The sequence below is a fragment of the Tachypleus tridentatus genome, chromosome 11 (assembly GCF_004210375.1).
Source record: "Tachypleus tridentatus isolate NWPU-2018 chromosome 11, ASM421037v1, whole genome shotgun sequence".
Taxonomy (NCBI): Eukaryota; Metazoa; Arthropoda; class Merostomata; order Xiphosura; family Limulidae; genus Tachypleus; species Tachypleus tridentatus.
Window position 1 is genome coordinate 65,422,440 of NC_134835.1, and position 288,358 is coordinate 65,710,797.

General features: G+C 33.4%; 2 protein-coding genes across 2 annotated transcripts; both read right to left on the minus strand.

Moving 5' to 3' along the window:
- Window positions 1–26,269: 26,269 nt before the first annotated feature.
- On the minus strand, window positions 26,270–163,938 carry LOC143232339 (nephrin-like). Its single transcript, XM_076467644.1, has 8 exons — window positions 163,838–163,938; window positions 61,790–61,995; window positions 57,577–57,712; window positions 48,954–49,087; window positions 38,663–38,873; window positions 31,025–31,170; window positions 29,348–29,576; window positions 26,270–27,332 (listed from the first exon to the last, which is right to left on the minus strand). Exons 1-8 carry the CDS (start codon window positions 163,872–163,874, stop codon window positions 27,262–27,264), a joined length of 1,170 nt encoding a protein of 389 aa, XP_076323759.1. The 5' UTR covers window positions 163,875–163,938; the 3' UTR covers window positions 26,270–27,261.
- A 111,829-nt stretch (window positions 163,939–275,767) lies between these two features.
- Window positions 275,768–283,215, minus strand: LOC143232340 (uncharacterized). Its single transcript, XM_076467645.1, has 3 exons — window positions 283,033–283,215; window positions 278,266–278,428; window positions 275,768–277,672 (listed from the first exon to the last, which is right to left on the minus strand). The coding sequence occupies exon 3, from the start codon at window positions 277,316–277,318 to the stop codon at window positions 275,936–275,938; it is 1,383 nt and encodes a 460-aa protein (XP_076323760.1). The 5' UTR covers window positions 277,319–277,672; window positions 278,266–278,428; window positions 283,033–283,215; the 3' UTR covers window positions 275,768–275,935.
- Window positions 283,216–288,358: the final 5,143 nt, after the last annotated feature.

The following is a 288,358-nucleotide window of genomic DNA, read 5'->3' on the forward strand; positions in this document are numbered from 1 at the left end:
CATTTTTGTGACGAACTTCGACCACCTAGGTTTATTGTGAGACACGCATTTATATATTAAAAATAAAATAAAAAAACGAGTTACACAAGTAGTCGCTAAAGAAAAAATTAAGCACTAAAAACATGATATACAAGAATTGCATATAAAGCTAAGTTTTGCGACAAAATATTTGTTTGTTTTTTATAATTTCGCGCAAAGCTACTCGAGGGCTATCTGCGCAAGCCGTCCCTAGTTTAGTAGTGTAAGACTACAGGAAAGGCAGCTAGTCAACACCACCAACCGTCAACTCTTGGGCTATTCTTTTACCAACGAATTGCGGGATTGACCGTAACATTATAACGCCCCCACGGCTGGGAGGGCAAGCATGTTTGGCGCGACCGGGATTCAAACCTTCGACCCTCGGATTACGAGTCGAACGCCTTAACCTAATGGCCATGCCGGGCTATGTGCCCAAAAGAACATCCATGAAACACTGAGTGAGAGAATTATACTTAAAATGTTTTCTCGAGATGATATTTTTAAACAAGCAACATTATAAACGAATATACATTGAAATAACCCTCTCAGTACCTGGTTTTAATATTCCCAGTTTAAATTTTCATGTAATTTCATCTTTTAAATGAATTGGAATGAAATGCTTCCGACAACGACAACAACAAAAGAAAGACAAGTTGACATGGCGCATGCGTACTAATTTACAGTGATTTATTGCACTTATATGAAAAAGCAAAAGAAAATCATGTGATACCTGTTTCGCTTCAGTCGGTTAAGTGGTTTAGGATAAACTTGAAGTTTCCTTTTGGTTTTTACAGGAGTAATTCTAGTAGTTCTAAGAGAAAAAAAAAACTTGTTTTTATTGTCAAGAATAGATCGAAATTTCTGTTGTGATTTAAACAGTATTTTATTTGGGCAAGATAAAGAAAAAAGGAAAAGAAAAACACGACAACATTGTTTTTCTAGATAAGTACTTCTTACCTTTCTTTCTTTGTAAGAACAAAATTTTCAATTCGAGAAAAAAAGTAGTGAACTCCAAGATATTTTTTTGAAAGGAAAAACTCAAAATCCGGATGGTATTGTTTGTTTGACGTTGAACACCACGAAGCTACACAGGGGCCAATCTTTGCTCTGTCCACCACATGCATCGAAACCCGCTTGTAAGTTCGCAGACAATCAGCTGTGCCATGAGGGGAGAGGGAATTGTGAAGACACAGCAGGCAGAATATTTGACATTTTCTACTTGAATGAATTGTGGATGGAAATATTAATAACGTCAAACCTGACATTTACTGAGAACATTTACTCCAGTTCTGAGAAAATTGTTGGTACTGCTGCATGAAACTAGTTTTTATGTATCTATGTAAGTTATACTCTTTCTTCAGCTTCGTGCTGACTAACTGCCTTCCCTCTAAACTATCTATAAGTTAGCGTAAAAATCCCTCGAGTAGCTTTGCGCAAAATTCAACAAACAAACAAATTTTCTAATGGTACTTTCAATGGTTAAACTGTTTATCTAAATAAAATATAATTATTTTATTATTTTTTTACTATAATTTTGTAACATTACGTTAGTATATTGATAGTTTTGTAACGTTAGGTTAGTATATCGATAATTTTCTAACGTTACGTTAATATATTAATAGTTTTGCAATGTTAGGTTAGTATATTGATAATTTTGTAATGTTACGTTAGTATGTTGATAATTTTGTAATATTACGTTAGTATGTTGATCATTTTGTAATGCTACGTTAGTATCTTGATAATTTTGTAACGTTAGGTTAGTATATTGATAATTTTGTAACGTTAGGTTAATATATTGATAGTTTTGTAACGTTAGGTTAATATATTGATAGTTTTGTAACGTTAGGTTAATATATTGATAATTTTGTAACGTTACGTTAGTATATTGATAATTTTGTAACGTTAGGTTAATATATTGATAATTTTGTAACGTTAGGTTAGTATATTGATTTAAGAGTAACCTAAATCTTTTCAGCTAACCGAATCTCTGTTCTTGGTGTTGCTTGTGCACGAAAATATACCTACTGGAAAGAAAACAAACACGTATAATAAAAAAACTGCAATTTTATAAGGGCAAGAAGAGATCGATATATACCTAACGTAGCTAACTATAATAATATACATTGCTTTAGCATCACAAAATATTGAAACAAGAAAGTTAAAACTACAAGAACTGAGTTGATTATACTGTGGTTCTGACGAACATAATTACGATTATCTGTCAAAGTAGAAATAAAATTTAAAACAACTGAATCAACTCATTTTCTGCAGTTTTTAGTTTCTTGTTTCAGTACATTAAAACTTTCTATATTACAAGAGCTAGCTAGGTTATGTATACATCGTTTCATACTTGTTTCTATATTACTAGAGCTAGCTAGGTTATCTATATATCGTTTCAAACTTGTCTATATAAAATTAAAACATTTTCATTATACTTGCCAAGTTATACCTAATACAACTATCATAGTGGTAATCACACGACAGCTTTTCCTAAGCCTCACCCCTTCAGTGTCATAGCGGTATGTCTGCGGACTCACACTGCTAGAAATTTGGTTTTGATACCCGTTATGGGCAGAGCACAGATAGTTCATTGTGTAGCTTTGTGCTTAATTCCAACCAAATAACACGTAACACAGGAACCTAATCTCACATTAATGACAGCTTGTGTGACGTATTATTTCGCTTAGTTTAGCTTCCAGTTATAAATAACACAAGCAGATTTAAGAAATGCATATACTAACCAATTCACTAAACTAATTTTCATCTATAGATTTTTTACAATACTAAGACATAACCAACTAGTATGAACATATGTCTTAACTCGTATGAATAAACCTCCAAAATAAAGCTATCTTTACAAAAATTATGGTTTATGTCCAATAGCGTCACCACAATGGAAACAGATTTTGTTCAAATATTCTTCCAGAACATTTCATAGGATACTACATAAAACATCCAAATTATTCAACTTAGTCAACAGATATGATAAAGTGATATAACTTGATACACGGTGATTTATTCATTTCCACAGAGGTAACCATGAGAATAGATCTTTAGTTTTTAACACACCAGAATTCTTTCGCCTAGAATTCATTAATTACAATAGAATGCAGAAGCACCATTTAAAACCTCGTGACCATTGCAAATTTTTTTCATTGAAATATGAATATTTGTCATTTCTTTTAAGTAGTGAACAAATAGTCTCTTAGTAGCTTAAACATTGAAGGATAACAGTACTAAGATTGGTTGGGATCAACTGAGGTGAACTACTAGGGAAGTAGTATCTGTGGTGTCGCTTTGTTTACTGGAAGATTTCGAGTCTTGTGAGACTTCCAGGGTTGTGTTAGTCACCTCATCCTTACTGTAAAACTGGTAATATGATTAACTAGCTAACTAACCGATTACGATTTTATTAAATAAGGTGATGCTAATCTAACGAAATGTTGCTCGAAATAATCTCCGTTATAGTTGTAATTAGTTGAATGGGATTACTCGTTGATTACATCTGATAATGTTCGAACTAAATGAGCTTGACAGTTAACTGTACACATTACAAAGAATGGATTGTATGTGGGTTTAAATTCAGGATAAACTGTAAATTACGGTTTAAATATATGGTGTTTTTGACCACCTTTGTATACATGCAGAGAACATATAAATCCTCCTTCAGAATAGTTTGAGCTAGTTATGCGTGTATAACTTGAACTGAGAAGTAAGGAAGGAAGCAAAAGACGGTTTTTTTAGGATTTAGAAGAGCACAGACCTTACAGTAATTCAGAATTACTAAAAACCATATATCAAAGAAGCTATTGAGAGTCGAGCCTAGTAAATCTACTTTTGTAACTGAATCTGTTTGAAGGATATAAAAGCAGGAAGATAGAGGATATTGTGACACATACGATTTCGATTTTTCAATTGCACTGAGAAATGGAATGTTTAGATTGTTTAAAACAAACCCAACCTCCATGATATCTAAAATACACCGTCCCATTGATTTACAATAAGTTCAAATTAAGATAAATCTCTTATTGTTAAAAAGCGAACAATGAACCTTTCATGTTGACAATGAGAAGTAAAGTAAGTAGCCGTTTCTTTCCACTACTTTAAGAATTTTCAAAATTAACCTTCCAGTTAAGATTATTGTTCAACACATAGTAAGGAGTCGTGTGTTTCTAGTACATTAGAACGTGTTTGTGGGTTATAAAAGTAACCTTCCAAGTCAGATTATTATCCAATTTAAAGTAAAGAATCTTTTGTTTATAATAGGTTAAGATGAGATTGTTGGTTATAAAATTAACCTTTTAGGACACATTGGTATTTAATTTAAAGTAAAGAATCTTTTGTTTCCAATATGTTAAGATGTGTTTGTTGGTTATAAAATTAACCTTTTAGGACACATTGGTATTCAATTTAAAGTAAAGAATCTTTTGTTTTAAATAGGTTAAAATTTGTTTATTTGTTACAAAATTAAATTTCCAAGCCAGATTAATATTCAATGCAAGGTAATGTTTTTTTTTTCAAGTATTTTAAGATGTTTTTGTTAGTTACAAAAATCTAACTTTTTTCCAAGATTCTCCAACTAATGAATAGATTAAAAGTACTTTACAAATGGCAGTAATAGTGGGATTGTTAAGTTATAGTTAATTTGGCTCGTAATGTGTTAAGTATATTTTATTGAAGTTAAAAATATATATTTTGTCTGGAAAGCGAATTCCAAAAGGAAATTAACACTTCGTAACATAGAAATGACTACTGACGTTACTAGCTTATGAAAGTTATGTGCTCTAGTTTATAGTAACTTGTTTCCGACTGATCTATGCTAAGCGATACCACTAAGGTTTGTCATCCAGTCTTCCAATACAGTTTTGTACTGCCTGAATTATTGATCGATGTGACCCCAGCTGTCACGTCCTGCCTGCTACAAGGCCTTTTGCGAATAAATAGGGTTGTATTGTAAATATCTATTAGTCCCAGCTGAGCTTCGAAAAGCAGCACCTGATTTTGGAAACGTAGAATCAGCCAATATACTCTAGTGCTTTCTCTGTTTGTGATCAACTGCTGTGGGATCTTGTACAAATGGATCAGTAAACAGTGTACATTCAATACTTCATACAGCAATTGATGAGGTGGAGTAGCTCTAAAGAATTAGAAACTAAATTGAAGAGAGATTTAAGCTGCGAATCTACTTACTGGAAATGTGCTTTAGCTATATATAATGTTTCAGAACTTTCTTTCAAAGCTTCACAAAGGGCTATCTGACCTCTCTAATTTTGAACTGATAGACTAGAAGAAAGACAGCTAGCTAATCAATAACAGCCGACTCCAAATTAATCACTATCTAGTGTAGCACGTGCCATTTGGCGTGTAAAGGTCAGAATAATTTCAACAATATTTTGTTGAATTTTATTCTCAGTAACTAACGAAGTTAAAACTGGAACATTCAAGACATTGTAGCTTAGTTAGTTAACACAGAGAACTTGTTTCATTCCTGCTTAATTTGAATTTTCAATTATTCAGTTATTTTTTTTAAATAGGAACAGATTAAGAGTTATAAAGACTGATTAGTATAATTTAAAAAGTTTTAACAAATTTACTTCTTCACCTTATGGCATTAGAGGATAAATTTTTCAGCCATATGAAGTTAAAATATATTTGATTGTATACGACATAATTACTGAAGTTTATGCCAAGAAGTTAAAATAAAGCAATGGGTTGTAAATAATAATAACAGTCAAAAGGTATGAAAGGCATCTATTAGTTTTTCAAGGTATATTTTCACAAAATGATGTCAAGGAGAAACGTTGAAGAACAGTCTACAAAATTCAAAAAAATCTCCAGCCCAAAATTAAAAAAAATATCGTAATACCTCGTGAATAACCTAACCTTAAAGCATTTCACCTTATTGTTTGTTTGGAATTAAGCTTAAAACTACAAAACAGGTTATCTGTGCTCTCCCCACCAGGAGGATAGAAACCCAGTTTGTAGCTGGGTGGGTTCTCAGACATATTGTTGTACCACTGGGGCATGTTTCACCTAATAGAATATTTAAACACTAAAGAGATCACATTTACGTACAATGTCTATCTAACGACCTATATTGAATACAAATATTGAGTTATGAACTCTTCACTATTCCTTCCTCTTACTGATCAATCACTGGTTCATTTTGCGTTAAGAGTCAATAGGTATTTTCTTGTAATCGTAAAGGAATTATTTTGCCTGTAGCGAGGAGAAGTCTTTGAAGTGATATGAAACATTCAAGCGAAATAAGCTATAACATGTAGTTGTGAAAACTTTATTAATTCACTAGTTTTGGTACTTGCTAAGAATAAAGATAGTGAGTTTATCTTGGCTTTTCTCATCGATATGATATGAGGATTTTTAGGAAATAACACCCAAGTTGAAAAGTGACGTGGAAATTAACCTGTTTCACACAAAGAGATAGATTTCTAACACTGATTATATATTTATAAAATGTTATCACGCGTCAGATAAAAAGAATGTTCAGCTTACGTGGTTAAAAAAACCTTACATATGTTGAAAATAGATATTTCGTTTTAGTATAGTAAGGATAATTAACGAAAATGTAAATTATGTTGTTAGTTATTAAGAACGCGATCACACTCTTTTTAACTCGCTGTTCATTTGGTTATGTTAATACACCATGGTAACACAATTCATTTAGATATAAGTTGCCTCATTACTATATGAGAGGGAGATCACGCTTTACAGTATGCTCATCACCCATGGTTACACAATTAATTTAGATATAATTTGTCTTGTTGGTATTTGGAAGGGAGATTACGCTTTACAGTATGCTCATCACCCATGGTTACACAATTAATTTAGATATACAATACATGGCCAAAAGTATGTGGACACCCATTCTAATTAGTGTATTCGTCTATTTTAGCCACACCCATTGGTAACAGGTGCATAAAGTTAAGCATACAGCCATGCAATCTCCATAGACTAACATTAGCAGTATAATGGATCGAACTGAAGAGCTCAGTGGCTTTTAACGTGGCACTCTCAAAGGATACCACCTTTCCAACACGTCAGTTCGTAAAATTTCTGCCCTGCTAGAGCTGCCCCGGTCAACTGTAAGTGCTATTATTGTAAAGTGGAAACGTCTAGGAGCAACAACAGCTCAGCCACGAAGCGGTAGGCCACACAAGCTCACAGAACGGGACTGCCGAGTGCTGAAGCGGGTATAAATCGTCTGCCCACAGTTCTAAACTGCCTCTGGAAGAAATGTCAGCATGAGAACTCTTCTTCAGGAGCTTCATGAAATGGGTTTCCATGGCCGAGCTGCCGCACACAAGCCTAAGATCACCATGCGCAATGCCAAGCGTCGGCTGGAGTGGCGTAAAGCACACCTTCATTGGACTCTGGAGCAGTGAAAACGCGTCAATATCTGACAGTCTGATGGACAAATCTGAGTTTGGCGGATTCCAAAAGAACGCTACTTGCCTGAATGTATAGTGCCAACTGTAAAGTTTTATGGAAGAGAAATAATAGTGTGGGGCTGTTTTTCATGGCATGGGCTAGACTCTTTAGTTCTAGTGAAGGAAAATCTTAATGCTACAGCATAGAATAACATTCTAGAGAATCGTGTGCTTCCAACTTCGTGGCAACAGTTTGGGAAAGGCCCTTTTTTGTTTCAGCGTAACAATGCCCCGTGCATAAAGCGAGTTCCATAAAGAAGTGGTTTGCCGAGGTTGGTGTGGAAGAACTTGACTGGCCTGCACAGAGCCCTGACCTCAACCCCATGGAACATCTTTGGGATGAATTGGAACGCCGACTGCGAGCCAGGCTTTCTCGCGTGAAATCAGTGCCTGATCTCACTACTAAAGCTCTTATGGCTAAATAGGAACAACTCCCCGCAGCCATGCTCCAAAATCTAGTGAAAAGCTTTCCAAGAAGAGTGGAGGTTGTTATAGCAACAAGGGGCCCAACTTCATATTAATGCCCATGGTTTTGGAATGAGATGTTCGACAAGCACATATGGGTGTAGTATATGTCATCTTATTAGTACTTGGAGGGAGATCACGCTTTTCAGTATGTTTATCACCCATGGTAATACATTTCATTAATAAATAAGTTATGTTAGCATTTGGGAAGGCGATAACGCTTGTTAGTGTACTTATCAATGAATGTGTTAATACCCATGCCAGCTGTTCTAAGATACATTTTTATTTCAAGTGAGTTTCTCGTCATCATGAAGGACTGTCTTCTTTGTTATTAAAACTAACAACTATATGCTCTCACACGATCGCCTTATGTCTAGTACAACCATCGTCCATAAAAATATTTTAATCATTATCACCGTAACCCATGACCAGCACTTACATAACTCTTCCGTCCACTTACAGAATTTACGAATTTAATAAACAGTGGTAAAGTCAACAATTTAATAAACAGTGGTAAAGTCAACAATTTAATAAACAGTGGTAAAGTGAAAAATTTAATAAACAGTGGTAAAGTCAACAATTTAATAAACAGTGGTAAAGTGAAAAATTTAATAAACAGTGGTAAAGTGAATAATTTAATAAACAGTGGTAAAGTGAATAATTTAATAAACAGTGGTAAAGTCAACAATTTAATAAACAGTGGTAAAGTCAACAATTTAATAAACAGTGGTAAAGTGAAAAATTTAATAAACAGTGGTAAAGTGAATAATTTAATAAACAGTGGTAAAGTCAACAATTTAATAAACAGTGGTAAAGTGAAAAATTTAATAAACAGTGGTAAAGTGAATAATAAACAGTTAATAAACAGTGGTAAAGTGAAAAATTTAATAAACAGTGGTAAAGTGAATAATTTAATAAACAGTGGTAAAGTCAACAATTTAATAAACAGTGGTAAAGTCAACAATTTAATAAACAGTGGTAAAGTCAACAATTTAATAAACAGTGGTAAAGTGAACAATTTAATAAACAGTGGTAAAGTGAACAATTTAATAAACAGTGGTAAAGTGAAAAATTTAATAAACAGTGGTAAAGTGAAAAATTTAATAAATAGTGGTAAAGTGAACAATTTAATAAACAATGGTAAAGTGAAAAATTTAATAAACAGTGGTAAAGTGAAAAATTTAATAAACAGTGGTAAAGTGAAAAATTTAATAAACAGTGGTAAAGTGAAAAATTTAATAAACAGTGGTAAAGTGAAAAATTTAATAAACAATGGTAAAGTGAACAATTTAATAAACAGTGGTAAAGTGAACAATTTAATAAACAGTGGTAAAGTGAAAAATTTAATAAACAGTGGTAAAGTGAAAAATTTAATAAATAGTGGTAAAGTGAACAATTTAATAAACAATGGTAAAGTGAAAAATTTAATAAACAGTGGTAAAGTGAAAAATTTAATAAACAGTGGTAAAGTGAACAATTTAATAAACAGTGGTAAAGTGAACAATTTAATAAACAGTGGTAAAGTGAAAAATTTAATAAATAGTGGTAAAGTGAAAAATTTAATAAACAGTGGTAAAGTGAAAAATTTAATAAACAGTGGTAAAGTGAAAAATTTAATAAACAATGGTAAAGTTAATGCTTCGGGGTGTCTGTAATTCCTGGAAATTTAACTAAGTAGGATCTAGAGTTACAGGGAGGACGTTAGGTGTCTGTAACACCTATAGGTTTAATTAAGTAGAAAGCGTTACATGTAGCGCTGCTGGATGTTTTTAGTTTTTCTCAACCAGAAAATCTTTCACGTTTATAGAAAAGGACTATAGGGGAACATAGGATGAAAACGATTGTAGAACAGTAAAAGATTGTTGTTCCTTAACGTTATAATCAATTGTAACGTATTATATAGATATTTGAAAAGAATGGTTTACAGGAAGATGCAATGAGAAAAAAAACAGTCAAACTAAACCCGTGAAATATCAGTTCTTAGCTTATCTCATTAGAATTAATGTTCTTGTGACAAATATCATTCTCATTATGACGTTGTATTGGTAATTTTTGATGTTGTAGCAATTCGATGATGTAATCATTTTTTTATAATTCTTGATGACGTCACTAAATTATCGTATTAAATGACCAATTAAGAAAGGAGATTATGATTTTTCACGTATCTTAATTATTGCCAATATATATATATATTATTACAGTTGGTTGATTTCCCTCATAGCAAAGCCGCATAGAGCTATCTGCTGAGTCCACCGAGGGGAATCGAACCCCATATAGCATTGTATATGCGTAAACTTACCGTTTTACTAGCAGGGGAATACTATTACATCCTCTATTTACTAATGTAATATCTGCTGGTAATGTTTTATACTATATTGTTTAACTGTGAAGTATATACTAGTAGTAATACTAATTGAAAAAGTAGAATATACTTAAATATTCTAATATTTTTAAATGAATAAATGTCACCAAATTTAATAAATTTTTGTCTCAGAAGAAGGATTTAATGAGTTCATCATTGAGGAACCATTTTGTGTTTAATTTAACGATATTAGAAACCAGCGTTATAGAAGAAGAAGAAATTGCTGAAAGGTAAATAACACTTCCAACCTACCGGACATGTTAACAAATTTATCACTTCGAAAACAGTGACGTGGAAGTAAGTACAAATAGTGCTTGTCAAATAAACCGGAAGTCAACCTACGTGTTTTGACAACGAGTCAGTTGCTGAAAACATATTTTCTACATAATTAAAAGGATTTAAAACAACTGATTTCACTGCACGAAAGTTGGTGTGTCGTATTTAATATCATGAAGATTATATCTTGCATCATGCGGTCGCTGATTTCTCTCGTCATTGTTTGTGAATATATTTACACCCAAACAGTTGTCGCACGTTTCTGTGTATTATTTCCTACAGTGGTTAACCTTCCACTTTTCTTCTTGTTCTCTCGCACTCGTGTCTTCTCTGTTGATGTTTCCTTATTCGACTTTATTCATTAACCAAAATATATTACTTCACTTATCGTTCTGCGTGTGTGACAAGGTTTTTAATTCCTAGAGGCATAAATGTGAAACCGGTAAATGTTAGACAGATATTACTTACTTACCGGCCCCACAAAGGTTCAGCAGTATGTCTGTGGACTTACAAGGATAAAAACCGGGTTTCGATACCCGTGGTGGGCAGAGCACAGATAGCCCATTGTGTAGCTTTGTGCTTAATTCAAAACAACAACAACAACTTACTTACCTAGTCATAACCTTAACCGACTTTACCCACCACCCGGTGGCTCAGGGGTAAATCTGAGAGCTTTCCACGCTAAAAATCTTATTTCGATACCCGCGATGGGCAACACACAGACATCCCATTCTATTGCTCTGTGTTTAACAAGAAAGCAAGCAGTACTTTTACTTTCACTGTTTAAAGCTGCAATATAAATACTGGCTATTGAATATTTTCACGCATTAGGTTTCATAAGCTCGAGAATGTACAGGTTTCAGATGGAATCAGAATTATTGAACTTTGAAGTTAATATATCATTGGTGAAGTTAGTGAAATACGACAACAGTGTGAAAGATTGTAAGAAAACAAAGTGCTAAAATCTATATAAACAATACACTGATCAATATAATTGATTTTGTTGGCCTTAATGATTTGGTTTGGATTACTTTGAATTTCGCGCAAAGCTACGAGAGATCTATCTGTGATAGCCGTCCCTAATTTAACAGTATAAGACTAGAGAGTAGGCGTATAGTCATTACCACCCTCCGCCAACTCTTTGGATACTCTTTTACCAATGAATAGTGGGATTGACCGTAACTTTATAACGCCCTCACGGCTAAAAGGGCGACCATGTTTGGTGTGACGGGGCTTCAAACCTGCGACCCTCGGATTACGAGAGAATTGCCTTAACCATCTTGCCATGCCAGACCTGGCCTTAATGAAGTTTCATTGGTTGAAACTGATATTAAATTTTCTTTTAAAAATTTTGTAAGAAAGAACACGACTGTCTAAAATTATGATGACACTTTTGAGATAATTATCCAATAATTCACTTTCTCGCAGGTTTCATTTTCCTGATTAACGATTTGAGTTTAAAAAAAACAACATCGATATCTAACAAAACCACCTCTTACACGATCAAAATTAATTACTATTCATAAAGCATTCCCAGCAATGACTCAGTGGTAATCTCGAGGGTTTAACGTTAAATGTTGGAATTCGATCCCTCCGATGGGAAGAGCGGAAATAGCTCGTTGTGTAGTTTTGCGTTTAAATAAATAAAACACCTAAAAGCTCGTTTTAAGTATTTAATATGTACAACAGCCACTTGTTTCTTTCCTTTGTCAACTGTTTACTTCTTGTCTCATGTTAGCCTCAGCTAAATAACTCTAAAAAATAACCAATCATGTTCTATTTAACATTAAACACTGTACGTTTAATATTCGTTAATTTATGTCACAGGAAGTAACGTTATACATACATTTTAGGGTTAAAAATTATATGATTATTCATTTCATTTCCCCTCAGTGACATATCGGTGTGTCTACGGACTCACACCGCTAAAACCGGGTTTCGATACCCGTGGTGGGCAGAGCCCACTTAACCCTTTGAGTAGCTTCGTGTTTAATTACAAAAATAAAATCTCCATATGCTTTAATTATCGTGTTATATAATCACATGATTATATTTAGAGTAAAATATGAACTTCAAATGAAAAGTAATTTCCATGACAGTTAAAATATTTTCCAATAATTTTGAACATAAAGATATCGTGGTATCGGATTTAGAAAAAACAACAACACACAATTAATTTCCCCAAAACTGTTCGAAAGAGAAAAACAAATAAAGCGGTGATAGAAAGAAAAACGAGGGACTATTATGTAGTAAAACTGGTGAATAATGACTCTTAAAAGTTTGGTTAGAATGACCCCTGGTGAAGAAGTAAAATAAAAGTACACAATGAAACCCAGAACTCTAAAGAAACAGACGTTTTTGATGTGATAGGGGTTAAAGAATCGCCAGCTAAGACTGTAAAAGAATTGAAAGTAGAATTAGAAACGATTGGTGTGGAACTAGGAAAAAATCAGTATAAACGAATAGATAGAGCGATATTCCCGCACTTGAGGTCTTCGTTTTGGACGGATGGCCCAAAATGTGAATAAAAGCTGAAATAATAATAAAAAAGGGCAAAAGATATAGCTGAAACTGTTCTTAAGAAAAATCAGGCTTCAGTCGTAAAATTTGAAACAGGCAATCAGGGTGGTATAAGAAACGAGAAAATTTTCAGCACATTTTGTATAAGTTTTATTTTGGAAAAGATAAAAAAAAAAGGTTTTGTGACGAAGACGAAACTGAACAAAAGAAAAAAAAGGATTTAAGATAGTAGTGTGTGTGTGTGTTTTTCTTGTAGCAAAGCCACATCGAACTATCTGCTGTGTCTGTCGAATGGAATCGAAATCCTGATTTTAGCGTTGTATATTCAAAAACTTACCGCTGTCTCAGCGAGGAACTGAAATTGTTTGTTTTTGAATTTTGAGCAAAGCTACACGAAGGCAATCAGCGCTAGCCGTCCCTAATTTATCAGTATAAGACTAAAGGTAAGGCAGCTAGTCATCACCACCCACCGCCAATTCTTGGGCAACTCTTTCACCAAGGAATAGTGGGATTAACCGTAACATTATAACGTCCCCACGGCTGAAAGGGCGAGCATGTTTCATGTTTGGTGCGACGGCGATTCGAACCCGCGAATATAAGTTGAAAAATAATCATATCTTGTTTGAATATACTGTTGGTATTAATAAATTGATATATTAAAAAAACGAGTATTCGTTTTATCTTTCATTTGTTCATTGCTTATGTAAGGCCGAGGCTGTTCTTTCAGTGAGGTTAGACGTGTGTCTTTGTTTTGAAATGTATTTAATATTTTGATTTTCATTATAATTTTTCATTTTCGAGTTGTGATTTGTTTGGTTTAGTTAGTATTAATTAAATAAAAACTAGTTTTAATGTACAATAAACAATTTATATTACTGTCTATATAAAAAAGAAATCAGTATACGAGACTAATACAACTAAACATTTGTAACATAATTGTTTGTTCCACAAAGTTACACAATGGGCTATTTGTGCTCTACTCAATAAGGGGGTCGAAACCCGGTTGCTGGGGTGAAACATAAGTGTTATTAAAAGTACTAACACACATATAGTACATGAAATGCGTTGGATTAACTTACAGACAGAAGGCAGTTATTTTAATAGTTTGTTTGTTTGAAGGTGAGCACAATAGGCTATTTGTTCTCTGCCCACCACGAGTGTCGACACTCAGTTTCTAGCCATTAGTTGTGCCATTAGTCAGCATATTTTAATGGAAGAACAGTAAGAGACAATGTTAAATAGCGTTCATTAGGAGCTGGTTCGGTTGTAAATATTTGTTGGTTATAGTTATGTCTAATTCCTCATTTTTATTGTAAGTCTTTAAGACTTTTCCCGTGTTACATTTACATATGGTCAAAATTAAGAAAATGTTGCACAGAGAGATTAGGGATAGATTAGAATATAAAATATCATAACTAGGAAAAGGGTTTAACTTAATCCGTAATATTAAACTTTGTAGAGAGAGACGATAATTTCCTAGTGGAAAGGATTTATTCTTTGGTATTATGAAAGAAAAGCTAATTTGATGGCTATAACGTAGAGAGTAATCCGAATCTGAAACGTAACCTTATGATATGATTTCTGATATGTTAGCAGATCTTGTGGTACGACAGTTAATAATAACGTTATTTTTTTCTCAGTGTTGAAAGGAATCTTTGTGTTCTCCACGTTGTTAACGTAAAAACAAAAGGTAAAGAATAAATAACCACTGAAAGTTTTGGTAAAATATAAATGTAAACGAGTAATCAGTTCAAAACTATTAGATAGAAAATATTTATTAAAATGACTGCAGGATAAAAAGGTTTAATCATTAGGTGTTAGGTTCGAAACAGGTGGAACATTGGAGCCATAGGGGCTAACATTTGTGTGTGATAAAAATAATAAACATCACTCTAAACTGCAGAGGTTTGTTTTAACATCTCTTTTATTAGGCCTATACAATGTGTTTTTGCTTTACCAGTTACTTAGCGTTTGACACATAACACTATATTTTTAGTTTTCGATATAAAATAGCATTTTAGATGGAAATTTCAAGCTATCACCACGCCTTTTATTTAATAGATGCTTCATGGACGTTTAGTTTTTTTACCACTGACCTTTAAACAACAAGAATAACTCTAGAAGTATTAAGAAGACTCGTAATATTTATACATTATTTTTGGAATGACTCAGACGACTGTTATAGAAAGTTTACGATACTTATTATTGTATTATACGTATTAATAACAGTGTTTGTTGATTGACTATACTGTTGAAATTTAAATATCTTACTTATTTTTTATTTAAAGGTACAAACATTACACTCAGTAAAAGAAAAACTGTGCAAAATGAAAAGAACACGTAATGAAGTGTTGTCAGTGAAAGTTAACCTTCGAAAGGCTGCTATATTAAAAGTGAGACAGCGGGATATCTCTGGACTTAAAACACTGAAATCAAGGGTTCGATATCCCTCGGTGGACACAACAGATAGCTCAATATAGCTTTTCTATAAAATAAATAAACACCATAAAATAAAACTCATTCAAGAACGTTTGGACAGCGTAGATTATCTTTTACTTTTTAGAGTAAGTTTTTCTACTGTTTATCTTACCAATTTCACTATAAATTTTATTGACTGAAAGGTTTACAATACGTTACATGGTTATCTGATCTCAGTTTTCACGGACCTATCGACAATCAAAACTAATTAATACCTTATCATCATTCTAAAAAATATGAAACGAAACCTTGGTAATAAATCTATATTGCACGTAAAGAGCTCATTTTATCTTCTACATGCGCTATATTATCTCATTAGTTACCCGTGAGCATCATGTACCTGTATGAACGATAATTAATCGTGTTGTTGCTTCTTATCGCTTGCTTTTGTTTCTTGTTTCTGCAAAGAAATGTTTTCAGAGCTAAAAGTACATGATAGCTATTGTCAGATGATGATGTCCATTCAGTACTAGAAACTCCAGACGACTGCTGGTTCGATGTATTTAATAAGAATGCTATAGCTCCTATTTTATAGTAGTAGCTAATGGCTGACGCTCAAATTAAATACATCCATCACAAATATGACATAGAATTGTATTTCAAGTTCGAATCTTATAAAAAAAATGTACTTCAGGAAGAAAGATATGAAAGTAACCTATATTGCTCAACGTTCAATTTAATTTTAGTTTAAAAAATCGGTAATAGCTTTGGGACTGTACGGCATAGTTTTCGTGATATTTCATCAAAGTATATAAAACTCAACAAAGATATAACATAAAATCCGATATGATTACACCAAACTAACGTCAAAAACAATGTGGCCAGAGTTCCAAATAATTATACTTACTATCGATATGAGTTGCTGTTTGAGTTGAAAAAAACCCAGCTTAAAGATAACTCACATGGCAAGCTGACATACAGATTAAAGTTTTCCAAAAGGTTTTTGTGAGTTAATATCATCAGTAAAAGTATGAATTTCTCATAAAGCTAACGAGGGTGTGACAGGGATTCTAATCCACGGCCCTCGGATTACGAGTGGAGTGCCTTAACCACCTGGTCTTGTCGGGCCTTACATAAGATTAACCACCTTGCCATGCCGGGGCCAACTTTCCTGTAACTATGTTTATTGTTTAAATGAGTTACTAAGTACGAAGAATAGACCAACGTTCCGATTAATCTATAATTAATATTCTTTATGTAAAACAGTAAAAGTCAAATTTCAAAAACTATGTTTAGTGTATAATGTGTGTTAAATAATATAAGAGATGAAAAATAAACGTTTATAGTGACTCTGATTATTTGATAATGTAAGAGACTAGAAAATACAGAATATGTAACAATCTCGAATAATTTTGTTTATTGTATAACATCACCGATTATGAATTGATTTATTCATTATCTAGAATTAAGCACAAAATCACACGATAGGCAATCTGTGCTCTGCCCATTATGGGTGTCAAATCCCGGTTTATAGCAGTGTGAGTCTGCATATATGCTTTGGGGTCATAATTATAACAGCGACAGTTAAACCTCATTATTCGATTACAATAGAACACAAAATGGTGGCGTTGACTGTTTTTCTAAGTCTATCACTTCCCAGTTAGGAACGGTTAAAGAAAACAATTCTGACTGAACAGCAAAGTTACAACTAACTGTGCTTTGTACTTAAAATATTTCTATGAGAACTAAAAACGGACTTTCTCTGGTAACTATGCTTGCTATTGAAGATAAGTTACTAAGTAAGCCGGAACCTTTTGAGGTAATTATGCTTGTTATTTAAGATTATTTTCTAAGTAAGCCGGTACCTTTTGAGGTAATTATGCTTGCTATTTAAGAATGACGATAAAGGTTAAAGTTTCATTTAGATAGGCTTGCTACTTAACACGAGCGACTTAACGAACATAGAAGCTTCAAACTTTAGAACAATTAAGTTTAATGTTTAAGATTAATCCTTATAAAAAATCAAATGATGGGTAATATGGTTACGATTTGAAATGTTTTACTATTTCAGACAAAAACGTCCAGAATTTCAACAATTTATGCGTTGTTAATTAAAACGGGTGTCTATCTGAATGAAAAACAGCAATTTAGGCAAACATGCCGACTAACTCTGTTTGACAGTTAAGATGAATTATTATTTTTAGCATAAAATACCGGCTGTAAGGTTAAAATGTTTCTCGTGATTTACTTAACAAGCACCTCCATTATTCACACTAACTTCTATAGCCAATCCAAGGAACCCCTACTCAAACACAAAGTCTATTTGAACACCTGTACGTGGTATCTGAACAATGTGCCACGTTTGATTTTGCGAGATATCAATACTTTGTTTTCAAAAAATGTTGTCCCCTGAATCTCGAGAGAGGCCTGTAACACAAAATCCTGAACGACTATTTCTACAATTCATCCTCTCAAGTTGTCTTTAATGTATATTTTAGCCTTCACTCTTGGTAGAAGGACTGTGCTATCTAGATAAGGATATTTCACAAATCACCGTAAGTCTACCTGCAAAATTTAATTATGATTTATTAAGTGAAGGAAGAGAGAGAAAGAAGTACTTACATCAATCACAAATAAAAAATTAACCGACTAATTAACACAGATAATTTATTATACCGATATAATCAGGAGCAATTGAGATCAAAAGAGAAACTCTCATTTAAGTTCTTATGGTGAGGTTGTGGCAATAGAATGTCAATCATTGTCATGGCTAGAGACATATATGATAAACTTATTCTAATTATTAATTAATAACTTTTATCATCCTTATATCTAGACAGTAATTATAAACTAGTTTTTCATGCGCTTCGGTTGCTAATTCACCGTTTTTTTTAAATAATATTTTAAAGCTAGTAACAGATTAGCAGCCGAAACGTAAGAGGAAACTATATAATAATTGATATCGAATTAGAAGAAAAACGTATCAACTAATCTCTAGAATTGGGTGATTGTTGAGTTTCCTAGTAATCTCAATAATATTTGAAGATATTAATATTATTAATATTTTAAGTTAATGTTTTAAACGAACTAATATATATTAGATAGACGCCTGTCTCTCACGCCCTGTGTTTCCTAAATGACTGATTGTAGAAAAAAATTATATATCAAAATGCGTATTTCCATGAATACATTACAGAAAAAATTCCATTATTTGTAATTCCTTTAAGCACAAAGATATAAAATAGGTTAATTTTATTCCACTAACCACGAGTATCGAACCCGGTTTCTAGCGTTGTAAGTTCACAGATATACTGCTGTGCCACTGATGGGCTTGTAGTTATAAAAATTTCATACCATTATTAACATCGATCAGCCAGTCTTGGTGTATGCTGAACGGTCAATTTGAAAACAACAACAAGACTGTTTAAAAAAAAAAAAAGAGTTCTTTTTGTCACCGATTTCCACGAAATGAACGGAACTTACTCTGTCGAGTGATTTAAAGAAATATTTCGAAGAAAGAAGTATGAACGGAAAAACGCATGAAAGAAAAGCATGTTTGAGATATTATTTGTTTTTGTTAAGATTATATATGTGTTCTATGTCAGTATTATATATGTGTATGATTGTTTTATGCCATGTCGAGTAAATTTACTTGAATATCTCCACTTTGATGCTTCGTATAGAAATGAGAACTGTTAAAAAGCGCTCACTTCGGTAGCAGTCTTTTCTTGCACTCATTAAGATAACAATGAACAGTGGCACCTAACGGAAAATCTCACGCCAACTTAGCGAAGATAGATGCATCCAGTTAATCGAAATCCAAACTTTTTTGCCATGAATGCATTGAAGTTAGTATTCTTTGATTAAAAACAAACTCAATGCATTTTTTTATTGAATTAACACATGGGGTGACACAAAAGGCCCATTAAACAATCATATGACACATACGCTCTGATCAAAGGGATTGGGTTGACTGCACATTTTATATTTATTTATCAGTATTTGTTTGGAATATTACTGTCGAACTGTTTGAATAATCTACAAACTTAAAATATGTAGAATAAAACTAAAATAACAAAAATCAAGATATTATGTAAATTAAATAGTTTAGTCTATATAGTTAAAGAAAGTAACATTAAAGAAATAACATTATATATGACTTACTAACAAAACACATAAAAACTAACTACTTCCTTACTTCAAGCACTGTCTCTTGAAAAGCCACGTGAGACGTAAAAAGAAATACTAATATTTATAACTAACTATGGCCACTGTTTTCGAAAAGTTATAATGTGAAACGAAAATGGAATTAGTATTGGAAACTAATATTGACTATTTAGGATGAGTTGTTAAGGGAACTGGATAAGATCATAAGTTTAACTGACTAAAATAATCAAATAAGATTAAAAACAAACAATTTTCATGCATAATATTAGTTACTATTTAATTGAAAAAACGTCAAAATGATCGTAATATTTTTCAGAGCTATTAATCCAGTACGTATCTTATTGGACAACAGAAAAGTCTGACTTTTGATCAGTGACGGAATGTGAACGTGGATGTCCATGGTTCATGTTTAAAAACAGAAAAAACTGCGCTCCGCGGTTTCCTGCTGAAATACGTCATAAGACTTTATTAGAGTAGCTCGAAAGTTGGTAATGGGTGTTATTTATCAGGTGTTATCCCTCTAATTTACGAGTTCAAAATTAGGATGGCTAACATCCTTTCGTAAATTTGTACGGATATGAAAAACGAATTGTCTTTAACTTGTGTCTAACATTAAAAATTATTTTTGATTTTTAAACCAAAAACGTGCAAAGGAATTCTGATTTAATGATTTAAAAAGTAATATTTGAAAAAAAGACATAAAATTTGTAAAGTAGTTTGGTGAGGTCAAATATTAGATGAACCAGTCTTGACACTTTAAAATAGCTATTTTGTGATCTAGGCCCGCCATGGCCAAGTGTGTTAAGGCGATCGACTCGTAATCCGAGACTCGCGGGTTTGATTGCCTGTCACACCAAACATGCTCGCCCTTTCAGCCGTACAGAAGTTATGATGTGATGGTCAATCCCACTATGCGTTGGTAAAAGAGTAGCCCAAGAGTTGGCGACTAGTGGTGATGACTAGCTTCCTTCCATCTAATTTTACACTGGTAAATTAGGGACGATTAGCGCAGATATCTCTCGTGTAGCTTTGCGAGAAATTCAAACCAAAATATGTGATCTCAGAAACAACAACTTAAGTTTCAATTAACTATACTCAAAATGTAAAGTCTCCTGCTGGTACAGCGTTAAAGCTACGGATTTACAACGCAAAAATCAGAGGTTCGATTCCCATCGGTAAACTCAGCAGATAGTCAAGTGTGGCTCTGCTATGAGAAAAACACACAAAATGTAAAACAATGAGCATTAAGAAACTGAAACACATAAATGTTTGAACTAACTATGCTCACAATGTTGTGATTAATTATGGTTACAGTTTAAAGAAGGTATACTGAGAACCAAAAAAAGGTGAATGTTTGGACTTATTATAGGTTCCAAAAAGGAGGCCGCAGGCAAATTCAAAATACCTTTAAGCTACTCAGTTAAATAAGTTTATATGTGTGTCTGGGTGTATGTGTTTGTGAGACATACGCAGGTGGGATGCGGTTTGTTCTGGAGGATTTTGTGAACTCATGAGTTAGATGAAGATGATTAATATATCGATTAATTATGTTTACTATTAAAGACGAGTTACTAGATTAACTCAAAAACGTTTTAGCCACGTATAATTAATTATTTAAGACTTATTAACATCAAAATCAAGAAAGGTCAGAGTTTCTAACTCGCTATGATAAATTATTTAAAATGAATTAAAACATTTCTAGCGAAGTGAAAATTCTGATGAGTTATTCAGGCGTAATGCAGGTCGAGACGTTATTTATATAACCAGTTGCTTGAACACCAAATATGCTTTACTATAAGTGACTGAAAGTAAGCCGGCGCCACTGAATTTTTGTAACGTGCGACTACATATCTTTACAATGATTGACTGAGGATAAGAAAGACTCTCAGCACAGCCTTCCCATCCCTTCCAGAAGGACTCTCAGCACAGCCTTCCCAATCCCTACCAGAAGAACTCTCAGCACAGCCTTCCCAATCCCTACCAGAAGGACTCTCAGCACAGCCTTCCCAATCCCTACCAGAAGAACTCTCAGCACAGCCTTCCCAATCCCTACCAGAAGAACTCTCAGCACAGCCTTCCCAATCCCTACCAGAAGGACTCTCAGCACAGCCTTCCCAATCCCTACCAGAAGAACTCTCAGCACAGCCTTCCCAATCCCTACCAGAAGAACTCTCAGCACAGCCTTCCCAATCCCTACCAGAAGGACTCTCAGCACAGCCTTCCCAATCCCTACCAGAAGAACTCTCAGCACAGCCTTCCCAATCCCTACCAGAAGAACTCTCAGCACAGCCTTCCCAATCCCTACCAGAAGAACTCTCAGCACAGCCTTTCCAATCCCTACCAGAAGGACTCTTAGCACAGCCTTCCCAATCCCTACAAGGAGTATTTAAATGTTTTAAGTGATTTAAACCCAGATGCTGAACGCAACATCTATATTAGATTGCAGTTGTTGTAAGCTAGATTGAGACCGTTTTGCAATCTTGGGGGCCGTTTTACCCAACCATAGACGTAAACCTGTCCAAATAACAAGAAGTGCATTTTTTTTTCAGTATATAAAGAAACAAACTGTCTAATATTTGTTTCAAATAGAAATGACATTTATAATAAACATTTTTAAACCTTTTTCCCATCTTGAATACATTAAACGTAATTTGTGAAAACTACATTCATAGTTAATGTGACTATTTTACAACACCTTCCCTGTAATATCACAATCTGTGACTTTAATAGTTTTCTTTTCGTACAGTTTTTATTTATAAATTAAGACAATGAGAAGCTTTTTCATTTAATAATTTAAAGAAGCTACTACTGACAATCATACATGTGCATTAAGTTTCGTAATGTTTTAAAAAAGCACAACGCACTTCATGTATCTAAATTAATTGAATGGTTGTTTTGATAATATTTAAAACATTTTTGGAATATTAAACCTTTACAATAATGATGCTACGAAGGCACTCTTTGCAGTATTAGCATTTCTTCAAAGCATGTTTTGAATGCATCGCTTAACATACAATAAGTCACAAAATGCTTTTAAAAATAGACCCACATTTATAACTTAACTCTTTAAATATAGTAACAACAACATTTTTTTTTTGTACATTGTAATACTTTTCAATCTGGACAAGGAGTTTTACTTCCTTTTCAGAAAACGGATGTTTACACCACTTAATAAAAGAAAAAAAAGAAGTCATCCAAATATGTTAATACGTAAGAGTTTTATAAGATGTAAAAGCACATTTTCTGAAAGAGTTTTAACATACATGGGAAACATATCATTTATAAAGAAAGTCAACATTTAAGAAGAAATAGTTTTAATAACTTAGAAATATTTAGGCGTAGGTATGAACAAATCAATTTGGAAAATATATTGTACTTTTATGTTTCGTGTATGTGTTACTGTAATAGTTAGTCTTTCTTCTGATTCACTGAAACAAATTTCGTCGTACATTTTTATCAACTAGAGCTTTGTTCTATTTTAATATATTTGTGACTTTTTCATAATATTACTTGTGCATAAATAGAATGTTAAAAAGTATTTCTTTATCACTTGTAATTTAGTAAGTTGTGATGGCGACCTTTGGAAGACACGTGGAAATAAAGTACTCGTTTCAAACTTCTTTATTGTGTTATACATTCATTGTAAAAACACAGGTAAGGAATGGAACATTCTTGGGTTTCAAGATAGAAATATATTAACATGCTAATTAAATATTACTTATGATTTTGCGTGTTCCTGAGTAACCTAAGTTCATACAGGTTTTTGATCAAAAAGAATGTTGGGATTACTCAAAGAAAGACAAGGAATATATGCCAAGTGTGTCTAAAACTGCCTTAAACAAATCCTTAATTGTACAATATACCTAATTATGAGTCATACTCGACGTATGTTTCGTGCGTTAATTTGTAAGGGGTCGGCAAATATTAAGGTAGTTTAAAATATCCGTACTTCACTCCATTAGTAATTTTCTTGCAGTGCAATCTGATAATAAAGGTAACGAAAAATCAACATTATAGTGTGATTAGTTGAGATACATAACATAAACCAATATGTATTAACTATTGGTTTATAAATTGAACAAAAAACATAAAAAATATCAGTGTGGTGACCTTTGAAAATTTCACCAACTAAAGTAATCGATAACTCATTCAAAGTAAACGAAAACTGTAGCCGCTGAAAAGAGTGTTTTAATACACAACGTATTAGGGTCGACATTGGATTTTCTTCTTTTAGTCTTACAATAAAAGTTTACACCAAATCTGTTACGTAAGAGATGAACAAAAGTATAGCTTCTATCATGACTGAAGTCGTTTGCAGTTCATTAAGCTTCCTGTCTTACGCATACTAGTTACGTTCGTCATCCTGATTACACTGGCTAATATTACTTTCTCTACTCTGGATACACCAACTGGATACACTCTAGCCTTAGTACACTAGATAATGTTATGACATATATCCTGATTACATTAGCTAAGATCAAGTTCTCTATCTAATAACATTAGTATCTTCCCTTAATGGTGACGTCATGTAGCTAAATTATTTAGGAGAAGGCCACCCAATCAGACAACAAAGTTAATAATAATGATCATACAAAAAAATAATTAGAGGGGCGACTTTTACTTTTTTTTTTATCAAATTTCCGCTGTTACTTTAATTAGTTTCCAATACACACAAATATTGAAAACATTTCAGATCAAATGTTTATGCATGTATTTGGGAGTTTTAAATACTATATGGAAAGCATTAGTTTAATTATATCAAACTTTCGAACCTGAATGCACTAGTTTTATCCTACATTAGTATCTTCCAATCTAAATGCACTAGTTTTATCTCACATTAAATCTTCCAACTTAACTGCATTAGTTTTAATTATATTAAAACTTCCAAAACATACCTGCACTAGTTTTACCCTAGATTAAATTTTGCAACCTCTAGTTTGAACTCACTTTAAACCTTCCGTACTAGTTGCTACAGTTTTATCTTATCTTATAAACTTACAACCAGCATACACTAATTTTGCCATAGATTAAACTTTCCAACGTAAGTGCACCAATTTATACTTATAAATAAATTTCTATTATTCCTCTGACTCTCACTATTATAGTTCAAATTAGATATTCGCTCAGTCTCAGGGGCCCGGCATGGCCAAGCGTGTTAAGGCGTTCGACTCGTAATCCGAGGGTCGCACCAAACATGCTCCCAACCGTGGGGGTGTTATAATGTTACGGTCAGTCCCACCATTCGTTAGTAAAAGAGTTGCCTAAGAGTTGGCGGTGGGTGGTGATAACTAGCTGCCTTCCCTCTAGTCTTACACTGCTAAATTAGAGACGGCTAGCGCAGATAGCCCTCGAGTAGCTTTGCGCGAAATTAAAAAACAAACAAACAACTCCGTCTCAGTTAACTTAAATTAACACTTCTATTTGACTACAACAACTTGCATTACTTTTCCACACAACATTACATTACACCTAATCTTACCACAATGACTTTAAGAAAGCTTGCAATCGTGATTACACTGTCTTACTTTTTTACATTGACTAAAGTTAAAGCTTCTTACTCTTACTACGCTGGCTCACATTGAGGCTTCCCGATCATACTTGTTGGTAACATTTCTTTTATGGTGATTTTAGTAAGCTGTCTCAAATCTTGTGATGCCACATAAAACTGAGCTTATAATCCTTAATACGCTCATTATTAAGCTTTCAACGCCGACAACATTCGCTTTCGGCATTCTGAGTTCTAACTTGATTACACGACATTACTAAGCCTTGTGGCTGCTACCAAGTATTCAAACTTTGCTGAGCTAAATTAAGCCTTTTAATAAACACTTTTAACGTATGGTTATGTAACACCAGTTTAGAAATTTGTTATATATAAACTCTGTACAGAAGATTTGTGGTTATACAACTGTAATAAAGCAACCCGGCATTCAATGCATTTTAATAAGATTGTGTAAACGGTTTTTTTTACTGTTTTTCGAAATGAAAAGAATTATCAAAGGAAAAACAATAAATTTCAGTTTTACAACGTTATATAATGTTACATAATTTGTAGAGAAAATATCTTTTAGGTTCAATATCGTAATTACTTCCCGTACCACTACTCGTTCGTATCACTTACTTTCAATTATTTTCGCAATTAACAGTAATGGATTTTACGAAGAACTTGTTAATGACTTAGAAATAAAACTAATCGTAGGATTTATACATCAAATTAGCTTCATTAAATGTACTTATTTTCGCTTTTATTTGCGATCATATAACAACCATGTTTTTTGTTTTGTTTGTAAACTATAAAACTGCTTCAATAATTTGCATTAATTCTGCCCGTTTGATTGCCATCTTTGCATGTGAATATAAGAGTTCGAAATGTTATTTAACACTATTAATATTATCACAGAGAGGAACAGAAACAAGGAAGTCAAAGGTCATGTTAAAAGTGAAGAATTGGAAAGGTATGACAAAATACAGAGAGCTAAAGTTCTGTGACAAGTTTCGGCTAATGTACGTGTTCATTGAAACTTTATGTTCCTTTACCACGACAGGAGTAATTTGAATCTCTAAATGTTTTATAAATGCAATTTTCGGCGATTCTGTGAAATGAAAAATTGATTTTATTGTCTTCAACAGCAATTGATCGCAGATTAGTTCCATGACATCCTTCTACATGTATATTTAACTACATATGTAAAACAACAGAAGATACGACAGACCATTTTAGAACCTTTATTAAAGGTTATGTTCCTACGAGAAGGTAACTTAATTGAGAGTTATTGTAGTCTTTACTAAGGTCTACTTGGTTCAAAAGAACATTAGTTGGATTCTCAGGTCTCCTTGCTTCTGTCTCAAGGATCATTGTAATCAAGGGACATTATTAACAGTTCGCTAAAGAGATTACCCATACTGGTTAGGCCAGGCAGCACGACTGATTTGGATGATCGTGGATTCCAACATTGCCTCGTAGCCTTAGAACGACACCGCGTAAAGAAGCGGTAAAGTTCTGTTACTTTCAGACGTTTCTTCTTCCATTTTACTATAGATGGACGACATCACTTATCACAATCTGGAATACTTTAGACTTTCTGACACACATTATTCTGTTCTATGATACTCAATGAAACGTTATTTTAAATTCAAAAATCTGAAATGTTTCGGAGTAGAAGATTGTTGTGGAAGTAAATAAACTGACTAGATAGAAATGTAACGGCACGAAAAAACTTCTCATTCTTTCTAGTCGCCCTCAAATTCCAGAAAGCAACGTGGAAATTAGAACGTTAAATAGTTCCTTGGCTGATTAATTATCGTAAAATTTATCGAATAATATGGAGAATTTACAAAGCCGCCAGATCCATCGCGTCTACTACAATGCGTTGTAAATACTACGACGTCAAATATATAATATGCATGCTACACCTAGCCAAAGTTATTTCTATTTTTAACGCTTTATCGACTCAACACAGGCATATGTGTCCCCGATAACAAAAGTCGTTCTCTAGAAGCTTTCCTTGGATATGGTTCGGAAGGCAATTCTTCAAGCTGGGCACTGTGGTCGAGTATGTTGACTTCTCGGCGCACAAACACTTCATATTAAACAAAAAACATTAAAATCAGCAGGTACATCGCTATCCACGGAGTAACGTTGGAGCATCTACTCGAATCTAGAATGTCAATAATAATATATTTAGTTAGCTGTTGCTACACGAGAATAAATTATTCCATTAATTTTCTTTAATAATCTATGAATTACAAAAGTTGCTGATATACCCAGTGAGTTATGTTTTGAACAATTTTGCTATCTGAAGACTTTGAGCAAGTTAAAAAACTGACAAATACGTACATCGTAAGAGAATCTGTGATAAAATATTACATAATTATGGGCAATAATATCTTAGATATTTAATGTGTTTCATTTCAGAACTGGCTTTTATTGAAAGCCGATAGCCCTCCTATAAACTATTAGTAGTAATTAGGAAAATAATAATAATAAATCTAACTGTTTTAGACCATCTTAAAACATACTTAAACGTGCAGCACGTCGGCCAGAGTACCAGACACAAATTTTTAAAACAAGGATTGTTATTGTAGTTAAACAGAAGCATTAACAATTTGAAAAACGTATTATACTACATTAATTAACGACATCTGACATGTTCAATACCGACGAGATTTAACCCACAATACCAGGGATGATCAAACGGGCTGAAACGCGACAGACTTAGTAGTAATCAAGGCGCTACGTGTTCCATCAATGGAACGAACCAGAATAAGTAACCGTATTGTAATTATTATTAATTCTATTTGAGTTATCAACCATCATGTAAATGGATCAGTGATTTCACCGAAAATGGTAATTACACCAAACCACGAAACTGCTTTAACTTGGTCAGATTTCACACCATTTTATGCAGTTCTTTAGTGTACAGTAACTCAACGATATTTGTAGCAATTCGCCTCAAACCGTTGTGGAAATGCACGTTTCATTCATCTTCAATTCCCAGCTGAGCGTGGTTCGAAACTTGCTTGTTATTTGTTTATTAACTTACTTCAACGTACACGTATCTTTCTACTAACAGCCTATCAAGCGTTTACAATTTGTTTTTCAGTTTAGACCTGAAAACATAACTTCTTAATCATTACAAGCACGGGCTCTTCGTATCCTTAATTATCCTTATGTAGTTCTTGTTAGGAAGTTATAATTCGGTCACTGGTGTTGTTTACCTACTTAGAGAAGTATAGGACGATTGGAACCGGTTAGCACAGGTGCTCTTTTGTAATAAATGCGTTTAATAAATTGAAATTCCTGATAAACAGAACTTATTTTTGTTTTGAATTTCACACAAAGCTACACGAGAGCTGTCTGCGCTAGCCGTCTTTAACTTAGCAGTAAGACTACAGAGAAGGCAGGTAGTCATCACCACTCATCGTCAGCTCTTGGGCTCCTCTTTTACCAACAAATAATGGGGTTGGCCGTCACTTTATAACGTTCCCGACGGCTGAAAGCAGCAGTAATTACCTAACAGTTATAATCAGGTGTACAAATTAGGCTTGCGTTAAAACTAAAACGAAAGATAATCGGTCCGCATGGTTATATCTAAGATAGATAACTGACAGTCATCTTGTATATAAATCACAAGCTTAAAGTAATTGATAAGTAACCATGCCATTAGTATATTTGGGTGTATAAGCCTGGAATGGACACCCATTATTTGATGATTTTTTAATCTGTATAATTTTGTCTAAACATCTACGTAAAAGCGTTGCTAAGCACTTAAAAGATTCGGGGCTTGGACCGTAAGCGAGAGAATCTTCGTCGTTTCAGTACAATATCAATCATAGTTTCCTGTTCTGATTTTTGAAAACACCAACTGGGGATCCGGGGCGCGAGCACCGTGTGCAAACGCTTTGCGACTCCTCTAAATTTATGTACAGAAATTTGCACAACAAACGATTCATCGTTCATCTGAAATACAATCATTCTGAACCTAGGATAACTTAAACTGAAGTGACAAGCTCCTAGTTTACTGTTGATAGTTTTTTTAGAACCTCGAGAAGTATCGTATTTAAATTATTGTTGAAATCAATTCGGTTATTTTGTTTGTAATGTAATTTAGTGAATAGAATAACAAGTTAAATTTTGAGTATTGGAATCTTATATATATTCATCTAGTCTTACCTTCGCTCCCTACAGACACCTGCAAACTAGGGCTATGTTGGAATCCTCCAATAACGATCTCTGTTAGCCTTTCTCCAATTACCTTGGAAACGGTTGCTGAACACGAGAGCCTCAGTCCTTCTGAGTGGAAATGTGTCTGACGGATCTGGAACCTTAGTCCGGCTGTCGACTGAATATCACCGTTGGAGTTTTGAACAGGGAGGTAGTGAACTACGTTAACAGGGTCTGCCTTTAAAAGGAAAACGTAACACAGGTTTAACAGAACGTGTTGGATAACTGTAAGATATGATAAGTAGCTGTCAGATATTATACAAAGTAGGTGTCTGATATTGATGCTACGTAGTTATACTGAGTATATGGTAAATTGTAAGTGTAAGGTGAATATGTCTTTTACTTGCGGATACTAAAGTCATTTATGGTCAAACTCTTGAACGTGTGACTAAAAAAGTTGATATTGACACAGATTCAACTTTGAATTTTGGTGAGCAGTAGAGAAGAGAAGTCCGACATTTGAAATGTGTACACAGCAATATTTGAGCATCCTATAATAATTCAGGTTGTATCTCTCTATGTATGTATGCGCGTCTAGCTATTTTCTCCTGGGTGCTGGAGCTGGCAGGAGCAAACTCGAGGCACACATTCTTAAGAAAGACCATTCATCATGAGGTTATACAAATCAACAGTTGATGCCAATACATTATCCACATAGCAGAAGCAAACTTGACAAACATAGGCATATCTATCCGATAGATAACACTTAAGAAAACGTTCAAAAAGTACAATAGAAGCAGACTGTCTCGACTTAGATATTGATGTTATTAATTAAACAGTTTCTTGAAGGTTTATAATAAATCAGGAGATATTAGTTTTACAGTTATAATTATCTCGCTTCCAGTCACAAATAATCCAAAGAAAAGTATGTTATAATATTTACCTATCACAACTCATTGTTAAAATTTCTATTAATTTGGAAGTGAAAAATTACACACTGTATTTTTTTAAATTTTCTTGAAAATACAATTTTTGTTAAAATTAATAAATATAACATTGACACTTTCACTATTTTATATATAATGTTCAATATAATTGTTATGAAAATTAAATTTGTAAATTAATATAATAACCACTGATTGCACACAATGTTCTTGTTTAACCATTTCACCTTTTACTGTTTTACTCATTTCTAACTACGTTATGCTGAGTCAGTTGTTTCTCTTGGGGTGGTCATTTTTTAAGTTTAAATCACGTACTTAACACAGTCACTACATAAATCACGTACTTAGCATAGTCAGTACATAAATCACGTACTTAACGTAGTCAGTATAGAGTATAAATAACTTTTTTCATCGCAGACGTATAGACTCCAAAAGGAGCCTAAATACTTAAACTTTAACACATATTCTCAAAGTTAGAACGATTCAATCGTTTACTAGCGCGTGGTCGTTGGTTCTGAATAGATCAATTAATTAATACATTCGTTACACAATATAAGTAACTTCCACTGTAACATCAAGTTTAAATTAATTATAACGAACAATACCAAATTTACTTTGATGCAAGTTTTAACACTTCCACGTGTCCTCTTACATAAGTGATACTAAATGTTTCTTTTGATGTACTTTATATTTTTGTTTTTGTAAAAACGAAAACAAAAAACCAAAACAAAAAACACGTTACCTTGACTCCATTAATATACCAAGCCAGTCTCTGAGGTTTCTTTAGGGGAACAGACGTACAGTTTAGTTCCAGTATGTCTCCAACTCCGTACCTTTTGTTTTCGCCGGATATTTTCGGTCCTCTGGTATGAACTAGCACATCTGGAGCTGCATGTCAAACAGGATAAATGTGACTTCAACTTACAAAACAACAATACAAAACACTCAACGATTATATTTGAGAAGCGATTATTAAGTCAACTAGACATTATTAGAAACAATTAATGAAACGTAATCGGATTTACTCACACATAAGCTCACGTGAAGTTCGACTCGTTACATGTTTAAACAATGAATAACTTTGAAATTCGGAATACCTCAAGATCCTTGGGGAAAAAACAACAACATGAAACTCTAATATTCTGTCAATTGATATTTTTTGACATTGTTTGGTACTTTGTCAGTTCAACATCATTAAAATATCAACCTGTACACAGTCCAAAGAGCTACGGGTTTGTACCTTCACGAATATTGTTGCAAGTGTTTCAAATATCAAAATTATTAAAATACAACGTAATTTGCATGCTTTCCGTTTTTATTTTTTTTATTTTTTCGAATAGAGAGTCACATGTTAGACACATATGTGACTCAATTTAACGTGTCCACAATGACAGGTCTGTATATAACACGAGAGTTTCTTTGTTTTGCTCTATTATCCTTCATCAACTGACGTATTTTTGAAAACTTTATTAAACATTAAAAAAATAACTTGACAAAATAACGTAGTTTTAGGGTACAGAATGGTACGTTGATACTTAATATGAAAATAATTTGGTACAAAATGTAATTAAATACATAATACTCTAAGAATATTGTGGAAAGTGATTAATAAATAGTACTATTTAACTGAGAGTAAGTCTCATTTAATCGATATGAAACTTTTGTTAATTTTGTTTTTGCAGGAAAAACTGTTACGATTGGGATAATTTGTTCATTTACAGTATGGGCTCTCTGACCTGTGCCCACAAAGTGATGATTTTTTAAATTTTGTTTTAGCACAGTGTTGCACTACGGAATATTCGTGGTATGTCTACCACGTGATGTCACTTATGAAGTTACAATTTTGACAGCTATTGAAGCAAATTATAACATGTCCACAGTTTAATTGAACAAAATAATGGTATCCTTTTTCTTTCATGTTTCAATAATGACCTACCTATCGCATAACAAACGTAATTATCTATAATACTCAGCCGTTAATATAAAAGTTAAGATAAAATTTCAGCGAGGTACTGACATTTTCGTGCCATGAAAATATTGGACGTAAACATGTTGCTTTTAGAACAATCGTTGTTGTCGATTAAAGAGTTTCTAAATGATTCCTTCAGATACTGATTTATTATTTGTATGGAGTAACCAACAGTCACGGAAAAATATCGTTATTAACGTTGGACGATGACGAATATCGTTTTAAAACTCAGAATTACAGCTCGCGTCGTAGTTATTATTTCAAGCAAATACACGGAGCCTGCACGACAAGCTTATTAATATACAATACCGATTTTTACAAGTTTTGATAGACATATGGTGTTCTGGCCTGTGTTAACATGCTTTGCCAAAAGAATAGAGTTTGTGTTAGGACTAACACGCTAGTTTGATGGACGTTACTTGTACGAAATATTTAGACAGACGTATATTATTCTGAGCAATGTTAACAAGATCCACTAAATAATTAGAGTTAATATTACTAGTAAGCTGGTGTAAACACAGTTTGAGAGAGGTAACTTGTATATGTTTCACAATACAGAAACCAATATAAATTCAAATATTAATGAAATACAGCATTTGAATTACTTCGTTTTACCAAATATCACTGTCTTTAACTCGATATTAACTGTTTTTGAATGAAACATAGAACATTTAAATCCTAAAAAATAACTTAATTCATTTGAGAGGAATATTTTTAGGTCAAAGGAATAGATCGCATATACACTGGACAAAAAGAAATTTGCTACTAGAGAAAACTCAAGTTATTCGAGGTAATTTGATGATGCTGATTTTAAGAACTGTTCTCAGAATTTTTTATCAATTCTAGATTTTGAGTTATTGTAATATATAAATATCTTATCAGCACTATGTGAAATATCATGCAATCAACTCAGATTTATGCTAAGATATTAAGTTCACTTAGACAGTTTAATGGGTAAAAGGCATATATTTTTAATAGTTTCAAACGCTTACTGTTTTGTAATAGTGAAAATTCATGATATATTGTTCATAAATACTATTTGTTCTCAATATAATTGTAGCGAAATGCTCCACTTTTGCTTTATTACCACGTTCACCTGCTTTTTACGGAAGTCGCGAAACCCTCATGTGCTCAGTTTGCTACAAGATTCGAGAAATTCCTCGACTGAGCATAAAAGCTAGATGCCTTTCGCTCACTCAGTTGATCACTTCGTCTCTCTCTCAGTGCACAGTCAAAACAAAACCCGGCCTTTTTTCTTGCATCATACCCGCAATATAATCAAGTTTTGCGAAATTTTATTTTTTAAAATCTTTTAAACTCTAGTTATGTAAACATACCTTAGTTTCATATTTTTAGAAAATCATTTGAAATACCAATTGCCTCCAAGTCAAGTAATGTCTGAAAGTGAAAAAAATCACCCAAACAGTTTCTGCTGCATTTTTGAAGAATGTATTACAGTTTCACAAAGTAAAACATCATAGATAAGGTAAGGATAGATTACTACCAGTGTTTTGGGGGTAAGATTGGTGAAGAAGAGAATCATTGGGCTCTATATGTGTGTTGAACAGTTTGCAAATCTTGCTTGATATAGTGGCAGAATAAAAAAAAAGTATAATATTTATAATAATAAGTATAATATTTGTAGTCCACTTGATATGGCGTGAACCGAAAAGTCATCTGACTTTTTTTTTGCACGACTAATGTTTGTGGATATTGAAATAAAACTAAACTGTACATTAAATATCCAGATTTTTCATATGTAGTTAAGCCAGTAACCTCATGGGGATGATCTTTAGTGCTACATCCATCAGCAAACTGAGAATCAGAAGAGTTATCCTCTAAAGAAGACAACGAATCATCATCTTCATCTAGTAATTCTATCCCTATAGAACTTCATTATAAACTGTTTCATCTGATTACACATCTAAATGACCTCATTCATGACTTGTTTCTATCAAAACAACAAAGGGAATTTCTTGGTTATTGTTTACAGCAATGGAATTTATTGACTCTAGAAACAATACTTGTAATTTACTAAAGTCACCAATGAAGTCTTGGTTCTCACTACAACATAAAGTATACGTTGTGTTTCTGTATAGATGTCGATACAGTAATGGAAAAATTAGGTACTGAACATCATTTTCTTTTATTAACTTATCTAAAGTTAGTGTAAAACTGTACTTATACATAATAGGAACGTAAGCCATTGATTCTAGTTGTTCGTGCTGTGAACATGAAAGAAATGCATCAAAGCACGTAGATTATGCATTATTAAATGCAATTTTTAATGAATAAATAAAGTTATTAAAGAAAAAAATGTTTTCACGATATATATGAATATTTTTCATATATCTATCGCAACTCGAAAACTAGAATCATCCAGTAATTTTGAATGTTAATTTTTAAAATCATCATCGTTAGATTAGATAGAAACAGTCGCATTTTGTTCTAGTAGTAGTGAATTTTTTGTTGCCCAGCGTAATTGGTTGAATATACAATATTATTGTATTATTATTAAAAGCAGGAACTGTGTATGATCTCAGACACTTTCTGGAGGAAAATATTTATGTAGTATTAAAGTTTGATTATAAAAAAAGTAAAACATTAAACATTGTGTTCTCTAATGTCACTATCCTTCGTAACAACGTTTAGGTGTTTTCAGATTACAACATTAAGTTATTTTCTATTGCCTAGTACTAGCACTTAAAACAGCTCTTGGTTGGTGAATTCCAATATGGAACAAAATATATCCTGGAGTGGATTGTGGTATGTCAAAGATAGATCTCAAATATTAGTGCCATGTAAAAGTTTGTCAATGAGACTGAGTGTGACAAGAACCTGTGTTTTCGGTTTCTAATCTGTAACTCTAGTACCTGTCCCGTCATTTTTCATGGGGTGTACGCTATTACAATAAATATCAAACAATGAGCAGAATTTGAGCAGGTCTTTAAATCAAGCCTAAGCGTAAAAATTAATAAACGTTACACAAAACTAGTTTGAAAGATTCTAAATTACACTCTTCCATTTTAATATTATATTACGTAATTAACATTTAGACAAAAACATATTTTTAATAGGTAAATTAAATATAAATACGACTGATGTAATATCATATCTAAACTTCCATATTACATTTCTCTAAAGAAAATATAAAAATTAACGTATGTATAATTTTAGCCCACTTGTATAGATATAATCACTTAAAAAAACTGCTTAGGTGAGTATCAAAAATTACTATGACATTTTCTGTATTAATTAAGACATAAGATTTATTTTTGGCGTGAAATAATGGTCTTAGAAAGAAACGAGAACTGTTTCGAGACGTTGCTTAAACAAAACTGAAAATATTAAATGTATCTCAATAATAGCGGGGCCCGGCATGGCCAGGTGCGTTAAGGCGGTCGACTCGTAATCTGAGGGTCGCGGTTTCGAATCCCGGTTGCACCAAACAAGCTCGCCCTTTCAGCCATGGGGGCGTTATAATGTACGGTCAATCCCACTATTCGTTGGTAAAAGAGTAGCCCAAGAGTTGGTGGTGGGTGGTGATGACTAACTGCCTTCCTCTAGTCTTAAATTGCTAAATTAGGGACGGCTAGCGCAGATAGCCCTCGAGTAGCTTTGTGAGAAATTCAAAAAAATCAATAATTGCGCTCCAAAATATGTTACCGAAAAAACAGAACGAAAAACAAAAATCGAGAATCCATGAAATTTGTATACGCGATCATAGTACAATCTCAAAAGGTTTTAACATATATAAATCCACATGTTTACTCATGAAATACGTGAGTTTAAGCAATGTTTCTGAGCTTATGGATTAAAATATATCTATATTATCACGTCAGCAAAGAAGTTGGCAATTCCACAGTGTGGAACGTTGTATATGCGTATGAAAATTTAAATGTGTTTCCATGTAATATCAGTATCACAAAATACTGAATAAAGTAGAAGAAAAGTGATGTCCTTTTATAAGCACGAGTAAATAAAATATCGTAAAAAATAAAGTTACAGAAGTGAGAAACTACTAGCTGTTTTCAAAGGAATATCTAATTCTGTTGAGGTTGTTTGAGTAGTTGTTTTATAAAGGTTGAATCAGCGTAGTGCGTTTTCCTTACAACAAAGCCACATCGGGCTGTCTGCTGAGCTCACCGAGGAGAACCGAACCCACTGCTTTTAGCGTTGTAAAAATCGTAGACTTACCTCTGTGCTGGCGAGGGGTGATTGAATCAGTATTAGAATAAATGTAAAAAACTGACAGTACTGATAATACTAAACAACACGAACTCTTTGTGTCTCGAACTGTTTTTTTTTTTCTGTTTAGAAGATTAGCGTTAAAATACTTTATTTGTCAAGTACTCACAAAGACACTGTGCGATTGCTCTTTGATTTGTGCTGTATAAATGCATGGTGAAATTTTATTTTTCGTGCTATATATGTCTAACATTGAAATATATTTTTAAGTTTCATTTAAAATTCATATTAGTGTACTTTTGGTCAAATCAACACTGTTAGACACAGTTAATATACTGATGCAATACCTATAGTTCATATGTTCCCAATGGTATATATACTTTATGTACTAACAATCAAAGCATATAGAACGAGACATTTGTAACTTAAAAGTATCATTTGCTACAACTCTCCATTTACATCCCTGTACAGTTTTCTTTTTACTCTGTTCTTCTGGTTTAATTAGTAAAAATGATTTCTTCTTTAAAATATCGTTTCAAGAAGCTTTCAAACATTCTGATATGCAAAAACGGCTCGTTTGGGTTGAGAAAATATTTTACATAGAAGAGCGAACAACGTTTCGACCTTGTTCGGTCATCGTCAGGTTCACCGTTTTTGCATATAAATTTCTCAACAAGTGGGTTTCTCGACATCACTTTCAAACATTCGTTTTCGTAATACAAAATTACAACTTAATACTTAATTTTGGATTGATTTCAAACATACGTACAAATTTAATCAAATTACAGATTGGTTTTATGTCAAATAACATGGCAACAGAGACAACACCTTGAAGTCACAAATAGTTACATAAGGAGACCATTTGAGAGAACTGATATATTTCAAGGTTTGCCAACAGATGACGCTGTAATATATATATATAACAGAATGCGTCGGTTCAGTTTGTTTTATTAATACATTTTTTTTTATACGGCTGTTATTTATTCCTTCATGTAAAACAAAGCTGAGCATGCGTGATATTATCACGAACGCAAGTTTTCTGAAAATCGAATGTTATCTCAGCTTTCATGAAAAATTTAAAACAAACAATGTCATGACATAAAAATTTGGTTGTTTTATCTAGATCGATGAAACTCTCTTTCAAAAGCGAGTTTGTAAATGACAAACAAAGCAAGTACATTGTCTTCTAGGTATGGATTAAAATTAATAATTATTTTTATTGTTTACTGTAGATGCCGATAGAATTTATTAATGGCAGTAGGTTAGACAAATACCACCTTTTGTAAAACTATTCAAACAATTTCTAATAATTTTCTTTCTTTGTTTTTTTCACAATAAAACCAACATTCGTCTTGTTCTTTCTATTTATTTGAAACATTTGAACTTACACATTAAATATTTTAACGTTTAAATCAAACAAATACGTTTTCATTCATTTAAAAATCAACTTTTTAAACGGATAATTGCAATCTGATGTGGTTAGTACTATTTAACAAGGCTTCGGAAAAATGGTCAATGCATTATTTTGTTTAATGGCCGTAAGATTGGCTAGCCTTATTGGTGTGTGTGTTTCTTTAGAGCAAAACCACATTGGGCTATCTGCTGAGTCCACCACGGGGAACCGAACCTTTGATTTTAGCGTTGTAAATCCGTAGACTTTTCCGTAGATAATTTCTTTGGTTAGCCTGAGATAGATGCTGTGATTGAATTGTATGATCTTGAAAATCACCCCATACAGGCTATATTAAAATCATATTTATTGTTATGATAAAAACATTACTGAAAATGTCATAAAAGATGATATCGTATGATAAAAATGATTATTTTCTTCACGCGTCTATAATTTTGCATAATCAAAGCTTGTAGATAAAATCCCAGTAAATACAATTCCGATATGGTAGTTGCATTCACCATTTCCCCTGTTAAATTATCAACAGTTTTTGTTATATTAATATCATTGTAGTAATCACCATATAACCTGCACAATGTCCAAAATACCAACAATACCTTAATATTTACCATTACGGTATATACTGCAACATTGTTAATTACATCACCTTCACAGTATTCATACCACAAACAGCAATTTAATATTCACCATATATTGCTTCAAACACATCCTAGTAGCTATAATAAGCCACATAATAGAACATTACCATACCGTGCATGGCTTAAGTTATGTGAAACATTTTCTAAGGATAAAAATAACAATATTAAGCTTACAACGAAGTGTTTCTGCTTCTACATTTTCTCCGATGACGATTTCTTCACTGAATGTCGAGTAATTCTGAGTGACCATCGCTTTACACCCTAAGGTCATCATATCGTATTGAAAGTGACCATAGTTTACAATAAAGGTTAAGCCAAGTGCTGTACTTCCTAAACCATCAACGGTGTATTCTTCAGGATAATGTGTAACATGGATGCTGTTGGCCTAGGAATGGATACAATAATTAGGGTTACAAAACAAGATTACTTTTAATTTGTTTACAGATACTGTGGAGTAAGTTTTCATAATTATAATGAGTTAAAATTCTCAAGTAGTTCATATCAATTAGATATTTAAGAATTTAACGTTGTTTGTAGGACTTAAAGGATAGCCACCGACCAATAACAACCAGAAACAGAAAACTGCAGATTTTGAAAATATTTCTGATGTTAGGAGCGTAGTGTAAATGTAAAAAAAATTCAACGTATATGTGTTTGTTTGTGTGTGTGTGTATGTATAATATGAAATGAAGTTTCAAACATTTGATTTTTCAATAATTTTAACATTAATTTTATAAAGGTGGAGTTCGTAAAAGGAAGAAGTTTTAAACTCTGGTCTTCTTTTTAATTAATTATTAAACAGTAGTAGGGCTGTTAAAATTAAAATAACAATACTGTAATCCTCGTCCCGTGAATCATGGGACGTGTTCTGTATTCAGTAGATAAAGCACTACTGTGTGGGTGGGTGAGTGGACAAAGGGTATATTCTTCCTAGCAAAAAAACACCAAGTTGAAACATTGAGATGTGAAATTATTGGAGAATAGTATAGAATGTAGTTTTAATAGGGGTGCAAATAACATAATAAAATATAAATAATAAAAGGCTAAGAAAACAAGGAGACCATAGGAACCATAATTCGCGAATTCCAGACCTGGAATTTAATTGGACATTACTACCTTGGTTATTAGAAACTGTCATAATAATAAGAGTCATTGAACTTTACTCTGATATTGACCTGCATCTTAAGTATCTGAACATTTAATATTAATGCTAGTGTTGAATATCTGACAAATGTCAGTGCTCTATATATGACATTCAAAACAGTACACAAGATATTAGAAGACCGAATAATGCAGATTACAAGTCACTGGGCATATATTCCTGTGCACGCGCACCCAGGTCGTTTGTGGAAGACTATATTCTAAATTATTGATAAGTCTTCAGTCTGTGTGATCAAAATTAAGTTTTTTTTTAGGTTTAATGACACTGATCCTCACAGCTGTGTGTTCATGTATTAGGACTACTTATTAGTAGTTTGCTCCAAGTTCGATTCAGATCCTATAAAAGTACGATGTGTATTGATTTTGAACCAGTAATTGACGAGGTAAATTGAATATAAAATATTTTATGGTTACACACTGTGTTGTGTATCAGAAACTAAGTGTAACTCCGTCAGTCTATCTATCTTTGCATGGTAAACGTATCGTATTCTTTAATTTTGCTTTAAGACAGCAATAATAAAAGATCCAGGCTTCTTTCTTTAGATCCAATTACAGATTTCACGAACCATCGTTCAAATTTTCTAAAATTGATAAAACTTTCATGATATAGGGAAGGTTTCATTTTGTAAAACTCAAAAGGAGCTTCTACTTACGTGAGGATTATATGTGCTTGAAGATTTATTTCTTGTCTATAAATTGTTTTGGAACATAATTTTACTTTGAATAACTCACAGGTTCAAGTTTGTTGTTGATTTCTTCTAAGTCTTCTCTTTGAAGATGTGTAGGTGTATTATTCAATGACTGTTATCGTTCGCTCATCGCCCAGTTCATTACGTGTTTCGTTATTTACAGCGATACTCGTACGTAAACCCGTACATGTTACAAATATACAAGTTATTGCAGCAAAATCATGGATATCAGCAATCAAATTTCGAAAGAATAAAAACAAACAGTTTATCGTATAACTTGATAAAGAAAAAGATACGTTGAGATAAATCTCAGATGGGGATATATCGAATTTGCATCCTTGCTACATTTTGAATTTCATATTCATGTACGAAACTCAATAAAAGATTCATGACGATTGTGGCTGTTGAAAAGTTTTTGATATTATGCTAATAAAGGAACAATTGTAAGTATATTGTTCAATGTGCAGAATACGAAAGAGGTATACGCTAAAGTACGGAACGTACGGAAAACACTTTTCATCACTTCCAAACTTCTCAAAGGTGAGTGTAATCGTCTTTAGAAGGATTTAAAACTCATTAATAACAAAGTCTATTAAAATATAATTAATTTTAAAACAACAGACACACGCTAAATAATATTTATTGAGATTGAAGGTGAAACACAAGTTTTGATTTCATTAATATAACACTTAAATAAAAACAAAATCTTCAAATTTACAATTTAGTTCATGCATAATGAAATAATATTAGAATTAATATGCAAGAAGATTTGACATAATTTGTTTACGTTAAACAAGTTTCTACATAGAATTTTTCAAATTATTTCCACCTTTTAAAATTTCAGAACGTAACCATGAGTAACGGCAGACTGAAAATTAAGACCTTTCAAACAGTCATTCTGTAAACAAAACAGTCCTCCAATATTGCCCGGTGCCATTCAAATATTCTTGTTCGTTTCGCATAAAACTACATAAGGGCGTCCGTAGTTTTTAACTTCTTGATTAAACGGAAGGCAGGCACTTCACAGGACCCATTGCCCAATCTCGAGCTACTATAATTTGCTAGTGACATTTGACTGCCACTCTTCTTACACACCCACGGTTCCAAAGTGCGGAGCATGATTATCTTTTTTTTTTTTCGGCAACAGGAGGCGAACTATTAACCCTAATATCTAGCACGCCCTGACCAGTTTATGTTTCTAAAGCCGTGAATGTGCATATATATACATTTATGTCATGATTAAGCACAGTCAATTTGTGCCATGTAAATTAATGTTTGAACTGTGTTAGTGATGTGCGGAAAAATATCTGCTGTAAAAATTGTTGAATTATTTACAATGCTTTACGAGCCACTCTCTGGACATGATTTAGGAGGGCTCAGGCTGGGTATACAAATGATATTTTTACTGAAACTAAGCTTCTCAATATGTCAAACTAAGTACAATAACATGTTACACAAACATTTGTGCAGTTTGAACTAGTAAAATGACATGTTACGCAAACTTTCATGCAGTTTGAACTAAGTTCAGTGATATATTACACAAACTTTCGTACAGCTTGGAGTTTCGGAAAGGATGGATTTTTTTCATGTTTGCATTCTGTTTTTTCTGTCGAATCACTACGAATGAATACACAGAAAATGTTTAATGTTTTTTTGCTATTAAAATGCAGTGGAAGTATTTGTTAAAAATAATTCATTCTATCATAACATATATATTACCTAAGGGAACGAAATGTGCGGTTGTTTAAAAGTTAACCACGTTAAATAAGAAAATAATATTCTAAAAGTATTTATCCTTAAAAACTGTTAAGAAAGTTTCGAAGATGTTTTTTGGCATGATTAATATATCGTAATAAATATTATTTTTTTATGTTGTCATTTCTAGCAGTTAATTTACATGCGTATATTTCTGTACGTAAAGATGATTTGCTAAAGGTGTCCCCGTTTGATAACCAGACGATCTCCAGATATTCAGATTTCTTAAGATAAAATCAAAATACTCCACATTCATAGCTTCGAGACTTGATGAGATAACTAACTAATGCTTGTTTATTGTAAAGTAAATGGGCTATTTGTGTAGTGCTCACTACATAATTTATCTAAAACTTCCTATAATAATCTGTTAGTAATATCAATTCCTCTTAATACAGACTAAAACTTTCTGTATTACTTTATACTGCTATTGAATACGATGTTTAATTTTATGTTGATATTTAGCAACGTGCATAGTTTTTATTTATACTTAATGTTGCTCATAGTTTTATGATAAATTTAAGAACCCGGCATGGCCACGTGATTAGGGCGCTCGAATCGTAGCATGAGGATCACGGGCTCGAATCTCTGTCACACCAAACATGCTCGACTTTTCATCTTAGGGGGCATTATAATGTATCGATCAATTTTACTATTCGATGGTAAAATAGTGGCCTAAAAGTTGGCAGCGGATGATGACGGCTACCTGCCTTCCCTTTTGTCTTACACTGCTAAATTAGGAATGACTAGTATAAATAGCTCTCGTGTAGCTTTGCGCGAATTTCAAAACAAAGAAACAAGCAATTTAACATTACATTTTCAAACTAATCTAATACACACCCTCAGTTTGTTGTCAACTTTATTAAATATATCGTATTATTATTTTAGCTCATGTATAGATATTTATCATTATTACATTTTATTTATAGTGTTAAGTTATCATGAACCACGATAATGGTTCGTAGCAGGGCTCGCTCGTTCAGAAATTTCTCAAAACTTCTAATGGAAAATACGGGTTACGGGTTTTAAGAATACCATCTTAAAAACAGACTTGTTCTTAAAACAACACTCGAGACCTTTTATCTCAATGGCTAAGGTTGCTAAATATTGACAAAAAGTTAATTTTCCGATTGTTATACAAAATTTAAAATGTATCCATTTGTTTTTCATGTTATTATTATTGAATATTTTATTAAAACCTAGGCAAATTTACTAAAACTTTCTGCAAAGATCATAGGACTATTTGTATGTTGGTTCTTGAAAGATAAGGAGAGATTTTATTAGTTTTTTTATTGTTATTTATCAAGTTTATTTTCGAAGCCATTCAAACGCCAAAGTTCATAGCAAAATCAGCTAAATACACTGCGCCAAAATCTTTGTACAACCACTAAACAGACTTTTCTGAAGGTTGTAAGGCTATTTTAATGTTGATTTTTGAAAGTGAAGATTTCCATTCTCTAACATTTTCTAAGTTCTTCTTTACTAACAGCATAAACTCTTCAAAGCGACAGAAGCCTCACAGAAATGTAAAAACGATTTAAGCACCTTTATACTAATCTAAAATGCTTCATTTTATTAGAGTAAAAAGCGTGTGTATTTATAACAGCGTCTCCAGTTTTGTTGTTATTGATTATAATTTTACCAGCCGCTACAGAAAGAAACTGCTATGAACATTTTAGTGAAATCTGGACAATAGTGCCGAATGCACTATTGAGTATGTCATAATGGTTCATCATTTCTCCAGTTAGCTGTTGTACTTTGTCTCCATATGATTTTCTGCTACTATTTTAGAATTCCCTTACAGTAGATAATTATCATAGTAGATTTATCCACTATTATCAATTTATTCTACTGAATTTGGTTCTTAGCTAAAATCGTATTTTAGTATTATTGTATTACTATCATTGTTCATATTTTTGTTTCACAAGCCTACAGCATAATCTACTGGGCATTTTGTACCAAAACTTAGGTATATTATACAAAACGCGACGAATATCCATGACCTATTTAAAAATTGACTATTTTATATTGAATGTTGATTTACATGGCCATAAATACATAACATACACAATGTTGTTGTTAGTGGCTTCCTTTGTACTCGACGCATGTTAAACGCGTTTTTACACGAAACGTCAAGCGCACAAAACCACCTGACTCTGGAAATAATGGTTGGGTGGAAAAGCTAATGTAGCAGTAAACTGTTGAAAGACATGTAACTTACAACTGAATGCGTATGCAAGTATGTAGCTGAACACTTATTCTCTTTAAACTGACTTAAAAAACTTAAGAAATAAGATAATCAAAAATCGTTAATCTAAAAAAAGAGAATAAGGACTGTTAAAAAAGTGCAGAAACAAGTGTTATCAAAATGTTCTCAAGTCTATAACTTGGTATTCTGGAAAAAATAAGTAAACTAGGCTGGAAATCGTGTCTACATTATGTTTTCAAGCTACAAATTTGCTATCTTTATTCAACTACAACTGATAAATACTGAGTCAAAATAGAAGTTGTTAGCTCGAGAAAGTAATGTAGAAAGTATTTTCAGCTTAGTTGTAGACTTGAAAATATAATCTTTACATTTTAGTTCAGTTGTATTTATACTTTTATATGATCTGTATTCCAATGTTTTAAGTTAACAATGTTTAATTATCATATTAAATATCAGCTGAATTTGCCTTCATTATTAATTTTTACATTGTTATCAAACGTCAAGCAGTTTTTCATGGTTTGTCCACTTCATCTATAATCTTACATTGTTATTAAACCGTGTAAGCAGCATGAATATAATTTTAATTTCACGTTAGTCCTCATTGCTATTTACGTTTAATTTATTTTAAAGAAATTCTGTCTCCAACTGATTCAGCTCTTGCCTGCAACTAAAATATTATTTCTAACAACTACTGGATCAGGAAGATCTTCAAACTGAATAATAATAATAATTATAATAGTAATAATTACTCATTCCTCACCCACCTAATAAAACGAATATTTCTTTCACATAGCCAGAGTTAATATTTCTAAAGTATGAAATTATTCATTAATGTTTTGTTTGCAGTTAAACGCAAAGCTACGTAATGGGCTATTTGTACCTTGTCCACCACTAGTAATAAAACCCCGTTTCTAGCAGTGCAAGTCTGCACACATACAGCTTTATCACTGGTGGGCCGTAAATATTTTACCAAGACGTACATAGAAACATGTTACAGGGATTACATGAAGAACATTTTTAGCACCACAGAACAATCTAACAGTAACTTAGCAAAGTATGTTTCCAATAAAAACATAATGCAATAGCTTATTCTAGATCTGTGGAGAATTAATGTCTTGTGTTAATATTATTTCATTTGTTTTTTTTATTTATTTGAAACCATAAACAAAGTCTCAACTGATGCTGAAAGTTGGATAAATGCCAAAATAACACACACACACACACACAAAATCTCACAGATTATCCGAATAGAAAAAAAAATGTATTGTTTAGCCTTATGACCACGTGACTTGATTCTCTCTTACTATTTCGTACAGCCTTGTTTTACTGCCAGGCGCTTATAATATTACACTTTACACAAGTCAGAAAAACAAACAAACGAGAAGATGAACGTGCTGACCTGTGTTGTTAAATTAATGCAACATTTGACCCTTTACGCTGCCTATTGTAAAACAGCGTGCAAATCTACTAATGTAATCAAAATAATGTTTTCCTAAAACAACAACAAATACTTTAGATTTGACGTGGCTTATGTAGTATTCTGATTTATGACTATTAGTGACTACAGTTTCTTCCATGCTATAATACAATAACAAATCTGACTTGGCAAATTTAATGTCCAGATTTATGATAAACATTGATAAAAATTTGTTCAATACTTTAATGCTCTGTCAGATTTGACTTGACATATTCTGTATTCAGATTTAAAATTAACAATGTCCATGAAATGTCGTTTGGAATGATACACAAAATATTTGACGTTTCGATCTCATACAAAAATAAAATTCTTTAACTGTTTGAAGGTTACGTGGTATTATAATACAGAGAACTGTTTTAGAAAAAAACAAACTTTTTTTACAGTAACATAATATGCTAACGCATGTTTACCAATAACAAACTGATGAACTGACTGAAACATGAGTACTGGTGTAAAGTATGATGTTTATTTCCACGGATTTGTATTCTTTATTATACGTATAAGTTACGTCTTCTCCCTCGTTCAAGAAAAATGAATAATTTCCATTCCTGTAAATAACTTAAATTAGCGTAAAATAGCTGCGTTCCGCTGCCAGTTTCAAAGACTTCCTCATGGTTCACAGAAGTTCCAACGTACCGACAAAGCTCTCCCGTTATCTTGTATAAGGAACACAGGGAAATGTACGTACACTCGCAAAGAAACGCCGTTTGCTCGCCTATCTTTATACCTGACTACGTGTGCTACATTTAGTTTACACAGTTTCAAATATAGCGTTCACAGGATCCCTAGGGAGGCGAGTAAGACAAAGTTTGATCCTAGGTTAGGGTTAAGTGACCCTAAAAACCATTTGCCACGTTTTAGATACTCCTAGACCTCGGTAAGGAGGCTATGCCACATAGATGAGAACACCATCAGGCAATCTTGATTATGCCTACCAAGTTTGCCTCTGGTTGGTTCAAATCTAACAAACGGACAAATTCACAACGTGAGTTAATATGTGATAATCATTCGGTATATAGTAGCTATAGAAGGACAGTACAACAAACTTAGCAATGAAGTAGCTATAGATGGACAGTACAACAAACATAACACTGAAGTAGCTATAGAAGGACAGTACAACAAACATAACACTGAAATAGCTATAGAAGGACAGAACAAATAAAATAACTAGTATTACATAAAGACAATACTATAAGTATGATAAATAACGTAACCAGTAGCTACAGGACAATACAACAAATGTATCATGTTCTATAGAGAAAATCAAACCCTGGATATTAGAATTGTAAGTCCGCAAATTTACACCTGCATTATCGGTGGACTAAACTGAAATAATAACGTGGAATAGTACGTGAGAAGAACATTGTTACACGTACATACCGCAGAAAAAGAAACTTCACACACACTGTTGTATATGGTTAATGAATAATAAGTGAGAACATTGTTAAAAATACAAAGCAGTAGAAGAAGAAACTTCACACACACTGTTGTATATGGTAAATGAATAATAAGTGAGAACATTGTTAAAAATACAAAGCAGTAGAAGAAGAAACTTCGCAAACACTGTTGTATATGGTAAATGAATAATAAGTGAGAACATTGTTAAAAAATACAAGTAAACATTGTTACACAGTAGAAGAAGAAACTTCGCAAACACTGTTGTATATGGTAAATGAATAATAAGTGAGAACATTGTTAAAAATACAAAGCAGTAGAAGAAGAAACTTCGCAAACACTGTTGTATATGATAAATAAATAATAAGTGAGTAGAACATTGTTATACACACATACCGATAGAAGAAGCTTCACACAGCGTTGCTTAGGGTAAATAGAATAATAAGTGAGCAGAACATTGTTACACGTACATACCAGCAGAAGAAGAAACTTCACACACACTGTTGTATATGGTAAATGAACAATAAGTGAATAGAACATTGTTAACATAGTACCGCAAAAGAAGAAACTTCACACAACGTTGCTTACGGTATATAGAATAATAATAAGTAAGTAGAACATTGTTACACATTCATACTGCAGAAGAAGAAACTTCACACACACTGTTGTATATGGTAAATGAACAATAAGTGAATAGAACATTGTTAACATAGTACCGCAAAAGAAGAAACTTCACACAACGTTGCTTATGGTATATAGAATAATAATAAGTGAGTAGAACATTGTTACACATACATACTGCAGAAGAAGAAACTTCACACACACTGTTGTATATGGTAAATAAATAATAAGTGAGTAGAACATTGTTATACACACATACCGATAGAAAAAGCTTCACACAGCGTTGCTTATGGTAAAGAGAGTAATAAGTGAGTAGAACATTGTTACACATACATACTGCAGAAGAAGAAACTTTACACACACTGTTGTATATGGTAAATGAGTAATAAATGAGTAGAACATTGTTGCAAATACAAAGCGGTAGAAGAAGAAACTTCACACACACTGTTGTATATGGTAAGTGAGTAGAACATTGTTACACATACATACCGGTATAAAAGGAAGATTCATACACTGTTGCTCATAGTAACAGGATAATAGGTGAGCAGAACATTGTTACATGTTCTACCGCTAGAAGAACAAGTTCAAATTCTGTTACCTTTGTAAACTGTGTGGGAGGCAGTAGAAAATCAGAGCAGAACATTGCTATACGTGTTTTAATGTTTTATATTGTACTATGTACAAGTAGGACAACTTTTCTTTAGGTTTAGGCCACATCTGCCTTTTGAGGTCCCTCACTGTAATAAAAATTTAAAATGATGATACATGAAAATAAAATACGACAATTATTAGCTCAAAAGAAATGTGAAGCATGATTCGAATACATGACTTGTATACATAACTCACAGCTCTAAGCTGAAAGTATGTGTCACATTTTGGTCTAATTGAGCTTGAATCCAGTTGATCCTCCTGCTTTTTCCCCTTTACTTAGAACATATAACAAATATTCCAGTGTTATAGCTAAATGAACTTCATCCATATCTAAGTAATGACCTAAATAAACCATAAGTTTGTTTTTGTTAATTCAATATTAGTTCTAAGTAATGTACACACTTATAATATACTAAACTATATTTCAAAATCATTTTCGGAACAATATAAATTTTTTTAATAAATTGTTCAATAGAGTGTTAAAATGTTAATGAGAAATGGAATACATACTGTTTTTCCATTGATAATCCATTGTAGACTTGCAATAGGCTTGGAGGACCATGAAAAACAAGTGATGTTCACTTCATCACCAATCTGATAAGCTTGTTTAGCTCCCTCAATTATTGGATTTTCTTCTGGTATGTCTAATTATAAAAATAAATTACTTAATAAGTTTGTGTGTTTTTTTTTGTTTTCTAACTAACAAATATCCATAACCAAACTGCATCAGCTATCTCTTGCTTATATAAATATTATAATAAAAAGGATTAGATAAAAATAAGAGTTTTCAGAGATTAGAGAGACACGTGATGACAGTATTAATGCTGCAAGAATATAACTCTGCTGCAAACGTAACAAAAACAAAACAATATCGTGATATCTTATCATGCACATCTTTTTTCGGATTAGGATTTTACGATTCAAAAATACACCACTGAAGCTGTGAGTATTTACGATAGAGAAATGTTAATGGATAAACTAATTGTAAATATTGACAAAATATGAGAGAAAAGACTCTGATAAACTTATTCACTATTAACAACGTATGAATTTAAAATATAACTAGCTTTGAGATTATTTTTAGTCATATAAGGAAACAATCTCAATATCCTGACTATTCGAAATAACAAATAAGAACGTAACAGGCAGTTATCTAAGCAAGATGTTTACGTAAATGTCTGTGCGTCGTGGTGTGTATCTCTTGAGCGGTTAAGCGTAGAAAAAAAAATCTGTATTAAGATACTTGTTTCTCAGACTACGTTACAATAAAATTGTTCTTTTTTTTGCAAATTTTAAAATTTCGTATCATTATCAACATTGATTCTTCAGTCTTCTTATTATTACATGGTCATTTGGAGAAAAAAAACTCTGATTAAAAATATATATATTTTTGGGAAGAAATTTTAAGAAAAAACGGGACATTTCCTGTTGACAAACTGACAGTAATATTTCGAAGATTGGAGAAGCATTAAAAATCCATAAAGAGAAGCAAATGTTTGATTTTATATATATTTTTTGTTTTTCAGTTTTTATTCATGTTTATTATTTTGCCATTTCGAAACTATATACATGCGTGATTTTATTGTACGATGCTAAATAAATTAGTTTAAATTCAATTGCATATTTCCATTTTGACACTTCTTAAAGTAATGACAACTGTCAGAAAGCACTCATTTCGATGGGAGTCTTTTCTTACACTCAGGAAGATGACAAGGAATGGTGATATCTAGCGAAAAAAAAAGGGTTCTACTTAGCAAACCTAAACGCTCTATTGTGCTATTACAGGGGAACTGTTGGAATGGACATATATTAGTGTTTAACAAGTATCAGTGAAATGGTTTGATGATTGCAATTATCTAAAACCAAGTATAACGACATTTTTACAATGCCTCGGTGTTCACACGCTTTCAACAAAATTTGAAATACAAATCCACTTTATTAGAAATACCACCTCTCGCTTTGTACACATACAGTTCCCTCATGATCCAATATTTAATAAATGAGTTTGGGGCACTATTTCAATCCATTTTCAGCTTTGAGGTCATATAAATTAATACACAAGAAAGAAGATACAATATATATGTTCTTGTTGTTTTAAACTGAATTATTGTGACTCGCCCATTGGCCTTGCTTTGTAAAATGGAACTAAAGAAGCTCGCTAAATCAGTATAACGTTCGTAAACTGTAGCGTGTAAAATATAGATTAGTTAGGAAAACCTTGGAGCAGTTCATTAGATGTTAAATATTTTAGTTTAATGAAATAAAACGCTCTCTACGTCGTGAACAAGAAAGAAATTTCCCCTTGTGAACTTTCGGTGGCTTAACGCCAGTCTGAAGACAGTATGTTGAAGGTTTACGTCAAACCAAACTAAACAAAAAACAAAACTGTTTCTATCCTTGATATTTATCATTATTTTCGAAATTGGCTGTTATGAGACGAAGATTGAACAACGGCCCACTCACTGTTGCATTTAGGGATTCATTATTATACAGAGGTGGAACAATCTTATTTATTTGTACACACTTAATGGAATATTAATGGTTTTACGAAACACGTTCTCTGACCAAATAGATGCTGCCCCTGTAACAAGTAATAGCTGCTACATGGAATTACTTTCGAGTTTACATTGCGAAGAATACTATTTAGTAGCCACCAACCAGCAACAGTTCCTCAACATGTTATTAACTAATACAGAAATGTATTAATTATACCAATTTTAATGTATACAAAAGTAAAGAATTAAAACGATTCTGTTTTTAAAATATCCTTTAATGTACGCCTTTTTTTTTTTTTTTTGAAACCGGATGTAACATGTCTATTCGTTGAGAACTTCTAGGAAGTCGGGTAGTTCAATGCTATTTGCTTTTAAGTTTGTTTAGTGCGCATGACGACTTGAATAAGATTGATTAAAAAAACCACTTAACTTGACGGATGCTTACTTTTTTCATGTATGTTGGAGTATAAGATCAGAATCATGAGCATTCCTGTTTAATATTTATCTTAAACAGAGTGAAAACGTTTGACAAACAAACACTTTTAGTAACTTTGTGTCTCATAAATAAAGAGAAGAAAAGATGATTACTAAAAACGTAGACACACATCGTCATTTTATCAATATCTTATGGTCTAAATTAACCAGGCTTTCATTTTCGTACAAGAATTACCCTTATAAATACCTGATAACCAAATATCAAAACATCTGTTGAAGCTACACGAGATCTGAGTGTGCTACATATTCCTAATTTTGAAGTGATGGATTGGAGGAATTGCAAATAATCAACATCAACTTTTGGACTGTTATTTTCAAACGAATAATTAGATTGACCGTCACGTTATGACGTAATCAGTGGGTCATGAGTCGAGCGCCCTAACCACCAAGCCATGTCAGGCCCTAATCTCGACGTACCTAAAGTAGTATTTAAATGTAAAGTGAATATTTCTATCAAACACCTACGGCTAATAATACAACATTCTTATTGATTATATTAATTAATGATTAGTGGTAAAAGTGAGTCTTAAGTCAACTAAATTAGTAAATTAATATGTAATAAACAGTTAAATACAAATAATAACAAAGTCACTAATGTAATACTTCAGATACAATCGCTGTTAATCATAAGCATGAAGGTCAGTCATACAATACTCTAATGTATGATTAGTGGTTTAGGTTCCAGAATAAACACTTTAGGAAACTATCATCAGCTAAATAAAATAATTAATACTTTGATGTTTCTTTGACCGCTAGGAGGCATAAGAGTCAGTAAATTATTATTTTAGTGATACAATTATAAAGCCTGAAGCTTATAAAATCTTAAAAACTTTCATCAAAGAAATTGAACGATGTGTTATTTTCACTAACTATTATACTCATGTATTTGAAGTTAAATATGTTAGTACAGTTTAATTTACATCTAGATGAAGCAGCCACTTGTGCACATAAACAAATACGCTAATGTATGACTGCAGTTGTATTTGTATAATCCAGATATTTGTGCAGGCATACGATATTTCTTAACTTATTTTTATCTGATATTTATGTTTGATTATACTGAACTAATAATTAAACAACTTTCTTTAAATAACTTACGCGAACGATGGACAACTAAATGGTTAATCTCTACACAATATTAGAATAATAAAAAACTAAATTAACTACTTCAGTTAAGATACAAATGTGTACTGTTTCAAGTCTCACAGAGAGATATTTATTTCAACTTTTATTTTGGAAGGTGGTGGTAGAATTAGTTAGTTTATGAATTAGCAAACTTTGTGTGATCGAATTTCATTACTAAAAATCTTTCAGACTCTGAGAGAAAATATTTTCTGTTTATAATAGTATATATAAGTATAAAAAGTTTTCAACGACCAATTCTACTTGGTTTTGTGTTTTGCACTTAATGTTAAAAATAAGTTAGAGGCTACACGAGGTACTTAAAATAGTAAAAAAGTAAATTATTTTGATTATTTTCTTCTATGATGTCTCAGTAGTAAGTATGCGTGAGAGTTGAAAAAGCCGGAAATAAAGGTTAGATCATCACTGTGAGCAGTTTGTAGATAGCCCATTTTGTAGCTTTATATTTAACAACAAATCATATGAATCTGCAAGTGCATGCTCGAAAATCTATTACTTTTTTAGGTATTTCTGATTTTAGGGAACAATAACTACAGGTGGGATAATTCGCAAAACAGGAGGCTTGACAGAATTTGAATGACGGACTTCAGTCTGATGAAGCGACCTACTGGAAAAATTACAGACTATAAAATCTTACTTAAATCTAAGAGAAATACGTGAGTAACGCGTGAATGGAAACTTAGATATGACTGCTTTAACAGTTCGAACTCAGAAAGACGACGAGAAAGTAATACATAATTTGATGATTTCTAAAGTCTTCATTCTCTAAGTCGATTACTTGTGTTATTTGTTGATTATGTGTTTCCACCTTCGGACTAGCACAACTTTTACAAACTCTATAAGCGGGAATGCCTCTAGTAGCTGGCCAATCAAAAGCTAGCAAATGAAGTTTGTGAAAGGTCATTTTTTAGACGAGGCTGGCACTATGTTCACCAAAGCCAAACAAACAGGCCAATCAGGAAAGAAGGGGCATATTAGAGAAGCAGTAACAATAAAGACAAAACAATAAACTCCAGACTTACGATGGCTGGTGGCTGAGGTACACTGAGAACCGCGAGATCAAACTGAGGCAACAAACGTGTCTGCTCTCTCAGCCACATAAAATTTATAAAGTGATGGTCAATCCCATTATTCATTGGTAGAAAAAAATACCAAGAGTTGGCGGCTGGTACTGACGGTCGGTTGCCATCCTTATGGTCAGAAGCTCTAACTTCATGGCAGATTGTCTCGGTAGTTTTGTCGTAAGAAAAACAAACCATCCAGATTACGTTCGCAAAAGATCAAAAATGGGATTGCCAGTTTAAACCAGAACCATAGTTGAAATAATATTTACAAATAGACGCAATTGTAATCTAAAGTTAAAAAAGTATATTTTTATGTGTCTATTATACCACAATTTAGCTGGTAAGACGCTGAACATTTTCTAACCAGGGAACACGTGAAAAACAACAACAAAATATTCGAAAGAGTTTAAGTTATTTTGTAGAAACGAATCTGGTCCTTCACAGATCCAAACTGTTTTTTTTTTTTATTTATATATTTTATAATGTAACTGGTTATATTAATACACGAACACATAACAGTCAAGTCTGAACATTACATCATCCCATGTTTTTAAATTATAAAATATTTTTGCGCGGTAATTCACGAACAAAATTGTAATGCTATAAGTGGTGAATACACGCTCTGGTTCCTTGGCCTGTGCATGTTTATTGTTATTTCAATTACCATGTATATGATCACTCAAAGCGCTACTTTCTGAGTGTCAACTATAATAGACTAATGATTTGCTGATGACGAAAATAATGACAACAAACTTTCACGCTTTCAGCATTAAAACCATTATCAGTTACCATTTTGTTTCTGAAGACAAGAGTGTATTGATATAGTGCTGTTATCGTGGGCTCTGAAATACGAAAGAACACAGAGTAATACACGATACATTCAGAGCAATACTATTATTTCTTATTATTCAGAATAAGTGTTTTCAAAATGAACTTAGGGCGATTTCAATGTTTTTATAATATAACGTAAGGCCTGTTTTTATAGTAAGTAGGTTTAATACCAAAGTCTATACATGTAGAATAAGCACTAAAGTAGTAAAGTTATTCTGGTTCAAGCGCAATATCACTCCCTCTTAACGAATAATTCTGGTTCTAAAGCACCAGAATAAGTAAAAATATTCTTCTTTTTTCAAGTACAGTGTTAGTTCTCTTATATGAACACTCATGGTTCAAAAGCACTAGAGTAGTTAAAACTATTCTGATTATATCACTAATATTTAAAGGATACTGATTATATCACTAATATTTAAAGGATACTCTCGGTTATAAAAGCACTAGAGTAGTTAAAACTATTCTGATTATATCACAAACATTTAACGGATATTCCCGGTTATAAAAGCACTAGAGTAGTTAAAACTATTCTGATTATATCACTAACATTTAACGGATATTCCCGGTTATAAAAGCACTAGAGTAGTTAAAACTATTCTGATTATATCACTGATATTTAAAGGATACTCCCGGTTATAAAATCACTAGAGTAGTTAAAACTATTCTGATTATATCACTAACATTTAACGGATATTCCCGGTTATAAAAGCACTAGAGTAGTTAAAACTATTCTGATTATATCACTAATATTTAAAGGATACTCCCGGTTATAAAAGCACTAGAGTAGTTAAAACTATTCTGATTATATCACTAACATTTAACGGATATTCCCGGTTATAAAAGCACTAGAGTAGTTAAAACTATTCTGATTATATCACTAATATTTAAAGGATACTCCCGGTTATAAAAGCATTAGAGTAGTTAAAACTATTCTGATTATATCACTAACATTTAACGGATATTCCCGGTTATAAAAGCACTAGATTAGTTAAAACTATTCTGATTATATCACTAATATTTAAAGGATACTCCCGGTTATAAAAGCACTAGAGTAGTTAGAACTATTCTGATTATATCACTAACATTTAACGGATACTCCCGGTTATAAAAGCACTATTCTGATTCAAATGTAGTATTACTCATACTTTACGAATATTCCTGTTTAGAAAACATTGTTGTAAATAAAACTAGTCGTTTCTCAGCTCTGTTTTATTTTACGTTAATTACATAGTTGGACAATGGGCTGTTTGTGGTTTCCACAACACGAGTATCGAAACCCACTTTTCAACCTCACAAGCCTCTAACTTACGGCGAAGCTTCTAGGGGTTCTTCTTTTCTTAAGCGTAGTATCACTGATACCCTGTAACTAATTCTGGTTCGAAAAACAGTAGCACTCACGCTGTAAAGGTATTCGTGATTTTAAAACACTGTAGTAACACTTATCTCTAATCTGAGCGCAAAAATACTCTTACTCTAGAGGTGTTCTAGTCTCTAGAAAGGTAAAGACTGTCTGACTCTAATGGCAGTGATGAATCTGTTTTTATAAATATATATATATATTAAATAATTTAGGTGAACAGCAATGTTTTTAATAAAATACAAAATTGAACCTTTTTTTCATATTCATCTGCAGTGCTTCATAAACCTACTGATGTTGTTCATTTTCAACACAGATAAAACAATGATATGGGCTAGAAGTACATAGACAGAACTTAAACGTGTGAATTGTAGATACGTAAATGGAATGGTAACTGAGAGAAGTACTTTCTTGGAGTATGGCCATCAGTTTACACAGTAAAGTTATCCTTAATCAAAAGTATAACGCTTTTCGTAGAGAGAATGATATAATTATTTTGCTAATGGTTTTGTCTGGAGTGAAAAAATTCACAAACTATTGGTCTGAAAGAAAAATGAGTGATGTTAATTGTGTGTTTGTGTTTTCACTGCAAGAACCATCCAAAGGAAAATATTTTACTAACAGACGTCGATACCGAATTAAGTAGGATTTCACAGTTACGGTAGGTAAAAATTTAAAGACAGTGGAATATGCAGATATGGATGAAAGAAGTAAGTTACACACATGTAATGTGACCTGATGATTATGGCGCAATATGAGAAATGTGGTTTCGAATCCTCGTCTCACCAAACATGTTCACCCTTTCAGCCTTGAGGGCGTTATAAAGTGACGTTCAATCTCACTATTCATTGATAAAAGAGTAGCCCAAGAGTTGGCGGTGGGTGGTAATGACTAGCTGCCTTATCTCTGATCGTACACTGCTAAATTAGTAACGGCTAGTGCAGATAGCCCTAGTGAAGTTTTTCAGAAAATTCAAAAATAAACCACGCATGCGTGTAACAGCGAACGTATTATGAGCTAGATTTATATATCTTTGTCTTTCCTTTGTGAATAAAGCTATTCTCACGCTTCATCTGAGGATCGACCTCCAGTTGGACGAAAAACTACTGCTAGGTTCGAACCAAAGATCTCGTGTGTACCAGGCGAGTGTTCTACAAACTGAGGCAGTGTCAATCCTCCATCCGTCGGTAGTAAGACACCTTTTTCAACAAGTCAAACTGCCGCGTGTCCATTTAGTAAACCTCACCAACCCACAAATAAAAGAGTCACGAAAGAAACCTCCTTGTGTTATCACAAATAGAGCAAACATACTAATATCCTTTCACGAGGAGCTCTCAAGTATTTCCAATATTTAAACGTACTGTAATGGATGCGTGATAAACATTTAGATTAGCAATTAGCTTTTCAGCTTTTAATTTAATAGTACGTACTGATGAGCTATGGTTATGTATTAATTTCTGTCATCTCTGTTCATCTGTTCGGGAGAGTTAGGACTAGAAAAGGGATAATAGTACTTTTTTTTTTTTCATTTGACTTGTTAGTAATATTGCTATTCAATTTGAACCAGCAGTAAAATGCCACTAGACTACATAGTTCTGATTGTAGTTGCAACCTACCATTCAAAGAATTCTTTAAACAAAATATTACAACTTCGGGTCTAGTTTTTCCAGTAAATATATGATTATATGTAACATATTGTACAATAGTAACAATACAATAAAATATGTAACTATTAGTTTTCAGCTCACCATAAATCTTTAATACCTTCTCAGCCTTCACTGTGTGGTAAGATGGCGCTTCGGTAGAGACTTCGCAGCCATAGGAGCCCTCACTTTGAAGTTCAGTCTTTTGCAAATACACGTGAGTTTTGTTTGATTTCTGGAGCTGAAAGGAAAACTAAATTTGTGACGTGGAATTTCATTTGTTGCGTACACCTCTTCCTTCCTCAGTATTTAATAGCAGAAAACTTTTCATTAAAGTGTTCTACACGTGCTAATTACACGTTCTTTGTCGGAATCTGACAAACAGGGTGACTGTTTCATGCACCTGAATTCTTCTATTAAAAATGGTATCTTGTACTCGACGAACTCTTAAAACGAAATTGTCAAAAATCATCAGGCAATAAACGAATTTCTTTTCCAGTTATTAAGGAAACATTTTACAGTTTATGGTGGAATACGTTAATTTAAAGACACGATTTCAATAAATGTGAATACTGCCCTCTAGACCCAGTGCATCAAACTAATTAATTTTCTTTACATATATGTCTTTGGCATAAAGTTATAGATAACAGCTCATTACTCAATAATACGATTCAAATAACATAGCTGATGCCCAAATAGCAAATAAACTGTTACTGAGAGGTAAAAAAGCAAAACGTTTCGAAAACTTAAATTTCGTGACTGCATACTTTCGAAATATTAAAACTAGCGAAACTCTTTCAACTATGGTCTCCAGATGTCACTTCATCTCTCTGCATCTCGTGGGTTTTTTCAATCAAGTCCTCTAGAATCAAGATTGGACTCTCCCGTGCGTGTAGGGCTACTTATCATTAATATTTCTGTTTCTTTGTGTAATCTTCAGAAATGATACTCAGAAATTGCTTTGTAGCCTTAACAGTTTGCGTAGTATCCCACAAGTTTATTGAAATATTTAAGACATTATTACGGTAAGAGAGAAAAAGACTATGATTTCGGTACCTGGTATTATCTATCCTAATGGACAGGAACGGATAAAAGAATGACATAATGTTCTTACTTCATAAAAGACCCTAGTAATATATCATGCTCAGTTAGCACTCCCTTTACCCAAGGTACTCACGATGTTTACATAAATGTCACGTACTGACGTTGTCGTCTCAAACATCAAATATATTTACTCTGCACATAAAAGTTAAATGCATTGGCACAATTTTGACTTTTCTCTTTCTTTTTGTTTTATATTTCGTTGAAAAACTGTACTCTATTCCTTTTTTATACCCTCATTAAGACAGGTCCACTTTCTGCCATATTATATTCTTTTCTTACGTTGTTCTTATAACAAGTATACCTGCTGACGTACTATATTCTACTTTTGTCTTCCTGTTGTAATAAATCCATTTTTCGCCGTATAATTTTCTTTATGTACTTACTGCAAAAAAGTCCACTTTCTGACATCATATATTTGTTATGTCCCTGTTGTAACAAATATGTTTTCTGTCGTTTTTCATTTTTACTTTTGTACTTCAGACAAATTCACATCGTGTCTTATTTTCTTCTCTTACTTTATACAAAACCATGTTTTCCTAGGTGTTTTATTATTTTTATCTCTGTACGTTGTAGGTGACCATTTTTTGACACGTTATGCTTTTTACAAGACCATTTTATGTTTACTAGTATGTATCCTTTCACATTCTGTCTTGTATTATATATCCCTAAATTAAGGAAAAACATCTAGTTTCAGTCGCGAGTTCAAATCTCCGTTGCACCAGACATACTCGCCATCTCAGCCGTGGGGGCGTTATAATGTGACGGTCAATCGTCCACTAGTCGTTGGTAAAATAGTAGCCCAAGAGTCGGCGGTGGGTGGTGATGACTAGCTGCCTTCCCTCTAGTCTTACATTGCTAAATTAAGGATGGCTGGCGCAGATAGCCCTCGTGTAGCTTTGAGCGAAATTCAAAAACAAACAAACACCTATTTTCACATTTCATGATCTTATACCGCTGTGATAAATAAGACCGTTTTGTATCGTATTACCTTCTTTCAAAGTAACTTCTTTGATTTGGAACAGTTTATTGCACGTTCTTTTATTTCTGAGCCGAGCGTGGCTCAATGGTTTGGGTGCCTGTCTGTTGATCTGGTATTGCTTTCGTATTTTATTAGAGTGCCAATGAAATCGTACTATTCGGTCGATGAAACTGCAAAAGAATATGTGATAGGTGGTATTCATAATATACTCTTTTACTAGTCTGTCATTTCAAAATTATGGACGACTGGCGTAGATAACCCTCGATTATCTTTGCGATAAATTCAAGAAAACCAACTGTGACATCTTTCACTTCTTCGGCTTATAAAACTTGGGTTGTTGTCTATCGTCTCAGCTTAATACAAGATCCCTGTATGTCGTTTCATTATAATTTGTAGGCCTTATATTTACATAAAAATACTTTGCGAAGCACGTTGTTACCTCTGTTAATACACGTTATTTTATATCAAAACATTGCATCAAACTTTCTTTTTAACAACCCTGAATAGTGCAAATATTGCTTTTGGTAGTATATATTTTTCAAGTATTGACTTTTAATAAATCTGTTTTTGTCATACTCTATAAATTGGAATCTAATCCCTTCCTTCCTACACTTTGGATTATACACTTATCTCTTTTTTCGATACGCCTTTATAAAGTACGACCTTGTGTTGTATTATGTATTATTCCTCCTAGATATAACAATCTTTTACTTATACTTCCCATTTCAAGTTTTACCATCGTATTCTTGTTTTATATATTCCTAGTAAGTTCTTGCTCAAGTATTTTTAAGTAATAATTTTTTTACCCCACATACACATTTCTTATCTCACTCACTTGTTTCATAAGTTCGTACTTTCGATAATTTTGTACACTTTATACTGTAATCAGTTATTTCACAAGCCCCGCTGACAGCCGATTTTTACGATTTTTATCGTAATCAGTTCTTCTCTGGACTTCTGGTTTCAACTGTTGTATACATTTTGTATCGCATATTTCGTAGGGCCTGTTTTCAGCCATTTCATAACCTTTATGTCATAATAAGTTGTTTCATGTTAACAACCGTTTTATATTATTTTAATCGTCTGGTACTTAATTCTTTCATAAACCCTACATACAGTAGATATATACACTTTACATCGTAAGGAGTTCTTTTGAATTAGATAATTATAATTAGATATATATACTTTATATCGTAAAGAGTTCTTTTGTTGGTCGCTGCTTTCGGCTAATCTACACTCTTGTATCGTATTATTCATTCGTTTTATATAATTTTTATCGTAATTACTTCTATTGTAATTCCTTGTTATAATAAGTAATCAATGTTTTATCACATTTCCAAGAATCACATCTGTTGGATTTTTACTTCACAAACGTTTTCTCAGTACGAACTTTTTCTCGGTCACTACAAGTTAATACGAACGTTTTCCATTCATGTTGTTTTAACTTATATTGTAGATCTGGATACAATAAACCAATATTTTAATAATCATCAAGAATTAACTTAAACAATGTTGCTTCATCTCCAATATTTTCTGTGCGAGACGTAATAGTTAACTTGCTTCTACTGTGAACTTGAGGATTCATGGTTGGCAGTTAGCTGCCGGCAAAACGACTGTTTCTTTGTACCGAATTATGAAACAAACAAATACACACATATTCTCTGTACAATCTACCTTTTATAGAGTTATTTTACCAGTTTCGTAAATAGTGCATTCCTAGTCACGAACATTGGTAACGTCAACATACTGAGTAGCTTTGATATTTAAGTTATGTTTAATCCCTCAAGCTTAGAATCGATCTAACGAGTGCGTTGTCTGCTTATTATGAACGAAACATTTGCTTGAACTAATCAATGTACAAGATGTTTTTTCTCATTTTTTTGTCTAACCTGATTAATGAAAAATGAGGAATATATCCAGGAAAAAATGTATTAAACGATTTTAATACTTCTTACAGAAACTATTACATTTTTATTACAAATTGTACGTGTATTTTATAGGTCGACACAAAAGGTAATTTTACATATATGGTTCTGTGAACTATAAAATCACACTTTTACAATGTTGGTTGATATAAAATCAGTTTTACTTACATTGATGTGTAATTACATAATGCCACATTTCTATGCTGTATGTAGATCGGTACAGAAAATCGGTTTTACTTACATTGATGTGTGATCACAGAATACCACGGTTCTATGCTGTAGATCGGTACAGAAAATCGGTTTTACTTACATTGATATGTACTCCCAGAAGATCGTACTTCTGTCCAGGCGGTTTGTCGCTTGGTAAAAACCTATAAAATTCCACATTATTCTTGTACCACTTCACGGAGTACAGCTCATCTCCTTCCAAGTTATATCCACAATACATCCACACGGGGGCGCCACGGGCGACTCCTTCAGGAACATTTAACTCAATGAGCTTGAGACTGTGTGAACCTGAATGTGAAAGAAGTTTCATGTTATTGAATACTTAAGATCTTATTCAACGTTATTATTCAATCTTCTTCACGAAACGTTCAGTTCAGGGTTATGTTTCATGATTAAATGTCTTCATAAATGCATAATCGAAGATAGAATATCAGCAGTGAAGCACACAAAGACTCCAGGTTTTAATTAATCTATAACTCAGCTGTATTTTGTCTTTCAGGTCTTTGAAACATAATTAATCTATTGTAAAAGCATACAGTATGTTCACACATTGGTTGTCTAAGCATGGCAAACTTTCTTTTTTTTCTGTTTTATTCAAGATGTTGGCTCCTATTATCAGTAACAAAACCATAATCAATATTTTCATGATTATAATTTAAAATATTTTCAGCGCGGAATTATAGAACGTGATAAGAATATAGTCGATACGATTTTAAACAGAAGTTCCGATAGGCTTGAAGTTCATAGTCGATTAAATGGGGCAGACTTCGATGTTCAGAACCTCAGCTAGACCAAACAATAGTCCATTCTTACTTTAAAAGTGCAAGCGTCTCATTATAATTTTATAAAATGTAGTTCACTCATCTCATCATTCATGTCACTTTAGACACGTCAATTGGAATCAGTTAGCTAATTTTGATTAATTAGGAAAAGAAGGTGTTAAGTATAACGATTAACAATCTGATATATTTAGAGATGTGTTTATGCTTGAAATATAAGTTAATGTTCAAGTATGCAATAACATTTGTTAAACTTTGGATATCAATATGAGTACATTGTGTTTTACATGGGTACAGTGGAATCCAGGGTCTTATAATAAGCGACTCAGAAATATGGTTTACTTATACATTATATACATACTACTAAAAGCAACAAAATAGGCATACATAACTCATGTTGGCCATAGACATCTGTTTAATATCTGGTTATATTATAGGAGTGTTAACTGTTTAGTTAATCAGAGAGAATTGTGTACACCTATTTGTTACCTTGTTTGTGTAAGAGGTGTTAACTGTTATAGGTAATCGAAGAGTATGGTTATAATCATAAAGAGATAATAAGATTAAATTTAAAGTATATCTCAAACTTTCATTACTTGGTTCCCACAAAAGTTTGTATGTTAAAAGTATATACTAATAAAGTTGAGATAGTTTTTTTTTTAATGAGATTGAAAATATTTGTATTTTTCTTCTGTCAGAAAAATCAAAAGTGTATGTTTAGAAACATTCTAAGACAGTGTTTCACACTTCCTTATTTCTCCTATCTTATTATAACACAAAGTTTGCCCTCCCAGTGGCTCAGCGGTGTGTCTGCGGACTTACAACGCTAAAAACCAGGTTTCGATACCCGTGGTGGGCAGCGCACAGATAGCCCATTGTGTAGTTTTGTGATTAATTCAAAACAATAACAACAAAACAAAGTTTAAGATAAATGTATGGAATGTGTGAAAATACCGAAATTAATTATTTTTTATTCACTAGATTTGACCTAGAAGAAAGGCTTCTAAACTGTGAGCTGTAAGGAGTCAGGAATACTTGCGTAATTTTAAAACAGACAACGCTTTTGATTGCCAAAATATTTTCAATACTACTTTCTAACGCATGCCTGATTTATCAACACAAACAACTATGCAATAACATAGAACAGTGGTGCCGTGTAGCAATATTTGTTTTTGTTTGAAAATTGTCACAGTGTCATGAAGTGTTTTTCGTTTGAGGGAGTCGCAGAGCTATAAAGTTTTATTTTTGTTTGAGAGGATTCCAGTGTTATGTAGTGCTTTTTGTTTGAAGGGATAATATAACCATCATATTAGAGAACCACTGGTCTATAATAAACATTTTTATGTCTGAACATTTGACTAAGTAAGTTAGTTATAATCTTTAAAAACAAAATGACTTTACCTACAGATACACAATGGAGTCTCACTTGTTCACTATCCTGTACCGAACTGTAACAAACCTTTAGATACACATAAGATAGCCCTGATCGTCTTCTATGAACCATTCACTTACGTGCCTTCACAGAATGTTATAAACGGCAAATAAAGAGTTTCCTCAGGTTTCAACTCAAAAGCTTTAATAAACAACGAAACAACACAGAGTAAATCGAGATTATTAAATCAGCGTAATATATCAGTTTAAGAATAAACTTACAAGACGTACTAGAATCTCGAGATATTACATTTTAATAGAGTATAGGACAACACTATACTAAACACAAAAAATTAGGACGAACAAATATTGGCTATTTTCACTGGTTAATAATTGATACTGTTCCATTATTCCATTGTTTTATTGCATCTTTAGACATTTAAAATAACGTCATGATGTAAACAACAAAACAAAGGGTAGAAATAAGCACACTGCCGACACATCCTAGTTACAAGGAAACTATGAATTATAGCCTAGCAGAGAGTTTTCCAAAAACAAAACAAAAAACACGACATTGTAAAGGCAGGTGATTCTTCTTGGATAAGAAATGTAATTTGTCGGCGTGTAAGAATATTGGCTATGGTTCGATAAATAGAGTAGTGAAGAAGAAGTAAGTTATTATAGAATTTGTCGTTATTCATTTATCTTTGTAATTCAGAGAAATATGGTGGATTTCTTTCATGTCGTTTTTTCGTTTTTCTTTAGACGGTACTATGCTATCGTATGACACTATGAAATAGAACTCACTAAAGTGACATTGATACTACAAATTGACAGCTAAATAGGTATGGAAACTGACCACATGATACTGTTGTGTTCGGTTGTGGCTCATTTGTCGCGGAGTTTGGTTTTCGTCTGTTTCACAGTGTGGGTAAAGGTTGGCGAAAGCGAACCGGTATCGGACAGTGAGTGTGTAGCGAATTATTGTGTTGTTGCTTTTGAAGAGTCTGTGTCCGTCAACATTTAGGCAAATGATATATTTGTTAGTCGAAGGGAATACAATAAAGCAAACCCTACCACAGGAATATATATCATTACATAACATCCATCAAATTTTATATCATTATAAGACTGTTCCAGCAGCTTTCAAAAACTTATATATCATTTAATGTAGCTTGTATATCATTCTATTACCTCTAGCATATTGTATATTATTACACTTCTCCAATAGTCTGCACATAATTACGTTACGCTCAACAGTGTGTATATAATTACAATACTTCTAGTACCTAGTGTATCATTAGACCACCCCAGTAGTCTGTATATAATTACGTCACACTCAACAGTTTGTATATATTTACAATACTTCTAGTACCTAGTGTATCATTACACCACCCCAGTTGTCTGTAGATACTTACGTCACACTCAACAGTTTGTATATATTTACGATACCTCTAGTACCTAGTGTATCATTACATCACCCAAGTAGTCTGTAGATACTTACGTCACACTCAACAGTTTGTATATATTTACGTTACCTCTAGTACCTAGTGTACCATTACATCACCCAAGTAGTCTGTAGATAATTATGTCACACTTAACAGTTTGTATATAATTACGATACTTCTAGTACCTAGTGTATCATTACACCACCCCAGTTGTCTGTAGATACTTACGTCACACTCAACAGTTTTTATATAATTACGTTGCCTATAATACCTAGTCTGCCATTACACCACCCCAGTAGTTTGTATGCTATTACTATAGATAATTTCCTGTCGCTGCTATATCATTACATTACCCCATCAGTTGATATATCATTAAATTACCTTCAGCAACTAGCATATTATTACATCACTCCAACCAAACGGTACATCATTATATCGCCCCTAGCAGATAGTATATCTTTACAATCCCCCAACAGCTGGTACATTATTCCATCCTTTCAACAGATAGTACATCATTACGTCCCCCTCAGCACGTGATATTCCATTACATCATCTCCAGGGGCTGTTATGCTATTATATTACTCCCAACAGAAGGTATATAATTGCTTCATCCTTGTTCCCCGCTAGTACAGCGGTAAATCTGCGGATTTACAACGCTAAAATCAGGAGTTCGATTCCTCTTGGTGAACTCAGCAGATAGCCCGATGTGGCTTTGCTTTCAGAAAACAAATCCTTAGTAGTTGGTATATCATTACATAACCTCTAGCAGCTTGTGCCTTTCAATCATCATTGGATCATCGTATTTCTTTCTACATCTAAGACAGCTTTATTCATATTAGTTGCTTGTTGCCATAATACGGCTGTTGCAAATTGAATATACATTGCGTGGTATGGTAAATGATGGTCCAACCCAAACGAGTTTTGAAAAACAATTGTAAGTTGAGAAAGTCTGGTGCCTTTTGAACTTTACAAGAACTTTCGATTGTTTTTATTGTCGTTTGGTCACCAGCAGATGAAGAATACAGTTTCTTATCTAGCGACAGACGGTTATGCTTTCGATGGTTATTGTTGATTTACGCTGTTGAATAGCCAGTCAAATATATCATTGATGATAAGTATACTGTTACTGAAATAAAAAGGTTACTGAAAGGTCAATATTTTTTTCAGAGTTAAGGAGTTAAGGTTCTAATACGTTCACTTCTATAAATCAGATTATCTCAATAATAGAATATTTTACTTCGCCTGGAAAACAGCATTTAAAGATATATATTCAAAGAAAATTAATAACATTCCTTTTGTGTTGTTTAAATAGCTGTTACAGCAATCTGGGTTTGTTTCTTCAAAATGTGTCGCTGTGTTAACATAATAAAACTTTACTTGTCAAAAAGAGTGTCGATACAGGATATGACGCTTGTCTCCTTTGATATCGATTGTATCATTGGTGCATAGGATATAAATATAGCTTTTCACACATAACACTAGAAACAAGTCCGTTAAAAAAAATTTTATTTGCCATCGTTTTAGTAACAAAGATATCAAATATATGCATTAAGTGTGTTAAAGTTTGATGTAATGAAAAGTCAAACGAAATGTTTCAGTGTTCGAAAATAACGTATTTAATAATTAAGGAAAGAACATTTATTAATATTTAAAACATTTTTATCCAAAGCATCAACGCAAGGATGTTCTTGTTTATTATGAAAATCGGTTTAATACCTTTATATGGTTGGACTTAGTGTTACCTGTTGGTTTTTTTGTTGTGTTGTTTTTTACTAATGTGTTAAAATCAGGAACTCGATCCTGTTCACTGAGATGTTTTGTTTTGACAGAAGAAAAGGTTTCCTTAAGATAATCCGAGGTTAATGAACATATAAACAGTTAACCGTAACAAATATAAAATCAAATATAAGTGGCAATTAGGTCTGAATACGTGAAGGACAGGAATCAGTGATATCAGCTTATTTATTATCCGATTACTATTAAAATATTATCCACTGATATGAATTTAGTTGGAATGTCACTGTTTACTTTTAAAGCACCAATCTATTACACCAGTAACTTTTCGCAATCTTCACACAGTTATTGCTTCAACAATTAAATAGATTTACCCAATTATTTTATATTTATTTTATAAACATACACCATTATATAAATCATTCTATCAATGACAAAATATACCATAGTGATCTTTCAAAGTGCCTAAGACAGTTATGGCACTTAGTCATTGATTCGCACGTGCTTCTCGACAGCTTAAATTTGCTTTTATCTTGAAGCTTTCTTCTTGTTCAATCTATTTTTAAGAAAAAAAAACAGATTAATAGGCTTAATGTAGTCTTTGTTTTGTACCAAGTTTGATCGAATTCTGGGAACACCACAACTTATTAGAAAATCAAAGCAAACACTAACTTGAAGATGAGACAAAACCTTTTCGAGAAAATGTGTCGTACTCAGATGTTTATACTTCATAACAATATACGGATCCATTTTTTTTGCACTAACCCAAAAATAAGTTTATCTTTTCTCACTTGTCATATCACATCATCACGTATGACAAGCCCACTTCATGACATTGTCAGTTACATGTATATATTTGGGTAGTAGCATTGTTTTATTGAACTATGTATACATACTTACTAAATATACGTGTTTTTATTTAATTTTAATCAACTAGATGATACATTTGTAATATCTGTAAATTAATATTTACTAATCTCTAGTTCCGTTAACAAAAATAACGAATGTTAAGTTGACAAAGGTCACGATCAAACATTTCGTAAATTACCGTCTACAACATCTCAACATCAACGGCGCTTTCATGAGAAGTATGACCGAAGAAACTGGAGTCACAACGATCTTTTTCGACTACATCCATGTCAAGCTCTCCAATGCAATTATCTGCTGGACTTTTATGGTATATTTAGTCTGTTTAATATCCGAAATTCACGTAGAGTGGAGTAACATTTCCTAACTACAAGGGAAATTGCTTTGTTAGACAAGAGTGAGTAATTACGGAAATCAAGTTGAGCACTTGTGACTATGGAATAAGTAGTTCAACAGTTTAGGAGGTGAAACATTGTTCCTTTAAAGTGTAAATAATTTAAAGTACCTGCCATGTCATTATTATTGTTTGTTATCATCACATTGCTTTGAAAATTATAAAATAATCGATACCCGAAGCAACAAGTGTTAATTATACGTTTAGGTGACCTTCTAACTATGGGGCAGTTTCATACACCCCTTTATGTAACTTTTGTAAATTACATTTTAAACAAATAAAACTGTTTTCATATTCGTTATTTCTAGAAGGATCGACGTCCTTAATGTGAGTAGTTGACCGACACCAAAATTAATATATTTTGATTTACAGTTAATCACTCGTGTCGTTCTCGTCTTTCAATGTTGACTGCTACTAATAGCTAAATGGTAGCCGAAGTAACTTGTTTGTTTGTTTTTTGGAATTTCGCACAAAGCTACTCGAGGGCTATCTGTGCTAGCCGTCCCTAATTTAGCAGTGTAAGACTAGAGGGAAGGCAGCTAGTCATTACCACCCACCGCAAACTCTTGGGCTACTCTTTTACCAACGAATAGTGGGAGTGACTGTCACATTATAACGCCCCCACGGCTGGGAGGGCGAGTATGTTTGGCGCGACGGGGATGCGAACCCGCGACCCTCAGCTTACGAGTCGCACGCCTTAACGCGCTTGGCCATGCCAGGCCTAGCTGAAGTAACAAGCAATTTTTGGTTCAACATTTGAAACTTACATTAATGATTTAATTAATTTCTGAAACTAATTGTGACTAGACTGATTAGAGTATTTAATAACTGCTAATTTACAAAATAAAAAGTGTTATTCTAGGTGTACCAAAACCACTATTTTAATTTCTCAGATTAGATATTACTACCAATAGTAAATGTACTTTAGGTTAGGTATTACTACCCATATTAGATGTACTTCAGACTAGGCATTACTACAATACTAAATATACTTTAGATTAAATATTACTACCATATTAAATACACTTCTATCAATTCAATTAAACTTTCAAATAAACTTATCATGTACATTTCAAGTTTTGTATATGTGTATTCTTAAATGTTACGATATTTTATACTTATATTTTAAATCTAATTTTATAGTTTATTGCATTTTTAAATATATTTAATGTATGAATCTTTAAATAAATCATCGTATTAAATATATTTATTTGTATAGACAGGATCTGATATTTTAATTTTTACATATAGTTCCTCTATTTGGTACAAGTTTTACAAAAATTCCCCTTAAGTTTCCCTAAAAGAACCTACCTTATACACCAAATCGATTCTATTGAACCTATTGAAATTCTGGAATTATTTTCTCTGTATCTATCTTTTAACATTCAATCTGACATATGTAAATCACTGATAGCTATTTATTATTATGTTGTTAAATGAAATTCTTGAAACTTTTGTATCAATATAATAGATTGAGCTGCGAATCACAATAACCACAATATCTATACACATATATAATTGTGACTTTTTTTGATAAATCTAATAAACGATTATTGTAATCAGAGCTGTAGCTTATTCAAGAAAATTCTTAACGCACACCATTTACCTACTAATTTATAAAGTCTGCGGTATAGATGGAAAGGTTAAGTTGTTTTTTTCTTAGACTTTTCTCTGTAAAAATTGGTCATATAATTGATTTATTTTGCTATAATTTTTTAACTACTTGTTGTATTTCTTCCACCACCATGCATTGTTTAAACACCCAATATACTCACATTCTACAAATAATTTTTCTCGTTTCAAGTTTTTGCTCACGTAAACAAGTGGTCCTCGGTTGTGCCCTATATTTTCCATGTCAACAGAAAATATGTTTTTTTCAATATCATTGTTTTAGGTATTTTATTCACTTGCTAATATTGGGGAAGAAAGATAGTTTCAAAACTTACAAAGTTGTTTCTTATAAAATCGTAAAAAGTTAACACACTTCTCAAAATTCTGCACCAAACGTGTCTACATTCCCAAACTAACCACACAATATCGTTTAGCTCTACTATGTCACACGTAAACCATAATTAACACTAGCGTCATAACAGGATAAGTGACAAAGTTACATGAAATATTTTTATTAGGAATTCCATCTTATTCTGCAATACTTACTTCCAGGTCGTCGATTTCGTTGAATTGTTCTCAAGCCTGTGTATTTTGTACATCTCTCTTACTAGATGCAAATATTTCTCTAGCCGTTATTACCTCTTGGAAACGGTTAAAACTGTAATGATAAGTAATCGCCACAAGGTTTCATCACGAAGTACAAAGCAATCCTAAGAAAACCAAAAGATCAATTCTCTGATATTTCACAAATTTACTTTTATTTGTTTCAAGTACAGATAAAGCTGACGCTTCAGTATTACTTTGAAATCTCATCAATGCCATTTTTGGAACAAAATAATCCTAAAACTGAGGCTTAAAGACAAAATTTTAGCTCTAGCAGCTGGAATTCAAAACTTGTTTTGATGTGATAAAATCTCCAAATGGTAGTTATTTTGTTTTTATTAGAACACCGGTTAGATCAACGTTTTTTCTTTTTGAGAGTGTAACGTAATTTTGTAATGTGACGTTTCGAATTCATTCAACAGACACACTACATTCCAGTGTAGCATAATTTACAACTGTTCGTGCTATGGAAATAACAGCTTATAGAAATCCAGTTGGAAACGTATTCAGGCTTCAAAATAGATTAATTAGGGAATGACTTCGATAACAGTTCTTTTTTTTTTTTTTTTTCTAGTGCCCTTATTAGCTCAGCGGTAAATCTGTAAGCTTATAACGCTAAAGTTGGGGTGTGATACCCGTGGTGGGTACGTTACAGATAGGCTATTGTAATTCAGCATTTAACAACAAGATAAAAATAAAATCAATATAAAATTTATAAGCCCCTAGTGGCACAGCGGTATGTCTACGGACTATAAACGCGGTTTCGATACCCGTGGTAGGTAGAGTACACTTAGCCCAATGTGAAGTTTTGTGCTCAACTACAAACAATCAAACTTTTTATCGCCCATTGTGTAATTTTGTGTTTAACTACAAACAATCAAACTTTTTATCGCCCATTATGTAGTTTTGTTTCACTACAAACAATCAAACGTTTTATCGTAGGGACTATTACCAAAAATCTAGCCAAAACAGGCCGTGTTTAGCAATTTATTCAAACGTTTCCATGTAATGTTATATTATTCAGTTGCAAATGTTATCTGATTTATCTCCCGGCCTGACAACTCCGTTGCAAACTAATCTGACTAGTGATTGATCGTTTTATAATAAAGCCGTTACAATTTATACTTTCCACGGACAGATTTGACTTGTTTTTCTGTTTTCTTTTACAACCATAATTGTTAGAAAAATAGAAGTGCAGCAAAATGTGTTCAAATCCGAGTAAATTTGTTTTATCATTTTCTTTATATAGATCTCAAATGTGTCAAGAAACCTTGCACACATGGTGTACATAAGAAAAGATGTAAAAATGTGTTAAATAAGCGCTTTTTATTTGTTATTCGCTTTAAGTTTTGAGAATTTTTTCTTTTTAAATTTTCGAATCTTTCAGAAAAACCTATGACTAATATAAGTGTTACTTTCTGTGAAGCTGTATTTGTTGTTCGTGTCAATTGTTGTGAAAATTGTGTTTACTCTTTGGGTTATTTTTTGTGAAGCTGTATTTATTTGTATTGTCACTTTATACAAAGTTTGTATTCACTTTTTATTGTTACAATATGTAAAACTTGTGTTTTTGTTTTCGTTACTTCATGTAAAGCTCACGTTTGTTGCTATTGCTACTTGTTGTGAAGCTTGTGTGTTGTTATTGCTACTTGATGTAAAGCTTCTGTTTGTTGCTATTGCTACTTGATGTGAAACTTATGTGTTGTTATTGCTACTTGATGTAAAGCTTCTGTTTGTTGCTATTGCTACTTGATGTGATGCTGTTGTTTCCTGTTATCGCTAGTTGATATAAAGATTGTGTTTGTTGTTATCGCTTCTTGATGTGGAAATTGTATTTATTTATATTGTTATTTTATGCGAAGTTTGTGTTTAGTTTTTTGCTACATAAAGCTTGCTAGTCATGAATCTTGGCATATTGTTAAACCCTACTCAAGTGGTTTTATTCAAAGGACAACATTTGCAATTTCATAAGGCCACTCATACATGTCACTGTTTTCATTTCTCAGAGCGTTTATCCTTGATGTCAATTTGTTGTTGTGCCAAAGATTATATTTCAGGAACAAGTTTTAAGTTTAGCAACACACGATATTGAGGCGGTTTGGTTTTAGGCTACGACTTGTGCTTCTGTGTTTGTGAATCATGCATATAACACTTACATATGTGTTGTGACTTTAAAGTCCTGCATTTTAATTACAGTTTCCTTTTTCTCTCTGTACACTTACTTATACGTACACATATCTACGGTATATGAGGAATTGTGGGTAAGTTAAATATGTCCCAACGAATAAATGTCGAATTTCACACAATTATTCTCACAAAACATTTATTTATTCTACTTTTAATTTGTTTGTCGCGAAGCACAAACCTACAAAATAAAATATCTGTACTCTGCACACGTCAGTTATTGATTTTTTTTCGTTACAAACTCACTGACTTACCATTGAGCTACCGAGCACTTTCCTCCGGGTGAGTAGTGTGTAACTATATGTACAACCAGATACACACACAGTTTCCATACTTTGGTCGGTGTGAAGCAGAAAGAAGTAAAAGCCACTTTGTATCTTTGATAGCTGCTTTAGTTACAAGGTAAGTTTACATAATAAATATTGCTTTTTGATAGCTGCTTTAGTTACAAGGTAAGTTTACATAATAAATATTGCTTTTTGATAGCTGCTTTAGTTACAAGGTAAATTTACATAATAAATATTGCTTTTTGATAGCTGCTTTAGTTACAAGGTAACTTTACATAATAAATATTGCTTTTTCTAACTTTCAGGAAAGTTGCTTATACAATTTAAAGTTCAGAATCAGTAAATATAAAGAAACAATTCTTTAAAACTTCTTTGTATTGAACGGTTATGAACGATTGAAGTTTTAATGAATTGTTTACTTATATTTACTGATTCTGAACTTTAAAGTGTATTTTCTTGTAACCCCTCTTTCTCTTCCGGCTTTATACAAAACCAGGTGTGATTTTTATAACACCTGTTCGTTCAGACTCAGTAAGTACGTGGAAGTGAATAGTATTCTTCACATTGAGTATTAGTAAGTATAAGGAAGTTATTTCCCAATTCATCTTTACATTGCAAATTGGTAAGTATAAGGAAATGATTGCCCTATACACCTTTACATTGAAGATTAATAAACATGAGGAAGTGATTGCCCGATACATTTTTATATTGAAGATTGGTAAGTATAAGGAAGTGATTGCCCTATATATCTTTACATTAAAGATTTTATATGCATGAGGAAGCGATTGCTCTATATACTTTTACATTGAGTATTAGTAAGTATAAGGAAGTGATTGTCCTATACACCTGTTCGCTCAAGTTTAGAAAGTTCAAGGAAACGATTAACCTACAAACTTGTCCATTCAAGTTTAGTATATGTAGTGAAGTTATTCTCCTGTACAGGAGCCCCTGTCCACTTAAGCTTAGTAAAGTAGAAGACAGCGAATATTTTATAAATTTGTGAATTTCCATTTGCCATCCATGACAAGAATGTGGTATTTCGTCTCCGTCATTGTTGAGTAGGCGAAAGGAAATTATTATTCAATATATCGTATATCTGTCCGTCAAGGCTTAGCAGTTACAATAAAGTGGTCACCCACTTGACCTTTCAAGCTGAGCACGAATAAGGAAAGGAGTGACATTTTAAATATACAAAGCAAATGAAAATATTAATAATTTATACTTTGTAATAATAGTTAAATACTGTGTGAAATTTCACTTTTTTACCCATATTGTACACATTTATCATTCTCTTCACACATCTCTATATATAATTAGAGTGAAACATGAGAGGAAATGTATCTGTTCCTCACAAGACTAGTGTACTAATTAAAGTGTTTTATTAAATTTATTACATGGTTCCCATTTTTATATACTCGAGACCAAGGCATTTAGTGTAATTATTATCCACGCTAAATTTATTCAGGACGATATAACAGCATGTAAAGCACATTTTAATGAAAAGCAGGTCATTCATTAGCAGTGATTTTTACGAGAACAAAACGCCCTTTTTGGCGATCGACAACCAACCAGCTGAACGGCAAGATTAACTGGTTCGCGCGTGTGTGTCACGAGGAGCCCTCAAAACGTGCTCTAGTTTTAACGCTATCAAGTTGGAATTTTCATACACTTTAGTATGACACTGATGATTGTTCTTGGACAAAGAAAACAAAAAACAACCACTATCACTAGAAGTGGTAACATTGTGATTTAAAACATTATCGTGTTAACAGCACTAAATCTAGAACTTTAGCTAATTGTTCATTTAACAAATTACACTACCAAAAATATTCATGTGCAATATGCATCACCAATATGCACTAGAAATGACGGTATTAATATTTTAAAATATTATTTATAATTCTTTTAATATATCTTCTGGGAGACATGGTAGACTCTAGTGTTAAAAATTTTAAATCGATTAATACAGGCCCGACATGGACAGGTGGTTAAGGCATTCGACTCGTAATCTGAGAGTCGCGGGTTCGAATCCTCTTCACACCAAACATACACGCGCTTTCAGCAGTGGGGGCGTCATAATGTTACGGTCAATCCAACTTTTCAATGGTAAAAGAGTAGCCCTAGAGTTGGCGGTGGGTGATGATGACTAGCTGCCTTCCCTCTAGCCTTGCACTGCTAAATTAGGGACCACTAGCGCAGATAGCCCTCGAGTAGCTTTGCGCGAAATTCAAAACAAACCAAACCGATTAATATAAATAAAATGTTTATAAACATTATAAACTGCATTAACGTGACTTTTTAATTTTAAATTAAATCTCAGAGTCCTGTACTCTTAATGAGATTTTTACCTCGTGCATAACTATCGTGCGGGAAGATTGAAGGCTTACAACGCTGATAATAATTGGGGCTCGATAACAGCAATAATATGTTCTTAAGTGCTTTTCTACCACAGTGTCAAATACTAAATATACGATTTTAAATACATGCGGGTGTGCGAAACAAACATAACGCTAATTTTAATCGTTTAACAGTTGAAATATTGCACCAGAACTGGTGATAAGGATACTTGGTTTACGGGATCGAAACCAGTTTCCAAGTATGAGCAACCTTTCAGCTGTGGGAACGTATACTGTTAAAGTCAATCCCGCTATTCGTTGATAAAAAATAGCCCAAGATTTTGCGATAGTCTATAACTTCACAATTAGAGATTGCTATCCAGGTGGACCTGGTGTTGTTTTCCTCAAAAATTAAACAAAATTGCTACACTCTCGTGAGGTTGAATATTTAATCGTAGAAATTGCGCGAAAGTTCAAACAAATTTAATTATGAAAGAAAATGTCAAGCGAGAGTGAAACCATTCATAGAGCACGAGTCCATCTAAACTGCAAATGTTTATTTTCTGATTGTGTTATAATCTTATCTCATACTGTATGAAACAGCAAATAATGAGAGGCGTTTCTCTACAGGTAAGTCACACGAGCGTTCCACATATTACTAGGTACAACGTAAACACAATTCAAGTTGGGAAAATGTACACCGTTGAACTACCAAAACTGTGATTCTATTTTTAAAAATTCGCTGATATCATTTTAAATTACTTCCGAGGTTGATCAGCGGTAAGCCTACGGACATGAAACGCTGAAATTAGGGGGTCTCAGTTGTGGACAGATTGCAAATAGCTCATTGTAGAGCTTTTCAACAAGATACTAACGATATTTTACACTTTAAACTTTGGGGTTACACTTTCTGTTTGATTGTTTGTCTAGAGTGTTACGAAGTTATACCACGTTACAACAACAGAAGTACCATAAGTCCTATCAACTAAAACTATTTTGTAAGCTATTCTTCTGTGCTAATATAAAACACAGTGATTATAAAGTTATTGCTGGTTATTGTGTTATTATAGCATACTAATTATGTAACGTGATTTTTTTGCCAACTTAGGCATTATTTTCCGTTAGACTCAATGTTTTGTAAACGACTGATCAAATAGCCATTCAACTAAAAACTTTATATGTTATATAACTCAGCCAACCTATACAGTTTTGATATTAAATAAAATATGTCTTCAGCAGTTAAATATTACAACCGAAGTTAACTAAAGTGCTTTGAAACACAATTCTTATTGGAATCCCATAATGGATTTATAAAGAGTGAACGTCATTATAAAAGCTGTTATGGTCTTATTCTGAGATCAATTATCTATTTGACCTTTCAGCAATATTTATTTTTTCAACAACACTTTATTCATTCAAAACTAACTTAAACAAGCTACTTTAGCTACAAAGGGAAATTATGTATCGCCAGCAGTTAGATTTTATACCGACACCAGAGGTCACTAGAGGTAATAAAAGCACAATCAAAGCAGAATAAGAAAATACATTTGAATATGAATGAGTTGAGATATTACAGAGGTAATAAAGACTTGAAATATAGATTATCATCGATATAAAACATATATGGAAGTTACACTAGAAGGGCAAAAAACAATAACAGTATTAAAGACTAGCCGCTTTATCCGGTGTTGCCCGGGTTTTCGCAAACGTACAAACAAAAACATGAGATTTTCCCATTCCGTATTTCGATGGGTAAAAAATATTTTGAGAATTTATGAGAAACAAGCCAACCTTAGATTTTTAATTTGAAAATAAACTACAAACCTGTTTTGAATCGGAGCTTCGTTATGAACGATGTTTTTCCTGGCAAAGATAAATAGGCCCTCACGGAGAATATTTAGATTATCTTATATACATATCAGTAACCGTTATGGCGAACAGAATAGGCTTAGCTCTATTACTCCTATTTCCATCATTCTTTCTCAAATATTAAAATTTAATACTTAAATATGTATGTAATATTATTTTAAATTTGCTTTCATGTAAATTTAAGAAATTTTCATGAATGTGATATTGTATTCATATTGTGATGTAGATGTACGACATATACCACAAACAAAATGCAATATTGTACTTTATAATGTATTAAATGAAAGAAAAGCTATCGAATCACCGATAGAAAGAGTAGAATAAAATACATTCGCTAATTTGACTTTAATGTGAGTCTTACTTTTTCACGTAGTCTATTTTATGGTGAACAGCATTTTTTATTTTATAGACTAGCCTGCTGTTTGCTTTTTACACACGATATTTTAATTCTGCATACATTTATTTAGTAGATGTATAGTTGATGATATATAACTAAATAGGTCTATAATCGTATATTCTAGATTAAATGTTAACAGAGACTCACCAAAAAATATCAGGTGAGCGTCAAATTTATTCATGTAGTGTATATATTAACGATAAAATCACGAATTCGACTAGCAGACGATAAATGTGTGTATCAAGAAAAGTTGTCGTTTTGCACACTTTCATCTGATTGACCTGCGCGGCGAATGTGACGGAGAAACAAGGAAGCAAGCAAGAAAAGTTGTCGTTTTGCACACTTTCATCTGATTGACCTGCGCGGCGAATGTGACGGAGAAACAAGGAAGCAAGCAAGCAAACAAACAGAGAGCTTTGAGTTTTATATACAGACGTCATATAATTGTATTTATTCATTATAACAGTTATTTTAGTTTTAATATCTCAAGTGACAAGAGTGTAAGAATAGCATCTCCTTATCTCTGATGATATATTAATACAAGTATTCAGACAACGCGGCGTTGCACTTAAAGTAAAAAGAAAAACTAGACTACAAACTGCATTTATGCATATATACTCTTCAAAAAAAGAAACGCAAAAGGCAAAATTTGAGACATATTGTTAACAAGTTTATTCCGGGTAGTTCTGTATGACATGTGTGAAACTTTGCACATTCACTGCTGAACATTCAAAGTCTGCAAAGGCGAAGTCCACGCTCACTAGTTGAAGTTTAACGTCAATAACGAGTATGCCCCCCCGTGAGCATCAATAACTGTTTGGCATCTCCTGCCCATGGAAGCGATGAGATGACGAATCACATCCTGTGGAATGGCTGTCCACTCAGCCTGCAAAGCTGCTGCAAGCTAAGGTAGAGTCTGCGGTTGAGGTTGTCGCAGACGTCGGTCCAACTCGTCCCAAAGATGTTCGATGGGGTTTAAATCTAGTGATCTTGAGGGCCAGGGAAGAACGTTGATGTTGTGGTGTCTCAAGAAGACAGTGGTGAATCGGGCTGTGTGAGGACGGGCGTTGTCATGTTGAAAAACGTCATCGACGTTCATCAAGATGGATTGCACATGGGGCCTAAGAATCTCGTCGACGGTTGCGTACGGTCTGATCGGAAATCCTACGCAGCTCTGGTATGGTTGAGGCAGTAGACGTCGCAGTGGTGGTCCTATCCCGAAGGTGACGAAACCGAATGTAGCGATCTTGTGCGGGCGTGGTCACACGAGGTCTGCCAGATCGTAGACGGTCACAAGTTGATCCATGTTGTTGGTGACGATTCCATAGCCTTGTGATGGTGCTTAGGTGAACATTCACAGCTCTGGCAACATCTGATCGAGATTCGCCTGCTTTTAAGCGACAAATGGCGTTGTTGCGTTGTGCTTCAGTCAGTCTTGGCGTAACTATATTGCGTGTCGGTGGCTTAACACTGAGCTATGGAAACCGAGAACCCGTCACTGTTATAGGGATTTTGCACATGTTACACTTGCAGAACATGCAGATCTCTCAAAAAATGTATTGGACACGCATGCGTTTTGGCGAAAAATCCGATGTTTTCCTCCGTTTTCAAAGTGCACAACTTTTATTGTCATTTTGGTCTGACAATCAGTGCCTTAACACGTATAAAATCACATACTCTTAGCTTGTAACGTTATTACATATATTTCTCTTTAAAATAAAAAAAATATCCCTTTTGCGTTTCTTTTTTTGAAGAGTATATATCCATATAAACAGTTTGTCTATTTATATATATCATATTATTGGAAGTACTGGTACAGTATTTTCTGAGGGGAAGGATGTCACTATTCGCCATTAGGGCTTCGTTTTAATACAGAAAAGGGTATAAGTCCCATTTTCAGCAATACCTGTGTTTATCCTTGATGTTAATTAAAGCTTTGACTTTAGTATGAATACATACTACTAAATGTACAGGTATATCAAGTAGAATTGGCTGCCACTGTTACAAAGCAATAAAAATAACTTCGTTCTGAGCAAGCATCAGAACAATATTATTCTTTCTACCCATCTTATTCTTGTGGTTAAAACGATAACGCAAGAAAGTACTCCACAGGTTCCTGTCAAGCTCAGATTCGTCTATTCAGACAACGGGAAGAGAGGTCATCATTTTGCACAGTGGTTCTTTCATTGTTCTTCTCCTCAGTTTCGATGCTCACGACATATTGCAGTCTGTCTCTAAAATACAGGATAGCCAATGGTCTTTCATTTCTTCAACACACAATACTCATTGGACTTGATTTTATAGAAATGCTTAAATTCTGGAACACTCATAACATCAGTTCTACATCTAACTACTATTCCTCGTTGAGTAATTTGTAAGTTGTTTTTCACGTGATATTTTCGTTATAAACTGGTTGGTTGTAGCATCGGTAAACCTTCATAAACTCTATGCAATCTATTGATGACAAATGTATTACTAATAAGGAACGTGTTAGTCCAATACTATTGGTTATATAATGTAATATCCACCTGGTGGTGATGACCCCTCAACTACAGAATGCCTAACATCCTCTACTCTAAGCTACTTGTAACGAAAAATGAAAGGACTAACTTTGATAGTAAAATTTTAAACGACTTTCAAATACCAATGGACCCTAAACGCTATTCTACACATAATCATTACGTGTGGTATTTAAATATGGTAACGTTTTGTGCAGACATATTATACATATACATACGAGAAGATTGTGAACGATTTTAGGGTTTGTTTGTTTTTGAATTTCGCACAAAGCTACTCCAGGGCTATCTGCGCTAGCCGTTCCTAATTTAGCAGTGTAAGACTAGAGGGAAGGCAGCTAGTCATCATCACCCACCGCTAACTCTTGGGCTACTCTTTTACCAACGAATAGTGGGATTGACCGTCATTTATAACGCCCCCACGGCTGAAAGGAGGAGCATGTTTGGTGCGACCGGGATTCGAACCTGCGACCCTCAGATTACGAGTCGAACGCTTTAACCCACCTGATCATGCCGGACCTGGATTTTAGGGTAAGAAAAGGATGAAATGGAGATATGTGTAAGGTTTAAAACTTTCTCACAATTTTGTGCGGATATTCAGCAACTAAGCTTAAGCTATGTTTATATAAAAGATTAGACGTAAAAGTTCATAGTGAAAATGTATAAGCAAATTGTTTTCATAATTACAATGATGGGTCAGACATTAAATATTTTGAATTGTGTTGATTGCTTAACATACAATTGTACAATGGGCTAAATGCTCTTTCCTTCGCAGGAATCGAACCCCTAAGTTAAGTTTGTAAGTTCGTAAACGTACTTCTGATATGTCGGAGAACAACATGAAAGATAAAGGTTTGCTGTAAAAGTTTTACAATATTTTATCGAGCCATTGATTTCCTAATAGTCCTAGTCTTACCTGTAATATTGTTAAAACTGTTTTGTACTTCAACTGTGTTTTGATTTAAGAACCATTTATCGTCATTGGTGTGTATCAACTCTAGAAATTAAGAGATATTACTGCAACTCTCTCTCCATGGAAGGGTATAGAAGAATTATATCAGAGCTGTCAGTGGATTTATCGTGCACAGCGGTTTGCAGTCTTAGTAACAAACAGATCCGTGTCAAGAAATGAAAGTTTTTCTTTGATGTGTTCAGGAAAATCTTAAGTGCTTCATGAAAGCTCGATACGTAGGTGGCAAAAACATTAAATTTTGCTTTAGCGCAGGCCATTGTGCTAAACACACATAAACCGATAAACCGAAACTGTACGATAGGAAACAGACTTCCATGTTATGTTGTTCAATAAGATCCACAAATTGCTAGCGAGAGAAGTTTTTATTTTTTGGCTCAAGTGGTTTGTATAGTTTGTTTGTAAATATTTCCTCTGGAGTCTGTGATGAAACTAAAGATTTCACTATCAAAATATTACGTTTTCATTTCTAACGAAAACAAAAACAACACTTGTGGAAATTTCAATATTGTGTTTTACCCCAATTTAATGATAATGTTAACATCTGAAGATCTTATGCGAATTTAAAAGTAAATAGGTCCTTTGAAGAAAGTATCACAGAGCATGTGATGTGGATAAAACGAGCCGGTGTTTAAAAGAGTTCCTGAGCATATGGTAGCATTTGGAATGGCAATAAACACTTTTATGTTGTAAACAACAACGTTTAATAATAGTAAAGGAACGAAACATGGAAGGAAAAGTCTCTAAATGGAATGTCATCAACCTCGTTACGATCAGTGATTTGACGTGGACTTTCTAATCACACTGAGAATCATCATAACGTGATATTCACGTGTGACTTGATACAGTCCAATTTTAGTCCTTTGTTTTCTGTCAAAGATCCCAGGACAAATGTATGATGTTTTGACCATCAACTTACAATAAGTATTCTGTTATAAAGTTTTGACTATAAACCTACTGTAAGTATTCTGTTATTGCAGTGTTGTTTTTCATATCTGCATTAATTTATATCTCTTTCATAATATCGATGACCGACTTGTATCGTCTTTTCGATACTCTAACGTCTTCTAAAGTTTTAGTTTGCAATTTTTTTACAAATACGAGTGGTTTAGACGTGATCTTTTCTTTTTTAACGGTGTTGTACTTCTCTTGAAAGAGCACATTTCAACTGTTTATACCTTTGAAACAGTTTTATTTAATCACTCATCCTACTAAAACATAGTAAATTAGTTTAAGCTTATTCTGTGTTTGTCCACAAGGTGCAATATGTTCTTGAACCATTGATAGAAATGTACATACGATAACATTTCACGTGTATCAATATACAAGTCTAATAACAAAATACATTTGTAGAACAATATATACTCAAAAAATATATGAAAGTTTTATTAAAATGCTAAGATGTATCAGCAGATATCCGTGAAGACGCAGCTCAGTATACAAGTAAATTACACACATCCTACTAAATACGCTTATTGTTTTGAAATATCTGTCTAGGGCCAGAGATGAAAAAAGACTGAACTGCCTCAACTAAGTTAATGCCTTTCATTAATCTAGTTTTAGATTTGGTTAAATGTGCTTCATTGTCTCTTCCCCCCCATCAGTTAAAAAAACTAGAGCTGGACTTGAACTTTACATTATCTAACCCTCTTTGATACTCTAAAACATGACATTACTCTATAGAAATTATCATTCTCCGAGCATGAGAGAAAAATGCGGTTACATCAACTTAAGAAAGGTTTGTTCTCGAAGACGTAAAGAGAAGTAAATATGTGTAACTATGTATTTGAAGATGGTCGATTTTTGCAAGATGCTGTATTATAAAGACGAGGGGTAACTACAATCACAATTGCTAATTTCTAGCCATTGAGAAACGTTGTCTCTTTGGGAATCAGTGCCCTATGCTAGAGAAACGTTGTTTCTTTGAGAATTAGTGCCCTTCAAGAAACAGATCTATAAAAGTACATCAGCCCAAATTGCTTTATGACAATCAGTGATTGCATCAATCTTTGTATTCAGTAACAACAGTGATATTTAACATTAGAGCAGAAAGGACTATCAGGATGTAATAGGATCGCTTACTGTAGAAATAAAACAAGTAGTTATTAGTGGCCACAGGCACACTGAAGGCGACAGATGCATTGAGGAGAGTAATTTATGGGCGTTAATATAGAGTTGGTGACAATACAAGCATAAAGTGGCAAACAATTTCCATCCCATTTAATGTAGCCCAGCGGCATAAATTGAGTAAGAGTAATTACTAGCAAATTATAAGATGTGGTGTAATTCTGTTGAGAATCGTTCTTTTCATTACGTTTTTTACCGGCCTTTCCGTCTTGGTGTGAAATTTTCTTTGTATTATAACATATTTAATGAAGACGCCATGTTGAACATATCAAGCCCAGGAGAACAAATAACAATTTAAACAGCAATTACAATTAGAACTATATTATGAACGGGTGCTTTGTGCAGGCTCCTCGTAATTTGTCTATCCAATGCTTAGAATTTTATTGTTTACATCTTACCAATTTGGGCAACAGGTTCCTAAACTATCAATACAAATACATTTTTCATGTGTTTTTGTTACTCAAAAATCACCATGGGTTTGGAACTTTCAATCATAAAGTATAAACTACATAGAGCATATACAAATATAACCTTCACTTGATCAAAAAACAATATATATCATTATTATTATGTGCCTAAAAAAAGATTAAATCTTCTTGACGTTTTTCTTAAATATTTTGTTTTGAACCATCAACAAAACGTAGGCGAGTGGATATTATAGAACAAACCAAAGAAAAAAACACAGGTGGGAAGTATAAGTAAGTTTAAAAAAGGCGTAAAAAATAAAGACTTCAGTCAATTCAGTAAATAGTGTGTGGAAATATATAAAGTAAGATTTGGAGTAAGAAGGTAACAATATAAACAATGATTTTAGTTAAGACGCGAAATTTGTGTTTATAGAAAGACGACAATAGTACAGAGTGTGTTTATTGTAAGACAGTAGAAATATACACAGTAACTTTGTTGTTTATAGTAACATAATAAAAGTGTAGATACTTTTGTTTTAAAAGATGGAAAAAGTATAAACAAGTATGGTTTTATGTTTATATAAAGATGAGAGAGATGTGGACAGTAATGTGTTAGAGAAAGATTATGGAGATTTAGGCAGTGACTTCGTCTTTACAAAAAGATGAAGAGATTAGACAATAATGACAAAAGATATGTAAATGGAACCTTTATGTTTAAAAAAGATAATAGAAAATTAAGCAATAACTTTGTGCATTTACAGAAACATTATGCAGAAACAGTACTTATGTAAGGCAATTTTTCTATCAAACAATTAATAGAAACATCAACCGATTTCAGTTTTACGTAAAAAAATAAAATGGTCAATTGCTGAGTATATAAGAAAATGGTAAACATTTTCACGTTATTTTGTTTAAAAAAGATAAATGCCGTGTAGAAAGAAAACGTATATCTAGAAAGAGATAGATATTCAAAATATTGGTCTTTTGGAAAGATAATAAAAGTTATCACGCCATTTTGTGTTTTCTTACAGAAATAAAGCAGGAATATAGACACTATTTCTGTGTGTTTATGATAGGTGAAAGAGGTGTTGAGAGCATCGTAACCACTAAGTATAGAAAGTAACTAAGGATCTATAAGGAAATAGTAACAGAAGAAATGGCTACTTTCTATTTATAAAAAAACTGGCTAAGTATAAACGTTAACTGTGTATTTATAAAAAGATAGTAACAGTTAAGATACCCACTTTGTAAGTATATAGAAAAATAGCTAAAGTATAGACAGTAACTGTAAATATACATTAAGTTACTAACAGTAAAGACATCTACTTTCACTTTATAGAGAAAAAATAATTAAACATTAAAACATAAAGAGTAACCTTGTATTTATGTGTGTGTGTGTGTTTTCTTATAGTAAATCTACATCGGGTTATCTGCTGAGCTTGCCAAGGGGAATCGAACGTCTGATTTTAGCGTCGTATATGCGTATAATTACCGAGGTACCAGCGGGGTACACCTTGTTTCTATAGGAAGATAGAAATAGTAAAGATGATCCCATTCCATTCACAAAGAAACAGCTAGAGTATAAACAGCAACTACATAACTATAGCAAGATTCAGATAGTACAGAGAATGAGTAACTTTGTGTTTATACAAAACATAGATAGTATACTTATATTTACAGGAAGATAGAGTAAAGACAGTAGTTTTGTATCTATAGAAATAGATTATAAAACATAACAGAAACCTTGTATTTATAGAAAGATATAAAAAAGTATAAATATTAACTATGTAATTATATCAAGGTGGTAACAAATATACTGTTGTTGTGAACATGCTTTGTATCTACATCAAGAAAAATCTCTACATAGGTCCACCTTTTCTTTCTTTGATTAACTTGTGTTCAAGGTTACTGGTGAGGAGTGGAATATTTCGAAACTATTATAACCCAATAACACATGTTAATCAAAGTGTAGACTGAATTAGACCTTTTTGAATTTAGATTTCAAAATTAAATAACTTCAACATAATATAATATTTTGGAATAACATGAGACCTATTGGTTCATCTCGGCTCTTCCATCTTCTAAACTAAGTTAACATAATTAAGAAAATAAATAAAGAATCTAAAAGCCAGCCCTTATAATTTATATCCTGATCAATCTTTTTTTCCTAAATTCACTAATATTTACTGCCTTCACAACATCTGATGGCAAACCATTCCAAAGTTCAATCATCCTCTTAGAAAAAAATAAAACTGTCTTAGCTGAAGATGACTTCTACCCAACCATAATTTATATGTGTCCCCCAGTTCTACTTTGTTTACTATTAAATATGAAAAAACGATTGTCCATCTACACTATCAGTTCTCTTTACAATCTTAACCATCTCAATAAGATCCACCCTAACTCTTTTTTTAATTTCTAAAAGAAAAAATCTTTAAGATTTCAACCTCTCATCGTATATCAACTCACCGATCCCAGAAACCATTATAGTAACCCGTCTCTAAACAATTTCTAACAATTTAATGTCTTTCCTAAGGTAAGTAGCCCGAGACTGAACAAAATATTCCAAATGTGGCCTAACCAGGAATCTGTACAATGAAATTATAACCTGTTTATACTTATATTCAGTATTTCTGTAGATGCAACCAAAAATCATACTTTCCCTACCAGAAGCAACAGCACATTGCTTGGACAACTGATCAACTATTACATCAAGATTCCTTCTTACCACTGTTAAGGTTATTCACATCCAAATTATAATTATAATTCAAAATATGATAATCCAAGTGTAAAAGTTTGCATTTATCATAATTAAAACCCATCTGCCATTTATTTACCCAACTCACTAAATGATCTAAATCCTTTGTAAATCAGCAGCATCCTCTTCACAGCCAACAACACCCAAGGCCTTAATACCTTCTGCAACTATAAGTAATTTATTCACTGTTCCATTCACCTATGTCATTGATATAAATAAAAAAGAAAAACAAAGGTCCTGAGACTGAGCCCTGAGGTACTCCCTCTTGTGACATTAATCCAGTTGAACTGAACTCCATTTTTAATATCAGCATCGCTGTATGTTTATCAAAATGCAAGAAAAGCTAAAACTCTAACTTTATAAGTTTATTTCAGGAAAACTGAATGATCACTCATATATAAAGCAGTCTTTCGTAAGCTGTAATTCCTGAAAATGTTATAATGAGGATATTTTCAACTAACACACCACGTTATACGCAAACATAAGCAGAAATTAAATACTTAATTACACTCTATAACATATTATAGTGGAAACAACACGTTATGTGATTAATATCTACGTGAATATAATTAAGAGAATTTTGAATTTAAAAAGAATAATTTTTCCGTAAATTTTATAAATTTGGGCAATTTACTTTAATTGAACTTCGTGTGGAACATAAATGTTTCCACGTGTTAATTTCACTCAGAACAGGCTACTGAGAGTTCCATGATGTAAACATTCTTTAGTTTTCAAGTGTATGTATTTAATGGTTATATGTTTGTAAATTAAAATTTCTGAACTGAATAGCACTGGTGTTATATATATAATATAGTAGGGTCGCAATCTTCACAAGCAACGCGAGTGTCGTCCAGGCGTGCATTAACTACCACATTTTTCATCCTTAATCTGTGTTCATAAAAAAGTATTTAACAATACGGATCTTCTCGGAAACTGTAGAGGGCGTTATAAAAATAAAAACAACAGCAGCAAACAAGAAACTGACACAGCTGATGGATATCGAGTTTCCCTCGTTGTACCAAAGTAATTTATTTTGATAATAACCTAGACCTTGCTCACTACGTTACAGTTGTCGCTTATTTGCTGTTTATATATATAAATTTACAATTGTTGATATAATTTAGGTAAAGCTTTAGCTTTTTAAAAATCCCTAACATGAAAGTCAAAAGGTAAGTTTTAAAATTTTTAACTTCCTTTCTAAAGATTTTTAAAATGTTTATAAACATCACATAGAAACTTTTGAATAGTTTTAGTTTATCATTTTCTTCGTATATTTAAGCCTAATCCTTTAGAACAACAGAATTAGAGCATACTTTTTATCGTTTCTCATATCACTACTGAGAGATTCTAAACAACAAAGTCAGAGAATATTTTTATTGTTACCGACGGTACTGGATACTAAAAATAACAACATAAAAGAATGTTTTTGTTGTTTCCCAAGCCACTACGAGGCAGTGAAGAAAAAAGGTTAGAGTATTCTGTTGTTCTCCACATCATTATGATGTAATGGAAACAATAAAGTCAGAGAACATTTTTCACTGTTTCCCATATCTTTATGATGTAGTAAAAATAATAAAACCAGATAATATGTTCCTTGTTTTCCACGTCGTTACATGACAGTGAACAAAACAAAATCAGAGAATATTTTTATTGTTTCTCATATCATTACGTGTTACTCAATACAAAAAGGTCAAAACCTATTTTTTGTTCATTTTCACGTCGTTACGTAGTAGTGAAGACAAGAAAAGGATTCTTATTGTTTCAAGATAGATTGTTACATAAAACTGCAAACATTCAAAGACCAAACATTTAAATAGTTATTTAGAATAACTGGATAACACAAAACAAGTAAAACATGTTTTTCTCTGAACATTATGTAAGTAGCAGCCATCTAGTTCCTAAGTTCTTTACTTCAATAATAATATTATTATTTATATCAAATGACAACACTATTTATGTAGTTCAATGTCAAGAAATCCAAACTATCTGTGAGTTAAAATTCAATACAGACGTTATTTAAGCCAACTGTACAATGTAACCAGCAGAAATAGTCCAAAAATGAAATTTCTTCATTATTGTGACATTCTTTACGAATGTGGCTATTTGCGTATAATGGATACACTTAGGACTAGTTCAGATGTATTTTAAAGCAGAAGATACAAAGATACAGGGTGAAGTGAATAAAACATTTTATTTTTTTCAAGATTCAACACGTATGGATGTTTGTGGGATGATCATGCCTTACGTTTTATATGTAGTAAATTCAGTTAATTTAGAATAATTAAAGTGTCATACTTAGTTTGTTTTCTGAATTTCGCGCAAAGCTATCTGCGCTAGCCTTCCCTAATTTAGTAGTGTAAGACTAGAGGGAAGGTAGCTAGTCATCACCACCCACCGTCACTCTTAAGCTACTCTTATAGCAACGAATAGTGGGATTGACCGTAACGTTATAACGCTCCCACAGCTAAAAGGGCAAGCATGTTTAGTGCGAGGGGGATTCGAACCCGCGACCCTCAGATTACGAGTCGCACGCCTTAACCCACCTGGCCATGCCGGGCCGTCAGACTTAGTAAACAGGAGGATTCAACTAGAAAACCTTGGCGTAATAATTGTAGAATGAAGTTATTTTGATAAGGTAATTAAAAAAGTAATCAAAATATACGTTATGGGAATGACGTGGAAAAATATATTCGTTTAAATGACATCATTTCCCTGAACAAAAGAACGAGGACTAATAGTCTCGTTTAGCACACCGAATAACGTATGTGTATAATGACTTCTGTAACTTACATTCCAGGCAGTGGACAAACATAATATATGAAGTAATTTACAAATAAATAGCAATTTGTTCCACATGATATAAAAATAACAGCAAATATGAGAAAAACACCGTTGAACCTAATGGTAAGAAGTATACTACTGGCAAAAAACATTATACTCGCTATATCTTTATAACTAATAAATGTATTTGTAGAAACTGCTTTATATTAGCCTTCCAAATATATTTTTTCAATCCAAATGAACAACTTGCTTTGTTAGACAAAGTCTTACTGTGGTCACAGATCGCTGTTTAGACGGTTTTGTTTCACTTTGTTTTCAGTATAAGATTTTATTAGCCCAAGCAGAACCTTTCCTGTTCTAATTAGATTTTGTCCTAAATTGAAGTAGCGGTAAGTTAACGGTAAGCTCTAACATCTGGGGTTTGATTTTCCATGATGTAGAAAGCTCAGGTAGACTGTTCTACAAACAAACTCACAAATGTGAATGCATATGTGTATCAATTGGTTGGGGTCTTTATATCCAAGACCCCAACCCATTGATATACATCCCCAGCAACCAATTAGTAACTCTTATAGAATTCACTACCACCAAAACCAACTCTATGTTCAATAACCAAAACTACCTACAAATAAATGGCCTAAGTATGGGGAATCCCGTGTCACCAGTTCTAGCCAACATTTTTTATGACACAGATTGAATCACAAGCGATCAGTTCAGCCTTACACCCACCACTATAGTGGTACAGGTGTGTTGATGATACAATTATTGGATTCATCACAGATTGAATCACAAGCGATCAGTTCAGCCTTACATCCACCACTATAGTGGTACAGGTGTATTGATCACCATTATACTGGTACAGGTATGTTATTATTGGATTCACATCTACAGAAAACACACTTAGATTTTCAATCACGTTTACTCGATACACCCCAACATTATGTTCATCTGTGAACAGGAATACACTAAACAAATAGCATTTCTTAACCTCAAAATCACTAGAACTGATACACAATTCAAAACAGAAATCCACAGAAAAATCACCTATACTGGATTATACATTCCTTGGGACTCAGCACATGAAACAAAACAAAAACTCAACATATCAAGATATCAACTAAATAAACACAGCCACAAAGCTATGCTCACCCGATGCAATTAACAACGAAATCAACAAAATGAAACAACATTTCATCAACATCAACAAATTTCCTCAAAAAAAAAAAAAAATGGAAAAATTATACGCACACACCTAGACCAACAACAAACAAACAACAATAAATCCCAAGATACAACAAATTACAAAACCTTATACTGCTGCATACCATATGTTCTCGACATCAGCGAAAAAAATAACCAACACTTGGAAAGAACTTATAACAAAACACAACATTCCAGTAAACACCAAATTTATTCAAAAACCAGGTACAAAACTAAAGTTTTGTATGCTGACAAACACAACACCAACATAATTTATAAAATACAATGCAACAACTGCCACGACTTCTATATTGGAGAAACAAGCAGAAATATGGAAACTAGATTCAAAGAACAAAAAAAAAACATATTCACATGTTTTTTAACACTAAAAGCCAAATAAACACAACATAACCATAGAAAACATCCAGATATTAAGTAGGGAAACAAATATAAACAAACGCAAAATCAAAGAAGCCTTACTTATACAATAACTGAAACCAAAATTAAACCAGTATAAAGGAACACCTTTATACCAATACTAATTAATAACCTAACATCCTGCTGCAACGTCCTCTACAATCCCGTACCCGTTTATACTCTTGTCCCTAAGACTGTGTCCATAAACGGTCACATTCAAACACTCTCTCTTTCTTAGCCTGAAGATGACCTAGGAACATGTTCTCTCCTAATGAGTAAAAGTGTTAATACCCAGCAGATCTGAGATACAGTGTTAATATCCATATCAGCTGTTCTAAAATATAGTGTTAATACCCATATCAGCTGTTCTGAAATATAGTGTTACTACCCATACCAGCAGTTCTGATATACAAACTCACAAAAAACTATTTAAATTTAACTGTTGCCTTTGTTTAGAGATAGTAAATAATTATGAACAGACAACCATAACGTATGGGATTTTGTGACTTGTGGTTACGTGTGACTGTATCAGTTATGTTCAGTTGGTATTTACTTTTAGGAAATCTCAAGCTTCGTCAACGTGAACTAAAGTGCATTCGGAATTTAGGGAATCTTTTATTTTGAACGATACGAAAGTAAAAAGGCTAAAGAATTTAAAACTTCTATCTAAGCTTCTCGCAGTTGCTTTAGGATATTCTATCCATAATGAAAACACAAGAAAACGATGACCTTTAACCCGAATTTCTTTAAAAGGTGAAACTTTCTTCTATAAGGGCAAACTTATAGAAACCCTGAAAAACAAAAGTCCACCATTCGGAAAGACTTGGGATCTATGATATTGCATTTTTGTGTTAAATTGATTTGTTGAACTTACGCGTTTATCTATTATCATGAATATCTATCTTTCCATAATGAAGGTTTGAACTTTTAACGTAACATTGTATCACACGTCATTTATCTTTATAAAATTCAACTACGACATCAGAGTTTTTACTGGCTCCTTTATTTAGTCTTAGTGTTGCTCTTTTTTGCTAGAAGAAATAATTATTTGTTGTTATTTTGACGATGTTAATTGTGTGTGTGTGTTTTCTTATACCAAAGCCACATGAGGCTATTTGCTGATTCAACCGAGGGGAATTGAACCGCTGACTTTAGCGTTGTAAATCCGTAGACTTACCGCTGTACTAGCAGGGGGGGGGGGTTAATTGTATTAATTTTACATTTTTTTTCCAATGTTTACCAAACTAATCATACACTTTGATAAACGTTTACTTAGTTAGTTAGTACCATTAGAATCCATCAAGGAACATAGGGCCACAATCGCTTGCAGACTCTTCAACAGGTATTTAAGTGAGTAGGTTGTTAGCCCACTGCACCGAGCCGTCCCTAATTTAGTAGTGTAAGACTAGAGGGAAGGCAGCTAGTCATCATCACCCACCGCCAACTCTTGGGCCACTCTTTTACCAACGAATAGTGGGATTGACCGTCACATATAACGCCCCCACGGCTGGGAGGGCGATCATGTTTGGCGCGACGCGGGCGCGAACGCGCGACCCTCGGATTATGAGTCGCGCGCCTTACGCGCTTGGCCATGCCAGGCCCAAACGTTTACTTGGAGATGAGTAATGACATCCTAAATGGTAAAATTATACCACAAATATGTATTAGAAAATAGTATAGTAAATTCTCGCACCTTGCGATAAACCATGAAACTCACATGTTTTTCTCTTTTAGTTTAGTTCTGGGTTCTGGAGCACTTCCACTTAAACGTTTTGTTATAGATCTTAAAGCACCACTCAGGTTAGAGATGAAAGAAAGAAATAAAACTGTGATTGGTCGGTCGCTGCTGGAGCCCACAAGTCGCATGTTTTGACGGAGTGTTAGAATAAAACTGTCGTGAAGCTATTTTCTTTGGCAATCTGGAGAAGGTATTGACATTTAGGTAAACAGTGTTAAAACAGCCCTTCCGTTCGGTTTGATGACGAGTGGGTGTCAGCAAAGAAGTTGAAAATAGTTGCGGAGTGTGGGTGGATTTTTCTCGATTGTTTGGTATATCTTGTTTTCTTGTTTGTTGAACGAGATAAGGAAAACAAGCAATTGTTTTTTTTATCTCCTTAAATAACATTTAACTTTAGCGCTTTCAGCAAGTAGATTTGTCTTCATTAACGGCTTAAGTTAGTAGAGTATAAAGTGTGGAATATAAGTTGGAAACACAATAAGTAACTTTGGTTTGATTTGTTTTGAATCTCGCACAAAGCTACACGAGGCTATCTGCACTAGCCGTCTCTAATTTAACAGTGTAAGACTAGGGAGAAGGTAAATAGTCATCATTACCCACCGCCAACTCTTGGGCAACTAACGAATAGTGGGATTGACCGTCACATTCTCATTCGGTATTTCAGACTTTTGCACCATGTTTACAAAACTAAGAATTTTTATAAAGCATTGCAGGATAATTTGACCTAATACTTCTGTGTTTTTGTCTTTTTATTAGTGCATTATGTTGCAAATGCAATTAAATTTCTGTATTTTTTCTTAAAAGAATGTAGTACAAATCTAATTTACGTTTTGTGTTATTATAAACTTGAGGTTGTTTAAATACAGTTCGTATATGATTTTTTCTCTTTTCTTGTTTTGTTCCAGTGAAAATAAGAAAGTAATTCTAGCGACATGAACTAAAACATACCCCAATTTCTATTTATTTGCAACATAGTAGTCAAACAATTCAGGTTCAATGTTCTTTCGATACAGCAAACATCGATAGCCAGCTTTTTTATCGTTTTGTTTTAGGGACACAACTAGTTTACTTCAATTTATTTTCTATGATGTTTATTCACAGAGAATACTACAAAATAATTCAGCCTTTCTATACTACTTTTCTTGAAGTTTTATGAATATAAATAAGTTTATAGGTTTTTGTACTCCAGAGATATTACACACGTGGATCAGCTTATAGATTTTTATATTCCAGGGATACTACACACATGAATCAGCTTATAGGTTTTTATACTCCAGGGATACTACACACATGGAGCAGCTTATAGGTTTTTTATATTCCAGGGATACAACACACATGGAACAGCTTATAGGTTTTTATACTCCAGGGATACTACACACATAGATAAGCCTATAGGTTTTTATACTCCAGGGATATTACACACATTGATCATCTTATGGGGTTTTATACTCTAGGGGTATTACACACATGGATCAGCTTATAGGTTTTTACACTCCAGGGATATGACACACATTGATCATCTTATGGGGTTTTATACTCTAGGGGTATTACACACATGGATCAGCTTATAGGTTTTTATACTCCAGGGATACTACATACATGAATCAGCTAAAAGGTGTTTATATATACTCCAGGGATATTACAATCAGAGATATTTGTATATATTTCTATCCTCTAAGAATATTACAAACATGGGTCAGTTTAGCGGTTTTCATACTCCACGAACATTACGATTATAAATCAGTTTTTAGATTTTTATACTCCAGGGATATTATAATTACTTTTTGTCAAATACTCATGGTATAGTTGTGGTAATCGGATCTCAAGCGTTCTCATGGTTAATAGTCCATGCAATTGTCTAAGTCTAATAACTAAATAATAGCTAATAGTTAGATTTAAATGGTCTACAGGCTACTATAGCTCGTCACAATGTTAAAGACATAGTTTTATATCTATTTGTTTATGTTTCAGGGATATTAAAATTTCTACATCTTTTTGTCCTAAAATATAGTTCCTATGTCTTTATGGTTTAGAATATTACAAATATTGATCAGTTCATAGGGCTTTATGTTCCAAGAATATAAAAAAAATTAGATGAATATAGATGTAAATATAACAAAGTTTAATTTATACACCTGTATGTTCTGAGATATCAAAACATAGTTCAGTTTACAGGTCTTTATATTATGAAAATATTACAAACATTTTTAATTTCTATGTTTTTACGTTTATAGAATATTATAAACAAATTCAATTCTATGTGTTTTTTGTTACGAGAATATTAAAATAATATTTCACTTCATAGGTGTTTACGTTCCGGAATATTAGATAGTTCACTTTATGTGAATATATATATATATATTTGTTCGTCGAATATTACAAATATGACTCATTGTTTATGTTTCAATGTTCTTTCATCTTTTAGTTTTTTATATTCAGGTGATATTACATACAAAGGATAGTGTATGATTCATTATGTTTATAGCTATGTTTTGAGTATATCCCATTGTTTAATTTTTATTTATGGTCAGGTAAATTACAAATATGTTTCTACGTTCATGGGATATTATTATCACAGATCAGTTCTATTTAAAGATTATAAATTTACTTTAATTTATCTGCAAGGGTCGTACGCTAGACGGATTATACACGTATATTTCTAAGTTTGTTAGTTTATAGTTTCCAAAACTATTACAAACGTAGTTCAGTTTCTATGTCTTTGTGTTCCGAGAGTATTATAATATCAGTTTAATCTGTTGAGGATATTGTACTAAAATGATTTCGTATATGTAAACCAACAAATCATGTGACACCATAGCCGAAATAAAGTTGCAGTGGAACAGAATGTACGAGTAATAAATTTTAATATTATTTGTATTTTCGTAAGTGAAGGGCATGCTACATCCGTTTCCAATGAAAACAGCCGTACACCCAGTTCATTAAGAAGTGCTTAGATCGGGAATTAATAATTTTCCAGAAGAGATATACTCTGCACTTGAAAACACTGAAAAACAAACAAAATATGGATCAATTTAGGGAACAAGGGCCATATAGTAAGAGCCCTACAAAAATGTTTCATTCCAGTCAGGGTAAGCAAAATACAGCGTTTATATGTGTAAAAACGGCTCGTTTGGGTTGAGAAAATTTTTTACGTAAAGGAGTGAACAACGTTTCGACCTTCTTCGGTCATCGTCAGGTTCACAAAGAAAGAGAGAGGTAACTGACCGGAAGCTGACCACATGTTTGAAAGGGGTTGTGTAACTGAGTGTCGGAGTGTAGAGGGCGGGCTTAGATGTTTGAATATATAATTTTATATAATTTATTTTATTATTATTATTTGTTATATTATTTCTAATATAGATATAAAGGTGTTCCTTTGTATTGGTTTATTTTGGGTTTAAGTTGTTGTATAAGTAAGGCTTCTTTAATTTTGCGTTTGTTTATGTTTGTTTCTTTATTTAGTATTTGAGTGTTTTCTATGGTTATGTTGTGTTTATTTGATTTGCAGTGTTCGAAAACGTGTGAAGGTGACTGTTTATGTTCTTTAATTCTGGTTTCCATTTTTCTACTTGTTTCTCCAATATAGAAGTCGTGGCAGTTATCACATTGTATTTTATAAATAATGTTGGTGTGATGTTTGTCAGTGTAGTTTTCACATAGTATAGACCTCAGTTTTGTGCCTGGTTTTTGAATAAATTTGGTATTAACTGAAATGTCATATTTTGTTACTAGTTTTTGCCAAATGTTGGTTATTTTTCTACTGATGTCGGGAATATATGGTATGCAGCAGTATATGGTTTCGAGATTTTTTAATTCGTGAGATATATTTACTTTTGTTGGTCGATTTTGCTTTATGTCATGGTGTGTACGTATAATGTTTTATACGGTTTGTGGAGGAAACTTATTAATGTTGATGAAGTATTGTTTTATTTTGTCTAATTCGTCGTTAATTTTATTTGGTGAGCATAGTTTTATGGCTGTGTTTATTTGGTTTCTTAGTATGTTGAGTTTTTGTTTTGTTTCATGTGCTGAGTCCCAAGGAATGTATAGTCCAGTATGAGTGATTTTTCGGTGGATTTCTGTTTTAAATTGTGTATCGGTTCTTGTAATTTTGAGATTAAGAAATGATATTTGATTGCTTTCTTCATGTTCACATGTGAAGTTAATATTGGGATGTATAGAGTTAATGTGATTGAAATATTAAGTATGTGTTCTGTAGATTTGAATCCCGCAACCGTGTCATCTACATATCTGTACCAGTATAGTGGTGGATGTAATGCTGTGTTAGTTGCTTGTGTTTCAACTTGTGTCATAAATGTATTGGCTAGAACTGGTGATACTGGATTGCTCATGCTTAGGCCATTTGTTTTTATATAGTTGTAGTTGTTGAACATGAAGTTTGTCTTCATCGTGGTGAATTCTATGAGGGTTGCTAAGTGGTTGCTGGGAATGTCTATTGATGGGTTAGGGTCTCGGATATAGAGTGCTAAGGCTATCTTGCAGGCTTCAGTGGGTGGGACTTCTCTAAAGAGGGATATAACATCGAAACTGGCCATTAAGGCTTTATGATTAAGTTGATTAAGGTTAGACTTGGAATTAAAAGAGTCTTTGGTGAATGAGCTGGCTGATGTTACATGTTTGGAGAATGCCCATGCTATGTATTTACAAAGATTGTAATTGAACGATTCATATGTGGACATTATTGGTCGTAATGGACAATCTGGTTTATGAGGTTTGGGGATGCCGTATATTTGTGGTGTGCGTTAGTCGGTTTTACGTAGGTAGGAATAAAGTGTGTGTGAAATTGTGTTGGCTTTTTCATTTTTAGTAGTATTTTGTTTAGTTGCGTTTCGTGTGTCTTTGTTAGATTTGTGTGTATTGGTTTAAATTTGTTAGTGTCTGATAGGATGTTCTTCATTTTTTGGATGTATTCATTCGTATTCATTATGACTATAGCGTTTCCTTTATCTGCTTTTAGAATTTTAATGTTTTTGTCTTGTTTTAGGTTTTTAATAGAATTAATGTCTATTTTTGTGAGATTATTTTTTAACTTTCTGTTTTGTGAAATTATGTTATGGTTTTGTGAGAAAATTCTTTGAAAAAATCGTTTAAGATGTTGTTTTTAGGTGTTTCTGGAAAATATAAATTTTTAATTTTACCTGGGAAGATTGGTTGTTGGATGTCAGTAAAATTGTCTAAGTTGTCTTCTTTCTATTGGTTGTTTTCGGTTGTTTTCTTGTTTTTGTTTTCTGTGGAAAGTATCACAAGTCTCCTGGCTAGATCTTCTAAACATGTTTTTATTTCCAAGGTTGGAATGTACCTAGATGCTATTGCGAAGTTGAATCCTTTGTTAAGTAGATGTATCTCGTCTGTGTTTAATTGTCGGTCGGAATCCGCTATAAGAATCCACAATAAGAATCCACTAACACAAAAATACGTGGAGAAAGCTGTTAACATGTCCCATACAACAATACACAGTATAATAAGAAGGACATCCGTCTGGAAACAGGACTAAACGGGTATGGGTTCCCAAAAGTAAGACTTTAATTTATATCTCCCTTTCAACCATCACTTATCTCAAGTAGCTGCAGAATGAAAAGACTATTCATACTGTTTCATAATGAGATATACCAATTAAGTCGCCGGAAGCAGTGTTTATGGATTTTTTTTTGTGCGATCGGAGTACATAATATTTTAAAAGAACAATGAAAAAGCATAGGCCTTGTACACTAAATGGATTGTGGAAAATAATCAGAGAGTAGAGACGTGCTTTGACCATGACAGTGTTTTGCAATAGAAAATACTGCAAAGCCAATGTCAAGATGCATGATCGTCAGATAGAGTACGATGGGAAATGATGACATGGACTGTAACGATGTGGTGATACTCATACTCCAAAATGGTCTTAATATAACGTGTTTAGCCTCTGTAATTTAATGAATGAGTCTTGATGCTTTTGAGATAGGTTAGTGTCTATGTCATTTTGTTTAGATTTCTTCTGAATGAACATTGGTTTGGTTTCTATGCTGTTTGAGTTCCTAGAATACTACAAAATAATTAAGTTTTTGTGCAAGGGTTAATAACATAGCTCAGTCCATATATATTTTTCCTCCCAGAGTTCTACAAACGCGATTTAATTCTAAAATTTTATGTCCACGAAGATGTTTGCAAACGCTCTTCACGCAGTTGTCATATTTGTTTGTTCTTGAAGTTATATAACATATGTGTTTGAAATGTTCATACGACACCCAGGGCAATAAAATGGGTTTTCAAATAATATGAGTTGTAATTATATCATGAATTCATAAGTAGATTTGCAGAGCCTGAATAAAAGCTACAACAAATTCGGATTGCTTATCCCGTTAAACATGCTTTCATTATTGTTAATACCAGTTCAGCTGATGATGGATGCAACCAGCAGCAGAGATATCTGTATCTGGCTTGGAGAAACTTTTAGTTCGAAAAGATAAAATAAAATTTTCAACAAGGAGCAGTTTCAGATGGGCATTCATCGTATTAAGCTTATATGTTTCATATATTAGCCCAAAGCTACAGAAGGCTATCTGTGTAGAAAGATTAATTCAGACAAGTGATCAACAATATTATAATATCCTAATCACTAATTCATACAGTTGGTTTAAGTTCGCTTCTGGGATATGATTAATATACATAAAATACATATTTAATGAAGTAATTCTGCAACACTGGCTATTTATTCATTTATTCAGTAGTTGTACAATTTTTCTTAATTAGGCTAATAATATCAAAATATTTAAATCTTCAGTCTTTCACGTCATTCTACGAGTATATTCGGTTGACTGATGTTTTTAGATGTATTGGAAATTCGCTAAATTACATGATAAATATTATTATCGTTTTAAGCATCATATTCTAGCGAAGAAATGAAGTTTGGTTTTGGTTTGGTTTCTTGAATTTCGCGCAAAGCTACACGAGGGCTATCTATACTAGCCGTCCCTAATTTAACAGTGTAAGGCTAGAGGGAAAGCAGCTAGTCATCACCACTCACCGCCAATTCTTGAGCTACTCTTTTACCAACGAATAATGGGATTGACCATCACATTTTAACGCCCCCAAAGCTGAAAGAGCGAGCATGGTTTGTGCAACGGAAATTCGAACCCGCGACCCTCAGATTACGAGTCGAACGCTTTAATCCACCTGGCCATGCCGGGCCAACTCGTGAAGAAATGAAACCAATAGTCCTCTTAATAGTTATCCAAACCGCTCTAGACTTTAGATGTTTGCTATAATTCTTTTAGTTTGTTTATTAATTAATTAATAATTTACGAAGCTTCGTTATGTAAGCCTTTTATTTAAATTTTTCTATTACTATGTTACTAATTCCATACGTTTAAAGATAGAAATATTTCAAATTCGTATATACATATATATATATAGGCTTTCATTCGGAAACCAAAGCATTAAAAAAAGCGATACGTATATTTTACCCATAGAATTAAAATAGTTAACGTTACTTTTGATATTCAAACACAAAACCCTCCAGCCAAGCAATCCTTTTCTTTATATTCAAGCCTACAGAGGAATCCCATATTTGTTTATTATATTATGTGAGCTTTGTTGGTGACGCAATATATACTGTTAGATTCGGATTAGGCATATCACTGGTGTGTGTCATAAATAGTAAAAAGATAACTAATACAGTACACATTCACGGAATTTTGTTACAAAAGAAATATACTGTTGTCCTAACAACGTCAAAACTGTTTGCCTTCAACACTGATTAGGTGATGTTCTATCCTGGATCATACAAAGTTAACCAGATCAGAGGAAGCAAATCTCATTGGTTTTTAAGGCTTTTTCTAATGATCGTGCGACATTGAACTAAGAATAGTTGTTTGTATTTGGCGACTTAAGTTCAAATGCATAATATTGTTTTCTTCTCAAAAAATGTTGTTTTTCATCAAATTCAAAATGAGCTTCTAAGCCAATGATCTACTTTGTTAGCAGTGTATTTATGTGTTTTTTCCAAGATTGAAAATAGTGAATTGAAAATTACATTTGAAGTTTTATATAATTCTATATCCTATAATTCGATTACCTGAAGTGGTAAGTAATAAGATTTTTTACAGCTATACAGATCAACCTCTGTTTCACTACCTGTTATTCTAAAGCAGACAAATTGTAAATGATGAGGCATTTTTATTCTTCTTAGCTCAATGGTAAGATAGAAGGCTTATAACGCTAAAATTTGAAATTCTATTCCTATGGTGTACGTAATGCAGATAACTCATTACTCGGCTCTGTGTTAAAAATGAAACAAAATGTTGATTTAATTTTATGATAGTGTATAATAAACAAAGCTTTCGATTGTATAATGGCCTGGCATAGCCAAGCGCGTAAGGCGTGCGACTCGTAATCCGAGGGTCGCGGGTTCGTGCCCGCGTCGCGCCAAACATGATCGCCCTCCCAGCCGTGGGGGCGTTATAATGTAACGGTCAATCCCACTATTCGTTGGTACAAAAGTAGCCTAAGAGTTGGCGGTGGGTGGTGATGACAAGCTGCCTTCCCTCTAGTATTACATTACTAAATTAGGGACGGCTCGGTGCAGTGGGCTAACAACCCACTTAAATACTTGTTGAAGAATCCGCAAGCGATTGCAGCCCTATGTTCCTCTATGGAATCTATGGTGATAACTAACTTCCATTGTATAACGGTTAGTATTTTTATAATGATATGCAATAAACAAAGCCTTACATTATATAACGGTAAGTATTTTTATAATGGTGTACAATAAACAAATTCTTCCATTGTATAACGGTATGTATTTTTACTTCCGTCACCTAAGGTGGCGTTTAAGTTTTCACCACTGGGTGTGTGTTTGTCGGCAAAACTTCTTAAAAACGGCTGAATAGATTTAAATAAAAGTTCGTACACAGTTGAACTACGACCCAACTTAAACATGAATAGTTTTTGAATGGTCATGGTCACAATAAGTTTTTGTAAACCAAAACAATTTCTCTCTGTTACAATGGGGACCAATTTTTTACAATATTTTTGGTCTGTTTTGTCGTCTTGCCAAAAATTATTCGTATCCTTTGATAACAACGGACTCAAGCGTGCAGAGGAATGCGCTTCAGCGAGTGCTCCTTTGGTAAATATCTGTGTTCCTGTTTGATTGCAGTTTCATGTCGATCGTCTCCAGTCTGATGACCGTTATTATATTTAGAGCTGCCTGATATCGCAAGTTCTATCGTTAAGAAACGTCTACGAAGGATAGCGTGGTCAATCATATCCCACAATTTTTCAAGAACATTCTATTATAAATTAATTTCGGCTTCCAGGCCACGTTTAAGAAGACCAAAGGTATGAAAGCCTTTTGAAGTTCCATCGCGAGAATTGACAGGTGTATGAAGATTGTAGTGATTATAGTTTTGTCAGAGCCTCTAGTGGCACAGCTGTAAGACCGCAGTGTTTTGATGCTAGAAACCGGGTTTCGACGCTTTGTGCTTATTTACAAATAAAACAATTTTCTTCAGTTATCTTTCTCAAAAAAATAGCCATCGATTTCGAGGTGTAGGCAAAAGTTTATGAAATTTTGACATTCAAGCCTTCACCAGATTAATATGTTGTTTACTGATAAATTTAAACAAGTTTAATTATTGTTATTTTGGAGTAAGGTGGTATAATCTTCATGAAAATAAAGTTCGTTGTACTTGATTTTCGCGCAAAGCTACACGAGGGCTATCTACACTAGCTGTCCCTAATTTAGCTGTGTAAGACTAGAGGGAAGACATCTAGTCATCACCACCCGCCGCCAACTCTTTTACCAACGAATAGTGGGATTGACCGTGACATATAATGTCCCCACGACTGAAACGGCGAGCATCTTTGGTGAAAGGAGGATTCTAACCTGCACCTCTCAGATTGCGACTCAAGCATCCTAACCAGTTGGCCATGTCGAATTAGAAAATAAAGAATGGGGGCTGAGGGTAGCCTAGTATTTAGTGGATCAAAACCTGAAGGCTAGGGATGGCCTAGTATGAAAGCACTAGGTTTGAGATTAACTGCATTTTCTATGTGTGATCGTATGTGGTAACACAATTGTAAAGTTACTTTTGTTCCACCTTTTATATACAAACAAATTTAAAAACAGCTGTTTGTATGAGAAAATAAATACTTTTCTTCATTTTGTTTATAAAAGTTTGTGTACAATTTTTTAAATGAGTGACATAGTTATTTCCCATATAACATTAGTTACTGTAGGAGTAGCGATATAACACAACGTTAAGGAGATATAGTCGTCTTTTCGTATCCAAAAGACAGGATTTAGCCAACAATCAGTTTCAAATCCAGTTGTCTTAGTATAGTTCTCTTTCAGCATATTTCCGTTTCTCTGAAATTTCTCATTGCATCAAACGTATTTTATTTTCATTTGTGTTTCTGTTTTTAAATGAACTTCTGTTTATAAGGGTTTCTTTTAACCTGTGTACTTCAATGTTCCACTGTTAACACCAGTGAACAATATATATATATAATTTCATATACTACCAACTGTGTGTTTTCCTATAGCAAAGCCACATCGAGCTATCTGCTGAGTTCACCAAGAGGAACCGAACCTTTGATTTTAGCGTTGTAAGTCCATAGACTTGCCGCTGTACCAGCGGGGGACTTACTACCAATTGTAGTTCTCTGTAGCTTCAGAAGTAATTTGCCTTAATGTAATTTTAATTCGCTTTTAACGTCAATGATGAACTGAAATGTTTGAAAAGTAGGAGATAAAATGTATAACTTCAAGTATAGATGGACACACGTCTTAATAACTAACATTTATAATGTTCGTAAGACACTGTTTAGTACAGTAACAAGCACAACACTACACATAAGAAATATTAATATTTAACATTAAGCAGACATAGAAATCCATATAAAATATTCTATATTTTCTAAAATTCTCTAACACAATTTAACTCATAATAAGATGAGAGATTAAATCATTATTATAACCAAGAGATGAAGTGACATAGTTGCTATAATAAAAAGACGTGTTTCTAGTAGAAAGCTTCAAAGTGTTTGCTCTTGTAATCATTTGTATACCTTATCACTAGACACACAGATAAATATTGTTATTTAACGACAAAATATTTAAGTTTATATTTACCAACACTTTGCTGACAAAAAAGATTTGGTTAAGAGAACTTCTGTTTATGAATTATGTTGCTTATGTATGTTTTCAAGTTTTATACTTTTTGCCTTTAAACAAAATACTGCATTGAAAATGATTTATTATTTTTATTGTACTCTATTTTAGTGTACAAACTAAAATGCATCATATGATATGAGTGGTAATTACTGTAGTTATTCTTTTGTTGCTCATATAATTATAATATAGCAACCAGTATACTTGTACTTTTCTTTTACACAATAGTCAAACATGGTGACCAATGTACTTGTACGTTCCTTTATACACAACAGTCAAACCTGGTGACCAATGGACTTACTTGTACGTTCCTTTATACACAACGGTCAAACATAGAGACCAATGTACTTGTACGTTCATTTATAAACGAGATTCCAATATTATGGCGACTAGTGTATTTTTAATTCTTTTATACACAATATTCCAATATTATGGCGACTAGTGTATTTATAATTCCTTTATACACAACATTCCAATATTATGGCGACTTGTGTATTTATAATTCCTTTATACACATGATTCCAATACTAAAGCGGCCAGTGAACTTTTACTTTATTTACACAGAAGATTCCAACGTAAAAGTGAATACGGTACCTTTACTTCCTTTGTACACTAAATTCCAATATAGTGACCAGTGTACTCATAATTTCGATATACACAAGATTCCAACATAGTGATCAGTGCACTTACACTTTCCCTTTACACATGATTTTCACATAGTAGTTAGTGTACTCCGTTAGATCTTAACACAAGAGTCGAAAATAGAGGCCCTTACATCTGTTATAGATATAATTCCCAACTGAGGGAGAAACACAACCTACTAGTGGTTTAATGACACGTAGCTCCACCTTGGTTGATATAAGTGTTTCAATCCTTTGTAGTAAGTAGTAGAGCATCTGCGACTTACTGAAAGGTAAGTTGAGGAATTAGGTTCCACTCGTCGAAGACATATCTCCACACACACAGTACAAAGTTTCGTTCTCTCACAATGATCTTCTAAACATGATTAATATTCCCTGATGAGATCCTCAAGATAATCGGCATCCTGTAAAAAGCGTTGGTACAATTCTTCTTCCAAAGCCAGTTTGGGTAACTTTAGCATCTATCAATCGGTGTACTTTAATCTCTATTATTTGAAACTCACTTAACTCACGCTTGTTTTTCTTATTACTTGAAAACGATGTAATTAGAGCTTACAAATGTTTAAATAGTGTTGTTCACCTTCCAGAGAGATCATTGGAATGACAAACGGTTCAGTGACTGGAGGATCTAATTTATTTAACATCTGGGGAATATTAAACATATCTCTAAGCACGTATTTTTATTTTTCGTGTAATCTCGGTTCTTGCATATGATAACTCATACTTATGGCAAATTCTGCATTCATATATCCCTTGTCACACAATTCTATATAAAAGTAATGCATTACATATCCCTTACACACACTATTCTCAATACAGTTGCCAATGTGTTCATATTCCCCTTCCATCATGATTTTAAATATAGTAATTACTAAAGTCGTACGCCTCTAACACACTCGTTTGTTAATAAAGTAACATACATCCTTTACACAAGCGATTTTCAGTAATGTATCTAATCAAACATCCCTCATACACATGATTATTAACACAGTAACAAGTTAGCCGTACATCCCACACGACTATCAATACAGTAAACAGCCGTAGATTAATTATTTGCACACACGATTATTAATACAGCAATTAGTGGGCCATGCTAATGCAGTACCTTTTCCTTAACATTCGTGGTCGTAACTTCTAACAAACGACATGAAAACTTGAATAAGGCCTGAGATTTAGATATTCGATTGGATTGCAAGAATATTCAGATTCACAGCAATGGTTTTGTTAAAAATATCTGTTACGTGTTAAAACTATTACATTTCAGTACTAACATATCCTGTTTTAGTACTCTTTAACTGCCGTTTTATCTCTTTGGAGCTGACTGTCCTGTGGGCCTCTTTGTCATGACGTAATAGTTCCAGAAGGAGGATAATTTTCCGGTGACGATTTTACAGAAAATTTACTTTCCAACTACTCAGAAAAACTTCACAAGTTTGGTGCTAATTTCAACCATTTTATGACATTATATAAGGCTCTTTTCCCAGTTGCTCAACAATAAATTTAAAGACTTATAACCCTAAAAATCGGATTTCAATACGTGTGTTTGACACAGCACACCAAACTGATTGTGCAGTTTTATGAACAATAACATAAGAAACATTAAAAATCATGTGCTTACCTCCAGTCAGAATTTGTTATAAAATACTATTTGAAGAAGTAACTCTTAAAATTAGTTCCTTTTCTCAGTTTATTAACAAATATTTGTTCAACAAAGCCACATTCATTATCTTAACCCATGGTCGGGAAACTGGCCGATTCGGTAAAACGTCATTATATTCTTTGCCCTCTGTAGTTAAATTTTAAGTCGTTATGCAGTAAAAATATAGCCTATTATTTATGAAAAACATATGTTACAAACATAAGAAAGAGTGGTTGAAAAAATTTCTAATGAGTAATTTCGACCTTTACGTAACAGTGAATGTGGACACTTACGGTTTCTGTTTTGTTTTAGTTATGTTACAAAGCTGTTCATGTTACCTTACGTTTTTTGAATCATGATAGGAAGTCAATGATCCACTATTCTTCCACGGCTATACAATTAGCCACATAGAAGTTAAACGTAACATACACAATAAACATATGCAGAAGCTTATTATGCAAGAGAGCATTATTCAACAAGAACCAACCGCGACGTCACGGAGTTAAGCATGCTAATTAATCTCACGAAATAGTGGAATAAATCAAAAAACTTTATTTCAGGTACAGCTCCGGTACGATTAGCAGCAATTAATTTGAAATAAACTCAGTTCTCTTGTTCTGATTTATGATAGCATTTAGAGATTTAGTGTTGACTTCATTGGATGTTGTACAAGTATGTAGGTACCACGTAACATTTTATACATAACATGATATTCAACTAAGATTGAAAATAACAAAAAAGCAACAAACGCATACATCTGAAACAAATTAATGAAAAAACGTTCCATCAAATAGACTTCAAGATCAAGTTTCTCAACTTTTATCATGCGAGCTGAAGAAAAAACAAATCATGTTATGTTTCTTTCTTTATCCTTTTTGCAAATAGTGCGAGCTATGCATGATAAAGATATATATTTAAGTTTATTTCTCTTATCGGCTTTCACCAAATATTACGGGCTATTGAAACTCTGTGAAGTCAAACACTTCTATCTTGCTGAGAAGAATGTGAATACACTATTGTTGGAAGATAAAGAGAAAGATACTAGAAGAAAGAACCAAAATTACAATTTAGAGATCCAGATTAGGTACCATTGACACTTCAGAAGTCACTTTCAATGATTACCATGTGGCTAGTGTTAAAGAAACTTACAAAAAAAAGAGTCCATATTCCCTCTAAGTTGATAAGAGAACCATATTCAAAGAATTGTCATAAATGTGTGATCAAAAGTAACCTAACTCTTTGGACCAAAACTACAAAGTAATGAAGCTAATTTTACTATACAAATAATCCCAGAGTTGGCTGGTTTAATGACCGTACTTTTTTGATGTGATAACTAGGAACTGTCCGATGGTACACAAGAATTATTTTGTTTTAGAATTTTTGCCCGAAAATGGAAAAAAAAATCCTTTGAGATAGGGTACATCTCCACTTTTTAAATAGATTTTTGGCTTTGAATTTCAAGAGAGAAGTACTTAATCACTTAAATGAGTCAATTATACCATCCACTAAGCAGAATATGCGATTAGCATCTAATGAGGTGATTAAGGATTTAATAACAAAAAAGCAAATGGGAAACATTACATAACAGTTTTCTTTATACAGTTTGTGCTTCTTTAACTGGTACCCTTAGCTTGTTTGATATAACAAACTCACAAGAAGTTCGTGGTGGTAAAACTTAATAGATACTTAGCTGATAATGTTTCTATTCATATACAAATATGTGTATGATGTGATCACGTTATTTGATAGGCACTTTTGTGTTATTTTGATATCAGTAGATGGATATGTATGTGTCATATTCATATCAGTAGATACAAGCATGCGCACTGCACTTGGGTCAGCAGACATCACAGGACCGTTTCATCTAATTCTAGTATTTAAATATCGATAGATAAACCTATTTCAGATATTTTTGCACTGTACTTTTGGGCTGTTTAAGGAGTATAGTACACATGATTACTAAACTTTAGTGATGTTTTATCAGTACTGTGTACATGTGTATCTCCTAAACTTCTGTCATTCTCTCACTCCTTTAATAAATACGGTTTCTTGTCACTCCCCCTCCTTTTTAAATGGGTGAAGAAGTAAGTTAAGTGATATAATACAAGGATACGCATTAAAATGTTGTATGTGCTATAGTAATTACTTAATATTTTCACTAATAAGAAATACATTAAATCACTGAATTTTGTATTATTGTACTCTACCTTAATTGCTCGTTTCCCACTTTGAGATATTATTAGCGCCACCTGATGAGCAACCCTGAACTTTGGGAAATTATGGAACTATGGTTCTACTAAACGTTAGTGTTGGTTATTATAGATGATGCAATTTCACTATAATACATTACTATTAAGTGTTTACATAATCTTATTTTAGGAACAGTAGTTAACGTCATGTAACTAAGAAGTAATTCAATGAACTTTAACGCCTATCATACCATTTCTTTGTGGGTCTGAGGATGATACTGATGTTCAATATTAACTGTCTTTATAAGATGAAATAAATTTAAATGTAAATATGGACCGCAATCCATATTTTGCATCCGAATTGCCCTTGACTTTAGTTTTGATAAAATTGCTGAAAGACGACCACTACTAAACGCTCGAGGAAGACTTTAATATTGCGTCGTCTGGCTTTAGGTGAATACCTCTCATTGGAAAAGCTATTAGTTTATCCCCGCTAGAACGGAAAATCCGCAAATATTTTCGTCTGAACGATGTCTTTATAACCCAATATGGCCAGGACAGAAACCCCTAATTTAGAACCCCGGGCCAGATGGAGATACACCAGCAACTGAATTGCATGTAACACTTATAATGTCCCTGTAGTTAAACGTGCAAAGAGTGTTCAGTGGCATGTCATTACTAGAGCTTCAGACTTTCAGACCAGCAGCACGACAATCGTTTCACATAATAATTTATTCATTCTTTTAATAACTGAAAAACAAAAGTGCAAAGAAATAATGCTCTGATAAAAATATGCGGGGTATTTTTGATTCATCTTGTTTGTCTTGACGAATCTACTTACTGAAATAAAACAGATATTTCCAGGTTTGAAGTATGGATGACAGAGGTGGAAACGTGTGTACTTTCCAGTGTAAATATTATTAATTGTATTTTGTTCTATTTAAACAGTGGTACTTGAAGCTCAATATTTCTATAGTAACTTATTCGTTGGGAACATTTTCATAGATAAATATTACTTTCATTAATTGAGGAAGCTTGCTTATTCTTCAAAAAGTGTAATCAAACTTATAATGATTTATATATTTCTAGGAAGTATGTTTACTTTCTAATGACTTAATTCTTGGAAAATTCTCTTTGGAAAAGGAATACATCGATGTGAGCCATTTCACAACACTCTAAATATCTAGTTTATATGAAAGAGATATTTCAATTAGTATATATACACAAGGAACTGGAGGTTATGGCACTTGACTCGCAATCCGAAGATTACGAATTCTAATCTTATCACCGTATATATTCGCCTTTTCAGCCGTAGGAGCATTATAATGTGAAGGCAAATCCTACTTTTCGTCGATAAAAGAGTAGTACAGAGCTAGCTGGCGATGTTGGTGACCAGCTGCCTTCTTTCTAGTCGTCTCCTGCTGGGACAGCGGTAAGTCTATGGATTTACAGCGCTAAAATCAGGGATTCGATTCCCCTCGGTGAATACAGCAGATAGCCCGATGTGGTTTTGCTATAAAAAATAACAACAAACAATTGTTTCTAGTCTATCACTTCAAAATTAGGGATGGTTAGTGCAGATAGCCTTTAAGTAGCTTTCAGAAAATTCATTCGTAAAAACCGCAAAATGCTCAATTGAAATTTTTTATGTATTTTTCCAAGAACCTAATGAGTCTCCATACCATTTTTGGTGAAGATCCATCCATACCCTGCAATGTATTTACATGGACATACAACAGACAGTACTGTTATATTTGTATAGATGGTGCCAGTGCATTAGATCTGCGTGTGATGTATTCATGACGTCATGCTTGTGTTGTGTGTGTTTTTCTTATAGCAAAGCCACATCGGGCTATTTGTCGAGTCCACAGAGGGGAATCGAACTCCCGATTCGTCATGCTTGTACCCTGAGAATGGAGAAAAATAAAAGTTCTCCATGACAGGAAACGGAAAAATCGTGACTCCTACTGCAAATCTACATGTACACAGGATAAAAATTTCGCGAAGATGGGATTGCACATTGTGCAATAAAAAAGTTTTTCAAGTATCATTCAAGCAAGAGTTCCATTATAGTATGGCGTGTGACCCTTAATCTCTGAAGGATAGAAACGACGACCTATTACTCTAATGATGTAGGTTATAATTATAGATTTTAGTAATGAGATATCAATATTAATCTAGTACTCGAATCTCAGTCAAACGAAACATATTAATATACCCTTGCTATTGGTGGGTACGTCATTATGTTAATCCAATCTCAGTACTAATATCGAGAAGAAATATAAATTCTAATAATTGGTGTTCTCGGGTGATGCTAAGATGATTAGTCCCGGTATGGACAAGCTAGTTTGGGGACTGCTCACGCAGATAGCTCTCGTGTAGCTTTGCGCGAAATTCAAAACAAACAAACTAAGAAGATTAGTATTAGTTCGCTCCTTTATATTAGTATTATTTTATATTAGTATTAGTTCGCTACTTTATATTAGTATTATTTTATATTAGTATTAGTTCGCTACATTATATTAATATTAGTATTTCTTTATATTAGTATTAGTTCGTTACTTTATATTAGTATTAGTTCGCTACTTTATATTATTATTAGTATTACTTTATATTAGTATTAGTTCGCTACTTTATAATAGTATTAGTATTACTTTGCATTAGTATTAGTATTATTTTATATTAATATTGGTATTACTTTATATTAGTATTATTTTATATTAGTATTAGTATTATTTTATATTAGTATTGGTATTACTTTATATTAGTATTAGTATTACTTTATATTAGTATTATTTTATATTAGTATTAGTAATACTTTATATTAGGATTAGTATTGGGCCCGCCATGGCCAAGCGTGTTAAGGCGTGCGATTCGTAATCTGAGGGTCGCGGTTCGCATCCGCGTCGCGCCAAACATGCTCGCCCTCCCAGCCGTGGGGGCGTTATAATGTTACGGTCAATCCCACTATTCTTTGGTAAAAGAGTAGCCCAAGAGTTGGCGGTGGGTGGTGATGACTACCTGCCTTCCCTCTTGTCTTACACTGCAAAATTAGGGACGGCCAGCACAGATAGACCTCGAGTAGCTTTGTGCGAAATTCCAAAACAAACAAAACAAAGTATTAGTATTACTTTATAGTAGTATTAATATTACTTTATATTAGTTTAGTTCGGTACTTTATATGCAGAAGAAATGTTTGACAGATCCCGAATGTTTGAAGCTAACATAGAGTTAGCAAGGAAACATATTAGACAATAAAAATCTTTCTTCTTTTTATGCAGCATTTTAAGATTTAGTGCATATGAAGATTGGCACTAGTTATACACTCTAATAATGATACAGCCTATCTATCATTTAGAATAGCTACACTAATATTTAACTTTAGATTAAGTTTTGGTAGAACTACTTGTGTTATTAAGGAACAGAAAAACATCAGTTAATTAGTAGCACATTGGTATATTTGTAAGGCTTCCATCTTATCTTATATGTACCTCTATATAATAAAAGTCAACTTCTAATTAATACAACGTCAAATATTGTTAAAAATCTGAAGTTGCAAACTTATTAAAACTGGTTAAAGCAGGAAAATTTGAGTTCAATCATAACTTACATTCACAAAACTTCATAATTCTTCTAATGTGTGTTAAAAAAGCTTTAATGTTTTATGGAAGAGCATGGTTAATTTGCCCCTTAAAAACGCACTATACATAGGCAACAAATGATAAACGGAATAGGTAATAAGAGTTAAGTTTGTTTGGAATTTCGCGCAAAGCTACACGAGGGCTATCTGTACCAACCGTCCCTAATTCAGCAGTGTAAGACTAGAGGGAAGGCAGTCATCAACATCCACTGTCAACTCGTAGACTACTCTTTTACCAACGCATAGTGGGATTAACCATCACATCATAACTTCTCCACAGCTGAAAGGGCGATCATGTTTGGTGTGAAGAAGATTCAAACTCGCAACCCTCGAATTACGAGTCGAGTGCCTTAACCACCTGGCCATGCCGGGGGTAAAAGTTATGTTATCGTCGGTACTTCAAAATTTTTATGCCAAACCACAATCGTACATGCATATTTATTATGTTTTTTTTTTCATTTAACTCTTTGAAGTTTCAAATATTTTTTCTTGAATTAACACCAGTTGCTGGTTATTAAATGTTTCTTTGTTGTTTTTTTTACTTAAACGATATAAAGATTAATAGGTATTTGTTATCAAGTATTTAATATAATAAAATATACAGATCATATAAAGAATCGAACTTTTGTAAGTTATCACCTCACAATTACAATATAATTAATTAATTGTAATAGTGGGTTTTGTATGTTGCTTCTTTGCCAGGAAAAACTCACAAATAATTTATTTTTTTAGACAAATAATGAAAATAACAATCATAGTTTCAATTTACTTCTTCATTTAATTCAAATACAATTTTTTTTCTAATTTAATGTATTTGTCCAATTATTGCTATGAAAAGGGAAGGAAATGGGTTCCCACATGTAAGGATAATTTGTATTCCATCACATACTCTGCTAAATGAGATTAAATCTGTCAAGGAGCATGTGAATAAATTATCTACTTACAACACTAATTAAGTGCATATTCACTGTTCAAAAGTACACTTGAGAAAAAATAATCTGTGTTAGGTGAATATATGTAGTAGGTGAAACACTATACTGTAAACATTTAGAATAAATGTACATATCTACAGTATCAAACAAAACATACGAAATAAACCAGAACAGCATCTCTATATCTACCACGCAATAAATACGGAAAACAATATTAATTTCAATACACCGTAAAATTCGACCTATGTGTACAAAACTTCTTCCATCACTTTCAACATCTTTCAATCTCTAATAGTTTTATTCATGCAAAATTCTTCAGTACATTATAAAGGGATTTCAACACTAGAACGACATTACGTGTGATACAAGCAGCGATTCAGATTCGTGATTTTACGAGAGTTGTTTCTTTTCAAGACCAGATAATTCAGTTCCGAAAGCAAGCTGTGAGCACAGTTCAATCACTTTATATTTACATATTTAAAAGGTTGAAGGTGACATTTCCAGAAAGAACTCGTAAAAAACACTTATGTAATCAATATCCCAATCACACCGTAAATATTTACAGCATTCCAATACAGAAAATCTGCCAAACTACAAGGGTAATAGAGATGCATCCTTACTCTCAATAAGTAAACGCTAAAAGTAAGAACGTATAGTGTAAAAATCGACTGACATCATCAATAACAAATCAGGAGATGAAAAGAAATCAGTAGACAGAAATTAGAACCAGTCCACCAGTTCTTGCAAATATTGTTTAAGGTGAAACAGTCTTGACGTCACTATTAACAAGTGTCGTCAACCGTCATACGAAAAAAGGAAAGTCTTCAGGTTTCAATAATCACTATGGAAAAAACATATACCGTGAAGAGGCGTTAACAACCATCATGGAAAAACATATACCGTGAAGAGGCGTTAACAATCATCATGGAAAAATTCAAACCGTTTACAGACTTTAAAAATATCTTTGTAAAATAACAACTTGTTAAAAGAAGGAACACTTAACACATTTAACAGTCACTTTGATAAAGAAACAGATTGCCAAACGATTTTAAAAATCACTATAGAAGCGAAATATACCTTTAAAAGACTTTAACAATCATTTTAAAATAATAACTTGTTAGAAAGCACTTTGATATTAAAAGCACCTTTAAAGAAGAGACGTCTAACAAATATTAACAATCGACATTGAAATCAGAGTCTAAGTCGGCAACAAATGTTTTAATAATTATTTTGGAAAAAAAAGTCAGTATAGATTAAACACCACTACTGTAAACACAGAGCGTCAACAAACTATATTAATCACTATGGAGCGAACAGACATTAACACCGACCTTTGAAGGAGAAACAATCAACAAACTTTTAACAATGAAATAACAACAACAAAAGAAGGTCAAGAGACTTTATCACTGTCTACAAAACAGACTGTCAACAGTCTTTAATAATTATAGTAAAAACAAGAATGCTCAACGTATATTAAAAGCCAAAGCTAAACAATAACTGTTATTTAGACAAAATTGTCAGACATTAACAAAATTCGTAATTCGCAGAAAGTAGGAAGAGAGAACAGTGAAAAACTATTAACGACCTCTGTTTCTAAGCCATGGGATCAGAACTCACCATGGAAAATCTACAACTTATGAGAAAAAAAATATCAAACAGCTGACGTCGGTGAAAATAAATCGTTAAAAAGAAAACCCAATCGCATTGTTGTTACCAAGTAGACACGGGTCAATAAAAAGTCAAATGTTACAAACGACGGCGGCTCTTACTAACAATCAACTTTTCCCGAAATCCTCTCTTCAGTTATATATTGTTATCAAATAATAAATTTAACCCTAATAGGATTAATGTATCGCAGTACCTAGGTCACGTTTACCTGTATCCTAGCAGTCAAAGTTTTGTCATGCTATTTTTGTCTGTTCTGAGTAGATAATGTTGTTTTCTTCTGTTATTTATCTCTATGTGCATCCTTATGTTATTTATCTCTATGTGCACCCTCATATATGTTATTTATCTCTATGCGCACCCTTAAGAGTTCCGCAACTTTATTTCTGTCTTTGTTTTGAATTTCACACAAAGCTACACGAGGGCTATCTGTGCTAACCGTCCCAAATTTAGCAGTGTAAGACAAGAGGGAAGACAGCTAGTCATCACCCACTGCCAAATCTTGGGCTACTCTTTTACCAACGAATAGTGGGATTGACCGTACATTATAACGCCCCCACGTCTGATAGGACGAGCATGTTTGGTGCGTCGGGGATTCGAACCCACGACCCTCGGATTACGAGTCGAACGCCTTAACCCACCTGGCTATACCGTACTCAATTTCTCTTATTAGAAGAAGCTTTACTTGTGTTATAATAAATTATTTTGTGGAAGAAAATAAATAACAGGCGGTACCATTCGTTAAGTAATACCGAAAAGAAAATGAAACGGATAAAACCACGCAAATAAAGACAAGTGAGAAAAAGTGTGAACTTACTTTTAAAATTATCGATTTGATTTTCTAGACTAGAAGAGATAAGTTTACCTGTGACAGTACAAGATGTAGTTGAATATTTGACATTTTCTAGATACCTTACAGGTAGACAGATATTCTTACCTGATAACTCTGGCGTTTCAAAAAATTTATGCCCTACTTACCAACCGGTGCTGTTTCAGTGTAATATTGCTCATTTAAATGTATTTTTACTTGAAGTCATTATCGTTAGAGATATCGTTGTCGCTGTGTTTCTTTTGACTATTTTTTCATACTTTATTTAACTATGATCATCAGGTGTTTGTATGTTTTCCTTCCTTACAACGGTAAGTTTATCAAATTGCTTTGATTTATTTTTATTTTTATATACTAATATTTATGATGATATAAACTGATTTACACCAGTATAATCAGTTGGCATAGATATTTGGATTTTACAAAAATCATCCAAGACAAGCAGATGGTGCTTTGTTAGATTCGTTCTCTTTCCTTTAGATGTTAAAATTAATTAATTAAGATATTCGACGTAAAAAATGTTAAACAGTTTTAGTTATGTGAAAATATATATACCAATAAAAATGTTTTGATAAAGCTATAATTACAAACAAGTAAAACCACATATCACTTGAATGAAAAATGATTTATCTAAAAATATTGCATCTTTGTTTGTAGTTAAACACAAAGCTAAATGATTGGCTATTTGCGCTCTGCCCACCACAGGCACCGAAACCCGGTTTCTAGCGTTATAAATCCATAGACATGCCGCTGTGCCTCTATAGGGCGCTATATAGAGAGAATAGTTAAAACAAATATTTTAAAAATGGGCCATTAAACCTAAAAGGTTTGTTTTGTTTTTGAAATTCGCGCAAAGATACACGAGGGCTATCTGCGCTAGCCGTCTCTAATTTAGCAATGTAAGACTAGAGAGAAGGAAGCTAGTTATCACCACCACCACTCTTAGGCTACTCTTTTACCAACAAATAGTGGGATTGACCGTTACATTATAACGCCCTCATGGCTGAAAAGGCGAGCATGTTTGGTGTGACGGGGATTCGACCCCGCGACCCTCAGATGACGAGTCGAACGCCTAACCTACCTGGCCATGCAGGGCCAAACCTAGAAGGATAAGTTTTTACTGGAAAACTGAATTTCACCTTTTCCCTACTCATCTAGAAAACAAACCTATAAACGCCCTCTGTGAACTTCCCGTAACTATAACTGTTAATATTAATTTAAAACTACATCCGTAAAAATTGGGAAACGGACAAAATGTTGTTAGCTTAGTAGCCTGTATGAGATTCGCACCATCCGCTCGCATTACATACAAGCATCGAACCATCAGCAGTGATTTTGGTATTCAGTTCTTCCTTAATAGGATAAAATATTGTAGAAATAATATAATTTGACGGCATTTATTGTATATCCTGTTTCTTATGAATCGTATCATTAATTTTTTATTTATTTTTCATGATTTTTGTGGAAGCAGTATTTGAAGACTTTATATGAATCTAAGAATCGCGATCTTACAAATATTCTGAAACCTTGCTTGGTTTACACAGAAATATATTGTAATTATACAGTTTGTTTGATACGTGTAAAAACACTAAAACAGCTTTCGCGTGAATGTTTTAATAGAAATTAAACATTGGGCTTATCAACAGCTGTTTCTAGATCCGTGTTAATTAATAATTCGAATGATATCACATAACATAAACGTACGAACACGTATATGCACAAATGTAATTAACTTCAAACTGTTTTGCAGCTCTGCTGTCTATATTACAAACACTGATAAAAAATTATAAAACAATGTAATAACGTTTTTGTGTGTGCTACAAGACGTAAACTGAACAGTTTTTACGACGTGATAGTGCAATACATGTCACATGGACATCTTCCACTTCCAGGGTTAAAAGTGCAAACTCGTTAGATCTTTTCTCACAGCGTGAGTAAATACCGTCTGAGCCCTTAAGCAGCGAACAGGCGATGACAATAAAGGACCTGTTATTTTCTAAGTTTGCTAAATAAATTCCCTGCAGAACAATATTTCATAAAGTTAACGACCTATCGAGCGTGGATAATATATGTGCTAACATCAGACGTTAGAAACGAAGCGACGAAGACGAGATTCTTCAGAACGGATATTTCTTGTCCGGTCACTAAGTCTGTTTAGTCCAAAGTGATGTATGTATTTTTTTTCAAGTAATAAGACGACGGTTTTGTTTGCACATTTGACCCAGCGTTTGCTCTTTCATGATAAGGTCTAGAGCTCTTCATCCAAGTGTGCTCCTTCACCAGGTGTAAAGTGGCTAGTATCGATTTCATCTTCACTAAGTCAACATGCACATACATGGCGGGGTCTCTCTTTCCATGTAATTTCCTCCCGCAGTCTAAACATCCATGTCAAACCTGTCCTCATATAGATAACATATTGAATATATTGAACTAGCTCTAAGTAAATGTACTAGCTCTACATTTTTCTTTTTGTCGTAAACGAGTTAATTTATTTCACCACCGCACAATTTTTATACCGAACAAAAATAAAAAATAAAATTATAGTTAAATAAGCAATGCTTTTAATTTATAAAAAAAACAGCAATAAAACTTATGGATGAATTAAGTCATTATTCAACAACATAGGTAAACAATGTAAGCCATAAGTTTAATGTTAACTGTTAAAGTACTTTAGTTATTCATCAACGCACGTGCCGACATAAAGAAACTAAACAAAATTAAATAAGAGAATTAGAGTTTGTTATTACAAAGTTCGTAAGTTATAATAAACATATGTCAACAAGTATGTCATCAGGTATTCGTTTCCAATGTCAAATAAAACTAGTTAAGAAGTTGTAAAGCTATTAAAACAAGTCGGTCATGAGATATGTTTGTTTTCCAAATCATCAATGATAATTCCCTTGAATAAAACTATTAAATAAATACACGTATCTACAGTATGTGATTTTGTACAAAATAGCTGTTTACTTCTTATATATATATATATATAAATCAATTTAGGTTTTAAGAATTTTAAAATTCATTTTAAACATATTCAAAGCTAGGGTACAAAACCAAAGGCTATACGAACTTCTGGTTGTAAATCACAGGTGATGGCTTTACATGTAAAAGTGTGTAAACCAGGTCTAACGATTACATTTATTCAAGACTGGATAGTTCAACTTACGGTTAGGCATAGCTAAGGTTGTGAACTAACAATTTTCACATATAAAGATGTAAGTCATAGTTATTGGTTGAATGTAATTAAGGTTGTAGACCATAGCTAGTGGTTACAACGAATTCAGTGTGGTGTTCTTGGTCTAATTATTACCTATATATTAAATCAAAATTATGAGATTTGGTTTATTCATTTAGTCAATCAAAGTATTCCATTATTGTTTAATCTTTTTAATCATATTTACCGGATACTCACAGTTACGCATAACAAAGAGAGATAAATTTGACCATATTCAAAATCACCATATTGATTTGATTTGACATCTTTGCAGGCTTGCAGTTAATACTAAAATATTCAGTGCTGCTAAGCGAAGCTTTTTTCTTTTAAATTCGCGCAAAGCTACTCAAAGGCTATCTGCGCTAGCCGTCCCTAATTTTGCAGTGTAAGACTAGCGGGAAGACAGCTAGTCATCACCACCCACCGCCAACTCTTGGGCTACTCTTTTACCAACGAATAGTTGGATTGACCGTCACATTATAACGCCCCCACGGCTGAAAGAGCGAACATGTTTGTTGCGACGCCAAGCAAAGCTAGAGAAGTTAGTGTGTTGGAGACTGTTAGCTTACCATTACGTAAGATTATGTGAGGTATGTAGGTGACTGATCAGTCAAGCTTTCTTCTTAATAGTGTTGTAAATTATTCTCCGTTAGGCAGGTACATTTATATTATTTGGTAAAAATAATTCGAAGCTCAGCCCACGCAACAATAACAAATTATCACATTTCTTCAATAAACAATTGTTACAGCAAAGTTCACTTGTAGACCCAATTTTAAGTAGTTAACTTTTGCAAATAAACTTCGAAACGACAGCCCTACGTTCACTTCTAAAAGTACGTGTAGATTTCCATGCTGATCTTCAAGTAATAACTCCCATTTCTAACACTGAAAACATAACTGAACTGACTCAGTCAATCAATGATTACTCATATTTATACCCCACTCATATTTCTACATAGTTATCAATTCATTGTGAACACTTTATGTAGTGCTTCATCATTGTTCCTCTCGAACAGCAGCTTCCTCTAGAAAATATTAAATTTATAAAATTTATGAAAAATATAGCATAAAAATACATAAGGTTATGTTCAATTTGAAGATTAAAATTCTATGATAAATTAAAAAGGTCTGAAATTTGTTTCGTACGGAAAGAAAAAATGAAATATATGGACAGTGTAAGTGAAAAAATATCAAATTAACTAGATCAATAATCTGAGAATTTAGGAAAAAACGTCGCAGAGTTTCTTTGCTCTTACTAATGCAGGTGTTACTGTAGGAGAGTGTGGAACTGTTCGTTTCCGTCATTCTATGAATAAGCAAGGTTTGTCGGACATCTTTGAACATCATGTTTGTTACATGTGTTTACTTATACAAACCGTACATAATGAAAACGGTGCCATAACTTTCAAAAACGGCCCGCAGTAGACAGAAATTTAAACTTTCTTTCAAATACGACGCATGCGCAAATATCACTTTACATTTAATCAGCATATACATTCTTTAATAAAATATTCTTTACTGTCTAATATTCTCAGATCAATATATTTTTATTTGTTTTATTATAAATTGTTGACAACTTTTGTATTTGAACTGGAATCAGATTTTCCCAATACGAACATTTATTTTCTCTCAATTCCTACTAATATTTAGTTTTTATATGTGTTGTAAATATTTAGTTAGGTAAATTTACATTACCTTAGGCTCGTAGACCATACTTTAATTCATTTAACAACGAATTCTATAAAAGAACATAAAGCTCGTGGATAGGAAGAAAAAAAGGCTTTATTTACAGGTATCAATCGTTTGGAATGTATTTATTTCAAATATTAAAACTCACAAACGAACAACACTTTACAACGTACAATTAAAATATTTATATAAATCGAACAACGGTTGAAAAGTTACTCCACGTGTTTCAACGTCATTTTACATCACCTTCAGGAGTGTGAAAAACAGTTATTGTGAGCCATTTAAGTACCAAAGCGAATCTCAAGTATTCATATACTTCACAGTAAAGGTTTTTCATACTCCCAAACTCCCCATCAATTGCACAACAGTATTTCTGCGGAATTACAACGCTAGAAATCGGGTTTCGATATCCATGGTGAGCCCACCACAGATAGCTCATTCTGCAGTTTTGTACTTAACTACAAACTACTACTGAAGATGACGCGAAACGACGTTGATACTTGTGGAGTGACTAAAACAGCCGTTGATCAGTTTAAGTAAAGATTTTAATTCTTTATTATGAAATGTTGTTCGTTTGTGGATTTTGATATTTTAAATATGTACACAAGTTCCTTGAATTATGATATTTTAATATTAGATTTATTCCATCAACAATAAAAAGTCCAGAAACATGGTGTACGGAAAGAATTTAATAAATATCGTACAAAATTAAAGCAATAAGACATACAATTAAGTTTACAAAATAACACATATTCGTGCATAATTCATCAAATAAGTGAAGACCTCGATCCAAACATTTCGTTTTATTATGGAAAGGTACAAATCAGAAGCTATTTTTCTAAAATACAGATTAGAAATACATATAGTAACTCAACAGATTTTTGTACGTTCAAACCTGTTGTTTTTCATTATTAGGATACTTGTTTGATAAAAAAAAAAAACATCTGAAGATCTAGCTGTAACGATGCTAAAGTTGACAAAGGATAAGACATCACTTTTGTGACCGATCGACGAGTACAAGAGTGTAACTAGGTCAGGACGATTTCCACTGGTCATCTCTGAAAAAAATGTGATGATTTTTGAACCCACATATGTTCACCCAGATATAATTATTTCACTTCAGTTGACACTTTAGAGAAAATAAAATAAATCTTTACGTCGTATATCTCACAACGGCTGATATGGGTATTAACAATTTTATTCATAAGAAGAGAACAATGTTTCGACCTTCCTAGGTCATCTTTACTTCTTTGTATCTTGATTACTGACTAGCATTGCATTTCTGTTTTCATGTTAATTTTTCTCTTTATTTATTTATTTATTTTTGTATCAATAACTTATTGACTTATGCCTTTTTTGTGACTTCCCTTCTGAAAGTGTACACACGTAAAATGGCGATTTTCTTTTAAGGATATGTTATAGGAAAATCATCGTTACCATTATAAGCAGAGTCCTGCGAGAAAAAAAGAAGCATTTAAATCCTCAAATGTTGGTCAGTACATTTAAAGTAATTTATTAATTATAATTTACATACACAAGCTCCTGCCACTTCCACCCCACATTCTTTCTTACAGTGTACGTTTTATACGCTCGTGAAAATGGCGAAAATTATGAAGGACCCGTTAATAATATTCCCTGGTGGCTTAGATAGAAGGCTTATAACACAAAACCTCGGGGCTCTATGCGCAATCCCTGGCATGGGCAGGTGGTTAGGGCATCCAAATTGCAATTTGAGGGTCAAAGATTCGAATCCCCGTTCCACCAAACATGCTCTCTCTTTCAGCCGAGAAGATGCCATTTTGCTATGATCAATCCCACTATTGATTGGTAAAAGAGTAGCCCAAGAATTTGTAGTGAGTGGTGATGCCTAATCGCCTTCGCCCTAATCCTTCACTGTTAAAATAGGAACTGTTAGCGCAGATAGTCCTCTTGTAGCTTGGGCCCGGCATGGCCAAGTGTGTTAAGGCGTTCGACTCGTAATCCAAGGGTCCCGGATTCGAATCCCGGTCGCACCAAACATGCTCGCCCTTTCAGCCGTGGGGGGCGTTATAATGTTACGGTCAATCCCACTATTCGTTGGTAAAAGAGTAGCCCAAGAGTTGGCGGTGGGGGTGATGACTAGCTGCCTTCCCTCTAGTCTTACACTGCTAAATTAGGGACGGCTAGCGCAGATAGCCCTCGAGTAGCTTTGTGCGAAATTCAAAACAAACCAAACATTATAGGCAATGGGTATAATGCAGATAGCGTGTTGCTTAGCCTTGCGTTTAAAAACTAAAATAAACCCCTTGATCATAAAATTACAGTTACATCGTTTACTTTTATTTATTTATAAGTTTCATGTTGACACGTGATTATTGATATTCTCTTTGTTTAAAATATTATTTTGATTTGACCTTTTTTGTTAAGCTCAAAGCTATAAAATAGTCTATCTATATTCTGTTCACTGCATGTATCAAATTCCACCTTTTAACGTTATAAGCCACTTAGATGTTTTTGATTTGGTATTATCATTTTCACACGACTTGTTTTCATCCTTCGCTGATGATGGAATAAGCCAATATACTGTGAAAAGTATGAAACCTATAAATAAGATATATTTCATCCTAACCAAAGTATATTTCTATAGCTACCGTTTTAAGTGTTTTGAATTAATTCGTGATGTGACCTTCTTTTGTAAGGTTACTTGAAACAAAAAAATTTAGACATACCAAACTTTCCACGATATAAAAATATTAAAAAATTGTTAAATCATATTACCAAACCTATACTATCTAAGGTATATTCTAATACAATATGTTGTTCGCCATTTAAAACCAAAGAATGTATATGGTTACATATTGTCCTTAACCATATAGTACCCCAAAGGCATTTAGATATACCATAGTATTCTAAATGATATGCCATATATCTGATCATTCAGTGCAAAAAATCTATAGGTAAACCTATTTGTGAAGTGTTAAATAACAAAGCAATTGAAAGCATAATATTTTTAGCGTTAAATGTATGGATAAAAAATTAACTGTATGTAATATTAAATAGTTGTTTGGACGTATCATATATTTCACAAAATATAGAAAACATTCAACTGTACAGTTCGAAATTTAAATAATGCTATATTCTTAACAATGTAGTACCAAAACAGGTCTTTGGGTAACAATATAGTCCCAAAAGAGTGTTTACATACAACACATTTTAGGATAAATTTTACAGACAGGCTGAACTCCGAATAGCAGGGGTTGAAGTTTGTATGTTGAACTCATCTGCCTAAAACGCACAACCCCCACATTTATGGCATTGTTTTGCAATTGGAGATCGAGTTTTTCACAACTGTTCTGAAAATAGCCTTACAAACAAATTATTAAATTTTGACCTCCCTTCTACCTAATAATATTTAATCACTATTTTATTCAATAAAGTTTGGGTTAAATCAAGACTTTGTGCACCAGGCCGTGGTGGCGCTGCCATGTCGACTACTTTTGGAATTTAATAAATTAATTTATTGTAAGCACTGAAAGAACGTGCAGTGATCGCAACAGATAACCATTTATAAAGGCAAATAAATAGTTTACTCTGTTCTCTGCGCTATATATATATATATATATATATGATCTTCCTTTTATATCTTACCCCTTACGTGTATTAATTTACTCTGGAGTTAACAAGTGGTTGTAAATACGCTATATATATATGATCATCCTTTTAGATCTTACCCCTTACGTGTATTAACTTAATATGGAGTTAACAGGTGGTTCTAAATGCATCTTATTTTTGTTGAACTTAAGTTACTCTTACATATCCATGTCAAAGCATTTCTATTAATAAACAATAGTTTTCAGTATACTTTGTTGCTCTAGGCACAATATGTATACTAGAACGATTATAGAAACAAGATCGACATCGAAAGACCACAATTCACATTCTAGGCGCTTTTATTCCATATAATGATTCAACTCACATATATGTTACAAAATATAGATGTAGATTAAGAGGCACTGAGGACTGAATAGATGGATGTGAAACACAATATCTTTGAGAAATCTGAAAAGAGGGTTTATTCTATCTAGAAAAAAACATAATGCACATGAAAGAGAAAGTTTCTTTTGCCTGTAAACTTATAGTACCTGCTGGCTTTGAACTACGCCTATCATTAGTTCTTCTAAAATAATACGTAGTAGCCAACAAAACGCTTGAGAATTTTACTAGAATTAGTTGTGTCGTTATTACGTTTTAAGAAATTTAGGGTTTTTTTAGAACTCGTCGCTAATTGCACTTCATACACATACAAAAAAAAATTAAAACAGTTATTTTCTATTAAGATAAATTACTTCTGAGTAGTGTGAAATTTGTGTCTTATCCGCTTGGTGGAAATTAATTTTAAATTATAAAAGTGTGAGTTAACTTCTAGTTATTTGTCTGGCACATGTTATACGTAGTTCATCGCACCATTCACTTGTAAAATTCAGTGACTTCTTATGTAGGCTATGTTACGTATTACGGTTTAAAATAGCCTAAAACTGAGTCAAATGAAAATTTAAATTCAGAATTTTATTAAATGTCGACATGTATCAAGTTTATGATATTTGTCAACAATATTGATACACACAAGTTTTCTTTCTTTTTTAATACAAATATGTTTTAATACACAAACAATAATACAATGTATTATAACAATTATTACAAATAATGATTTATATACAAAAGTTTTACAAACAGTATTGAGTCTTCTATCTGATCTTAAACGTACTTGATATTCTATCGAAGGTTCACGATGAGTGAATTAATTTCGAGTTGATACTAGTACAGTCCACTTAACGAGACGCTAGTTAAATTTTCGTTGATCGAGTGTGAGTATTTCACAGCTAAATTTATATAATGTCTTTGTAAATATGCTAACGCCTTTTGTTAATCAGCTGAAGTAAAAATAGCTAACAATGCTCAAAATCTATAAACGAACCTGGTCAAAGGTCTGAAGATACCGATTAATAAACGTTGGTCGCACTTATACCTTCCGAGGTTTATAATATACCAACTGTAGCAAACCAGTAGTATATACTGCCTCTTGGTTGTGTTGGTTAATTTATAAGCGGTAGATGAGATTCTGGAAAATTCAGCTTGTAGAATAATACTGGCAATACGCTAGTGCTTTCGTACAAGTGCATGTTGTTAAATCTTACACTCGAGAATCTTCTATAACTTTAGCGAATAGGAGGAAATTTGCAATACACGATTAACAATATAATTTAGATGTGTTTCTAAATATAAATTTAACTTACACAAAAGTAAATATATAATAATAAATATATAATCGTAAATATATAATAGTAAGTCCATCACAGCTATTACGTTAATTCATTATTAATTTGTAACTTACAGGATTATAATTGATTTTAAAGTGTCTGTTTTCACGTAATTTTAAGATTATCGTCCAGAACACTTTTATATTATTTTAAGGTGATTTCGTCAGAGTGCTTTCTTGTATTTTAAAAGTGTTTTCATTAAAAATATTTCACGTATTTTAAAGGTGTTCCCTCAAGAGTATTTTCACTTTATTTTAGGGTGTTTTCCTCAAGAGTGTTTGTTTCACATTATTTGAAACGTTTTCGTCAATAGTACTTTTACGTAATTTTCAGATGTTCCACCAACAGTGATTTCACGTAATTTTAAGGTGTTTTCGTCAAGAGTGCTTTCACGAAATATTAAAAGCTTAAACTACTATGATATCAAATGGCAATAAAAGATATTCCTGTTAGAAAAGCAAACCAAGGTGTTTATTCAAGTGCCTCTTTGTTAAAATGTTAAGATGCGGTACTTTATTTTTATAAAACCTTAACCGACTAGTTTGATCACTAAAGGGTTTTGTAATCAGTGAACTGCGAAATGATTAATTTAAAACCATTGCCTGAATACAGGTTTATAATTAACGTTAAACTTATGGATAAAGGTATAGAGGGCGAAACCTTTTGTCAGGGATAATAAGATAGAACAGGCTCATGGAACATTATATAGATTGCACTACTAGTTTTCTGCTGCACACCTCAATCGACGGAATGGGACAGATATAGAAAATTTATTGCACCACAAAGCAATCGATGGAACGTGTGACAGTTGCAATCCGTTTGTTCTGTGTTTGAACGTATCCACATAACACAGACGACAATATAGTTACACGCACAATTGAAGATTTTTCTTCACCTCCGGACAACGTGATATAAGACAGACCCCCCGGAGAACACTTTTTTAAAAAAATATTGTTAAGAGAACAAACATAAATCACCATATTGAGAGCTGAACTGAAAAACAATTATTCTTTTTAAATTGAACAAAATAAACCAATCGCTGTTGAATCGATAAAAAAATATAATGAAATACATTTTTGAAAGGGAAGAAATAATCAACGTTTGTTATGTGAATTAAGAATATATTGTTATACACGTTGTTGCAAGTATTATTAAAAGCAGAATAAGAACTTGTCATTCAAATGTAATATAAAAAGAAATACATATAATTAATCGCATATGCGATAAAGGTATCAGAAGTAAATAATAAGTTAAAATTAAACTGTTTTCAAGTGTGTTTTTTTAAAAAAGAAGGTGTTTTGAGCTAAAACTTTTCGTGAAATTGTACGATTTACATCAAAATACGCATGCGCAAAATGTAAAAATTACACGCTTAGCATTTTAAATATTACAAAATTACAGCTTAATAATAAATATGATGAGTAAAGAAATGTAAAACAGATTGAATTTAAACTGTAATAAGATATGGAAAAAAATGAGAGTCCATAGGAAAGTTGTTGTTTTGTTGTTTTGAATTAAGCACAAAGCTACACAAGGGGCTATCTGCTTACCACAGATATCGAAACCCGGTTTATAGCGTTGTAAGTCCGCAGACATACCACTGAGTGTTAATTTAAACTAGATGGTTGTAGGGCTCCCAGATTTTAGTCTAAAATCGTTTCCAGTCGTTTCCCTTTGTGAATATTTGCTGGAGCACTAATAAGTCCCAAAATTGAATCGGAAGTCCTCAAGTATATGGTTGTTGATGGTGAATGTTTTGGCTAAATATCCTGGTTCTGGTTGCTGAAAGTGAATGTTTTGCCCAGATGTATATTCTGGTTCTACAGTTTAATATGGTTTAGATGTTCTCGTTCATCGAATCGGCGGTTTGTTTATTCAATGTATAAACTATTGCATTTTATTTTTTCAAATTGTACAGTAAATGATACATTCAGTGATGCATGTTAAGAACTGTCTTACGTCGAAAGTTGTGTTTATGCTGGTATATGTTCATATGTGGGTAGGTGACAAACCTGTTTCGTTTACATGTATGAGTATCATTTTGTTTTTGTTTAAGGTTACTGTGCACCAAGATTTCTTTAGGTTTTGGTCATGTCTGAACAAAATAATAGCATAGAGTCTTCACTAAGTATTGTACAATTGTTTAGTATAATATCTTTTATCTTCCTGTTGGTCTGATGGTATGTTAACACAAGTGGAGTACCATCATGTATTCTTTCTTCATAAGCTTCAGTGTTTGCTCCTTCACATGACTGAGAACCCTACAACAATCTGATTAAATTAACACTTTTGTTTCCTTTATATTCTCTTTTTTTTTCATATAATGTTTCAGCTTTACTTTCAACCTGTTTTATGCTTTCTTGACTTGTAATATTTATGCATAAGATGCAATTTTACAGAGAAATTTCACGAACGTTAAAAATGTTACACACGCAATTTTTAAGTTCTCCGTTCGAAACGTCGTTTCTTCAAAAACATGTTAAAACTGGCGATTGGTTAACTTATTCTTTAATTGAAATGTAAAAATATATGTAATTAAAATGGAGGAGCAATAATTTTAAATACACTGTTGTTGCAGATAGTCATGTGATAAAGTTCTATTTTGTTGGCATGTATTGATATCAGATATCAATATAACCAGAATGGTACACCTTTATTGTCGAAATAAACAACCTCAAAATATCAAATTTGATATTGTTCTTTAATTAGACACTCAACGTTTCGCTTTGTGGTTTCTTCAGAAGCGTTCCATTAAAACACAAACAGAAACTAAGAGTAAAAACTTTATAGATATTGTTAATGTAGTTATTAACGTAACAGGATTATTATTGTTGTTACTATATGTATAAAAATAAAAACAGGATTGGACACTAGTATATACATTGTTAATACAGATATTAATACAACAAAACTAGACACTGTTGAACATATACTGTTAATGTATATAAAAGAGCTGAAGACCATTAAATGTGTTTATTGTTAACGTACGTACTAATGTGATTGAACACCATTAAATGTATTGTTAATATACGTAATTCGCACAACATGATTGGACACTATTGTTATTAACAACACACGTAATTAACATAAGATTAAATACCACTGTTATTACTGTTAATATACGTATCAGTTGAATAATTATGAACACTATTATACGTATTGCTAATGTACCTATTAATACAACAGGACTGGAGACTATTATTATTATTAATGTGTGTATTAATGCAAGATGATACTATTAGCATCGGATACACATTAAATCTTTAAATATAAAATAGTTTTTGTGTTTGATTGTTTGTTTAATGGATAACATTTCGGTTTTTTAACTTTCTCAACAATAAGCCAACCAGTTACCACAATACCCACATGTAATCACGATCTCTATTTTAGGGTCGTAGATGCGTTATCCCAGTGTTTGATTAGAGTAGCCCAAGAGTTGACTGTGAATAGAACAATCTAATTGTCTTCCCTGTTGTCTATCACTATAGGGCTGGCACAGTTAGATCTCGAGTAGCTTTGTGCGCAACATAACAAAAAACAAATCATTGATAAAATAATTTCAACCTTCATTTACTAATTCTTTTAACCAGAGATCAGTTCGTTCGTGTGTTTCGCACGTGCAAGTTTCATCGGGCTAGCTGCCTTCTTATTCGTCTCCAAACTATATTTCTCTTATTCTGTTTACCCGTCTTTCTACTTGTGTCTATTTGTCTAATTACTTGTTCAGAAAGATATGAGCCCTCATTGTAATGACAATGTCACCAGTTGCTGTATGTTACAACCGATGAGTCACGAGCTTGATAGCAAAGACATGTTGATTTCGATTCAAACTCACAGTACTACTAGTAAGCTTTACTTTATCAAGCGCGTGCTAGCGTATCCAAACCTCGAGAGACATAGTATTTACGCAAAGATAATTCTCCCAGGTCTTTACTATCAATAAAAGATTCATGCTTGAAGCAAATTCGCTTTACTCACACAGTCTTGTTTTATTTCATCATTCTGTTGTAAGATTCCACTTAATATGATATAAACGTTTTTGTTAAAAAAGATCAAATGCTTATACAGAAGTTGTTTCAGATTTTTGACATTTGAAACTATCTCCGTAAAACCAATCACGACAGTTTCGATTCATGACGTAAACAAGCTTTGCGTTATGGCAGGTTTACATCGAATTTTGTAACTAATCGCACCTGTTAACTTTTCCACGAATAACTGACGTCAGGAGTTTGGGTGGAAAGATAAAAAGAAATGAGAAAATTAACTTTCAATGACAATTACTTTGTTACATGAATCATTGAACAGAAAATTTTACTGGTTATTGATATACTCATATACCTACGAATTGTGGAAATATATGACAAGTGACTGCTCCTTGTGTTTGTTTAAGAGATGACGGGTGTCCATGCTAAATTAAAGCTGATTTGATATGGGCACTTAGTTACAAGTTCTTGAATGTTACAAGTGTCTAAACAGTGACTTGAGTACGTTTCATGAAAGTCTCTTCTCAAACACTGTGTTCTAAAAGAAAATAATCGATCGATATCATTTGTTAACAAACAAAATTATTGATTTATTTGTTTTTGAAGTTTGCGCAAAGCTATAAAAGGACTATCTGCGCTAGCCGTTCCTAATTTTGTAGTGTAAGACTAGAGGGTAAGCAGCTGGTTATCATCACTCACCGCCAACTCTTGTGCTACTCTTTATACACAAAGAATAGTGGGATTGACCGTCACCTTATAAAGCCCTCACGGCTAAGAGAGCGAGCATGTTTGGTGTGACGGGGATTCGAACCCGCGACCCTCAGATTATGAGTCGAACGCCTTATCTACCTGGCCATGCCGTTCCTAATTATTGGTTTAGTTTATACATTAACATTAACTATAAAATATATATATATATCCATAATTTCTTCAGCCAAAACAAAACACAATTTTTTAAAAAAGATCCTAGGGTACAAATTGCAACGTGGGATTATAAAATGTATCTTAAGTTTTGGAGGTGATTGAAGAAGTAGGACCCAATTGCAATGGAGATACACCGTCTATCAGTCTTAATTTCTAATTCGCTAGTTTCACAAAAGAAATAGACACATTTATTCCTTGATGAAAAGTTTCAAAATAAGGCATCATTAAAACTGGTGTTTCAATGAGTAACTAGTAAGTTGACAGAGTTATAACACTGAATGATGGAATTCAGTTATCCGTAGTGGATAGAGCATTGTACAGTTTTCCGGTAAAAAAAAACAACAACAACAACACGTTCACAGTGAAGAAACAAAGATTAGCCATTAATAAAATATTTAATTATCGTTTATTTTGGAAGATTCAATAAGAACACCGTCTACATCTTTGAAGCGTCTTGCATTTGTCCCCGTATAATCCATCAAGGCATAAAAAAGCATAATTAAAAATAAGTTTAAAAGGCAAAAGAGCGCAACCTTAGGCAACAACTAGAAGATGTTATAGTCTCACCACGGCCCTAAAAAGGAAAGAAAGGACACAGTTATAAACCAGAAAAACAATAGCAGAAAAGGGATGTATGGTTATAAGCCAGAAAAACATTAGCAGAATAAGGAGTGTATTGTTATAAGCGTGAAAAAAAACACTAGAATAAAGTGTGTAGTTATAGACCTGAAAAACAATAGCAGAATAAGGAGTGTATATTTATAAACTTGATAAACAATAACAGAATAAGAGGTGTATGGTTATAGAACTGAAAAAACAATAGCAGAATAAGAGATGTGTAGTTATAAGTGTAAAGAACAACATAGAATAAAGGATGCTCGGTTTTCCAGACCAGTTTCTTCAAATTCTGAGCGGCATTAAATATTTACTTAAAATATATGATTAGTTTGAGTGTAGTACACGGGGTTACATATTTGATGATGTTTGAGTTTGATTTCCGTTTTATCCTTATATTGAGGTTAATACTTTCTTTTGCTGGGAGCAAGTTTGGGGGTTGGTTTATATTCATCTTTCACGTCACTGTTATTTTTGTTTCACTTTCCGAGTTGTATTTTTTACAAGTTTTGTTTACGATCTGTTTCCACAATTTTCGTTTCCTACTTTTTTTTTTCCTTATCCCGTTTTTGTGCGCAATATTAAATGTAGTTTTTTTCTAAGGTTGACTGAGTTTTAAACTTAAGTCAGCAACGCTCTTTCAGTGGTAATGAGACAACTCAATTGTTAAGTAACTATTGTGTTTCGGAAGAAGTTAGGAAACGGTAAACTTTCATACTAAGTTATAACTGTTGGAACACTAATAACTGATCTGTAATTTACGATCTTATGTTGGTTATAACTAAAACAAGCTTTGAAACAACCGTTTATAAATAGAAAGCTGATTTATATTTGTTTTATCTTTAAATTATGTTACAATACATATTTGCCTCCGTTACTATCCATATATTTTAACGAAAGATGAAACCTAATGAAAGGATACAAACATCTATTGTGACTAAAACTGCCATTTGATAAAAAATATTTTATTAATTTTAAAATTAACTACAAAATATAAACATCCTCAACCATCTTAGACACTATTACTGAGCAAAACACAGGTATTGTCAGGTATGCTGGAAATTAGCATTAATAAGGAGTATTATCTTCTATGTTGATATCCGTTACGAATATATACAGAGCCATTCTAGTCCATCTTTGAAGCTGTAAGTGACAAAAACATATAAGTATTCTAAGACAAACTGGAAGTTACCACTGATAAAAACAAATATTTTCTGCCAAGTTGGAAGCTACTACTGACAAAAGCATATAAGTATTCTCAGCTATGTTAGAAGCTATAACTGACAAAAATTATTTGAAAACTCATTTTAAAGTGTTTTAATTTATTTTGTAAAATGTTTACCCGGAAACTGTCCAAACAAATAGCCACAAAATACTAAACATGTTTCCACTAGTTATCTCTTATGTTCATTAATCATGCCATAATTAAGGGTATGATGGATTACTTATTTTGTTAAGTCTAAAATACCTGAATGGTTCTAAAGTAAAACTGATAACACAACATTTAGAAAAACACGTAAAATTAGTATAGATATAGGTTCCTAATAACAAGTAGAAGTACAACAATCAAAATGTTTCTAATCATTAATGTTTTTAATCGATCATCTGACAATCTAAACTATAGTTACACAACATCTCGGTCCAAACATCCAGAGCTCAAAGTATCTTACTTTTACTGAACTGATAGAAGGTTTGTGGCTTTACTATAAACTAAATCCACAAACTTAAACAACCAATCACGGGCGACTTGAAGCTACTCCACGAATGAAAACAACGGATTACAGGCGACTTGCAGCCATTCAATGAATTAAAATGTCCAGCCAACGAAAATAACGGACTTAGTTCTTAAGTCCCTAATTCACAATCTCGAGAAACAGAACCGTAGAATAAAATTTTTAAACTACACGGAACTTGTGGTGTCCGGTCGACGTCTGTGAGTTTAATCTTCATCATTAACCATCAAATACTTTACTTCCAGGCATCACAAACTTGGAAAAGACAATATAATACCAGCTGCCTGTTGTAGAAACATTAGTGTAGAGGAGGAGGTTTACAATATAATACCAGCTGCCTGTTGTAGAAACATTAGTGTAGAGGAGGAGGTTCACAATATAATACCAGCTGCCTGTTGTAGAAACATTAGTGTAGAGGAGGAGGTTTACAATATAATACCAGCTGCCTGTTGTAGAAACATTAGTGTAGAGGAGGAGGTTCACAATATAATACCAGCTGCCTGTTGTAGAAACATTAGTGTAGAGGAGGAGGTTTACAATATAATACCAGCTGCCTGTTGTAGAAACATTAGTGTAGAGGAGGAGGTTTACAATATAATACCAGCTGCCTGTTGTAGAAACATTAGTGTAGAGGAGGAGGTTTGCAATATAATACCAGCTGCCTGTTGTAGAAACATTAGTGTAGAGGAGGAGGTTTACAATATAATACCAGCTGCCTGTTGTAGAAACGTAAGTGTAGAGGAGGAGGTTTCGAAATTCTTCCGCGTTTCTTTCAGGTTGGACTCTATAGTATTCTGGTGGATTGTGGAGAGCGTGTTATGATTGGTTGGTTTATCCCCGTTTCCAAAGTTTAAAGAAAGTTACTAAAGTACACTCTTCACGATTATTCACGTTAACTATATTCTATTTGTTACTGAATAACTGAAAGGTGACTGCGTACCAGCAGTCACTATCTGCTCATGATTTCGATCAAAAATATTGATCCATATTACAGAAATGTTCCGTCACTAATTTTTAAAAAAGTTAAAAATTTAACAGTACGCAAGGAAATATTTTTAACGCAATATGTCAACGATCCTTTCTTACTGTATTACTTATAAATGAAACAACAGACTTGCTTTAATTTGTTTTGAGTTTCGTACAAAGCTACACGAGAGTTATCTGCACTAGCCGTCCCTAATTTATCAATGTAAGACTACAGGAAAGGCAACTAGTCATCACCACCCACCGCCAACTCTTGGGCTAGTCTTTTACCAACGAGTAATAGGATTGACCGTGACATTACGACGCCCCACGGCTGAAGGGTCGAGTGTGTTTGGTGTTACGGGGATTCGAACCCGCGACCCTCAAATTTCGAGTCAAGTGCCTTAACCACCAGGCCATGCAGAACCAAGTCAATACAATTTTATGAATATTATAAATATAATGACAGGAAAGATATTTAGTTCAAATTAGTTTCCTTAATCATATAAGGTTTATTTAATAAAATAGGGTTCTTTATGGAACATTTAAATTGGTGTTACGCATGACTAGTTATCTCGTGTTTGAGAAAAAACCCAATAATTTCTTTTTTATCATAATACATAATTTTACTTCATTCGAATTAATCTTTTATCAGATATATATGCTGACATTTTTCTTTTGCAAAACTCATGTCTGGAGTAATAAATGAAAAATGCTCTTTCTTCAGCTTCAAAGCTCAAACTAGGTTTTTTAGAATGGACTGAAAGCATCAATCATAGTTTCTAATTACTTTTACACAAGAAAAGATAATGATTAATATCTTAATTACCACACTATCAGTAAACTTGTAATGAAAGTTAAGGCCCGTTAGAAGCGTAATTTTGAAAATATTTAGTGTTTTTTTGCCTATTTTGAAAACTTAAAATTATAGTACCTCTAGTATCAATTTCGCACATTTCTACGATATGCAAATATGTAGAATAGCAGAACTGCTATGGAAGAACGGACTATGGACGCCATTTTTTTATAAAAGCTATTATATAATTCATCAATGAGCATACTATTTCAACTACTTGCTAATAGCGAGTGGAATAGAACATTAATAGTGATCCAGAAACCGGCCTTTCTATCACGCAGTTCATATTGATTTTATTTTTAAAATAGTAACTGTTGCTTCAGGTCCATCTGGAGAAAGGTGATGACTAATTCATCAGAAGAGCAAAAGAATTTACGCTTAAATAGAGAGAAAAAGATACAAGTAACATGTAAGATAATTATGTTTTCACATCAATTCAACATAGTTTCTTCAGAAGGCATTCTCAAGTCTCACAAAGTTTTTAATGTTTTCTACTCACTTACATCAATCTAAAACAAACACAATTTGCTAAACACAACCATTATTTTAAATACAAAATCACATGTGTTCTACATGGTTCTAATTTTTATACAGTTATTATTATAGCTATATAGTGGTGAAATAAATTAGGGGCAGGAGCTAATGAAACACCATTAACATTATCCAGTTATACAGCTGAAACCAGAACTCCAGTGTTACTTCGAAGTCTGTGAATCACAATTGAAGTGGAAACTTGAGAGAATTTACACATTTTAAAATAACTCGTGACAAAGGGACACGATATATGAGCCTATCTTAATTGAAGCTATCGCTAGAACAGTACACTTCGAATAATTAAGCATATAATTTTGCTAGACATGCAAATTAATTATACACTTTAAAAATCAAAACCAAGACAAAGTGAAATAATTTATATGGGTTTGGTTTGTCTTTATATTTTACTATGATATTTCAGTTACTTCAAATACAATCCTAAAATTTACAATTTAATAAGAATATAAATAAACTATATTTCTTAAAATAAGCATTTCGTAATAAAGTAACAGAGCTTATGAATATAACGTTTTCTGCGGTTTTCATTAGAGCTGTCTGTATGTAGTTAGAATTACTTTGATTTGTGAATGTTTAGCTTTACGGTGCTTTAATTAGTTTTTAATGTTGGCTGTGTATTACAGAAAATGCATAAACTTTAATTAAAGCTTAAATTTAGGTTTAGTGTGTTGATAAATTTGTGGATTTTATGAACAAACGAATGGTTTTTATATAAGTAAAAACATTATGCTTTATTTGCTAAAGTTATTTTACTTAATGTTACTAGTTATAATGTCTGAAAACTAGTTGATGTTACTCTTGTTATTAATTTTTATACTTCTAACTATATTATGCTGTTATCTGCAAGCTTAGAGTCCCTGGTTCGAATCCCCGCCCCACCGAAACATACTCGCCCTTTTAGCCGTAGAAGTGTTATAACATGACGATCAAACTCACTATTAGCTGGTAAAAGAGTAGCACAAGGGTTGGCGGAGGGTGGTGATGACTAGCTGCTTTTCCTCTAGTCCTACACTGCTAAATTAGGAACAGTTAGCGCATACAACCCTTGTGTAGCTTTGCACGAAATTCAAAACAAACCAAACATTATTATCTTAGTGTATAGGTTAATGTTAATTCAACCCTTCTATACTGATCGAAACTTGTATGATATTATTGAAATCGTGACAAAAATACATTAACAACTAAGTTACCCAGGTAATGATTCAATGCATTTTAGTTTCATTATGTATTGATCAACGGCACCTAGTGCTTCTCGCCACTTTCCTGTGTAGAGTAGGACTCATTAATTTATAAACGATATTATAGTTCTGATCTACACAGTTAAAAATTGTTTTAAACACGGTTGAGATAATTATACTTGCACGAGACACACGATAACTTGAATAATCCTGTCGTTATATTTCCTTCTTTTCCGATTACTTCGCTAACATCTGAACTCATTGTCAAGTTTCTGGCCGTGCGGTTTGATTCATGCTATTCAACAAGAAATGTAAGTAAAGTTGAATTTGCGCAAACTTTTCTTTCATCCTAGAGTTTATCTACTAAATAGAGGAACACCAGTAGAAGCGATAAAAGTTATCGAAAAAAAAAATCGTTGTCAACACGTGTGTAATTCAAACTTTTATCAAAACTCATACAAAGCTTTCCGAACATGATCAAAGTTCCTCCTTCGTTTTTCTTTTGTGTGTGGAAAGCGAAATTGTCCTATAGTTCCCAGCGACATCTAACGTTGACGATTTGAAGAATTCTAAGGTACAATGCATTTTTAATGGGGCCTGGCATGGCCAAGCGCGTAAGGCGTGCGACTCGTAATTCGCGGGTTCGCGCCCGCGTCGCGCTAAACATGCTCGCTCTCCCAGCTGTGGGGGTGTATAATGTGACGGTCAATCCCACTATTCGTTGGTAAAAGAGTAGCCCAAGAGTTGGCGGTGGGTGGTGATGACTAGCTGCCTTCCCTCTAGTCTTACACTGCTAAATTAGGGACGGCTAGCACAGATAGCCCTCGAGTAGCTTTGTGCGAAATTCCAAAACAAACAAACAAACTCTTAATGGAGTAATCACTTAATATCCTTCTTGATAATGGGCTAACAAACGCCAAAACTATTAAGAGAAGTGGTAATGCTTTAATTTTCATGAAATGAAAATATATTTATTTCACTATTAACTGAATGTCAATTGTAAGTATAATTCCTTATCAATTGTATTTGAATTACATTTTGCTACTTTAAAATCATCGAAAATGGGCTAATTTTTAATAAATGTCCATTAATGATTATTTTAATTCGATATACAAATTCATACTATACAATTTAAAGCACTACCAAAACAACTGTTTTTTTTATTTGTGATATGTATTCTTCAGAGGACTGTAACAAATTTAATATTTCGTGAAATTATTGTTTTGGTATTATGATATACAAATTCATACTATACAATTTAAAGCACTACCAAAACAACTGTTTTTTTTTATTTGTGATATGTATTCTTCAGAGGACTGTAACAAATTTAATATTTCGTGAAATTATTGTTTTGGTTGCTTAGTAGTGATATTTTATTATTTTTACTGAGCAATGAAAAGTCATGCATTACAGCTAAGAGGTATACAGTCGTGGCCAAAATGTTAACATACTCTTCTATATTAATGTTATAGTCTATACTTATGGTGTGCTTATTAGTAGTTAAGCATAAAGCTACACAATGGGCTATCTGTGCTCTGCTCACCGTGATTAACGCCCCCTGATTTATAGTATTATGAGTTCGTGAACACACCATTGTGCCACTGGGGGAGCTACAAGAATGAAGTAGTTATTGAGTAAATGTCCGAGGTAGCATATGATTGGACAAACATGTACCAGTTGTTATTTGGGTCTTTATAAGTTGTTTTAAGCAGGAGACTGACCAGACAAGGTTACTTTGTAAGAAGAGCCATCTGCATATCGATATTAACCAGAATTCACTAACGACATGTCACCCTTTTGGACGAGTCCTATTTCCAGATTGTTAAAGCCGATGGTAGAATTTCTGTTCGTCGTTTGCCTATAGAAGAGTTAAGGGAAGACAAGGAATACACAGGAGATGGTACAGTACATGTTCGGACAGGTATTCATATCCATGTCATATGTTAGGAGAAGGTTTGGCAATAACTTTGTGTTCCAGAATGACAATGCCACTATCCACAGTAAGTGTATTGTTCAGGATTATTTTTACCAGGAGGGCGTTAAAAGATTGTCATGCCCAGTAAAATTTCCAGATTGTAATCCCATTGAGAACTAAAGCCAAAAATTACTAACCACGACCCTAAAACAGCTATTGTAGCTCATTTGCAGCGCCTTCCAGCAACAAGTTAAGAGTAAATGAGAGTGGATTACATCAATAACCTCATCGTCTTGTAGAGGTTACTAGAAGGACCGTCCATGTAATGAATATTTAATACGAAATAGTATAAGGTTAAATATGCTATTTATAATAATTTGATGTTATATTTAGTCATTATATACACTTAGTGCTCACTTTATTAGATACACCTGCTCTTTAAACAAATAGCTAAACAGCGAATTATGTGGCTGCAACTCAGTATATAAAGTACGCAGACATGGTCAAGAGATTCAGTTGTTGTTCCACTAAATATTAGAACGGGGAAGATGCGAGAGCTAAGCGACTTTGACCGTAGAATGATTGTTTGTGCCAGTCATGGTGGTTCCAGAATCTCAGAAACTGCTGACTTCCTGGGATTTTCATGCACTACAATCTCTAAAATTTACATAAAATGGTGAGAAGAACAAAAAAACTTCCAGTAAGCGGATGTACTGTGGTGAAAACGCCTTATTAATAAGAAAAATCAGAGGAGAATGGCCAGACTCGTTCAAGCTGACAGGAAGGTCAAAAATACTCAAATCACCGCTCTTTACAACGGTTGTATGCAGAGGGGCATCATTAAACGCACAACGCGTTCAACCTTCAAGCGGATGAGCTACAGCAGCAGAAGACCACGCTGGATTCTACTCCTGTCAGCTAAGATGAGAAAGATGAGGCTACAGTGGGCATAGGATCACCAAATATGAACAATTGAAGGTTGGAAAAATGTCAACTGGTCTAACGAATCTCGATTTCTGCTGAGACATGTAGATGATAGAGTCAGAATTTGGCATAAACAATATAAGTCCATGTATCCATCCTGCCTTATGTCAACGGTACAGGCTGCTGGTGGTGGTGGTGTAATGGTGTGGGGAATGTTTTCTTGGCACACTTTAGGCCTTTTAATATCAAATAAGAATCATTTGAATGCCATTGTGTACGTGAGCATTGTTGCTGCTGACCATGTGCATCCCTTTTTGGCCACAGTCTAAAAATTTTCCAATGGCTACTTCCATCAAGATAATGCACCATGTCACAAAGCACGTATCATTTCAGACTGGTTCCATGATTATGGCACTGACTTCAGTGTACTCCGATGGCCTGCTCAGATCTCAATCCGATAGAAAATCTTTGGGATGAGATGGAATTGGAGGTTCGCAGCATGAATATGTGGCCGACAGATCTGCAAAATTTGTGTGATTCTATCACATCAGCATGGAACAAAACTTCTAAGGAATGTTTCCAACACCATGTTGAATCCTCGCCGCAAAGAATTTAGGCTATTCTGAAGGCACATAGGGTCCTACCAGGTACAATGTAAGTGTACCTAATAAAGTGATCACTGAATGTACATTTTAGTAAGGTTTTATTGTAATAGATGAAATACATCTTACTGCAGGTGTATGATAAAACTGTTTGTTGTCCTAATAAATCATTCATGATGTCCATGGAATCTGTCTCATTATATAAATTACATATGTATATGTTTAATATAATATGAGTTTCTCAGTTCGATAGCGCGAAGTATATTTATTACATCTTAATAATAATGATCTTAGTTGTTACAAAATATGCATATATTTTGGCCGATACTGTATTTATAACAGCAAACAGCTGTGTTGAAACCCCATCATGATAGATAGTGGCAAATAGTTTGACTATACTATGTAAGCCTAATAGGAAAATATTTTTTTAGAAGCCGATCATTGCCCTGACATTTCAGGTTGGCTTGACATAACCAGGTGGTTAGGGCGTTCGACACGTAATCTGAGGATCGCGGGTTCAAATCCCCGTTCCAATAAAAATACTCGCTCTTTCAGTTACGGGAGCGCTATAATATGACGGTTAATTCCACCATCTGTTTGTAATAGAGTAGCCCAAGAACTGGCGGAGGGTTGTGGTGACTAGCTACCTTCCCTCTGGTCTTTCACTGCTCAACTGGGGACGGTCAGTGCAGGTAGCTTTTGTGTAACTTTGCGCGAAATTCAAAACTAAAAACAAAACCTTTTAGATCAGTTCTCTATGTCAGCCCCCCAGTGGCACAACGATATGTCTGCGTACTCATACCGCTAGAAACCGGGTTTCAATACCCATAGTGGCCAGAGCACAGATAGCCCATTGTGTAGCTTTGTGCTTAATTCAAAACAATCAATTAGTCAATCTCTGTGTATTTCTTGGTCTCATCGCAATCTCTAGCACGAGTTATAGAGTCTATACATAAATGATTGTAAAAGAAAATTGATAAAGAGTTTATTAATGTTCCCTAAAATGTGAAAAGTAGCCGAAGTAAGATTTCGTGGATTTCAGTTTGTCAAGTTCGAAAATCATTAATACGCACTATGTTTCAAGCTTCCATTTGGGTCCTTTCTGATATATAAAAATTTACAGTACATTTGTATCATTGCAAGAGAGCAAAGAACAAGTGTAATTATAAGTAACGAAAAAAATCTGTGATATACTTGACAAGAGTGTATGTACACCGTACGGTTTACCAAAGATATGCCTAGTACAAGTTATAATGTACACCGTACGGTTTACCAAAGATATGCCTAGTACAAGTTATTACGTACACCGTACGGTTTACCAAACATATGCCTAGTACAAGTTATTATGTACACCGTACGGTTTACCAAACATATGCCTAGTACAAGTTATTACGTACACCGTAATGGTTTACCAAACATATGCCTAGTACAAGTTATTATGTACACCGTACGGTTTACCAAACATACGCCTAGTACAAGTTATTATGTACACCGTACGGTTTACCAAACATATGCCTAGTACAAGTTATTATGTACACCGTACGGTTTACCAAACATACGCCTAGTACAAGTTATTATGTACACCGTACGGTTTACCAAACATATGCCTAGTACAAGTTATTATGTACACCGTACGGTTTACCAAACATATGCCTAGTACAAGTTATTATGTACACCGTACGGTTTACCAAACATACGCCTAGTACAAGTTATTATGTACACCGTACGGTTTACCAAACATACGCCTAGTACAAGTTATTACGTACACCGTACGGTTTACCAAACATACGCCTAGTACAAGTTATGGCTATTACTTTTTCCCCTTTCTACATCAATATTCAATGGATATTAAGATTTTTTTACTTCTGGAAAATTAATCCAAAGTAGAATAACAAATACTTGAATGTTTTTTAGTATCTGTTATCTTGAAACATAAGACGCAATATTAACAATGTGTTTACTAATACTCCTAAAACTAGAATATGTACGGAAAGATAGATAAATAAAATTCCCGTGGGTCGATGTTCCGCTGCAACATCCATTTCCCTTTGTAGTCAGAATGTATTCGGTCTGTCGTGTTATACTTTAAAATAATCTGTAGAAAAAAACTTTATTACGATAATTCTCACAACAACTTTTGCACGAAGAATTATTTTTCTGGTTCCATAAACTTAACCTATTGTTTGAGAAAAATGTGTCTACGTGTGTAACCTGGTAAACAACTGAACAAACCTGACATGTAATATACAACCTTAGGGACCCTGGGAAGTGAAAACAGAGGAACGGTGTTGGTATTTGGACCCAAGTGCCACATCCGAAACCTTGTGTCTTCCACGTACATAGAATCAGATACAGACAGACAAAGACAACATTGTTGACCCACGGGGTGTGTCACGCGTCTACCTTGTATTACGTAGATAATAGAGTTGGAAGTCATTACCTTAACTTTCAATATTATTAAAAAAAAACACCTTTTCAGTAAACTTAAGTGTAAACATACTGATAAAGTTACCAACGATAACCTATATCTAATCAAGAGTCAGTTTTGGACGAAATATATAAGTTAGAGTAAGTGTAACGATACGTTTTTGTTGTTTTCATTAGTACAGTTTCATTAACCAAGCCGCCAGGTAGGAGTTAATATTAGAGGAATTTAGTGTTTGTATTTTGTACATAGTTTATTAAAAAATAACAAAAAAAATCCTCATTTATTTATGATAAATGAGTGTTCATTTTTAGCATAGATATGATATTTAAATAATCTAAAACTTTTTCTAGTACTGTTTTGTAACGAATTTATAACAAAACAATCCTACAGAGTTGTCAAGTTCATTTCAATAGATATAGAGAGATTGTGTTTGTATACTAGTTCTAAATACACCGAGGTGGCGCTCCGTTTGAAACAATGTCATCTCAGTGAAATTAGTTGGCACCACTTTGTCGGGTTTTGAGTAATCATGTAATAAAAAATCGAAGCACAAAAAAGAATGATAAGAAATTTAAACTTTTTGCCATGATGTTTACAGACACTACCAGAACTTGTGACTCAGCCATTAGGTAGATATTGTTATAAAAAAAAAAACACTGTGTAGTATTGTAAAGTCATGATAATTTATTGAGAAGATATTTAATATACCACTTCGATGAACAATCCGAGCTACCCCTACATTAATAATGCTACTGCCTGTCTCATTATTTTGTATTTATAATGTCACAGTTTTTATAATTATATTGTAATCCGAGGGTCACGGGTTCGCGCCCGCGTCGCGCTAAACATGCTCGCCCTTCCAGCCGTGGGGGCGTTATAATGTGACAGTCAATCCAACTTTTCGTTGGTAAAAGAGTAGCCCAAGAGTTGGCGGTGGGTGGTGATGACTAGCTGCCTTCCCTCTAGTCTTACACTGCTAAATTAGGGACGGCTAGCACAGATAGCCCTCGAGTAGCTTTGTGCGAAATTCCAAAAAAAAAAAAAAAAACAATATAATTATATTGTGTTCTTGTAAGGTCACGGATTTTATTTTCGTATTATGTCCTTATAACGTCACGAAATTTATATTTATACTGTATTCTTATAATGTTACGGTTTATATGTATATCGTGTCTTATAATGTCATGGTTTTTGTATGTACTGTGCCAAGTAACATCATGGTTTATATATGCCTATTGTTCTTATAGCATCATGATTTACAAGTATATTTTGTGTCTTATAACGTCATTTATATTTATACTGTATACTTATAATGTTACGGTTTATATGTATATTGTGTCTTGTAATGTCATGGTTTTTGTATGTACTGTGTCAAGTAACATCATGGTTTATATATGCTCTTATGTTTATATATGTTCTTATATCATCATGATTTACAAGTATATTTTGTGTCTTATAACGTCACTGTTTATGTATGTTTTTCGTCTTTATAACGTCACGATTTTTGTATATACTGTGTCTTGTAGCATCATGGTTTATATATGCATACTTCTACAGTACCAAGGTTTATAGGTGTATTTTGTGTTTATAACTTCACCGTTTATATGTATATATTGTGTCCTTGTATGTCATAATTTTTATACTAGAGGTAACGCCATCAAAATGAGTTCGTAAGTCCCCAGTCTTTGAATTTAAATTATTGTTTGTTTGTTTTTGAATTTCGTGCAAAGGTACACGAGAGTGTAAGACGAAAGGAAAGGCAGCTAGTCATCACCACCCACCGACAACGTATATAAAAACCAAAAACAGATGGACTATATTTTCGAAAACTATTTCGTGCTCTCCTCTATGAAAGAGCTAATTTTCACAAAATCGTCTTTCCTGAAAACTACATCGGCAAATAACAAGTTAGACAGGCGTGAGCATACACGTGTGACTATAAATATAGGCTTATGATAGATAATCACTGTTGCAATTCTAATTATATGGGAGTACTGTTAAGAGAAGTTATCAATGCACTCGACAACTGTATCAGTTTCACAGCGTCTTGTAAGGTCTTAGAGAAACCGGCTTCACTCACTTCACGGTCCGTTAAGTACTAACGTCACCGCAGCTCTTGTCATAGTACTGGGCATCTGACAGGGATATTTGTTATGGTCATGTACAAATTACACCAGTCTATCCAAGAGGGATTAAACTTCAATAAACGCCCGAAAACATTATTGGATCCTACATCCACTGCTTCCAATAACCTATTTCATCCTCATACGAATAATATAACTTCTTTCTTCTCAGCATCACGTAACCACTATTTCAGAATAAGCTATTTATGAAATAATTTACATACGCAAAGGGGAAAACAGGCCTAAAGGAAGAACACAAAAATATTTACAAGCGGTTAAAATAACTTTTCCTGTCTCTATACGATACTAATACTAATATACACATAACATTAACTGATGACTGCTACATATACGTGTAGCAACTGAAAACTAATCAATATATACGTGCCCTTGAAGTAAAACTACACATATAAGTGTATTTCTGCCCTATCAATAACATATACCATAACCTTATGTAACACGTTAATATCAAACTTTACCTATGTTCTATAGGTATCTTTACATTGATTTTTACATGTCTATTTGGAACTTCCAATCTGATGGTCTTCTAGCACAGATAGCCCTCGAGTAGCTTTGTGTGAAATTCCAAAACAAACAATACAACATCCGTTTTGACAATTAAGCAAGTTGTATCGGAAGTTGATGCAAGTTAATTTTTTAATCCGTCGTGAAAAACAATTCTGTACTTCTGAAGTGTATCTCTTGATAACTGAAAATTGAGAAGTGAAAAATAAATATATGAAACAACAAAACTGTATCGGAGACGTTGAAAGACCTTAGAACACGTGAACATTTCAAACGTTCGTGGTAATAAAATATTACTGGTGTGGAATAGAAGAGTAAAAATGAAATAAAAATTAGACACGTAATTAAAAACACGATGTTACATGAAAAGGCAACATTTTCAGATTACCAGCAACTAATCCTAAAGTTATCAATAACTCCAGTGTAAGTATTAGAGAATAATAAATTTAAATGTGGGGCCTAGATCTAAATTTCACAGTAAAGCCTAAGAATTAAATCTATAAGAGATGAAGTAACTAGTGATCAAAGTAATATAAAACGAATTTAGGATAGTAACTTATCTGAAGAGAAAAAAATTAGCACTACAGTCCTTATGAAAACAACGAAGATATTTTATTATAAAAGAGAAAAATTGAAGGTGTATAAGTGATATTAAACAAGCAGTATTACATGGATAGTGATGTTAAACAAGCAGGATTACACGGATAGTGATATTAAACAAGCAGAACTACACGGATGGTGATGTTAAACAAGCAGGATTACACGGATAGTGATGTTAAACAAGCAGGATTACACGGATAGTGATATTAAACAAGCAGAACTACACGGATAGTGATGTTAAACAAGCAGGATTACACGGATAGTGATGTTAAACAAGCAGGATTACATGAATAGTGATATTAAACAAGCAGAACTACACGGATAGTGATGTTAAACAAGCAGAACTACACGGACAGTGATGTTAAACAAGCAGGATTACACGGATAGTGATATTAAACAAGCAGAACTACATGGATAGTGATGTTAAACAAGCAGGATTACACGGATAGTGATGTTAAACAAGCAGGATTACATGAATAGTGATGTTAAGCAAATATAGTTCATGTAGAAAACTTAGTAAATGACAGTTTATATACTTCACTCAAGAAAGATTCATAAATTATTAAAATAACATAGTAAACAATGTTTAAATTAACCACTTGGATTAGCTCTCTTTTGTGATCCGTGAATAGACAAATTTAAATGCACTGCACATAACAATGTTAATTTTAAATCTGCTATTTGGTGCATGTAAGTGGAAGGTGTGTTCTAAGTATAGCAACACAGTGGCGTTGAGTAGCTTAACTTTACAGACAACTTATACAATGGTTCCCCGACGTGAGGACCATTAAAAGTACGGAGCTTGATTCACCACAGTGGCTACATCATATCGCTCAACGTGGCTTTCTTTGCTTTAATAATAAACAAACAAACTTATAAGATGTAAACACGTTCAAATCAGTACAATTCACACATGAAATAGAGCAAAATAATTTCCTTTTTTTTACTCTTTTGTGAAAAGAAACACCAATAGAAATATTTCCATACAGTCTACACATCTCCATACTCAATATCCATGACATTACAGTCATGTGACTTTTCTTTTGGATATCTTACAGCTTTCAATACCTTAATTGATAGAACTTTTGGAATATGCTCTGATGAAATGGAGCTGGATTATATAAACAAAAGGGCTATTAGTAAAGATAGGGGCTCTGAGGTAGTCATCCTAAAGCAGTTTATAAAAAATACATAGAGTTGTACTAACACCATACACTATACTAAATTCATGAATACATAAGAAAACAATGAAAAATATATAGATGTATTACCATATGTATAAAACTTGATGAAGAGAAATGCTAGAGGTTACAGATAACACAATCACATCCTTGTCTTCAGACCTATCAATAAAAGTAAAAATGTATTTCGTGATGCAAATCAAAATCGATTTAACGAAATCCACGAAAGTATAGAAAGAAATATATGGGTCAACTTAAACGTAATTTAAAATACCACCTCAGAAAATTCAAGATTTGATTAAGCAACAATAAAGCAAACATTTACCTCTTGCCCAAAACGCCCTCAAAAGGGACATTCTATTTCTTGAAATAAGCTCAAACCCTAAAGTGAACCGAATCCAGAAATAAAATTTTAATATTAAGAATTCTAGAGAAAGTTTGCCTGGTAAAACAAAATAAACATTATTATACAGAGTAAACTGATCGGCAAGTAACTATATATATAATTACAGTCTGACATATTGAGTATATGTAAATATATATGTATAAAACTAAGCATCTACCTCCTTCCCATCTTTATTATGAGCTAGTCTCTTTCTTATAAAAATCTGTCAGTGTCGTCATAGGTGTAAAAGTAATTTATTCTGATGGCAATGAAACACTGCCTAAATATGTAGAGTTTCAATTATAGCTTTTAATTAACCCTTTGAACTGTCATTGATATCATATGATACAAGCATTTTACGTGCAACGTTCTGAATGCCCCCTCCACTCGGAAAACGTTCGCGAATCTTTGTGCATGGGATGATAAAAAGACTTACACAAGCTGCAAATGAAGGGGTAAACTTTGATTGCACTGGGAAGAAAAACGTCGTTTTTTTGTAAGCTTCTCTGACAAACTAATTAGATACTAGCTGCACATAGCATAACCAAACCGACTATGAGTACCTCAATGACATACACGTTAAACACTACCCGTGCATCTAATAAACAAACTAACTATGAGTACTACATTGATAGAAACGTTTTAGAAATCATATTATTACTGACACATATTATAGAACTAATGTCACTAATGTCACATATTATAGAAATAGCATCATTACTACCACATATAATAGGAATCGCGCATTAATGTCACATATTATAGAAATCATATCATTACTGCCACATATAATAGAAATTGCGTCATTAATGCCACATATAAAAATCATATCATTACTGCCACATATATTAGGAATCGCGTCATTAATGCCACATAGTATAGAAATCTTATCATTACTGCCACATATAATAGAAATCGCGTCATTAATGTCACATATAGAAATCATATAATTACTGCCACATATAATAGGAATCGCGTCATTAATGTCACATATTATAGAAATCATATTATTACTGCCACATATTATAGAAATCATGTCATTACTCTCACATAAAAGAATCATGTCCTATAACTTGTTGTTACTGTCCTCAAAGTGTTATAAACATATTTCTTAATGAAGAGACTAAGCGAATTATTAGCTTTCACGCTCATTGGACTTCAGACCCATCAAGTACATATTAGGAGTACATTGCTTAGAAACAGCTCTCACTGGAAAGTGGTCGAGGACATCTCGGAACCTTGCCAACACTCAGGCTTAAGTGTAAGTATCAGGTTACCTTTGTTGTTAGTACTAAAGATCACCCTACATCAAAGTAGTCTCTGGCAAATATTGACTTACGATCGTAATACGCATGACTAAACATTTGCACTTCCTCTTACATGACATATCAGTAGATGCTAATTTTCATAAAATGTATTTGAGAAGAGGTATAACATTGTGTTGTAATATGTTTTTGCGTTGTCATAGCTAAAACATTCTCTATACTTTTTTGTGCATTGTATTTTAAATATTAACATTCTATACTAAACATCTAAGATAACGTAAACCAACCTAAAGATACCCACAATCACGACAACCAGAAGTATCACACTGAAACATATAACAACTCAATTGAGTCAGTACCCAAGACAATTGATTTATTAGTCACCGATGTGTATAAAGACATTTAGTACAGAAGACAACTGTTTTATTAGTCACCAATGTGTATAAACACATTTAACTGGTACCTAATCAACTGCTTTATTAGTCACCGATGTGTATAAACACGTTTAGTAGGTGCCGAAGACAACTGTTGTATTAGTTACCAATGTCGATAAACACATTTGGTGAAACCGAAGACAACTGTTTCAGTAGTCACCGATGTGTATAAACACATCCAGTGAGAATCCAAAAGCAAATATTTCATTAATAAACTATGTACAAACTAAGAATTTCACGATCGATTTGTTATTATCGCTGTCGCTAAATTAAGAGCACATGAACGCGCGAAAAAAAAAAAGACCCATTGCATCAATATTTTATATAGTTAGTGTATAAGTATTGTAATTTTAATGCATAATCTAATGAAATCAGTTCAAGTTATATATTTTACCACAATTATTTTTGTCATATAATTATTATGGCCTTTAGAATACAATTTCAAAAAACTTCATAACGTATTTAATATCCTCTTAAAGGTCTGAAATAGGTCAGGAGTCGTATACTAGATTTTGAAGACATTTCGATATTTATTTCACCCATAAAACAAAAAAAAACCTCACACATCATAAGTGTTAAGAACTATTAACACTTAGGATAGTTTATGAAGTGACTGACTTTCGAATTTAATTAAAAATGTAGCATTCGAATGTTGTTTGAGAAAGGAATTATTTTAAAAATAACATTTAAGTACTGAAACTGTATAGAAAATATGATATCACACTTTAGTTACTTATTGTATGTACTTTATAATCCTGACTTAAATATTTTGAAACCAAGTGACTTTCAATATTATATCTAATACTTTATGTGTGAATGGCCTCACCAGCACTAAATATAGTAAGCATGGTGTGATTGGTATACTATCACATACCATTCTTCAATTTCATTTAAAGGTTCTTATAATGACCTTTATTTATAAATTTAATCATATGCAAAACTATGTTTAATTTTTAGAATAAATGAAGTAGCAAGCGATTTTATTTCTAACTCGCTTCAAGTTGAAATCATCACCTTTAAAACATTATTAACATTACATTATTAACTTGCGTTATAGTAACTCCGTTTAATCGCACTCTTGAAACAATTGGTTTATAGTCCGTCTAACGCTGTACCGAGTTGTGTGAGTTGAGAAATGTTGAGTATCCTGGAAAACATATTACACAATGTGTTTATAAAACTGATGAAAGTTTTACACCGTTTCTAACTTTGGATTAAAGCTATTCCCTCTTTCAAATGCTCACTGACGATTTATGAATATTGTTTCACTAAAAATGAAAATTCTTAAAAAGTTTAAAAAGTGTTCGGTAAAAAACCTGAGGATTATCATTTATTTTAGTATCAAAAATGATTGATGAGAATTATAAGAAAAAATTTAACGATACGTAAATCACTCTTTTCATTTGATACTATTTTCTCTAACGTTAGTACATAGGTAACTTTATTTATAAATGATAGGATGGAAAGTAAACACAGAATTTCCGGGTACTTTCCCTTGTACTGTATCTTTCGAAATTGAATATTGTTTTATAGTGCTCGTGAAAATGAAAAATTTCCAACTAATCAATTTAACATTTAATTAATAAAGAATATCTTGTTTTCTTAATAAATAAAAAGTAATTAAACTGATGCATTGTGGGAACTTCACATTAGTTTCTCTAGCGTGAATTAGGCTTAACCTACCTTAAGGCTCATTTTGTACTAGTAATGTTGTGTGGAGAATAATTGGTTTATCTTTGTCATCTCCATTCGAACTACTGGCCTTCGATATTTTCATTTCAACAAAAGGTGGATTTTATCAAATTATGATGCACAAGTTTTACAACTCCTTATGCTGTTCTACGAATATAATTTGAGAACAGCTAAACAACATTACGCACTAGACCTACTATATCGGCAAAACAATTAGAAGTATATTTCTATTATTTTTAATAAATTTATTTTTCAGTTTTCGCATGGTTTATATTTGAGATGTCGAATGTAAATAAAATATAAGTGAAATAAGTTATCTCAAGATTGGAGGTCATACTAGCTAGCTTAAACAAAAAGCGTAGTATTTCTGCTTATTTTACGCGAACATTTAGGGTTAATACATACAACTGAAATGCCCTGAGCTGCGTGTTTAACTTTAGTTCTTTGTACTTAATCTTCTGATAAACAAGAAACTTCCAACATAAAAAGTAGTTTTATCCCACTGGATGCAACTAACCTATGAAAATTGTCATAAAATTGAAGGGTAAGCTCCTCACTGTTATATTTTGTTGTCAACAAGGGTAATTCAGTCAGTAACAGCGTGAGTTGTAAATTATTTTTACCATATTTAAGATAAGTTCACCATATGATTTATTAGATTTGCTGTTGTTGTTTTTTTAGTTAGTCTCATCTTATTAAATATTCTCAAAAATGTCCATAAAAATATCAACATAAATGGCATTAGTTTCGTACGCCGGCTCAAAATGCTACGAAATTCATTTTATACTAGAATACTGTAAACTTGCAATATGCCTTAAATATTCTATTTTTGACTTAATTCGTTTTTGTGTTGAAGTTTTGTTTCCCGAGTGATAATCACATAGCTTTCAGAACAATAAATCAAGTAAGTTTTTTATTTTTATTTTACAAAACTGAAATAAATATTCCTGTAATAACAAGGCGTAACCAAGCATTTCGTGGTAGTTTTTGCCCTCCTCAGTATGTCTGCGAACTCACAACGCTAGAAACCAGATTTCGATACTCATGATGGGCAGAGCACAGATAGCCCTTTGTGTAACATTGTGCTTAATTTCAAAAAAATAAAATATTTGCAGACTTCGTTAAACACTTTTAAGGCAAGGACTTTCGTCTTTTATTTCGTAATAATACTGTTGTCATGTGTGGCTTTAAACTCGTTGTAGAAATGTTATAACAATATCCAAGCCTGTCTTCAACAATATTCAAAACTGTTAAAAAGATACTATTTCATGTTGTTGCAGTATCAAACATGCATCTATGAAATATTCATAGGCGATTATATGAGTGACAAGGTAAACAGGAGAGATATTTTCAAAGGTCTTATTGAAATATACTTTAAATATTAAGATATACTTCTACAGGCCTTCGTTTTTTGTTTTTGTTTCGCTTGTCACTTGTTAATTTGCAAAAGAAGTATGTTCAGTTATTGTATTATCCATATGTAATTATTATTCTTGTACTTTGTAAACTATCAATTACTCACGTTATTTTCATATTCGTTGCAATGAAAAGTAAAAAACTCGATCGTATTAATTTAAGTAACATATATCAGTAGAGTATACGTTTCCCTGTTCAATGAAATATATCAGTAAAGCATACCTTTTTACTGTTAAATGAAATACCTTAATAAAACGTACATTTTCCTATTAAATTACGAACATCAGTAAAACGAATGTTGTCCATTTAAATAACACACATGACTAGGATTACGTTTTTACAACTAAATGAAATACATTAATAAGATGTGCGTGCAGGATTACGTTTTCTTGCTAATAACGTACGTCAGTAAGACACGTTTTCCTTTTAAGTAGCAAACATCATTAGGACGTACGTTTTTATTGTTGAATAGCATACATCAGTAGGGCTACGTTGTCCTTAGAATATAATTATGTTTGAGTGCGAGTAGTTCCCAGGGGTTCTGTTTTAAAGTGTCATCACTTCATAAAATAACCAATTTTGATATAAGATAATTTTTAAGATTTCTAGTGCTGTTGTTTCAATTCTACGTAATAATAAGAGAATAGTCTTTAGAATTTTTTTTTTTCCTGTGTTTATTGTGGCAAGAATAGAAAACTATTTTAACTGAGTTGATAACAGTCAGTACGCGCCGTGAAGTAAGTCTCAGATGAAACATTTGTAAAGCTCGCTTTTCCCAATCATCTATTTATTTTTCTATTCTATAAGTACGACCAACATTTGGCTTTTGTTTACTTGATTCATTTCAATTAATTGGAACAAAAGAGAAAACCGATTAGCGGAAAAAGACTTAAAAAAACTTCACAAACCACGCCAGAAAAAGGAATAGCCACGAATAACGTTTCTTTATTTTGTCTATACGGGCACACAAAAGAAAACCAAACCGTAACAGTCCTAGTCAATCTGGAAGCTTGATTACAAAGCATCAAACTCTTAACGTTACTAATCACATAAGAATAGTAGATTCCATCTTTTGTATGTTGTAATCTCTGGTAATACTAAATACAAAAGTGGTTATATTTTGTTTACGTACACAGTATTTGTTCAAAACAGACATATGCATAACTTAAAAGTCGATGCTGGTTTGTTTCTGTTTTTTTTAGGGGGTGGTGGAGATCTATCAGTATATTTAACATGTAGATTCAAACACTATTCAAAAATGATCAATATATTTACTACGTAAATATATTTTTTTATATTTGTTTTCACTCAAAATAATAGACTCAATAAGTAAGAACTAAGTTATTGACGTCTTCCAACCACGGTAGGATATAAAATCTTAAAGAAAGAACATCAGGAAAACATAGAATATTAATAGAAACTATTTGAAGTGAAAGTTATTTAAATTAAAATGGGTTAGATAAAACTGTTGTTTTCAGCCCTTTGCAAAACATGAAACGTTATCACAGTTACTCTTATAACCATCATGGGAAAGTTATAAGTTGTTAATAGTATTTTATAGTTGTCTTTTTATGTAGAGTAAAACTACACGAGGGCTCTCTGCCCTAGCCGTTCTTAGTTTAGAAGAGAAGGCACCACCCACTGCCAACTCTTGGGTTGCTCTTATGGATGTTATTGACCGTCACATCCAACGCCCGCACAGATGAAAGAACGAGCATGTTTAGTATGACGGAGATTCGAACCCGCGACCTTCAGAATGCTAGTTCAACACTTAAACCACCTGACCATGCGGGACCTCGATATGATTCATACAGAACCGTCTTTCAAAATCTTGTCGTTTTTCCTCATCCATGAAGACTCTATCAGACTAATTTCGCTAATGTGTATGAGAGAAATTTAATAATATTTTTATCGTTTCCGAGAGTTAATTTACATTGTATCTCATGATAGTAAGTTAAAAACAGGTGATCACCTCCTATCACATAACATACACTGTTCAGTAACAGGCGTTGACTTTTTGTTACCCTCGGATATATATGTATATATGTTTAACAAGCAAAAAGGGTGAGTTTCAGTGGTAATAATTGTATCTGTCACAAGATACGAAATAATATCACTCACATTTTGCTAAAAGATAAAGATTCCTGTGAGAAAACACCATAAGATATTGTGTTATGAAGTCTCTGTTCACCATGTCCAATGAGGAGCCAACTTGTCTTATATCAACCTTTACTTTTGTTGAAAACGCTTTAGAAGTAACAGAGATTTTGGCGACACCTGTAAGTATATACACTCCAACAAATTTGATAGCCTATTGTTCGACATAGTAACATTTTCTTGTACATCTTCAATTTTGATAGATTACTCTTTAAGAGTTTTTTTTTCCCATCAAACTGTGCAAGATATTATACATATTACTATGTGCCAAGAGCTCATGTTAGCACCAACTAAATTATCATAAGTTTTTGTATTTATTTCACAAATACAACTAACAAAAACTTGGCTAGGTACACAGTTATCCAAAAACCTCATAAAGTTCGACTCTCTTTGTTAACAATTGTACGTTAATGATTGATTGATAACAAAACATGCGTTGCTAGTTAAATCTACACGGATATTCTTTACGTCTGTATATCTATTGCAGAATCTGTCTAAAACACAAAAGTTTTTGTTAAATCTTTTTCTATATCCCTTTTCATTCCTTTAAATTTCTCATTTTGTCCACCTCACATGTCTATAACAAATGACCTCCCACATTGAGCACAGTTCAGTCTCGGTTATTGTTCTATTTTTATTTTATATCTATAATATTTTATCCTCACATAAAAGGCTTAGAATGCTGTTCTTTGAAAATAAAAGAAACTTCGTTGGTAACAAAACCAAAATTGAGTTGTGGCTATTCCATTATTTTTCGTTTTTTAGAAATGATGTTATCAGCTTATTTGTTATTTTTATATATTTTTCTACCTATATTTTAACCATATAGTGGCGTTCTTCTACTAAACTAAACCAATGACATTTTACGTAAATGTTTATTCACTTTCTCTCGTATAACAGATATTGTTAAAATCAAGCAAACGTTTTACGGGTCAGATTTAATCAACAAATAGGTTTTAATGTTGTATCACATGGCACATGCTGTCAAAACACAGGTGTTCATTTCCTATCACATGGTACAATGATTAACTTTGTATGTTTATTTTCCCTCATCTTATTATTACTGTTTTGTTTTATTTTCTGCTGAAAACGTGCTTTACTTGGGCGTCCAATAAAAAAAAAAGATTTCCATGGAGGTGGTGGGGCAAAATGAAGAAACGGTGGACCCACCTTCAAAGTTGGCCCATTATATTTATGAGAAGAGGCAAGCTCCCACAGTCAGATATAGTAGGTTTAATATTTGTAAGGTTACTTTAAGCCATACTGTAGACTTCCAGCTATATATACTCCATAACAGTGAAAGTTGGTTAGCTCGGATCACGCTGTCTCATGGGACGTCTGCAAGACTGCGTCGGTCTCTTTGGTTACCTGCTGCCGGCAATACTGACGTACAACAGTTTCTTTACCGATGATGTTTTGTGCCATGTAATATCGAACTTCGTTAATAGCAGAAACAATCTATAGTTCAGGCCGTACGTATTAAATTATAGATGAATATTGAGACAATTTAAACACCTAATATCGAGTCTTCATTAATTACACGTGGTGAGCATACATCCTAGAAGCAGGTGTGTTTTACTTCTTCGTATCTAGATCTTCACACTTCTGTCTCAACACCAAGCTAACAGAACCGTGTTGTCTTTAATAGTCTTCAACAAAAAAGAAGTTTGAGTTAAAAAAGGTTCACAGTGCATACATAAATAATATTTCTAACACATTCCACCAGCCACAGCAACTGTGACCAAAATGATTAAACGCACACAACTGCTATCGAAAGTTTTCTCGTTTTTTTCTTAGAAGGAAGAATGTTATTTATTTTTCAGAAGTCGGGTGTTTGAAATATCTTCCTCAACATTGACGGATTCTATACACGTGTGCTAGCGTTTGCTTCTTGTGAAACACACAAAACCAAGTTTCTTTTATTCTCAAGTCAGGAGCTTGCCGGATGTCCTATGGTAGCCTTGAAAATGCTGAGATATCTCTTTCTGTTTCATCTGTTTATATACATGAATCAGCCAGGATTTACCGAGATTCAAACTGGATAGTACCAAGAAATAGATATCGGTTTTGAGATATAAGAACAACAAAGCTGAATGGTTCGGCTGAAGGAGGGCTCTCAACACAATGTCGAAGAACGAGCAACAAAGAGGACTGAAGATTCTTCTGTACTGTAAAAGTAACTGTTTCTCAGGAAGAAGATTTCTTTGGAATCTATTTCTATTGTTGTTGTATTTTTGCGATTATAGCTAGAAACTTTTCTTATCTCTCCAAAGAAATTTTCGAGTTTGTTAAGTGCCTTTTATAAACAAGCGCTCAAAAATGGTACATGTTATAGTTAAGTATAACAATATCTCATACGACTAATAAAAATAATTTTGCCTTTTGACACAGAAGAACTACATGCAAAATCAAATAATTCACTGCAAAAACAAAGCCCTTTATGGGCACACAAATGGATTTTAGATCTTCGAAACCGTTAAAAATAACAATAAATTGGCTTTTTTATTTTAAACTGGCATAATTATAATGAAAAACTACTATTTTCTTGAATTTTACCATTTCAGTAAATCAGGTTGCATACAGAATCTGTTTATGAGGGGGAAGAGGTAGAGTTAGAGGTGGATGAAGTTTTTCATCAAAAGTTAGAGAATGTGTTTGTTTTGTTTGTTTGTTTTTGAATTTCGCACAAAGCTGCATGAGGGCTATCTGCGCTAGCCGTCCCTAATTTAGCAGTGGACTTATTTGACTAGAAGGAAGGCAGCTAGTTATCACTACCCACCGCCAACTCTTGGGCTACTCTTTTACCAACGAATAGTGGGATTAACCATCACATTAGAACGTTCCCACAGCTGCAAGGGCGAGCGTGTTTGGTGCGAAGGGGATTTGAACCCGCCACCCTCAGATTACGAGTCGCGCGCCTTAACGTTACACTTGGCCGTAATAGGCCTAGAGAATGCGAAACATAAGCGTGTCATAGTTTGGTCTTATTTTGATACAGTGTGACCAAGATATGATATAAACCAGAAAAATCACCAGCGAAATGAGTGTAAAAATAAGCAATTGACCGTGAGGTTAACATACTCTTCTATCTATTACCCTATCTATCATTTTACCTTAAGCTTTCTACTTTTTACTTCTAGTAATTACGTTTACTCGGAATTTTTATCTGTATATTGTGAGTCATTGTTTTGGACCACAATTGAACTCAGGTTGGCGAAATTGTAACGTACCAAAATATATGAAGGTAAGAGAAGTGTTTGTTGTTCCTTCCCAGCAAACGAAGATAGGAACCCCTTTTCTTCCCCTGTTATAACAAGTATACGATCTAGAATGTTTAGAGAGTTTACCGGTTATAAACATTTTCATTCGATAATGTGTTTTAATACAAGATGTATTGATTTAGGCCCATTTTAACCGAAGAAGCTAGTTGAGCCTTGCGAAGCAGCGTTGCGCTTACGATAAGACAGACCGTTGATATCGAGGATATCCAACTAACGAAATAATGAAATATAGTAATTTTAATTAGTATATTTTCTGACTGCGCTATATTATAATTATAATGTAAGTGTATTGCAAGCCTATTAAACTAAGCCTTAATAATAGCATAATCTTATGTCTTTAAACAGTAAACCAAATTAGGAGCCTATGTTTCTCAACATACATTAGTAAAATCGTTTTAATTTTTTACAGATATTAATTGAAAGATAATATACTTGATAATAAACAAACATAAACGCTAAATCTTATAAAACACTCATTGAAAGAATATATTCGAGATTAAGCTAACGTAAACGTTAAACTTGTAAAATGTATTTACTGAAACAAACATATTCGACACTAAGCAAACAGAAACATCATAATTTGTAAATTACACTTGTTGAAAAATAACATTGTTGATAATTTGCACACAGAACATTAAAATAATTTATGTTTGTTGAAACAAAATATATTCGAGAATGGGCGAACATAAAGTTGTTTTTTTTCCAAACTTGTTGAAACACAAAACTCCTTAATCTAGAATTCAGGTGTGGAAGCATACGATTGTCTGTAATGTAATGTAAAAATAACACATAATCTACAAGTTCCTTAAACATAGAATAATTTCTAATCCTAAAGGTATTATTTGTTCGTATCGTTTCGTTTGATTTTGAATTTCGCGCAAAGCTACACGAGGGCTATCTGCGCTAGCCGTCCTTAATTTAGCAGTGTAAGACTAGAGGGAAGATAGCTAGTCATCACGACCCATCACCAACTTTTGGGCTAGTATTTTACCAACGAATAGTGTGATTGACCGTCACACAGTAACGCCCCTACAGCGAGCATGTTTGGTGTGACGGGGATTCCAACTTGCTACCCTCAGATTTGCCCTAACCACCTGGCTATGCCGGGTCATATTAGTTTGTATTTTACTAAGTGAATCCTGTTTGTTCGATAATTCTGTAGTTATTGTTGTTGTTAACCGATTGATTGACACTTGTCATAACATTGATTGGCAAGCGTTCTTCACCTCCTATATTTGATTGTATAGACGTAGACCTCGCTACTGATTTATAGATTTGTGCTGTTTCGTCGATTACCGTCTGTTCATAAAACCTTAAAACTGGGTGAAGCCACCCATACCTGTAAAGAATTGTATATCTCCTCCACATTTTTATATGTTCCCTTTGTTTAACAAAATTTTAATTTGCTTTAATTTACATCTTTGGCGCCATATTTGTTGATAATACTTTAAAAACAGTCACTTAGCAGTTTATACTATTTTGTTTTTGTCAGTAAAATTCATAATTTATGCGAATAATAAAAATATTGTCTCACTTCGAGAATACCGCTAAGTAAAACTTGTTCTCATTCATTCATAAAGTTTCGAACTACTACTACTTCGCTGTGAGCTTCGTAGTTTTCAGAACAAACTAAACTCTCGAGCTTTAACACATTTGAAATAAACGACCTCAAAATTTAAGCAAGATCTTTTGGCCTACTTAATAAAAAGAGTGTCTTGCTTTATTTTACTGCAACGTAAACTTTGTATAGTAATTTTTACTAGAAAATTATCAGTGAAAATTTGCGGGAACTAACAGGTGTGCAATAGTTTCGGGCATCTTGTTTCGAACATCCAGTTATTTGTTCCTTTTAGTTTTCAACCAAACATGCGTAGTCAATACTGAGATTCCCCATCGATCCTACATTAGGCACTACGAAAATTTCGTTACTCCTAAACTCTTGCATTATTATTTCATTTTTCATCTAAATCCATGCATTAAGTATTGAAAACCCTTGGGCCCTAATATGGGAGCTCAAGTTTGTACGTTTTCAAAATATGAGTGTATATTTTTTTCTGGCTTTTTAAATGTTAGCGGTAAATTTCAAATATGTCACGTACGATTAAACATGAGAATATCAACCACGCTTTGACTCTCCATTTGCCCCCAGTTCCTCAGCTGTATGTTTAAAGGCACGTACCTCTAAAAACCGGGTTTTGAAACCCATAGTGGAACCAACATAGACAGCCCATTGTATAGCTTTATGGTTAACAGCAAACAAATAAACATTCTGTACTTACGAGGCCCCATCAATAACCCATCAAAGATTTTTGTTTCATGCTGGGAGATCTAACAGTCTGCACACAAAAATTGCAAATCGTTTTGTCAAAAACTGTGGAAGGAGTTCAAAAATCGAATAAAGTAAGATACATACACAGGCAATACAACTAAGAATTGCTGCATATGTAACAACCTTGATTCTTTATTATTTAATATGTGAAACTCGTTAAGTAGAACATTTTAAATGATTTGTGTGAAATACATTTTATTTCAATAAAATTTTTGCTTCTCCAAAATAATCGATTTCTCATATGTAACAAGATTATTGTAAATGGAATACGTTAGTTGAATGATTTTATTATGAACGTATTTGTGTTATTTTTTACTTTAATAAACGTCCTTTTCTTCGTAATGAGGAACTTCTCGTACGTAACACTACCTCATCGCCATCTGGTTGCAGAAACTGGCTCAGATTTATCGTCTAGCAACGTATTAAATAACCACCAAACAAATATACCGTGAGTCTAGTAAATGTACTTTCGGTCATCTATATTCGAACTTCAATATCAAAACCTGGGGAGAATCTCTTTACAACTTGTTGAAATACCCTCTTCGGACATTGATAATCGATAAATCTGCGATTAGTTATAGTAATGGGTACTTATAATAACTAGGCTTACGTACGTTAAGTTAAGATATGGAATATATATAGGTTGCTGAAATACATACAGTTATTTGTGAAATACTGTGTACTTGGAATTAACAAAAAGGTGTATATTCTTACCGTATTTGTTTTGTTAAAACTAAACATCGCTAAAATTTGCATCTGTATTCCCCACCGATGTCGTTGTAACAAAGAGTAAACACCGTGTCAGTAAAAAATAAAAAAAAACTACTGACAACACCTAAAAGGTAATATCTTGTCAGTAAGTAGAACTCAATATCAATATCTATTGTTCAGTTAGCATCTCTAGCCAAACACCTCATTTTATTATTGTATTCGTTAATTTCATAACATTAACCAATCCATAAAACTGAAAAAACACCTTTAGTGGTAATTGATATATATCTTCGCAGTAGGTCATTCTCGGGAAAATAGACAAGAGAGAGGGGTGGATTCGTTATCAGATAAAACACATCAATTATGTATTTTCATATCAGTGTCATAAGAGTTTGTTAATAAATTCATGAATATTAAGGTGGATCTGACATCATTAGTTACTAGGTGGTTATTTGGAATTATTATTTCATGACAATTTAAATGTTTCAGCGATTTATGCGCTCTTGATGTCAATTCGTATTTACTTATTGAAGTTTTGAATCAAGTATATATCGTTGTTTGGTTTAAAAATGAGAATTATTGTGTAAATAATATGATCCCATAATGTATCGAATTATTACCACGCATGTACTGTGCCAAGTAACATTTACTAAAAAACGTTACGTTTGATTTCAAAATAATGTGAGGTTAATTTACTTTATAGAAGGTCTAGATAATCTATATTTATGTTGAATGCCCACATCTGTAATAAACATATCTTTGAATGTTTCAATGTAACATTGTCTCCTACGAATGTTCGTGTTTTTTTTCCTTTTTGTATCGTCGAAAATGTTAAAGATTTTAGTCGATTTTTGTTGATATGATTTCTGTATGTGTGCTTTAACATCGAAAGAATCAAAAGTTGTTACAGCAATTTGAAAACAATTAAAACTGTGTTACAAGAGGTGCTCTTGCCAAACGGTGTTAACACGTAAAACTGTGTTACAAGAGGTATTTTTGCCAAATAAGAATTCAATGGACGTTCGCAAAAAATGTGTTGTAAAAATTGCTCTTATGGTAAAATGATTCAAACGGTGTTAACACGAAAATAGGGTTACAAGAGGTACTCTTGCCAAATAAAGATTAAAATTATAGTTTTGTCAGCATTCATACCATACCACTACACTGTAGAGAAATAATTCGATTTTACTGGTTTGTTGAATTTCGACCAAAAATACTCTAGAGCTGTCTACGCTATCCTCCCTTATTTTGGATTATAGACTGATAAATTCGTGGGTTACTCTACGCTAGCCTTCCTTATTTTGGATTATAGACTGATAAATTCGTGGGTTACTCTTTATCGACAGACAGTGAGATTATCCGTCACATTATAACGCTCCCGTGCCTGATAAAGCGAGCATTTTCGGTGACAGGATTCGAACTCCCAACTTGCAGGTTCCAAGTTAAGCACCCTAGCCAAGCCAGATTCAAATAATTTTTTTACTAAGCTAATAGCTTTTGCTCTTTTCTTTTTTTTTTGCAAAATATTACTGAGAAATAATTGATATTTTGCTACGATTTAAAATTTTAGTCCATTAAATTTTGGGTCTCTTTAGATATATTTTACTTAAATCGGGTATTGTAGTGTTTTAGAACTGTATTCTTATGTATAAGCTCAATCTCTGGCTTTAAAAAGTACTGTTTGTTACACAGTTCAAATTATACATTTTTGCATGAAAAAACAGTTATTTTATCTTACGACTGACGGATTGTGGAAAAAAGTTATGAAAAGAAATCATTTTAATGTATAGATGACCATGAACAGACGTTATAGGAGACAGAAAGGGTCTTAAAAAGTATCTATCTTTCCAACCAAATTTTAATATTTTTAAAACAGCTCGAGGCGTCCATTCGACTAAAGAATGTTAATGCCATTTTACCTGGAAAAAGAAAAGAAAGGACAGAACATCTAGCGATGTTTTCTTCTGTACTACTTTATAAATTTATTCATGAAACACACTGATTTAAATGACTTAACAGCAAAAGACTTTGGAAATGTTTATCATCAGTTGAAATGAAGTAAAGTAGCTTAAGTTTTCGTTATTGATAGCTTGTATAACACCAAAAAAAGTAAAGGGTGGTGTACTTTAAAAACATAAGAAAAACATTACACAGACATTAGAGCAGAGTGTTAAGTGTATTATATAAAGGTCATCAAATAATATGATATGAGCTCATAAAACAATGCTTTAAAACTGTAGTATAACAGTTTGATAATACTACATTACAGAAACTAACAATATGCTAACCCGAACATTATATACAAATCATTAAACAATATGGTAACATTTTTAAACAACATGCTAATGCTACATTACATGAAATTCATTAAATGGAATAACGTATGCTGGCACTAAGCTACCTAAAGTGTATTAAGTGTGTATGTGTGTTTTTCATAACAAAGACAATTTGGGCTATCTGCTGTGTTCACTTTGGGGAATCGAACCACTGATTTTAGCGTGCAAATCCGCAGACTTACCGCTGTCACACCAGAGGCCTAAAGTGTATTAAACAGTGTAACAGTATGCTAATACTATGTACAATAAAGTATGTTAAACGGTATAGCTGTATAATGCTACATTACATAAATTAAACATTATACCAATATGTTAACACTACATTATATATATATAATTCAGTGAAGAATATAACAGTGCTTTTACACTATATTACATAAGTTCATTAAACGGTATTATGTTAAAGTACGTTGCATAAAGTTCTAGCACTACCTTAAATAAGCTCATCAAAAATCGTCTAACATCGCTTTATATAAAAGTGTGCAAAAGTTAAGTCAAAGGACAGTGTTTTTTGACTATTTTGTACATAAGTCATAAAACAGTATGTTAGCACTACGTAGGTTATGGATCACGAAACAGTGTGCTAAGAAACAGAAATATATTGATTATTTGAATCTAGGTGACTTTATAAGAGAACAGTGTGCTAACACCGTATTTCCTGTAGGTCACTGAATTCAGGTGATAATTCTGTATTGTAGCGAACAGCGACTAATTATGATTTCGTAAGGTGCCCCTGTATATGTGTGTTTGTGTTATTATCGTGGTTATATGCTGCAAAAATAGCTAGTCAATTTTTGGGTTTTCCGTCTTGACATCATTTTTCCCTTATTCTTTTTCTCACTGTAATACTTCAAATGTCTTATATTTATTGCTTTCAACCAACAGATTCTTCAATAGCTGCTATTCACATCATACTTTTATACGACAAAATCTTACGTTGCACCAGGAAAAAGACGTCGATAATGCATATTTTGCTGCTAGAGTAGAGAAAACATTACCATATGTCTTCCCCCAACTGCCTGCAAACATTCAATATCCTGAAAAAGATTAGTGTTTCCATACTGAATATAAAATTACTTGAGAAAATTCATGTAGAGTGCTTCTTTTCAAAGAAAATAAAACCGGAAAGCTACAATGGACCAGAATTTCGTTAACATATACAATATTTGAACAGAAAACTTATTTTAAAACATCACATTACTCTTCTTCTGTTGATAATCAAATGTATAATGCTGGAAAAAAAAATCATAATAAATATAAAAGGATAAAAAATTCCAAGTGTTTATGAAGCCTAAATTCTAATAATAAATAACTCACCCTCAAAAAACAAAAGCCACAAGAGTAGAGACAACATCGTGTTCTAGGAAAAGTTTCACGCTTCTCTGTTCGCGCGCACCATACAACTCACAGCGCGTGACTACAACCGTTGCAATAAACGCTACGCTCTTTATCCGCTCTTGTTAGCTGTTTACATGTAGCGCCACCTGATGATGCGCGTTTGTGAACACAGATTTTGCAAAGAAAACCTGGTATATTAAGTTTATTATGTTGTAAAACGTTGTTTAACGCATATCGCAGACAATATCAAAGTATTTATAGTTGTACATCTTGTCTACGTTTTATTTTAACAGTTTCGATTTCCATTGCTACTATTTTAGATTGTTTATGCGGCCCATGTATCTCCTGACACACCAGTCTCGTATTATTAACCAAGTAACTTAGAGAATAGTTTATAAAAGCTAACAGCTTTTATGTATAAATGCCATTTTGATCTGCTTAAATATGATGTTATCAAATAGAATAAATAACACAATACTATGGCAAAATTCATAAAAACGTAGCAGTAACTATAGGATTGAAAACTTTAATTAACTGCGACTCCTGTTGAATGGAAAGTAAACAACGTTTTGGTTTCTATACCGACGCCAAGAAATAATTAGTTAACAAAATACAGATGTGTCATAAGATGGCGAAATTATGAATGACGTAATTTTTCTTTAGAAGCTTATATAGTCACTTATGTATATTTAATATTTCTAACACTAGATTTGTTGCATTTTCTTTCAGTTCCGGTGTCACTTTATTGATAAGTAACAATCTCTGTGTTACGGAGCTGTTGTTCGTTCTCCGTCATCCTTACACTTTGGCATTTTTTACACATTCTGTCAAGATGTGATACATGGCCGGACTATAAATTTTTTTGACATGTTCATGTCTTGTACGTATTTTTGAAGAGTTAAAATTTCTTGCGCTCATGACACTGGTGGTTTTTAACCTGTTCACCATTTCATTCTTGATTTTGAAAGTAAAGCTGTTTTTATCGCATTTGATTTGAATTATTTTAATATACGGGAAGGATCTTCAAATACGTTTTGTTATTAGTCGTCTAAGCTTCAATCTATAATTAACTGTGAACGGAAAGGTTACCTACTGTCCGTGTGTGCTTAAATATTCTTTTGTCTATGCAATAAAATATGGATAAGTTTTTCTTTGAATTTGAGTGAAGTAAAGTTATTACGGTTTATTTATAATTCTGTGAATGCTGTTGATATCTATTACAAACCCACAGGGATTCTGTTCCCGCTTATACCACGGTGTCTAGAAATGTTAAGAAGAAATTTTGTTTTATTTCGATGGAAATTTTTGAATGTTCACATAATCAGCGAATTCAGGAACATGTTTGTTTTTACGAATGACACAAAATATCGTCTACTGATGTTTTATAAATTAGTTTTGTTTGGTTTTGAATTTCGCGCAAAGTTACACAAGGGCTATCTGCGGTGGTCGTTCCTAATTTAGCAGTGTATGACTAGCTTCCTTCCCTCTAGTGTTACACTGCTAAATTAACCGTGATATTATAGCGCAACCATGGCTGAAAGGGCCAGCATGTTTGGTGTGACGGAGATTCGAGCCTGCGACCATCAGATTACGAGTCTAGTGCTTTAACCACCTGGCCATGCTGGGCCTAATAAATTAGAGGCTTGAAGTTCCTTGGACAGTCTTCTAATCATTTAGTTTAGTGAGAACGCATGAATATCTGGTTTGAACGTCTACTATAAGCTGAAGAAGCGGAATTGTAATTATGCTTGTATTAGATATATTACATTTTAAAATACTTCGTTCGTAGTCTAATCCAAACAGATGGTTATGGTTTTTGCTTACAGGGTATTAGTAAAAATAATCAAGATTTTTCTATTGTTGTTTTCATAAAAGTTAAGTTCCTTAATCTTATCTTTAAATTCAAAACTGTCTTGTAGCCTAAATTCATTTGTTGTGAAATATTGCAGTTGTTCCTTTAAATATTTGACATAAAACAACCAATATTTGAGACAAAGGGTGTTATCGAGTAATCTATTTTATGGATTTTGGATAACTCATACAGGGTTTCGGCATGCGATCCACAGGGTGTAATCTGACAATGGGTCTTCTCATCTATCCCATTATCGGTTTATGATTCCAACAAATATTTATTTACTTTGATTCCTATGGTTTCTGTTCCTATGGTCTCTGTGGGAATTTGTCAAGTTTTGAAAGTCTTGTTTGCTATCACAATGTTCAAACTTTGTTTCCTTGTATGTTTAATTTAAGGTCACGAGTTTATTACTTTTGTCAGGTTTAATGAAGATAATGTCTCTAGTTAATGTTCTTAAGAGAATTTAAGTTACTAGGGCTAAGGTTTTTAGATTTGGGGTTTAATTGTAAGCATGTAAATAAAGAATTGTTTACAGACGTTTAAGGTGTTTAAAAGTCATTTCATTATCTCCCTTGTTTTGTTCTGGGTTTAGTTTATGAAGCAATAATACAATAGGTCCAATGAATTTTAGAAATTGTCACTTCTTTGATGGTTATGAAAATTCGAGGCCGTCGGCTAATACTTTCTTTTCTACTACATTTATAACATCATTAGACAGTAAATAAATAGTGCTACAAAATCAAATTGAGACCACTATTACAAAACAAGTTTCGACCATTTCGAGTATCCTATTTTCCTCACGAAAATTCTGCGCGAAAGTATGGGATGTTATTTTTGGATAAACTTCATATTCTGTAATAATGGATCTCAACTTCATGTTATAATTACATGGAATTAAAATAGTCTTATTGAGGTTTACTATAAAAGTTTCCCCATGTGATTTCTTCAAGTCTTGAAGGTATATAAGAGGATTAAGCCTGATCTTACATAGCTCTGAGTTTTTACTAGTTGTAATATAGTTCGATAAATATACAATCATGTTGGTAGGCACCTATAACTGATGCAATATTATTTCCAGGCCTGGGCATTCTTTTCGTTTATGTTTCATCTTGAAAATTATAATTTATTTTTTAGTTTTTGTTATCTTCCAAAGTAATTAAGCTTCGCAAAAGGAGTTTAAATGTTAGAAATTTTAGTATCAGGTTAAAGCTTATACTTGTTAAGGAAGTCTAATCCGAGACTGTCTTTTGTGCTTGTATGCAGCTTTTCAAAAATTAGCTGAATTGTAGTACCTCATTTTCTCCATATTCTACGAACACGAAGAAATGATTTGTTCTTGTTTGTTTGTTTTGTTTTGGAATTTCGCACAAAGCTACTCGAGGGCTATCTGTGCTAGCCGTCCCTAATTTAGCAGTGTAAGACTAGAGGGAAGGCATCTAGTCATCACCACCCACCGCCAACTCTTGGGCTACTCTTTTACCAACGAATAGTGGGATTGACCGTCACATTATAACGCCCCCACGGCTGGGAGGGCGAGCATGTTTGGCGCGACCGGGATGCGAACCCGCGACCCTCAGATTACGAGTCGCACGCCTTAACACACTTGGCCATGCCGGGCCTGATTTCTTCTTTGTAAGCTTCAGGTAAATTTCCAAGAAACTTGACTAACAATATTATAATAAATATCTTAGCTATTCATAGACGTTAATAAGCCCTCCGCTAGTCCAGCGGTAAGTCTACGGATTTAGAACGCTAAAATCAGGGGTTCAATTCCCCTCAGTGGGCTCAGCAAATAGCCCCATGTAGTTTTGCTATAGGAAAACGCACACACGTTAACAAATTATTTATATCTCATTTGTGTATTCATAACCAAACAATTGAAACACCCCAAATAGTTAAAATAATTTCTTATGAGAAAGTGTAAATGTATATATTACCTATCTCAGAATAATGTCTAAACTTCTAGCTACCTAAGAGATAATCTAAAATAGAATAATCACTGAAAATTACAAGTAAGTATGTTAACTGATTAAAATAAAGTTGTTAAGTTGTGGAACCAAAGATATATAGGGGCCATGGGAAACTTGGAAAATTTCCAGTGGACCAGCAACTCATATAAATTTTTTTTTCTTTCTAAACACTGTTAAAAAATTTGGGTTAATCGGATGACCAGTTTACAGTTAAGGGCTTCTAGCACAGCACAAATGTAACAAGAATAAGTGATAAACGGATAATTATATCATTATGTTATAACTCCTTTTGTGTGATGTAGTTTCACTTTGTGTAATTATGTAGTTACGTAAGTACTTCACTAAGATAAGTAATGAATAGATAAGATATACGTTGGACTATAAGCAAAAAAAAAAAAAAAAAAAAATTCACAACGTATTTCTGTTTAATCTGATAATTGCAGAAAAAGTTGTAGTGTATTTGTATACTTTATGTAACATTGAGCGTTGCCATTATTAGTTTTTCAGGAATTCGCCTCCCCCGACCTTAGTGGAGAACCGAAACAAAAATTAATATTCATTTCGACCCAGGAGTTAACTACATTAAAATCTGTGGGGCTTAGAGGTCGCTTCAGGTGAAAAATAACAGAATTTACTATAGTCTTTTAGGGTTTCACACAACAATTTAAATATATCGCACATTGAACAAAACATATGGAATCCAGTATTTTAGTCAAAGTTCATCCTTCTCAAGTTTCTGACCAAATTCTTCGGTCGTCTTCAGATATGTTGTGTTTGATTTTTCACAGTTGAATAAACTTTGAAGTATTGACGTAAATTTCATATTTTTATCGTTAGGCTTATTTGCAAAATAATACAAGAAATTTGTTTTTAATATAATGTCGTTAAGCGTAATTATAGAAAACAACTTTCAAGTTCTTGTTTCTTAATCCTTCATTACGTTGAGGAATGAACTAGTTAAAGAAACATCAAACGTAACATTATAAGCAACGTGTTGAAAGTGATGAAATTCACTGCGCATTAACCCTTGGGGAAACAAAAAGGTAGAAAGACATTGCTTGCTTCTTGAAGTTCGGTCGCAAATGAGAGGTCTGCTTCCTTTTTTGTCTGTTTCGACGACACTGTCACAACACCATGATTAATGCGAGGGTGTTTCTAAGCACTTCTTGCAGAACATGAGAGATTTTCTTCCTGTTTTCTGATAGTTCAATGTACACGTATGTCTCCAAGGTAATAATAAATCGAATAACTAATATCGGGAACGAAAGCCTTAGTTTAAACTGTTTTGTTTTTTTTATAGAATATTTTGCACTCTAGTAGCGAAGAGATTTGCTGCTTCATCTGGGTCTTTAAGCCTCTCTGTTTTATTTCCAGTCTGTTGTGATCTGTGGAAGTATGTAATATGATTTTAGAACTACAAGGAAAATTATACTCCACTTGATCCGCTACAACAGAAAATATGGTATTATCACACAAGAGAAAATGTACTGTTACCACATAGTAGAAAATATGGTATTATCACATACTAGCGAACTTCTCGTGTGACGTATTCATGGCATCATATCTACACGCTGAGGATGGAGAAAAATAAAGTTATTCGTGACGGAAAACGAGGGCGAAACGGCGAAAATGTGACCCCTGTTACAAATTTACATTCACACAGGATGAAAATTTCGTTAAGTTGGGGGTTGCATACCGTGTAATAAAAAAGTTTTTTTTTTCCAGTGTCATATAAGTAAGAGCTCCATTATAGTATGATTAGAAAATCTGACATTATCACACGTAGAAGATGTGGTATTATCACATAATAAAAACTGTGGCATTATCACATTGTAGAAAATGTTCCGTACCAGACGAATCAATGCAAGTATATAGAGGCTATCTATTATAGAAGTATACAGGTGGCTGCGAGTAAAACCCTATGTTTAAAGCAAAAGCTGCACATAAATTAATAATGATGTAAAGTTGCAGTAAAGTCGAAACTAGAATTACATTCCTCAATAATGTAATACGATCTAAGTCTCAAGGTATCTGTGAATTGTTTTGTGATATTACTGGGATTACCTTCCTCAATAATGTAATACGATCTAAGTCTCAAGGTATCTCTGAAATGCTTTGTGATATTACTAGAATTACCTTCCTTAATAATGTAATACGATCTAAGTCTCAAGGTATCTGTGAATTGTTTTGTGATATTACTAGGATTACCTTCCTCAATAATGTAATACGATCTAAGTCTCAAGGTATCTGTAAATTGTTTTATGATATTACTAGGATTACCTTCCTCAATAATGTAATACGATCTAAGTCTCAAGGTATCTGTAAATTGTTTTATGATATTACTAGGATTACCTTCCTCAATAATGTAATACGATCTAAGTCTCAAGGTATCTGTGAATTGTTTTGTGATATTACTAGGATTACCTTCCTCAATAATGTAATACGATCTAAGTCTCAAGGTATCTGTAAATTGTTTTGTGATATTACTGGGATTACCTTCCTCAATAATGTAATACGATCTAAGTCTCAAGGTATCTGTGAAATGTTTTGTGATATTACTAGGATTACCTTCCTCAATAATGTAATACGATCTAAGTCTCAAGGTATCTGTGAAATGTTTTGTGATATTACTAGGATTACCTTCCTCAATAATGTAATACGATCTAAGTCTCAAGGTATCTGTGAATTGTTTTGTGATATTACTAGGATTACCTTCCTCAATAATGTAATACGATCTAAGTCTCAAGGTATCTGTAAATTGTTTTGTGATATTACTGGGATTACCTTCCTCAATAATGTAATACGATCTAAGTCTCAAGGTATCTGTGAAATGTTTTGTGATATTACTAGGATTACCTTCCTCAATAATGTAATACGATCTAAGTCTCAAGGTATCTGTGAAATGTTTTGTGATATTACTAGGATTACCTTCCTCAATAATGTAATACGATCTAAGTCTCAAGGTATCTGTGAATTGTTTTGTGATATTACTAGGATTACCTTCCTCAATAATGTAATACGATCTAAGTCTCAAGGTATCTGTAAATTGTTTTGTGATATTACTAGGATTACCTTCCTTAATAATGTAATACGATCTAAGTCTCAAGGTATCTGTGAATTGTTTTGTGATATTACTAGGATTACCTTCCTTAATAATGTAATACGATCTAAGTCTCAGTGCGTCTGTGAATTGTTTTATGAGTTTACTTTCTTTTCTATCGACCCAGGTTTCTGGTTGTTTCCGTGAGCCTTGACTTTAGTTTTATGAACTTAACTAAGATCTATTGGCGTTAAAACATAATTTCTATGTACCCTTACAGGAAATATTAGAGATTTATTAATCCTTTTGGATAAATTATTATACATGATACTCTTTCCCATCTTCTTTATGATGGACGACATTTTTAAATACATTTAGTCGAAAATGGATTCATTGTGAGGTAAATATTTGATTAAGTACAGTTGTTCTAAGCCAAGGAAATGAGTTAAACATTCCGCGCACTACATCACATTGTATATCAATAAGATGTCAAACTAGAGAGCTGAAACAATGGTTGTTATGTTCGAACATCCAACAAGTCTTTCAGATCTGACACCTCTCAAGGTTGGATAGAAAGTAAAGATATGAAACTATAGTTGCTAGGTTCCGATTTCTAAAACTCCTTCAGATACGACACATATCTCTATGTACGATGGAACTAGAGAACTAAAACTGTGATTGTTATGTTCGAACATCAACAAGTCCTTTAGATACGACACATACCTCTATGTACGATGGAACTAGAGAACTAAAACTGTGAGCGTTATGTTTGAATATCAATAAGCCCTTGAGAAATGGCATGTGCTTCTAGGTTCCACGGAAAGTAGAGTTGAAACTGCGGTTGTTATGATTTGTAGAGTTTTAATTCATGTATAGCTACAGTTTCAGTGGACAAAATTCTATAACGGTATAAACTCAGATTACGTTAGTAAATATTAAAAGCACAATGGATTACATTCTTAGACTAAACGTATGTTGGATTACGTTATTAAATAGCAAAGGGACAGTGGTATTACATTGTTAGTGTGAAAACACATTGGGTTACGTTATTAAATAACAAAGACACAATGGTGTTACATTGTTAGTCTAAACACATATTGTATTACGTTGTTAATGACAAAGGTTCAACGGTTTATATTATTGGATATCCAAGTTTGTTTGTTTCTTTGTGTTTTGGAATTTCACACAAAGCTACTCGAGAACTATCTGTGCTAGCCGTCCCTAATTTAGTAGTGTAAGACTAGAGGGAAGGCAGCTAGTCATCACTACCCACCGCCAACTCTTGGGCTTCTCTTTTACCAACGAATAGTGGGATTGACTGTCACATTATACGCCCCCACGGCTGGAAGGGTGAGCATGTTTAGCGCGACGCGGGCGCGAACCCGCGACCCTCGGATTACGAGTCGCACGCCTTACGCGCTTGGCCATGCCAGGCCCGGATATCCAAGAAACACAAGATCATTTTCCTTAGATGATAAAGGCATCCTGAAACGCACATTCTGAGTGTGAAATCAAATTACATTCTTAAGTAATAAATACACTCCTCTAAGATAGCAAAAATATTCTATATTACGTATTTAAATAGCAAAATACTCTGGTTTATACAGCTAAGTAATAAAAGCATACTGGTTTACACACTTACTTAACAAATACGCTCTAGATTATGTACTTAAATAACTAAAGCACTCTGGATTACTTACTTAAATAACCAAGGTACACCAGCTTTCTTCGTTAAAATTAGCAAACAATGAACTACTTTTTGACATTTTCTTAATAAGCCATGATGCAGAAAGATGTATTATTTTCGCGTTTCAGTTGTTTCTCACGCTTATAGGGAAGTTGGAGCAAAATCTATATTGAATACACGCAAATTGTAATAAAGAGATTGTAGCCATTATAGTAGATGAGCACAGTTAACGCTTCATATTGTTTGATAACCTTCACGTAGGACCGTTTCACTGCGAGTTTTATAATTATCTAAAAAGCAATGTCACGGTTATGTTTAGTAACCTTTTCAAGCAAGTTTTACTGTTTTGATAGAATAAGTGTGTTCACCATCGTTGTTAACAGCCAACCGTTTATTGTTGTTAATTGTTCATACATATATTGTTTAGTATAAACGCTATATTCGATATAAGTTATATGGAGCTGAAGTTACATTGAAATGTGTTGCTAATTATAAAAACTTGTTGTCGTTTTGGATTAAGCACAAAGCTACACAATGGGCTATCTGTGCTTTGCCCACCATGGGTGACGAAAACTGGTTTCTAGTATTGTAAGTCTGCAGACAATTCGCTGTGCCATTGGAGGGCATTATAAAAAGACTTCTGGATAAATGAACGTAAAAATGTAGAAGAATAACTCTGCACATTTAGAATAAAAAAACAGATTAGGAGCTTCCATTTTTAGTCCCAATCGTCAAAAATGATTAAAATATTTCACACAAAAAAATTAACACAAATGTTAAATAAGTATAGATTTATCTGTTTCAAAATAGACACTTGTTAATTCTACAGCTGTTACATTGGCAAGCTATGATTTTGCTTTAGTATCGTACAAAAAAGGAATTTATGTTAGGTAAAAATTAGTTTTTGTAGGAACTCAAAAATCTAATTGAATGTCCAATTATCAAAAGGAAAAAATTCTATACATTATATTTAATATGAACTAAAATGATTACCTTACAGATAGCAAAAAATAAAATCATGAGAATTCATTCTAGCTTTTCATAACGTCTTTTAACGTTTATTTTTAACATAAACTTAATGTCTGATTTTCATGACAGTTTCTTCCTGAAACACTTTTTCTATGGTTTAATGAACTACCATTTCTACATACTGAAGTTATTAGCCACTCGGCTCATTTACTAAAGCTATGTAAACTGCATAGCGCATATTTTATATTATGTGTATTATTCAGTTTGAGACTTTACAAAACTTCCGTTTGTGACTATCAAAAATTCTGCAGTCCAAAGATTGCTTAATATATATATTCAGTACATTATATTGTTTTGTTTTTTGAATTTCGCACAAAGCTACTCGAGGGTTATCTGTGCTAGCCGTCCCTAATTTAGCAGTGTGAGACTAGAGGGAAGGCAGCTAGTCATCACCACCCACCGCCAACTCTTGGGCTACTCTTTTACCAACGAATTGTGGGATTGACCGTCATATTATAACGCCCCCACGGCTGAAAGGACGAGCATGTTTGGCGCGACGGGGATGCGAACCCGCGACCCTCAGATTACGGTACATTATATTAAAACGATTTTAGAGCCTTACCAAGTCATTAAAGTCCATGGCACCACGTCTTATCATACTCTGTCTGGCAGTCGCCAATCTTGAAACTATCCCGGAAGTGTATTTTCTGTTGCAACTATCATAAAATTTTCTTGTCAGGAGCATACGAAGCTCACCAAATGCCATCTAGTATACACAAACAGAAATTTTTCAGTACTCATTTCAGCTATCCGATCATTCAGAAAGCCATAGATACTGTATTTGGTGACTCAATCTGTTTATCTTTGTAATTAATAACACGAATACACGTTTCATTCTCCAGCTGCTTGAGATATGCGACAGCTGAACAGATATGTCTTGAAAGCAACTTATGTATTCGTAACTTGTCTCGGAGTTCCTTCTCGATTATACCGTGTATTGTCGCTTTAAGAGCGTGGATTACTTTTGCCACTGACATTTATGTTTTGGATTTTCACCTGTTAAAAGATGCCGCACGTTTCTTACTCTGACTAAGGTACTACTTTTTACGGGTCTCTTTCAAATTAGCCCTTTTAACCCTAAGTTTTATATATTCTGGTTTATAGATCTAAACACACATTTATGATCTTCGATATCGACATTTTGTTTCGTTAACAACTATTATATATCTTTCCATAAAGTGCTGCTCCACCACGTCTATATCACGTGTGATTGTCACGTGAATTGATACTTTGCATATTATAAATCATTTCATCTTAAAGTACTGAACCTTCTGTATTATACAGGACAAAATAACAAATAATATTTTATATCACTAAAGTTATAACCAAACGCTTTTAAATATTAAACGATAAAAGATGCTGACGGTACTTTAATATCTTTATAATCTTTCACTGGAAAACTTCATGAAGATCACTTGCTATAGGAGTAAACGATGTATTCAAACTTGTTCATGAAGCATTTCTGTAAAACAGATATATATTGTTCTCCTTCATTAATCACGGTTCACGTAATACAAAAAAATGTAATAATTTACTTCCATGAATCTTCATGAAAGTCGCTGCACAATTTCGTCAATAATTTAAGTTACACAGAAATAGACGGTTTTCTCCTGTTATTGTGTTGGTCAAGATATTATGCCATGGCTGTTGAAGAGTAAATCCGATAGTTATTATGCTCTGTCATTTACGTGAGAAAATAGAATGATACGATGAAAAGACTGGACCAGAGTATACATTAACAGTAACGGTGTGAGGGAAGTCCGTTATTGTTGTTTTGTAACATAAAGCTACACAACGCTCTGTCCAACAAGGGTCTCTAAAACCGGTTTCTAACGTAAGTCAACACTGATGAAGGGAAAGGGGGGTAATGATGGACCAGTTGGTTTTCTTGTTTAATATCCGTAAAGATTAAAGAACCCTTTACGATTATGAAAAGTTATAATCGGGTATAAACGTAGCAGTGATTTTCGGCGCCATTTAACAGAAAATTAAGAAAGGGAGGTGTGAGCGAGATTGGATAAATTGAGTAAGAGGCGAAGGAAGAAGTAAAAGGCTGCTAGGAAGGAACAATACACGTTTTGAAGTTTATTGATTGTTGATTATGGCAATAAATAGTAATTTGTTAGGCATTTAGCCATTTCCTGGTAGAAATTATAAATAAGATTGAAGAAAAAGTGATACGCGAGTGTAGCATGATCGTAAAACAAAGTGGTCCCAAGCCAATCTACAACATTAGAAGGCATTGTAGTTTGGCTAAGGAAAAACTGTGATAAAAGAAACCCTTTTAACTAAGCAGAACACTCCTATCTCATGGCGGTGGTAACATTAATTACGGATTTTCTAACTTTGGTAATTATACTGAATACGTTTTCTTGACGTTCGTAACTACAACGAATACGGTTTTTAATGTTGTTATTACACTGAATGCGTCTCTCTAACGTTAAACTTGTACTATTCAGTATTTACGTCTTTCTAACTACGCTAACAACAGTGAATACGTTTTTCTAACGTAGGTAAGTACATCGAATACATCTTGTTAACATTGGTAATTCTACTGAATACATCTTTGTAACTTTGGTAATTATACTAAATTTGTTTTTTATTTAACTTCTGTAAATACACTGAATACGTCTTTTTAACGTTTGTAATTAAACTTATTACTTTTCTGGCCTTTGTAATTATACTGAAAATGCTTTTCTAACAGTGATAGCCACGCTGAATATGTCTTTCTAAGATTAAAAATTGTACCTAATACGTCTTTCTAACATTGGTAATTACACTGAATACGTCTTTCTAACATTGGTAATTGAATGCAATACGCCTTTTTAACCTTGGTAATTGCACCGAATACAGAATAAGTCACTCTTACTTGATAGCTAAACTGAATACGTTTTGATGACGTTGGTAAATTACGCTGAATACGTCTTTCTAATATTAATAGTTAAATTTATCGTCTTTGTAACGTTGACAACTACGCTAAATGTGTTTTCCTGACATTGTAGCCTACACAGGACACTTCTTTTTTAACATCCGTAATTAAATAATATGTTTTCCTAGCATGTAGAACTACCTTAGACCCGATCTTAATGTTTACTGAATAATTCGTAAGTGATGTTATTATAAGGTTTTGATTAATGTTTGCAAAAGTGTTCGAAAGTTTTCTTATGGCCGCGTGAGAAACTAATGTGGCTTGACAAGAATATGTGTAGCTCTCTATAAGACTTGAACAAATCAAAAGCAAGATATATAACACAGAGAACGTGTTTGAATAAAACAAGATATATAATATAGATAACTCGTTTCTGTAGAACAAGATATATAACATTGAGAACACGTTTCTATAAAACAAGACATATAACACAGAGAACTCGTTTCTATAAAACAAGATATATAACATAGAAAATACGTTTCTATAAAACAAGATATATAACAGAGAATGCGTTTCTATAAAACAAGATATATAACAGAGAACACGTTTCTATAAAACAAGATTATAACAAAGAGAACACGTTTCTATAAAACAAAATATATAGCATAGAGAATATGTTTCCATAAAACAACTTAAAATTCTGGTTTCAAATGATAATTCATAAAAAAAATCTTTATCGAGTAATACTCTTTCATCTGAGGTTGAACTCAGTGTTTTAACATTCCTTCTAGTAGGTTTGCAATAAAAAATTTTATCTAATGGAAGAAAATCGAAGTCTGATTTAGGATTCTTAACTTCAAATGTAGTTTTTAAAGAAACATAAACAGTAAACCACAGACCCACCCCGCCCACCTCAAGGTCAGGCCAAGCTACAAAGAACTGTGCACTACAGCGTTATAATTTTGATTTAACTGAAAGAAATTACTCAGATAAAACTGTGGTTTACGCACAATGCTAAATGACATTTTAAGTAATATAAAAAAGTAGGAGAGGACAAAAACTTAGTTTTCTTTCTCAGCACCTAGTTTTGAATCCCCATAAGCAGTAATAGAATAGATAAGATGTATTGGTACATCACACTTTCTGTTATAGAGGTCGTCGTTGTAACTTCGTGTAATACTGTATCATTGTTACTGTTGCGCTGGTTATAAGAAGTTATATCAATGCAAGCGCTGAAGAAACGTTTATATATCATCTGACATTACATGAGAAACAATTCCACAACTGTGCGGAGGAAGTGTTGCAGGCAAACTAGTAAAAGGTAAACTAGTATATAATTTTAAAACTTTTTAACAATTATTGGAAATTACATAAATATCAGAAAAGTAAATATCCGTGAATAACCAAGTGATCAAAAGTCAGTTACAAGACTAGGATACAAGTAAAATCACAGCCTATTTGATCCCGCTAATATCACATATAATTATTAGTGAAGGGAAAAGTTGCACGGAAGTATGCTCGGAAAAAGGTTGATATAAATTAGAAACGTTCTCTTTCACACGAATGTTTCACGAAACGTTTCACACCTGAATAACTTTTAACTATTTCCTAACTTTAAGATTGGTAAATAGGTGTTATAAAATAGACCTAAACATGGCCGTTAACTAAACACTCATTCAATAATAATTCTAATTCGAATATTAATTACCCAGATATGTTAAAACTGTTTTAAGTAAAACAAGACAAAAAAAATCTCAGACCTCGGAAAAGTATGCTATAACTCAGTGTTTTGAATTATCAGATTTTCTTAAATAACTGAAAAGCATCTTATTCGAATAAAGGAAATAAGGATATATTATATTTATGAAAAATATTATATTTATTATATTAATAAAAAATTAGGACACTTAACTTGGAAGATCCATACATTCCCAGTACGTAATGTTCTTAAGATATCTTTCAAGTTCTTAGTTAAGACTTTCTTAAGATAATTTTGTGAAATAACATAGGAGATATCTTACGACCTTCTAAAACTGATCTGAAGTAGTAACTTGGAAAATAACTACAAAAAGATCACAAAATATTTTCGTGAAACTGAATCCAGAAGCATAGGTTTTATAATTATCACATCAAGATGTTTTACTATGTTGTGTGTAGTCTTATAAAGTTGTGTGTGTGTCTGTTTTCTTATAGCAAAGCCACGTCGGGCTATCTGCTGAGTCCACCTAGGGTAATCGAAGTAGTTTTATATAGGTGAACTGAACTTCAGTACGTCATTCGCTTTTGATCTTAATATTTGGTTAAGATATGTTTCATGCCTCTCATCACATAAAAAATTTGGTGTAACGTAAATAATTTTAAATGTTAATAGTTGGTTTAATGTAAAAAAAATTAAGTTTAACATTTATTGTTTTTATGTTTCTACTGAACATGCTGAAAAAGATAAAAATAAACTGAGATAGGCCTTTTCAGGGTTAGGATCAATGGATCCTAGTATGAATGGAAATTCGTCTGTGCGAGTTTCATCCTACCGGTGCCCAGACGTGAAAGGAGATCATGGTATATATGGTTAAGGATTTTCATTCAGCGGGTGAATTATGTTTAATGGGGAAATGTAACCTTGCCATGTTCCTGGGGTGGCGGCTAGTGATGAGAATTGACGTGTTAGTACAGAATGGTTTATTATAGTACCGGATCGCTAGGGTTCTGGGTCGTTTTCTTAGCATAGGTTTTTGTTTGGTTTTTCTAGGTGTGTGTAAATCGAGAGTCCTAAAGTTATCCGGATTGCAAGATTTCATATTCTATCATCGAGGGAATGCACGCTTTATAAATTGCCCTAATATTTTTTCTCTCCACTCTTTAACTATGCTTCCGATTTTTCGTATATAGTAGATTCGTCTATAGACTTTAGTAAGAAGTGGTCGATCCATGTTAGGAATTTTACCGTTGGGGAGAATTTTAGTTCCATATTGTACATTTTGAGTTTGAATTTGATGACCGTATTTCTTTTGCGAGATATCCTTCTTTTGAAAATTATTGTTTGGGTTTTGGGCGCGTTAAACGCTACTCTCCAAATGCTGCACCAGGTGATTATGAAGTTAAGGAAAATCTGCACTTTGAAGACTGCTAGCAGGGATTCTCAGGAGTTGCTCTAGACTACGATGTCCTCTACATACTGCATATCGGGAACGGAATGTCATTAACGAAAATGGTAGAGTTAAGGGCTGAGAACTGACCCTTAGGGTACGTCTGCTGTAAATGTTACTGTAGAGTTGTTGATTTTCACTCTGGCTGTTCTGTTGGTAAGAAAGCTCAAGATCCATTGTGTTATAGGAGGAGGAAGACGGAACTGGGTCGGAACCTTGCAGTGAACTTTTCTTTATAAATACGGAACATTTCAATCGTGACGTCACTTCTAGCATGTGTGACGAAATACCGCCAGATTAGCGTATGGAAACTGTCCTTTGAAAAAAAAAAGAACTTTTATACAAATAACGGTAAGAGGATTTATAATAACACTGTTTATCTTGCCAGTCTATATATGTTATTATGTTTCCATTAATAGAAAATTATGTATTCCGGTACTTCACTACTTGGATCTCAACAACTTCCTTTTTAATTTGTGTTCGTTGTCCATTATCCAAACAAAGCTTCTTAATATTCTTTAAGACATCCATTTTAATTCATTCAGTCAATAATTCTAAGTTAAGCGTATTTATAATAACAGCAAAATGTTTGCTGTAATGAAAGTAAATAAAATGCTCTAGTTAATAGAAAAAATCAATTTTATGAGACATTTTTGAGGTTTTATTAAATAATTAATACGTATTTATTGAAACTATTTATTCATGCACTAGAAAACTACATATCTTATCATTTTGTAAGTGAGAAGAAAAGAACAATGAGAGATAAAGTTGTATAAACGACAAATCTTATTAAGTAATCTTACAAACATCTTAGTTTATAGAATTTTTATAGTTGGGATTTGGATGGCCACAAAGAATTTAGAAAAGAGTGAGAACTATATATTAAAACAATTTTGGTGCCTCACCATATCGTTAAAGTCAGTGCCATCATGTTCAGTCGTACTCTATCCGATGAACGTGCATCTTGAAAATAGCCCTGCACCTTATTTCTATTGTAAAAAGTCTTCATCATTAGACTGCATTTTCAAAATCCATTGCTCATCTTTTGTTCTTTTGATAATCCACGAGGACGACAGTTTCTCAGTGCCTGTTTTATCAGTCCGATTCCACAGAAATTCGTCGTCGTTTCGTCTGGCACATTTAATAGTGCGTATTTTTATGAAATTACATGAATATTTATTTCATTCCCCGTACTGCTTGAAGAATTCGACGGTCGTATGCACGGATATGTTTTAGAAACACCTCGCGTACATGAGGCTTGTGTCGCTTGTCCTAAAGCGAATTCTTCTTGATTAAGTTGAGTACGGTTACCTTGGAAATATGAACGGCTTTTGCTTCTGACCTTTTCGTTCATGAATTCTCATATATTACAAGACGAATCACTTTGTTTGCCGCAAATGACGTATAATTTGTTGAAAGTCGTTCTTTTTGCATGTTCCTGGTGTCACGTGTTCCATATTCCTTTGTTTTCCAATGTCATTAACTACCTTGATGTGCCTATCTTGGAAATTCTAAATTTTCAATTTGGATGTATCTTTACGATCTCAGTTTATGAACACTTTGCTTCTAAGATTGTCTATACAACGCAAAACAGACAGTGTCAAAATGTATTTCTGATACATGACGTTCCACCATAAGTTTATATCGGACGTGTGTTTAACGTAGTTTGCTGATTTGCATACTGAGAACAATTTTAATATAATGTGCTCAATCCCCTGTAGTAACAAAGTATAACTTTACGTTTTGTGGCATTTCCTTCTCCTAGTTAGACCGTTATCTAAGGGGTTAGTTTTTATTATTAATGTATGTTGATAATTTGTGTCAAGCGAAAGTTATTAAAATTAAGAAGGTACTCCCATTATTATTATTTTAGATATTAAAGTTTATATACTGTGTTCGTGCTACTTATTGTAATTTTTTTTCATAACGATATTTCATGAACTACACTTTCTTATGATTTTCTTGTGTAAACTGTTTATTTTTGTTGTTTTTGAATTTATCACAAAACTACACGAGAGCTATCTGTACTAGCCATCCCCAATTTAGCAATGTAAGACTAGAAGAAAGGCAGCTAGTCATCACCATCCACCGTCAACTTTTGGGCTACTTTATCATCAAAGAATAGTTGTATTGACCGTCACATTAAAACGCCCCCACGGCTGAAAGGGAGATAATATTTGATGTGACGGGGATTCCAACTCCTTGACCTGCGGACTGTGAGTCGAACGTCCTAATCACCTGGCCTTGCTGTGTCTCTTGTGTAAACTAATACTACATTACATTGAACTAGATGTAGGTTTCACATGGTATGGCACATTTTTGTGCCGTCATTTTACTGTTCTCATTTTTCCTACCGGTAATTTATTTTAGGTCATCATTGTACTACCGGTCATTTATTTTACTGCTGTTATTCTACTACCAATTATTTGTTTTACTGTCGTCATTTTGCTACCGATCATTTATTTTTACCGTCGTCATTCTATTACCAATTATTTATTTTTACTGTCGTCATTCTACTACCAATTATTTATTTTACTGTCGTCACTCTACTACCGGTCATTTATTTCACTACCGGTCATTTATTTTTCCGTCGGTCAATAATTACATTCTCAAAACAAAACATTTCCTAGCACAGTTAACGACTTTATTTTAAAATTTACAGTGAATTAATAAATTGTCCAACTAACCGTAATTAAAAATAAAGCTGAATAATAAACTAATTGAATAAGTTGCCGGAAAAAAACATAATAATAAAGTAAATGAACAATCTGTCGAGAATAAAAAAAGTATTTCAAACACATATAAACACTGTTATTTATGTTTACACGGGTACACATTTTATGATGTAGTTTTCGTGTTCAAGGTTTTTTGACATAATAACGGTTGCTGTTATAATATTCTGATAATATAATTTCTATACACGCAGCAAATCTTAAAATGAAACAATTAATTGCTGCATTCCTTTGCCAGCAGTGAAGTGTGGAGAAGCAGGCGGTAGAGTGAAGGCAGGGAACTGTCGTAGAACCACTTACATACACACACCCAACTATGACCTGTTTCAGGTGCTCTTATACACATGGACACGCACCGCACTCCCTTTATTTTGTACTCTCACACCAGTCTTATGTTAATTATGGGGATGCTAGATGCATTAGTCCGCGATCAGCTTGATATAATTTGTAGAAAAGCACACAAAAGTCGACAATTAGTTTTGTTTAATTTATAGACACACGTATGGGCGAAATAGTCTTTTCACACAAAAACACGTGGCTACCATCACGTTAGTTTATTGGTTAGAACTATATACATACCTATCACATTATGTACACTTTGCACTACTTTTAGACACATACCAGACTACCCACACATTACAGTAATTTACAGTTGTATATAAATATCAGACTATAGACAGATTAAAGTAATATATAGACATACAAACACCGATACATCAAACACCTGTCAGAATAGGGTTGTCTTTAAACACTCAAATACAAAATCTGATCAGACTACCATTAGCTTGATATAAGTTTTAACTATTAACTCACGCGAGACTATTCAGTATATTGAACTTGTCTTGAGACGTACACCGGATTACCACCACCTTTGTAGTGGAAAGATTGAAATGCAGACATATCAATCTATTATCAGCTTAGTGTGATGCTTAGATGCATACATATCAATCTGTTACAAGCTTGTTTCAGTTTTTATATACACAGATATCAATCTATTATCTGTACAAGTAATAAAAAACATTCTGTAAATGTACAATTATGTAGGGATGGTAATGCCAAAAATAATGCACACAAGAACATAAAGATGACACAGCTATATACGTAGATCATCACTACATTACTTTCAATATTAAAATTTATGTATACTGCAAAATGCATGATAATAAAATGGTTACGAGGTCGGTTTATTCGAGCGATAATCTCTAATAGTCTATAAAAATCAAGATATGTTTTGACTTGACTTGGTTTTCCTTGTACGTAAGTTCTAGGTTCTTGGTTACACTACAATAAAACATACCCTAACATGACCATAGAATTATGATAAACAAATTGTATGCTAACAGGGAGCAATATATAACTTCCAACCACAGCAATATTAAAGTTACGTATGCGTTTTACACTTTAACATTAAATTTTAATATTGAAAGTCGTGTGCGAATGATCTATATATAGCTGTATCATCCCTACATTCTTGCTTGATTATTTTTGCCACTGCCATCCCTACATCATTTTATATTAACAAAATATGTTCAGTACTTGTTTTATAACGTTTTTCCCTAACTGAAAGTTTGTGTATTTTATAAATATGTGTCATAAAATCTTACAGGATGTGTGTTTATTTTGTTTTTTTTTACTTCAAACAGACTATAGAGAATAGCTCCCTAAGAATACCGACTGTATAAAGTACAAAGCGTTAATTATTCTACATATTACATAAATCTAATGTTCATGTATTATTGGCTGGTAATTCCTGTTTCATCCTTTTTAAAAGAACAGAAATTGTTTCTGAAAAAGCTAACTTCAAGGGGTAATGGTAACATAATCTACACTAGAATTACTACACTTGTTGAACAGTTTAAAGGATTGGTCACCTGTCTTGTTTGGTATTGTTTCTCATCTTGTGTTCGGACTTGTCGAGTAGAGAAACAAACGAAAGTGGGTGTCAATCATCTTTTAAAATGAAACTCTCTAACACCGTTCTATTTTAGCATGTATATTTGTATTATGCCAACTGAATACTATGGCCACCATTACCTTTAGATCTACTGACTCTATGATGATTTGATATTTAGATACGCGTATGTATCACTCTGTTACAAACCTGATGTAACTTTTATTTTTAAATACGCATACAAATCTATTCTCAATATGGGGCGATGTTTAGATACGTACATTATTTGTCTGTCATCAGTATAGTGTGATGACAAGATATACACATAGCAGGCTATGATCACTTTAGTGTAGTTTTGAGCTATGCACACATATACCTTTATAAATTATCTTTCCGAAAGATAGTGATATACTTAGAGTTACGGCTAAAACTCATACCAGTATTCCTCTATCTTGTGTGTTTAGCTATAAAACTAAAACATACACAATCACATTAAGTAATTAAAGAAATCTGGTTAATATTACAGTTAGAGCAAGATTAGTTCTCGTCAACCCACATATGCCAATGATACAGTTGGTAACCCAGTAGACTTTACATCGAAGTGATAACACGTGAGAGCTGGTTAGTTTTGTCCTCTAATATGAAGTTATTTGTTTCTATACTATTTTTATCATACGGAAAACCTTTTCTTTCGTCTTCTATTGTCTCCCTGTGATAGAGGGGTAAGTCTGAGATTTACAATGTTTAAAATCAGGGGTTCGATTCCCCTCGGTGGATTCAGAAGATAGCCCGATGTGGCTTTGCTATAAGAAAACACTCACACTGGTCTTCTATTGTTTAAACAAAACCAATTCTCAGTAACACTGAAAAAAAAGTTTTGTCTGAAAATCTTATTTTTAAATACTTTTTTACTGTCATGCTAAATTATTTATGTTTGAAAAATCGGATTGTTTATTAAACATGTTTACCAGTACGATGAACTGATATTTAGCTTTGTTGAGCTTTTCAAGTTTCTTGAGTCATGGAACATTCCTTTCACGCTTCTTGCCTACTTGTTTTTGTTGTACTAATTAAGTTGCGTTTGTTTAAAATGAATTTAAATTAAAATCACCGATAGAAATCAAACTGGACATTTTTATGCGTTGCTGATTAAATATACGGAAGCCAATTTCCGTAAGAGTCTGATGTTTGTTTTTTACATAACAAAGAGAAAGGTAAGCGTGATTGTAACGATCACGCTTTTATGTTTCTCCAATTATTTAGTGCAGTTAAAATTCCCGTCCTCTATAAAAAAAAGATTAAAATATAAATATATTGCCCACAAAGTTTTGTATAAATCGTATCAACTGCAGGGAGATACGCAATTTTATGAAGTGATAGAATTATCCCCAAAACATTTTTTTTATATATAAAATGAAGGATAAAAGAACGTTGTTACAAGATAAAAAAAATGACTTTTTTCATATGCGTAACACCATTTAATAGTATTACATAGTAGACGTACTAAACCTAAAATATCACTAAACTGCAAACTTCTATATAAGCTCATGGTAACTGGATTTCATAAGAACGAAGTTTCATATTCTAGTATACTTTGAAACTACTTTTGTCATCCTGTTTACTGTGATTTCCTGACACTACAGTTTGTATGGTAACAAGCTTTTCCAAGATAGTGTAGGTTCGTGGCTTCCACGATCGCGTTTAAGCAGACTAAAGGCAGAAATGTGTATTGGACTTGCATCTGGGGACTTGAAGGAATGTTTGTGACTGAATGAGATTGCAGTGGTGTTTGTTTCTTTGACCAGCTTTTCCATAAAACAGACTTTGTTTATTAGATGTCACTGGAAGCTGGTAAACTTTTAGCCTTTTATTCAGTACTAACTTAAAATCCTTGTTTATTATATTCTTACATGTACACAAATTGATAAGCCCAGCTTCATCATCACAACGGTTTTAGGAACAAACGGTTCTCTTTTTTAACCATAGCACTAATGTTATGAATAGGGATGATGCTTGAATTGGCTGTGGTATGGCTTCAGAACATATTATTACAACACACCCTCTGTTATTCAAGTGTCTTCTCTTCTTTGGAGAACAACGAAGGGTCCTTTCTTCGAATCTCCTCTAACTCTACATTGTTTAACATTTTCGTTACACGAGTATCATTTTACACACGTAGCTAAGTTAATATTGTTTACTTGTAAACCTCGCTGTGACATCTTTACACATTGTTGGGAAATTCATCACGAACTAAACTGGCTGTCTGTGTTGCCAAGGTTTGCAACTGCGGCAAACACCCATCCACCCCCGTGCTTGTAATGCTTAATATTTCTGTTTTGGTTTAACATTAATCTGAGTTTTATGTTTACCAATTAAAATTTGTAATTCCATTTGAATAGATATAGAAAAATTACCTTTTAGTTTTTTTTGCTTTTTTTATTAAACACAATTTGGTCGATATTTAAATAAACAAATTCTGAACAAAGAAGGCCAGGTAGTTAAAGCGCTCGACTCGTAATCTGAGGGTCGCGGGTTCGAAACCCTATTACATAAAAATGCTCGCCCTTTCAGCTATTGAGGCTTTATAAGGTGACGCTCAGTTCCATTATTCATTGGTTAAAAGAGTAGCTCAAGAGTTGGAGGTGGGTGGTGACAACTAACTTCCTACCCTCTTACACTGCTAAATTAGGGACGATTAGCGCAGATAGCTCTCGTGTAGCTCTGCGCGAAATTCAAAATAAACTAAACGAAGAATTAATGCAATACATAGTTCATTAGCTTAGAGTAACTTATATTAATCTAGCTTAATAAATTAATATTTTAATCATAAACTACATGGTATTATTTTACACGAGAATAATATCAAAGTTGCGACGACGTAATTTCAAAATAAAAAATCTTTATATTAAGAGTAGACATCGAAGTTCCAATGGTAACAAGCAATAATGTTTATAACCACCTTGATCGAAGCAGTTAATCGTTGGTGCTTGTTTTCTTTTCTAAACGTAAACACAAATATGCACTACATTTTTGAAACCAATGATACAGACCTGGGGAACGTTTCAGCGCTTGTGTTTCAGAAACTATTGTTTTCTATAAGATGTGTACCACTGGATGTTTACGACGGTTAGAAACGACAACTTTCTCATGCCTTTAATACTTATAGATAGGTCATATTTGTGTATGACTTACCTCTGAGACCTATGGACTTGCAGATACAAAACAAACAATAAACGAGACAGTGTGAAGTTACATTTACAGAAGTGAGACCCACAAAGCAGAGAGTGTATTTGTTTAGTTTTCAGTTTTGCATAACGCAACACGAGGATTACCTGCGTTCGCCGTCCCTAATTTAGCAGTGTGAGATTAGAGGGAAGACAGCTAGTCATCACCACCCACTGCCAACTTTTGGGCTACTTTCTTACTAGCGAATAGTAAGATTGACCTTCATGTTATAACGCCCCCACAGCTGAAAGTCTGAGCGTGTTTGGTGTGACAGGAATTCAAACCCGCAACCATCAGATTAGAAGTCGATTGTCCTAATCACTTGATCATGCCGGGGACTCAAGGCAAAGAGAGAGGATACAGGGTAAAAGATTGAACATCTATTCTCACGTCTTTGGCTAACTTTTGACTCTGACGTACAGCGCTATTAAGTGTATAAAACATTACATCTGGATTTGTGCCAGATGATCTCCTAGAAAACAAAAGTTTGTATAAAATGTGAAATAAGAAACGTTTGTCATCAACATATAACACACACACACATCATAATCCGAAGTAGCATTAGCGAAGAGAAATTGTATCTTTACATGTTCAATAGTGTCATATACATGTTAAATAATGTCATATACATGTTCAATAATGTCACATAACTAAATAGTCTTCGTCTTCTTTCACTTAAAATAACAATCTATGTTGTACTTATAGACTAAATCTGCATTTTTTCTTTCACAAATTACCAAATGCATTTCTGTTATATTGTTTATACACCTGTAAAATAGTTAACAACTTATTTTGTCTTCCAGATTAACATGGTAACATGTATTCTTCTTTTTGCCAGTTTCATACCATGTGAGTAAGAAATATTCTGTAATCATGTTATTCCCAGTTTGCCCCTGAAAAAGAAATTCACCTTTCGAAAATGCTAGAGTTATAGGGTTTTATTCACTCCTATCAAGACTTCTTGAACCCACGTATTTTTCTAACATTATAACTGTAATCGCGTTTTCAGGGACGGTTCAGTTGCAGTGAAGTAACAACTTTTCTTTCAGTTTACAAATATAAATAATATACGCGTTGGCAAATTTCCTGTATTTCATATCATTTTTGTGCAATGCAGTTTCTTCCCTTTTTATCTATTTACACTCGTTAGTTTTCTGGTCTAACATGCTAAAAATTAGCTTTTTTTTCTTTCCCATGACTGTTTGAATTCCTCATAGGCATCATACATATTTGTTAATTTTATCACGTTGTTTGAATATAAAAAATTTACCATTCTGTAGATTCTCATGGGAAACGTCTAGTGTTGTGTCTCACGTGATTTTCTGTAATTAATCAAGTATATGTTTAAGTTCTCTTTTAACTGTTTCATCAAATATTAAAATTTATACATATTTTCTAGTCCGGATTGCTTAGCTCTTTAATTTTTGCATTAATATAATGTCAAAAATTAGAATTCTCACTAGTATGTAAAATTCTACGCCCATCAGTAAAATAAATAGTAATTACTTTGAATTTGACACTGTTAACATATTACTATCATATACGTATTTTATGATTTCAAACACGTATTTCAAACAGAGTTGCATAACAACCAGCCAACCATTATTTTTCACGATAACACAGAAAACGTTTGGCCGAATAATGGATCAATCTTAAAAACAATGGTTGGAAAAATGTTCGCAATTTTTTAAACTGCTTCACTACCATAGGCACGTAGATAATTCTTTTACCATCTCGAGAAACACTGATAATTACTCTTAATAACCTAAGTGCTTGAACGGCTAACACAACAGTATAACATTTACTATTTAATATGCTATGTATTATAATTTATCTGGAACGAGTCTCCGAATTATTATGTTACGTACTACGATTTTAAATAGCCTCAAACTGAGCTAACTTTCAATTTTAATTTAGAAGTTAATTAAATGTAGAAGTGTATCAAATTTATGGTGTTTGCCAACAAGACTGATAAACACAGTTTTCTTTCTTAATACAAATATATTTCAATATACAAAAACTAATGCAATTTATACTAACAATTATTATAAATAATTAATGCAAGTAATGAGTATAAGGTCTATACTCTTGCAAACAATATTGAGTCTTCTATCATGTCTGAAACTGAATATTTTATCGACGGTTCTCGATGAGCGAATTAGTTTCGAGTTGATGTCATTACAGTTTACTTAAAGGGTGGCTCTATTCTTAGTTGGCCTCACACCGTTTAGAAGCTAATTTTTTTCCGACGAAGATATCTAATGTCCTCGGAGAAATACTAACATCCGAATTTAATTTACTGAAGTTAAACGGTTTATAATGTTCGTAATCTATAAACGTTCATGATCAAATATCTGTAATTATCAATATATGCGTTTATCACAGTTATAGCTTCTGAGATTTATAGTATACTACCTGTAACAAGCCAGCAATATATTAGTTGTCTCTTGGTGTGTCGATTTATAGACGTCAAGTTGAATTTCTCCAAATTTCAGTTGGGAACAATACGCTAGTGTTTTCGTAAAACGTATATTGTTGATTCGTACACTCGAGAAGCTTCTATAAATTTCGAGAATATACGGGAATTTTCTAATACATATTAAACACTATATGTTACATACATTTCTAAATATATATTTAACTAAAACAAACGTCGATATTAAAATAATTTTACAATAGTAAATCTATTACAAATATCGACAAGACCATAAATTCTCAGTTCTGGAAATACTGAGTTAAAACAATGGCGGCCATAGTGAATTATACTGTCAAAAAAACAAAAACAAAACATCAACAAACGTTTACTGGCGTGCATTCTGCCTTAGCAGGATTCGTAACGAATGAAAACTGGGTTAAGAGTTTGTTTCATAACGCATAGAAAATATCTAGTACTTTATGAAATTTACATAAAGAATTTTGTAGCCTCTAAGAATGTCTATGCAGAAATGGTTTTCTATATATGTTATTGACAGAATACTTTGTGACTATCTGGAAAAGCGGTTTTAGTAAATTTTCACATACGATATTCCTAAATATACTTTACAATGCACGATAAGTATTATTTAGTTATTAAAATAAAACACACATGCAGTCGTAATTTTCGTGAGGTATCTTATTCTCTCAACTACAACCGAGATGTATTTTTGAACCTAATTGTCGTCTACAGTTTTTGTTAAATGTAACGACTGTTAAAGTTATCAAGTGTAGTCTTTAAATTTATCTGTCTCTGCTCTCAGCAAACCTATACTAAATCCACCAAAAGAAAGTTCTCAACTCTTATGAAAGAAGATACAAATTTGGGATCCACAAATAGACCAAGTGTGACTAGATAAGCATGACGGAACGGTCTCTTGAAATTAATTTAAGATCTTAGCTAGCTAAGGGTGAATCGTATCCGTATAAAAAAAAAAGATATCTTCCTATTATACAAACTGAAACAAACCGCGTATCTTCCAGATATAAATTACTTTTAGTTCTATAAATTCAATGTTCTTCACGTGTGTTCATTAGCAATGACGTATTGGCATACTTTAACACTTCGTGTTTATTTTTGTTATGACTACTGACATTAAGTATTCAGTCACTTTCCATGAAATATTTTGTGCACCAAATAAAGAATAAATAGAGGCTGACGAGAAGAAGAACCGTAACCACGTGAGACAGAATTAGAGATCTGGTGTCTACCAATCAATTTTAACAGAACCACCTGAGCCAGCCATTGAATATTAGTGTCTGTCAGTCAGCTTTTAAAGAACCACATGAGCCGGACTTTGGATCTTAGTGCCAATTGTTATGCTTTAACAGAACCACCTCAGTCAGACATTGTATCTCAATGTCCAACAATCAACTTTTAGAGAACCATATGAGTAGAACCTCGAATATTGGTAGTCACTATTTTGCTTCAACAGCGCCACCTGAACCAGGTTATGGATTTTAGTATCCCTGGTTTATAACCGTCAAGTACCAGTAATCCATTAGACTACCTCACGAGTTGTTAGTGGGTGATGTTTAGTAATTGCCTTCCCGTTTAGTTTATCAAAGATGTTTGGCGCAGATGGCCGTTGTATAGCGTTGTTAGAACTTTCGAAACAAACAAACAAACAAACAAAGTATAACCACCAAGAGTGCATGGTTTGTAAGCTAGAGGAATGAAAAGATAATGTTGATAGTTTTGAATTTCGCGCAAAGCTACCCTAGGGCTATCTGCGCTGGCCGTCCTTAATTTAGTAGTGAGAGACTAGAGGGAAAGCAGCTAGTCATCACCATCCACCTCCAACTCTTAAGTCACTCTTTTAACAAAAAATAGTGAGATTGGCCGTTATATCATAACACTCCTGCGGCTGACAGGGCGAGCATGTTTAGTGTGACGGGGATTTAAACAAGTGATCCTCAGATTTGAGTCGAGCGCTCTAACCATCTGGTCATTGCCGATTATTGAGAGATAAGTACTTTCTCTAAAGAAACTTAATAGATATTAAGATAAAAGCAAGAAAATATAATCATTTAAATAAACCTGGAAAAAAAGTACAAGTGTTCCTAGCAGAAGTAAAGCTGAAACGACAATTTTTACGTTAAGTTTTTTTAACTTTATATATATATTCTCGTGAAGCTGGTACAGCGGTAAGTCTACAGATTTACAACGCTAAAATCAGGAATTCGATTCCCCTCGTGGACCCAGCAGATAACCCGATGTAGCTTTGCTATAAGAAAACACACATACATTACATATGTATTAAATATTTTCCTGTTTTATATATATAAGTCTTATTGTGAATAAAATTAGATATTAGCAGACATTTTCATGATTATGTTATATTAAAAAATACAGAAATGCGAAAAAAGAGGAGACGGCGTTTCTTGGAACGAAAGCTTATTTTGGTCCTATTCATATTTAAGAAATGTGATATTAAAACTTGATGAAACGGGTTTCATGGATTTTCATTAGATAAAATGTATTGGTTCCTATATAAAAATGGATTTCATCTCAAACATTAAAAGTGCATTTAATATAGTGCAAACTAGTTTGATAGAATATATGAATTTTATGCAGAAATTGAAAATGAAATTATCGATCTCTTATAACATCAGAACAAATAGAGAGTAATAGTATATTGAATTTAATCATATCCAAAGAACGTCTACTTCTGCAGGGATTCTACAATTAATAGAATAAAAAAACGTGGTTTTCAAAACACGTTTTTTATTTTTTCTAAATCAAAAAGACCCGGCATGGCCAGGTGGATAAGGCACTCGACTCGTAATCAGAACGAGGGTCGAGGATTCGAATTCCCGTCACACCAAACATGCTCGTCCTTTCAGCCGTGGGGGCGTTATAATGTTACGGTATATCCCACTATTCGTTGGTAAAAGAGTAGCTCAAGAGTTGGCGGTGGGTGGTGATGACTAGCTGCCTTTCCTCTAGTCTTACACTGCTAAATTAAGGACGGCTAGCGCGGATAGCCCACGTGTAGCTTTGCGCGAAATTTAAAACACACCAAACCAAATCAAACTAAATCCAAAAAATAATGAAAACACTGGGTTAAAATTATTAAACCAAACGCAAATTAAATAGTTTAATTTGTCACGCTAATTACTAGCCATATTTCGTTTATATAATTATATAATGCATTTGCTGTGGCATGTGAGAGCAAAACTTAATATAATTTTGCAAATTATCTAGTTGAAGTATAATTTAACAACAGGATAGAGGAGTCACTGTATCGAGAAACATCTAAAGTTCAATTGTATTCTTTATATTTGAAACATATAAAGCCGTTGTCTTCTTCTTACGTCCTCAAACATTCATAATGTAATTTCATTTTCTTACTTCGCCTTTAAACACCAATGAAATAGTGTTATGTGTGTTGAAACATAGCACGCTTATCTCCTCCGCTCTTTCAAACTCTCATAGCGAATTTTTGTGTGTGTTTTAAAACGTCCATAACACGAATTTTTGTTTCAACTACGTCTCGAAACGCTCTTACCGTGAAGTTTTGTTTTAAGTGTTTTTTATTTTTAACAACATCATAAAACGTCCACGACATTACTATGTAACAGCATTATAAAATGCCCACGACATTACTTTGTAACAGCATTATAAAATGCCCACGGTATTATTTTCATTTTGAACAGCATTGTCAAACGTCCACAACATTATTTTTAATAGCATCATGAAACGTCCGTAGCGCATGCACATTAAACATAACGAAATACAACTTTACTTCTTTAATGATCGTGCTCAGAAAATCTGTCTCCACTCATCCTACGAAGTGCTATAAATTTTCATTTCTATAGTGATTAGCAAGAGAAATACAAAATACTTTCCACTTTATCTCGCGTTCTTAAATCAACCACATTAAAATTTACGCTGCTTACGAGTTTGACCATTGTTTCTCAGTTTCTTGCTTCGTAACATTTGTCTTATTAAATAATTTCATTTTCGTACTTTAAAGGACAACATCTTATTATTACAAACTTGTTTAGATTTGTGTGCATCTAGATACCATGACGTATTTGCTGCTCATGTAAAACAATTGCAACCACTTCTGTTTTTCAAGAACCTAATTAACAATTGGAATTCTACGTTTCGTGAATTTCTCAACGTATTTGAGGAGAATTTTAACGCTGTATGGCAATGGATTAGCGATAATGAAGTTGATCACGACGAACCTAACCCTTAATCCCCGCCTCTTTGCGTGCTGCGTTTAGGGTGTGCCATCCTCGCACGCACGTGCACCATGCGTCTTATATATCTTATACGGACTAAGAAAACACCTGCCTGATAAAGTAAGTTATATCTAAAAGTAATTGCAGAATGCCAATCACTCATGTCTTGTTTATCTGTAGAGCTGTAGGAAACAGCCAAGCTCTTCGTCCTAAGATAAGACTAGTTCCTTGCTTATTTTGCCGAATGCTAAGAATTAGAATACTTTGTTTTCTTCGTATTCATGATTATGATAATATCAGATGATTGAAAGAGTTTATTTCTATATGCCGTTTGAAAATTGCTTGCATATTTATCTAGAACGTGTAATCTGTGTATTAGTGACATAATTCCAGATTTCCATTTGCTCTATTAACTTATCTGACAGTAACTTGTTTCGATGCTTTCTTTTCATATTACTTTTGTCTGAATAAAGAGTGTTGTATATTATAAATGCAGTATCTTCAGGAACAAGTATCAGAACAATTATTTTCTGATAGAGGACTTCAACATGGGAAACCAAAGTTTCGGGAAGAATTTCACAATATTTTTATAAATGCAGAAGTTCGTGTCTTAATAGATAATTCGCATACATTCACTTAAAAATACATTAACCGAGTGCTTAAGACTTTATCTCTAGAAAATAAAATAATAAAGTTTATGTTAACCTTTACCACCAAGAAGGCATATTAAAATAACGATTATTGATACTAATTTTCAAATTTCTAATAAAGTTATATGTGACGTAACACTTTGCATCGGTGAATCTACTTGACATTGAAATTAGTTTTAATTCTCTATCTATACATTTTGGTCAAAGGCTAGGATATAAAAAGTATTAATACAAGAACATATTTGTAACGTTGCTCAGACAATAAGCACATAATAATGAGTGACGTCACCGTTGGTAGGAACGTAAATAAACAGCTTAAAGTTTTGTGCTTTGCTCTTCAAAAATGAGATTGGTTAAACGGATGTGGTCGATTAAAAAGATTTCTTCGAGGAAGATGGTGGCATAGGTTAAGATACAGAAAAGACTAGTAAATCTAAGAAATATGTTAGTCGCTTGTTGAATAACAGAGAATGTTTCTCTTATCATATATAACATGAATTCAATCGAAATTTAGTCCAACGATACCTGTACTGACAGACCTCACACAACACATATGTTTAGTTCACTCTAATTATTTTCGTAATAGAATGTTCATATGATGATTCAGGTGACTGGTTGATCCCTAGAAATGCAAAGAGATAGTTATATGTAGCATAGTCAGTTTTATAAAAGTCAGTCTACAAAACAATGGAGAAGGGTAATTAATAGCATAGTCAGTTTTATAAAAGTCAGTCTTCAAAACAATGAAGAAGGGTAATTGATAGCATAGTCAGTTATTAATACAAGTGACAACGGTTAGTCGTAGTTTTTTTCAATCAGTCTACAAGGCAAAGGACAAGGATTAGTCATAGCATAGCAATCAGTCATAGCATGGTAATCAGTCTTCAACACACCTGACAAGGGTTAGTAATTGTATGGTTAGTCAGTCTTCAAGACAACATACAAGGGTTAATCCTATGACAACACTATGTAACACACATTTTGTTCCTGGGTAGTATGTGTTAGTTCTTAATTTCTTATGTTGTAAATGTACATAAACTGACCATTATTCCCTTCAAACTTCGCTTTTGTGACCTGGATAATGAAATTTAGAAATTAATCTATTTTCTTTGTAAAAATGGGCAAATTTGTACATTTTCATTTATATAAGGTCTGAATAAAACAACATACGAATCAATATTTACATGTATTTATACTAAAGTTATACAAAAATGAACAAAAATGTTTAGAAGTGAATATTTTTTTGATATTTGCAACTGTAATGTAAATCACTTTCACGTATTAGCCCCCAAATATAGTATCTCATCATGTTTTTGTTATACGCTCCTTGGTAGCGGTGTTCAAATTCCAGAATATCTTGGTAGAAGCGCTCGCCTTGCTCCTCTGAGTATGCTCTCATGTTCTCCTTAAATTTATCAAGATGAGCGTCAAGGATATGGACTTTCAAGGACATCCTGTAGTCCATTTTGCTGTAGTTCTTCACCAGAGCCTCAACCAGTTCCACATAATTTTCGGCCTTGTGATTGCCCAAGAAGCCCCGAACCACTGCGACAAACTGCCCCAAGCTTTTTTTTTCCTTTCTACTGAGCTCCTTGGGGAATTCTGTGCAGTCCTGGATCTTCTTTATTTGTGGTTCAACGAAGACACCAGCTTTGATCTATGCCTCAGACAACTTAGGGAAGAAGTCTCGAAGGTACTTGAAGGCTTCAGAGTCCTTATCAAGAGCTGTGAAAAATTGTTTTATAAGACCCAATTTTATGTACAATGGTGGGAACAACACCTTATCGAGGTCCACTAGTAGCTCACATTTGACATTGTGCCTCACCATTGTGGCCATTGTTTCCTGTTGTAGTGCGCTGCAGTGTTCCTGCTGTCCCAAAGGCAAAGATAACAGGGAAACTTAGTAAAGCCTCCTTGAAGACCCATCAGGAATGCCACCATTTTAAAGTCTCCGATAACCTCCCAGACATACTTATTATACTTCAAGTCTTCTAGCAACGTCTTGACGCTCTTATATTCGTTTTTGAGGAGCACCGAATTAGCCAGAGGAAGAGACAGATACTTATTCCCGTTATGGAGCAGCACAGTTTTGAGGCTTCTGGATGAGTTATCGATGAAGAGGCGTCACTTGTTCGAGTTACAAGCAATTCCAACTGCCTCGCACAAACTGGATACATTGTGGCAAAAGCAGAGCTCATCTTGACGAGTGAAGAAGCTTAAAAACTTCGGTGACGCTTCCCCTCACTTGCAACTTGCACACTTTCAACTAACAAATTCCACTCCCTGAGCCGAGCCTAGATGTCAAAAGCTCGGCATTCGACTTTGTTAGACATGGAATGTTCTGGAAAATGAGTAAATTTGAAAATTTCATTACCCAGGCCACAAAAACAAAGTTTGAAGAGTAAAATAGGTCTTTTCCATTTACTTTAGGCATAAGCAATTGGGAAATAACACTTTCTGCCCAGGAACAAGAAAAATTAAAAAATTTTGTTACATAGTGTAATCGGTGTTCAATACACCTGACAAGCGTTAATAACTATATAGTTAGTCAGTCTTCAAAACAACATACAAGTTTAAAAACCATTATAAGTGGATAGAAGCCTGTGTGTTCTAACTACATGTGAAACTATGCTATACTCATTCTAACTGATACAAAATAATAATTAATTTCCACGGAGCTACATTTAAGTGACAGTCTTATGGTAATCAGTCTTCAATACACCTGAGAAGGGTTAGTAACTGTATAGTTAGTCTTTAAGACAACACACAACGGTTAATCCTATGATAATCAGTCTTCAATACACCTGACAAGGGTTAGTAATTGTATAGTTAGTCAGTCTTTAAGACAACGATATTTTTTTAATTTTAAGTGAGCATGATACTGGGTGCTCGAATACGTAATATGTCTCACCAAGATGAGAAAAAAAACAATTGGATGCGTTTATTATGAATAATAGAAGGCAGACCGAGTCCTAACTGCCCAAATTACTCTATAGATATCATGATTCTAAGAGCTCCAACTATACTTTGTAAAATATATTATAAAACTCTTCTATACCAGCCGATATTCATCCAGAAAGCTATTAGTATTAAATGCAAACAGAAATACATAGTTTTAATAAAACTTGAAACACAAACTCTGGACAGCAGAAAATCGGAAGGGAGACATGTGGCCCGGACAGTGACGGTGCACTGATGAGAAAACCACATGATACACTTAAGGTTGCTTGTTGTGTTTCGATAGCACAAACAGCCACTGAAGCTGAGATGTTCAGGGAACGTTCCACTGACCGTGTTTTCATCCATTTATCTCTTGGTTTCTATCGAGCACCCAACATGTTTTTTATTTTGTTATCATTTATTTCCACCCACAATTGTATTTCTCCTCTAAAATGATAATGAAGTAATCTATTGTCCCAGGCTTGATGTAAGAACTTGGTTATGGACTTTAAGGACCTTCATTTGGCTTTATAAACCACAGTAATTTAATCCTGTTTAACATATCTAGGCTGAATTTGAAATTTAATTATTTCTAAAATAATTATGAACAGACTGTTAATCTATTCCTAACGAATCAGCCAGTATTTAACTTTTGTGAAGAGTATATAAAGTCGATCCCAGGTTATTATAGCATCGAATGGTAGTTAGATGACGTTAAACGCAATAGACTCCAAACTGTTATATTTCAATTGATAAATTCATTCTATATTTGTCAAGATTCGAGCCAGGCAATGAACATTCTAAATACAATTAAAGCAGTTAATGAGTATAAGAGAACATTATATATCATAATACACACAAAATATCATCTGTAAATGAAGAATTATAACAATTAAATCAAGTGTTAATATTAAAATTATAAAATCACTTTGTGGCTCATTGAACCCAAACTTCACTCTTACTTGGCATATAAAGATAGTAGATAACACTTTCCTACAATAGTAATTATTATACCAAAGTTAACCAAATAATATTACCAAAACACGTAATATAAAATAATATCGATCTCATTATACACATTATAAAAAAACTAAATTCCTGAAACAGATATATTAAAACAAGTTCTGATACCATACATACTAACAGTAAGTGAAGAAGGTAAAAACATGTTAAAGTGTGTCAAGCAGGTATTCTTGACGTAGTATCGTGCACTGTGTCAGTGAACGGAGAAGGTTAAAATATGTTAAAGTGTGTCAAGCAAGTATTGTTGACGTAGTACCGTGCACTGTATCAGTAAACGGAGAAGGTTAAAATATGTTAAAGTGTGTCTATCAGGTATTGTTGACCTAGTACCGTGCACTGTGTCAGTGAACGGAGAAGGTTAAAATATGTTAAAGTGTGTCTAGGGTTAAGCATATAACATCGATCCGTAATGTTTACTGCCACTCGATCTCATTCCAACCAACGAGTAAATAATAAAAATAAAAACAGAAAATGTTGTTTGTTGATCTTTAAAGGACAACAAAGTTTTTTCTTCGCAAAACATAGTAGTCTCAACATGATGTGGTTTAGGACAATATTTCTCTTTACTGAGAAAAGTAATTAGTTCCAAATATTTTTGTGGTTATGAAAGAAAAACCAAACCAAGTTATCTCCTCAATTAGAAATATAAAAAGTTATCTCCTCAATTAGAAATATAAAAAAGTGCTTCACTTTTTCTATGATTCAATGTTTATTCGCCGAATGAAACAGACACAAAAGCTTCTTTCCTGGATAGAAGGAACAAACTATAAGATGATTTTTATCTGAATTAGAAGTATGTAATAAACACATGTACGTGTAGATATGCTGAATTAGAAGTATGTAAGAAACACATACACGTGTAGATATGCTGTGTTGCTTGTGTCGCATATGAAATGGTTTACGTCTTTTAATTTTTTTTATTTTACCCAAGTTAACATTTCATGTAACATGTCTGAATTAAACAAATGTTGCTTTCAAGATAAAAAGGTTAAAATAGCATCCTAACTGTTCGTTTTAACAGCATAATATTTCGTTATTTTAGTATGCTTTTTTTAGAAGACAGAAACAACGTGTAGCAAAAAAGTCGTATAAATACTTTAAAAAACATGCACGTAGAGCAATGGTTGCTTTTATGTGAATAGAACGATTTAATCTGTGTGGTTTTCTTCTACTCTGGACAGGCATAAAACAAAAAAAAAGATTTTTTTCTAATTTCCTACAGAAGACACTTCAAAGTATTCATATTGTCATTTGTACCATTTCTTGAAACAGATTATATTATTTTAGAAACGGCTATGTGCTCTCGCATGTGAAGCCCAAATGAAACATATAAAATGATGGAATATGAAAATTTTCTCCAGTAATCTAACGATTGCTGTTGTCCTTTGAAGTTAATGCCAACTTGAAAATGCATAATAAATGATTCGTACTAAATCTTCTACACAACACTTATTCTCGTTGTTGGCTCAAAAGCAAAAGAACACACAAATCACAGTGAAATTCTGAGCATGCAAGTCGTTATTTTACTTCTTACATAAACATGTAAGGACGACATAGTTAAATAAAACCTCTTCGTGACAACAGGAACAAATTGACAACTAGAGAATTTCCAAGGATGTAAAACGTAAGTTTGTTTACTGCAACAGACGCCGAGAAGGGAATATAGGTTTTATTGTCAAAATTGCAACACTCACTGGAGGTTCATAGCGTCTTCCTATGGAATTTCGAAAGAAAGACTGACACGTTTTAGAGTCCTAGCGTGAATACCGACTCACATTAACCACAAGAATAACTTGTTTTTTTTCTTCCACAGAAATGCATTTTACAACCAAGTATGGGTAATATACTGTAAGAAAGAAAATTTCATAACTTTAGATTTTGTTCAAAAATCCTTTGCTGGCACTAGCTTTATTCTGAACAAAGTCGCCATTTTGTTGTAAAAAAAAAGAAAAGATCTTTATAACATATAACTAAATAAACTAAACAAATAATAACAAATACTTGTGTTATAACATGTCTGTGACGGTGAGAATGTAGGATAGTGCGTGACCCCGTGAATTAACGTCGCGTATAAGAGGTATCAAGTTTTATGAAATCGAGCGTCGTAACGTGTAAGTTTGCAAATCGAAAGGTTGAGTTTCGAGACGTAACGTCACTGAGGATACTATGCACTTTCAGCTGTTATAAGAGTGACAGTCAATTACATTTTTATCCTAATGGCTTTATTTAATTTTTAAATTCAATTGAGAAATAAAAATTAAAGACACTATTCGAATTTTATAAATAAATTATACGAGCTCGGAACTATATTAGTACTCTTTAAAATAATATATTTAGTTCACTTGAATCAGATATTTAACTAACTGTCGTGTATAGCCAGTGTTCACAAAAGCTCTCAAAAGGCACATGAATCGCACCACTATGTTGCAGTTTAAATTTCGCAGCTTTAGCTATAATGTGTTATAAGAGTGACAATTGGTCCTTCACTATTTCTTTTTGTTCAACTTTTTTGTAATATCGGACTCTGTCTACCCGTTCTTGGTCAGTTGTTGAACTTTAGGGGCGGCTATAATTGAAATTTAAGAGTTCTCTAACCTGGCCATTTTAGCCCATGTGCACATAAAATCCCAACTAAACACCCTTAACAAAGCTAGTGTGTATTAATCTATGATAGTTTACTGGAACTACGTGTTACTATATGTTTAGTTTGAAAGTAATTCTCCAGTGGCGCTACATTCCAGCTTTTACACAAATATAGATATTACTTTTGTAAAACTAGAAACAAGTGTATGTGTTAACAATTAAACAAAAGTACTGTAGTTAATGAAGCTTAAAAACATAAACTTTCTCCCCAGGCTTTATTTTGTCCAACCTTATAAATTATGCTAGGTAAATTATCCATCCTAAGTTCTTCGTTTTAGTAAGCTCAATGTGTGAGTAAAAAACTCATTTTATTTTAATCTAATATAACGACTAGCTACAGCTGGAAAAGGGAGCTTTAATTTCATCATTTCTTCGAAATATGTTATTTCTAACTTGAAACGTCATCGACTCAATTTAATCTCGTATTTTTCGCTTCTCTTAACGAGTAAGATTTTCGTGATTAAGTTATAGCCATCCTATTTATTTGAAACGTGAGAGAAATACTTTCTATACGAGGAAGATCAAAGTTTCTCGTCATAGAAGGAAAACTTAACTGTTACTTTACACTTATTTTAGATGAAACGTGTTCAAAATATTGACTTTTAATATCAAGTTGCCAAAGGTGTATTAAGTATATCCTTCTCATGCTATTTGACCATATCGTTAACCGACTGAATTTTAGTAACTGTAGTTTCTTCTATCACAATACTGTTTGCATAATTTTCCGTGGATGTCATTTGTAGTGGTTTTTCAAAGCGAGAAAAAGATATTATTAATTCTTATCTGAAAAGCAGTTTTTTAAGAGAAGTTGATATAAAGGTCTTTAAAAAGGCTTAATAAGGCTATGTATGAACCATGCTTATGAAATTGAATGTATTTTGTTTTAATATTTTTGAGGGCAAATTATAGGAAGGAACGATTAAAAGGCTGTAGCTGATATTTATTATATTTGTATTTATAATAGTATCATTAACCGAATGAAAAACAAAACACAGTCATGAAGCAGCCCCGGGATGGCCAGGTGGTTAAGGCACTTGACTAGTAATCTGAGGGTCGCGGGTTCGAATTCCCGTTACAACAAATATGCTCGTCATTTTAGCCGTGGGGGCGTTATAATGTTACGGTCAATCCCACTATTCGTTGATAAAAGAGTAGCCCAAGAGTTGGCGGTGGGTGATGGTAACTAGCTACCTTTCCTCTAGTCCTATACTGCAAAATTAGGGACGGACAGTGCAGATAGCCCTAGTGTTATTTAGCGCGAATTTCAAAAACAGACAAATAGACAGACGTGAATCAGATTCGTGACATGAAATGATTCAATACAAGTTGAAATTATTATCATATCGGTAACAAGGTATATTTGGGAAAACGACGCTTTGCTAATGTTATGAATGAAATACCTTCACCTGTGGAACGCAATTATTATAGAATAAACGAAGATACAGAGCTTCTGGAAACGTCCCACCAAATAATACACCATCGTGTACGATGTCACGTACTTACTTTGCATATTAAAGAGAAAACTGAAAAGAGTTCAAAAGAAAATTAACTCCACAATCAGTGTGGATGAAGAAATATATAACCTTTTTATTAGAATTCCAAAAAGGTTGAGAATGTTATTGCCACTTTGCATCTTACATAACATGGTAATCAGGAATGTTATTGCCACTTTGCATCTTACATAACATGGTAATCAGGAATATTATTGCCACTTTGCATCTTACATAACATGGTAATCAGTTTATTCTGTGTTGCTGAGAAGGATTGTTGTTTTGAATTAAGCACAAAGCTACACAATGGACTATCTGTATTCTGCCCACCACGGGTATCGAAACCAGGTTTTTAGCGTTGTAAGCCCGCAGACATACCGCTGAGCCACTGGGGGGCTGCTGAAGAGGACAAGTGCGGTCATGTTAAAGAATTCCTCTTAAACAATTTATACAGCTCATTTGAATAAATGAAAACACATCAACTTAAAAAAAAATTAAATGAATAAGATAACAAGACCACTAGTGCATAAGATATAATATTCATTCTATAGGGATATTATAAAAAACGAGGGTACTAGTTCCTTTGCAGATAGTTTATTTAGGCGTGTTCAGATAATGTCCAAAAGTGTTTGTGCAGTTGTTCTGAGTGCACTTAGCGTTATTTTTGTGAACAGAATGTGTAGAGGTCACAATCTTGCACTAAAACACTTACCTCAGATAAAGGTTATATATTACATCTTGTGTTTACAAAAGCTTATATCTGAATGGCCCTGTTTGTTTATTTTTGTCTGTTTCTGAAGTGAAATTACGCTCAATAAAGAAGCGACATAGAAACTTGTACAAGGTAGTATGATTGAATATCTATATCCCTTGAAATGTTTGTTTTTTCAGAATAATCACTGAATTTAGGTAATATAAGAATTGTTGTCATGCCACATTTAGACCTCTGTATAACATGAAAGTGAAATTCTACTAATTCTCTATTTTTCTCTTACTCTTACGAGCTCTTGCTTTATACTTTGAATTTGACAGACATTTCATCTCTCAGAGAAAGTTTCTATGTCAATGATGCTTAAGCAGATAATTTTACCAGAATTCTTAGCTGTGAGACAATCTCTAGTGTCTTTGATGGCCTCCAAGGTCCAGTAATATTGTTTACAATAATCTTCACAACAGCAAATGTTACAGAGAATCATGAGAGCCAAAATATCTCTGTATTGGACAGTAGGGCTTCCCAGTTCCAAATTCCATGGCTGTACCACAAATTCAAGTACAGTTGTATTTCCAAAAGCGCCAATGTTCCAAATGGAAGAGCTCCTTCTTTACCCATGATTTACCTCAGCACTGGTTTTGGAAATATCCATGTTGTATTACAATATAGAATATTAGATGTGATAGCCATACAGACCAACTAATTACAGATGTAGGAAGTTTTATCTTCAGCTAGTTTGATGTAGCAGACCTGGGCTGATTGCAGCTGACAGTCTGGATAAGTGTACTCTAAAAATTTCTCTTAACATTATAGTGAATAGTTCAAAGAAACTTGAAGAGATAATTAAATAGTCGATACAGTAGCAATAAAGTGGTATAAAGTTTGGTTTCTATTAAAAACGGAATCTATCAGCAGGAGAATCATTTCAGACTTCAACAGGGAGACAGTCTTTGTTTTCCAAAACATTAAAATATAAAACTCAGTCTATCTTGAACATTTAATCTGACTTGACCACATGCTATTTAATAGCCATTCAAATGACACAAGGAAAGTTATATATACATATTTGTGTACTATTCCCATAGCAAACAAGTGATGTTAAATATAGTGGACAAGTATCCCTATCCTACGTAAGGCGTAACCTGACTGCTAGGATTAATTAATCCTCTATGTACCACTTCATATAATGTGCTTAGGCTTAATTTGGGGGATGGTAACATATTATACATAAATATCTCTAACTCCTACTGAGAAATGTCAACCACCAATTGAAAAAGAGATATCTTTGTTTTAGGTTCAAGAATGCGAGTATTATAGATAGGAGTACTGCAGAATTGATAGCCAGTTTTTCTGGTGCAACAGGTTAAATGTAGTTTTACGTACCAGCCACAGTGCGACTGAGAATAGTGGGCAGTATATGCGCACGTTGATAAAGAGTCTCTGATACCACCAGATGTGCAAGTAACGTTCACTAGCCGACTATATGTGCATTATAATATTTTGTGATAAAATTGACACAAAAATACCCTGCTCTCTTTCTAGAATGGAGGTTGCACTTGCTCGAACAGTGATCTGTCCAAGAGCAAGTGTTTTACTAACGTAACACTTAGTTATATATTGAATTTAAAGTATCCAGCTAGAAAGGTTTTAAACATAGTTGATGGTTTTGCTGATCTTGTTATGGAGTTCACAACTAGTTCGGTCAAACAGTCAACATATACCATCATGTAGACACAAGTGATATATGACAGACAAAATAACTATCGCACAGGTATACTTACAGCGTGAGGAATGTTGATAGCACTGAAATCAAATGGACGTTGAAGAACAATATAAAATAATATAAATTTGATTACAGAATACTCATTTATTTCCTGTGACGATTATCAGAAAAAGGTAAGGTATACCAAGGTTTGTTTGAACTTTATATGGGTTAAATTTGTTACGAGTCAATATATTTCCTCTGTCGTGGACATATGAATATCTGATTGTATTGAAAGACATCAATTGATTCAATGCGCAAAGTTTAGTTTACGATTACTGGCAAATTGAACAAGACATTAAAATAGGATTAATGCAGAAAACGGATATTATACACTTTACGTATGTATTTCATATGTATTTGATTTACCTAAGCCCTTAATTCAAACATACTAAGGTCATGTGATAAATTCAGAATGTGGTGTTACAATGTTTGTTTGTTTTTGAAATTCTCGCAAAGCTATACGAGGACTATCTGCGTTAGCCGTCCCTAATTTAGCAGTGTAAGACTAGAAGGAAGGCAGCTAGTCACCAACCAACTCTTGGGCTACACCTTTAACCACGAATAGTGGGATTGGCCGTCACGTTATAACACCACCAAAGCTGAAAGGGCGAGCATGTTTGATATGACGGAGATTCGAATCCTAGACTCTCAGATTTCGAGTCGAGTGCCTTAACCACTGGGTCATGCCTAGCCGTGGTGTTACATTCTGCAGAAGATCTGATCAAGAATCGTATATACTACTTCATGAAATGGTTGTATTGTTTCTTACTTTATCCTGAATATAGGTGACAGCTTCATGACTGTCACGTGGTGCTGAGCGGCTTGCAAATTCCTGTGATCCAGTTTTATAATTATATAACTATAAAGAGAAGGCAAGATACAGCTCTTTATCTCAGACAGATGGTGTTTTGCCTTTGAAAAGTACAAACTAGTGTTCAAGTTCTTTGCCACAAACTTTAATGATGCAAGGAGAAGATAGATTTAACAGAAGTCCTGGAATATGGACGGCCCGGTCTGGCCAGGTGGTTAAGGCACTCGACTCGCAATCTGAGGGTCGCGGGATCAAATTCTGTCGGATCAAACATGCTCGCCCTTTCAGCTACGGGAGCATTATAATGTGACATGTGACAGTCAGTGCCACTATTCGTTGGTAAAAGAGTAGCTCAAGAGTTGACGATGGGTGGTAATGACTAGCTGCCTTCCATCTAATCTTACACTGCAAAGTTAGATACGGCTAGCGCAGATAGCCCTCGTGTAGCTTTGCGCAAAATTAAAAAACAAACAAACAAAACCCTCGAATATGGCTACAGGCAGATTTGCATGATTGTTTTCGTACTTTACGAGTGTAGACAATTCGTAGTTATATACAGCTCTTACATCATCAGTAAAGTTCTTCAAACACTGTCAGAACAAGAGTTGATTACCACTTTCGTATTTCTCTTTTAGGAGAGAGAATACTTTTCTGAGGCCACTTACAGTCATCTACAGGTATAAAGACTGTTTTAGAGCATAATCAACCAACTTGGACGGAATTAACACAATGAGTATGAGCTCACATTTGCACACTGACAGAAAAAGCCACAAACTCCTTACCATAACAATTGGAAATAACTGTGAAAGATCAACAATTTCAGGTAGAACAGATGAAAAATGCAACACAAAAGTCACCTCCTTCCTTAATGTTGAATAATGTATTAATTATTTGAAGTTAAGCTGCACAAAATGACACTAAGTAATATAAATATCCATAGTGGCACAACAGTATGTCTGTAGACTTACAACTTGGGGGTGGGTGGTGACGGCTAGCTGCCTTTCCTCTTGTCTTGCACTGTTAAATTAAGGATGATTAGCGCGAAAATTCAAAACAAATAAAAAGTAACACATAAGATGTCTTTCTACCTTATTTGTTTCGTAAAGTCCGTTCAGTTTACCTATCAAAAATATTAAGTTTACGATTTAAAGAATCAAATTTTGTCATCACCTCGATAACTTTTTTCTTTTGTTTGACACATTAAAATACTTTGACACATATAGCAAAATTACATCATTCTGAGCAACTGATTAGATATCTGTTACAGCCACAAACTTTTTACAGCATCCCATTGAAACTATCATTGCCATACTAGTGCAATAGCCAGGATCCTCTTTCAAGAGGCCCAATACACCTTTGACTCTGACGTTGTCAAGCCACAGATCTCATACTTTTACGTGTGAATACTCCCAAACTCAGTGAAGCCTTCTCTGATGCAATTATCACAAAGGTATTATAAAGATAAACTTAAGTACAAAGTTTGAGATAATCTTTTATTATCAAACATTGCTCTTTCACTCTTTTTACGAGAACTGATGTGATTTCCTTTCCTAAGCGATTGACAAGCTCGTTTTGTACATTTTTATGTAAGTTGCTTTATCACGAGAAATTTCTAAGTGATTCTTATGAATTTAATCCCCAGCCATACTTCTGAAGCACTGAAATTCCTTGAAGGTTTTTTGGATTATAAGAAAATGCTGGCCAAAAAGAGAACCATCATCTCAATGTTGTTGAAGCGGAATATTTTGCCATTCAAGTAAATTCATTTTCTCAGAAGTTGGTTAAATCATAACTTATCTGCTTGGAAGTTTATGCTCACAGAGCGAATGCTGTGGATGTTTCAACAACTGTTACTTTCTTAAGTCACCCAATCTCCTTGTCCACAAGTTTGCCCATATAACTGCACGAATGATTTGGACTACTCATAAAGAGTTGAGGATGCGGATCTTGTGATGTGAATTGGGGAAAGTTTAGCTAAGGCTCTTCCTGTTATCATAAATGAATGGCTGCTTAATGTTCTTGTGGCTATGGTGTTAAGTGCTTTATTCATACAAACGCAGAAAATGAAGTATACGCTTGAATTCGATGTTTGGGCCTGGGTGCCTTAAATGCTATATTTCTTTAAAACAAAAACGCATTATTAGGATAAATAATTATTTAAGATATTCATTAGGTGGGTAAGCTTATTATTATAATTATCTTATAAACTTGAATTTTAGACTATGGACTCGTATTAGTTCGCATGTAATAAAACTTCACAATAAATCATTGATAACTTATAAAATATAGATGTTTGGACGTGATTTACCAAAGGAAATATAAGTTAAAGCTCAGATATTGATATTGCTCTCTGTTTGCAAAGTACGTATCAGTAATGTTTTCCCGTAAATTTAGAATCAAATATCAATTGATCGGTAAATAAAGTTTTTACTTAAATTAACATAGATTGATGCATTAACACAAGCTTTGAGACAGACAATTATTGCATAAAAAAAGACATTATACACTGAGTGCACCAAATTGTATATCACTATAACATTAAACCTCACAAATTCTAAATGATAAAATAACATTAACATTTAAATCTTGATAAAGAGGAACACAGTTTTAGAAAAAAAGTTTTGAGACGGATTGGCTGGGTATTGATAAAAGGCTTATTTTAAATGTACCTGAAGCTGACAGAATTTGTCAAAACGTCCTGCAGTGTCTGTTTTGTACGTAAAATTTGTGCCTTAAACCATATTATTTATTTATACTGACTATGTGTCTCAAGTGGCACAGCGGTATGTCTGAGGCCTCACACCCCTAGTAATCGGGTTTCGATAGCCGTGTTGGGCAGAACACAGATAGCTCATTGTGTAGCTTTGTGCTTAATTTCAAATAAACTGTCAATATACTCGGTTTTTAGTCACTTAAACATATTCTCTTAGGAAATGGTAGAGTATTTAAATTTGATGTAGTATTTCATAATATAAAATCTTATCATATATATAAACTTTCGTTGCTACAAAAGTCAAGAATGCATGCTACAACAGAAGTTATAAAACAATGAAGCAGTACTTCCTATTTCAAATAATAATTTAAAACCTAGAAATGTACAAATGGGTCCAGTGTAACATGTGCTTTTAATTTTAAATTAATTTATACTCTCAGTAATTATAATTATTACGATAATTATTTTGTAGTCTTTGCCTCGAAACCTCCTTTTATATTTGCATTTAGATGAACTTAAACTTGTACCTTCTGTAATGAGTAAATAAGTGATAAGATTAAATTTAACTTTGATTTTTCATCACTTTAACATTTGACTCGCAACATGAGTAAATGAATGATTATCTTTCCAGTCTTTGACATCATATTCATTTGTTGAAATTCCAGATCCTTAATATCATACAGCAGTCTTAGTGATTGCAGCAGAAACGTTGATGAACCATGTGAGTGGTAATTATTCTGCATTTGAATGAACACCATAAATCACTGTAGGAGTAGCAACTGAAGGACCCATACATGATTTGTTGTGTAGCAAGGTATAGCACGACTGCCAAAACTTGGCAAACATAGTACTGTGCATATAATATCTGGCACATGTATAGTCATTTACAGGTGCAGAGTGGTGTGTTGTAACATGATTATGAATGACCAAGACATGCTAACAAACCTATGATTCAGTTAAGGATAATCAGAGTTTTAAGACAGGAGATGTTTCAGATTTTTTCCATAATGCAAATAAATGGAAGACATCAGAATTTTTCATGTACTGTTGTTTTTCTGGCTGCGTTTGGGGTAAAATATTGATGCACATATTGTACTGTGTGTACTAGCTATAAAAAATATTGGCCATGTTAGGCAAACTTCCAATAGACAGTTGTATGTGTTCCATTCAAAAAATATATCTGGACCTCTGCACAAAACTAAGAAAGATAAGTGGTAGTTGCTGGTCATTAATGATTATTTGACCAAGTGACTCAAATATTATCAATTAGGTGACACACTCTTCTGTACTGATGTTATTGTTTACATACATGGAAGAGTTGTACATTTATGCCCGAGTAGTAACTGAAAAGGTAGTGTATGATTGGACAAGAATCTAAGAGTTGCTATTCTGGTCTGAATAAATTGTTTTGAACATTTTTTCGTCAAAACACACATATTTTGTAAATGATAGTGTGTTTTTGCTATAATCATTTTTTAAAAAAGATCAACGGTATGTTAAGACAATTTTTCTGTACTTGGTATAGAATCATGCCTCGTCACGTGCGAGAACTTATAGGGCATCAGATTCTTCGACTGTCCATAAATGATAAGAAACAAACAGATATTCCCAGAATAGTACACCACCTTTAGTGTACTGTATTCAGAAACATGAAACGCTATCAGGCTACAGTAAATGTTGTTTCAAGAAAGTTTACTGGTAGATCCTGAAACACTACTGCCTGAGATGATCAGGTTAACACGTATAGATTGAAATAAGTCTTACAACACCTCACGACAAGAATATCTTGAACACATTCATTTTAAGGTATTAAGAGGAACAATTTGTTTTGCAAAAAGGGCTATCTGCAAACCGATATTAACCAGAATTTATTGTCGTCGCTGTGTTACTTGGACAAGGCTTGCAGTTAAAGGAATGATGAAATGTCATCATTTCAGACGATTCTTGTTTCTGGTTTGTTTATAATTGATGGTAAAATTTGTATTCGTCGTTTTCCCGGAAAACAGATGAGGGAAGACTGTTCTTCCCACAGAGAACACACAGAAAGTGGTGCAGTACATTTCTGAGCAGCTACTCATCATGGAGGAAAAACTGTTTTTCATGTCCTCCAGGGAAACATGAATAGCACTTCCAGAGGCATCACATGGAAACAATATTTCTGCCATATACTAATAAGACAAGGTTTGGCAATAACCCTGTGTTCCAGGATGACAACGCCATTGCCTACAGTGCATGCATTGTATGGGGTTATCTCTATCAGGAGAACATTAAAAGATTGTCATGGCCAGCAAAGTCTCCATATTGTAATCCCATTGAGAACATTTGGGCAGAAATATATATATATGAGTCTAGTACATGAGACGGTAGGTACGGTAAGCTGTTACAAGTGAAATGAAAGATACAAGGCACGTTGCTCAGATCTAGGTGAAAATAAAACATTTTAATGTAGTAAGGTATATGGTAACAGATAGTTAAGTTGTATTGCAAGTAACACTATTCAAAATAGTTAAACTGTATTCAAATGTAGAAAATTAGTGCGTTATGAATGTAATTGAATAAACAAAAACGACTGTACTATAACTGTATTTTATTAGATATAATTAATAAGGTTTTAAATACAACAACATATATTTAACTGAAGAAAATGAGTGAAGTATAATTGCATTTAGTTAAAGAGAATATGTAAGATACAATTGCTTAACTAAAGTGAATGAGAAAAGTACAACTGTATTTGAGTAGCTAAAAATGAAATAAAGCAGTGGTCAATAGCATCAAGTAGTTAAAAGAATACACAGCATCAAAACTGACTACACGAGCGAGTTTTAGCTCTGTTGTATCACAATATTCCTTAAAAATTGTAACAAAACTGGTGTGAAAACGTCAAACAACAATCGTAATGTACATTTTCTCAATAGCTTCCCGATGCGAGAACTGGCACTAAACTCCGAGAATATCTCTGCTCCACGTGACAGCCGCAAGTTGTTCTTTCTATGAAACATCAGTTAGGCCATAATTCAACTATCACATGAAACAGTAAGTAGGTTCATTGGCTAGTCAAGCTATAAAACATAATATCACAGACTAAACTGAACACAGGACCTCAACTGGATTTAGGATATACTATTTGTTCTGCTGTTATATGTTAAAGAACAAAACTACTACCTCTTAAAATCAATATCATTCTACGAGGATAGGCTAGAGAAGAAAACAAATAAGTCATGAAAATAAACATTGATTGATAGATTTCTGGCTCATCAAGTGCAATATTTATTAAAGTGGGAGAGAAGGGCTACTATCTCAACAAATCAGTGTTGACTCTACTAGGATAGTTTGAAGATCAAGTCTGTTATCTCAACAAAATGACATCGATTCTACTGGAAGAGGCTAGAAACCCAGACCAACAGCTTATCATATACATTCATCTAGGATAGGTCAGAGAACAAGTTCTTTACCTCATCAGATACGATGTTCACTTTACTAGTATAGGTTAAATAAAAAGACCTCCACTTCAACAGGTAGAACGTTTGTTCCATTGGATATGTTAGAGAACAAGACTTTCACTTCATCAGATACGATGTTCACTTTACTAGTATAGGTTAAATAAAAAGACCTCCACTTCAACAGGTAGAACGTTTGTTCCATTGGATATGTTAGAGAACAAGACTTTCACTTCATCAGATACGATGTTCACTTTACTAGTATAGGTTAAATAACAAGACCTCCACTTCAACAGGTAGAACGTTTGTTCCATTGGATATGTTAGAGAACAAGACTTTCACTTCATCAGATACGATGTTCATTTTACTAGTATAGGTTAAATAACAAGACCTCCACTTCAACAGGTAGAACGTTTGTTCCATTGGATAGGTTAGAGAACAAGTTCTTTACCTCATCAGATACGATGTTCATTTTACTAGTATAGGTTAAATAACAAGACCTCCACTTCAACAGGTAGAACGTTTGTTTCATTGGATGTGTTAGAGAACAAGACTTTCACCTCTTGAGAAACGATGGTCATTTTACTAGTATAGGTTAAAAAACAGAACCTCCACTTCAACAAGTAAAACGTTTGTTCATTTTACTGGGATATGTTAAAGAACAGTACCTTCACTTCAACAGATAGAATGTTTGTTTCATTGGCTAGGTTAGAGAGCAAAACTTTCACCTCATCAGATACGATGTTCATTCTAATAGGATAGGTTACAAAACAAGGTTACTATAACATAAAACGTCAACTGTGTTCAGTTGTTTAATGGAAGCTAATACTTCCAACACCAGGGTGTGTATACAACAAACTACAGCAGAGTTGCATGAAATACCACACCTAAAATTTACAGTCGACGTAGCAAGTTTTTCATGGCATAAACTTTGTCGTCTAGACTGACTTAATGTGATTAACAATGGCTTACTGTTTTCAGTGGTAAGTTTGAGGGCTTATAATGTTAAAAATCAGGTTTCGATACCTATAAAGTCACAAGTGCAAAGTAATATTAAGTAATTAAAACCGGCTCAAGAAATATAATCACAGGTGAAAGAGTACCTCGAGTCATATAAATGTTACAAATATGATGTGGAACAAAACTGATGGTAATCACTTACCTCAAAAAACAAGGAATAATAATAACACACGTCTGGGTATTGTCTTACAAAGTTTAGTAAGTTATTAATAAAAATATAAAATCAGACAATTACCTTATGAAATTTATTAAAATATTGATACAGCATAAAACACGATATTTTTAAAATAAAAAAAAATATTAAAACGACTGTATGTCTTTAATGAAAATCAAACCTATGTGCTGATTGGCTGGTTTAGTCATTTCACTTGCCTTATGTAAAATATCCTTTTTGTGACCAAATCATAATCGCTGTATTTTGGGTATACCATAGTTTCTTTATCGTAAGTGTATGTTTTGAGTGTATGTTTTTCCCACCGGTAGACGTTTTGTAAGGAAGCTTTGATATTCGTATTTTAGAATTTTCGCGCAAAACTAAACAAAGGTTGCCTACATAAAGTCGCCTCTAATTTTGGAATGATAGACTGAGGGAAGACAGCAAGTCAGCGAATAGTAGCCACCATCAAGAGTCAGGCTAATCTTGTTTGACGAATATTGGTTTCTGACTAGCATTATTATAACGCATCCGTGGCCCCAGTGTGATTGTTTATGGCAACGGTTCGCGATCAATGAACTCTCGAATTCGCAGTTCAAGAACTAACCATCAGCCTGATAAAATAAAAGATTATTTCTTTTCAGAATAAACGTTTATGTGGTTATAACAATTCGTTTGAATTCTAATTTATTTGTAATCGAGTAAGGAAGTGAAATTAAAATCCAGCCAGAAATTATCGGTAATATAAAATGTTTCAATTTGTACGTTTTTGGCTTTCGACAAAGTATACAGTCTGTAATTCTTAATAGTTTAAGACCCTAATATTATACTAAAATAGAGAAAATTGTATGAAAACATGTTGCTCTTTTATATGTATATAAATGAATTAGAATAGTAGGTTATACTTAAAGAAAAACGATTTGGTTGATCTGACATTTTATAAGTATTAGACTGAAATCAACAATGAAGATCCTATTGGAAGATGTTAATCTGCACTTTAGGAAAACTTCTTGATTGTACATTTAAGATACAATCTTACATACTGTTGATGACAGTGACATATGAAGCACGTTGCCTTAATGAAAAAGATATAGTCCAGTAAGCCTATTTTCCAATTCAAATTTCATTTCCTATACTTAAAGGGCGGTGCTACAGATGCTCCCTCTCAGAAAATTTGACAAGAAACAGCTCTTACGATCAATACCTCGACGGGTGTTCTCATTATACTAAAGAATGCTACGTTTCAGGACAGGTCACGTGAGAAGAGTTAAGTGGTCGTGGAGCACATGTCTATATGTAGAGTAGAAGATTACAGAGAAAAAACACTAGCGTACACCGTTACGCATTAAATACCCACACTATTTCACAATACAGATTAACGGCTTATCTAACAGAGAGGAATATGAAATAGTTTAAAGTGATATAACAAAAACTCGCACACCAAGTTAAGAGTTCAAAAAAAAGAACATCGTACTGTGATGAACAAGAATTTTACAAAACGGCCAAGCAATCTGCCAACGAATGAAGAAGGCTTAAAAGACACATTATAAATCACTACAAAGATCTAACAAGTTAAAAAATGTGTATTTAAAAGTTCAATAACTTGTACAATAGTTTCTTTCTCATCTAAAGCAAAATGACTAATCGAAGCTGCTCAGACTTGTTATCTTTAATGACAAAACGTTTATATTATTTCCCAAAAATGGGGCCACCTATTTTAACCACTCGCACCACTTTACAATGGTGTGTTGCCTGTCAGCCAGTCAGTAAACATTAAATAGACGTCACACAAAGGATTCTGAAATTGCGATTTGTACTGTCGTGACATCAGTAAAACGTGCGCCCTGACAATCATGAGAAAAATTATGCAGTCTATAGATTAAAACGTAGCATGACATATGAACTTCAAAGCAAGAAACAGAAATATTTGTTATTCTTAATTTTGGTTTTATTTTCTCTTGAAACAAAACAGTTTTGTGGACCCTGTGGAAACTTATTTAGTAAATATGTATATCGATGTATATACATTAGTACTGTGTGCGTATTTATAGTAGAGAAGAAATGGATTAAGATTTTCAATTATTCAAGAAGCGTCTTGATATCTATACACGTCATACAAAACATACAAGAGGGAAATAATGCATATGTTTGTTCGGTTATCAGATAACATCATTTTCAGAGTGACCTATTTATAGTATTAGAATAGCTCAAGTGACATGTAGTTAGAGCAAGCTGTGTTTTTGGACTTAGGTTGATGTGCAGTAACTTCAGACAGGTTTTTTTTTATACTTCCACTGTTAGGGCCAATAACAACTTCAAACTTTTATATGTTTTACCGACCAGAAATGGCACAAATATCTATTTACTTACCTAGGTTACTGCAAATGACGAAACCTTTAAATCATGATTTCTTTAACAGTTTAGATTCGTCAAAATAACAAAACCTTCAGAATCAGTGATGACGAGAAAATCCACTTGTAGAGAAAAACATATATGTCAAAACGGCTGGTTTGGGTTGAGAAATTTTTATGTAGAAAAGCGAACAACGTTTCGACCTTCTTCAGTCATCGTCAGGTTCACAAAGAAAGAAAGAGGTAACTGACCGATAGCTGACCACATGTTTGAAGGGGTTGTGTAATTGAGTGTAGGAATGTAGAAGGTGTGCTTAGATGTTGGATTATATTTTTTAATATAGGTATAGAGGTGTTCCTTTGCATTGATTTATTTTGGCAAGCCCGGCATAGACAAGCGTGCTAAGGCGTGCAACTCGTAATCTGAGAGTCGCGGGTTCGCATCCCCGTCGCACCAAACATGCTTGCCCTTTAAGCCGTGGGGGCGTTATAATGTGACGGTCACTCTCACTATTCGTTGGTAAAAGAGTAGCCCAAGAGTTGGCGGTGGGTGGTGATGACTAGCTGCCTTCCCTCTAGTCTTACACTGATAAATTAGAGACGGCTGGCGCAGATAGCCCTCGAGTAGCTTTGCGCGAAATTAAAAAAAAAACAAAAAAACAAGTGGGCTTAAGTTGTTGTATACGTAATGCTTCTTTAATTTTGCGTTTGTTTATGTTTGTTTCTTTATTTAGTATTTGAGTGTTTTCTATGGTTATGTTGTGTTTATTTGATTTGCAGTGTTCGAAAACGTGTGAAGGTGACTTTTTGTGTTCTTTGAATCTGGTTTCCATTTTCCTACTTGTTTCTCCAATATAGAAGTCGTGGCAGTTATCACAATGTATTTTATAAATAATATTGGTATGGTGTTTGTCAGTGTAGTTTTTATATAGTATAGATCTTAGTTTTGTGAATAAATTTGGTATTAATGTCATATTTTGTTACAGTTTTTGCTAATGTTGGTTATTTTTCTGCTGATGTCGGGAATATATGGTTTCGAGATTTTTTAATTCGTGGGATATATTTACTTTTGTTAGTTGATTTTGCTTTTTGTCTAGGTGTATGCATATAACGTTTTCTACAGTTTGTGGAAGAAACTTATTGATGTTGATGAAGTATTGTTTTATTTTGTCTAATTCGTCAGAACACCCTCAGAACACAATGTAACTATATTTCTAGCTTGATACAAATGACAGAAGCTTCAGAACATAATCAGCCAACTGGCTTAGGTTTATACATATACAAATGAAAACAACTTAGGACTCAACCTGCCTTCTTGTCAAGGTTTATGCAGATGACTAAAGCTTCAGATTACAAATTACCTATTAACTTAGGTTCGTACAGTCGAACTACTGATTGTCCTGAATTGGTACAAATGACAAAACTAGACTATGATCCATCTGCATGAATATGTTTTCATAAAAACTATGACACATTTAATTACTTAAGCTGGTTTAAATGATAGAAGCTTTGTGTTTTTATTCCTCTGTGTTAGTACAAATAACATAAACTTAACAACACAATTTATTTCTGATTTATATTGACACAAATAACAACAACCTCAGACCCAAATATATTTACTTGCCTGAGTTGTAGCAAATAAAAAACATTTTAACTATATATACTTTTGTTGACCTAAGTTGTTGCAAATGACAGCAACTTCGTGCATAGATTTTATTCCACTTTTTTAACTGATAGTGTAAATCAAATAAGCATGTTTTCATGATTTTAATAGGCGACAAAACTGTAACCTGTATTTGTAAATGTTTCGTCTCACTTAGGAGGAATAAAAGGCCTTTCTTTCTCTTCAAGTTAGACATTCCACTTTAAACTTTTGTTTATAACTTCTCTATTTCTTGTTATAATTGATGTACAATAATAAATTAATTTGGTAGCTTGTGAAAAGTATACTATGCAAAATAAATTCAAAAACAAAAATTATAATACAGTATGTGGAATATGTACTAAATTATCATTACATAACAATTCTGTAATCTTTAGAACTTTGATATCCACTCACCTGGCGATATCCTTTGAGAACCAAGGTCTCAGGATTACTACTGTCGCGTTCTTGTACTGTGCACGAGTGTTTGGAAGCTGCACCACGTTTTGTTTAATGTTTGAAAGATTTATAGTCCATTTTTAGCAACTTGCTATAACTGTGTGCTTTCCATTTGTCCATGTAAGTGAAACACAAATTTCTCTGAACAATCTAACGGTGTGAAACTTCTTTGTTTAAGCTGAATAATCAATTATCTACGTTTCAAGTCACATACCTGATATCAGATGTCTCATTTACCCAAAGTAGAGCTGTGAAACAATGTTATATTTAAGTTATAAATATTTGTACTTTAGACCAGTACCTTTTAACTGAAGGCATACGCGAATATAAAAAGTGGCACATAATGATGTACGAGGCGGAACATCAGAATGTGACAAGTGAGGATGTAAGGGTAGACTCATGAAGATGTAAGGGTAGACTCATGAAGACGTAATAAGTGATATATGAGGATGTATGATGTGTCGTGAAATTATGTAAGAGGTGATACACAAAATAAATACAACAAACAAGTTTGACTTTAAAACATTGTACTCGAAATTAACTTATCTTCCATCAATCAATGTATGTAGTTTTGGTAATGTGACAATAGATGTTTTGCAAATGCCATAATTCATCTGTGTAATTTTATAATATAAGTACTTCACAAACTGGTATAAAGAAGATTTTATTTTCACCTAGCGGTGCGAAGATTGACACCCAGAGGATAGTCTGTACGGTTATACGTGCATGACAGTCAAGGAACTTTAATCTATGATGTAATAATTCTTCATATGGGCTGCGTCATGTCTACACCGTACTTTTTTATGTAATTTATTACGTTATATATAATCCTTCCTTCACTAAGATTGACCTGTGTTGTTCTCTAATGTGCGCTTTTCTCATGTTAAACAAACACATTAGTTGTGATAAGCCATAAAACGTTGTATGTTTAGAAAGGACACATTCCAAAAGTGTAAGTGATGGGTTCCACAGAACTTTGGGACTTCCTGTGATTCGCTTTAAAGTTTAAATTATGTTCTAACTCTCCAAGATATTCTAACCCTTGTTATTTTCAAGATAAAGATGTTAATGTTTAAAATCACGAGTTCACTCCAGATTTTCTTTGGAGGTTGTTTTAGTTATTTAAGAAATTGGCTTTGAACTTGGTAAGTTAAGCAAGTTAGCCAAGCTGTTTTGTTTTTACTTCTATGATTTTAAGAAATATTTGCTGAATTAAGGTTACTTTTTATTAAGTCATAATAGCGTATTATGTATTTTTTCACCTTATGTACATTTGTTTCTTATAAAAAACGTTATTTTTAGTCCTATATTTTTGTTGAATCTTTTTCATATTAAATCTAATTTTTCTATTTTTTAATTATGTTTTATTTTAACTTATTCAATACATAAAGTTGGCACAAAATAAGTTTTGTTGTAACTGTACAGGTGACTATGTTTTAAAATGCATAATGAACTTACAATCATTCCTAATTTTGAACTGATAGATTAATGAAAAGGCAGTTAGTAAACAGCAACCCTCACCAACACTTTGACTAGTCTTATCTCACTGGCCCTCTATAGTGCACCCACGACACTAGAGAATGGACCGGGATTTTATAATAAGAGGTAGAGAACAGTGAATCCTCGAATTCAAAGTCTAAACATGCTAACAACCAGACTACGAACGACTCTATAAAAGCTGGTAAAAACATAGAATTTATAGCTTCTCCTGCTGGTACAGGGGACTAAAATCACAAGCAGAACACATTTATGAAAAAAAAAAAAAAAAGGAACTATCATACCTAACACTGTAAGGTAAATCATATTGGCTAAGCTCAAAGCTGCTGTTACCACTTTATAAAAATACCTCACCCATAAATTTGTCTTTATATCTCAAAATGACTTATCCTAGAATTTATCCTACTTTTAGGAAAATGACTAAGCCTAGAAATAAATATCGTTTTAAAAGATAACTTATTCTAGTTAGTACGCATACCTGATGTTAAGGGTTTACCTTAATTTCCAAATATATTTGAATTTAAAACTTATCGTACTTCTAACATGGATAACCTTAGGTGTTAACTAGATTTTTAAACAGAATTAGTCTTTATTCACGCCCCAGTGGCACAGCGGTACGTCTTCGGACATACAACGCCAGAAACTGTTATGATATCCGTGGTGAGCACAGCACAGATAGCCCGTTATGTAGCTTTGTGCTTAATTCCAAACAAACAAATATCTCAACTGTACAGACTCTCTCCGCCTCTTAACTCTGCCCTCCCTCTCCGTTGTCTCAGTGGGATATCGGAAGGTTTGTAAAGCTAAACGTTAGTTCTCGAGACACGCGACTGGCACAGCGTATTAACCCATCATACCGCTTTGCAATTAGCAACAAACAAAAACGAATCCTAATATTGTTTAAAACAAGTAAACTATAGTTAGGGTTTCCGCTTTATTTTCGTAATAGAAATATAAAAGTAATTGTTCATTAAACTGTTATGGTGTGTACCTCTTTTACAAGTCAGCGATGAATGATTACAATTTTACTTGTCATAAGACATTAGTATCAAGCCTATATCAATTTTAATCACTAATCTCTTTATCCAGTTAGTCCTTTAATGATTTTTAAAGATGAGAAAAATGTATAATAAATGTATTCCAACTACAAGTAAATAAGGATTTTCAAGGATCAGAAGAGCGTACAGTAACAATATTCCAACCCAATAAGTTTTAGTACGTTTGGAATATTATTATTATATACTCTTATAATTCTATAAAATCCCGAAGGAAGCAGATTTAGAATGCAGTGTTTAGATATGAAATAGGCCTAACACTAATGTCTTATGAAAGTAAAATTATACATTTAAGAAATATGTCAAACCATATAAACGTATTTGTTACTTCCGTAAATCTATTAAAAATTAAATAAAAATAAGTGCCATATTTCAAGCCATTTCAGTCAACATTAAGCCTAAAACCAGCTGTGCTGTTATAAAAACAAAACGCCGCAGGACTCTGAAAGAAGACCTGAATCTTGATAAATTTATGCTCTCAGCCTTTCTCAGTAAACAATTATGAACATAAAACTTTATCTCTAACATCACTGTTTTTCTACACGACGTAGGATGTTACTGTTATTTGATACGTTAAGCAATTAAAAAGAACAACTGGCAAAATCTTCAAAATGCATTGTGTTTTACTTTATGTAAATATTTCTTCTGTAATATCATATGTTATTGATAAGTAAAATGTTATTTCCGTGTGACTGTACTTTTGAAAGGAGTTACATGCTGTTGGAATAATAAATCGACAAGAAACTTTTCTTCTTACACTTAAAAATATGTATGGAAAATCACTAAAACACGAAAATTATCTTACATTCTGCCTTCATTATGACTGAAAATATGTTATACAACTAATGTTGATAAACAATTTTTGTCTTTATTTAAGTTTATAATATTTAAAGTCGGAATAAGATATAACAAATTTTAAAGACAAAAATTGTTTATCAAGGAAAATAATGCTTTACAAGTACAGGTAAAAATTATTGAGCGAGTAAAATATTTTACAAATACATGTTAAAAGGCTTAGCGAGGTCGATATTTTCTAAGTACAGGAGGCCATGGGTTTCTTTTTTCTTGTATACATTTATAAACCGGTCCTAAATATAAAAAATGCGTTACTCGTTCAACTAAGAGACGGATAATTTATTGTTTATACATAAAAAAATTTAATAAATGAACGTCGATCCAAAACACTTTTTTTGCCAAACAAGAGGAGATTAAGTTTGGTGTTAAGTTTTACCTTTATTTTTACAACTACCGTAATTCTCTTAAACTTTTAGCCTGTTTAGAGGTTAATATGTTTCCTTAAGCCAAAACGTTCTTTTATATTGTGTTGTTTTCACTATTAATATGATAACAAGCAAAAAATTATAGAAGACATAAACAAGGGAAAAGCATACAGCTAGCGCTACATCGAATAATATTTTCTTTCAGCAGTTTTAGTTCTAAAGGTTAAATATTACAATATGTTTCTTCGACTATAATCAATTTAATCAGCTATGAAATGAATCAATATACAATAAGTTGAATAACTACCATTCTACAAGAAAGTATATGTTTCTGCAACGGTAGGTTAACGTTAAATCTCTGGGCTTACAACGCTGTAATCCGGACTTCGATTCTCAGGGATATACAGTGCGCAGATAATTTATTGTGTAGGTTTGCGCTAAAACCAGCCCTAAAAATAGCAAATTATGAATTTCAGTACTATTGCAGATCATTCTAAAAGTTAAACGACCAAAGACTATACTTTCAAATGTATACACAATATGAGCAAAACGCTAATTGTAACCATCAGTTTTAATAATAAAATTGTTTTCCAGAAATTTACATTTCACTCAGATTTAAAACAATAGATTTTATGCAAGAACTGAAGAAGTAAAACAAAGTTGAAACAAAAAAGTAGTCATTACGGTTTTGGTTTTTCAAAATTAAGCACAAAGCTACACATTGGGTTATCTGTGCTCTGCTTATCACGGGTATCGAAACCCGGTTTCTAGAGGGGGGAGTCAGCAGACATGCTGATGTGCCACTGGAGACACTTAGTACGGATATACTTAAATAGTAGTGTGTAATTCTTACTCAAACAGAAACTCAAGAGACGTAATGAAGTAAAAAAAAAATGGTTCAAGACTTAGATGATGAAGAAGCAATTCTGAAATATTTTTAGTTTATTTCCATCTCTTTGTTTTTGTAGATCAAACGTCAAATAAATAAAATGTGTTGGACAAGCTGCGAATACTCTACGATAAAATCGGTATTTTACTTGTTAAAATAAAATGTAACAACTGTGAATCAGTAATAAAGGTGGGAATAATTTGTTACCAAATTAAAGTATACGAAAACCATCATAGTTTCACTGAAATATAACTCATACAACATAGCTTTGAAAATATTAATTAAAGTTCCCCGCTAGTACAGCGGTATGTCTACGGATTTATAATACTAAAATCAGCGGTTCGATTCCCGTTGGTGGGCTCAGAGGATAGCCCACTGTGGCTTTGCTATAAGAAAACACATACTATTAATTAAAAATAAATAATGTTTCCGATGAAAATCGAGACTCATATAAACAAAATCATCTATAAAAAAAAAAAAAAAAAAAAACATCATTAGGTACACCACCCCTTTAATTTCAGCACTTCTTAATCAGAAAGAAGGAAGTCATAAGATTAATTATTGGTAGGGATCGACATGGCCAGGTGGTTAAGGCGTTCGACTCGTAATCCGAGGGTTGTAGGTTAGAATCCCCCTTACACTAAACATGCTTGCCCTTTCATCTGTAGAGGCGTTATAGTATGACGGTCCATCCTACTATTTGTTTGTAAAAGAGTATCCCAAGAGTTGGCGGTAGGTGGTGATGACTAGCTACCTTTCCTCTGGTCTTACACTGGTAAACCTCTTATAGCTTTCCGCGAAATTCAAAACAAACAAAATACCTTTAATTTCCCCAACAACTTATATGAGTCCCCGTAATCTTTTTCGTTGTTAGCATGTTCATGTAATACGCAAGATTAAATTCAGAACCACACAATGTATAATTATTGTCCCTCATCTTACATTCTAACTACAGCTAAATGAAAACAAAATTGGCAGTGTCCGAAACCCACCGTTCTAAAACAAATATCCTGCTTGCAATCATAACTGATCCAAAAACTATAATACATTCTAAACATGACTTTGGCTACTGTTCATGATGTTTTGCATGAATTAACTTTAGAACCTAGCCTACCTTATAAAGAAGTTTAACCATACAAATCATCGTACTTTCTAAAGGTATCTCATTCCAAATGCTCGTTTATACTTTCTAAAGATAAGTTATCCTAAAACTCATCCTAATGTAAAATATATCACAGACACAAAATTTCATCCTACGTTTATGCTCCAAAACTAATTTCATCGCCATAACATTAATGGGATTTTCGTCTATGCTACCTTCCAGATATTAATGATTTTGTATTTTGACGTAGCATTTAAAAATGAAAAACTATATAGCTCGTCCTACCTTATAGACATGGCCAACTCTAAAAGTCACCTTACTTTATGAACATGGCCAATCCTAGACCTAAACTCACTTTATTTACATGACCAACCAAAGATCTCACTCTATCTTATAAATATGACCAGTTCTGGAAGTCACCTTACTTTATAAACATGGCCAGTCCTAGAACCCACCTTACTTTATGAACATGGCTAACCCTAGAACTCACCTTACTTGATGCGCATGGCCAACCATAGAACTCACCATACTTTATGAACATGGCCAACCCAAGACCTAAACTCACTTTAATGAACATCACCAACTATAGATCTAACCTTTCTTTATAAACATGACCAGCTTTAGAACTCGCTTCATTTTATGAACTTGAGCAATCTGTGACTCATCTTACTTTATAAACGGCAAACATTTCTCATCTTCCTGACCATGACGAACAATGGAATTTATGTTAGATAGTAATCATGGCCAGCTCTAGAACATATCCTACTTTCTAAATATATACAACTTTAAAATTGATCAACATCTAAGGATGACTAGCTCTTTATGTAACGTTGTTTTATAAATATAATTGATCCAAAAACTTATTCATCATTTCTTTTATATCATACTTAGGTTGACTACGTTACTTTGTAACGATTTTGGAGCCTCACCAAGTCATTATAACCAATGTCGTCACTTCTGGTCGTGCCTTAATTGACGGCTGCATATTATGACAGCAGCCCTACATTGTAGTTTTCATTGCAAAAGTCTCTTTCATTAGGTTATCATGTCCAAATACACCACTTCTCTCTGCAGAATTTCAGCCATCTGGTGTACGAGAACGACGGTTTTTCCAAAGCCAGTGTAAACTGTGCGATCGTACAGAAATCAACAGGCACTATGTCCGGAAGTTCAACCGGTATGTCTGCATGTGTTATTGCATTAATATTTGTTTCATTCTCCAGTGAACTTATAGGTTTTATCTGTTTCAAGACATCATCCTACGTATCGTGGCTGGAACACGACCTGTTGTAGGTCTCTTTCTGCTTGTTTAATCTGTAATCCTTTGTTTTTCGATACTATACGCTGTTAATCACATGAATAGTTTGCATAGAGAGGGATGATACATACCTTTCTTGGCCCGGCATCTGAGTATCAAGAATTCGAATCCCTGTTACACCAAACATGTTCGTCCTATCAGCTATTAGGACGTTGTAATGTTACATTCAATCCCATTATTCGTTGGTAAACGAGTGGCCCAAGAGTTGGCGGTGGGTGGTAATGACTAGCTGCCTTCCCTCTAGTCTTACACTGCAAAATTAGGGAGGGTCAGCGTAGATAGTCCTCGTGTAGCTTTGCGCGAAATTCAAAAAACAAACAGACTTACCCTCAAACTATTCTATTTTCCAATCATCAATATTTATAGGCTTTCTTTCTTTTAAACATGGCTGTTTCTAGAACCTTTACTAGTTTATTACCGTAAATGTTAAACACGACTGAGAATTTATCCTTTATCTAAACATGAGTACCCTTAAAGTTATTTCTTCTTTATACATTTAACTAATCCTAAAGTTATGCTATTTATGAATCTAATTCAACTTCAAATTTGTGTTGTTAGCTCAAAGTAACTTGTTTTTTAAAATGTTACTAAACCCCAGAACACACCTCATTTCAAAACTTAACTAACTACAGATTTTATCTTGTTTTGTAATCACAACTTATCAACTGGATTCATATTTTATCCTACTTCTAGGTATAATAATTTAGTACTTATTTAATAAACATAACTAACCTTTAATCTTTCCCATTCTATGAGTATCTTGTAATGGATTTAATGATATTTCGTTTCAGTATAATGTATATTTAGAAATGTATGTAACTGTAACTGATTTACCGTGAAACAAATATTTTAGTGCCTTTTCTTTATAGTTTTTTGTGCTTGACGGTGTATTGTGCAAGTCCCGCCTGTTCTGGAAACTTTCAGACAATTCTTGAAAGTTTAGGAATCAACAATGCTGGTTTGACGAATGCGCGTGAGGATGTTGTGGAAAGTTCTACAAACTTGCGTGATTCCTATAAAAAGACAAACATGACAGATCTTATCTTTAATAAATCTAACATGCATTAGAAACAGCTCGATTTTGCATACGTAATTTATTTTAAAAATGTATACTTAAGAATGCATTAGACCTTAGAATGCATGTTTTATAAGTGAGGCCTATCGAAGAACCCGTCCTCAATTTTAGAACGGAGTGTCACACATTTTACTTTAATAAGACTTTAACCTTGATAATTCTGCTGTTGTAACGTAAAAAAATGTTTTTCAAACCTCTTTAAATTATAAAAAATATGTGTTGCGTAATAGAAAAACAGAAAGTAATTTTCATAATTAACATATGTAGAATTTTATAAGCGTGAAAATGTTTGTTTGTTTTTGAATTTCGCACAAAACGACACGAAGAATATCTGCAAAAGCCGTACCTAATTTAGTAGAGTAAGACTAGAGGGAAGACAACTAGTCATCACCACCTACCGTAAACTCTTGGGTTGCTTTTTTATCAACGAATAATGCGATTAACCGTAAGTCATAACGCCACCACCGTTGGGAGCATATTTGGTGTGACAGAGTTTGATCCCTCGACCCTCAGACTGCGAGTCCATCACCCTAAGCCACCTGGCTCTTGTGTAAAAACGTAAGTGCTACTTAATACATATATAGAATTGAAATAGAGTGAAATAGAGTTAATTAGCTGAAACAAAAAAAAGACGAATATAAACTATAAAAGACTAAGATTATGTGGGTTTCAAGGTTTCTCTTCAGTTTTAAAACCGCGTTCGAGGAAAGACTTGCAAACTTTCAGTCTTTATAATTATATGATCAACTGACAGAAGTTTATATTGGTTTCAATTAGACCAGACATAAACCCTATCTTGAATATATTTTAGATGTTCAAAACTATCTAAAGAATACTAAGCTTGCAAATGTAAAAAAAGAGCAGTGGAAAATATTAACTTTGTTGTTCACTATAAAATATTCAAAGATATTTGAGAAATGTTTGTGGAAGAATAATCTCCCTGTTACTCCAAACCAAAATCTGGTTCAAGGTTATTTCTTCTACAGATGTGCAAATAGAAAATTTAACAAACTTACTACAGGAATACCGTTAATCTAACATACTGTAAGAAACAGGTACATTAGTAAATCTGACAGAAAGCAGACCAAACACCATGATAGTAATGTAAGCGATGCAGCCTGTATGCTTACACACGAGTGTATTCAAACACAAAATCGATGTCTTGTGAAGAGGTTCAAAACTATGCTTAAGCAAGTGTTATCCAGATTCACCATGGATGCCAAGAAGAAATCTATATTGGTTGGAGCCCTAGGATAAAAAAAAACACTTGGTAAAATAACATCAAATTTCCACTGTAGTTCATACAAGTCACTGAATACTAGCTACACAATGTCAAGAACTTGTGTAAAGTCTGAATAGACAGTCAGCATAGTGTAAATATAAGAGAAAATAAGAAAATGCGATAAACCTTCAACACAAACGTGAAAAGCAAATATTGGATAAGGTTAAACTTCAAAAGTTTATGTCAAGATGTTTTGCAGATAAATTTTTCTATGCATTCACTCAAAGCAGAGATAGATATACATACTGTTAGATTGGATATAATCCTAATTTTGTAAGTATGAAGATCATATACTGAAAGTTGTTCTCTCATGATGTTATTAGTGGAGAAAATAAGAGAAAGCTCAACTTCATGCTCATTTTGTGAACTGTATTTTTAAATGTGAACTTACATTTGCTAGCTAATTTATAATGATACCTCTTGATTAGAAACTGTGTTATTTAGACACTTCAATAAAGTAGTACCAAATCTATTTCGCTCTTTGTGGATACAAACATACTGTTATAACATTAAGTAAAAACAATTGGATGTTCTTTTGAAGTGATTATTTTTTATTTTGAAAACTGATATCAAATATTGTGGCTGTTAAACGCCTAATGGACAAAATAGAAAATATAATATGCTCGACATTGTTCTTAACAATTTGTATTACTTTTACGCTCATAAAGCTTAATCCTGCCGTACATTACTGAAAATAATTATTCCAGTCCACACATTGTTTTGTAACTATGGCATTTGTAACATGTGTTAAGTGTACCTATTACAACCAAGAATTCAAAAATCGGAAGAGTTGTTATTGGATGTAGTTTAGTGCTTGATTTCTATCCAAAGTCTATATATTTAATACCCTATATATTTTTGTATTTCCAGCTACCACGTGACACCATTTTCTTCATAATGCATACTTTTCATGTGAAAACATGCTCATACTTTTCAACCCTCACTCAAGTAGATTCAAAAGTTGGTATATGATCTTTGTTTCAGAGAAGAATGTTACGGATTTCTGCCGTTTCGTATAATCTCTTGCAATAACATCATGGCAACGTTACATCTCTCGGAATCTCATATATTAAACTTTGACTTGATTAAAACTTCAGTTAACTTTAATTAATTTGATTCAACATAAATAGTGGTATGGTAGTCATGTTGTTGTTGTTATTGTCTTTCTTTGTGGTGAAGAATGTTTTTACTTTTATCCTTTGTTTAATACCGGAGCTATTTTACTATCACATGCATCTCTTACAAAGCATGTTCTACATATACACGCATGTGTTGATGAATTTACATTCTCTTCTAAACTTGTATGGTAAATATCGTCGTAAATCTATGCGATGCTTTGTTTCACCAGTCATCCATCTTGATGTACTTTACTCAATCTAACACCGTGTTAGTAAGCACGCAATCAATTTTGTGCCTCTCTTGTCTGTGAGTTTGTATTACTCAGCCTTGCCTGTGAGTTTGTTTGTATTACTCAGCCTTGTCTGTGAGCCTTGTCTGTGAGTTTGTTTGTATTACTCAGCCTTGTCTGGTAATTAGTATTACCACCCCGCATCCTTACCTGTACAGTGTACAGCCTTACCTAAAAGTTTGTATAACTACCTTCTCGACCAAACTTGTTCAGCTCCGACTCCAACTTATTCTGATTTACTCGGTTTTTTTTACCTGACACTTTTTATGGAGTTCTATTCGAAACTTTTGTTGCATACTTAATAAATTGTAACATTTGCTTTCTCAGCGTTACATACTTAGTGTAAAGAAAATTAAAAACTTTAATTTTTGTGATATTAATTATTGAAGTTTAGCTTGTATGTCTGTCTCTGGATTTTATGTTATAAAATTAATCTGATTTGTACAGCTTAATAATATCTCTGAGTTACTGACAACAGCCTAGCTTCACCTGGTGCGTACTTTTAGTCGTCTTAAAGTTTACGCTCGAGATAAGTACTAATCATTTGTAAATCGTAATATTACGTTTCTAAAGATCAAAGGACAGCCACTAACTTCCTGTGTCCTGTTAATTCCTGTCTTGAAAGTAACCACTAAACTTCACTGGAGTTAAGTGTACATAAGGCTAGTAGTTCCTAACCGCTTTAGTAAGTGATCATTCTATTGAGTTAGGGATATGTTGCACGTCTTTAAGTATCAAAAGAAATATGAATATTTCCTTGATTGGTTTTAAATATATGATAATAGGAAAACGAAAAGCTAAAATAGTGGTGTGCTATTTAAAAAGTAATCTAAAGTGTCTTACAAGGTATAAAGTTAAGAATTAGTAGGTATTACAGTTATAAAAGTAAAATTATGTTCTTATATACTATGGACTTACCACAGAAAATAATAAAACTATTACAGCACATAGTGAAAAGTAAAGAAGTTAGTTTTATACTAATCTCGAGTGGTTTCAAACTATCAAAAACAGAGGGATCTGAACAGTTTACCACGCCCTCTGGCTGAATTGTTTGTCAAATGAGAAATACTTAATCAGCCTATAATGATTTTAAAATGAAAATTAAATTTCGAAAGAAAGTGATTCAAGCATAATATTGTATATCAACATTTTATTCATTTCTCAAGTAAGTCAGTTTATGATAATTTTACATCGTAGTAAATTTCCTAATCATTCAAAGTTTATGAAGTTTTATGATAATTTCCGAAAACTGTTTCGTACAGCTTAGAAAACTATCTGAGCATAGGTTCTCTTGTGTATTATGTAAGGTTTGAGGTTACTTTTTTTAGATAAATTTCTGAAACTTTAAGAATAGTTTTGTATAGCAGGTTAATGAAATTCTAGGATATTTTGTGTCTCACTGAAACTTTGAGGTTATTGTTTTCAATAACTTTGTGAAACTCTGAAAATAATTTTACATAATAGCTTAATGAAATTCTAGGATTTCTTTTGTGACTTATTGAAAATGAGAAGAAATATCTGTTTGTGACTTATTGAAACCTGGGAATATTCTTCTTGTGGTTTAATGGAACTAATATCTTTAAGCTTCCAATTGAAATTGTATATATATATTATTGTTTTTTAATTCTGGACATATTTCTTTTAAAAGGCTTACTGAAATTATTTTTGTGAGTTAAGAAAACTCTTACGACATCTCTTTTTTTTTGCGTCTTTTCGAAACTCTAAGTGCAGGTCTTTCTGTATCTTACTGAACTTTCAGGGCATTACTTGAAAAGAACTTAAGAAATCCTAAGAATAGTTCTGTTGTTTCAGCCAAGTGAAACTAAAGATTTTTCTTTTGTGGCTTACTGAAAGTCTGGGAATATGTTTGTGGCCATTCTGAACTCTGAAGATACTTCTGTTAAATGGTTTAATGAAACCATTTGTATTTGTTTCTTTGTGATTTATTTAAAGTCCGAGAATATTTTTGTGGCTTTTCTTGAACTTTGAAGACACTTCTGTTGAATGGCTTAATAAAACCATTTGTATTTATATTTTATGATTTATTGAAGCTCGAAGGATTTATCTTTTTGTTGACTTATTTAACCTCTCTTTGCCTCCCAGTGACTCAGCGGTATGTCTGCGGACTTACAACGCTAAAATACGGGTTTCGATACCCGTGGTGGGCAGAGCACAGATAGCCCATTGTGTAGCTTTGTGCTTAATTCAAAACAACAACAATTTAACCTCTCAAGAAAGTTTAGATTTCATGGTGTTCAGCAACTCTGAGAGTAGTTTTAAGTTAATAATCTTATTTTTATAATCACTTAAAACTTTATTAAATTAATTAATTAAATTATATAATTATTTTCCTTTCCATTTAATTACCATGTTTTGTACACCATTTTGCACGCCAAGATTTTCTTCACCTATACACACATCACTGTGACATTTTGAATATACCTTTCAGAACCATCACAAACACTTGTGTGTTGTAAAGGTGGACTACCATGGGTACTCATGACATCACTGTATATTACATGACTAAATGTCTCATTTCTCACTCATTTACAACTCACCCCTGAAGAGAGACGACCTGTCTTCTGGTAGTTCAGTTACTCTGGTGTTATATTGTGATTTGTCTGTTTATTTATTTTTTGATCGAAACATTTTCTAAAAACTATAAAAATAGATATTAAGATACTCAAATATTACAATACATTATTGTCAATGTACTAAACTCTCAGAATGTGCATTTTTTTGGAAACAAAGTCCATTGTTAAAATATTTGGGAAAAGATATTTAAGAAGTCACGAGAATATAAGGATAACAGCGCAGTTTGTTTATTTACATGAAATACCGTTCGTTTAGAAATTGAATTACCTGATAACAAAGTAAATAAAAAGTGTTATTTGTTAAACTTCTAAGAAACAATTTGTAGAAGTATATATAATCAAGAAATATAAAATAAACACATAAATAAAGCACTAGAATTTTCGAAAAAGACAACAATGTAATATGGGGAACTTATAATTTTGTTTGTTTGTTTTTGAATTTCGCGCAAAGCAACTCGAGGGCTATCTGCGCTAGCCGTCCATAATTTAGCAGTGTAAGACTAGAGGAAAGGCAGCTAGTCATCACCGCCAACTCTTTGGCTACTCTTTTACCAACGAATAATGGAAATGACCATCACATTATAACGCCCGCACGACTGGAAGGGCGAACATGTTTGGTGTGACGGGGACTCGAACCTGCGACCATCGGATTAGGAGTCGAACGCCTTAACACGCTTGGCCATGCCGGGCCAGGGGTAACTTATAAATTAATAAGAAATAACAACAGAATGTGGGCAACTTATTAATAAAAACAGCATAATGTTGGCAACTTATTAATAAAAACAAATTCAATGTAATGTAAATAATTCATGAAATAATGCTATACAACTATCATCTTCGAACGATACAGTTTCTGAATATTCTCAATAAATGCTACAGTGTTTCACATTGCTGTATTTTTAACACGTTAATAATATAAAAGCTTCCCACCTCTCACATTTTCCAGCTTAAAAGTTGTATCTTTTTTTGTCGCCGGTGTGTCTGTTGATTCGCCGGTTTACGACACTTTTCGTGTGCGTCAACTCAACCTTAATCAGATAACAAAGTTTATCTGTCACTCTCCATCAGCATAACTACATTACATCCGACGGTAAAATAACATTCAGACGCCTTCTAGCAATGGACTAACTAGCCACCTTACTGAAGTGAAACAGTCTCCGCCTATCCCCAGCCACCTTTTACACAATTACTGTCTGCTGCAGTAAGTGAACAGATGATTAGTAGCTGTTCATTTATCTTCTCGTGTGTCAGTGTATATCGAGAACAATGTTCACTGGCCTTCGAGTTTCCTTCTAATTTTATGGGCGGAAGCTTTCGAAAGAAATTTCTTAGTCGAAATTGTGACCACTGTCATTCATCCTGACATCTGTTCGAGAAAACAATACGGTTTCGATAAGCTGGTTTTTGTTTTCCCAGAACTCTCGTTTTATAAACTAGTCAATGTATTGACTATTTTTAAAAAAGAAATAAAAAAATGTGAACGTAAAGTGTCCGTTAGACTAATAAAAAATTCGAGTTCAGTTTGAAATGTTAAATTTTTTAAAGCATACCAACCGGTCAAGAAGTAAACTGAAAAATAGTAGACGAAGTCCAAACTAAATGTTACTAGAATTAGTCGTTTGTTGTATATAATTTATTTCTCTCGACAATTTTACATTGACACCTTTCTCATAGCCCCTATTGTTGGAAATACGACATTTACAATTTCACTTTAGTATATCTTTAATAATTACATTTATAGCACCAACAGCAACACAGTCCCAGTTGGAACACCAAAATATCTCAGTTATATCCGTAACAATTTTAATCTTATTACTTAAACCGACGTATATAGTAATGTTAACAGTGATGATATGGTACAAAAGGCCATGCATGGCCAGGTGGTTAAGGCACTTGACTCGTAATCTGAGGGTTGTGGGTTCAAATCCCCGTCGCATCAAACAGGCTCGCCCTTTCAGTCGTGAGGAGGTTATATGTGACGTACAATCCCACTATTCGTTGGTAAAAGAGTGGCCCAAGAGTTCGCAGTGAGTGGTGATGACTAGCTGCCGTCCCTAATTTAGCAGTGTAAGAAGAGAGAATAAGAAAAGAAAAGATTAGAGATAATGCAGTCATTTTTAATTTAGCATTGAACAACAAACTACTTTAAAAATGGAATATTTTTTTAGTATTTATAAGAAGAATGGTCATATTTTATGAGTTTCAGTTTTGAATAAAATGAAATAACTATCAGTGACTAAACGGTAAGTTTGTGGGCTCACAACTCTAAAAAATTGATTTTGATATCTGAAAGGGAAAACATATTTTGTATTTTTGTGCTAATCAACGAACATATAAACTAGTGTTGAGGATGATAAATAGGTCATCTTAAGACAATGTAGCCAATAAATACATTAATTTACTTCTGCTAATTAATATTACAGACGAGCAAAATACAGGACAACTCTGTTCAATGGAAGTTAGAATGAGAACTATATAATTAGAAAACTAGAACAAGACTTTGGAAGCAATAAATGAGGCTTCAGTGAAAATATGCACAGAAACAACCAATTTTAAATTATATGTATCATCGTCTATTGTTTCTATTTCTAATATTACAGGTCAATATCACATAAAATTTAAAACATTTCTTGTGATCAGGTAATCCTGTAAACCAAAAGACTCCTTGCTAATCAACAGTACTGAAACTTTTGAAAATATATGTATATTTATTAATACAAACTTTTTGTACCTGTCTCTAAGTTTCGTTGTGAGTTACAGAATGATCTATCTGTCTCTAAGTTTCACTCTGAGTCACAAGAACATCTAACAGCCTTTAAGTGCAACCGTGGGTCACAGGAACATCTCACTGTCACTAAATTCCACTATGAGTCACGAGAACAACTAACTGCCTTTAACTTCTGCAACGGGTAACGGAAACATTTAACTGTCTTCAAGTTCTATTGTGGGTCACGAGAATATCTAATTGTCTCTAAGTTTCACTGTGGGTTACAAGAACATCTAATTGCCTCTCAATTCCGCTGTGGATCACGGAAACGTCTATCTGTCTTTAAGTTACATTATGGGTTACAGAACATCTATCTGTTTCTAAGTCCCACTATGAATCACTGGAACATGTATTGGTGCTACATAACTGTGAACATGTTACACAAAGGTTTTATTTCAAAGATAATCAAACAAAGTGCTACCTTGATATCATCTGTGTCGGCAGTGGTCAGTACTTTAACTTTGTCCTTTATGGATGAAGGCGGAGACATTGCACGTTTTCCACTGCTTGTTTCTGGTTGTCTCTGAAACGGACCTTCAGCTATGTGGTTGTTTCTGTGCATATCTTCACTGAAGTCTCATTTTGTGCTTCTAAAGACTTGTTCTAGCTTTCTAATTATATAGTTTTCGTTCTGGTTTCCATTGAGCAGAGTTGTCCTGTATTTTGCTCGTCTGTCATATTAATTAGCAGAAGTAAATTAATGTATTTATTGGCTACATTGTCTTAAGATGACCTATTTATCATCCTCAACACTAGTTTATATGTTCGTTGATAAGCACAAAAATACAAAATATGTTTTCCTTTTCAGATGTCAAAATCAATTTTTTTAAAGTTATGAACTCACAAACTTACCGTTTAGCCACTGACAGTTATTTCATTTTATTCAAAACTGAAACTCATAAAAAATGACCATTCTTCTAATAAATATTAAAAACATTCCGTTTTAAAAGTAGTTTGTAGTTCAATGCTAAATTAAAAATGACTGCTTTATCTCTAATCCATTTCAGGTAGACAGAGAAATTCATAAAAATAGGTATAGTTATTTAGATTGTTTTATGGGTCGTTGTTATTATAGATCTTGAGCTCGTAATTAATCATAAAGCTACACAATAGGCTATTTGTAGTCTGCTCACCACGGGTATCGAAGCCCACTTTCTAGCGTTGGGAGTCTACAGACATACAGCTGTGCCACCGGAGGGCGATAGGTGTTAAGTTTTATTACTATTGTGTTACTAACTCGCTGGTGATACTGAAATAAAAGTCACAATCGATGAGTAATTGGAACTGAACTGTCATTGAAAAAAATACAAGTTGTGCAGCGCACTGGTATTTTTTAAACTGATCAATACATCTTAAACTTATGGTAACATAAAATTGCAATATTGTTTCAAATATCTTAAATTACTCTACGTTTCAGTCAAGTTATGTGGTCACTTTTTGACTTTCTTAGTTTTCATTTAAGCTCATGCAGCCTTCACAATATTAACACCAGGACATTGTCAGGCTAAGCCAGTGTTTTAAGTATTCCGTTAGCTTCCTTTTTCCTCCAAGTTTCACTTAACTATACTTTCCGTTGTTTGGAATCGCTGTCTCCCTAGAAAACAAATCATTATCCAACAGATCCAGTTCTTCAGAAAATGATATGGAGAAAGGTAATATGTTTGCAGTCTGGGTAACATCAGTTTTACGGAGATTTCCAACACCATTGGTTAAGATGTAGCTCACCCTTGTGCTGGTCATCCAGCATGGTCCACTGTCGATGTTGTACCTTGACTGTGATGTCCTATTCTTCTCTACTATCATTGAAACTATTGTTGGTCGTCGTTATATTCAGATTGTTTAGTATCAATAAACGATATTTTCAATGTTGCCAAACAATTTTGATTTGAATTTCATCAGTAAAGAGCATTCATCTCCACCTTGGTGTATTCCATTGTTTTACATCTGATGTTCACTTCAACTTTTTGGTTTGGTTAATTCTTCTAAGAAATTATTCTTCACAACTGCACACTTTCTTGTTGAGGCCACTTCATGTTAATGATTATCTTACGTTCACCCCTGTGCTTACATCTATACGTCATCTATATGTGATTGCCGTGTATCAGATAGTTAGCATCACTTAAAGTTTGGGTATTCCACTTTTAACACTTCTAATATAAGTGTTTCTGGATTCACTTCAGAATCTCCATACTTGTCCTGAAGAAACAAAATTTTGCCTCAATCCGTTGTTCGGAGTAACCAAAACTTGATTTCTATATAGTTCTCATGATTGCATCCATACCACTACTGCTGGAAAATATAACTTGTATTTTAATTAATGTTGTTGATTTAGCACTGATTGGTTATTATGTGACTGTACTCTGGTGTAGCTAATTTTCATACAACATAGGCCGGTATTTTCCAAAATGTGGAGCGTGAGCGACTAGATTAGAGTTTGTTTGTTTGTTTTTGAATTTCGCGCAAAGGTGCACGAGGGCTATTTGTGTTAACCGTCTCTAATTTAGCAGTGTAAGACCAGAGAGAAGGTAGCTAGTCACCACCATCCACCGCCAACTCTTGGGCTACTCTTTTTACCGACGAATAGTGGGATTGACCGTCAAATTATAACGCCGCCACGGCTGACAAGGCAAACATGTTTGGTGATATGGGGGTTCGAACCCGCGACGCTCAGATTACGTGTCGAGAATAGAGTTAATAGTGCTATATTGGGAAATTAATGAAAATAATAAATAATTGTTACAAAACATATAGCATTTTAATGTGGATCATCTCGTCATTTAACTCATTCTTTCACTCACTAAAACAAAAGTTTGGGGAACAATAATATAGGGAGAATAGTCCAATAATATTTAAATTTTATTTACTGTTACAGTATTATTTCTAATATTATATTCCATATATATGAGTGTGTGTGTGTGTATGAAAATGTAATTTCATGAAGTATGGTTGCGAAACAGGTATATGACGATGTATAAGTATTATGCATTTCTTTATCATCTTTATTGAGTTCCTCCTTTAACTATACACAGTTTTTTATTTTCCAGTTAAAATATAATGTTAACTGTGGGCATCTCGGTGTATGTGTGGCCATCTAATGATGACAATAAAATGCTTGTGAAGAAACTTATCTCTGCAGTTAGATCAATTGCATATGTCACCGTTGAAAAAATGCTAAATTTGACCTTACATTACAAGAAAAAATGTTTCATTAAATATATTCAGATAAATTTTTCAAAGCTTTCGTGTTAGTGTTCTGCGGGTAATTAGTTTTTATCCAATAAATAGGACGTCAAAGATCGTAAACAATAATTAACCCTTTACAATGGACAACTTTTTAAGGTTTATACTTGCTTGACCCTGTTTCCGTGTCATCACATTGCACTCATATATTAGAGTAATGTAGAGATCTTTACAAGTTAATATAATGAGCTTAGATTTATCTACCTTGAATATATAATAAACACGTTCATTTATATAGGTAATTTAGGATTGCGGGATACCGCATGAGGACTTTGGCCTTAATTTATAATGCAATATATCATTATTCTTGCTCTGGTATTCGTCTCTTTCTCTCTCTCTCCCAGCAGTAAATGAAGTTTTATAATATTCACTTAAAAGTTGGCTTGCAGTTAAAGTTTGTTTGTTTTTTGGAATTTCGCACAAAGCTACTCGAGGGCTATCTGTGCTAGCCGTCTCTAATTTAGCAGTGCAAGACTAGAGGGAAGGCAGCTAGTCATCACCACCCACCGCCAACTCTTGGGCTACTCTTTTACCAACGAATAGTGGGATTGACCGTCACATTATACACCCCCACGGCTGGGAGGGCGAGCATGTTTAGCGCGACGCGGGCGCGAACCCGCGACCCTCGGATTACGAATCGCACGCCTTACGCGCTTGGCCATGCCAAGTTCATGCAGTTAAAGTAAATGTAACATAATTTTCATTTTGTAAGTTTTACAAATAAATATTTTGTTTGTGAACTTTTCTTTCTGTTTACATCCGATTTATACATCTCAAAACGTTTTCTCAGTCTCTTCTTTGCAGTGTGTACTTCGATGCGTAAGAAAATCTTAAAATGTCCTAATGTATAGTGGAACGTCCAACACTGAATCTACCATAGAGGACTGTCACATTTAACAGACTCTTGCTTATAAGACATTTATCACAGCCTTTAGTGCAAGACAGAGAGCACTCATAATGCTTTAAAACTGTCTAAAGTGAAATATGGAGGAATATAAAAAAAAAAAATCACACAGAGTGATGAATCCTGCTAGCCAATGTTTCGTATAAATTGGCCTGAATTTGATAATGTGGTATTTGAGAAATGTTTGTTGCTGCAGAAAATCTTCTTATAAGTTCAAGGCACTAGATGTAGGCAGATGAGCTTTTAAGAAGCAATGAAAGTCATGGTTGTTCAAATGGAAGGACTGGACATTGTGAAAGATGTTTAAGAATTAAACGTCAAATAATGAGGTTAAAATGCTAAAATAATCGAGTAAGTGAATCAGAATGACGAAAAAGGACGAGAACCACACAGATAAAAACACTTTTTTTTATACATGTTGGTGATTGGCTCAATATAAACCAATCGTGTAACTTCATCAGAAGAAACACAATAATTTCAGAGCAGTCATATTAAAACTCGTCTGCACTTCGTTGAAAACAATTTTTTTTGTTTTGTTTTGTTTTTAAATTTCGCGCAAATCTACCCGAGGGCTATCTGCGCCAACCGTCCCTAATTTAACGGTGTACCATTGGGAGGGAAGGCAGCTAGTCATCTCCACCCACCGCCAACTCTTGGGCTACTCTTTTACCCAACGAATAGTGGGGTTGCCTGCAACATTATAATGCCCCCACGGCTGAAAGGGCAAGCATGTTTGGTGTGACGGGAATTCGAACCCACGACCATAAGATTACGAGTCGATCGTTTTAACCACCTGGCCAAAAAGAGGAGAAAGTTTATTATATCACTTTTGCACTACAAAGAACAATCAATTAAAAAGTCATATCCATCACTTACACCAATCGTATTTCAAGTTATCTGACATGCCAGGATCTAATTATTGACCACTAAAATACAACAAATCCAACACTTGGAGTTTGTATCATTCTATGGTAGTTTAGGCGAAAGAAACCTTCTAAAAACAGAACGCTAAGTTCAGATCTACAAATATATTTAAATATATTTTTGAAAGAATGTGCCACAAAATATTAAAATATATAGGAAAACTGCTGCATTCACAGCCTTCAGAACCCACTTGGTGGGACTGTATTAACTCAACGCTGAAGAGCGGCAGTGTTTGAGTTGGCTTTAGACTTGTTTCACAAGTAATAACTGAAGGAGTTATGAACGAAATTCTAAACAGTGCTACACTGTTGTATCATGGGAAGTATATGATCTTTTCAGTACATATTGAATCACTCCAGAGATCAGTTTGAATCCGGACAAACCTTTTTCGGGCATTTTCGAGCCCTATCTAAGACACTGAAAGAATAAAGTCCAAATTTTATAAACCTTGGAATAGCTTTGAAAGAAGAGAATCATTTTTAATCAGGTGTCTACCTACTGTTGTTTGCAAGTATTTATATAAAAAAAAGTCAGTCTACGAATATTGCAAAAGATGGTTTAGTAGAAGCTAAAATGGAAGTAACTCTTTGAATGTTTTTTAGGAAAGGTAACTAAGTTTTGCACACTTCTATGCTAGTTTTACTGACTTGAGTGTGTTCTTAATTAGTTAGATGTACAAAGGAAGGTGCTCTTATATTTTGTTTTTCATGTGTTGGTTCGTAGCTTGTTATTTTAATATTATACCAGTCTCTCATGTGTTCTTTTCTTACATGATGGGCTGTTACTGATAGATAGTTATTACCGAATCTCATATGTTTTTTATGCTCATAAACTCTATTTTTTGTTGGTATTTTTGTTTCTCTGGTGTATTGTAATCCATATTCACAAGTGGCTACGTAGAACTAGTGGAACTGCTAGTGCCGATGTATTCAGTTATAGCAATTTTGTACCGCGGAGTGCTTCTATTTCTGAAGTCAACGTCTTCAGGTTGGCTAAATACACACACATATTCTCAAGCTAAATACTTAATTTTTCTTTGCTTTCTGAGTCAAATAAAAGAGCTCTAGATAAACGATATGAAAATGGCTCGAATTATGTTTATAAATAAAAAAATAATGTATTTAAACTAGATCAAATAAAACATAGTAATTTACGTTCAATGTAGTCAATTATTTTTCTATTTTGTTTTTGGAATTTCATCACTTGTTAACTGAAATAGTTATAGAAACAGCAACGATATGTCCAGTTTGTTTTGAAGTTAAGCACAAAGATACACAGTGGGCTATTTGCGCTCTGTCTACCATTGGTATCAAAACCTGGTTTCTAGCGTTGTAAGTCCGCAACGATATGTCTCTTCTTTCATCAACAAAGATGGGTCCAAAGAGAGGACTTTTTTTTTAAATGCCATAAAATTCAATCCTGATTCAAACTGTCAAAATAACCTGTAATTTAATTGGACAGAACATTGACATTTGAATACAGTTGAAATATATTTTACTTTAGATTTAATGTCGGGGCAGCACCACTACTTGGTTTATTTAAAATTCAGGAATAATTTTTCTGTGCTCTTTTACACGATACAAATAAATCACACCTTGAACGACCAGTCGTTGATTTAATTTTTTCAATAAATTAATAAACGCTAAATTAACAAAATATTGTATTTTTTTAAATGTAGCTAGATATCACTACGTCTACAGACTTATAACGCTAGAAACCAGGTTTCTATACCCGCGCTGGGTAGGACAGAGATTGTGTAACTTTGTGCTCAGCTTCAAACAAACAATACGGATAGGAAGATATACAGGATAAACAGGAAATCGAAAGCATGACAGACTCGCCAAACAAATGAAAAAGTCAAAAGGAAAGAAAATCACTTCACTAAAATATGTTGCATTTGAACACAATATTCGTATCCAAGGTAGTATTCTAAAACATTAAACTCTATATGAAATCCTTAAATGTATAGACCTGAAAGCCAAATATATAGTATCGATTAGTAAGGAAATATACATGTGAAACACTAAATAATCACGTTTTGTGTGATATTATATCTTAAGTTATTTATTTTGTTTGTTTGAAATTAAACATAAAGCTATGAAATGGGCTATCTGTGCTCAGCCCACTAGAAGGGGTATCGAAACCAGGGCTGTGTCATGGGGTGGGAGGGCAAGTTATTTGTTTTATTATTTTTATGTAGATAAAGGCTTTGAGTTCGTGAATTTTAATGATAAATATATATATATATATATAATTGAGATGTAGATTTACTTACCACGTTATGATAAAGCTGACAGTAATTTCATTTACATTATTCCTTATAATAAATAATTAATTTTTGTTAATTTAACTAATCTTTGTTTCTTGTTGTACAATGTGATTAATGGTTACAGCAACTTGGCTCGTCATATCTCACAAACGGTAAGACATTCGTTTGGTTTGTATTGTATTTCCGCGTAAAGCTGCACGAGGGCCATCTCTGCTATCTGTTCCTAATTTAGTGTAAGACAAGAAGGAAGGCAACTAGCCATCACCACCCATCTCTAGCTCTTGGGCTACTCTTTTACCGACGAATAGTTAGATTCACTGCCACATTATAACCCAACCATGACTGAAAGGGTTAGCATGTTTAGTGGGACGGGGTAGGGATTCAAACCCACGACTCTGAGATTAAGACTAGAGTGTCCCAACCACCTGGTAATACCGGGCTGTAAGGCATAGGAATGTGAACTTACATAAAGATACTGAGCATGTTTTTGGGACGCAAATTTTGCAATTGTAACATGTTGCCAGCAGGGGTGCCACTGTGACTTTTTAGCACATCACCCATGGGTATAAATGGGGTTTTTGATTTGCAGTGCGGCTCATTCAACTAACATGAAACTAACAAGTGAATCAGTGAAGTATTATTATATCAAATGAAACAATGCAGAAGCATTCCTCAAGGAATGATTTAGAGAATATAACACCTATAGAGAGCCTTGTTAAAGTGTCATAAGTTAGGTACAAGCAGACCACTAACACTAACTGAAACCATCGCTGAAGTTAACCATGTCGTAGCAGAAGAAATCAGTATAAGTGAACATGGGAACATATTATGTTATTCCGTGTCTGATTCGGCCAGTTTCGTTGTCAACTTTGTCAGTGTTTCTTTACAAGCTGTGACATGATCGTGCAATGAAGGAGAGAAGGATTTAATTCATATGTTAGTTCTGTGGTGGATTTCTTGGGAAAACTGGGATTCGATGACCAATGGTTTGCCAGTATGTTACGAATCATTGAAGCATACTTTACTCTTTCTGGAAATTTTAACACACGCGACTATATTATCTGTTCGGAAAATAGTCCACAAGCAGCGTTTCCTACATACCTATAGGTGACAAGGTGTGACGGCTTCACAGCTCATTTTGTTATTGTACTACACTATTTTAAAGATCCATTAGCACATGAACTGTAAACATGCAAAGTTAATGCTGCACGGTAATATAAAATGCTCACAACTAGTGCAGTTCTCACGCTACAACAATGACATAAACACTACCTCTACATATTGGTAACCAGGTGAAACACGTCTTAGGGGAACACTTTCAAATCATTTTTCTTGTGAATAGTCACCTCATTCATTAGACATAGCACCAGTTCATATCTGGTTGTAGTACTATCCGAAGTCACCGAGGGTCCAGGCATCCAGAATGTTCCTATTAAGGAAAAGATTAACATAAAAAATAAGATGCGCATCGTTACTATAATGTCCGTTGTCACTCAGATGTAAAGCATTCTGGACGCAGGAGGAACGCATTTTGAACAGTTACTGTGACTAATCAGACATCAAACCATAACAGCGCACCTGATAACAACATTTTAAAACTGTAACGTTTGTACCCTCATGATATCCTTAACACTTCAGAATCCCCCGGTAGGGCAACAGTAAGTCTAATGATTTATAACTTTAAAAAACAATTATTCAATTCACCTAGGTGGATACAGCAGATAGCCCGATGTAGCTTTGCTATAAACGACACACATATTAACTCTCCCTGGCTATTTCACATTCCCGTATATTGTTGATGATACATGGTGCGCTGAACTGCTAAACGTTCTTTATAATCGCACTATATAAATTTATTCGATTCTATGCATTTCAATTAGGTATGAATAAGTTTTAATTTCATACAGTTATGTATTAATTAATGTTAAGATTACACTTAATAAAACTCATCACACTTGTCTTTAGCTGAAAAAAATGTGTATTTCTATAGCTTAGACATTACCATCATAATAGTCAATGTATCTTAATAAACGACTGTTAAAAGTACCGTTTCAACTCTAAATTTATATATCGTAATCTACTAGCAGTGGTATGGTTTATTTGGAATTATATTATACCTCGTATTTCGAAACCTATGTTAAACTAATAAATAATAATCTGATTAAGATTATTAATTTTGTTACAATGTAACGTTGTCTGTAAAATATCCATGCTTTGCTAGTTTGTATGATGTAAACCATAATTTTTATTACACTAGGCTTTTATTTATTTCTAAACAAGGACTGTTCTCTGGTCAAATTTTCAAAGTATTTCATTTGTTTATATATATAAACATGTTTTGCATGGATCTTGTTCTAAGTTAAATATTTCAACTATTAATCAAAGATTTAAAAAGAAAAATCATAAGGTATAATGAACAAACATTGTCAGTTATAAATTACTACAAATGATATATTATAATAGGCACAAAATTTTTTTTAATTTCATAAGGAGTGTTTGTGTGCTTTTCCTATAGCAAAGCCACATCGGTCTATCTGCTGAGCCCACCGAGGAGAATCAAACCCCTGATTTTAACGTTGTAAATCCGTAGACTTACCGCTGTACTAGCGGGGGGCCTTCATAAAGGTTAATGTTCAGTCACCTTTCTTTTTCTTTAGAACAACTGTCAGGTTTGAACTGTATAAATCAAACAAACCTCTAAAGTGTTACAACATTATATAAGTGTATTATTAATAATAGTTTCGTGTCACTTATTAAGGAATGACAAGAACAGATAAATAGATTGGTCAAATATTAGTTTCATTTCACGTGTGATGTTGTTTATGATTAGAGTAATTACTTTTAAGTTTAATTTTTGTTTTAAACATCAAAGTTATGTCTGATTTTTTTAGTCTAGATGCCAATAAAGTATTTAAAAGTGTTTGTTATGTGACGAAATATGTCTTATTGATCCTATGAAGTCCAACTTGACAGAGGAGATTGCTAAGAAAAGAGGTGACACCTAACGTTAAGCTTTAGAACTGTCCAAAGCAACATGTTTAGAGGAATACTGAAAACAAACATTTATTCAGTCATAGAATTATACAAACTACACGTTGTTATTTTCACTAAACCAGCTGTACAGAAAGACATGCACATGTTTTTTATTAAGTTAGGACGTTTTTTTAGAGAAATCCAAGATAAATGTTTAAAAGTACTCATTGCAAATGGGTAATAATTTTGTTGTAGACAAATTTGACAAAATAATGCACAACTGTAAGCTTTTAAATACTAAATACGATTGTGAGTTTATCTTACTAATTAAAATTTTTACATCTAATAATACATTAGTATTATAAACTTAAAAGTCACGTTCATATCATGGCCGGAGTGGTTAAGGCGTTCGACTCGTATCCTGAGGATTGCGGGTTCGAATCACAATCACACCAAATATGCTCGCTCTTTCGCCCATGGTAGCGTTGTAATGTGACTGTCAATCCCACTATTCGTCGGTAAAAAAGTAGCCTAACAGTTGGTGGTGAATGGTGATAACTAGCTGCTTTTCCTCTAGTCTTACAGTGCTAAATTAGGGATGGCTGGCGCAGATAGCCCTGATGTAGCTTTGCGCGAAATTAAAAACAAACAATTTTTTAGAAAGATGCTGAAGTATATGTTTTGGTTCTTGCAGTTTCCGAGAACAAAACTTAAATCGAAAGAAAAATAATTTTAACTTTAAAATATTAACATTCGACAAAAATAAAAATTAATTCACTTAATTGCAAAATATTATATTAAATTACACTAACTGTTCACAACTGTTTTGTCCAGATATTCCAAAGATATCATTATCCTATAATAAAAATTTAATTTTTTTTATTAAGAAGTGATAGTTTTGTTAATATTCATGTCATGCTATCCTGATTAATGTTTGTAATATTTTCAGGTAAACTTAAAACCGTGAAATGTGTAAGTTCAATCAGATCAAGCATTAGAGCTTTAAAAATATATTTAATAATCAAAAATATCTTCTTCATAAAGTTCTACCAACACGTTGTTATTTCAAGCCTCTCTTCTCAGTGGCTCAGCAGTAAGTCTCTAGACTTAAGACGCTAAAAATCAGGTTTCGATAACCGTGGTTAGCAAAGTACAAATTCATTATGTACCTTTGCACTTAACAACAAACGCAAGCCAACAGTTCGTGGAACGGAGGTTTTGAGCAATAACACAAGTGTTTCTAATAAGTCAGCTTACTCTCTTGTATAGTAATTAATTTAAGGATAAACAGAATAAACGTTGAGTACTAACACAAGTGTTTTTACAAGTAGGCTTACTCTCTTGTGTAATATTTAATTTAAGGATAAACAGAGTACACGATAAGCAATAACACAAGTGTTTCTAATAAGTCAGCTTACTCTCTTATGTAGTAATTAATTTAAGGATAAACAGAGTACACGGGTTAGTTGATATCTACAACAACTGGTGCTTTAAGGACCTAGTATGTGGACGTAAAGTTGTAGAGATTTGTAGTAGTTGAATTAGAATTTAGTTGAAATAAAACATTTTATTCACTTGTGACATGATCATCTATCTGTACATTATTGGCTTATAAAATTAAATTGAAGTAAATAAATTAATAACAATGGTAATCTGAGCGTAATTAATATAAAGTGTATTTTATTATAAACATCAAATAAACCATGAAAAACAGAATCAGTAGAATGAATAATGCAACCAAAAAAATGGTATTTTCACAAAGAGTCTTCACTCTTTCAAGACGGCCCAGCATGGACAGGTGGTTAGTGCGCTTGTCTCGCAGTATGAGAATCGCGAGTTCGAATCCCAGTCTTACCAAACATGCTTGCCCTTTCAGCAGTGACGACTTTACAATGTGACGGTTAATCGCATAGTTCGTTGGTAAAAGAGTAATCTAAGAGTTGCGTGAAAGTTGGATTTCTCGGCGCACTCCCGCTTCCCCCCACACCTAAATCTCTGGGACTGGATCTCTAGATCCAAGCCAAGGCAACATTCTTGCCTGGTCCTGAAAGGAGCCGTTTACGTCAATTTTAAGTCAATGTTTAGCAAATCGCCAGCCGTCAGGTTATTCTGACCACGGGCTCTGGCCTGGCTTACTTCCCTTATGCCGCCCTTGTCCAGGTCTCCTTCCACTCGCGTCACTTTCATATCCCCCACCTCACTTCTTCACTTTAAAGAAATTAGAACAAAATAAAGACAAACTTCCATGTAAAGTTCAATAATCTTTCACGTGAGGGGACGAAGGGGAATCACAACGTTCCTGACCACCCCAGTTGGAGAGAGAATTCTTCAGACTTCTCTCTCTCTCTAAACTAAACCCCTGCCAAGTTCGTTTGCGTTTTGGACACACTGACTTGAAGACGAAAGGCGTAAGACTTTCGAAACATCGTCCTCTACTCTTTGGAAAAACGAATTATTAATTGTTTTCTACCTATATATGATTATCATATGTAAAAACATGTATATATAATGACAAAAATACATAGAGCAAGTGGAATAAAACTGATTGGATAAATAAATAAATTTTAAGTTTATGTACACACTTGATTTATCCAAGTGACAGTGAATTACATCCAGCATAATATACCAATCCTATAAAAGAAACCTGAAATTTGGCGTAATCGAATGTAAATTTTAAATATAAAACAAAGACTAAAAAATAGAGATCCAAGACAAGTGTCCGTATATCCTTTACTTGCAAAAACATATTCACAAATAACAGTAGTCACATAGTTAAATCCAAATGTTTTTTGTAGGATGAAAGCATCACTTTCGACTCTCACAAATTACATAATAAAAATCATTCTTAACTTTCACACATCATAGGATGAAGTAAAAGCCATTTATAGAAAATCACTTAACATTTATAAGTTATTCAAGAAGCAAAGTGTCTCTCATGACTTTTGTAAGTTATAGTGCAAGAAAAGTCACTTTTAAATTTTGGAAGTTATATAATAATGTGGTTTAACTTCTGATGGAAAAAAGTAGGTTTTCCTAGATGGCTCACTACTTCTCTCCTTTGGTAAAAGTCTAATAGATGACAGTCTATTCCTTCGAAAGAGCTTTCTTGCAGTTAGTTGATAAATTTCTTGTTTGTCCACTCAATGGTGATGTCTTCACCTCTTTCATTTAAGAATCCTATATTTTATGCAACAAGACCCAGAATTTTGTCCCTCTATTCATTTGAACCTATCAATGAGGCTGTCATTATTTTTTCACTGCTCAAATACTAAGATACAGTTCCATACAGGTTGGAACTTAATGAATAATGGATATTATCGAAGTTCTTTCATCTATGAATGGAGCTGGAGTAGATGATATGGCTCTGGTCTTTGATGCTATTTTTCAGAGACATTCCAGGTTATTCATCTCTTTTAATCACTAGGATATTTTGCTATGTATTAGGATTGGAAACACCTTTAGGGTGTTATAGTACCTTTGAAAGGACGAGATAGATCTTTCTTGTATTAATTTTCATCTGCACAGCCTTTAATGATACAGTTAAATTATGTCATTCTCATCTCTTCCTACTCTGCTGAGTAAGTAGTGCAAGCGGAAGTGTTGGGTTCATGTCTCTTCTACTAACGGTTGCAAGAAGGACTTTCAGTTAACAGAGTAGACTTTAATCATGAATACAGATGATATCTAAACAGTAATAAGCTCCATAGCCGTCAATCAGTGACCACATAATGTAAGAAAAGTAAGATGCTCAGAAATTCCAATAAATTCAGCCTTGTATACTAAAAGTCCAGACTGAAAATGTCATATCAATGAAAACGTTTAAAGATCAGAAGGGCATTAAGGAATTTAAGGTCAACCATCTTAAGTTAGTTCTTAGAAATATTATGAAATAATATATAAAGCAATAAAACAAGGTAGGTGTCGTTTCATCAGTAATAATACGTGCTTCTACCATATACTGAAAGAAATGTCTTCCTAGCATATGTACACTCAACATTTTAGCTCAGAATTCTGGGAATAATCCCAAACTCTTTATTGAGCTGTTTATTATCTGTGACATCTCTCGTAAGGTAGCATGACTACTGTTCCACATTCATGTTAACTTTAGTCCTCCATTATCTGTTATCTTGGTAGTTCCAGTTCTAGTATTGAATGAAGGTCCAACTTCCACAATAACTTCCTCGATAGTGCTATGTGCGACTTACTGGTTAGCGTGATTGGACTGTGGTTTCGAAGATTCACGGTTCATGATCCTCACGATGCAAAAAGCGTTCTTCATACTTTTAGACTCTGGGTTGGGTATATTATAAGAATAATAGTCAAATTCCCCCATTCGGCCAAATAAGATTATCCTAAGATTCTCCTAGTCTATAATTTCAAACTTAGGGACACTTATTTGCAAATAGCCCCTTTTGTGGTTTTGAGCGAAAAGTTTGAAACAAACAACTTATATTGGTAACGGAAACATGAACAGTGGATTTACAAACACCGACCACTGTCTCCTTGTTCTTAGGATAAGTAAGTACAAGGTTGCAATTCTAACGCCAACTTGTCTCTGTCACAATCTCAGTAAAACTTGATAAGTTTGATAAACATACTTTAAATTACAGTGCAACAGTCCGCACTAATTTCGAACAAAATGTAATTTCATCAAAAATGACTATTGAGAAACATTCAGAAAGGAGCAAACTTTTCAAACTTTCATTTTTGAAAAATTACGTATTTCAGTTCAAAAACCAATGAAAACGTTGGCTGCACCATTTCTTCCCTTAGTGTGACATAAACCAAAATCAGCAGTTTCATTTAGATAAAAACTTATGATATTTTAGTTCTGCTGAAGTAAACATAGTCTACACAAACATCATTCAAAACATTGGATACAGCATGTCTTCTAGTGGTATTATAAACTTAAACATTTAGCTTATTAACTAAAACTGGAGAGCATGTAAATATACTTCATTTTTTATAATAAATATATACGCGCTTCAACAAATACATTACTGATACAAGCTCACAGAGCAACATCTCATATTAAATGAATATGTACACACAGAAAATATTCACACAACGTTGATCAATGTCCATACTGCCAACTACACTACGTACCAATATGCAGAGAAAAACAAAACTTGCAGCACTAAGAAACTCCAGTATTACTCTTACGGATGATCAGTAGAGCGATATGTTACCATGACAAACATGACATAAGATTCTCTACTGCTTTAACTCAAATTCGATGAGAAATTCTGTCCCTATCGTTCCCAGTTTTTCCTTGAGAGTTAATGTCTCCACCATTTCTCCTCAGCTTTTTCTTGAGATGTCCACTCCGCAGCTGGTGGTAAATAAATTATACCTAATAACGTTATGATGTCAACATGTTATGATGGAGTTCAGCTACAATGGATCCTGAAAATCTATGGTTCTTGTAGAAGCAACCCACGAGGTTTGAGGTCAACAAAATTCCTAATCATCTCGGTAATTTAAGAGTTGCCTGCCTATTTTCACATAACTTTTAGACGTGTACCCAGAAGAGTGGCTAGTTGATACTTAATAAGATTGGTAATCCACAGTACATAAGCTCTTCTCGATTATAAATTAAAAAGAACTGACTTAAGGTGTTCAGGGAAATAATTATTATTTATTTGATGATAATCTACGAGCATGTGATCAATACAAGAAACAGAGATTGAGTAATAACACTTAGCCTTTTCTTACTGGACAATCACCATGTCTTCATTCAGAGAAGGCAAAGCGGTTCTGACCAAGAATTAACAATTTGTGAAATTATAATAACATTATAATCACCATTGGGACGTCTCAGTGTATCACAGCAATCACATCATCAAGAAAACTGTTATTGGAAACGGAAGGTATAGTTTGTGACTTCTGTTTGAATCAAATATAACAAACTTGCTAGAAACGCATTACAACTAGCTAAATAAATTATCCAGCAAGTCGATCAGGTGTGAAAATAGGCAAGTCTTGGGCCAAGCCTTCTAATATATGTGACAACCTACAATGCATTTCAAAACTGAAATCTTCCTCTTATTCTATAACTTAAGCTAAGTTTTCTAAATGTAGAATTACTTATATATTAATATACTAAGTTATACATTGGTTTAGCTTACAATATATGTATATTACACAGTTATGTTTGAGCGTAATTAGAGAATAGGCCTTCTCTTTGCTTTCCTTGTTGATTAATCCATGTAACGAGACTCGAAGACGATTACAAATAATGTTAGCATAAATTTAAACAACACATTACGAATTAAATTATGATACTTGAAACAAAAATATTTAATCACAACAATACAAGTTTGCCTACAATGAAGCAAAACACCATGTTAAAATAAAAGTTACGGAAGAGATTCTTCCCCATGTGAGAGTTATTTCTAAGCCTTTTCTTCTGTCACAAACACTTACGTACTTAAGGATTGTTAAAAATAAAATTCAACTTGATGTCTTGATAGCACAGAGACATACCTTTTTAACATCGAGTTTCCAAGGGGTTTTATTTCTTTAGGTTAAAGCATTAGCAGTGAAAACATTACAGCATTGATCTGATCATATTACAACAAAACATCTGTAAAACATAAAATATTGGCAAGAACAAAACATATCGAGATTGATACACTTTCATAAGATCACACTTAAGAGATTAGCGAATATAATAGTTGTTCACTGTTATTTAAGTTTCCTCATTCCTTAAGAAGATTACACTTATTTTAAATGTATATTTTAGTGTGTTGCAGTCTTCATGAATTGGCTTTGTTACTCAAGTATTCATTCAATATAACAAGGTATGTGCAAAGTTTAATAGTGAAAAGTCAAAACATTTCAACACCCATCAATTGTATTTCATGAGATTTTGGTGAATAAGTTAGATTTATGAAACTTTTCTTTCTTCATATTATAAATTCACGTATTTTTATGATGTATGAACTACGATCAGAAATGTAAGCAGAAATAATCTTTCAAGTGACGTTTATTTTCCATTCTTAGCTAAGAGAAGTTTTAAACATGATCGTGAAAAATAATATTTAAAAATAAATATATCAAACGTTCCATTTAACTAAAATAGCGTACTATAAATATTTCATGTTATAGAGATTAAAATAACAACTATTTGTAAATAGAAAAATAAATTTGTAAAACAAACAAAGAAAATAAAACGCTACATTTAAGGGCAACACAGGCTTTAATTACCAGTTTAAATGATTAACTGTTGTATTCTCTCTCCGATAAAATTTCTTAAGATGTGTTAAACCTTAATATTAATAGGTTTCAAAGTAAATTACATGTAACATTACAAAACCAACTGCTACATTGAGTCTAAGTTTGTTTTGTTTTTGGAATTTCGCACAAAGATACTCGAGGGCTATCTGTGCTAGCCGTCCCTAATTTAGCAGTGTAAGACTAGAGGGAAGGCAGCTAGTCATTACCACCCACCGCCAACTCTTGGGCTACTCTTTTGCCAACGAATAGTGGGATTGACCGTCACATTATAACGCTCCCACAGCTGGGAGGGCGAGCATGTTTGGCGCGACTCGGACGCGAACCCGCGACCCTCAGATTACGAAGCGCATGCCTTAAAGCGCTAGGCCATGCCTAACACCAGACGAAATGCATTGTTAAAATATCGCTCTAATAAAACATCACACGAAATAAATGTTAACATCTATGACGAAATATTACATAACAAATTTGTTAAGAAATACCCCGTGTATAAAACATCTTTTTTTCAGTCCCGTATTTGACAAAATCCCAGATTAAAGGCTTAAAACTGATCTTCAATAACATTCTGCATAAAACACTATCATGAAATAAATCCAGGTGAACAAACACCACATGAAACATCATGCTTAACACATTACTTTCAACATTATTTTCAAACCTTCACTATGTCAGTTTCACTAATATTCATGCTCACATGATGTGCTAGAATACTTTAGGGTTTTAACAGAAGTAATGATGGTTTCGTGCTGTACGAATAACTTAAGTTTCTATAATCCATTGTTCGCCTACTATTGTAAACCAACCTTTTTTACAACCTCTTAGTTGTTGGGTTTTCTTTTTTTTTGTAATTTCGCGCAACACTACACGAGGGCTATCTGCGCTAGCCGTCCCTGATTTAGAAGTGTAAGACTAGAGGGACGGCAGCTAGTGATCACCACCCACCGCCAAATCTTCGGCTATTCTTTTACCAACGAATAGTAGGATTGATCGTACATTATAACGCCCCCATAGCTGAAAGGGCAAGCATGTTTGGTGCGACGCGGACTCGAAATCACAACCCTCAGATTACGAGTCGAGCGCCTTAACCAACTGGCTATGCCGGACCCAATCTTTTAATATATGCATTTGGCTAAAAAGTCCGATATCCATTTTTTTACGAATTGATTAGAGAAACAAGTGTTCCAACAACAGTAATAATTAATAAATCAAAATTCAATTTTTATTCGACGTGTTAAGTGTTCTGCAAGCGCTTCAAAATTTTTTAAATACCCTAATACTCGTTTCTTTAATACTCAGCTAAGATTTGTTTTATTTACGCTGTTTTATTTTATTTATAAAACTATTCTTAAAGTATGCACTAAACAAATTATACTATCTTTAATATCCTTTCTTTTTTTATTCAAATTTATCACCTGTAAGATTTATACTGTGACCTCCACTAAGGGATTTTTTTTTTATTTAATTATGTTACTGGTTGTTTGTCAGTTACAGTATTTTTAAAATACACTCCATGTTGGCCCTGCATGTTCCAGGTGCTTAAGGAGCTCGACTCGTAATCCGAGAATCACGGGTTCAAATCCTCGTCATACCAAACCTCCTCGTCCTTTCAGCCGTGTTACAATGTGACGGTCATCCCCACTATTTGTTCGTAAAAGAGTAGCTCAGGAGTTGGCGGTGAATGGTGATCACTTGCAGCCTTCCCTCTAGTCTTACACTGCAAAATTACGGGCGGCTAGAGCAGATAGCCCTCGTGTAGCTTTGCGCGAAATTAAAAAAACAAACAAACGTGTTTCTTTCGTCAATGTTGTTTGCAGCGATTACCAGCATTGGAACTAAAGTAAACAAATTATATAAGCGATATATTTCATTTTAAGTATTAAGAAAAATTTAATTTTTTTATATAACTCTTCCCAAATGCCAGTTTTTAATAGTTCATTATATATATATATATATATATATATATACATACATATTATTTAATTATGTGATCAATATATAAAAATTATTAAAACAGCCATAAAAATATGTGGTTGAAATTTATTAGGGTACGGCATCCACCTCGATCTGATAGTGTTATGTGTTAACACATGTAGTTTTAAACTCATTTCATGTACTTTACAAAGAACTTGAAGCTTAGGTTCATTACTACCCGAAAAATCGACCGTTTCAGGTTCCGTTCAATTTGTCTGAATAATGGCAAGAACTGACACCAGGCGAGCTTCCGTCGCCTTACTTCACTGGTAAATTGCTCCCGCGTCGGGTTCTCTGAAATGATTTAATCGTAGTGTAATTTCCATAGATTCTTATAATTATCAAAAATGCTTTCAGAGTATTTGAAAAATAGAAAAGCTCAATTAACTCTTTGCAGGAAAAAAAATCATCTAGTAAATGAGTCCTATTCTTGACAGGGCGTATTCTTTGGCTAAGAAGTATAGGTTTCCATTTATATTTTTCATCTTCTGCTATTTAATTCACACTATCGACCCTTTTGTCGTGTCCAAGGTATGAAACAGATGAATTACACTATCGAGCTAAGGCTAGAGAGTTTTATCACAACCTCTCTCATTTAAATATACTGCCTCTTTTATCATGTCATAGAATGATTGATGAACTGTGGATGAAGAAAACACGCCGAGCTTTATCATATCGACTAAGGGTTTGGAATATTCTAAAGCGAAAGTTTTAAACGCATGACATATTTTTTCTCACACATCTTATGGACGTCCGTAGTGTGATATTTATTTCTGGTATCTCAAATTATGCTGTTCGAAAGTATTTCAGACATCCAATATCTTATTTGTCTGGAACAAAGCTTTAAATGGATAAGTAACGCACTTAAAAACCCGGACTATCTGTGGTATTACAGTCCCAAACTACTTCTTTCTTAGAAGAAGAAACCACGTAATTTTAGATCTCTTAAAAATGTTGCAATTTTCTATTTCCAGACGCTCAAACCAATAGAGACGTGGTATCACAGTTCCAAGCTGTGTCTTTCTACAAGAGGAAATCGTGTTTTTTAAATCTCACAAGAGTTACAATGTTCTATTTCTAGACGCTCATATTACTTCATTTTAACCATATTAAAAGGCGTGAATATTTTATAATCCTTTAAATTTACTATTATAATATTTAGTAGGTTTTTGGCATTTTCAAACTTAACAGCATCTTATGAGATATTGAACTAAAAGGGCAAGTCAGGTACCTCCTAGATTTAAGCCTAAACAACTGTAATTTAGTACTTACTAGAGAGGGCGCAACGACTCATCAGAACCTACTTAGTTACTTTCGGCCAAATAAATAAGTTGAAACAACTCTTTCTGTAAATCCTTTCGCAGTTAAAAGTGCAGAAAATCGCGAATAGAACCTTGGACCTTCCGAGCATTCACAGTCTGACATTCTACCCATTAGGCCACATCTGGCCTACTGTTAGATGAAACACATTATCCTGGTTTGGTAAACCTACTTCTTACGTACTAACTTTAATTGCAACTGTTTATAAAAAAATAAACTATTTTAATGAAAAGGTTTTCAAGTAATTTATTTTGACTCTAACTTCAATTAATTCTACTTAATTTTCATGTTGTCTTTAGCCAAATATTTGCAATAAAGCTATTTTTGCCAGAAGTAAAGTGCGATTTAAAGTTAACGTGGAAGAGAAGTTAAATTTTCTTATGTAACGCATGTAGAAATTTTATAGGTGGACACACCTGTTATATGTAAACTGTTTGTGAAAAAGTGAAAAGCGACTCAATATACTTTTCTTGTGTAATACGCTGGTTATCAAAATAAAAGCGTTGAAATAAACGTAATCTTAATTAAATTGCAAAGAATATTTATAAGTTATTTGACCAGATATGCTAAAGCTATATTCATATTTGCAAGTTTAAATGCTTACATAAGCCCAAGAAAACATGTTCAAAAATTTTTAACGCTACAAAATTTTGCACTCAATTTATAGATCTCACTATTATAAAGTTAAAAAGTCACTTTTCGAAACAATCAAAGGATAATCGGAATTTCTAGTATTATAGGTATTAAACATCAAGAAACAGAAAATCTGCCTAATTTGACCTACTGGATGGTGATTAATATTAGTATTTTATAACAATAGACTATACCTTATCCTAACTATAATATTATAAATTTTATTTTTTTTTTAAGTTTGAGACCCTAAAATTATTCCTGCATTTCTTTACATCAGTTCCGTTTCCTATTCAGAACCACAAAATAATTCCTTTTCATTATGAAATCTGCTCTAAATTTAAAAATATTTGAGCATAGACTGAAACCCAAACATACGAGTACTGCCACTTTTTATCTATTTTTTATCACCTCGCAAAGATCATTGTTAATACGTTCACTAGCTGATAAAAATCTAACGTGAGTTACCAAAACGAAAACTTCTCGTTTTGTAATACATTTAACATTATAATTAAGAAATAATTCATTAAGCTTAAAAATATTCTTTCTGGTGCTATTTTCAACGCTGGAACAAAGTAACAATTGATTGAAGCTAGAAACATTCCGACTTGTATTACACCTAACATCAGAAACAATTAACAGTTCATTGAGGTTTTTACTACCTTGTTAACATTACACTCATCATTAGAAACAAGTATCAATTCATTAAGGTAAGAATAATATTGTCTAGCTCTGCACCAAGCGTTAGACAAAAGTAACAATTCATTAAGGTAAGAATAATATTGTCTAGCTCTACACCAAGCGTTAGACAAAAGTAACAATTCATTAAGGTAAGAATAATATTGTCTAGCTCTACACCAAGCGTTAGACAACAGTAACAATTCATTAAGGTAAGAATAATATTGTCTAGCTCTACACCAAGCGTTAGACAAAAGTAACAATTCATTAAAGTAAAAATATTTTTGTCTGGCTCCACACCAAACGTTAGACAAAAGTAACAAATCAGTACTAACGAAGAGTATCACATTGTTTTCTCTACATTTTTGTGATTATTTCACTAATATCTGTTAGTGGCTAGTTTGATTTTATTACAAAACTGATGAAAAGTGATCTTCTAACTTTAACTCTAAGAATAGCAATTATTTTGTTTATATTCGGTCGTTCAGCTGTGAATTTGAAGTGTAGTTTATGAATCGCTAGTCAACATAATAATGTTATAAAAACGTTTTTTTATATATTCCATATTTTCATTTACTGCAAGATTGTTTTACATTAATTACTGATATTTCAGTGACAATATTAAGTTTTGGTATTTTTGAGAGCTTTACTGTGAGTAGTTTGTGTTACATCTCTGTTGTTGCATTACTGGTTTTGTGTGTTGTATTAAAGGCAGTGGGATGAACTGCACTATAAGCAGTTATTATATGTTTTACTAATGACTAGCAGCACGTGTTACACTAATGGGTGGCGGTGCATGTTATAACTAGTCAGTTGTACGTTTCACACCAACAACTAGCAACATGTGTTAACTAATGAATGGTGGTGCGTGTTATACTAATGATTGTTAGTGTGTGTTAAAACTAATCATTGTTAGCGTCTGTTAAATAATGATTATTAGTGTGTATTAAACAAATGAGTGTTAATGTATGTTAAACTCACGATTGTTAGTGTATGTTATACTAATGGTTGTTAGTACGTGTTATATTAATGATTTTTAGTTTGTGTTAAACTAATTATTATTAGTGTGTATTAAACTAATGATTGTTAGTGTGTGATAAATTATTATTAGTGTGTTACACTAATACGCGTTAGAGTATGTTATACTGATGCTTTTTGTGTGTGTCACATTAACGACTATTAGTGTAAGTTGTTAGTGTGTGGTGTTACGCTAATGATTGTTAAGTATGTTAACCTCTAAGCTGGCAATACATATCTAAAGGAATGATTGATAGCAAGTTCAAAAAGTCCTCACATTACTGGTCTTTATGGTAAACCAAGAAAACGTAGATGTATGTCTTTCTCTGGGACTAAATAAAAATTAGCAGTGTCTGGTTAACAATCTGTGACGTCAGAGGTTGATTATCAGTGTTCATGATCTGACACAGGTTTTATTATTGTATAAAAGTATTAAAATTCAGATGATTAATTTGTTTGAAACATTTTACTAGTCCATGAACAAAAACACATTTTAATTATAGAAACTTAACTGCAGATTTAAAAATAGTTTGGTACAAACTTTATTCGAACGTCACGTTAGTTGGTGTTTATATTTTTTTTATCACTATGTCTAGTATCGTTCCGAGAACGAATCATTCTACTGCATTCAAAACTGACACATTAAAATCTGTTCTTAGAAAAAATATGATTTAATGGTTTCTTTAGTGTAAATTCAGTTCTCATTTTAACCCTAATATACGTGCTGGTACTTAACAATAATGCTTCTATAGCAAAATAGTGCAGTACAGCTTTTCACAATTTTTAAAACTATAACGTTCGTTAATAAAAGTGGAAATTATATAGAAGAGTGTTTGGAATATTTGCAGCACAGATACGTAAGCTTGTATTTTATTTTTATTTTTGATGTTAATATTCATGCAGAACTCACTAAATCCTACACATAATCGGCTTCTGATAGTCTTTGTTAATATTACAGCTTCATATATCTCGTTCCAACAAAATGTCTTTAACCTTAACAGAATTATTTTTTGATGAAGAGATACTAGTAATCTTGCTATTCATCTTATATCATTCTGTAAGCACTTCCTTAACTCTTAGCATAATCCTTATTGATAAAGTGTTTGTTAATTCCACTTTCTATTTAAACTAAATTGGACTCGCTCAATTAATGATAAATGTCATGTACAGTTCTACCGCATGTACAGTTCTTTCAAACGACTTCAAAATTTCTGCCTCAGGTAACTGTGTTTCAGAGAACATTTCGAATTTCGATTACAGCTTATTCAAGACTATCTAATTATGGTAACAAACGGACGTCTTTAACTTAATCGACTTTTATCAACTTGAAGTTTCCTAACACTTTCCTATACTGCTATACAGTTAAGTGTATTTTCATACATAAAATATTTCAAACAGACGTTCTTGTTAATCACTCCAACAAAAATTGATTAGACTCCCATAATGCTGCGATTAAAATTCGCCAATTTGTAATTACGTGTCCCAGCTAATTTTTCATAGGGTATTAATTATGGATCAGCCACTAAAACCGCTTTCCAATAATTAATCTTCCGATGTAAAGCTTCTAGTTTATATTAAAAGCAAACCTCATCTAATAATGGCACTACACGAGAGCTTTGTAGCAATACGTTGTTCAGAAAACGAAATGAAGTTTGTAGATGATTAAACAGAGACTGGATTTTATCGACTTCATCAAATGACTGAATGTCACCAAATTGGACTATCGAAAACACCTTAAGTTCTTTTCAGTAAACTTGTACAGTCCACTAAAGAGCAATCAAATACTTTAGTAGATAGTAAGAGAATATCATGTAGGAACAAAAAGGGTCAATGTTATATTTAAGATAATAAAAAAAATAAGAACTGGCTTATTAATTATACGGCTGAGAGTAAAGTCAGCATAAACAATAACATAATATAAAAACGTAAATGTATAAACTATTTGTTATGTTCTTGAAAATTCAGTTTCAAGAATGGTAGAATATTGTGTGTTTAGCTTTACTCAGTGTTAAAAAGAAAGAAAATACAATAAAAATGTGTGCTTATGTGATGTCTTCCCCGAAGTATCCACATGTGTAGGGAGAGCGGATGAAGGTCTGAGGAATCACTGTCTAAACAAGGTGTAGAATCCTAGGCTTAAATGACTGCTCTATTTCTGTGAGACATATTTTCAGCTAGCTTCTGGCAGATGACTTATGAACTTCATCTCTATTATTCTTTTAGAAGCTTGGTTAACTGATAACACCTAGAAACGTTTTTATATAATTAATATGTGGAATGTAAAGAGATCACTTCCTGCTATTGCTTGTGTTTTCTTGAAACCATTTGTGGATTTTCTGTGTTTTGTTTACAAGAAGCGTTATTCTGCTGAAAAACAAAATCGTTTTGCTTGCCAGAAACCATTTCATGTTCCTTAAAAAGTATCTATGAATCAATAGGTGTTTAAATTTGTTGACACTTTTTTTTTACAAATATGTCTGCTTCTCACTCAATATCCTACTACAGTCCTTCATGATCGAAATACTAATCTGCCTTTGACTACCAGTTTGAGACTGTGTGAAGCAGGTCTCAAATTTCTACAAGGCTTGCAACCACTCAAGACATCGTTGCTCGTGAGCTTAACACCAAGTAAAGGGATACTGGTCATATTATGGAGATGTTACACTGTTTACATTGTTCGATTCCTCTCCAAATACATCTATTCATGGATATATCTACTTATGGAAAACTTCGAAAACCGAACAGATTAGTCTCTTTCACAACCCAATATGTGCAGCGGAATACTGGTATAACCTGGATTTCGATACTCATAATGAGCAGAGCACAGATAACCCATTGTGTAGCTTTGTATTTAATAACAAACAACAGCAACATCTTTGACAGGTGTCTACATGTAATGCAGTAGTACCGATAATTTGTTTCAAGAATTATTCTCAACACATTTTATAGTTTAAAACTTAACAAGCCAAACTTCAACAGGTCTTTCACTTCAACAGAAAGGAACAGAATGGGTTATCTGTTCAATCATAAGATCAACTTCTAGCGTACAACATTTGACTTCAGGCTTATCGTTCAGAGACATTTGTACCAATTTTCACACCGTACTTTCGAATTACTGAGACAGTTGAAGGATCACCCATGTTTGAACATTGCAACTGTTTCATGAACCAGTTTTCGCCACTTTCAGCAGCCTAGAGTCTCCTCTCTTTCTGGTTTCCTTCACACATTTTGACACTACTAACTGACTTTCCTGGAGTATTTATGAATGTATATTCAATAAGATCTTAAAGAAAACGCACTAGATAGTAAGTAGACATGTTACAAAATGTCCAGGCAGGCTTGGTAGAGAAAAACATTCTACTCTAAGTGTTCTTGAGATATTTCAGACACTAAAAATAAATTTTAGTGAGGAGTTTTCTTGTTATTGTGTAAATGTGATATATGTGATTATTTACACAACCTTTTGTTTAAGTGTACCCATACAAGTCAGCGTTAAACAGTTAGTTTCACAGTTTGATTACAAAATCAAAATTAAACATTGAAACAAAAATTATTTTATATTTCTAGATGCGCCTCAGGTATATACTGTAAAATATTCAGAAAGCGATAAAGGTAGGTGATAACCTGTGATTCAACACGTGCATATGATGAGTTCTTATCTGGTTAAATATAATAAGATAAACGGAGATAATGCGATAGTTTCCTGTAATACATAATAAAAAATGAGTTAATTAATTAAACTGATACATCATTTAAGCCACAATAATTTATTACTATAAAACAAGGGCATTTTGCAATCTGTTTCGACCACATTTGTTTGGGTCGTGAAACGTGTAACAAAATATCCTTCTTGTGCAATAATACATAATCGTGGTTTAAAAAGATATATCACTTTTAATATACTCTTCAAAACAAGAAATGCAAAAGGGATATTTTTGTTATTTTAAAGAGAAATATATGTAATAACGTTACAAGCTCAGAGTATGTGATGTTACACGTTTTAAGGCACTGATTGTCAGACTAAAATGACAATAAAAGTTGTGCACTTTGAAAACGGAGGAAAACATCGGATTTTTCGCCAAAACGCATGCGTGTCCAATACATTTTTTTGAGAGATCTGCATGTTCTGCAAGTGTAACACGTGCAAAATCCCTATAAAAGTGACGGGTTCTCGGTTTCCATAGCTCAGTGTTAAGCCACCGACACGCAATACAGTTACGCCAAGACTGACTGAAGCACAACGCAACAACGCCATTGGTAGCTTGGAAGCAGGCGAATATCGATCAGATGTTGCCAGAGCTGTGAATGTCCACCCAAGCACCATCACAAGGCTATGGAATCGTCACCAACAACATAGATCAACTTGTGACCGTCTACGATCTGGCAGACCTCGTGTGACCACGCCCGCACAAGATCGCTACATTCGGTTTCGTCACCTTCGGGATAGGACCACCACTGTGACGTCTACTGCCTCAACCATACCAGGGCTGCGTAGGATTTCCGATCAGACCGTACGCAACCGTCTACGAGATTCTTAGACCCCATGTGCAACCCATCATGGTGAACGTAAACAACGTTTTTCAACATGACAACGCCCGTCCTCACACAGCCCGATTCACCACTGTCTTCTTGAGACACCACAACATCAACGTTCTTCCCTGGCCTTCCAGATCACCAGATTTAAACCCCATCGAACATCTTTGGGACGAGTTGGACCGACGTCTGCGACGGCGACAACCTCAACCGCAGACTCTACCTCAGCTTGCAGCAGCTTTGCAGGCTGAGTGGACAGCCATTCCACAGGATGTGATTCGTCATCTCATAGCTTCCATGGGCAGGAGATGCCAAGCAGTTATTGATGCTCACGGGGGGCATACTCGTTATTGACGTTGAGTGACGTTAAACTTCACCTAGTGAGCGTGAACTTCGCCTTTGCAGACTTTGGATGTTCAGCAGTGAATGTGCAAAGTTTCACACATGTCATACAGAACTACCTGGAATAAACTTGTTAACAATTTGTCTCATATTTTGCTTTTTTGCGTTTCTTTTTTTGAAGAGTATATTTAAATTCCACAAGATACACAAGTAAACCAATTAAATGTGTCGACTCCTAGTCTGGTTATATAGAGTACGACAAACGCAGATGACAATGGTGAGCCAATGATATACGAGACGAAAGGTACAAATGATAGCTTTTGAAAAAATGATATATTTTATATAACATACATAGATAAGGTTACTGAGAGGCACGGCATGGCCAGGTGGATAAAGCACTCGACTCGCAATCTGAGGGTCGCGGTTTCAAATACCGGTCACACCAAACATGCTCGCCCTTTTAGCCGTGGGGGCGTTATATGGTTTTGGTCAATCCCACTATTCGTTCATAAAATAGTAGTCCAAGAGTTGGCGGTGGGTGGTGATGACTAGCTGCCTTCCCTCTAGTCTTACACTACAAAATATCCCTCATGTAGCTTTGCGCGAAATTCAAAACAAACAAACCATTACTTAGAACAGTGATCCTAAAATAAGTGTAAGTTGTTGATATATAAAAGAGCATCTGCAAATATCAGTATCTTAGAATGTAAAATATAGTGGTACATACGTAGGTAGGCCTGGCATGGCCTAGCGCGTAAGGCGTGCGACTCGTAATCCGAGGGTCGGGTTCGCGCCCGCGTCGCGCCAAACATGCTCGCCCTCCCAGCCGTGGGGGCGTTATAATGATACGGTCAATCCTACTATTCGTTGGTAAAAGAGTAGCCCAAGAGTTGGCGGTGGGTGGTGATGACTAGCTGCCTTCCCTCTAGTATTACACTGTTAAATTAGGGACGGTTCGGTGCAGTGGGCTAACAACCTGCTCACTTAAATACTTGCTGAAGAATCCGCAAGCGATTGCGGCCCTATGTTCCTAGATGGAATCTAATGGTGATAACTAACTAACTAAACGTTATACATTAATATCTCACAACTATAGTAAATAGGTATTGCAATACTAGGTGTTTTCGCTGTTATTAATTGTTTCGCCCGTAATCCCAGTAATATCACACGAAACGTAGTCATTTGAAAACTACATATTTAGGTCAGTACTAAACTCGCATACTACACTATCAGTCCAAATTAATATTTGAATATAGTTTAGCAATTCGAAAAGTATTTCAAAATTTGTAATAAACATTATAATCACTAGAACTTAATGAAACTACATAAAGAACAAAATGTTACAGATTATTATAATTAAAAACACATAAATGTATGAGTTGTTTGTAATTAGAACCATATAGTTTACCGGTACACAAAGCATATACTAAAATAAACCATTCATTAACTGTAAAGAAGATTCTCCATAATCTATGATAAGTTAAAACACAACTTTTGATAACAGGATAGACGCACATATATCTCAGAAGAACTTCAACTGAAAAAAGAAATTGGATAACAATAACTCTGGATATTAAAACATTGACTTTCACACAGATATATGATTGAGTTAAATTCATTTCATTCTATACTGTTAGTGTTATTCCTCTTTCCTTTATCCTGTCAAAATATAAACAGAATTCATATCTCGTATGTTAATTTTTCTATCCCTAAAAATTGTTTGTTTGTAAAGCCTTTTCACACGCTTAATCCTTGTCCATTAGAAAGACTTTGAGAAAAGCTGTTTACCGACATTTTGACTACTGATAAAAGAACAACTTTCATCAATTAGGAGTGGAAAAAGTAAAATCTGCTATTCTCAAACACAATACACTTCAGGGTGATCCTTGCAACTTTTGTGTGTAAATCCCTCCTCAAAACTTCAAAGAATGTACTTCCCCTATTGAATGACTGCCCACGAAAAACTTTTATAATTTATGACGGACTGAAAAGAAATTGATGATTTAGATAATAAATCTGTCTTATACAAATATAACGATCGTTTATCACGAGTAGCTGCATGATAGATTTTTATCAGAAATACTGTACGATAGAGTATTTTTCAGAAGTACCGTAGCATTTGTCAGAAAAAGCACCATGTTTATCAGAAGTGCTTTAGTAACTTGGTTATCAGTAGAAATACGTCGTATATTTAATCCTTCGATACATTTATGGACGTTTTTGAAGCATAATATTTGAATTTTTCTAAGTTTTAATTCAAATTTATGATATACGTTGTAGAAACTACTAACGGTATCCCTAGATTGCCATCTTAAGGAATGGTTGTAGAGAGCAGCTCAATGTGAAAATAGTTTTATATAATTAAAATCTTATGCTTCAACTTTGAAAGAGACAAAGCCAAAATATGCTTCACTTGAATTTTGTTTACAATGTTTTGGCCAATCCGATCATAGATTTGCACCCGATCTAAAGAAGGCTAAATTTGAAGTTTCTTTCGGCTGTACCTTGTATCATTTTGTCTTTTTTAATCAGAAAAGTTTTTAATTTTCGTTTAGATATACAGTTACGACAGAAAGTGTTCGTACCCCAGCGTCGTGAGTAGGTTTTCTTCATAACTTAAAAAGTATCATGATTAGGATAATGAAAGTAGAGTATATTATAAATATTATACTAACACACATCTACATAAATTTTTATGTAAATTAAACGACAAATAAACTGTTTATAAACAAATAACCAAAGATAGGAGGGGCAGAAAGTGTTCGTGCGTCTACTTTAATGGTCAAGTTGTGTACCCTTTCAGATGAATTACTTGGCGCAATTTCTCCTCATAGCCCTCTATGATCGTTTGACAGTACTCGACTGGTATTTTCTTCCATTCTTCTTTACAGAAGGCCTCCAACTCTTGCAAGTTTTTCGAATACCGCTGATGAATCCTGGTCTTCAACTGATGCCAAACGTTTTCAATTGGGTTGAGATCGGGTGACTGCGATGGCCACTCCAGAACGCTTATATGGTTTCTCTGCAACCAGGATTGCATATATTTCGATGTATGCTTAGGGTCATTGTCGTGCTGGAAGATCCAACGACGTTCAAGCCGCAAGTTTCGAGCATCATTCTTGATATAAGTGCCTAATATATCAACGTACTCTTCTTTTTTCATGATTCCGTTGATGCGGTGAAGGCTGCCTATACCAGAAGAGCTGAAGCAACCCCATAGCATGATCGAGCCACCTCCGTGTTTAACTGTAGGGACGGTGTTCTTTGAAAGATTTCGTTCCCCCTTCTTACGGAAAATATAGCGAACATCATTGTAACCGAAAAGCTCGATTTTAGTCTCGTCTGACCAAAGAATATTCTTCGAATAGGTAAAGGGTTTATCTACATGATTTCTTGCATATCTCAATCGTGCTTCTAAATGAACAGGCTTTAAATATGGAATTCTACGAGGACGGCATGCTTTGAACCCAGAAGAGCGTAACATGTTCGTAACTGTAGAGGTGCTTACTTCAACCCCAGTTTCCCTTACCAGTTTCTGTTTGTCATTACGTGTTAAACGAGGGTTCCTACCAACTTCTCTGAGAACCTTCCTCTTGGTTCTCTCTGGAATTTTGGTGCGGCGTTCTGAACGAGGGAGGTTAGCAGTTGATCCTGTAAGCTTAAACTTGGCAATTATGCTTCGAACAGTAGATAATGTTGTGTAGCAATACCAGAAAGAGACACACGAGACTTGTATTTTACAATAACTCGGTTTTTTAAATCACTGGACAGTTGTTTCCTATTCGCCATGATGACCAAGCAGATAATGACGGAGACGGCGCTAAATTGCCGGATGTACATTTTTTGCTGGCTAAATTTCAATATTTATGAACCCAGTGTCTAGTTCTGGAATGGTATAACGTAGTTTATTCGCCAAACTAAACAAAAGTTTTATAGGAATATCAGTTTTTTCGCACGTTCTGAACTGTCCGAACACTTTCTGCCCTCCTATTTTTGGTTATTTGTTTATAAACAGTTAATTTGTTGTTTAATTTGCATAAAAATTTATGTAGATGTGTGTTAGTATAATATTTATAATAAATTCTACTTTTATTAGCGTACTCGTGATACTTTTTAAAGTTATGAGCAAAAAACCACTCGGGCCGCAGGGGTACGAACACTTTCTGTCGTAACTGTATTTTGTATTAATTTCTCTTCATTAACAAAGCTCTTATTTTTGAATCGTTTAGTTTTATCTTTCTCTAAGTAGTAAATATTTGTTTGTGCACAAGATGGCTAACTTGTTCCTTTCTATCAGCAACAAGTCAATTAATTTCTCTTTTATCAAGCAGATCTTTAGACTCTTACTATTTTATCACATTGTTTTCTGAGTTCCAGAACAACACATAGGAGAGAATCATGCCAGTTATTCCATAGGATACACAGTGGTAGCTTGGTTATCAGAAGAACCATGTTGGCATGGCCTTCGGGAGAATCATGTGGTACATTGTTTACTATGAGAACCACATTAGCTAGGTTATCAAAGGAAACAACTTAGAATATTATTATGTCTCCAGTATTCCAACAAGCGTGATAACCACTGTTAATGGGTGAAAGGTCTCTTCGACCACGGACATTGAAGATGTAGTGTGGGTGACATGACATATTCATCTTTGTTTTTACCTATGGGCTCTAGGAATCATCAAAGTGGTTTTCTCTCCTTGTTGTTTTACTCGCCCAAGAATAATAACACGAGCTTGATAGTTCGATAGTTCTTGAGAATGACAGTAGAAGTTCAGTTAAAAATGTATTATTAACAGTAACTAAAACTAAGTAATCAGCGTTAAAGGGAAAATAACGATAGCAACGTTTTGTCATTAATTATTAACAGGAAATCTCATTTGTAAAGGACTTAGATAAAATTGGTAATATATATATATATTAACAAGGACTGTTAAGAAGGGCCGAAGCTGACGAAACCTCACAAACAAAAAACAACAGAGAAACTTTGAACAACGTATTAAAATAAATAGGAATTTTATCAAAAATATGATCGAGAAATTGGATTACACTAATTCCGGTGGACTCCTGTCATGCCCCTAATGCATGTGTAATGTACTTTTGTGCTTTTAGTCATTATAAAGAAGGTAACGGAAGCTGCTGTTTGAGTTTAATAGAAGTTCTGCAGAAATTTTGTCAAGAAGTGTGACGTAAGAATGGCACCGTTTAAGGTCGTGAAATCTTGTACTGTAGGCACTGCAGAATCGTGCAGTGATGGATTATCAGGTTGAGTCTGAAAAACGCTAGATGAATTATTTCCAAGAGCAGCAAAATACTTTAAGTAACAATCATATAAATTTCGATTAATCCACGCATTGTGATTACTTGCTCGATTCGTCTGTTCACACCATTTGTTCGGAACTTAAATATTTCTGGTAGTAGAATTTGAAGGGAGGGACTTATTTTTTCATACACATTATTAAACCTCTGTATGTAGCTGCTTTTAATGTGCAGAAATTTTTTTGGAGTCTTGCACCGTATAAAGTGCTCTCCTATTAAACTTTCGGAATTGGACCGTACCCTATATCAATAACTTAACTTTTCAAAATTTCTTCTGACTCCAATATTTCAATCATTAGTTTCTAAAATTCACAACAATAAAAGTAACCATCACTTCCTAAAACTCCAAATGCAATAAGTTACTACGTTATCCTTTGATGTTTTTAATGATTTTTTTTTTCGTTTCACTTCTGTATAATAAAAGACAATTCTAGTTGCCATAAATGGTGATGATCATTTGATGATCCTAAGTTAGTTCTTATAGACTTAATTGCTGTAAAAGTCTCTGAATACATATATATTAATAAAAGGGCAATATCTTTAGTATTTGTTTAGATGTTAACCATTAATTATTCATTATAATAATCAATATCAAGTTTAACTATTTTAAGAATATCTTGAGTTATGAAACTTGCACGTTATCGATAACTATTTCTATTTAAAGTTCTGAAGCTTTTGTACAACATTATATAAAATGCACAAACCAGTTTGATTCGTTTTATACTTTTTAAATTCAAGTAAATGGCATTCTTTCTGAATAATTAAATAAATTTCATTTGGTATTCACGATAGGTTAAACTCTTGAAATTCTCTACAGTAGATTACAAAATTTGTTTTCTGATGTATTGATTCTTTTTCTATCTGAACTGAAGTGGTAAGTTTTTGTCAATATTTAATAATATATACGTATTTGTAAGCCTTAGCAGCCTGAAGTGTCAAGCCTTTGCTTTAATACATTATACAACGTAACTTAAATGTATTTTCGATACAAATAAACTAAGTATACACTCGTCTCCTTTCAACAACCATCTACAGTCCATTAAAATTCTTAAACCAACAACATCCAACATCTTTATTAAAAGAAGCACAGATTTTTTTAAAGTAGGCTTATGGAATTCAATAGTTTTGATGTGTAAGTGACTAAAGAAAGAACTAGCACAAATCACTGATATAATACCTATCACGAGTACAATGTACTTCCTATAAATCAGAGCACGGGAAACAGTTTGTAATACATATCGAGCGTATGTTGTTGGGTTTAGAAACATTGAACAATAGATATTGCACATGAAAATAGTCATGGACTTATCGCTAAATTAACTAGTACAACTATCAACTGATCACTCACGGATTTTATTCTTTCAAACTACAGAAAGAACTAGGTTAAATCCAAATTAGCCAGATAAGCTACAAGATGGCCGCTCTGAGTAATCCATTTCATGGTTGAATAATCTGTTTAACAGTCTTACTGATTATTTTAATTAGGATTTTTTAATTCTTTATCTACTCGATATCTTTCGAATAAGATTGTAATCCTTTTTTCTACACTTAATAAACTATTTTCAGACACAAATTTTGATGACAACTTAAAACGTTAATTTTAACTTTATCTCTACAATCTTAACATACAAATATTCTAAAACGAATGTTCCATAATTTTCTTACATTTATTTATTGGAGAAAAAATATGAAACAATAATGGGATTCACCGTCGCAATATAACGCCCCCATGGCTGAAAGGGTGATCATGTTTGGGATTACAGGAATTCGAGCCCGCGACTCCCAGATGCGAGTCGAGCGTTCTAAACATCTGCCAATGCCTGGTCCTTCAAATCTTTAAACATTAACAAACTTTCTAGCGTTTTGAATTTTAGTTAATCTATAAAAATTATATACCTATAAACCTATATGTAAAATATAATGGGCACTTACTTTCACCCCTATCTCATACAAGTCGGATTACAAGTCGAGTGCCTTAACCACCTGGCCATGCCGGGCCTACTTTTGTCATATACCATATTTCACTAGCAAATTAATAAGATTTGTATATCATCTTAACCTTGCATTTTGTAAAAATACATAATGTTGCCATTATGGTTTAAACAAACCAACAAATGTATCCCTGGAGTGTGCGTGAGAGGTTTATGAAAGAAAGCAAAGTTTTTATATGATTCATTTATTTAATTAATGATCGTTATTTCGTTGTATCTAGCGCTCCACCTTTACTTGGGTTTGTAGCTATGTATACACTCACAACCTTTATTCTTTCATTTGTCCTTTTCGTTCTTGATAAGTTTTCCTTGCGTCCTTCGTTTGTCATCAGTGGTGTTGCTATGCGCTGACGCATGGGATTAGTACCCTGATTCTAGTTGGCAGTGCACCAAATCCCCATCTGGTGTCTTGAGAAATCAAAGTAGAAAATCATATCAGTATCATACTGATACCAAAATTTTCTGCGCCTATGGGCCCGTGCCACGAATCTTTGTTTGTTTGTTTGTTTGTTTGTTTGTTTTGAATTTCAGAATTGTTTTTCACAACGGATTAAAAACTTAACTTGCATCAACTTCCGATACAACTTGCTCAATTGTCAAAACGGATGTTGTATTGTTTGTTTTGGAATTTCGCACAAAGCTACTCGAGGGCTATCTGTGCTAGCCGTCCCTAATTTAGCAGTGTGAGACTAGAGGGAAGGCAGCTAGTCATCACCACCCACCGCCAACTCTTGGGCTACTCTTTTACCAACGAATAGTGGGATTGACCGTAACATTATAACGCCCCCACGGCTGTAAGGGCGAGCATGTTTGGCGCGACGGGGATGCGAACCCGCGACCCTCGGATTACGAGTCGCACGCCTTAACGCGCTTGGCCATGCCGGGCCCTCGAATCTTTGAAATACCTAGTCAATCCGTTGTTAAGGGCGGAGATTATTTCTTCGTTTTGAATTTCGTGCAAAGCTACACGAAGGCTATCTGTGCTTGCCGTTCCTAAGTTAGCAGTGTAAGACTTGATAGAAGGCAGCTGGTCATTACCACTCTCCGCCAACCTGTGGGCTACTCTTTTACCAAAGAATAGCGTGATAGCATGTTTGGCGTAACAAGGATTCGAACCCGCGACTCTCAGATTAGGAGTTGAGTGCCTTGAAGGGGTGGAGAATGGAAGCTATACTAATCATAATCATTTAGGTTGGGCTTTCTATAGTAATACCCTAACATCTTGATATTTGTGTCTAAATGTCATATTACGGACTGAAATGCTAGCCTCAAGAAAGTTATATCTTCTACTATTGTTTTCTTCTTGTTGTTCTTATTTTACGAAGTTACGTTTTGCAAACACCCATCTTCACACCTCTTATAGTAGACAGTAAAAGATGGTAAAGATAGTTAGAGCACTCACTTCTTTTTTTTTCCAAGCATGTAAGGCGGGAGAGTGTCGAGATTAAACTAGATGGACCGTGTACCCAATGTAATTTGGGTCTTACTTCTGCTGATACCTCTAGAAACTAGGACACATTGCATAATGATCCACCTTGTGATTTTTGCCCCGGTGTTAAATGTTTGTTTCATAGCTGCCTTTTTCTTATTTTTTTCCTTTCTACATAAGATTACATTTAATTATAATTTGTCTAATGTTTGTACATGTCGTGTAAAATTCAAGATATTCTTTCTTCATGTGTAATCTGTTTTTAAAAAAATTCTAGCCTTCTTAAATGACATTTATATACATGTGTATATATAAACTTATATGTACAATATAATGGGCACTTACTTTCACCCCTATCTTACAAACAATGTTGTGGTTTTAAGTGTTGTTACTGTAACTACACAGTCTCTCAAACGCATTCTAACCAGGAGATGGAAATTAACAATCATAATTGTTTTATATATGTAAAAACGGCTGACATGAGTAGAGAAAGCTCTATGTAGAGAAGCGAACAACGTTTCGACCTTCTTCGGTCATCGTCAGGTTCACAAGGAAAGAAAGGGGTAACTGACCGATTGCTGACAACATGTTTGAAGGCGGTTGTGTAATTGAATGTAGGAATGTAGAGGACGTGCTCATTGTTCGCTCTCTACATATATATAATTCACAGATATAATTTTCTCTACAAGTGGGTTTTCTCGTCATCACGAATCACAATTGTTTTATTATTTATTATGAAAATTCTATTCCGTTAAAGGTAAAAACTATATTTTTTTAATTTATCAAGTAACCTAACTATAAAAAACAAACATTGTAAAAAATAGAGTGACATCAAGTTAGTTTGTAAAATAAAAACTTGATAGTTATAATTTTATCATATAAAGTTTGAAAACCATTAGGGAATGAATAAAAATACAATAAAAATGTCTATTCAAGTAGCATAGTAATATTGGGTTAACAAATAAAAACGTCAAACTTGACACTAATGTTTCATCTTTACAGCAGTACGATACCAGATACCTTTTTAAAAGTTATCTATGTTGTATTGTAATCAATTTCGGTAATCTTTCCAAGAAAGAAGAGCCTTCCATTATAATAATATAGTATCTTAAATTAATCAATGTTGACTATATAATCCCAAAGTAACATAAAAAGTCAGAGCTCAAACAACGATAATATATTTTACAAATGGTCAGCTCAGTCACTCTACTTGCATTCATAAATAATTCTTTTAACATCAACATTACGAAAAACATCTTTCTCACGAGACACTTAACTTCTAAATGATGAAACATCGCTTGTATAACAAGTATATGTAATGAAAACTGCAGGTATTCTAAACTATTTTACTTTTTATGAAAACAAATATTTTAAAGTCTAAACACATTGTAAATGTGTCTGGAAAAACCAAAACATGAAAATTTACCAGCCAACTGTTAATTGACGTTTGTATTCACATATTAGCTTAAAAATAATGTTATTGGCTGAGGCCCTGACTGGATTGCTGTTGACTCCATCTGTATTGAATTTATGAAACCTCAAAAAGGTTTTTATGATGAGTAATAACCCAATGAGATAAAAATACTGACATCTTATCTTCCTTTTTTGGTATTGTGTGAGAGTGTAAAAATGTTTGGCAGTGTTATTTATGTTTTAAAAGATGGGGGGTGTTCAGACTCCCCTAAAATCTGCACATACTTATAAAAATTTATAATATTTTATTAATTAATGAAAATAATGATGAAGAGACTAGGACCCCTGGTAATCCTTTCCTGGATCAATGTCTATTTATATCATATTAAAAACATAGTTATTGATTTTTGAGGAAAAAAAAATGGAAAGGGTCTTTCCATCCCTCTAGATCCGCGCCTGCTTATGCTACACTAATGAATTCAGTTATGCAATTACATATTAGAAACACACACACAAAAAACACAATACAACAAATGCACACTTTATTTAACATTGAAATAGCTAGAGAGTTCGCGGTGGACACTCCAAGCCAACTGTTGCTTTTCTTCAAATCAGAAATTCAAAATTAGTGGCCATTTAAACATCCTTAGTAGCTTTACAATAACAAACACAGTATGAGCAACTTTAATAACAATCGAATTCGAGCACGAGACTCCTCCCATTAGATAGCATTGCGTTTAACAACAAGTAAAACAAAAAACGTTACCTCTTTCTAGATTTTATTTTATTTCCTTAAGCTTTATTATGCCATTATTTCATCATGTTAGGCTTAGTCTAAGTTGATTTGGCAACACACACAATTAGAAGAATTGTAGATATAAAATATTCCCCATTTATGAATATTTGTATATAAAATGTTATTAGATCAACATTTGGCATTATGAAATAAACATTTCCTCCTAATACGTGCCGAAAACGTAGCTGGAATAACAGAATATAATACATGGACCTTCAACACAAAATGTTGAAAAAAGAGAACTTGTTAAAATCTGAAACGAAAGAACGCTCAATTAATTCTTTATATCTTTATAATAAAAACGAAAAAAAAACTTTATATTCATGTTAATTTTCAAAGTTGTAAAGTCTTACTGAAATGTTTTCACATCAAATATATAATGGAAGGCTATGTAAAATAGAAAACTAAAAACGGTATTTTGCCATTTTGAGTTTTACCTACACCCTTCAGAAAGTGTTATCTATGTTCGCATACTTAAATAGAGTTACAAGAAAGAAGTTCCAAAAGTTAAAAGTAGAAATATCAATTCTTCTTCGTGTATATAAATAGTAAATAAACTTAAATGTTACAGAGAAACTATTCGCTGGTTATTGAAAAACAGTGATAATTAGTCTGCGTGTTAGATATGACATTAACACTATTTAACCTTCTGTATCCTCCCATTTTTTGTTCGTTTACATATTTTGTATTATTTCTGGCTAGAGTGAACCTGCTGTGCATACTTAGTGATTACTTAGTTTGTTCAAAATATCTTTATCGGTTCCATTGCTGTTTTCTATTCAATTAAACCAATTAAATTAAACTAATTTGTAAACTGTCAGTCGCATGTGTTTAATTAAAGTGGTTTCTATATTCTGCATATTAATTCATTTTAAACATGTCATATACGTGTAGGTCTAATGTATATGTGTTTTAATTGTGTAAATATGTGAAATAACTGTTTTTCTATGTATATAAACAAACACTGAAACTTAAGTGTGTTTTTAAAGTACAAAAACATTTAACAAACTAAAAACAATGAATCTAATATTCTAGCATTAGTTAGATTTTGTCAATTTTTTTTAGATAAATAAATTCTTTGAAAAGAATTTGCCTATCTAATTTAGTCGGTTAATTCTAGTACTATTTACAAAACACTTACGCCACTGATTATAAATCTTATTTGTTTTTCCTTTGTGTTTCGATCATGAGTTGTCTTTTTTTATACAGGTAATTTTCACCTCGCAAAGAAATCTACAAAATAATGAAAAAAAAACCAATAAGATGAGTAAAAAAATGCCATACTGACTATTCAGGTTATTGATTAATTAGATATTTTTAGAATTTTCCATATTCTATTTTTGGCAGAAGACAGTTTTATGGTAGTTGAAAAGTAAATACCAGTAAAAAAAATTTGTATAAAAAATTAGTACATTAATTTCTAATTTGGCCCGGCATGGCCAGGTGGGTTAAGGCGTTCGACGCGTAATCCGAGGGTTGCGGGTTCGAATCCCGGTTGCACTAAAGATGCTCGCCCTTTAAACCGTAAGGGCGTTATAATGTGATGGTCAATCCCCACTCTTCGGTGGTGAAAGAGTAGCCCAAAAGTTGGCGGTGGGTAGTGATGACTAGCTGTTTTCTCTCTAGTCTTACACTGCTAAATTAGGGACAGCTAGTGCATATAGCTCTCGTGTAGCTTTGCGGGGAATTCAAAATAACAGATTTTCTATTTTTTTTCTAAATTAAAATATTTTAATTAATTATTATCTAAGCGTAGTCAAGAATCATGTTGAGGTCACTTTCGGCTGTATGAATGCTGTATTTCAAAATTAACCAACTAATTATGTATACGATCCAGCTTGACCAAATGATTAGGGGTGCTTGACTCGCAATCTTTGTCCGACCAAATACGCTGACCCTTTCAGCTGTAAAGACATTATAACTATACCGTCAATCCCACTATTTGTTGGTGAAATAGCAACTCAAGACTGGTGATGACTAGCTGCTTACTCTCTAGTATTTCACGGTTGCATTACAGAAGTTTAACATAGATAGCTCTTACGTATTTTTGCGCGAAATTCAAACCAAACAAATGTATAAAACATTTCACTCAGTAAATAAGTATATTATCAGGATATGCTTCCAAAAATTCTTTCATTTTTCCTGTAATGTCAATATATACACTAATGAAGAAATTTAATATGATTTTGTCTGAAATTCTCAGATTTCTGTCTTAAAATCATTTTGTTCTGCTCATTTCAGCAACATGTTGTGAAAGGCATTAAATAAGCCATTGAGTAAAATAACACAAGTTTTGTTCCTGTATAGTATGTGTTATTTCGTAATTGCTTATGTTGTAAAAGTACTGAAAATGACCATTATTCTCTTCATACTTTGTTTTTATGGGCTGGATAATAAAACTTAGAAATTAACCTATTTTCTATGTAAAAACGGACACATTTGCACACTTTCATTTACATAAGGTCTGAATAAAACAACATATGAATCGAGATTTACATGTATTTATACTAAAGTTATTCAAAAATGTTTAGAAGTGAATAGTTTTTCAAGATTTGCAACTGTAATGTAAATCACTTTCACGTATCAGCCCCCAAATACAGTCTCCCATCATGTTTTCATTATACGCTCCCAGGTCACAAAAGCAAAGTTTGAAGACAAAAATAGGTCTTTTACATTTACTTTAGGCATAAGCAACTGGGAAATAACATTTTCTACCTAGGAACAAGTAAAAGTAAAAATTTTACATAGTGTAATTCAAACTAAATATTACTAATATAAACACGATCATAACATAAACCATGAATACTATTTCTTTTATTCTACTTGGATAGTTTGTAACAAGCTATTTTACTAAAAGCATCAACTAAGATCAGGTAATATGTCAAAATGATATGCTTAAATCAAAAGAACCAATCACGACATCATATACGAGTTGCTGGATTTTGGAGGTAATCCGTCACACCTAAATTTCATGCAATAACTGATTAGCTACTTTGCCACGAAGACCAACTGTTATCAGGTGGCCAGCTACTGCTCCAAGAAGACCAACTGTGATAAGGGGACCAACTGCTTGACCATGATGATAAACTGTGATCAGATGACCAGCTACTTCTCCAGGAAGACCAGCTATAATCAGATGACCAGCTACTATGCCAAGAAGACCAACTGTTATCAGGTGACGAGCTACTATGCCAAGAAGACCAACTGTTATCAGGTGACCAGCTACTACGCCAAGAAGACCAGCTGTGATCAGGTGACCAGCTACTACGCCAAGAAGACCAGCTGTGATCAGGTGACCAGCTGCTACGCCAAGAAGACCAGCTGTGATCAGGTGACCAGCTGCTATGCCAAGAAGACCAACTGTTATCAGGTGACCAGCTACTATGCCAAGAAGACCAACTGTTATCAGGTGACCAGCTACTATGCCAAGAAGACCAACTGTTATCAGGTGACCAGCTACTACGCCAAGAAGACCAGCTGTGATCAGGTGACCAGCTGCTACGCCAAGAAGACCAGCTGTGATCAGGTGACCAGCTGCTATGCCAAGAAGACCAACTGTTATCAGGTGACCTACTGCTATGCCAAGAAGACCAACTGTTATCAGGTGACCAGCTACTTCTCCAGGAAGACCAGCTATAATCAGGTGACCAGCTACTATGCCAAGAAGACCAGCTGTGATCAGGTGACCAGCTACTATGCCAAGAAGACCAACTGTTATCAGGTGACCAGCTGCTATGCCAAGAAGACCAACTGTTATCAGGTGACCAGCTACTGCGCCAAGAAGACCAACTATTATCAGGTGACGAGCTACTTTTCCAGGAAGACCAGCTGTAATCAGGTGACCAGCTACTATGCCAAGAAGACCAGCTGTGATCAGGTGACCAGCTACTATGCCAAGAAGACCAACTGTTATCAGGTGACCAGCTACTATGCCAAGAAGACCAACTGTTATCAGGTGACCAGCTACTACGCCAAGAAGACCAGCTGTGATCAGGTGACCAGCTACTATGCCAAGAAGACCAACTGTTATCAGGTGACCAGCTACTGCGCCAAGAAGACCAACTATTATCAGGTGACGAGCTACTTCTCCAGGAAGACCAGCTATAATCGGGTGACCAGCTACTACGCCAAGAAGACCAGCTATAATCAGGTGACCAGCTACTATGCCAAGAAGACCAACTGTTATCAGGTGACCAGCTACTACGCCAAGAAGACCAGCTGTGATCAGGTGACCAGCTGCTATGCCAAGAAGACCAACTGTTATCAGGTGACGAGCTACTTCTCCAGGAAGACCAGCTATAATTAGGTGACCAGCTACTATGCCAAGAAGACCAGCTGTGATCATGTGACCAGCTACTATACCAAGAAGACCAACTGTTATCAGGTGACCAGCTACTATGCCAAGAAGACCAGCTGTGATCAGGTGACCAGCTACTATACCAAGAAGACCAACTGTTATCAGGTGACCAGCTACTGCGCCAAGAAGACCAACTATTATCAGGTGACGAGCTACTTCTCCAGGAAGACCAGCTATAATCGGGTGACCAGCTACTACGCCAAGAAGACCAGCTATAATCAGGCGACCAGCTACTTTGCCATGAAGACCAACTGTGATGAAATGAACAGGAATAGTCTTCTTTGTTGGATTTGAACTTCAGATGCATCTTAATGATATCAATGGTAGCTTCTGACAGTCTATCTAAAACAACAAAAAGTAAGAAAATTATCACTTGATAGTGATAAAAATAGAGTACATCAATATAGAGATCAAATTAGACGTTCTGAAAATGTTACTTACTAAATATGATAATTACAGTTGAGTGACTCAGCTTCTTTGCTTTCGGTGTGGTACCTTTTTAATCAGTATTTTATATAAAGAAAGCATTTGCAGTCAGTGGCTAACTTTAAATTTTGAAAGAGATTGTACTTCTCTCTTGTAACCAACTTTGAAATTCTAATCAGAAGACACTGAATTTGGCTTGAATCCTTAAAAGTCAGAACGTCGTTGCGGATCGTTTTATTTCAATTTGACACGTTTGTACTTGTGTTTCAAAAAATGTTAATTTTAAACATCAGTACTGTGTTACATTTGTTGCCCCTTTCGAACTCAGTTTATTGCTGGAATTCTAATATTCACTTTCCTGTTCTTTCAAAGAGAAAATCGAGTAACTATTTATTAGTAAACTTACTGATAACCAGTAATATTAGTATAATGTTATTTTATGTGTGATGTAAATTCTGAATATTCGTGATTTTCTAAAGTTATACTAAATTTGTCAATACTTCATTTACCTTTCCACTTGGCTCCTATAAGTTTTGAGAGATAACTTTCATAGTCCATGATAGTTCTTTCACGTTCTAGAATCTGGGGTACATTTTGTTTGTTATTTTCAGTTTTCAGATCAACTGCTGTTATACCTGTCTGGTTCTGAACTTGTGAAATGCCTGCATCGTTCTAAAAATATATTACCAAGAAAATATTATCTTTCAAACACCTAAACGCGCATCCTATAAAAATGGTTAAAATATGTCCTTACGCAACTTCTCTACAAATATTAGGCGATTCTTTTTTTTATCTACATTGACACTTCAGTTATTCGTGAAGAAAATGTAAAAATAAATAACCATCTCACATTATCCTAATGAAAATACGTGCTTTTTGAAAATTTACTGAATACTCAAGCTTATGTCAAACTGTAAACAATCCATTAAGATAAAACTGTTGTCCACTACACTGAAGTAAGGAACATTACATTATTGACTGTTTTTGTTGGATACGTTTAACATTATTAGTTTGTGATAGAAAAAAAAACACGTAGAATAAAAAGTTTTGTCAATCAAACCCATTCTTCGTCGTTTTAGTATTACTTTAAACACTAGACTGAATAATAATTTATACCTGAAGAGAATGACATACTTCATTATTTCAAGCTTATACTGAATAATAGTCATTATTTTTAAAACTCGTATTCATTGATTTCAAATTCTAGATAACAACCTTTGTAATCTCTGGAAACTCATACCTAGAAATGTTCTTCATTCCTGTACAATATTATTAAATGAATTTCGTCATTACCTCAAAACCGTGAGCAATGACTTCCTACCTTACACCAATAAAATGCAGAAACAAGTCATAAACATAACGTACATACAAGACTTTGTAACATGGTATCACGCCAGAGACAATTATACGGTCGAATAAAATGATGCTGAAATAATGGACTACAAACTGTACACGAGACAAAAAACCCAAGCATTTTTTACCAATTAACTTATCTCAGTCAACACAAACCACTCAAATGGATAACTGAATTATCCATCACCTTTCTTCATTATCTAAACGTTTGCTGAATGCCTTTCATTCTTTCTGTTTTCTCTCGTGTTAGATTCATGATCTGTGACATTCTTCATAACTTGATACCCGTTACCCGTAAACGTTTATCACTGTGTAAAAGCCATAATGAATTTCAGTTTTCCATTCTCCAAAGTTTGGATTTTAGTAGGGATATAAAACGGTCTACGTGAGGTTATCATGAAAATAACCAGAAACACAGTGATAGATATGATATATCTCTTATAATACGTTATAGCCTTACCAGTCATAATTCCCAAGAAAATGGTCAGTAACGTGTCTGTTCTTAGATGTTAATCAGGGTATATTTTTAGTGTTAATCAATTTTGAAAGTATAATAAAAGTAGTATATATGTTTATTAGTAAATACAATATACATATAATATCCTACTGGGATACTTGAAAACATTTATTTCAACATATTTCAATAAGACGACTCGTACAACAGAAAGGGCAAATATTTCATGATCCATTTCAAAAAAACCTTAACTTCGTGTAACCTTTCCAGTACTCGAATTAATTCGCAGTATTGTTTCTTCGAATGTATTATGTCCATCACTCTCATCAGAATAACGTTACTACTGAACAGCGGCCCGACATGGCCAAATGGGTTAAGGCGTTTGACTAGTAATCTGAGGGTCGCGGGTTCGAACCCCCGTCGCACCAAACATATTCGCCCTTTCAGCCGAGGGGGCGTTATAATGTGACGATCAATCCCACTATTCGTTGGTAAAAGAGTAGCCCAAGAGTTGGCGGTGGGTGGTGATAACTGGCTGCCTTCCGTCCAGTTTTACACTGCTAAATTAGAGACGACTAGCACAGATAGCTTTCGAGTAGCTTTGTGCGAAATTCAAAAACAAACAATACTACTGAACAACTGCACCAGGCACGTGCTGCTGCTGTCGTGTTAAATGTGTCCTGGATATAAATATTACCGAAAAAAGGAACCAATTTAGTCCATTAACTATTCTGAATCATTTGTGAGTGCAGCAGCGCACTCCTCCCAAAATGGATACACTCAATTTTGCGTAACTTCCACCATCCCTGGAATCTTCTTGAAACGGAATTTCGGAAGACCATATCTTTTGTAAAACGTACCACAAACTAAGATCTTTAGAAGTATGCCCTTCACTACTAGTAAAAACTTCAAACTTTACTGTGGATTATTTCAAGTCAGGTTGTGTTCCATATATCTACTGTGTTAAAGCTCACAACCGTTTTCTTCTTCACTGGTGCAGTGAGCCATGTTAGACTCTTAACGACACCTTTTCTTTCTTTATACTCTTCACTAATGGTAGCTAAAATTATGAATATAACGTTTCGCAACTTCACATTATATTGTATATGATTTTATCATTAAATATATTTCCAGAAAATTCCCGCATATCACTTTTCACCTTGTAAAATTATCCTGATTTTAATCAATCAACAATTTAATTATATTTCCAGAACAGTGTTAGAATTTATTTGTTATTTAAGCTAAGTATTCCAGACTTGTTTTATTTCAAATTAGTGTAAAGTATCGCACGTCGTTATTTTATAATTATTGTTCATTGCACCTTTCAATATTCAAGATCATAAGAAATATGTTTAATTAATATTTTCATGTTCGTGCGAAATGTCTTCAGTGAGCATTTTATATTTAATATAATTATTTGGAGATTAAAATTCATGAAAATGTCTTTCCTCGTGTTTCAAGCTTACAGTTTTATTCAATTTTGTAATATATCTGATTTATAGTATTTCTAATATATTCAATATATGCCAGTTATCAAATTAACAACACGTTATATATTATTTTCCAGTAGTTAACATCCCGACTATATTAGTTTTGTTTCATTTAAGTCTTCAAAACCTATTACACTTCCAGCATACCATTCTAAAATACCATCTTCACATCCCAAACACCATTCTACAATACCTTCTACACTTCCAACATACCATTCTACAATACCTTCTTCACATCCAAAATACTATTCTACAATACCTTCTACACTTCCAACATACCATTCTACAATACCTTCCACACTTTCAACGTACCATTCTACAATACCTCCTACTCTTCCAACATACCATTCTACAATACCTTCCACACTTTCAACGTACCATTCTCCAATACCTCCTACTCTTCCAACATACCGTTCTACAATACCTCAATAGACAATACAATTATGCATCATTAACAGACTGAATTTAAAAAGTGCTTTTCATGAAAATTTTTTATAGTTAAGCACAAAACTGCACAAAGGACTATCTGTGCTCTGTCACCCACGAGTATTAAAACTCAATTTTTAGCATTATAAGTCCACAGACATACCGCTGTGCCACTGGTGGGCTTACAGTTTCGCCCAAAATAATTAAAATATTCTCTTCTATCATAGCACAGATAGCCCTCGAGTAGCTTTGTGCGAAATTCCAAAACAAACAAATCTTCTTTCATTGAAATAATATAGTGATGTAAAAAAATGTATTCAATTATGGCAACAAGCAGAATGATCACGTGGCAATGTTAATTACAAAATTAGAATTGTTGTTTTTCATTCCGGGAGTAGGAGCTGTCACAAAAAAGTGCTGACGGTACAGACATCTACCAGTGCTACAGTGCTATCATATTTGTTCGTTACTAAGGCTGTAGGCCAACTCCAAAAACACAGTGAAGCATTGTCACCTGATATGGTACTTAATGACTCCTATTTGGTGTACCTAGCTCAGAACAATTTTACATATAATTTATGTCATTATTGTGAACTTAGACGTGGGGCAGGGGGTCACAAGTTAAAGGAAGTCATATACCTCCAGCTTTTAGGCTACTCTAATCGTATACTAGGATTCGATTGTCACTCCTATAATGCACCCACGACCCCAAATTTCGGAGTACGATTCTGAGGCGACGGTATGCGAACTATGAATTATCGAATGTATGTTATGGTATATTATCCATTAAATCACGCCTGGCCACATTATTTATTGTTTTTGTTTTTAGTCGCGGCTTTGAGTTTCTGATTTAAATTTTTTAAGTACATACTTTTAGCTCTGTCTCCGTAATCTTTTGACTGATTTAAAATATAATTATGGTTTTAGACACAGGAGGTCAAACCCTTTCGATTTATGTATTTGATCACGTTCAAGGTCTCATACATTAGTTCTAATCCTGCCTAAAAATATTTCAGTTTGAGGGTAGGCATGTAGAAATCGTGTTGAATAATAAAACTGAATCGGGTATACGCGCGCCCCATGTTTTTTCATACTGTTAACGCACAAACACATAGCTAATAAAAAAAAGATAAAAAAGAGAATTCTTAATAGCTGTGGCAATTGAGATTATTTTGGGCAGGATTAGAGTAAATTAATATATGAGATCTTGGGCATGTTCAAATACATCAATCGATCCTTCTGAGTTCAAAACTGTAATTAGGATTTTAAATCGGTCAAGAAATGATAGAGCTGAAAGTTAAACGTGTGTATTTGAAAAAAACAAACATACTCAGAGTCTTTTTTTTTTTTACCATTACGTCGTGGGTGAAACGTCCTATGGGATAATTTAGTCTTATTCTGCCTAAAAGAATTTCAAGTTCCGTGGCTATTGAAAATTCCCTTTTGTTATAATTCACAGTACGTAATTACCTTTTTGTTGTTGTTCCAATGCTAAAATAAATATATTATCGAAATATTTTGAAATTTTAATTGTTTTAAGCCTACTTTCTTACCTTCTCAGCAGAGACATTTTCACTCAAGAGAAAAATTAAGGTTAAAAATAACACGGCTGACCGTGAGGATAACATAGGAATGTGATCAGTTTCTATTAGAACTTCAGTTATAGTTCTTGTAAGCTGGTGACCTAGATTACTACGTAGTTCTTTATGAACAGTATTAAAATTGCAACTGAGGTGAGCCTCTGCTTCTAAGTTGATAAGGTCTTCCTGAGAGCACCTGTTCGCTTTCCAAAAGACACACCTGATGGCGAAACTGGTATAAGATTAAATTGTTATGATAAGGTTAAGTAAGCGATGATCCGGTTCATCCAATAATTTCTATTTTCTTTCAATCTTCTGATGAAAAAATAATAATCTTAGAAAGTTTTCGCTCGCTTTTAAAAAGTAAAGATATTAAAAACACGCTCTTCTAATGCCTAATTATTACCTAGAGTTACTAATTATATTACCAAAATAGTTATAAATGTTATTTAAAAATAAAACACGTGTTCTTATCTCGTTTAGGATAGTTTTGTAAGATATGGAGAGTTTGTTTGTTTGGGAATTTCGCACAAAGCTACTCGAGGGCTATCCGTCCCTAATTTAGCAGTGTAAGACTAGAGGGAAGGCAGCTAGTCATCACCACCCACCGCCAACTCTTGGGCTACTCTTTTACCAACGAATAGTGGGATTGACCGTAACATTATACACCCCCACGGCTGGGAGGGCGAGCATGTTTAGCGCGACTCGGGCGCGAACCCGCGACCCTCGGAGTCGCACGCCTTACGCGTTAGGCCATGCCGGGCAATATGGAGAGACGCACGCAATTAACACAAAATATTATCGCTAACTTTAATAATATAACAAATGATCACTTTAAGTAAACTTAACGTATTAACTGGAAAAGAAAGGTAAGAATCATACACCTCAAATATAAATTAACTTATTATGTTTGTTAATTAATTGAGTTTATTGTATTTTGTTTGGCTTCATATAGTTATTTGTAATTTATCTATACCACGATTCATTATGAAAATATAATTCTAAGACGTGATGCGGACAAGTAGTAGTTACATCTTATTTTCGAAAATAAGGCAAGTAATGATATCCAATCGAAAATGCGTGCTTCACCTCTACAACAACCGTTTACTGATATAGCCACTACCAGGTGATCCACCACTATCAGCTGCTTATTACACAATATAACAACTGTTTACTGATGCCACCACTACCAGATGGTTGTTACAACATATGGCCTTTCTTCAGAAATCGCTCAAACTTCTATTGCAGTGACATCTTTCAATTTGTGAATGGTTGATGTGTTCAGACGAGAAACCCCACGTACATCATAAATTAGGTTAGAGTGTAATAGTGGCCAGCTGTAGTGAAAGCGATTGCTGGGAACTTCACAATGATCTATACCTTTTTCTTATCATTCTGCATTGTGTCCTTCGATGTGCAGTCTTTTGTATGGTAGTGACTCATCAACATATTTCCTTCTTCCTACATTTAATATTTTATAACTTTTTACCAAACTAAACATTGTAATGTGTTATCAATAGTACGACTGTTGTTCGTTCCATCATGTGCTTAACATACCGGACTAATTTTTTTATATAATTATATTCTGCGACCTCTAGTGCAATTTCTCGAAACAACTGGAATGTACTTCATACGTTCGTGCACGCATGAAAAGTATTTCGCCCATACGTCATACTGTTCCTCGTATAAGCTGATCCAACAAACCATGCTAATTTTAAAGTTTTGCAAAAACAGTTTGAACATTTAATGTTATAAACGTTTATGGATTACAATCCAAGTTTAACTAAACATCCAATATCTGGTGTGAACGTATCATTTTCATTATCTATTTTGAATATTTTCTATACGTAAAACATAAGCTGTGGTTTTTCTCTCGTGATATGCCAAACAATAAAGGCTAGCACTTAGTTAAAGTTAATATATTGTCGATATATATAAAGTAAATATATAAATATAACTATATTTATTAAAACTACACGTGAACAATAAAGCATAGTAATGGTATTTACAACAATGTATAGAGTGTGAAACAGTTGTAAGCGTTCAGCATGACACGGTTTTACGAGTTGAAACAAAGGATGTAGCTATGAAATGTATCGAAGTTATGTTATCGCAAATGTAAGAAAGTTGTAACAAATTCAAGACTTAGCTGACGTGCAGACACGTCTGAATGTGCATTCACAAAGTGATAAACATATGGTTTTGAACAAAGTACGCATACTAATTTTAAACACAAATAAGTTGAGAAAGCCCAAAGAACTTCATTTAGTGTAATGTTCTTTTCTTCTTTGTGTGAAATACTTAACACTTAAAAAACAACTAATGTTAAAATTGAAGCCAGTCGCCACGTGTTGACAACAACAGTGTGCAACTGAGTACCATACGCGTTGCATTAAATTGTTTAACCAAACACAAAACAAAGTAATTTAATGGATAATCTCATGTGCAATCCTGACTCCTCGGACAAAGACCTTTCTAACTATATGACATTTGTAGACTTTGATAGAAGAATTTGTGACAAAGCTTTTGGATAAATACAAGCGAAATATTTCTATAGATTATGACAGACATGGTTACCTTTCTGAGTTAATAGAAAGTACTGTTTCGTCATTTTATATATATTATCACATACATAACTGGTATAACTTTACATGCAAAATACATAGATATATCATAAATATCACTAATGTTGATATTCCCTAAATTTCATTATCCTACTATGTACAAATCATTCATATGGATATACATTAGATATTTTCCACTTGAGTATCCGTAAGCTTCACTACATGAATTGCCTATCACTAATATCGCTACTAAAGTTTATCCTACATACCACTAATATAGTTTATCCTACATATCACTAATATAGTTTACCCATATATCACTAATATATAATACATATCACTAGTATAATTTATCCTACAAATCACTAATATAGTTTAAATATATGTATCCTTAATATGGTTCACCACATACATCCCTAACATAGTTTACCCTAGATATCATAAAACGATTTACCCTACAAATCAATGATATAGCTTAATCTACATATCATGAATATAGTTTACCCTACATATCCCCAATATAATTTAACTTAGATATCGCTAATGTGATTTACACTACACATCCATAATAGAGTTTAGTAAACGTATCGCTTTATTTCACGTTTACTTTATATTTCGCTAAAGTAGTTTACTTTAAGTAACATTAATGTGATTTACCTTACATATCTCTAATACGGTTTACTTGACGTATCTCTAATATCATTTACACTACATATTGCTAATGTTGTTTATCCTACACATTACTAATATGCTTTACCCTACTTATCTCTAATGCAGCTTTACCCTACTTATCTCTAATGCAGCTTTACCCTACTTATCTCTAATGCAGCTTTACCTACGTATCACTAATTGGTGTAACTTACATTATTATTGACGCTTTCCTTCTTTCATGTTCCCAAGAAACCATTACCCCAAACTTATGGTAACTTGTTGACGTAACCAAACTTATGAAGTGTGAAAGAATATTTAGATATAATGACGTTTAAGGTTATATTTATTTTTATAGTATTCAGAGATATAGTAATGATAGTGCCCAGTTACTACAGTTGTATCACGAGTATGAAAATATCCCACGGACATGCAGCTCAATACCCCAAGTATGGAATGTTCTATATCAACAGGGCACAAATGGCATATTCTTTAAATTTGTGCTTACAAGACCAAATGACGATGCAGTAATCCTGAAGGTTTATAACGCTAAAAAAGGGTTTCGATACACATTGTGGGTACAACACAAATAGCCCATTGTGTAACTCTGTATTTGAAAACAAACACATAAACACTTAACAACTAAGCATGCCAACAGCTAGCAAAATTGAATTTCAAAAGTGAATATTCATTGTTTTCTCGATATTTTTACACTTTCTAATGAGCAACTTGGTAACTTATCAGACTGGTCTCTGCCAATTTCACATTATTACAACTCTTCAGTTAACACAACTGTAGAGCTGAAAAAAATTGATATTTTTTCAAAGTAGTTTCAGCCACCAAGTGTAATATTGTAAACTGTTTGGATTTTAAAGTTGTTTAATGTCTGTATGCCAGAGTGCATAGCCCGGCATTGCCAGGTGATTAGGACATTTGTCTCGCAATCTGAGAGTTGCGGGTTCGAATTTCTCGTCCCATCAAACATGCTCGCCCTTTCGGCCGTCGAGTCATTATAATGTGACGGACATTCCCACTATTCGTCGGTAAAAGAGTAACCAGAGAGTTGGAAGTGGATGGTGATGACTAGCTTTTCACTGTTTCACTTTTCTAGTTTTTCACTGTTAAATTAGGGACGTCTAGGGCAGATGGCTCTCGAGCAGCTTTGCGCGAAATTCAAAATAAATCAAACCAACAAGAGTGTATTGAAAATTATTTAGGTTATAAAAGTGTGTCTAATGTTTGTCTGGGTTATAAAGCGAGTGTGCGATTAAAATTGTTTGTTTTTAAAGAAATATTTAATAATCGCTTTTTTGTCTATTTATTTACCATCACTCACCCTTATCCCATCTTGTTCTGGAATGGGTGGCTTGGGTATTTTATGACACCTAATTATTTTTACACTCTGGTGCGCCTGACAGAAAATCTGAAGAACGAACAAGTTGAGTAAACCAGGTTCGAACCCATTATCCACAGATTGCAAGTCAAACGCCCTCACCACTTGTTCATACCAAGTTGTTTATCTATCTATACGTTTCAGAAGTTATCTTTAATTTTTGTATTGGTTAATGAGTGTATGCTGACTTTTTTTTTCATTTTTTGTCTAACAGCTTGCTTTAAAACTGATTGCTTTTTAAAGTTGTGTTTAATCTTGTTTATGTGTGTAAATTTTATAGGAATTTAATAATGTATTTATTTATGGAAGTTCGATAAAGTATTTCCCTTTTAATGCTCTTTGTTCCTGCTACTCCAGCTTTCAAAAACTTAATAAACTTCATATAAATTTCTAAACTGCATGTACACTTAGAATCATGAATGATAAGAAATTCTCATCTATTCTACTTTCACGACAATGAAGCTTATCAAAGTTTTGACACTGAAGATTTTTATAATTCAAGTAGTAAAGGAGTAGCTCTCATCTTATTAAAGACAAAACAGTATTTTTTATTCTAAATTACTACAGGTTTATGACATAATTTGATGATATTAGCGTTTGGAAAAGCCAATATATCATTAGGTTTTAAAAGTTAGTTATTGTGATGTAAATTGCTTGAAGCAATGGTCTTTAAAACCACTCTTGTGGAATAATG

Coding starts and splice junctions, on each gene's coding strand:
- LOC143232339 (XM_076467644.1), bottom strand. CDS start 163,874: ATGTTGTCTCTACTCTTGTGGCTTTTGTTTTTTGAGG. Junction 38,874..48,953: donor GGATTATCAATGGAAAAACA/GTATGTATTCCA, acceptor ATCCATTCCTAG/GCCAACAGCATCCATGTTAC. Junction 31,171..38,662: donor AGAAGCAGAAACACTTCGTT/GTAAGCTTAATA, acceptor TTTGACATGCAG/CTCCAGATGTGCTAGTTCAT.
- LOC143232340 (XM_076467645.1), bottom strand. CDS start 277,318: ATGATCACAGCTGGTCTTCTTGGCATAGTAGCTGGTCACCTAATTATA.